At 54.1% G+C, this 278,913-nt stretch overlaps 6 protein-coding genes and 3 long non-coding RNA genes across 23 annotated transcripts in view; 4 read left to right on the top strand and 5 right to left on the bottom strand.

The window, feature by feature from the left end:
* Positions 1-31,398, bottom strand: part of Eml1 (EMAP like 1) — a 146,428-nt gene extending 115,030 nt beyond the window's left edge. For 2 of the 3 annotated variants that reach the window (XM_087195563.1, XM_087195567.1), the window contains exon 1: positions 31,226-31,398. In XM_087195563.1, the coding sequence (XP_087051689.1) occupies positions 31,226-31,253 (28 nt within the window). In that variant the 5' untranslated portion in view covers positions 31,254-31,398. The remainder of the gene's footprint in view (positions 1-31,225) is intronic. The other variant, XM_087195566.1, reaches the window with a different exon arrangement.
* A 128-nt stretch (positions 31,399-31,526) lies between these two features.
* LOC147822831 (uncharacterized) lies at positions 31,527-45,708 on the top strand. Its single transcript, XR_015445152.1, has 2 exons — positions 31,527-32,803; positions 42,020-45,708. It is a non-coding gene; the product is annotated as an uncharacterized LOC147822831 (long non-coding RNA).
* Positions 36,781-61,763, bottom strand: Cyp46a1 (cytochrome P450 family 46 subfamily A member 1). The gene is made up of 15 exons (XM_004836974.4): positions 61,530-61,763; positions 55,868-55,948; positions 55,342-55,423; positions 49,356-49,429; positions 48,934-49,020; positions 44,774-44,912; positions 44,303-44,413; positions 43,411-43,561; positions 43,009-43,071; positions 42,317-42,389; positions 40,324-40,408; positions 39,949-40,059; positions 37,953-38,041; positions 37,546-37,612; positions 36,781-37,445 (listed from the first exon to the last, which is right to left on the bottom strand). The coding sequence occupies exons 1-15, from the start codon at positions 61,646-61,648 to the stop codon at positions 37,275-37,277; spliced, it is 1,503 nt and encodes a 500-aa protein (XP_004837031.1). The 5' UTR covers positions 61,649-61,763; the 3' UTR covers positions 36,781-37,274.
* Positions 61,764-63,453: 1,690 nt separating this feature from the next.
* Hhipl1 (HHIP like 1) lies at positions 63,454-83,670 on the bottom strand. 2 transcript variants are annotated; one of them, XM_087195568.1, is made up of 9 exons: positions 83,416-83,670; positions 79,716-80,362; positions 77,584-77,727; positions 75,530-75,858; positions 75,132-75,258; positions 73,819-73,964; positions 71,452-71,533; positions 68,959-69,041; positions 63,454-66,487 (listed from the first exon to the last, which is right to left on the bottom strand). In XM_087195568.1, exons 1-9 carry the CDS (start codon positions 83,668-83,670, stop codon positions 65,907-65,909), a joined length of 2,394 nt encoding a protein of 797 aa, XP_087051694.1. In that variant the 3' UTR covers positions 63,454-65,906. The 2 variants fall into 2 exon arrangements, with proteins under 2 accessions (XP_087051694.1, XP_087051695.1); XM_087195569.1 differs by lacking the exons at positions 63,454-66,487; positions 68,959-69,041 and adding an exon at positions 69,048-71,102.
* An 18,419-nt stretch (positions 83,671-102,089) lies between these two features.
* On the bottom strand, positions 102,090-104,997 carry LOC101709203 (uncharacterized). The gene is made up of 2 exons (XR_001182378.3): positions 104,841-104,997; positions 102,090-103,326 (listed from the first exon to the last, which is right to left on the bottom strand). It is a non-coding gene; the product is annotated as an uncharacterized LOC101709203 (long non-coding RNA).
* Positions 104,998-105,174: 177 nt separating this feature from the next.
* Ccdc85c (coiled-coil domain containing 85C) lies at positions 105,175-160,798 on the top strand. 4 transcript variants are annotated; one of them, XM_021244453.2, is made up of 7 exons: positions 105,181-106,110; positions 148,314-148,387; positions 152,695-152,733; positions 154,093-154,194; positions 156,800-156,892; positions 157,487-157,585; positions 158,279-160,798. In XM_021244453.2, exons 1-7 carry the CDS (start codon positions 105,339-105,341, stop codon positions 158,366-158,368), a joined length of 1,269 nt encoding a protein of 422 aa, XP_021100112.1. In that variant the 5' UTR covers positions 105,181-105,338; the 3' UTR covers positions 158,369-160,798. The 4 variants fall into 4 exon arrangements, with proteins under 4 accessions (XP_021100120.1, XP_021100126.1, XP_021100112.1 ...); XM_021244461.2 differs by lacking the exon at positions 156,800-156,892 and having other exon boundaries at positions 105,175-106,110; XM_004836975.3 differs by lacking the exon at positions 152,695-152,733 and having other exon boundaries at positions 105,182-106,110.
* Positions 106,117-108,010, top strand: LOC101709423 (uncharacterized). Of its 2 annotated transcripts, none has more exons than XR_015445149.1 (3): positions 106,117-106,909; positions 107,569-107,651; positions 107,961-108,010. It is a non-coding gene; the product is annotated as an uncharacterized LOC101709423 (long non-coding RNA). The 2 variants fall into 2 exon arrangements; XR_015445150.1 differs by having other exon boundaries at positions 107,967-107,985.
* Positions 160,799-161,192: 394 nt separating the features above from the next.
* On the bottom strand, positions 161,193-187,091 carry Ccnk (cyclin K). Of its 2 annotated transcripts, none has more exons than XM_087195558.1 (11): positions 186,952-187,091; positions 177,704-177,952; positions 177,176-177,257; positions 175,385-175,516; positions 170,545-170,650; positions 170,015-170,072; positions 169,078-169,247; positions 168,478-168,755; positions 167,681-167,714; positions 164,901-164,972; positions 161,193-162,526 (listed from the first exon to the last, which is right to left on the bottom strand). In XM_087195558.1, the coding sequence occupies exons 2-11, from the start codon at positions 177,898-177,900 to the stop codon at positions 161,907-161,909; spliced, it is 1,749 nt and encodes a 582-aa protein (XP_087051684.1). In that variant the 5' UTR covers positions 177,901-177,952; positions 186,952-187,091; the 3' UTR covers positions 161,193-161,906. The 2 variants fall into 2 exon arrangements, with proteins under 2 accessions (XP_087051684.1, XP_087051685.1); XM_087195559.1 differs by having other exon boundaries at positions 186,775-186,959.
* Setd3 (SET domain containing 3, actin N3(tau)-histidine methyltransferase) lies at positions 187,087-263,011 on the top strand. Of its 7 annotated transcripts, none has more exons than XM_021244485.2 (13): positions 187,087-187,279; positions 200,878-200,972; positions 202,582-202,674; positions 204,895-205,043; positions 206,855-206,927; positions 207,211-207,467; positions 248,418-248,476; positions 249,206-249,320; positions 255,667-255,741; positions 256,773-256,939; positions 257,702-257,787; positions 260,756-260,916; positions 261,713-263,011. In XM_021244485.2, exons 2-13 carry the CDS (start codon positions 200,885-200,887, stop codon positions 262,154-262,156), a joined length of 1,767 nt encoding a protein of 588 aa, XP_021100144.1. In that variant the 5' UTR covers positions 187,087-187,279; positions 200,878-200,884; the 3' UTR covers positions 262,157-263,011. The 7 variants fall into 7 exon arrangements, with proteins under 7 accessions (XP_021100144.1, XP_004837035.1, XP_021100140.1 ...); XM_004836978.3 differs by having other exon boundaries at positions 200,878-200,987; XM_021244481.2 differs by lacking the exon at positions 187,087-187,279 and adding an exon at positions 187,596-187,729.
* Positions 263,012-278,913: the final 15,902 nt, after the last annotated feature.

Raw genomic sequence — 278,913 nt, 5'->3', positions numbered from 1 at the left:
GAGCTGCACCTCAACCGTTTTTATTTGGAAACAGGGTCTTATTAAGTTGCCCCAGCTGGCCTTGAACCTCCAATCCTCCTGCCTCAGCCTCTTGAGTAGCTGGGATTATAGGCATGTGCTACCATGCCCAGCCACATCGGCACATTTAAATTGAATTTGTCGGTTCATTCATTCATTTAACCATCAGACACTTGCAGTGCTGCTTCTGAGGTTGGCTGCTGCACCAGGTGAAGATGAAATCTCCATTCCGGCCCTGAAGGACCTCTGCTTTGAAGAAGAAAAACTTTGGAGGTAATAATAATAATAATTTAGGGCCAGAGATTTAGCTCAGTGGTTCCACTGCCTGCCTCAAAAGCGCAAGGTCCTGAGTTTAATCCCTGGTACCAAAAAAGAAATAAAAATTTAAAAAATAATAATAATTTATCTGTCTTTTTGTGCAGGAGCTGGGTTTCCAAAGAAATCTAAATTGTGTTTATAAATCAGTTGAAGTCTTAAGGCCATATGTGGCTAAAGCTCACAATTTAAAGTGTTCCTGAGATTAATCTTCCAGGAGGAAAAAAAAGAAAAAAGGATTCCTGCCCTTGATTCCATGTGTAAACTCCTAACTTCATCTACTGAGCACCCTGCTGAGATGTGGATGTGGGACAGGAAAGGTAGCCTGGGAACGGATTCACGGGCAACATATCACTGGGTGAGAAGAGGGGAATCCACTTATGAGCGTATTACCAGTGGCAGGAAGCGACCTGCACTGGACGCCACCCTAAGTCACATTACCATGCGCACTCTTCATGATGCCATTTGTGATTAAAGACTAGTGATGGTATGTGTACCAATTCCACATAAGAAATGTAATCATTATGTACTTGCAAATATGTACTAATAAAAATAAAAATTATAAAAAAGATCTATGCCTCATAAACACGATAGCAAAATGTTCAGCTATGCATCACTGGGGTTCTGCACTAACTAATTTCACAGGGTTTTGTTTTGTTTTTTAACTTTGCCTCCATTCATTAGAGAATTGCTTCCTTTCAGCTTGCTCTGTAAGGGCAGAGACTGAACAAAGGCCACTCCTCCACAGTCTACGGTCCCTCGGCTGCCCCAGGAGGGTTGGTGCCTGGACCCCTGACAGTAACAGAACTTGCCTAGGGTGGCACAGTATCCTCACACAATCTGTGCCCATCTCCATGCATACTTTTGGGGGGGCCGGCAGCTGAGGGTAGAACCCAACACCTCCTGCATGCTAGGCAAGTGCTCCCCCACTTTTTATTAGTGCACGTTTGAAGCATCTAATGCCTGCACCCTGAGGCACTGCCATGTGTGGCAACTTCATTCTCTTTAATTCCCTTCCCCTCCCCATCCCTCTCCCTCCTGGGTCCCCTTCCTATTTGCAAAAGGTCCATCTCCTGGTTTCCCATTGTCTATCTTTTATTTTGCTCTTTCTCTATACTTTGGGTTTCTCATATAACAGAAACCATGCAACATTTAAGCTCACATCATGCCCCCAGCCCTACACTGTAAATTACCTTTAATCATTTCTTTAGATAATATCTTTAGATAATAACAAAATATGCAAATGCTATGTAAATGGCTGTTACTGTGTATTGCTTGGAGAATTATGACAAGAAAAAGATCTGAGCATGTTCAGTACAGACGCAATTTTTTTCAAACACTTTCAATCCGCTTTCGGTTGAATCTATGGAGGCAGATCCTGCCGACACAATGGTCACCTAATATATAAATAGCCACATTACCTGCTAAGATTTTATTTTTGCTTGTGGGACATTTTATTGGATCGTTTTTACAGCAACAGGGAAATAGTCTCAAAAGATAGCCATAGTTTAGAAAAACCATCTGTTTCAGTGGGAAGAATATAAACAAAAACCGTATCTTGAAAATGTGCTGTGAAAATGCGCTTTCTCCCAAATGTGACTCTTTGAGCCTTAACCATTTGCACTCTCCTAACGCCCTGGATGGATCTCAGAAGTGTTCTATTCAAAGTCCTTGTCACCCGCCCGCCCGGGGCTGCCCTGCGGAGGAAAGAGAGAGGCTAACAAGCCCATGCCAGGCTGCCCTGCCAGGGCGCGGCCCTTATGGAGTCCTCAGCAGCGTCCTCCTAGGCGCCCCACTGCCGCAGGACGAAGTGGGGGCCAGGCCGAGCTGGTTGGCTTGGGACGATCACATCCTCCGGGCCTCAGCCGGAGCACCGGGGAAACAGGCCACTTGCCATTTTCTTGACCTGCCACCCTCCACCCCTCACGCCTGGACTTGCGCTGTCCCCTCCTGCTGCTCCCTGCTTTCCCAGGCACCGTATCTCCAGGCTCGTCTCAAATGTCATCCTACCCTCTGCCTCCTGTGAACCCCTCAGCCCCTAGGACCTGTCCGGGTATGTGAAGGTCCTCGTGACCTTGCCTGGGTCACTTGCTGGGCTCGGCACCTCTAAGAACAGAGCTTTGTGTCTATACACAATGGAGTACTACTCTGCCATAAAAAAGGATAACCTGAGTCATTTGTAGGAAAATGGAGGGGAAGGGGCTAAAAAAAGAATTGAGATATGTTCTATACATGTGCCAACTCCCCACAAGGAATGTAATCACTAGGTACTGCAAACATGTTCTAATAAAAATAAAAATTTTTAAAAAAAGAACAGAGACTGGACCATGCCCCGTTCAGGCTCTGGTCACTGCCAGGTCTTGGGACCCCTGCCTCGTGCCCACACTTCGGCCCAGCTTCGTGGCTGTGCCCCAGTGGACAGCAGAAGGAAAAGAGGAATGGGCTTCTTTTCTTCCTTTTCAGTATTTTTTTAAACCAGAAAAGCTCTTCCCCATCACTGGACTAGTTTCCATTTTCAGCTAATTAGTAAACTGCATTTTTGGCTCTTTAACTGGCTAGGTTAAATTTAGCTCATCTTTTGCCTGAAAGTCAAGCTGTCAGTGGGATTGGCAAGATTTGCAATTAAAATCTTAGCTTTATTTCTTATTCCAGAGGATGCTGCCAAGCCCTACCCCCACTCCTGCTGCTCCTCCTCCCTCAGCCTCTGCCCTACCTGGGGCTTCAGGGGGACACAGGGAGACAGTTGCTTCCTTCTGGGGCTGGGGACACCCACGCAGTGCCCTCACCAGCACACAGGGTACAAACCACCTGCAGCCATGCAGCCTTCCCAGTACCGGGCCCAGGGAAGTATTAAGAATAAGAGCCACCCTGCACAGCAAGAGAAACCACCAGCAGTGTGAAGAGACAACCCACAATGTGGGAAAAATTTTCGCCGGCTGTCCCTCAGACAAAGATCTTCTATCTAGAATCTATAAAGAACTTAAAAAAAAATCAGACCTCCCAAATTTAAAGACCCAATCCAAAGATGGGCATCTGAAATGAACAGACATTTCTCAGACAAAGAAGTAGAAACAGCAAATAAACACCTGAAAAAATGTTCAACATCACTGGTCATTCAAGAGATGTAAATGAAAACAATGCTGAGATTCCACTTCACTCCAGAAAGAATGGCTGCTATCATGAAATCAACCAGTAACAAATGCTGGCAGGGTTGTGGGGAAGGAGGAACCCTGCTCCACTGCTGGTGGGAGTGTAGACTGGTGCAACCACTGTGGAAATCAGTATGGAGATACCTCAAAAAGTAGGACTGGACGTCCCATTTGACCCCGATATTCCCCTGATGGGTATCTTCCCCAAAGAATTAAAAGAATCATACCACAGTGATATATGTGCACCGATGTTCATAGCAGCACAGTTTGTAATAGCTAAAACTTGGAAGCAGCCCAAATGCCCATCAACTGGAGACTGGATAAAGAAAATGTGGGTTTTTAATAATATGGAGTACTACTCAGCTATAAAAAAGAGAAATTAGAGACATTTATAGCTAAGTGGATGCACATTGAGGTGATACTCTTAAGTGAAATAAACAGGACACACATGTGTAAATACTGAATAGTTTCTCTAGCGTGAGAAACTGAAAGTGTAAATAAGGAGTAAAAGGTATAATAGATAATGTGAAATAGGAAGAAAAGGGGCAAAGGGGAAGGGGAAGTGGGAGGGGTAGGGGAAAGGACAGAAGGGAATGGGATTAATATGAGAAAATGGAAAAATGGAACCAAAGTCTTTGTAAATAGGGAGGGATGGAGGGGTTGATGGGAGGGCAGGGGAATAGGGGAAAAAATAGGAACCAAGATGGACTATGTAAAGGTGCAAATTTCCGATGATGAGTGTCATTATATTGTACACCTCAAATGTACCAATAAAATAAAATTTAAGAAAAAAGAATAAGAGCCCTCTGGTGGGCAGGGCTGCAGCGGGGTCCCAGGATGCACACAGTTAGCAGCTGTACTTGGGGAGATCTGGTGGACCCCAGAAGAGGCAGGAGCCGGGGTGTGGGAAAGAAGGGTGCACTTGGGGAGGGCGGTGGGGGGAGTGCAGGAGCTGTGCAGTGCACCTTCCTGCAGCCACCCCCCCACATCTCACCCAGGACTCTGAGCCCTGAGTTGGCTGGGAACTCTTACCCCCAGCCAGCCTCTTCCTGCATACCCCAAACCTGGCTCTGAGGTTCCCCAAGGTCCCAGACCTCAGCCCCCTCGGGCCATGCAGGGGGAGCAGCTGCAGAAAGGCGCTCGCTCACCTGGCTTTCCTGAGGCCAAAGAAAGGTGCCAAGCCAGGCCGTCCCGGTGCCCGTGCCAGCACCCAGCTCCCTCCTTAGGAAGGTTGGGCCTGTGCCCCACTTCTCTCCTGCCCATTAAGCAAGACGGGCTGGAGGTTTCCAAGAAGCGAGAAGGACATATCCATTTTGTGGGCTCTAGTGGGCTTCAGGTGCTGCGGGCCTGCTGGGGGAGCAGGGTTGGGGCTGAGAGGGGGATGCACCTGCCTCAGCCGTCCGGCCTCCTCTTCCCATGCCGCTCCTGCTCTCTGCTCTCTGCCACCGGATCCAGCGGGTGTGGCGATGGCAAGTGGAGCAATGGGCGCCTCCGGAGACAGCTGCAATTAGTGACCTGAGCTACTGAGCAGAGGGTTCTGGGAGCAGGGCCTGCGTCTTGGTGACCAGGTGGAATTTCCTTGGGGAATTACTTGGGAAAACCTGGAAAATGTTTTTCACTCAGCTTCATGGTCCTGGGCAATGCTCAGTCCCCTCTGGGCCGGACCCAAGTGGATTGTGGGGGTTTCCGGGGTCTTTTCAGTCCAGGTCACCCATGGCCCTGGCTAGATGGGAGGCTCCTAAACACTTGTCCATGGGATGGTGTGGAAAACAGGAATTTTTCATGAAAGGACTTTGCCTTGTGAGAGTACTCGTCTGGCACTGTGGACGAGAGAAATCGTCTTCCTTTATGAAGGGATGTCGTCATTAAACGTCTTTATTGGCCAAGTGCAGGCCTGAAATTGAAGTATCCTGGGAGGCTGAGGCAGGAGGATTGCAAGTTCTGGCCTAGCCTGGAGAGCTCAGTGTCTTGGGAAGATCCTGTCTCAGAAATAAAAATAATAAAAAAGAGCTGGAGACGTAGCTCAGTGTGAAGGCCTCGGGTTCAATAACCAAAAATAGCAAAATAAGAATTGGCAGCCATTTGTGGCTGCCCTGGGGGTCAGGGAAGTGTGAAAGTCTGTGAATCATTTTTCAGCTGAACTGAAGGACTTTGGGCTTTGGTCTCCATAGGCCCCAGAGGAGCGGGCGCGGCTGTGCCCCTATCTGTAGGGACAGCTTGTGACCACCTGTGCCCAGGCCGTCCAGAACGCAAAGCCTGCTGTGTCTTGCTGGCATTTTCTCCACTCAGCCAGCTCTTCAGGGAGGCACCTGCCCTTGTCTGGCAGGGGCAGAGCGCCACGGGTCCCTCTGTGACCCACTCACAGCCAGAAAATCACTTTGGCAGACAGTGGGACCAGCGTATCAGGAAATGAAATATTGTGGAATGGCACAGGGAATGCTGGTGTCTACTAGAGGGCGACAAGAAGTCGGGTAAGGACTGACTCACAAACCCTACACAAAGTAGCAGAAATAGCAGCCAGTGCCCCACGGAGAACCAGAGCAGGCAGGATTCGGAACAGTGCCAAACCTAGAGTAACAGGCCCATCTCTCATCCGTATAACTTTGCCCTGGGGGAGGCACGGGAAGCTAGAAAAAAGCAGGGTTGCTGAAGGTGTTGGGGAGGGGAGAGAGGGAGCTGGGGGAAGAACCCCAAATTCTGTGTGCAAACTCATCTCAATTCTCTGGCTGACCCCCCAAAGCAACCTGAACTGAGATCTGACCCCCACCACCCCATGTGTCAGAGTGCGAAGTCTGAGCCTAAGCCAGTAAAATCCAGGTGGAAACATGAATATCAATGCTCTTCAAAACAATATCACAAAACCCAGAGCATCCACAACAGAACATTCACAATGATCAGGATATAATCCAAATCTCTCTCTCTCTCTCTCTCTCTCTCTCTCTCTGTCAACACGTATCAACCCTATGATAACCCAGGTATTGGAATTCCTACACAAGAACTTTAAAGCAACAATTACAGTATTACAGTATAAAAATACTTCATAAGATAAAGAAACTATGATCTGATAAAAAAAGGGTCATCCAGCCAAGGAATATAAAACATAAAAATGAGCTGATTGTCAGCATTTCTCATAATGGCCCCAAAGCAGAAACAGTCTAAATGTCTATTACCCGATAAGTGGCCGTGGTACATCCCTACAGTGGAATATTACTCAGCCATGAAGAGAGTGAAGTACTGATAGAGGCTACAACAGGGGTGAGTGCTGAAAACATTGTGTTAAATAATAGAAAACAGGCACAAAAGATTGCATGGTTCCTTTTACAAGAAATGTTCAGAATGAGCAAATCTACAGAGGCGTAAAGCAGATTAGCAGTTGCCAGGGACTGGGGAGTCGTTGCTATGGGCTATGAAGTTCTTTGGGAGGTAATGAAAGGTTTCTGGACCTGTACAGTGAGGACGGTTGTGCAGCCCTATGAACACACTACAGACCACTATTTGTACAGTCACAGAGCCACAGGTGAAACAAAACCAAAAATCTAAAAATATCAGCAGAGAAACAGGGCATGAAAAGCACTGGAAGAAGTAAGAGCTCAAGCTTCCAATATCTGTAGGAAAACATAAATTATACTTTCAAGGAGCTCAGCAAAATCAGAATAGTATAAATATGAAGAAAATTGGGCTTTAGGTACATCCTAGTCTGATGAACACCACTGTCAAAACTAAATCCTGGAAGCAGATAGAAAAGATGGATTATATTCAGGGACACAGGAACTCCAGTGGCTTGTGTGGGGCAGAATTTCTTTTTAAAGGCTTGAGAGAAATGGTGCTGCCCACCTGGAATCCACACCCATGGTACCTGCAGTATGTAAGATGGTGGAAGTGCAGATAAGTAGACCTGCACAGTTGCAAATGTCCTACATGTTCTATGAAGCGATGCAACATTAGCTTGAAGTGGGCAGGGAAAAGTTAAGATGCATGTTACGAACCACTAATAACACTAATAACAGTAGTGCCAAGGGGTATAGCTAAAAACCCAATAGATATATTAAAATGGAATTCTAAAACTGTTCAAGTAATAGAGAAATGAAAAACAAAGGGGATTGTATTTGTCAACTTCCCATTACTGTAGCAACACACTAGAGATAAGCAAATTTAATAAATGGAAAGGTTTATTTTGGCTCACAGTTTCAGAGGTTTCAGTCCCTGGTAACTTGGCCCTGTTGCTTTAGTGGCATGGTGCATCATGGAAGGAGCACATGGCAAGGAGGGCTGTTCACTGTGGTGGCCAGGGTCCCAATACACCCTGCAAAGTCATACCCTCAGTGACCTAACTTCCTCCTTGTAGGTCCTTCCTCTTCAAGGTTCCCATGGTGACCAAGGCTTTGACAACACATGACTCTTTGGGAATACTTCTCTAAACCATAGCGAGGATGAACACAAAAATGAATAAGAAAATGGTAGAATTATATCCAATCAAGTTGATAATCACATTGAATGCTAATAGGCTAACTACTCCAATTAGAAAGCAGGGACTACCAGAATGGATAAGCCAGGAAGACCCAACTATGTGCTGTCTGTAAGAAACACATTTTAGGGCCAGGGATTTAGCTCAGTGATTCCTCCACCTGCCTTGCAAGCGCAAGGTCCCGAGTTCGATCCCCAGGACCAAAAAAACCCCCCACATTTTAAATATAAAGACACACATTGGCTAAAAGGAAATAGATAAATATAGTATAGAAATAATATAGTATAGAAATAATATATACTCAAGGTTGGAGTGGGTATATTAAAATTAAATAGGGTTTAAGAAAATGAGTGTCACTGAAGATAAAGAGAAATACTTCATAATGATTAAAGGGTCAATTCATCAGGAAGACATAACAATAATAAATATGTATGTGCCTAATAAGATAACCTCAAAATGCACAAAACAAAAATTGACAGTTTTGGTTTGTTTTGTTTTTATTTATTTATTTATTTATTTTTTTAAATTGACAGTTTTAAAAGGGAGCAATAGACAATTCCACACTCATGCTAGATTTTAACACCTATATCTCAGAAATTTATGGAATAGTTAAACAAAATCAGAAAAATAGAGGTCACAACATATATTGACTTAATTGATATTCATACATATGAGTATAAATGGCCTAAAACATATTTCTTACTATGGCTTGTGGCTTTGAAAGTTTGCAGACTACTCTGTTAGAGCAAACATTGAGGGCTGACTGCAAAACTCAACATCTAGTGGGTGAGATAGAAGCAGATCCTTTTGATATCAGTTGTATCTGCTATAAGGAAGAGTGGGAGGGGGAAGAAATCAATTTTTCTTGAGTTGCTACTAGGTGCAAGGCCTTGTGCTAGGTGTAGTACACGGTTAAATAATTCTTGCTAGTTGGCCAGGTGGTATTAATGTCCCCGTTTTACAGATGGAGAAAAGGAGACTCAGGGAGGTGAAGTTACTGGATGGTCCTATGGACTAATTGTGTCTTCCCAAAATTCGTCACTTCAAATCCCAGCTCCTAACATGATATGGCCTTTGGGAGGAGTGCTTTACATCTGGATGTCCCCTGAAAGCTCACGCAGTCATAGATGGGCCTTTTGGGGGGTGATTGGATCACATGCTCTGATTCATTCACTGAAGAGTGTGATACTGGAGGTGGAGCCTGGTTGGAAGAGGTGGCCTGGAAAGGTCTGTCTCCCTCTCTCTTTCCGTGACCTCTACTTCCTGCTTCCATGCCATGAGCTGTTTCTCCTCTGCGATGCCCTCTGCCATGCCACCCTGCCTTGGAGCCAGGTGACTATGGACTGAAACTTCTGCAAATTGTGAGCCAAAATCAATGAGTTGTGGGTGTTGGGGATTGTGTCTCAGTGATGAGAAAATAACTAAGATGGTATCCTTCCACCAAGATTCAAGACCTGTTCCCTCTCTCCCTCTCTCCCTCTCTCCCTCTCTCCCTCTCTCTCTCTCTCTCTCTCTCTCTCTCTCTCTCTCTCTCTCTCTCTCTGTCTCTCTCCTCCCCACTGTGTGAGGATAGAGCAAGCTGGCAAGCTGGCTGCTGCCAACCAGGAGGTCCCTCCCACAGCTTCTGATCTGCAGTTCCTTGATCTTGAACTTCCAGCCCATGAAACTTCAAGAAATAAAAGTTCTGTTGCTCCAGCCTCCAGCCTATGTTCTCTTTTATGGCATCCTCACAGATGAAGATGGCAAGGAAGCTCCACAACTGGAATTTAAGCATAGCTATGACTCCTAGAAAACCTCCACAGGATCAAGAGGATAATTCCTTTACCTTGGGGGAACCTGAGGGAGAAGGTACAACAAGGCTTAGAACTGAGTGGACAAGGACAGAGGAACAAAGGTAGAGGGGGGGAGAGTTTGGCGAAGTATGGGATGCCAGGTGCCAGCACTTGGAGGAGACTTAGGCACCCCTGGGAAAGGTGGCTGAGGGTGACAGGGGCCAGATTCTGGTTTCCATGCCCAGGCCAAGGGACAATGGCGGCAGGCAAGTTACAGAGGGAGGGCTCGGCTGTCGCTCCCCTCCCTCCCCGGCTGCTTCTCTTGGGACTGTGGCCTCAGAGGGATTGTCCTTATCCAGTCCCAGGTTAAGGCCCAGAGAAAGCCTGCATGGGGAGAGCAGGACCCCCACTGGACCATGCTGTGCTCTCCGGGGGCCCTCCCTCTGCCAGCTTCTTCCTGCCGACTCTGTCTCTCCCTCCAAGGTTTTCCAACTGCTGCACAGCCCTTCATCCGCCCACCCTAGCTTGTCACCACCCTGTCAGATGTCACTGTGCTGGCTCACAGGGCCCCAAGTGCTTCGTCTCTCTTTTGCTTTCCAAGGTTTCTGTGACTAAGGTGACTCTTACCCTCAATGCACCCCAATAGTTTGGGGGTGATTCGCCCTCCCCTGCCCTGCAAAATCCCACTGGAAAAGCAAAGGTGGCTCCCACATCGGGAGCTCAGCCCCTCCTCACATACTCTGCTCCCTGGGCCTGGCACACTGCACTTGGCAAGCGTTTGGATCCAGTTTTGAAATCAAGTTTTGTGCTCTTTTGTTTTTTTGAGATGAGGTCTCACTATGTAGCCAGGCTGGACTTGAACTCCTGGTGATCCTCCTGCCTCAGCCTCCCAAGATGCTTGGATTAAAGGTGTGTGCCACCATGGGGACTCAGCAAAGTGGAGGTTCAGGATAAATACAAACAGGTCATGGATGCGCGCGCGCACGTGTGTGTTTGTGTGTGTGTGTGTGTGTGTGTGTGTGTGTGTGAAGGAAGGGGTGGGGCAGGGTGGTCCTAGGGAAGCTCCTGCTCTGGCTGGAATAAGAGGTCTGCATTTGGGTTTTGTTTGGTATTTGTGGTTCTTTTATTTTGAAGGTTTTATGACTTGTGAATGTCTTGCATTTTCTCCAGAGAACCCTAATTCCCATTTTCCAGCCCATTTTCCAGAGAAGGATTGCTTAGCATCAATGCCAGGAAAGGGCCAGAACCTGTGGCCCCTCCCTGCCGAGGGCTCCCTCACCCGAAGCAAGCTCTGCTCAGAGAATCCCCACTCTCCTCTTTAAAATCCCAACTCGGAGTCCACTTTTGGTCTAGGACGAGATCTTGGTTTTGTGAAGTATGAAGTAAACCCCGGAGTTTCTCACCAGGCCCTCTCGCACGGTCACCATGGTGATGGGGAAATATTATGCAGGGCAGGAATCATGGGAATATGAATCAGACCAGCAGCCAGAGACCTGGGGAGGGCCAGGCCTCCCGGTGGACACACCACCCCCTCAGCCAGCTCCCCAGCATGAAGGATGGTGCTCTGCTCCCTGGAGGGCCCGCGCTGGCCCGCTGGCTCCTCGAGGATTTCTCCCTACCAGACCAGGCCAGCCCTGTACGAGCATGGCTGCTGCTTGGCAACCTGCAGTTGTGGAAATCTGCTGGCTTCATTAAATTTTAAACATTTTTCCTTGCCAAGTGAAACAAATTATTGATGTTGATTTGGGTGGACCTTTAATGTCCAGGAGAGTTGGAAAAGTAAAGCGCTGAAACACGGAGGAGCCCTTCCTCTGACATTAAATAATCCAGGAATGGAGTGGCCCGCTTGTGCTGTTGTTGGGGAACCCTTTGAAACTGTGAGCTGATTTAGGTGTGGTAAAATTACCAACTGAGCCTGGCCTGCCTGGTGGGGCCTAGTGGTGATCCCAGGACTTGGGAGGCCGAGGCAGGAGGGTTGCTGTGAGTCTGAGTTTGAGGGCAGCCTGACCCACACAGTGAAACCCTGCCTCGAAACAAAAACCCAACGGAGTTGTTAAAAAGAAATTAAGAACAGAATTACCATATGCTTCAACAATTCTACTTCTGGATGCATTCCCAAAGGAAATGAAAGCAAGGATTGAACGGAGATATGCACACCTCTGTCCACAGAAGGCCTGTTCACAGAATCCAAAAGCTGAAAGCAGCTCTAGTGTCCATCAGTGGATGAACTGATACATAAAAATCGTCCGAACAGCCAATGGGCTATCACCTAGCCTTGAAAAGGAAGAAAACTCCAACCCCTGCTACAACGTGAATGAACCCTAAGAACAGTATGCTGAGTGAAATAAGCCAGACGCTAGAGGACAAATGTGCCTCATTTACACGGCACATCTAGAGTAGTCAAGTTCTCAAAGCAAGCAGAATGGCGGTAACCTGGGCCTGGGGCCAGAGACACAAGACGCTGTTTCATGGGGGCAGAGTTCTCATTTGGGATGGGGGTGCTGGGTGCGGATTTTCTCAATGCCACTGAGCTACACTCTTGGAGACAGTTAAAAAAGTACATTTCGCTGTGTGCATCGGGCCACTTTAGAAGCACACTGACAGGGGCAGGCAGAGGTGTCCCCGCCCCCCCCCAGCTGCTCCCCAGTGCCCCTCCGGGGAGCCTGCCCTGCCCTTTCTGGCCCTCCGATGTTCACAGGCCCGGGTGCAGCAGACCTGGGCTGCAGGGACAGCGCGGGTCTGGACGCGCGTGAGGCCCAGAGGTCGGCACCTGTTGGGACCCGGATGGGCTGGGGCTTCGCGCAGCCCAGGCGACCCAGCTCCCGGTTCCTGTGCTCTGAGCTGTCCCATAGGCTGATTCTCTCCCAGCGAGCGGAGCCCAGCCAGAAGTGCTGGGAATCTGACCCCTCCTTCCCTCCTCATCCGCCCCCAGGGCTCTTAGCCAGCAGGTGACAGGTGCGCAGGATCCCCCTGTTGTCCCTTCTGCTCTGAGAGCCAGCCCATCACCCACTCAGGCTGAGGCCCTGGCAGGCCAAGGTATGTACATGGTAAATGCTCAAAATCCACTCTGGGAGGCTGAGGCAGGAGGATCACAAGTTCCACCCCAGCCTGGGCTACTTCACAATTTTGTGAGACCCTGTCTCAAAATAAAAAATAAAGGAGAAACTGGGTAGGTCACCAGCTGCGGCGTCCAAGCGCGTCTTGAGCGTCTGCGGCTATTCCCGAAACCTCGCGGCCTGTTTGCCCCCTGCCCGCGCCTGCGCCTGCGCTGTGAAGTCTTCCTGTGGCGCAGTCCACTCCCTCCCTGGTCAGCGCTCGCCCCCTGCTGCTGCTCCAGCGGCAGCCCTGGTGCGAGTCCTCATCCAAGCCCGCGTGGGCCTCTGTGTCCACAGTAAGGCTGTGCCCGAGGGCGGGCTGCTCCCGTGCAGGGCGGCAGCTGGGGGACAGGACCTTTGCCGCCGTCCGGGCTGTCCTTATGGATTAAGGGGTGTTTGTTCCCAAGAGAAGGGCGCTGTGAAAAGAGCAAGCCCGGTGTGCAATGGCGCACGCCTGTAACCCCGGCGCTCTGGGAGGCTGAGGCAGGAGGATGGAGAGATCAAGCCCAGTCTGGGCAATTTAACAACTTAGTGAGAGCCTGTTTCAAAACTAAAAAATAAAACGGGCCTGGGGATGCAGCTCAGTGTGAAGGCTGTGGGTTTCAGCCCCAGTACCAGGGGGAAAAGGCCTGAACAATCCTCACCTTTCTGACTTAATGTCTGGGTCCCTCTCTCTCTCGCTCGCTCTCTCAGGCACACACACTCCTGCACAAGCCGGCACCAGGCCCTCCAGAAACGCGTGCTCTGGTCCTTATGCCCACGCCTTGCCCTGCCTGCCCTCTCCGGATTACTGCATGCCTGGCTCTGCGGGCGCGGCCACACCTCAGGACAACAGCTGCAGGTCCAGCTGGCTCTCTTGCCGCCTGCAAGCTCTCTTGGTGAGAACAAACACGTCGCCACCGTGGGGTGGCTACGTGACGAGGGGGAGGCCATCGCTGTCCTGCAGTAGGGATTCCACCGAGGATGGAATCTGTTTTTTCGAGGAGCCTCCATCCTGACTTCCACAGGTAAAGAAGGATGAACTTGAGTCATCTGTAGGGAAACGGATGCACTTCGAGACCGTAATGTTGAGTGAAGTAATCAGACACACAAGCTTATGTATCGCGTGATTTCTCTTATGTGAGAAGCCCGAAGTATAAACAAAGAGCAAAGTAAAAGATAGACAATGGGAAGCAGGGAGATGGATCTTTCTCAAAGGGGAAGGGGATCAAGATCTGGAGGGAGGGAGAGGTAGGGAGGAAAGACGGACACAGAAAGAAGTGAGATGGGTGTGCGGAGCAACTGTCCGGGAGGATGGACTCGTGATGCACTGCGCACACGGACTAACAAAAACAAAAATCAAGAGAAGGACTAAACCAGCGGAAGATGGATAGTCGCTTCCTTTACACAGTAACCTCTAGTGTCCTGTGGAGAGAGGCTGATGTGGAGAAGGTTCGGAGAGGCCTGCCTGTCTCACGGTGGCTTTGTGTGCCCCTGGGGGTATCGAGGAAGATGATGTCGCACCCATGGCCTGGGTGGATTCATTCCTGCGTGCAGGGCCCATGGCCGCTGTCGTTTTCTTTCTTCCCGTTGGCCGGCTCTCCTCAGAGGTTTTGTTTCCGCGACACATTTAGAAATTTGGTTTTTCCCAAATGGAATGGTTTCTGCCTAACCCTCCCCATGCTCCGGGAGAGTCCAGCGTCGCCGTGAGGGGGCTTCCTTGGGCCCTCCTGAGGTGGGGACGGACGGCAAAGGCTCAGCTGGCCCCAGGGACAGGGCTGAGACAGTGGCTGAGCCCGGGCAGACATGGTTCAAACCCAGTTTGGCCACCTCTGGGCTCCAGCCGGGACTGGAGACAGATGCTGGATTTCTCCTCAGGCTGCTGGGAGGGTGAAGGGACAGGAGGTGCCCAAGTGCCCTAAGCATATGGCTCTGGGTGGTCACAAAGGTGCTGACAGTCACCGAAGAAGTGAGAGTCCCTGGCCCAGGACTGAGGACGTAGGGTGAAGAAAGCCAGGGCAAGGGGGCAGGAGGAGGGACCCCTACCCTCAAGCACAGGGTGCCCTCTGCCCAGCCCTCGGCTCACAGCCAGGCTCTGGCGGGACCCCCTGCATGCAGACACCTGCCTCAAGGGAACACTGAGCCCCTTCCTGCTGGATTCTGCTAGAACCTGGGTTCCACCCTGTGCTTGACAGGGGCCACTTCCACCGCCAGTGCAGGGAGCATGTAAATCGCACCAACCACAGAAGGAACCGCAGAAGGCTTTGGACATCGAAGGCCTGGAGCGAGGATGGGCTGTTGCCTAACCCAGCAGCGGCTGGTTCTGACTGGAGGGTCCCCCAGACCCACCAAGCATTGCCATCAGTGAAGCCACAGCCAAGGAAACACCAGAGTCCAGACTTTGCCAGAGCCGGGGCTGCGGCCCCTGGCTCATTGTGACAGGAGGGAGGGTGGATTCCAGCAGCACAAGAAATCCTTTTGAGCAGCCTTCTGTCGCCTTGGGCTGAAAATCCGCTCAGCTCTCCTCGGCCCCTCTCTGGGAAGGCTCAGTATGGAATGCATAATTTATGGGCACCTCCTATGCATATTCATGAGCTCATTGCCTTCCAAGGCCAGCCGGCCGTCTGTGAAAAATCCCCACATAATGAATCATTACATGAGGGTGTGACCCGGCTCCGGGCAGCCCAGTCCTCAGAATTACCACTGATCTCAAAAACCTGCTTTGGAGAAAACGCTCCCAACCATGCTTGCCTTTGCTCAAATTCGGGGAGACTCAATGAAGCTTCTCTGGTGGGGAAGCCCTGATCCCCCAGGCTGTACAAACAGGCTCATAGGCAGCATTTCAGGGGAAACTGAGGCAGATCTCCTTGTGAGTGCTGGGATTACAAGTATGAGGCATCTATCCAAAAATGTCTTTCTTTTTTTTCAGACAAGTTCTGTGTCACCCAGGTTGCCCAGGAGCTCTTGATCCTCCTGCCTCAGCCTCCAGAGTGCAGGGATTACGAGCATGCACCACTGCACCCTGCTGTGTGGGACTTCACAACAAGCTCCCAGTGGCCTCTGATAACATCGCCTCAGGAGCCAAGAGCCCCTCTGGTGAGGCTCTTTGGCAAGAGACTCTGGTGTCTGTGTCACTTCACCCTGGCTGAGATCAAGATTTAAAGAGCGAATTTGTCTTTCTTGGTGCCCAGGAAAGAGGGGCGCATCTCAGTCAGGGGAGCCTGGGCGCTGCCAAAGTACTGCTCACTACACACCCCAGCAGGATGGCGCTCGGCTGGGTGCTCATCACCACCCTTTCTGGAGAGAAAGAGCCGCCTGCACACCTCACTTTGTCTGGGAGAGCCGAGTCTCTGTGTGCCGCTCCACTCTGTCTGCGGCTCATTTGGGAGGTCAGGGGCCTTGGGAGCATTAAATAAAAGCCGGTTTATTTGGATCTGAGGTTGCAGGGAGATTAAGGTTTTCCCAAACTAGTCACGACCCTACCAAAATGTTACTCATGAAGTCCGAGCCCCTGATTCATGGGGTACCCCTTCTGGCATGTCTGGCCGTAAGCAGCTCACATGACTCAACCTTGCTTTCGCTTATTAAAGGCCAACCAGCACTTTCCACTCCCAATAAAATGTCCTCTTTTTTTTTTGACAGGATCTCCCCATGTACCCCAGGCTGGCCTTGAACTCATGATGATCCTCCTGCCTCGGCCACCCTAGTGCTAGGATCACAGGAGTGTACCACTTGCTGCTTGTGAGCGTGTGTGAGCAAGTGTTCCGTGAGTGTGCATGTGAGAGTGTATTCGTGGCATCTGTGCTGTGCCACACATCGCTCCCTGAGGGCACCTGGGTGTGTGTGTGTGTGTGTGTGTGTGTGTGAGAGAGTGCGTGGGGGGGGCCGTGAAGAGTGCAGCCTGTGTCTGTGATGCGTGTGTACTTGAGTGTGCCCTGGAGGCCATGGGCCCACCGGAAAGAGAGAGAAACTGAACCCTTTGGCAAGTGTTAGAGAGTACCCGAGACCGCAGGGCTCAACGCTCAGGGCCAAGGGAACCTGCCTAGAGCCCCAAGACTGCACAGGCCTTGGGGCTCTGGAATATGTGTGCGTGTTCTTGTTGTTGATTGTTTTTGTACTATGGGGGGTTGAATCCAGGACCTCCACATTGAGCTACATTCCCTACTCTTTTGAAAGTTTTTTTTAACAGGACCCTATTAAATTGTCTCAGGCTCTCCGAGTGCTGGCATTAGGGGTGTGTGCCATTGTGCCTGGCTTTTTTTCAGACAGGTTCAGGCTATGTTGCCCAGGCTGGTTTCAAACTCTCAAACTCCTAGGCTGAAGAGGTCCTCCCACTGCAGCCTCTTGGGGGCCGAGTCTGAAGGTGTATGCCCCACATGGGCATAGCATGTGCCAATCCCCACCGCAGCTGGACAGTCACTGGGCAAAGGCTTTAGGCACTGAATGCTGAGGCCAATGAGGCAGGTGCTCTTTAAGGACCGGCCCAGAACTTCACGTAGCTCAAAGCCAACGGCTTGAGGCTCTCTTATCTGACTTCCCCAGGCTCCCGAAGGAACAAAGCCCATCAGAGACACAAAGCCGGTGATGAGCTGCTGACCGCAGGGATCACCAGCCAGAGGCCTCCCCGGGCGCCCGGCCAGGCAGTGACTCACACAGCCTCCTACGTCCCGAAGCAGCCAGGCGCAGGGCCACCCTGTAACTTCTCCATCAGTGTGGGCCACACTGCCAGACTCTCCAAGGCACAGTGGCAAGCGTGGCCAGCGCCCCCGTGCCCTCCGCAGGGCCCTCATTGCTGCACCCGCTCCTCGGCCCCAGGAGGCCTCGCCACCTCCAGCCTCTCCAGCTCCACCAGACCGTGCAGCTCCCCAGGGTCAGGCCAGGGTCCCCCGAGGAGCACTTTCTGTGCCGAGGGAGGGCTGTGGGTGTCAGACCTGGCCATTCACCAGCTCTCAGCCTCAGTTTCTTCGTTGGTTGTGAAACAGCTCTGTGTTGAGCCTGGCAGACCCAGGCAGCCAGATGAACAGCCGGTGGCCCACTCCGCCTGTGGGGACAGCACCAGTCAGCCACCATGTGGTGAGATCCGGGAGGGAGGGCCAGCCCAGGGCCCCACCGCCTGTCACGGCAGCTTGGGGACAGAGGCCTCTGGGTGGCCTGTGGGTGCTGGGCACTCTGCAGAGGACGGTAGGGGAGGATGTCTGGATGTGGAGTGTGACTCAGAGAGGCGAGGTGATGAGGACGCAGCAGGTGAGACCCGAGGTAAGCGCGGGCATTCACAGTGACACTGAAACAGGGTCACCAGGCGCCCTCCTGGCCCCAGGCTTGGGTAGGACTTGGACACCTGGGCTCCCACCTGGGCTGGGAGGCTATGAGTGCAGTGCCGCCTCTATTACTCACGCCTCCCCGTGGTGGACAGCAGGAACCTCCCAGAGGCCTGGCTCTGCCAGGAAAGATAAGGCACCAACACCTGCCTGTCCCCTGATCACCCCCACTTCCAGAAAGGCCTGATGTTCTGGCCAACGAGTAAGCGAGTGGGAAGCCGGCCTCCTCTGAGTGAAAGGAAGATGAACCATAGGTGGGTGGTGGCAGCTCAGGTTTACAGCCTGTCATCCTGGCCACTGTCCCTTTCTCCACAGGGAATCAGGCGCCTGCTGTCTCAGGGTCATGGGGGCTTGGCGGAGCCCCTCCCACAAGCTGGGCATCACAGGGTGCGTATTACCTGTCCCAAGTGACAGGCAGGGAAACTGAGGCTGGCACAGCCCACAGAGATGGCTGTGCCTGGGCTTGAGGCTCTGGTGGTCCTCGAAGCAGGGCCAGGAGGAGGGAGTGGGTGCTGCAGACTCTGCCCACCCAGGCCCTATCCAGCTCCCCCAGGGCTTTCCAGAAGTCAGCCGGAGGCCATGCAGCAAGGCCACCAAAGGTGGCCAGGGGTCGCCCCTCAGCCAGCGCCTCCCCTGTCCTCATCCTGCAGCCCAGGCCCATCTGGGAACCGAATCTAGGGCCCCCCAGGATGCCCAGGCCCCGGAGGACGCTGGGCCCCAAGTCACAGACACGGCGCCCTCTCCTTGCCCACAGGCTCTGCCACACCAGTGACCCCTCTCCAGGATTAGGGCAACGTCATAAGGAGCAGCTTAACCAGGGCACAAATCCACACCTCAGGCGTTGCACACAGGGCCAGACACAAGCAAGGCATGGGGAGATCTCGTCTCTTCCGCCCCCAGTGGGGGTGGCCTGGCGTTAGGACCTCCTTTCCATTTCACTGATCCAGAAATTGAGGCCTGAGAAGTGACAGGGTGTATGGGGGTGGGGCAGGGATGGAGGTGGAGCTAGGGGTCTCAGGCACACAGCAGAGCTGGGCTGCAAGGCTTTGTCACCTGCAGACTTACCCGCGGGCCTCAATGTCCAGGCTGTGAAATGGGAGCTGTTATGGTGCAGATCTAGTCGCTCCCCAAACCCTCCTGAGATCAGAGGTGGCCCTTTTGGGGAGTGCTCAATCCTGGGGCTCAGAACTGACTTCCGGTCATGGGGCGTGGCCTGGAAGGCTCCATCTCCCTTCCGGCTCCTCCCGCGCTCTGCTTCCGGTCCACCACATCCGGGCTGCCCTCTTTCCCATCCCTCTTTGGGCGTCCTGCCTTGGAGCAGCCGAGCAGGGGCTGAAATGTGTGCTGAGCTAACTCTCTCCTCCTTTAGGCTGTGGGTGTCACAGAGGCCGGGGGACTGCTGCGGGGCACTTAGGTGACTCCCACACAGGCCCTGCGGCAGGCGCCAGCCATCTTGTCCACCTCGGGGATGTGGGCGGGGCGCATGGAGTGACAAGAGCAAGGCACCTGCAGCGAAGGAGGGCTTTGCTGGGGACAAGCCGGGACCCTAGGGAGAGGGACAGCGGTGTGCATGCCCAGGGCCAGTCCGCCTCCACCGCACTCAGGCTCAGAGGGCAGGGGCTGGGCCGGAGGCGGGGCCTCAAGGTGGCTTATGCCAGGCGAGGCGTCCAGGTGGGACACCCATGGCGAGTTCTTCCTGCAGGGTTTCACAAGCTTAAGCGGCTGGCCCAGAGGCCCCTGGCTGGGTTGGAAATGTCCCTCGGTGAAACAGGTGGCGGAGGATGGTGGCCACCTCTCTGGGGACAGGGTGTCACCGCTCCCTGTCTCTGCAGCCCCATCCCCCAGCGTGCTACCTTCCCTGCTTCCTTCCGTGGTGGTCCTGGGGTCGGCCTCCAGCTACAAAGAGGGAAACTGAGGCTCAGGCAGGCATAGTCACAGCCCCCAAACGACTGGGCAGGGAGGTGAAGCCAGGGTTTCTCAAGTCTGGGGCCTTCTTTCTCACGGCACCTCCTGCTTTTCCACTCTCTGAGGTCTCTTCCGCGATCCACCCATTTCAGGTTTCTTCCCTTATCTGGGCTTCACTACTTTCAAAAATTGTTTTAATGTGTGGGAGGCTTTTTCTTTTCTTTTTTCTTTTTCTTTTTTTTTTCTTTTGTGTGTGGTACTAGGGTTGGAACCTAGAGCTTTCACCCAGAGCTACCTCCCAGCCCTTTTTTTATTTTTTAAATTTTGAGACAAGGTCTCACTAAGTTGCTGAATTGCACGGGGTGGGCTCAAACTTTCCATCCTCCTGCCTCAGCCTCCCAGAGTGCTGGGATAACAGGTGTGCGCCACTGTGCACGGCTGTGTGCGTATTTGTTAAAGGCACCAGCTGCTTCCCTCCCTGGAACTGGGCTGTCCTGCCCTCCCATGGACCCTGTTTTCTCAGGGCTGTAAATCACTTCCTCAAAGGCTGCCTGAAACCCAAGGGGAGACTGTGTCCCTGGTGACCTGGAGGTCACCAGCCATGGGAGCCCGGGCTGCAGAGGCCCCGAGGGCAGCTGGGTCCCCTCCTAGCCCCCAGGGCAGCAGCAACTCTGCCTCCGACACCTTGGGGCCTTGGCACTCCCTGACCGACCGGGAGGGGTTGCGGGCAGGGGCAGGAGGAAGGAAGCATCTCCAGTTGTTGCCCACAGAGAGCCGCGTTCGGGTGCACAGTTGTCCACAACTCTGTCTCTGCGGGGACTGGTTCCAGGAACCCCTGCACCCCAAGGACACCAAAATCTTGGCATGCTCTAGTTCCTCGTGCAAAATGGTGTGGCGTTTGTGTCATTCAACAAACACTGGCCAAGATCCTACTGTCCAGTGACAGATGGGGAACAGAGGAAGCCAGGCCCCTGGAAGTTTCGCTCCCCTTCCGCTCTTATCTTCCCCCCTGACTCAAGAAGCGCATGGTCCAGCCTTTTGGGGCCTGGTCTAACACAACCCACAGCAGCTGCCAACCCCAAACCTGAGTCCTCCAAGGGTGTGACTGCCTTTCCCAAGCCAGAGGCAGCTGGACACCGCGGCTCACAGGTTCCAGAATAGAAGTCGATTGCTCCCTCCGGGCGGCCGAATGAGCTCCAGGGAGGCACACTGTCCGTCATCTCCTGCGGGCTCAGGTGGCTGCTACACAATCGACCTGCTCAGCTGTGCCTTGGCTGGGTGCCACAGCTGTCCCTGATGCCACATTGCCTCCTGCTGCACAGCCAGGAGCCCCTAAGAACCTGCAGCTACCCTCGCTGGGTGTCCAGTAAGGGGCTGGGCCTGTCTCACAGAGGGCGAATGTCTGAGCATCACCGGGGCCATGTCCCTCTGCCAGGCCAGCCACAACCCCACAGGGCCCCAGAGCTGGGGAGAGAGCCCGGCAGGGCCAGTACCGGCACCTCGGAACCTCAGCATGCTGCTGTTGTGCCCATTCTGTGGAGGAGGAAACTGAGGCCTTGAAGTCACAGAGCCAGGGGCCAGTGAGACCAGAAGAGGGTAGCACGCCAGGCACTGGGGAGCTGCCCATCAAAGTCACAGCAAGTTGCCACCTCACACCCGCCAGGGTGGCCTGGGTCCAGCTATAGCCAGCATTGGGAGGAGCCAGAGGGTCCAGAGCTTATAGTCACTGCTGATGTCAGTGTCACACCCTGTGGCCACTGGGGACAACACCAGGGCAGGTCTTCTAAAGGTCTCTAATAAAGCCAGGCCAGGTGGCGCACACTTGTAATCGCTGCACTCTGGGAGGCTGAAGCAGGAGGATTGCAAGTTCAACCCCAGCCTGGGCAGTTTAGCAATTTAGCAACACCTCACCTGTCTCAGTCACTTTCTTGTCACTGGGACAAATGCCTGACGGCAGCCGTTTCACCAGGAGAGCTTTACTGTGGCTCACATTTCAGCCCGTGGTCAGCCAGCTCCCAAGAACAAGCGGCTTGGTGGAAGGGTCTGGCAGAGGACAGCTACTCCCAGCATGGCCACCAGGAAGCAGGGAAGCGGAATCCTTCCAGGCCACGCCCCCAAACAGACCCCGCCTCCTAGCAGCAAGGAGCTGCAGCTAGTTCCCCAATCCCAAGTCGTCTCCCACAGGTGCCACCCAGGACTGCATCAGGCCCCAGGAGAGGTAAGAGATAAACTGTGCACTGAGGACACAGATGTAAACCGTGACACTACCTCACAGGTTAAGAAAACGGGGGGCTGGGGTGCAGCTCCGTGCAAAGGCTCCGAGTTTATCCCCAGTGCCACAGGAAAAATCACTTTCCAAACAGAGCTGCCAGAGCTCTGCCCCAGCCATCTGACTTGTGCGGGGTAAACCCAGGAGAAAGGGAAACGTGCCTATGAGCAGGATCCACGGCAGCCTGGCTGTGACCCTGAGGACCCAGTGTCCCCCCGCTGACAGTGGGGTCTGTGGGAATGTGGGTGTCCATACCAGGCGATGAAGCACTGACACACAGCTAGATGGACACACTTGGAAATGTTCTCCTCAACGGGGGCTTGGTGCACACACCTGCAATCCCAGTCCCCTGGAGGCTGAAGCAGGAGAATCACCCAGAGTTGGAGGCCAGTCTGGGATTCATAGTGAAATCAAGGCCAGCCTGATGACATAGTGAGACCCTGTCTCAATCAATATATAAGTGAATAAATAAATTCTTAAAAGGAGAGAATCACATGCCATGTGAATTATATCTCAATGAAGTTGTGACCTAAATAATGAAAAGATGGAGCCAGGAGGGGAACCCATGACCCTTCCCGAGCACCTGCAGCTGAGCACATCCCTGTGTCCTCCCTTTGTGACCCGAACACAGCGCCCTGCTGCTCTGCGGCTGGAGCTGTTGAGGGCCAGCGATGCCATCCCCGGTTGGGTCCTCTTCTGTCCAGGGCTGAGGCCAGCCTGACAGACCCGAGGGCTGGGAGCCCTGGCTGCAGTCACAGCCCAGTCCCAGTGCAGCCCGGGGCTCTGACTTGGTGACGAGTGGGACTCAGGCACAGAAGGTCCCGTGGCCATTGCAGCCTGTGGCCCTGCTGGCCCTGCGTGCGGCCTGATTGTGGCTAAGTCGACCCCTCAGTGAGCTCACAGACGAACAGAAAAAGAAGAAAAATCGGGGGTGGCTTGGGGTTGGGGTTTGCCGTTGTCCTGGCTCAACCAAGTGTCAGATGAGCAAACAGGTATGGGTGTGTCCGGGCCTAGAGGCCGAGCCAGGTGGGGCCCTGCCCAGCAGGTGGCAGGAGTGGGTGGCTTGGCCAAGGCTGTGGTGAACCTCCCCTGCTGCGGGCAGGGCCAGGGGACCCCAGCTGGGCCTTTCAGGTCCTCTGCCCCTGGCTGGCTGCAGGGAAGGTGTGTTTGTCTGGGCTCACACGGAAATCCTGCCTCAGGCAGAGACTGTCACCGTGGTGATAGAGCTCCTCCCCCAGGCCCCCTGGCAGCCCCTGCCCTGCAAGGAGCTCCAGGGTGAACCCTCTGTGGGCGCATGCGTGCGTGCATGCATACGTGTGTGTGTGTGTGTGTGTGTGTGTGTGTGTGTGTGTGTGTCCCTGCTCCTGGGAACCGCCCTGCCCAGCGCTCCGCCCCCAGCACCCCCTCAGGAAGGAGCCTGAAAGAGAAGGCACCAGCTTGGAGCCAGCACACCTGTGCCTGGTTACTCGCTGTGTGGCCTTGGGCAAGCCTCTCAATTTCTCCGAACCTCGGTTTGCCCATCTGTGAAATGGAGCGATGATGTTTGCTCCCCAAGATTACAAATCCTGTGGAAGGAGCTGCCTGTGGAGGAGCGTAGGGAAGACAGCACCTACACCTACTAGCGCCTGCTCTAAGCTCTAGTCCTACACCATCAGCCCTAACCTACAGCACACGGACACTGGAGCCAGGTCCCACGGCGGGCACCTGCCTCAGAAGGCCCAGCTCCCGCATGCACACAAGCTCCGTCCACACCCAAGCCGCATGTCAGCCCAGGCATCACAGGGAGCCAGCAGGAAAGGTGTAGGCTGCCTCTGTGCTGGTGCCTGACATGTTTTTCCACCCGAAATGAATGGAGTGGGGTTGCTAGACAAGGTGTCTATAAAGTTGGTGGAGCGGCATCCAAACAGCCTGGCAAACTCTAGCTTTGAACAAGGTCTTATATCATTGAACAGAATAGCAAGGGCTGTGCATTGCCCTCCAATGGGTGGTGAATTTTTATTCAAATCCAGCTATCCCTCTACACTAATGGAAGTCAATTGTGTTGATGGCATCATTGAAACAGGGAAATAGTCTGTTTATACTAGAGGGACAAGAAACACTCTCCTCATAGATTTGTTTCCCAATATTTTTAGCCAAGGGCAATGGCATGTGACTGTAATCCCATCTACTCAGGGGGCTGAGGCAGGAGGGTCACAAGTTTAAGGCCAGTCCAGGCAATTTAGTGAGACCTTGTCTCAAAGTAAAATATGATTTTTTTTCTTTTTATACATAGGGCTGGGGATGTGGCTCAGTGGTAGAGTGCTTGTCTGGCATGTGTGAGCCCCGGGTTCTATCCCTACTACAGAAAAAGTTTACCAATATTTTCTTGGAACCATTTCCTTCTAAGCGCGTTGCCAAGTTTGGGGTCTGGGAAGCACACATATAGTTCGGCTCCATGGCCTGCCCATCCCAACTCCCTGTTTTGAGCCTTAACAAATTAAAAATAGGAGTTTTTGGCCATTAACAGCTAATGCTTTTCTTAGCAATGCTTTTCCTTATTGGTGTCAGGACTAAATATTTTTATTTATTTATTTCTGTGCTTTTTTACACTTTGCAGGGAGAGTTGAGACAGGGTCTCACTATGTAGTTCAGCCTGGCCTTGAACTCACTATGTAGCCCAGGCTGGCCTCGAATGCTTGGTGATCTTCCTGCCTCAGCCTCTCAAGTTCTGGATTATAGGTGTGCGCCACTATGTCCAGTGAAGACTCTTTTTCATAAGAGCTCTACACAGCAAAGGAAGCAGTCAACAGACCTGCTGTTGTGCAGGATGGGAGAAGATATTTACACACTACAGGCAGCCCTCTGTCCAAAGGCTGTGCATCTTTGGATCAAGCCAATCAAAGATGGAAAACATTTGACAACATGTGAGGTCGTTGCTGCCATGTGCTATGAGTCGGGCCTAGGGTAGTTTTCTCAGTTATTTTCCCCTACACAACACATTTGTAACAGCAATTTATATAGCATTTACATTGCACTGGGTATTTTGAATAAGCTGTATTAATTTAAAGTATGCAGGAGGACGGATGCAAAAACTTCACTGTTTTATTTACCTTTTGCATATGGGGGATTGAACCCAGGGCTTTCCTTCTGAGCTACATCCCCTGCCCCTCTCTTGTATTTTTTGAGATAAGATCTAAGTTACTGGGGCTGGGCTCAAACTTGCAATCCTCCTGCCTCAGCCTCCCCAAGTGCTGGGATAACAGGCACGCAGCACCACACTGGGTAAATACTGCACCATTTTATATGAGAGATTTGAGCGTTCTTGGATTCTGGTATCTCCAAGAGGTCCTGAAGTGGTCCTCTGAAGATGTCAAGGGGAGATTGCATGTTATGGAAAGCAAACAAATAATTCAATTTAAAATGAGCATGAGACTAAAACAGACATTTCTCAAAAGCAGATGTACACATGGCAACAGTACATGAACAAAATGCTCACCATCAGTAATCATCAGGAAAATACAAATGGAAACCACAGAGAGACACCAATTCACACCTGCTAGAAAGGACACGGTTACAGAGACAAAAGGTAACCAGTGGCAGGACAAGGAGAAAGAGGAGCCTTGCGCATGGCTGGGTGGGATGTAAATCAGCTCCGCCATCTGGAAACCAGGATGGAGGTGTCTCAGCAAACCAAACACAGAGCCAGCAAGCTCCAGGGCGGGTATTCACCCAAGCCAGTGAGATCTGGGTCTACTTCAGCCCTGTCACCCCAAACCACGAAATCCACCTCAGCATCCATCAAGAGATGACGAGTGGGTGTTTTTGTGTCTTTAAGTGCAAATTTGAGTCTGTGGGAGAGAAAGACAGTTTGGAAACCTTGTCCCCTGCTTTGTGATTTGCATGTTGGAAATCACAGGCGTGTGTTTAAGGTGTTTGCTGACCACGGCTCACACAGCATGTGCTGAAGGTTTTCTCTTTATGAGAAGCCTAAAATAGAAATAATTTATAGAGCGAAATAAAAGGGAGATGATAGGAAACAGGAAGGTAGACTTTGTGGGCATGGGATGGGGGTCTGGGGAAGGAGGAGGGCAGCAGGAAGGGAAATAAAAAAGACTCAGATGCGACAGTATCTGTACTGATTTCTCAAGGTGAACTCAGTTGCTATGTCCCACACATAGACCAATAAAAATAAGTGGATTTAAAAAAAAATAAGCTGATTACTTCCCTAAAAAGGGCAACTGGGAGGGCCAGGGATTTAGCTCAGTGGTGCTGCCGCCTGCCTCCCAAGTGCAAGGTCCTGAGTTGGATCCCTGGTACCAAAAAAAAAGGACAACTGGGAAGGAAATGACCCCTTCCCCCTGGACGGCCACACCCCCACACCTGTAACTGCAGCCTTCAGACCCCTGCTCACTGAGGACTCCACGGGGTCCACGGAAGCACCCCACGGAGCCACTCTGGAAATGGGCTTTGACCGGGCGGGCCCTCCTTGCCTTGGGCCCCGGAGATTTGTTTATTCCAGTGCCTCCCAGGCCCCATCTGACTCGGAGTCCAGCCCGAGCAACAAAGAGGCCATTTGATGAATGCAAACATTTGAAATAACAAATGCAGAGTGAGAGATTGTGATGTTTGACCGGGATGTTCACCTGCTTCTGCAACCAGCGTCTGGCTTTTATTTCAACAGTGCCAAGAAGAATACCAGGTAAGCGGCCACAAATAAACCCTATCTCATTTGCTGTCTCAAGAATCCTCGATTTGAATTGACAGAAGCCACTAATTTACATTTCACAGCTGAATTCCTTTCTGTTTGTTTGTTTCAGATAGGGTCTCACTGTGTAGTTCAGGCTGGCCTTAAATTTGCAGGGATCCCCTTGCCTCAGCCTCCTAAGTGCTGAGATGACGGCTCCCACCACCATGCCCAGCTATCCTAGTCGAGTCCCTGATACCAGAGCTTCTAACCTGTATTTCTTGCATCCACATAAAGGCTCCTGAGGATGGGACAGAGCCTGGAGCTGGCCCTGGCCAGGAGGACACACCGTGAGCTTCCTGGAGGCCAGGTGCCTCTACCAGCGCAGGGCCCAGCAGGTGCGGGAACCTGGCACGGAAATCTGGCCTGGTGCGCAGCCCAAGCTGCACACCGGCGGGCGAAGTGAGCCATGCCGCATCCCACAGCTGCCCTCTGGGGGGCCAGATTCAGCCCCCGCCCTCCACCTGGGTCACAGCCGCCAGCCATCCGCAGTGAAGAGGAGCAGTTCCTGCCTGAGACCCAGCTGCCCTCAGCCCTGCGCGCCGAAGCTCACACGGGATTAAAAGGCTTCACCTCCTGAGCTACCCGTGGTGCCCCTCGGTGGTGCCGCGGCCCCGCTTCACCCTTACACAGAGGCCTGCGGCTCCAGGCCTGTGTCCAGGCGGGGCGTCCCCACAAGGGCTCTTACAGGCCAACCTGGCCCACCCGCAGACGCCGCAAGACGAGCATTTGGCCTCTGGGTCCTCCTTAGAGGATGTGGCCTCAGGTCTCCGCCTCCCGGGCCCTCGATGCCCCCACACCCAGCAGCTGCCGGGTCTCTGCGTTGCCCTTGTCCCTGTCCCCTTCTCCTTAGGACCATCTCACCAGTCTTCGCTGAGCTCTTGGCCTCCAGATTCTCTCTGTAGTCCCTCTACCCACAGCACTGAAGCAAAGTCACCTCCCTAGCTCCAGAGCCTTCGATGGCTCCCTGTTGCCCAAGGGAGGAAGGCTGAACACAGTTACCCGTCTAGAAAGGCGGGAATCACACAGCCCTTGTGCACAGGAGGGGAGCAGAGGAGAGGCTGTGGCCCAGGGGCCTCTTGAGGGAGCTCTCCGAGAGCAGGGCCTCCAGAGATGCTCCCTGGCCAGAGGACACGGTGGTCAGCCGGTGAGTTCAAAGAACAAAGCCCAGGTCTCTGCTGCCTCAGCCTCGGGGACAGTGACATCACCTAGAACCTGCTCTCACTGAGGCTGAGAGCCCGGGAGAGAGCTGGGGGGGTGGGGACATGGGAGGCGGGGGCTTGGGGCAAGAAGCTGGGGGCACCAGGTGAGCCATGGGGTGGCCCCAGCCCCCAGGCCCATCATGAGCCCAGCAGAGGTTCCCGAACAGCCAAGTGCATGAGGCCTTTTGGGGACCCCAGCCCCCCACCCCATGAATCCAGGCAGGGGGTCACAGGGAAGAGAAATGCACCCAGCTTGGGGTCCACCGTCACCATGCCCACCACGGCAGGGCCAGCATCCCACTGGGAAGGCCCAGAGAGGGTAAGTAACTTGCCCAAGGCCACAGAGCAGGGCCGGAGACCAGGGATTTGAACTCCGGGCTTGGATCATTTCTCTGGGAACAGCAGCTGGGAATCATGCAGTTGTTCTGCTGGGCTGGAAAGTTTCCCAGCCACCAGGGCAGCTGATCCCCCACAGAGCCTGGAATCTCTTCCTGCCAGGAGGGGAGAGGGAACCCCACAAGGTCAGAGGCAGGAAGGGGCCGGAGCAGCCCCAGGATGTGCAGAGCCAGCCCTTCCGGGGCTCCTGTACTCCAGGGAGGTGCCAGGACTCACCCACCCTGTCACACACCAGCAAGGAAAACAGGCAGCTCCCTACTTGTTGTTGTGGTTGTTTGGTTTTTTGAGACAAGGTCTCACTGTGTAGCCCAGGCTGACCTTGAACTTGCAGTGATCCTCCCGACTCAGCCTCCCAGGTACTGGGATGACAGGCGTGTGCCACCATGCCTGACTCAAGGGAAGCTCCCTGTTTTACAGATGAGGAAACTGAGGCAGGGTCAGGTGACATGATGCATTGTAGGCTCTCCCCAAACCTAAGAGCCAGCACAAGGCATGGGGTGCCGGCACTATGAAGGACATGCTCTGAACTGGCCGGGACTCCTGCTATAAATATGGTGCTGACTCGGGTAACCTTAGCTGCCCGCTGCTGCCCAGGCCCAAGCCCAGGGCCTTGCATCCCCAAGCCTGCGCCTCCCACCGCTCTCCTGCTCTTCAGACTCTTCCAACACCATGTTCTTCCAACAGGCTCCAAGGGCTTGCAGGCTGAGCGGAGAGCACTCTCTCTGGAGGGGAAGGGGCACTGCTGCGGACGGATCCTCCATGGCACCTGCCTGCCCCTTGGTCCAGGGAGCTCCCCAGCCGAGGGGCCAACCTGGGCCCTGTGCAGACAGAGCACGGGACCTCATGCCAGTCTCTGTTCCACCATTTAGCAGCTGGGTGACTCTGGGCAAGCTGTGATTAGCATGCACGGTTCTCTCCAGGGCATAAAAGTCTGTCCACTGTGTCCACCACAAAGTCCAGCATGGTGGTGCACACCTGTATTCCCTCCTCTCCTTCTCTGGGTGGTACACAGGGTCTCACTAGGTACCCCAGGGTAACCTTGAACTCTCTGGGATCCTTGGCCTCAGCCTCCCGAGTGCTGGGATTATAGGTGTGCACCACCACGCCCCTTATTGCCACTTCAGGATCTGATGTCTGCTGTTAACCCCACTCAACAGATGAGAAAGTTGAGACAACGCCCTTGAGTAAGCTGCCCAAGGTTACAGGGTGGCGAACAGGCAGTTGAGAACGTTTCCACGAGGGACACAGCCCCAAACAGGAAACCTATGTCACAGCAGCCTGCCAGGGGGCGGGATCTCAGAGATGCCCAGATGTCTGGCCACGCACTCCCCGGACCCCTTCTTCCACCAGAGCCTCCCGCTCAGTGGCGTCCTCCTCTGCCAGCGTGCTCTGCTTCCTGCGGCCTGGGCTCCGTGTGGAGCTGCCCGAGCCCTGACCTGGCCAGGAAGGACAGAGCCGGTAGGAACCAAACACTGCCTCCCTGCCGAAGGCCCCTCCCTGCTGGGTGGGATGGGGAGGGCAGGCCGCAGCCTCCTCCTTCTGCGTCTCAGCTGTACACCAGCGCGCTCAGCGCCGGCCATCGCCGGGCTAATATTGTCCTGGCCTTCCTGAAATACTCCCGGGCGGCTTTACATGCCCTAAAGCAGGGCCGCGTCCCGGGGCAGGGAGAGAGCTATTCCGGGTCGGCGTCAGGTGTGGGGCTCTGCTCCCGCCCAGCAATGCCTGGCGCCCGGGGAGACGGCCAGGCCAGGCTGCTTGTTCGGGTGCCCCCTCCTCCGCTGACACGCACACACACACGTGAGCACCCAGGCCAACTGCCGGTGCCCATAGCACCCCCAGCAGCTCCCAGGAGTGCCCATGACACACCAGACATGGCAGCCACGCCGCCCGCAGCACACGGCGCACTGGGCACCGTCCTCACTCTCCACTCCCACCTCGGGACTTGGAGGCTCAGAGACGCAAGCCACTTGCCCAAGGTCACCCAGCCTGGAAGTGAAAGAACTGGCGTTGGACCTGGGTGGCCTAGCTCCAGGGTCCCCGACGTCACCCCAGGATGGGACTGTCCCCAGAGCCCCGCCGCAGCTGGCTCAGGGACATCACCTTGGAAGGGGCCAGCAGCCAGTGCCCACCGCACCTCGTGCCAAGAGTGGCCAGGGGCACGTGCACAGGCCACAGAGTCTGGCCACCTCGCCAATCGAGGTCCCTGGCCATTTCCAGCCCGGAGGATTTGGGGGCCCGTGCCAGGGACCAGACCTCAGATCCATAGGGACCCCAGGGACGCTCCTCAGATAAATGTTCACAGCACCCATTTGCATGGGTGCCGGGGCCCGGGCGCCTGAGCCCACCCTGGGGTTCAGCCCATCCAGGTCCCTGTGCCCTGTGGGTCTCCTGGCCCCACCCGGAAGCAGGCAGGGCTTCCTGTTGCAGCCTCTGGGAAGGGGTGCGGCTGAACTTGGCTTTAAAAGTCAGGCTCCCCTGGCTTGGCCTGGCGTCGGGCTGGCAGGAAGAGGGTCCAGCTGCACAGCTGTCTGCAGCCTGTGGAGCCCTGGTGCCCTCCGAGACTGGCGGCCTTGGCTCTGCAACAGGAGCCGAGGTGGTAAATATAGCACTGCCACTCACCGGCGGAGGGGCCCTCGCCGTCCGACATGGTGCGGGCAATGGGCAGCTGCTGGCCCCCAGCCTGCAGGGACTCTTGAGACCTTGGTGGCTGTCACCCACCCTGCGGGGCTCAGGCTCCTCCGTGTCCAGCCCCGAGGCAGCAGCCCACCTCAGCCAGCCTGGCCACCCCCAGTGGGGCTGGGCAGATAAGAGCAGCTCCCGGCCAGCAGCCCAGGTGATTGGTGGATAATCTGGGACTGCCCTCCCTGCCCGGGCCTCACCGAGGCGGCTCGGAATGTCACCTGAGAAGCCACTGCACCCCTGGGTGCTTGGTCCCTGGGGGGCCCAGAGAGCTGCTCCCCAAGACTGCCCCAGCCCTGAGCCCGGGAAACGTCTGGGCCCTGGGGAGGAGACAAGGAGGTGACACCACGCGGAGTGCCACCTCTCACTGCTCTGATCACGGGCTCATGGGGTCTGCGTCACCTTGGGCAAAGTGACTGGCCAAGGAGCCGGCCCCACGGGTGTGGCGGGGACCTGTCTCCAAGGCCACAGGAAGGCCGACCCTGCCTAGGATTTTTGGTGATGGGCTGGGGCACCTTTGGGGGCACTTAGGTGTGGGGGGCTGGGATGACCTGGGACCTGCAGGGAGCCAGAGACTTTGTGCCTGGCACTAGGGCTGCTGGGAACACTGGCTAAGAGGACCCACCCTGCAAGCACCCAGCGTGCACTTGCTTCAGGCCAGGCCCCAGCCCAGCCTTACTCCAGGGCCCCAGGAGGGTCCAAGCCCCAAGATGCCTCCCACCCCAGTGCTGAGGTCTGCCTAGGGCTGCGGCAGAGAGCTTACTTCTTGTAAGGTGGCTTCAAGCCGGGGGAGAGAAGCAGCTTCTGAGGAGCTCTCAGAGAAATCAGAGGGCTTCCCGGAGGAGCTGGGGTCTGAGTGACCTTGTTAAAGGGCAAGCAAGTTCCTCAGGGGAAGAGGGCTCCGGGGAGAGGGAGCAGAGGGTAAGAGGTGGCAGGTCCCCAAGTGCTTGTGGAGGGAGGCATTCAGGGCTGGGGAGGTCGGGGAGGCTTCCTGGAGGAGGGACCAGAGCCTCGGAAGAGTGAGGGGTGGGCATCCTGGCTACCAACTCTGTGTCCTTGCCTGGTCCTTGCCTGTCCACGTCTTGGTTGGCTCATGCTGTAGTGACAGGTACTGAGCTCACCATCACAAAGTGTACACAAGCTGGCGGAGCCTTTGGTTGGGGATACAGATGGAATTCAATGGCTTTGGGGTCGTTTCCCTGGGACTTGCCTGCGTGCATCCTGGGAGCCCCTTTGGTCCAGGGCAAACCAGGACAGTTGGTCATCCTGCGTCCCTCCAAACCAAGGTTTTTATTTTAATTGAAAAAAGAAAAAGCCAAGCCAAGCCAAGCCAGAGCAGTTTTGCGGCTGTGTCCAGAGCTCTTGGCCCCACCTCTGCTCCTGTAAACCCCTCCCTGCTTCCTCCTCACTCCCAGAACCACATAGAGACCGCGCCTGGGGTAACAAGACGGCCTCTAAGAGAGAAGCCAGCTGCCTCCAGCGCCCCGACCTGCCCAGTGGGAGGAGCCCTCCTGAAAGGTGGGAGGAGCCTCATCTATAAGGTGGGAGGAGTCTGTGAGGGGGAGGTCAGGACCGCCTTTGACGGAGCAGTGAGGCAGATCTCAGCCGCGCCTCTCCCCTGGGGGTGGGACCAGGACAGAGCCGCTGCTCTCCCTTGGTGCAGGAGGGAGGAGATTGGCGTGGGCTAGGGTCGGACACCTCCCAGGCCTGGCCTTGCTCAGTGTGGCTGTGGACGCTGTGGTCCCCTGGGCATTTTCCACATCTGGGGAGCGTTCGTGAGCACCTGCTGGGTCCTAACCCAGAGTTCCTGTCCCGGGCCGAACTGTCTCTGGCGCCAACCTGGGCAGAGCCTGTGACCCCGTCTTGGCTCGGTCTCCTGTGGTCCTGCTTGGGCTCCCTGGAGGGGCTGCTTCAACAGGGAGCCGGCGTGGAACAGAGCAGCCACGGGTCACAGGCCATTCCAGTCCCCCCTGGGGGCAGTGACAGATGACCCCAGTGTGGGCTGCGGGCGGGACTGTAGGCACCTCACCTTGCTGCTGCCTGGAGGTGCAGGAGCAGAGCAGGAAGGAGCTAGCGATGGGGGGCCTGGGACAGAGGCTGCCTGCACCAGCGCTCCTGGGTGACGGGGACCAGCCCAGCCCAGCCTAGCTTCGGTCTCTCCTTAAGAATGGGCCGTGACAAAGTCCACACCAGGGCCCAGAGCCATGTGGGCGTGCCACGTCCCACCCTGCAGCATCTGTCCGCCCAGTGTTCCCTCAAGGGGCCGGCCAGTGCTGGCTTCTCCTTCCTGTCCTTGGCCCCAAGGGCTTCCTGTTGTCCTTATTGTGGGAACATGTGACAGGAAAGGCAGCTCCACTCCCTGCTCCTGAGTTCTTGGCAGAGGGAATGGGCTCACGGCGTGTGTGTGTGTGTGTGTGTGTGTGTGTGTGCAGGGCACAGGTGTGAGAGCTTGCTCACAGGTGCTCGGCAGTGGATACCTGTGGGGGTGTGAATGCAAGAACATGTGTGTGACAGCATGTGATGTATGCTCCTGGCTGAGCATGTGCGTGTGATATGTAGGAGCTGCACACAAGTGTGTGTGTGTGTGTGCGCACGTGCAATGTGTACACACGTGTGTGGCCCTGGCTGCCACCAGCTGCCCCTGAAGCTCTGACTGTTCATGTGCTGCCAGCCCCAGGCTTGCAGGTGTCTGATGCCAACTTCCACAAGAACTGGGTGGGCACGACAGCCTGGCACGGCTCCCCTGGCCTGATGAGGGGACTCGGATCAGGAGGGATGGGCAGGGCCCAGGGAGGACCCCTGGGGGTGGTGAGGAGCAGGGAAGAGCTGGGCCCCCGGGCTGGTGAGATCACTGGGCTGGAAGCAGAGATCGGGCAGGCAGGGGTTGGGGCTCCTGAGGGTCGGGTGATGGGAAGGGCACCCAGGTGGGTGGGGACGGGAGGAAGCCCCGTCTGGCTGTCTCCTGCCCAGGCACCCAGAGCCTCCTCCCCGGGGGCCCCTCAGCAGAGGCGGGGCCTCATCTCCCATAGTGGCCATGGCTTGAAGGACAGTGGGTGCCACACTGGATGGCACAGCAGCCTCGGGTGCGTGGCCTTGGGCAGCTCATGACCCCAGCTGGCGTGGGGTGTGGGGGCCCCATGCTCCTCAACAGGCCCTGGCCCTCAGCAGCGCACACCAGGCCTCCTACCACCCGGGGTATGCAGCGGGCTCGGATCTCACCCTGTCACCCAGAGCCTTCGGGGACACAGACAGCCAACAGTGGCTCAGACATATGGAGAAACATACATGACACACACACGGGGTTCACACGAAGGCCCACACATACAACTCATATATGCAGGCTCTTACACAATGCACACAGAGAAACACAGGCTCACACACATGATTCACATACATGACACATACGGTTCACATACACACGCACACTCCCCTGCATGGCCCTGGGGCCGACCTCCCCCACCCAGCACCCCTGGCTCAGCCCAGACTCCCCAACTGACCCCACTTGGGTGGCCTTGGGCAGCACCCACCCTGCCTGTCCCCAGGCTCCCAGCCAGCAAAGAAGCCTGGGCGGCCAGGCCAGCTGCTTGGGGGACCCTGGGGGCTCAGTGGGTGGGTCTTGGGTTCCTGGAGATGGGAGCCATCGTCCTGAGGGAAGGGGCAGGAGTGGGGAGCTGGTGGGGAGCCCCCTCTGCCCTGGCCCTGGATGGGACAGGACCTTCCCGGGGGGCCTTGTACAGGGGCCCCAAGCTCCAGGGCAGCTGACCCTGGGCTGCCACCAGCGGGAGGCCACTCAGCAGACAAACCAGGTCCCTCCCCACCAGGTGTCTCCCCTCGGAGCCCTTGTCCTGGTCCCAGCCCCCACTGTTAGAGTAGGGATTGAGGGGTGGCCACAACTGCTGTCATCCCCTCTGCCCCACCCCGCCTCCCCAGCCAGAAGCAGCAGGGGATCTGGGCCTTGCCCGCCTGCTCAGCACTGCCCTGGAACCTCCCAGCCACCTGAAGGGTGCTGCTTGCCTCCTGCCAGCCCTCCAGGCCAGGCCAGAGCTGGACACGCAGCACCTGCAGGGCTGGGGACTCTTCTGGACCCCATCCTGCAGGAGCCCTGCCTCTGAGCTCCCTCAGCAGCCAGAATCCTCAGGCCACTCCCACTGGGGGCCCGCTGGCCTTCAGCAAGGGCTTGGGAGGGAGCAGCAGATGGGGCTGTAGGAAGTCTGGGCCAGCATGAAGGGCTCTGTGTCCTCATAGGGCCAGGGCCCAGCCCAGACTCCCAGCAGAGCCTTCCTTGGTCAGCAGCTAACGGCTATGGCTCGGCGGTGGCCTTTGCCACATGCTGGCTGGTGAAGTCCAGGAGGGCCACAGTCTCAGCCCCTGCTCCCAGAGCACAGGCCGGGGATCCCAGGCAGCACCCACACAGGGCTACGCTAGGGGGCTTCCGGCCTATGGCCAGGTGTGCAGTGAGGAACCTGCTCGCCCAGGCCACTGCCGCACGGAAGGAGGAGGGAGGCCCGCGCCCCGTCTGTGAAATGGGGCCGGCGCGGCACGTCACGCTCGGCGTTGCGCACTGCATCCCCGAGGCAGCCCGGGCCCGGCTTGGGCTCGCGACCTGCCCCGGCCTCGCCTGCAGGAGGCTGGCGGGGTCCCCCGGGTCGGGCCTGAGGACTCAGAGGCCCGCGAGGTGCAGAAGGCCTCACCCCGCTCTGCCTGCTGCTCCTCGGAGGACGCGAGCGCTGCTCCCGGGCGCCCCCTTGCGGCTTCTTGGGGAACTGCAGGCCTCGACTCCAGAAGAGCTCGCCCTGGCTTTCAGGGAGCAAGCAGTAAAGACGCTAAAGACGGTGGCCAGGCCTGGGCAGGAGGTCTAGGGCATGGGCCGGGGATGAGGGCTGCTGAAGTTCAAAGAAGGGTTGTAGAGGGAGAGAGGCGATTTCCAGCGATTTCCAGCAGGGCAGGTGGGCGGCCATGGGGGCCAGGGCAGGGTGAGAAGACAGCGCAGGTGCTGGAATCCGGGCCTGCTGTTCTCAGGGTGGGCAGGGCTCCGGGTGGGCAGAGGACGGTGGACACCGTGGACAGCTGGCGGGGCCCAGGGCTCAAGCATGGCGCTGAGGATCCTGAAGGCGGGGTGAAGGCAGTTGATCTCTGCGCCGCAAGGTGCGAGGCTAAGGACGCGCCCTGAGGAAGGGGCTGCCTGGGGGTTGCCGCCCCCCGGGCTCAGGCAGGGCAGGAAGGGTCGGTTTCCTCCACCCCTGCCCCTCCGGAGGGTTTCAGTCTCCCGGCTGGGGCGGCCCGATCCCCCCTCTGCCCGGTCAGGAGGTGCCAGGGGGTGGGTATGTGTGCCCGCTCCACCAGGACGCTCCAGGGAGGCCCCGAGCCTCCACACCAAGCTCGCAGAGCCTTGGGGCCGTCCTGGTAGCCTGGGACATACTCTGCCACGGTGGTGCCGTCTCGCTAACAGCTGCGCAGACAGAGGCGAGAGCACCGGGCTGGTGGCCTTTCGTTCATGCAGTCAACACACGTTTATTGGGCGTCGACTCTGTGCCAGGCCCCTGCAGCTGAGGGGTCGGAGGCGAAGCACACTCGGACCCTGCCCTCGGGGCGTGGGTCACGACGGTGGATACTCACGGTACAGTGCGGTCAGTGTGGTGTTAGAGGTAGCACAGGGGACACAAGGGAAGGACCCCGGCCCGGGTGGGCGACAGGGAGGGCTTCCTGGGGAACGGGGCACTTGGAGAGGCTGCAGGGTGTGGGCAAGAATTAGGGCGTCTGAGTGAGCGGCTGGTGCAGAGCTGGGGGAGCGGGGAGCCCTCGGTGGCAGTGGAATCAGAGGACCGCCAGGGAGGCCTCGCAGCCACAGGCGACAGGGGCACCGAGGGCGTGAAGCAGGCAGTCGTGGCGGCACAGGGCTGGCGGGAGCCAGGGCAGAGGGGCCAGGGAGGGGACAGGGCGCGGGCGGCCAGGGCAGCGGAGGTCGGCGTGGACGGCGCGGTGGGAGGAGTCAGCAGGGCGGCGGTGGGGGTGCGGGCTGCCAGCCCCGGGGCCGCAGGGTGCACAGCACGGGGTCCAGTGGCTTGAGAGTGGCCTGCTCCTGCAGCCCGTAGCGCTGCCCGGGCACCAGGCGGAACTCCAGCCTCTGCAGCAGCTTGGCCATGACCACCTTCACCTCCATCTGCAGGCCGAGGGCGGGAAGGGGAGCGGCGTGGGGCAGGGAGAGTCCTGCCCGCCTCCCACCTCACCCCCGCACGGCCCAGCCCGGCCCACACCCCTACCTGAGCAAACTGCTGCCCGATGCAGGAGCGGTGGCCCAGGGAGAAGGGGAAGTAGGTGAACCGAGGCCTGGGGGAGAGAGCAGGGTGGGGTTGGTGCAAGGGATGCAGCAGTGACGCGGCCTCCCCTTGCTGATGCCCGCTGTGAGCCGGGCACAGAAGCACCCGGAGCCAGCGCTGCGGAGCCCCGGGCCTGCCCTCCCATCCCCCCACGGTACACACCAGGAGGCAGGAACTGGGCTCAGAGGGGCAAAGCCTCTGCCCAAGGCCATTCGTCGGTCACATTCGGTTTGGGATCTGAACGCAGGCCGGGAGCATGGCAGCTGTGCCGCTGGCCGGGTCACCCAGCCTCTTCGAGCTGTGGCCGTGGTGACTGTCCTGCCACCTGGGGCAGCTTGGGAGGGACTTACTTGGGTGCTCCAGGGCCAAAGCGGTCGGGGTTGAAAGTCAGCGGGTCCTCAAAGTAGGTGTCCATGCGCCCCATGACATAGGTGCTGAACTGCTGGGCAAAGGAGCTAGGGTCCCAGGCTCTGGGGGGCTGTGTCCCTGGAGCCTCCCAACCCACTAGTGCATGACTTGGAGAGCAGCAGCCCCCACCCTCCGACCCCCAGGTAGGCAGCTGTGGCTGCCCACTGTCCCCCACAGCCAGCTGTGTGTGCTACACCACCCCACACCTGGCACAGCCCTCTGAGGAGCTACCATTGTGCAGATGATGAAACTGAGGCTCAGCAAACGGCTTGGTGGCTTGCTGGAAGCCACCCAGCAAGCTGTGGTCAAAATGAGGTCTGGGGTTTCTACACTGTTGATGGGAGTTGAAACTGGTACAGACGCTATGGTGACCAGTGTGGAGGATCCTCAAAATTCCACTCGACTCAGCTATTCTCAGAGTTAAAGACATCATATCACAGTGATCCACGCACACCAACATTTACAGCAGCAGAACTCATAATAGCTAAGTCTTGGAAGCAGCGCATGTGTCCATCAGCAGATGAACGGACAAAGAAAATGTGGTATTTATACACAACGGAGTACTACTCTGCCATAAGGAAGGACAGACTGGTGTAATTGTAGGAATGGATGCACCTGGAGACATAATGCTACGTGACAATACTTGGATGTGTGCTAGGGAGGCTGAGTGGAGCCAGGGATGGGGTGCGGGGGTGGGGGGCTGCTCACCCCGGGTCAAAACAAAAACAGGTACTGCCATGTGGCCGCTGCATCCCACCAAATTCACATGCTGAAGGTCTAACTTCAGAATGGAGCTGCCTTTGGTGAAGGGTCTTTAAAGAGGCGATGCAGTGAAAGTGAAGTCCGTGGCCCTAGTCAGTGTCACTATGACCTTAAAATAGCAAGATGCAGATGCCCAGGACCAAGTGAAGATGGGAACAGGGCACATGAGAGCCAGGGGAGAGGCCTTGGGGGAAACCAGCCCTGTCCACGCCTTGACCTTGACCTTTCTGTGGTGGAGGCCCCCACTCTGTGGCACTTGGCAAACCCACACGATCCCTGCTTCACAACCACACACAAAGTCGGCTCTGCTGGGTAAGAGCTTAGCTTTCTAAAGAAAAATGGAAAATTCCTAGAGGGCAATGAAAGTAAATATCCTGAGCTCAGGATGGGGAAGGAGTTCTTAGAGAGGACAAAACGAGAAAGCTAACCAAGAAAAGAGGGTAAGAACCTCAGATTGTCAAAAATGCATGAATGGGTCGGGGATTTAGCTCAGTGGTTCTGTTGCCTGCCTCGCAAGCGAAATTTCCAGACTTTGATCCCCAGTACCAAAAAAAAAATTGCATGAATGAAGACAAGCCACAAATCTTGGGAAACACTTCCAACACAGAAAACAGACAGGATCTCTACATGAGTGTGTTGGTTTTTTAAAGCCAAACAACTGAAAAGGGAAAACCAAGCCAGCATCTCACAGAAGAGGAAAAAGCAGGCAGGGATGGTCTACCTCACCAGGGACCAGAAAGTGCAACCCAAGACCACTGCAAAGTGCTTGTGGATGTGTGTTTGGTTGGCAAAGAGTTAGACACCAGGCCGTCAAGAGTGGTGAAGGGAAGAGCAGGTGTCTTCCGAGCCACTAGGGCCGTCCGAGCTGACACGGCCACTTGGGAAAATGATTTGGGACAAGCTTGTAACTCCAAGGCCCAGTGCCCCACATCTGCCTCTCTCTCCTGCGTGGGTGCCCCAGAGACACGTGGACAGGAACGCCCAGAGCTGCGGGGTGCTGGGGACCCCTCCCAGGCCTGCGGCCAGGACTGCACCAGTCAAGGCAGGATCAGACGAGAGAGCACAGGGCGGCAGGAGAGCCTGGAGCAGCAATGTCACAGACCCCGGGCCTCCATGGAGTCCCTGACCGGCCACCCCAGTGGGAGTAACAGGCCGCCCACCCGGAGCCCCACGCACCAAGAGGGGGGTGTTGCCGGGCACTCTGACCCCATCGATCAGGGTCTCCTCTTCCAGCAGGCGGAAGGTGCCCCAGGCTGGGGGGTACAGCCTCAGCGACTCCTTGAGGACCTGTAGGTGCCATGGGGAGATGGCAAGTCACAAGTCCCCCGGGACGTGCCCCACACCCCATCCCAGGACTGGGTCCCCAGCAGGAGCCTTCGCCACCTCCTCCTGGGACAGACGGAGGAACTGAGGCCCAGAGGAGAAAGGAGTTGAGTGGGGACAAGAAGCCAGGGCTCCTCCGTCACAGACAGGAGACTGGGGCAAGTGGGGAGGCGGCATTCTGATGACAAATTGCCCGCATCCGCCCAGAAGCTTCTCCTGCGCCCACACCTGAGACAGGTACTGCAGTCTGCCCAGGTCCTCGTAGTCCAGGTGCCTCTTAGAACCAATGACCTCATCCACCTCAGCCTGCAGCCTGTCAGATGAGACACGGTGAGGGCCATTGCCAGAGACCTCTGCCCACTGCAAGTCCTGCCAACCCCGCCGCGTCTGGGGCAAAAGCAAGAAGCAGGTCCCTCGGAGACCTCAGAGCACCCCGCTTTGGCATCAGCTGTAGGAGATGACTCGCCCATGCCAGAGGTGCCATCCTGGCCTGGGTGACAGTGGTCAATGGCTAGGGACAGCGGTGAAGCAGCCCAGGGAAGCTGGCTGGGCTAGGTTTGGAATGGGATGGACTGGAGGGCTGGTGGGTCCCCCAGTGGCAGGATGCGTGCCTAGCCTGACATGGGGGCCTGATCCTCACTAACACCGAGAGAGGGAGGCGGGGAGGGAGGGAGAGAGAGGAATTGGATACTTCCCACCCGTGAGGACTGCTATGGGCAAGAAAAAAAGTAAAGAAAAAATATCAAGTGTTGCTGAGGATACAGAGAAACTAGAGCCCTGGTGCACGGTTGTGGGCATGTAAAACAGTGCAGCTGCTGTGGAAACACCAGCCATTCCTCAGAAAACCGAACAAGGGTTTCCACGCAGCCCAGCAGTTCCCCCCAGTGTCCACCCTAAAGAACTGAAGGCAGCAGCTCTGGGAGCTAACAGAGCATCCCTACTCGCAGCATCCACCACCCGTGGACTGCTGGGTGGGGAACCCCGATGTGTCCATCCACACCACGGTATGGGATCCGCTTGTGAAGGAAGGGGGTTCTCACGCCTGCTGCCACACAGGTGAAATAAGCCAGTCACAAAAAGGACAACGCTGCCCAGAGCCATTATAGAGGGGCCAAGAGTGGACAGACGCCCAGGTCAAGGGTGCTGGGGCTGGGACTGGAAGTAAGGAGTTGTGGAGGTTCAGAGCTCCAAGTTGGAAAGATGAGCATGCTCTGGAGGCGGTGCCAATGTCTCAACAGCATGCGTGAGCTTCCTGCCACTGAATGCACGCTTACAAATGGTCAAAGCACTGAATTGTAGCTGGGTGTGGTGGTGCATGCCTGTGATCCCAGCACTCCTGGAGGCTGAGGCAGGAGGATCACAAGTTTGAGCCCAGCCTGGGAAACTCAGTGTCTCAAAATTGAAAAACAATTTAGAAAGGGTTGGGGAGGTAGTGCCGTGTGCAGGCCCTGCATTCCATCTGCAGCACTTCAAGAGAAGAAAAAGGGTGAATTTTACATTATATATTTTTTACCACAAGTAAAACACACAGAGGACTGGGGAAGAGGGGACAATACCAGGGGACAGGGCTGTGATGAACTTCGTGAAGGACTGGGCAGACCTGGGGCTGCGGGACACAAACTCCACCTGTGGTAGCCCGTGACTCCGGTGGCTGGGCGCCGTGGGTGAGTTTGCTATTGTTATCATTTTAACTTTTATGATTTTTCACAATTTTTTTTGTAGTGCTGTGTGTGCTAGGCAGTTCCTATGCCACAGAGCTACAGCCAGTCAGCCAATTTTTTATATAAATGTGTGTGACTATTAAATACATATTTTAAACCAAATACATATTTTAAACTTTCTGTATGTTCACAGATAATGTTTCATTCTGCCTTTTGATGCTGAAGATGACTAACACTTTTTTATTTGTTTTGTTCTTTCAAAGAGGATTTGCTATGTCGTCCAGGCTGGCCTTGAACTCTGGATCCTCCTGCCTCAGCCTCCTGAGAGCTGGGATTACAAGTTTGCACCACCACACTTGGTGACGACTGACACTTGAACCCCAGGCCTTCATCCTCCCAGTGTGCCCATCGCAGGGGGCCTTTGTGCTTGGTTGGGGAAACGGCAGGTGCAAAGGCCCCGGGTGCTGGCAAGCAGAGGTTTTGCCATGAAAGAAGTGCCATGGCCTTGGGAATGAGACATCAGAAAAGCCCCTCTGCCAACCCCCAGGGCGGCGCCGTACCTCGCCACGATCTCTGGCTGGCGGCACAGCTCCATCACCGTGAAGGCCAAGTGGTTGGCAGAAGTCTCGTGACCTGGGGGCAGAGGGGGCAGCGGCTGCTTCACGCATCCTGGGCTGCTGGTCAGCTGGCCTCGGAGGCCGAGGGCAGACAGGGGACAGCACCAGCGAGAGGGGCAGCGCTGGCTCAGAGGCTGGCAGTCCGGGCCGAGCTGACAGTCAGCGCCCAGGCTCTGCAGGGCTGGGGCTACAGCTGAGCACCACCTGTGCCACCAAGACCCGCAGAGCCACCTGGGGACGTGGGCAGAGGCGGCTCGGGCACTCGGCCACTTTCCCCGGGGCGGATGCCTCTGGAAACCACCCGGGCTCCCTGCAGGCGGGCGTGGAGGCTGAGGGGCAGTTTCCTAGGTGACCGGGACACTCAGAGCCACTGAGTGAGCAAATGTGCCTCGTGGCCCAGTGCCTCTTTGTGCCGATCTGATGAAGGCCCCACGGCTTCATGCGGGGCAGGACCGGACGCCAGCTCGGCCCAGCCTGGACACAGCCACGGGACTGCAGAGAGGGGTCCCCGCCCTCGCCCAGCCCCAGCAGAGCTCTCAGGCACCCCACTGCCTCTCAGTCTGGGCTCGGGTGATGCAAGGCGCCCGCGGTTTCCCAAAAGGTCTGAGCCCTGGGCCGTCTGGGAAGCTACACACCGGCAATGAAGAAGGTGACAAAGTTGTCCAGCAGGACCTCGTCGTCCCGGGCCCCCTCTTCAGCTGAAAGACAAAGAGACCTTCAGTGCCCGCCCCAGGGTCCTGGCTCCCCTTCCCCACGCTCATGAAAGAGCCAGCTGTCAGCTGGACTGCGGGGAACGCCTGTCATTCCAGCACTCTGGGAGGCTGAGGCAGGAGGACTGCAAGTTCCAGCCCTGCCTGGGCAACTTAGCGACTTTGCCAGACCCTGTCTCAAAATGAAAACTAAAAAAAGGTGCTGCGAGGTAGCTCGGCGTGAAGGCCCCGGGTCCAACCCCAGTACAAGAGAGAGAGGGGAGGAAGGGAAAGGGCAGAAGTGAGCCACCCGTCTAGAAGCCGGACATTGTAGGCCGGGCCGCGCACCTTTGAGGAGCTGCGTGAGCACGTCCACGGGGACGCTGTCGCCCCGCTGCAGGGCCTCTCGGCGCCGCTGGACCCAGTCCTTGCCCACCTGGCGCAGGAGGCGGATGCTCTCGCGGATCTCCCGCAGCTGCTTCCTCCAGCCCGGCAGGAACTGGAAGAGCCGAGGCTCAGGGGCGCGGACCGGACCGCACCCGCCTGCCCGCGCGCCCCACCCCAGGACGGACATCCGCAGCGCGGCCGGCCGGGGGCCCAGGAAAGTGAGGGAAGTCTAGAAAAGACGAAGCGTCGGGGACGGCGTCCGGACCGGAAGGAGGCCTTGGGGAGCCCTGGGACGTGACAAGGAGGCCCGCAGGGTGGAGACAGTTAGGACGGCACCACAAAAGAGGAAATCATGCCCAAGGGAAGAGAAGTGGAATCAGCGGCTGAAAAGATGGGGTGGCATTGGGGGCTGCAAGCTCAGAAAGTGAAGTCCCAAGGCACAAGAGGGGAACCTGGAGGTCAACTCGGGAATCACCTTTCCCCTGTCTTCCTTCTTCATGTCTGGAATAAGGAAGTGATAGCTGGAGCTACAGCAGTCATCTTATGACAATGAGGTGATGGCTGAGGACAGGGGAACACAAAGACAGAAGGATTCGGGAATATCTGATGTGGGGGAGCCACCGCAGCCACCCTAGATTGCCTGCTTCGGGGATCATTTAATGTGAGAGAGAGATTAACTCCTAACTTACAGTTCACCACTTTGACTTTGTGCCTGTGCTTTAGGCAATGCCCACAAATCCTGGTACCAGATATTAACACCCATTCTGAGAAAACGACTGCAGGATGTGCCTCAGCGAACACAGGCAGCACAGCTACGGAGGCTGGTCCTGGGGAGCAGGTGGTGGGGTGGTACCTTCGCAAGAGTGTTGCGGGACGCACTGATGCCCTCCAGCATCACTTTCACCGCCTGCGACAGAGGCTTCTGGGCACCCAGCAGCATGCTGGTCTCCATCCCGAAGGCTGCCTGGGGGTGAGAGGAGGGTGTGTCATACCTAGGGGTGGGAGGACAGCAGAGCCAGGCAGAGCTGGGACTCAGGCCTGGGCCACACAATGCCTGTGCACAGTGCACCGCTCCTTATGGGAGCACAGCCCAGGCCAGGCCCCGAATCTCTGGGTGTTGGTGTCTAGAGAATCAGCAGCTGCCCCAGACTCACGCTAAGTTGCTTTGAATATCCAAGGAAGCAAAACATGGAGAATATGGGGAGCACAGTGAAGGGGCAGCTGGTACACAGAGCAGCAGGAGGCAGGGGAGGCGAGCAAGGGGAGGAAGAGGGGAGAGAGAGGACCCCGCCCCACGTGCCCCTCCGGGAAACTGGCCCATCACCTTGGCCAGGATGTCAATGGTGGCGCAGGTCAGCATGTCCTGCATGGACACCGGGGTCTGCCCATCTGCCTTGGCCTCCAGGATCTCCACCAGCTGCCCGGCCTTCTCGTTGAATGTTTCCATCAAGCTGACCAGGGAGCTGGGGAGACAGCACAGGCATCAGCGGCCACCAGGACCGGCCCTGCTCTGAGCGCGCCCTGTGCCCTGCCTTTCTGCAGAGCCAGCGGGGCCTCCTCGCCTCTCTGACCTCTGCTCCAGGTGCAGATGGTAGCCTGGGGCCTCACCATTCCCTCCCCTTCTGATGGACACTGCCCCTTTGCCTTGTCTTGGTGGTTTTGTAGGTCCTCTGTCTGCCAGTGTAGACCCCACTCTGACAACGGGGCACAGCAGACTAAGACTCAGGGCCTCTTGGAGTCCACGATGCGGCTACTTTCACCCCCTCATCCTTGCTCACATCCCGCCCTTGCCTGCCCTGCCCCAGGCCACCATCTGCAGCCTTTCTCCTCATTTCACTTCTGTCCTTGGCCAATCACAGTGCCAAGCATAGATGGAGATGAGCTCAGAGCAGCTCAGAGCTCCTGGCCCACAGCACTCCCTGCCCTGGGACAGCTTGTTTCCTAGGCATACATGTCAGAAAGACATATGGAAGGATGCACTCCAGACTCACAAAAATAGTAGACCTGAGGGAGTGGAAGGGAACAGACTGTACTTTGTACACTATGTACTTCTGAGTCTTTATTAGAAGAAACTGCTGTTTTGTCACTAAAAGCATTTTTTATATTAACCTGAGTAAAAGGTACATGATTATTCTTTGTCCTGTTCCTTTTTTTTTTTTCTGGTACCAGGGGTCGAACTCAGGACCTTATGTTTTTGAGGCAGGCACTGTGCCACTGCACTAAAACCCCAGCCTCCCTCATCCTACTCTTTTTTTTCCCTCATCCTATTCTTCATCTTTTTTTGGGGGGGGGTGGTACCAGGGATTGAACTCGGGTCCTTCTGCTTGCAAGGCAGGTGGTGGAACCACTGAGCTCAATCCCTCACTCCTCCTATTCTTAATCTTGAAATTTAACAGGAAATTTGAAGTTATTTTCAAATGCAAAGTTAAAACCACTAAAAAGGACTGAGGGTATACAGTACTTGCCTGGCAAGCGTGAGGCCCTGGGATTGATCCATAGTAACACACACACATACACACATTCACACACTCACTACTGAAAAGATAAAATGAGAGAAGAGAAATAAAGGGACTAAGTTTTTACAGAGGCTGAGTAATGCTTTCATAGATACAGACATCTTTCAAAGCCTCTTTCATATACCTTGGGCGTTTATAATAAAATAGTCATCTCTATAATGATACTTATTGTAAATTTAGAAAATAAAAATGTTGGGGCCAGGGATGAAGCTCAGTTGTGCTATGCCTGCCTGCCAAGCCCAAGGTCCTGAGTTCAATTCCCAGTACTGAAAAAAATTAATTAATTAATTAAAATAAAATGACAATGTTGACAGGGAGACCTGGTCTCAAAAAAAACCCCAATAAAAAATGAAATTAAATTTAAAAATCTGTAAATGTTAGCTGGGTGTGTTGGCACACATCAGTAATCCCATCTCTGTGAGAGGCTGAGGCAGGAGGATCACAAGTTCAAAACATTCTGGGGCTGGGACTTAGCACAGTGGCACCGTGCCTGTCTTGCAAGCACAAAGTCTTGAGTTCGATCCCCGGTAGTGGAAAAAAAAAAAGCAGTCTGGGCAATGCAGCAACTTAGTGAGACACTGTCTCAAAATTTAAAAAAAAACATTTAAAAATGGCTGGGGATGGAGCCAGTTCCACAAAACAAAACACACGGGACAGGCTGCGGGTGTCTGTGGCGGGACCACATGGCCACTGCTTAGCGGAGCCTTCATCCTCTGATGACCTGGAGGGGCCCTGAGCTTGGCTGCCTTAGTAATCGTGGCTGTCAGCACAAGCGTCTCAGAAGGAGAATGTGTTCAACAGAGGCCTCTCCTCCCGTCTGTGCCTTCTCACTTCTGGGGACTTCCCAGCAGGGGGACAGCCCATCCCTGGACTCAGGCACGGATCTGCCCAGTCTCCCAGCATTCCGGGGGGGGACAGGAACCAGGGACAGGGACCCCTGCCTTCGAGACCTGTGGCCTCTCGGGGGAGGCGCTAGGATTGGCAGGAAGATGGAGTCCCCAGAGAAGCACATGGAGGCCACAGGAATGGCAGGAAGGAGAGCAGCGATGTCAGGAAGAGCACAGCCCTCCACAGAGGCGCGGGCAAGGAGACTGTGCCAAGGGCAGACGGGTGAGGGGAGCCGCCGAAGGCTTCTGGCAGGGGTGGCATGGCCTGCGTTCTAGCAAGATCTCTCTTGGGCAGGAGAAGGAGGCACGGGAGGAGGGAGGCAGCAAGGAGCTGTGGACGTCCAGGACAGGGCACGCTGGCAGCGGGAGGCCTGCAGGTTGTACCCGCGCAGTTACGGCGGCTCCAGCAGGGCCAATGGACAGCACACACTACTGTGCAACCCCATGGACACGCACAGCCTGACCCACGTCAGCACAGACCAGAGGGCAGTCTACAAAGCTGGCCAGCTGTCTGCAGGAGCATTCAGGGAGAGGCCAAGAAAAGACTGAGAGCCGGGCATGGTGGTGCACACCTGTAACTCCAGCACTCGGGAGGCTGAGGCAGGAGGATCACTGTGAGTTCCAGGCCCATCTGGCCTACATAGGAGACCACGTCTCAAAAAGCCAAACAAACAAAAAGACAAAAGAAAAGACTGAGAACTGCCCTAGAAGGAGGAGGCTAAAAAGACAATGCAGTGTAACCTGTGCCCCTGAGCTCAACCTTGGACAAGGAAAAGTAAGTATTTTGGCACAATTGACAAAATTTAAAAGCGGATTAGGTGACAATTTTAGATTGATTTTTTTCCTCATTTTGATAATGGAACTGTAATTATGTAGTAGTGCCCTTAGGAAATGTATAGGAAGTATTTAATAGTTGAGAGTACAGTGTCTCTAACTTATTCTCAAATAGTTTTATACATACACTATATAAAATTATATAAATATATATATACAAATCAGAGACAAAGGAGAGAGGTATTTATATATACCCATAAAGAATAAACTATAAAGCAATAATTATTTTAACAGTAAACCATAAGTGAAATCTAAAAAAAAGATATACAGAAATTGCTTATACTCATATGGCAAATTTTCTATAAATTTGAAATTTTATTGAAGTAAAGGATGATCTTCCTCAAAATATTAAATAGAGTTACCATGTTACACAGGTATGTAGCCAAAAGAAATGAAAACACGTCTACAAAAAAAACTCATGTAGAAATGTTTACATCAGCCTTATTTACAATAGCCAAAAAGTTGAAACAACCCCAATGATCATTAACTGAAGAATAAAAAAAATGATGTGTGGTATCCATACAATGGAATATTATTCAGCAATCAAAAGGAACGAAATACTGATTTTGATGGGCTATGAAAGGAATGAGCCATGGAAATATTATTCTAAGTTAAAGAAGCCTGACCCTAAGGACCATGGATTGCATGATTGCATTTGTAGGAAATGTCTAGAATACGAACACTCAGAGACAGAAAGTAAATTCATGGCTGTCAGGGGATGGGACACTGGGGAGTGGCTAGTTTTGGGGTGATGAAAATGTCCTAAAATATTGGGACGGTGGCTTCCCAAGTTCACAGGTAGACTAGAAGCCATTGGATTGTACATTTCAAATGAGTGAATTATTTGGAATGTGAATTATATTGCAATAAAAGAGACTGATACTGGGACTGGGGGCACATGCCCATAACCCCGGCAGTCCAAGAGGCTGAGGCAGGAGGATCACAAGTTCCAGCCCAGTTTGGACAAGCTTAGACACGTAGCAAGCCCCGCTTCAAATTTAAAAATTTAAAAAGGGCTGGGAATGTAGCTCAGTGCGTGCAGTTCTCAGCGAGCAGGGAGCCCCCACCTCTGGCCAGCGTGGTCATTCACCCGCGACTCCCAGGGGCACAGGGGCTGCCTGTCTCGCTCCCTTCTGACCACTGATGCCCTCTGCCCCGTGTCCATCCCGCCGAGCGAGGTCCCCTTGGGTCCCCTGAGTCCCCACGCTGCAGCCAAGCCGCCCCAGCCGGGTCTCCACCCCGCTCACCTCCGGCTGAAAGCCGGGTCCATGACTTTCCGCTGCTTGTGCCACCGTTCGTAGTCGCATTCGGACACCAAGCCCTGGCCAAACAGCCTGCGGGAGACAGAGAGGTCATGAGAGACAGGAGGTAGGGAACTGGGGTCCCCGTGGGGGTGACAGGCCCTGCCATGGGGAGTGTCACATTAGGGCGGTGGCACCACCATAAAAACAGACGTACACAGCCCTGAACCACCGTGGGCTGCCCTGCAGGCGTGTGCAGCTTCAGGGTCCATTAACAGCAGCTAAGTGAGAGGTAGGGTGGTCTGTGCCCCAAACTCAGCAGCCCCACTCCGCTGCCCCCCAGGGGCGGGAGCAGGAGAGCGCTGAGGTCAACAGCAGGGTCACCCCGCAAGGTCGCCCGTCCCATGCTGCCCCCTCCCAGGCCTCACCTCTCCCCGAACACGGTCTGGAGGGCACGGTACATCTTGGAGTCCTTGTTGTACTTGGTTGACATCAGGAACTTCTGGACATCCCCAAAAGACAACATGAGCTCAGGGGCCCACGAGAGTCCGCGCAGGACACCCGCAAAAGGCGCCTCGGAGCTGCTGCACCCGGGCCTGAAGGCGACACATGTTGGGGGGGCGGGGGCAGGAGGCCGGAGTTCAAGCCGGGCCTCCCTTCGGGGATGAGGAAAAGGGGCCCGGACCCAGATGATTTGCTGATGGCTCCACAGCTCCAGGGCTGTTGGGACACAGGAGAGACCCACGTGGGCCCCGCGTTCTGAGTCCCGGAAGCTGCAGAGGTCAACAGAGACTTCAGGAATCGGCTCCCCTGCGCCCCACTTGCTAACTGTGCTCCCTGGTGAGTCAGGCTCCTCCCCACCCTTCGAGGTCCTTGTCTGACCAGCGGGGACAAGGAGAGTGTCGGCCTGCCCGGCTGTGGTGACGGTTGAATTCGTTCTTCCTGAAGAGCCTGGCACACAGCAGGTGCTCAGTAAATGCCACGTGCATGGCGCCTTGCATGAGCTCATGCAGTACCCAGGCGACCCTGACACACGCGGGCTATCCTTATGCATGCAGGAAAAAGATTTTGACTGGTCCCAAGCTGGTCACACTTGTGAGGACACAGGATTCTGATGGGGAAGGGGAGGAGCCTGTGGTGCAGGCCGAGGGACACTGGGGCCCGTGGGATGCTGCACTTGGTCCTGGGACCCCGGGAGGCAGTCAGAGGACTCCTCTGCCACAAGCCAGGGCTGCCTGCTTCGGTGAGTTTCGCTCCTGGTGTCTGACATTGGCTTTTCAGCCGACTTTGCATCACTAGCGCCATCTGAGCTGTCCCCAGACACTGTCATTTGCAAGCCAGTCCCACCAGGAGCAAGGCCACAGCAGCCAGAGGCCACCTCCAGCTCCCAAGCCATCTGAGCCCTATGCAGCCTGTCCTAACTGAATGAAAGAGCAGTGTCCCCGGGGCCTGCCATCCTGGGGCTGGGATGCTGTGGAGCTTTGGGATGAAGGACACACTGGGGACCAGCAGCTCTTGCCCCCTCTCTGGTCACCCACACTGACGCCTCTCTTCCACCCACCCACAGGGCCGTCCTGGCCAAGGACTTCCCCCCTGCCATCCACAGCCGGAAAATGGGGCAAGACACCATTTTTGGACAAGCAGTGGAGAACTGTGAACCAAAAGGAGGAGAAATTTTTTAAAAAGGCACAGAGTGTGACCAAGGTTAGCCCAGTTTTCCACCTAGAGGCAATTCCAGGACAGGGTCTCGCACAGAGAGACCCAGATACAGCCCAGCGGCATGGCTAGTTGAACACAGAGATTGGAGCTCAGGCCGGCGAGGGAGGCTGGGGCTGTGCGGAGAAAAGGGGTTCCTGCAGCAGGGGCTGAGTGCTCATCGGTGCACACCTTGGGGTGGCACCATCGGCAGAGCAAGAGGACTTTGAGGGAGAGGAAAATTACTGGGCAACTACAGGCTGAACACTTCTCACATCACACTAGGCCAAGACCTGCTCACATTCCCACGGGGCAGAGGACACAGTCTTCAGGTACAAAGCCCCCGGCAGAGGCCCCTGCAGGCCACTCCTTAGTGGGGACAAACTAGCGCTGCAATAAAGTCTCCTCTAGACCCACCCGGGAAGAGTCTGGGAGCAAACGTGGGAAGGGTCACACTGCTCTGCTGGCCACTTCACCACTCTTAAGATGAAGGCCAAAGCTCTTTAAAGGAATACAACAAAACAATTTATTTTTAACTTTTGAGATGGGGTCCTCACTACATTGCCCAGGCTGGCCTTGAACTCCTGGGCTCAACTGACCTCCCACCCTGCCCTCCCGAGTAGCTGGGACCATAGATGCTCAATACCACACCCAGCCCTTAAAGCAATTTAATGTCCAATAGTGTAAACTTTCCAATGCCCAGTATCCAACAACAAGAACAAAATCACTAGCTGGGCTAAAATGGAAAATCTGACTTATAATTAGGCTTAGAAATAATAAATATGATAGACTTGGAGTACAAATTTTCATATACCTGCTACAAATGTTATAAATGTGTTCAAGGAACCCACATACCTAAGAAGTTCCAAGACTCACAAATAAAATTAACAGAAAGAGAAGCACCCTGAGGCAGAGCATAATTCAACTGCTGAAACCAGTGATAAAGAGGAAATCATAAGAGTGGAGAGAAATGGAACAGTATAATGTTGTTGTTTGAAGGTAGATTAAAGATGATATTATAGACCATAGGACAAAGGGAGTGGAATGGAGGGAGGGGGAGAGAGAGGCAGAGACAGAGACAGCGAAATGGGAGCTAATAAGCCAGCAGGAGGGAGGTAAAACAGAAGGCTAAACAATACTTAATCCAAAAGACAGTAAGAAGCCAGCAGTGGTGGCACAGGCCTCTAATCCCATGACTCTAGCAGGCTGAGGCAAGAGGGTGGCAAGTTCAAGTCCTACCTGGGCTACTTAGCAACTTAGTGAGATCCTGCAACAAATTGCAAAAATGAGCTGGGGATGTAGCTCAATGGGAAGGCCCTAGGTTCAATGCCCAGCGAGTGAAGAAGGAGGAGGAGGAGAGGAAGAAGAAGGGAGAGGGGGAGAGAGAAGGGGAAGAGAAAGAGAGGGAGAGAGAAGAAAGGAGAACAAGAAACAAATAACAGATAGGACATGGTACAGTTAAGTCCCCAACTTATGAATGAGTTCCATTCTGGGAGAACTCTAAGTAGTGACTCTTATATAGTACACCTGTGAAAGTTCACAACTCAAATATTCATAAGTCAAGGACTCACTGTAGATTTAGACCCACCTGTAAAATAACCACATTAAATGTAAATGACTGCCTAAGCAGAGACTGAAAGGCAGAGACTCTCAGACTGCTTAAAACAGCAAGACCCAACTATATGCTATCTATAAGAAACCTACCTTAAATATAAAAACACAGGAAGGCTAGAAGTAAAATGATAAAGCTGGGGTGGCTGTATTAAAGGAGAGAAAATGTACTTTGGGGCAAAGAATGTCACAAAAAATGAAGAGGGACGTTCCTGAGGACAAAAGTGTGGATTAGTCACAGAGACCCAGCAATCCCAAGTGAAAGAGACCCTAACAACAGAACTCCAAACTACAGGACATATACAATAGACAGAAGCCAAAGTAGGAACAGACAGACCCATGACTTTGGTTGTAGAGGCCAGCACTGCACACCTAGTAATTGCTAGAATAAGTAGAAAAAAATTAGTAAGGATTTAGAGATTTGAATAACATTACTGATCAAAGTGACCTAACCAACAAATTCTCTAAAATTATAGTTATAGTTAAGGGTTTATGAACATCAAAATGGGCCATTCCCTCTACCATAAAGCTTCAATTAATTTAAAAGGATTAGAGTCATGATAAGTATTTTCTTTGATTTAAATTTGAAATCAGAATTAAATTTGAAACAGAATTAAATTTGAAATCAATAACAAAGATCTCTAGGCTATTTAATCATATTTAGAAATTGAAAAACATTTATCTAGGGCCTGGGATTTAGCTCAGTGGTTTTGCCACCTGCTGCGCAAGCGCAAGGACCTGAGTTCGATCCCCGGTACCAAAAAAAAAAAAAAAATAGCACAAGAACAAATTAAACCCAAAGTAAACAGAGGAAGAAATTATAAAAGGCAGGAATAAAGTATAAAAGAGGCAAACAATGGACAAAACGAATAAAACCAAAAGCTCAATCTTGAAAAAAATGAATAAAAACATATAAACAACTCACTAGAGTGACTAAGAAATAAAAGACTTTGGGTGTAGTCGAGTATAACTGCAATCTCAGCTATTGAAGAGACTGAGGCAGGAAGGATGAGGCCAGCCTGGGTGAATTACTGAGACTGTGTCTCAAAATAAAATAAAATAAGGGTTGGTACGTAGCTCAGTGGTAGAGCAGACGCTTAGCATGCTCAAGATCCTGGCTTTAATCCCTAGCAAAGAAAGAAAGAGAAAGAGAGAGGGGGAGGGAGGAGGGAGAGAGGGAGGGAAGAAAGGAAGGAAGGAAGGAAGGAAGGAAGGAAGGAAGGAAATAACTGTTCTCAGAAATGGACAAGAGAACATCACTACAGATCCTATAGACATTAAAGAGATAAGTAAATATTGGGCTGTGGATTTAGCTCAGTGGTGCCACACCTGTCTGTAAAGCACAGGTCCTGAGTTCAATTCCCAGTACCAGAAAAAAACAAATTGAAGGTGTAACTTAAAAAATAAACAGAACTTCTCTCAAAGAAAAGTTCAGGCCCACATGGCCTCCCTGGTGAATTCTATCAAAAATTAAAGAAAGAAAGAACACTATTCCTACACAAATTCTTTTTTTTTTTTTTTTGGTACCGGGGATCGAACTCGGGACCTTGTGTACTTGAGAGTCAGGTGCCGGAACCACTGAGCTAAATCCCCGGCCACCTACACAAATTCTTACAGAAAGCAGAAGAAGAAGCCACATGTCCCAACCTATCTTATGAGGTCCAAATTAACCCAATACCAAAACCTGACAAAGGGGCTGGGGGTGGCTCAGTGGTAGAGTGGCTTAGTCTGTGCAAGGCCCTGGGTTCTAACCCTACCACCCTCCAAAATTATAATGCTGGGTGTAGTGGCACACACCTGTAATCCCAGCACTTGGGAGGCTGAGGCAGGAAGATTGCCGTGAGTTCAAGGCCAGCCTGGGCTACATGGTGAGACCCTACCTCAAAAAACAAAACAAAAATAACTATAATAACACCTGACAAGGCATCGCAAGGAAAAAAATAAAGGACACAAACCCTTACCAAACTATCAGCCAAGTGAATCCAGCAGTATATAGAAAGGTGACAGTAAGCGTTCAGAAGAGCAAGTTTGGTTTAACACTGGACTATCAGCGTGACCCACCACATTAATACGTATCTCTAGCTCCCTTTCTCATTAAGCGTCATGAGAGTCTTTGAGCGTGTGCTCTGGTAGCATGCTTCAAAGCTCGGTGTCTGTGAAATTGAACTTTCCTAAAGAATGATTCGTGACATTGTGTTGGTGACACACAAGCTGTTTGGGCTCTGTCCTGAGGTGCACCCGGCGTTGCACTCTGGGGCATGGGATGAAGTTGTCTTCTCCCCTCTTGGTGTTGCCAGCACGCCACCCCCGCTGTGGCAGTGACGGCTCCAGGGCTCCCATACACCACTGGGCTTCCATCCTCAGAGCCCCTATAAGAGGGCCTCCTGCCCTCTCACAGGTGAGGAAGCTGAGGCCCAGCAGGATGGCATGACTCATCCAGCCACACAGCCAGTCGGTGACAGAGTCTGGACTGGAGCTGGCTTCTGCCCACCCCAGAGCGGATGGGAGGCGCCCCTCCTGGGGACCCAGGCGGCACACCTTCTGGATCAACGCCCCCTGCCTCGGCTTCCTCATCCCTGAATGGGGACTAACAAGGGCCCCCATGCTTCCAAAGGTTAGTTAACAGTAGTGGAGCTCTTAGCAAAGTACACGCTTGTAGTGAGCACTGTTTAAGCATCTTAAGGGACTTTGTGCCAGGCGTGGTGGCGCACGCCTATTAGCCCAGCACTCAGGAGGCTGAGGCAGGAGGATCAGCAAGGCCAGCCTGGGCTACACAATGGGACTCTGCCTCCAAAAAGAGATACTTTGTGTAATAAACACCCCTGTATTTAATTCTCAGAACCGGAAGAGCCATTCCGTCTCACAGATGGTGGGGCTCAGCCCAAGGCAGGTAAAATAACTAAATGCATGTGAGCAGTGGGCTGCCCAAGCAGGGACAGCAAAGTTCCACCCCACTCCCCACATCAAATGCCCCTGCTGGGAGGAGAGAAAGATGGTGCCCCCTTCTGCACCCCTGGGAGATGGGCCCGATGTGCCTGGCTCTGGAACACTCCTCACAGTCCCGGGAACCAAAGGAGGGGCCTCAAGTGGAAACCGCGAGGCTCCTACCTTGACAGACTCCGGGCTCGTGACGATGACGGAGGTTTTGTGGAAGACATTGACGCGCACCACAGGCCCGTACTTCTTAGCCCTGGAAACCGAGGTTGATGGGAAGGGTGTCAGTGATGGAGAGCAGCACCTGTCAGCCCGGCCGAAGGAGGACCCGGGCAACGAGAGGACCAAGCTCTGAGCCACACCCTCCCCAGCCTCTGATCGCCCCGAGTATCCTGGGATTGAAACAATATCAGTCCTTGGAAGTGTGTTGAAAAGTGTAAACTGCCACCCTAAACTACAACTTCAATTTAGGGACCCCCTTTGCCCAGTTTACAGACTGGGAAACTGAGGCTCAGAGAGCTTCCGACAGCTGCTCTGGGGTCCCTTGGTTGGTGAGTCAGGTCGTGGCTTCCGCCCGCCCCTTCTGCCTCTCCACTCTGGGCAGGGACCAGGCTGGGGTGTGACACACAGGCTGGGTGCTGGATTGGGTGGGTGAGCTCCGTGGGCCCAGGGAGGGGACAAGTGACAAGGTGGAACCTACCACTCCAAAAACACATCCTGGAGCACTCGGCCACAGGCCTCATCCTTCTTCCAAAAGTAGGGGAGGTGTCCTAGAAGGAAACTGGAAGAAACAGCAAACCTGAGGCTCCCGGCAGCCACCAGGTGAGCACCCTGCCCCACAGGGCCACACTGGCCGGGTCACAGACAGGACTGCAGCACAGGGGCTAGAGGCACTGGCCTGGGGTCACTGGGCGGCAATGCAGATCGCATGCAGGACCCAGGTCTGCCTGGCACCACAGCCTCCTGGGAGAGGAGACACCGTCCCCCGTCCCTGGGACCGGAGGTCTGAGTGGCCACAGGAAACACCAGTGATGTCGTGTAGAACCCCCTGAGCTCCGTGGCACAGGTCATGACCCGGATTTGGGCTGGAGCAGCTGCAGAGGTGCTATCGTCAGCCCCAACTGCTGCCAATGCTGCCTCACCAGGGGACAGCTTTGTCAGCAGGTGTGATCGCCAGGCTCTCAGCAGGCCCCTGGGGGGCACCCTGAAGCACCTTCCAAGGTGCCCGTGACTTCCTGTCTCCTCTAGGGTGTTATTCCAACCGTGCTCAGCACAGCATCCTGAATGCTGACAACGAAACTGCAGTGGGAGCTTTCTGGGTCACAGCAATCAGATTCTCCCGGGGAGAGGTGGGGAGTGAAAAAGTAAGCAAGCAAATAAATACAATGCCAGAGAGAAAAACAAACAGAGTGCTGGCAGAAGTGCAGGGACAGTCATTTGGTACACAGGGGACATCCCTCAAAGAAAGCAACCTATGAGCCGAGACTTGTCGGCAGGGTGGGCTCTGGGGGAGGAGCACTGCAGGCTATGGGAACAGCACATGCAAAAGCCCTAAGGTAGCCTGTGCTCAGACAGTGAGCAGGCCCCGTGTGGGTACCAAGGCTGGGTGCAGGATCATGGAGGGCACTGGGGGCTGCTGTCCAGACTTCTGCTTTGACTTCTGGGAGGTGGGCATTGCCGAAGGGTTTTGAGCACAGCAGGAAGGGATGTGCTGCTGGCTTGGGCAAGGGGCACAGAGGTGTCAAGGACAACTGTGGGGCTTGGGCCCTGGCGGCCATGCACTGCAATCACAAGGACCCAAGAGGAGCTGGTTGGGCAGAGGACGCCGCTGTGTCCAGCTGTGCAGTTCTGCCAGGCTCTGGCTCTGCCCAAAGGGGACACAGGCCGGAAGTTCCAGAAGCAGCCGGCACCCACGGCCCAGCTCCCTCGCCTGTGCTGGGGAAGCTCTGTGCATGTGCTCTACGCTGGCCCCCAAGGCTGCCAGGACAACCATGCCTCGGTTTCCCCAAAGGTAACTTCCTCTTCTGGCTTTCTTACTTTCTTTGTCCACCCATTCCCACCCTCGTGCACCCCTAAACTTCTTACACCTCATTTCTTTCTCAGGATTGACTTTGAGAGGAAGAGCCAGGCACAAGCAGATGAAACCAGGCACTGGAGTTTGGACCCGGTGGGTCTGCAGATGCCATGCAGCAACAGGAAGTCAGGGTGTAGGGGAAGTGAGCTTTGAGTCCTCTGCAGACAGGTGGCCTTGGTAATGCGGTGGAGGGCGAGGCCACAGGGATGGGGAGACAGACCAGCACAGGCAGAAAAGGACAGGTCAGGCAGCCAAGGAGCAGGCCTGCAGGGGCTGCTGGAGAAGGAAGCCAGGCGGAAGCAAGACCCAGACTCAGCTCTGCCAGCCGAGAGATGAAGGTGAGGCCAGAAGTTGGGTTTGGCCACGTGGAGGTCACTGGGGACCTGCAGTGGAGCAGGCTCAATGGAGAGGCAGGAGTCGACCTGGAGGGGAGTGGGTTCAAGAGAGAGTGGAGAAGGGGCCGGGGATGTAGCTCAGTGGTTCTGGTGCCTGCCTCGCAAGCGCAAGGACCCGAGTTTGATCCCCGGTACCAAAAAAAAAAAAAGAGAGAGAGAGAGGGGACAAGAGGACTGGAGGCCCAGGGACAGGGGCTGCGGGGGCTGCCGGAGGGCAAGAAGGGGGGAGAAGGCCCAAGAGACAGGAAAGGAACCCCTGCAGCGTTCTATAAAAATGGGAGAGATGCAGAAAAGAAGGTGGATTGAGGGCACACGTGGGGCTGGGGAAGACGGGCAGGCAAGGTCGCCAAGGCCCCAGCACCTTCCTGCAAGAGCAGCAGAAGGCAGTGTGGCACAGCGTGGTGGGGGAGCTCTCCCCGGGCGCTCCCTCGCTCAGGGAAGGAGGAGGCAAGGATAAAAACTGAGCAGGTGATGGACAGGAGAGGAGGGCACGGAAGAGAAGGCGGGAAGACATGACGAGCCCTGGCCATCATGCTCAGAATTAGCTGGCACACACAGTGTCGGTCCCCACAGCTACGCATCTGAGTGAGGCTGGACCTGGCTCCTCCCCTAGGCCTGGCTGACCCCAAAGCCTCCACCCTGACTGCTGGGGTCCACGGCCACCTGGGAAGGAGGATGAAGGCCACTGCCAGGAAGCAGGGGACAGGGGTGGGGTCGGATGGGATGGGGGCCTCCACTGCCAGGCAAGAAAGGGAACTAAGAACCATTCCTTCCGGTTCCTGCAGGGGGCTCTAGTGAGAAGATGGGGGTGCTAGAAATAAGCAGGTAAGGCTGGGTGGAACTTGTAGCTCAGCACTGGGCACAGACAGAGCCCACTTGTTAGGTCTGGGAAACAGACTGGACATGGCAGGGAGGACAGTCCAGGGAGGGAGGGCAGAGCAGAGATTTGGCCTGCCTGGCACTCCAGCACACTCCTCTTCCCTAATGCTGCGCTGGGCCAGCCTGGAACCCAGAGTGTCCTACGGGAAGAGAAAGTCTTGGGCAGTGACCACAGCAGAAGGCACCTGGAGGGTCCACTGCAAGGCCACCCAGCGGGAGAAGGCGCCTGCACAATGGCTGAAGCCTGGGCCACCCATTAGCAGTAAGAATAAGGGTGAGGGCTACACTGCACAGGCCAGGGACTGGATCCCCCAGCCAACAGAGCCTGCAGTGTCCCCACCCAGGGCTGGAACCAGCCTGGTCCTTGCTGAGAGGCCCCATCCTGGGCAACCTGGCGAGTTGGAGAGGGAGGAGGACCAGCACTGTCCAGGAGTCAAAGGCAAAAAAATTATTCCAAGATGAACAAAAACGAGGAGAGCTATTTCCTAGTCAAGCTAACCCCCAGTGCACGGACCAGGACAGCAGAGACTGCTGAGGAATTTCAGAGCGGTGTCAGAGAAACGAAGACACAAGGAGGGTTTATGTGAGGCACAAATGTGGGGTCTCGGGCAGCAGGAGGTTTTAATAAGAACAGAGGGAAGGGACACTCAAGGAGGGGGTCCTGGAGGAGGCCTCCTGCAGAACACAGAGGCTGAAACACCAAGGGACAAACACCACAGGGACTCAATACTCAGCTCTCTTGTCAGCCTCAGGGTTGCTAATCATGGTTTGAACATCCAAGCTGTTAATGCCAAAGCAGCCGCTTTGTGCTAGAAGAGGTTCCAGCACTTTCCTTTGGTTCGGCTTGATATTTGACCACCAACCAAGTTTTAATCCAAAGTCTTTTTACATATTCATTGCTCAGTCCACCTCCCTAGAATACAGAGCCCAACTGTGATTATAATCAGCCTCCTCCCACTCCTCCACCCACTCCCACAAACCAGGAGGTCACAGGCAGACTCTGTGGAATAGAAATGGGGAGATTTCAGCTATGGGAAGGGAAATACGGACACACACTACTGCACGGACAAGCCCTGAAGGTATTATGCTAAGTGAAAGGAGCCAGACACAAATGGCTAGATAAGGTGTGATTCCATTTCTACAAGATGTCCAGAGGACAGGAGGCAGGCCCAGTGATGGGACGGGGATGAGTTCTCAAGCTCTGGGGTGTGGGATGAGCAGAGGTGGCCAGTGGGTCTGAGTTTCCTCTTAGAATGATGGAAACCTTCTGGAATTTGCAGTCATGGTTGTATAACTTAGTGACTCTACAAAAACCCATGGAATTGGACACGTTAAAAGGTAAATTTTCCAGAATGCAAGTTATACTTCAACTTTTTAGAAAAGATGTAGGGAGGGCTGGGGACTAAGCTCAGTGGTTCTGGTGCCTGCCAAGCAAGCACCAAGTCCCGAGTTTGAGCCCTGGTACCAAAAAAAAGAACAACAGAAAAGATGTAGGGAAAGGGGATTGATGTGGTTTCTGTCTTTTTCAGACACAGACCTGACTGAATCTCCAATCCTGGAAGCAACTGGGTTTATGAGTAGGCCAAGGAAGGATGAGACTCATAAGAAAAGCACTGAAACCAGGGAGGGTGAGCATGTCCCTGGTGGAGCCCCTGGGAAATTTCCACCATGCAGCCCCAAGTCAGGGTGCTTTGGATGTCTGCTTTGGGTGCATGGCCCTGTCGCTGCAGTGCTAGAGGTCAAGGATACAGCACTGGACGAGACAGACACAGGGCCCATGGGAGAGACAGACACTTAACAAAAGGTTGCACAAATAATTACCCAATTACCATCATGCCGTGAAGGAAAACTAACTCGCTGACTTAGAGGCTTATACAACTAATATAATGTATCCAGGGCCCGAGCAGGGGGACTGGAAGGGCCACCTAGGCACAGAGCCAAGCAGGGTTTCTAAGCAAGGTACAAGGAGTCCTGGGCTGACCCCAAGGCGGGCGAGGTCCCAGGGAGAACTGTTGCCTTCCAGAGCACTCCCCATGGGATCATCATTGACCCCCCAACAGAAATCCCAGCATCTAATGTCAGCACATCTGGCTTGGGCTGGAAATGGACACCTTCCAGAATGTTCATGACTGAGGTTTTACAAAGCGTGTCTAACACATCATTTATTCACTCGTTCAACAGATATTTATTGAGTAGCTGCAACATGCCAGGCGCTGGGGGTACATGAGCCAATGACACAGTGTCCCTGCCCTCCGGGGCTCACATTCTAAAGCAGAGGACACAGTCCACAGGTGGGCAGAGGGTGACTTCAGGGTGACTGCCCCAGAGAAGCATGGGGCTGGGAGGCTGGGGAAGCCCTTTGAACGTGAGCAGAGGATGAAGCCTCCATTCCTGGGGTTGAGAAAGGCTGCCCAGGGGTGGAGGGGCAGAGGAAGGAGGGGGATCCTACAGGTCCACCTGGGCCCTGAGACTCAGCAGGGGCCTTGCTGGCCCTGCCGTGGACTTAATTTGGAACTGGGTTTCCCAGCTCCAAAGTGACAGGAAGCCCTCGCTCGGGGACCCGGAGGCCACATCTACTCTAAGCCGGAAGGGGCTCTGGATGGGGGCCAAACACGGACTAGGAGTACTGAGGCGACACATGGGACATCCCGGGACAGACACGCGACAGACCCACGGGAATGTGACGCAGCAATGCGCGCTGTACTCTGACAGGCTGGTCCTGTCCGCGTCCCGAAGTTAAGAACACCCGCGCCGAGTCAGGTTGACCCGGGTAGGAATCCGGGCTCCCCGACCGCGTGACCTTGGCCGGCGACTCCGCTCCGCGCCTCAGTCTCCCGGTCTGAACGATGGGGTGACAATCGCGCCTACCTGACAGGCTGTCGCTGTCGTCGCGGCTGCGGGGCCCAGCCCGGCAGCTGCGGCCGGCGGCGGTGAGTAATCGCTGCTAAGAATAATGAGCGCCCCCGCCCGGCCCGGCCCGGCGCCCCGCCGGCCCCCGCCCCGCCCCCGCTCACCTGGGCCGCGGCGGCCCGGGGATGTGCTCGTAGCGGCTGCGAGCGCGGTGCACGAAGGTGCAGCAGAGGCCGAAGGCGAGCAGGACGGCGCTGCCGAGCAGCAGCAGCCCGGGGCTCATGGCTCCGGGCCGGGCCAGGCCGGGGGCAGCGCCGGGAGCCGAGGGGGCGGGAGGCCGCGAGCCGACTCCGCTGTCAGCGCCGAGCGCCGCCTGGGCCCCAGGCCCCGCGCAGCCCAGCACCGCCCCCGCCCGCTCGGCTCCGCCCCCGCCAGCTCGACCCCTCCCCGGCCGCGCGGTCCCCGCCAACCACGTGTCCGCCTCCCGCTCCTGCGCTAAGGACCCGGCCCCACTCAGCCCCGCCCCTGCCAAGCTCCGCCCTACCCTCCATCTGGACCCCGCCCGGATAGAGTGGTTTCCGCCAATCACAACTTGGCTTCTGGCCCAGGCCCCGCCCCCGCCCGCCTCTCTCTGGCTCAGGCTCCGCCCCCACACCAACGCCCAGAACGCGTTGTCCCTGGCAACCCTGAGTCCCCGTCCCATGCTGCGGGGCGGCACACCGAGTCCTGCCTGCTGGCTCCGCCCCTTTGGCGCCTCTAAACAACGGCGAATCCCCGCGCGCGGTCCTAGGCTCCTTCCTTTCACACAGCCCGGCCCTCAGATTCCAGGTTACGCCCGCTTTCCCAGGTCTCTCCCAGGAGCCCTGGATCCTCCACAGCGGGGACCGAGGCGCCTCCTCCGCCAGCTGGTCTGCGCCGCTCCGAGGGGCCCACGCGCGGGTGACGAGAACCCCGCCGCACACGGGGGCCTGAGCTCGAGGACGAAAGCGCGCTCTGGCCGCCGGAGCCCCCCGACCGGGGCAGCCCAGGCCCGAGGTGTGGACCCGGGTCCGGCGCAGCTGAGGCTGGAGGGGTAAAGCCTAGGCAGCGAGGGCCGCCCCCAGGGAAGCGACGAGGGTGCCCCGAAACAGCCAGGCTTCTCTCCGGGTTGCAACCTGCGTCTCCCCCCGGGTGACGGAGAGGCCAACTCGGGACTTGGGCTTCCCGACTCCTGTCCCCAGGGAGGCACCGGAGGGACAGCGGCGGACCCCGCCGGGCAGGTCCTGCAGCCGGGCGTCCGTCTCCGCGAGGGCACCTGGACCCCGGGACGCCGGCTCGCCACAGCGCCCCCGTGTGGCGCGAGAGGCAGCCGCAGGCGCGCCCTGAGAAGGCTGGCGAGGTCACAGGGTCCTGGGGCTTGGGGCGATTCAGACGGAGGGTGAGGCTACCAGGAGGAAAGCACAGATCTTGCGTGATCTCAGGTGAGGTGAGGTGATCGGCTAGACAGGAGTGACGCGACCGCGGCTAGTACTCAGTTAATCCGTGGGTACTGTGTGGAGCCCCCTTTGCGCGGCTTTGTCTCCTGGGCCCTTGGGGGCAGGACCAGGTCCTGAACAGCTCTGGGGCCCGCGGGATGCGACCACGGAGCAGCATCCTGTCCAGCAAGGGCTTAGGAGAGGGGTGAGCATTAACATTCACGGGCGCACCAAGCGTGACCACGGCTCACCCCAACACTTCTGTCCAGAGCGGCCTGTCCCCGCCCGGGCGAGTCCCCAGTGCCACATCCATTCTGTCCTAGAGCCCTCCCACTTGATGCTCCCAGTGAGCTGTGCTCAATGGGGGGGGGGGGGGCAGGCTGCACTGCGAGGCCCCGGCCCTGGCTGAGGGCCCACTTCCTGGGCCGACAGCACCCAGCCGCCAGCAGAGGGCGCTCCCCGGAGGCACGGTGCCCATCCCTGGCAAGGTGTCTAAGGCCATCCCACACGGTAGCCACTGACCACATGCGGCCAGTGAGCACTTGAAAAGCGGCTAGCCTAAATCAAGATGTCGTCTCTGCATAAAATACCACATTTCATAAATTTAATACCTAGAAAAGTTTAAAAAACCCACTGATTTTTAAATATTAACATTTTAATATGTTGGGATGAATAAAATACATTGTTAAAACCACTTTCACTACTGGGAACATTTTCATTGCTCAAGTGGCTAACGTTATGCTCCTACTGGACAACACTGGTATGCACAGCAACTCCAGAGGCCAGCAGCATCCGCAGCAAGGGTCAGGAGGCCAGTCACTGGGGACCCGGCAGGGTGGTGGGGGAGCCCAGTGGAGGAGGAGGACCAGGAACTTCGGGAGGGATCTCCGTTACTCACCCACCCGGGGCTGGCAGCAGGGACAGTGGTGTTGGGATGCCGTGTGGGCCCTGTCTGGGTGACAGGGCTCACTGCATGCAGTCAGTGCCCTCGAAAAGCTGGTTCTCCACACGGCATGCCCGTCCCCTGTCTTGCACAGTTGGCAGCTGCCATTGTGGATGCCACCAGCCTGGTGCTGTGCTTTCTGTCCAGGAAGCAGCTGGACCTGCTGAGCATTTCTGCAGCACTTTGTCATTCCACTGAAACCTGGGCCCCAGCCTCTGGGACCCTCCCACCAGGCCTCCCAGCTGCACATCTCTAAGCACTGGGCCCTGCTTCTGGCTATCGGGCTGCCAGGGACAGGGACTTTCCACTTGAGGAGAGGGTGACCCAGCCGGTGCCAGGCTGAGGCCCGCAGGCTGGATCCCCACAGCAGTGGCCCCAAGACCTGCAGCTGAGCTGTCACACTGTGGGGACCCCACCCAGCTGTGGACTGGGGGCAAACTGGAGACCAGGAGGGAGGGAGGAGAGGCCTGGACTGCAAGGGTGGGGCTCGGCTCTCCCCAAGCCTGTGTCCCTATCTGCATACCCACAGGCTCACCCTAGGGGCCTGGAACTCAGTACCAGGAACAGCAGCTGTGGCTCCGGAGTGGACTGCCCCATGCAAATACCGTCTGTGTGACATCTGGCTTGTGACCCTCTCTGGGCCTCTGTTTCCACATTCATAGGATGGAGGAGGGTGCGAAGGGGCGGGTGACTCTGTCCTCACCTTCCTGAGGTGTCTGGCCCCAGCCAGGCCCCTGAGACCTGAAAGGCAGAGTCTGGAAATAGGGGGAAAGCTGGGCATGGCGGTGCTCGCCTGTAATCCCAGCACTCAGGAGGCTGAGGCAGGAGGCTCACAATGAGTTTGAGGAGGGCAGAAGAGGCCCACGGGGTCACCATCAGCTTTCTCAGGCAGGTAGGTAGCCACACTGGGCAGGCCGGGCTGGTAGCCATGCCTCCCCGAGGGCGTAGCAATGCATGGGTTAGTGCTAAGCACCACCAGGGCAGATGCTCAGGCTTGGCCTCTCCCCTCCTTGGCTGGGTCTTTAACAGCATCCCAGTCCATACTCAGTGGCAGTGCTAATGCTGACCTCCACACGAAGCCAAGGGGACAGATGAGGCGCAAGGGCTAGGTCCCCCAGCCGGATGATCACAGAGGTGGGAAGAGCCAGGAGGGTGAGCAGAGTCCCCGGTCAAATGCATAGGGCCCCAGAAATGGAGAAGGGAGGAGGTAGGAGCATTGGCAGTGAACAAAAGTGGCTGTTCATGGGAGGCTTGACCCTGCCCCAGCCTGCAGGCCCCTGGCTGATGTCACCAACTCGGAAAAGGGCTTTGTCACTCAGCCTCAATAGGCCTGCCCCAGGCTCCCCACCCACGGCCAGCTCCAGCCAGAGCTCCGTGCAGGCAGGGCCCCTTCCCAGAGGCAACCTGGCACCACCTGTGACACACTTCTCCATTCACCCACCCTGGCCTGGCCTGGCCTAGGCCGAGGACCTCATGAGCAGATCAGAGCTGCAGGCCCGGCCCTTCTTCCTGCCCCTCACCTCAGGCCCAGAGAAGGGACGGAGGGATCAGCAGGCACCACACTTGGCACAGTCCTGGCAATGGTGTCGTAGTCTCACCGGCCCCGAGCCTGCTGGCCCCTGGTGGGGCTGGAGGAACCGGACGCTCCCTGGGGATGAGGTGGGGGGTGGGGTGGGAGGCCCTGATCCACGGTGTGGCGAGGCTGGTGGAAGCTCTGCTGGGCGGGGAAGGGGCTGTGTTCCAGGGCTGCAGGCAGCCGGCATCCACCCCAGGGCCCTCATAGGCTCAGCATGACATCGAGGTCCTGGAGACGTCAGCCCGACCCTCTCGTGGGCAGTCACAGCCACAGGGCCTGCTCTGCTCCCCGGGGCGCTGTCCTCGGGGTTCTGCGCCAGGCTGCGCTCCTACCGCTTCCGGAAAGCTAGAGGTAAAAGAGGCCCCTCTGCCCAACACAGGGCTGGCCCGAGCTCTGGAGAAGGCGCATGGGGATTGGCATCCAGGACGAGGGGACGGCGCATGGGCGCGCGGGACAGCTGCAGGAGGCGCCTCTGGGTCACGCCCGCGCCCGCCGCCACCAGCCAGCGCACTGCCGGCGCACGGGGCAGAAGGGTGCAGCGGGGCGACCCTGCCTCACGGCGCTCTGCCTAGGAGTCTGGGTCCTGGTGGCTGCACACGACGCCTGCGTCCTCCTCGTGCCCGCAGTTGTGCGTGCCCACGCCCGCGTGCGTGCACTGCAGCAGCGTGGGCTCGGGGCCGGCACAGCGGACGTCGTCCAGCAGGATGGGCATCGAGCGGCCCTCGCCGAACTCAGCGCGCTTGGCCGCACGCACGGCTTGGGCAAAGCCCAGCTGGCGACACACGACGGTGGCGGCCTTGCTGTCCCAGGCGTCGTCGCACACAGTGCCCCAGCGCCCGCCCGCGAACACCTCCACGCGGCCGCGGCCCGGACTCAGCCCTGCGGGGCGCACCAGGCGCACCGCGCCGTCCGAGAGCGCCGGGCCCGCCGTGCCCGTGCCCGTGCCCGTGCCCGTGCCCGGCCGTCCCCGCCGCCGGCCGCTGCCCCTCCGGCCTCCCGGCCGCCGGGTGGGCCGGGGCGGCCTCCGGGTGGGCCTGGCCGGTCGCGCCGTGGGCACCGGTGCAGGGGCCGTGGGGCGGCTGCGGCGGGGCGCCTTGCTGGGCTCGCGCGCTGTGGGCCGCGGGGTGCTCTCTGGGGTCCAGATGAACTCTGCAGAGGAAGAGCTCGCGGTCAGAGGGACCCTGGCTGCCCCACCGGCTCATCTGCCCACCCCTGCGGCCCCGGGAAAGACGTCCTCCATCTGCCCCCACTCGGACCCTGAACACAAGGGGCCTCTCAGAGCAGCATGGGGCCTTCTCTGGTCAATCCAGACCCATGGGGTGCCCACCTGGAGCTGGGTGCCAGGCACTTCTTCAGTTATTCAGCAAACAGTCCTGGCAGCTACTGGGATGCTGGATCACCCCAACCCCTAACCCTGGCTCCTGGGGTCCCCAGGCTGTGGGGGAGACAGCCAAGGGTCCTCTATTCACTCTGGCTTGCGGAGTGAGAGGCCACAGTGGGCATGAACTAAGGCTCCGAGGTGGTCCTGGCCAGCAGGTGGGCAGCACTCGGGACAGGGTGGCTGAGGCGCTGGCCCTGACACCTGTCACAGTGGGCAGGCGGATGGCTGCCCTCAGGCACTGGTCAGAGCTGATGGGAGACAGGGCAGGGCACCCTGTGTGTCCCCCAACACAGGCCCTGGCCACAGCAGGTGCCGGTGGGCTGAGCCCTGTGATTCCCCTGTGCCCGCAGGCCATGGGGACACTTCCGGCCCACGTCACACCCAGAGACAGACCTCTGTGCATGAGGCCATGTGTTCTGTCCAGCCCCACAAATGCAGGTGCTGTGCCAGGCCCTGGGCACTGCCCTTTGTGATGGTTGCAGAGGAGGGCTAACCCCCGGGCTGGTCACTTCCCAAGGGGGCATCCTGGGGCCTTCTGAGTCCCCAGCCCACTCCACCAGTCTCACTTTGAAAACCCCTGGCATGGGCCTGAGAAATGACTCTCAGAACACGGCCCAGTGCAGGGCCGGGTGCCATCACAGTGCCACGGGCAGGGTGCCCCCAACCCACACGAGGGCCTTGCCTGTCCCCCTGCAGATCCTGCTGCTCCTCTACCTGCACTCCCTCCCGCCCCGCCCCAGCCCCCACCCTGTCCCACGGCCCCCGTTCCTTTTCTCTCTGGGCTCCAGGAGCCCCACCACCACCCTGGCTGGGTCCCCACATGGGCTGGAACATTAAACCACTTCTCGGACCAGGACGAGGCTGCTCTGACTTCTCCCTGTGGGCAGCCTCCAGCATAGAGTGGGTGACAAACACAAGTGCCAGACACTGCTGAATGAGTGAATGGAGAACCTGCCAAGCCCCAGAGAACTGCAGCCAGAAGTGCTCTCTGAAATGCCTCGCTCCCCTCTCCCGCTGCCCTGTCTGGCTTCCCTTCCTCAGGCCTGGGGCAGGAGCTGGGCCCTTCTGCCCAGGTGCCCCCCATGGTGACCTGCGGGCACACTTGGCCTGTGAAAATAGTTCGTGAGGCCCACACAGTAATTAAAATTGTAAACTAGTTGTCAATATTTTCAAGCTGGAAGATTCTATGTCACAACCTGAGAAGGCAAGGACTATAGCCATCTTGCAAAGTCGTGTCCCCACTGTGTGCAAAGCATGTGGCCATGGTGACAGGAGGTGACAGATGTGGTGATGGGTGGGTGGATGGTGGGTGAGTGGATGAATGGGTGGATGGGCAGGTGGGTGGGTGGGTTGGTGGATGGATGGATGGAAGGTTGGATGGGTGGGTGGATAGATAGGGGGTGGATGAGTAGATGGGTGGATGGGTGGATGAGGGGTGGATGATTGGATGGGTAAGTTGGTGGATGGAAGGGAGGGTGGGTGATGGATGCATGGTGCTATGGTTTAGATCTAGAATGTTCCCCAGAAGTCTCATGTATTCCGAAGTGCAGCTTTTGGAAGGTGATTAGATCATGGCACGCTATACTCCTCAGTGGATTCATCCACTGATGAGTTCATAGCTAAATGTGCTGTTGGGGTCAGGGTCTGGTGGGGTTGGGTGTGTCACTTGGGGTGTGCCTTCAAGCTCTGACTGCAAATGGGGTGAGCTGCTTTCCTCCACCCTCCCCTTCCACCATGATCTCTCTATCTTGAAGCCAGCCAACCATGGACTGAACCCTCTGAACCATGAGCCAAATTAAGCCACTCCTCTTTTAAACTGTGGGTGTTGGGTACTTTGTCCCAGAAACAGGAATGCTAATACACAGGGACAGACGGGTGGGTGGAGGGACTTACTGGCCCCGCCCCAGTGAGTTCAGTCTCCCTTGCTCAACACAGACATCCTCTCTGTCTCTCCCAAGAACTCTGAGTGCTCCTTTCCCAGCCTGGCTTTTCCTCCCCTTGCTGTGCCCTGCTGGAGGGCAGCAGCCTCTGGCAGCACTGCCCACAGCCTAGGACCTGGTTTGAGTCATGACCAGTCTAACTCACATTAGATGTACTTCCATCCCCCTTAACTGTCAACTGTGTGGCGGGTATGGTTCTGGCCCAGGGGCCAAGGAAGGGCCCAGGCCTGGCTGGAGGAGGAACAGGGGGCAGCTGCAGAGCCACCTGCCCCACAATGAACCCCTCAATGGGCACTTACTTTCTTTGGGCACAAAGGGGATGAGGCGGCTCCTCACTTTCACCTGGGAAGGCTGAATCTGACACTTGCCAGGTGGCGCCCGTCTGCCAATGAATGATACGTAAGAGGTTGTCAGTCAGTCTATGTCCCCATGACACCCGCCCTCCCCCTACAGCAGGTCAGGGAGGGAAGGGCCGGGAGGCATGGATCAGAAGGAGAGTAATAAGTGGCCCTGTGGGATCCCTGCCCCTGTGTGCCCACAGGACCCTAAGACAGAGCCCAGCTGCAGGACACCGGGTCCCACACCAGCCCTGGTGCCCGCCCAGCCTCTGCTGGTCGGGAGCCACAGCCCCTGGCTCCTAGGCACTTCTGACTCAGCCACTCCCAGAGCCCTAGGGATTCCTGCCCCTGTCCTTGCCCTCCAGGCCCTGGCTCTGAGGAGGCCTCGCTCTTCCTGGGTCTCCGTGATGGCTGGGCCCGGCAGAAGCTGGGAAAGGGGAAAGCTGGCAAGAGCATAAAGCGGGTGGCCAGGAACCCCAGGCCAGGGCAGGGCTGGGGGCTGGGGCTGGAGGGAACTGCCAGAGAAAAGATGTAAGGAGGCTGGCAGGGTGTGAACTGGCCTCCTTCAACTTCCTTTGGGGGCCCAAGGAAGGAACGGGATTCCATTTTAATTAGTTTTTGGCTGTTGATCTGTGGCTCTTTGAATGGGGCCGACCTGTTCCCAGATTGGCCCACATGGGCCCGCACTGCAATAAGACCGCATCAGCTCAGGGTGGGGAGCAGCCACATGACTCACAGTGGCCTCCAGACGGGAGGAACACGGGCTTTTTTCCCAAAGCCAAAGAAACCCAACTAGGCACACTAGACTCGGAGCTGGAGGAATGGCCCCAAGCCTAGAACTGGGCAAGAGAACCTCCAAGTCTCCCCAGGGCCCTCTCTCTCCAGGGGATAATGAGCTAAGGGAGAGGGTGTCACAGAAACCAGCCAACTACTAGATGACGCATCTGCGGCAACATCTGGCCAGGATCAGGCACTACATATATGTGCTATTTCCTTAGAGAAGCATGCTTTGGAAAAGAAAAAATGGAAATAACCTCAAATTCCAAGGAATGGCTAAGGCAATTATGGCTCAGTGACTCAGCAGAAAGTGGCCAGGCTTTCAACATCGTCCTTTTGAGGGCGATGCTGTGACATGGAAAAGTTTATGCAAAGCAGGGAGGGAAAAGGAGACCGCAAAGTCTGCGTGTGGTCAAGCGGCGGGACATAGGGCCTGGCGCTGCAGGGAGAGGCGACGGACTTCAGAGAGACAAGGGGGAGGATGGAGGAGAGGTGCTCAGGTTTTTCTGGATAAACAATTAGGTCACTGTTTAATCTATGTGTACTTTTCACAACTTTAAAAAACACCACTCTGTAAACAAGGAAAATGTGAGACACTGTGGCAGAGAGAGGACAGAGGGAGCTGAGGAGACACGAGGACTAAATGTAATGTGGGACCCTGGATGGGATCCTGGAATAAAGAGGACAGCAGGAAACAACCAGAATGATACTTTAAAGACTGAAGGGCTGCTGGATGTGGTGGTGCACGTCTGTAACTGCAGCACTTGGGAGGCTGAGGCAGGAGGATTGCCAACAGTTTGAGGCCAGCCTGGGCTACACAGTGAGTTCAAGGCCAACCTGAACACATAGGGAGACCCTGTCTTAAAACAACAACAACAACAACAACAAACACCAAAGGGTTTAGATGAGAGTAATGTGCCCATTTTGTTCACTAATTGTGGCAAATGATAATGTAAGGTATTAATGGCAGAAGACTCTGGGTGTGGGGTGTGAGGGAGCCTTCTGCGTTTGCAAACTTATCTGTGTATCTAAAACTATTGCAAACTTTAAAAAAATGCTTTTTCAAGAGGACTGGGTGTTCCAGGGCTTTTCAGCACCTAGTGTGTCTCCGCATTTAGGGTGGCTGGATGGAGTGCATTCTCCCAGCTCTGCCAAATGTGAGCGAGGCTTGGAGGGCAGCCGCGGGCTGTGATGCCAGCCGCCGGTACCTACCTCCTATTCCAGCCCTGGAATGACTTTATATCTTTGTGCCCATTTCTGCCCCGGTACAACAAGTGACTGAGAATCAGTGAGCTCTGCCAGAAGCAGCCCAGGCCGAGGCCTTGTACCTGGGAGGGAAGCCATGGAGACGAGAGCCGACAGATGGGCACCGAGAGGGCGGGCGGGGGGGGCCCAGGCAGCCGCACTGGGCTCTAGCTGGCAGCCCCAAGGGACATGCAGATCAGGGGCTGTGGGATGCTTCTGGAGGGCCAGCCAGGGGCTGGGGTGCAGGGGATGGGGCACCCCAGGAAATGGGGAAGACGGGCATGCCAGTCAGAGGCCAGGAGCGGGCAGGCCAGGTCTCATCTGAGCCCGTCACGCTATCCTCTGCCCAGAGCTACACCCAACTGAGGCAGGTGGACCCCATGCTGGGTCCCAGAGCTGCCCCATCCATGGCCAGCTGTGGCAGGGCCTCACCTGGACGGGTCAATCACTTTGTAGACAACACCGTAGGCCGCTGTGGCACTTGGCACGCCCGTGGACATGAAGTACAGCTCCCCTTCGAGGTGGACAGGGCGACGGTGAGAAGGCTGCGACACGCAGGCGCAGGTCAGGCCGCCCCCGCACCGCCTCCCCAGCTCAGACTGACCCAGCCTCAGCATGCCACAACCGCCCTATGTCCGGCCCCCAACCTGGAAACTGAGGCTCCATCCCGGCCCACTCACCCAGGCTCCATACCTCTCCTCCCTGGTGGCCGCTGCCCACCCTGCTTCCTGCCCAGGTGGCCTGCCCAGCACCCCATGCGTCCCGGCAGGAATGGGGCCATGGTTCCCCGCTGGCTGTTGGAGCCTCGGGCTCCTGTCTTTAAAATGGGCATTGCCTCTGAGGCCGACTATAGAGAGTGATGCTCAGGCAGTGCCAGTGCTCGGTCAGTGCCAGTGCTCAGTCAGTACTAGTGATTATTGTTGTTATTATTGTGATTACCCAGGGCCTGGCCCTACCAAGTCTCCAGGCCAGGCATCTCCACTGACCAGCAGGGAGCTCCCAGGCAGGGGCAGAAAGCGCTGCCCTCTACTTGCCCTGGGGCACTTCCAGCAGCTCAATGATGGCCCCATGGGGAGCCTTTTCCTCCACCTCCCAGGGCGGTCCTCTCCCTGTCTCTGCTCTTCCTGTCTCATCCTACCCTCAACCCCTACTGCCACGGGTACGCAAGCCCAGCAAACAGGCTCCAGTGCGCCCACTTTACAGATGGGAAAGCCTCTGCTGGAACTAAGCAGTCTGCTGCCCCACACCGACACTGGACACAGAGAGGAGCCCAGTGTGATGGTTCCGCCACATGAAACCTCCGTCCTCATAGGAGGACAGCAGAGAGGGTCCCGGGTCGGGGGCTGTGGGGGTCCCCCAAAGAGCTGTTGAGATGACTCAGGCAGGCACTGAGGACAGCATGGCCCTGGGGACGTTGCAGTCAGGAAGGGCTGCACGGGGTGGGGTCTGAGAAGTGGGGGAGAGGCAACCCCAGGAATTCTGCAAAGGGAAGACCCGAGGAGTCCCCCAAGCAGCAGCACTGGCCCCGCCGGGAGGTGGAGGAGGACACAGGGCCTCTGGTGCTATGGGACCTGCAGCCGAGGGGACCCCAGCAAAGTGTCCCTGCTGGATAGTCCACAGGGGCACCCACAGCTTTGCTGGGCACCTCTGGGCCCCGCTCCCCTCTCCAGCTGCTTTCTGGGTACAGCCTCACTTACACTCCACACGCTGCTCCTTCAGCCCCAGTGCCCTTCTCCATCATCTTCCTCCGGGCTCTGAGCAGTGCCCGCCCTCATCACCAGGTGTGACAGACTGGGTCCAACCAGGCCAACCCCAGGGCTCCTCCAGTCCTGACCTGCTGAGAGCCAGGCCCCAGCACCTGGGCAAGTGTAGGGCCGACCCTGCAGTGTGGACTGGCCCCAAGGACCTTGTTTTGCAGTTTTCCAACCAGAGAGGCAGAAGCTGGAGCCGGGAGCTAGGGCCTGGCCTGCCTCAGACTCTGGAACGCACGAGGACCTTCAGAGGCCCAGCGCCATCTCTGGGGGGCAGCTCACAGGCACCGCCACCTGGGTTTCCATCACCCCATGACCCTCAGAGGACTGAGGTCCAGCCCTCAGGGACTGCATCTTCCTTCTAGGCCTGCATCTGGGGAGGGAAGCAGGGTCCCGGCTTCTGAAACACGTTCTGGCCCTGCTGGCCAACAGAAAGGGCTGTCGCGGGCCCAGGGGTCTCAGGGAGCAGTGGACACAGGATTCTGGCAGGGGGAGAGCAGCGTCGGCTCAACAAAGCCTTCCCAGACTCACCCTGGGGGCTGTAGGCACTGGACCCTGTCAGGGATACCCCTCCAAAGGCCCCGGTGGGTGTCACCTAGAAACCCTGACAAGCATCCAGCAGGGGCCTCTGGGGGCCCTGGCCTTTTGTTGGGGAACAATCCTGGGCCAAGCACAAAGGCAGAGGCTGGTGTGGGACCCTCTCCCCTCGCCCCCACCCTGCTCCTGCATTGAAAGCACAAGTGCCTGAATGTGGGGCTCACCCACGAGCAAACAGGCTGCATCCCCCATTCTGAAGTGACACAGCAGCTTCGCTGAATGGCCCAGGTACATTTAGCATCACTAACCTGTTGCCCCGAAGCGACCCTGCCTAGAAGAGGAGCCCCAACTCCCATCTTCCAGATGCAGAAGTGGCAGCCCCGAGGGCAATGCACGGGTCCCTTCCTGGTGCAGGGTCACTGTGGGCTCAGCACCCAGCCAGGACCCTCCGGCAGTGGGGGAGCCAGGCCCCCGCCCAGGCAACCGGAATGGGGGTCCCAAAAGTGCTCACCGGCCTCGTCCTCCGCGAAGGAGATGATGTGTGGGTAGTAGTTGTTGATGAGGCCCGGGAAGGCACAGGTCTGCCCTCGGCCCATGCAGACCTCAGTGTACCGCCACTGGCCCGTCCCCGGCTTCTCTCGGAGGGACATGAGGCGCCTACAAGGGAAGAGGAGAACGGTCATGCCTAGCCTCCATCTGTCCATCCATCCACTCAGCTACAAGTCCAGGACCACCCCTGTCCAGTAATGGTGAGGGGCTCAGGACGGCGACAGCCGAGCGCTAAGCCCCCAGCAATGGAGCGCCGGCCTCCACATCAGAGCCTGTGCGTATGGCAGCAGGAGCCTGGCTGCCCTGGGCCCCTCCCTCCTCTGCCTTCAGGCCCTCCGGGAGGCCCTCCCAGGCCTCTGCACCTGCCAGCTCCCACACTCAGGCCACACCATCCATGACACGGACTCAAGGTGCCCTTCACCTCGGCTGCCCCGGCCCTGGCTCAACCCTGGCCCGACCCAGCAGAGGGGCCTAGGAAATGTGGGGGAAATCGGTTGGACTTCTGCAGTCAGGTGACTTTGGCACTCCTGGGGAAGGAGGACTGGAGTAAAAACAGAGGCTTTACTGGACCCATGTCACAGACGGGAAAGCCAAGGCCCAAGGAAAGGCATCCCGAAGAGCTGGGAGAGACACCTGATCCAGGGGCCTAAGCTTTCCTGGGCCTTGGTTTTCTGGGGGGACAACAAGGTGGTCATGGGGCTCCATATGCACCACTGAGGATGTAGCCCGAGCCCAGTAGGCTCGGCAGGTCCACTGTCCTCCCCACCCCTGTCCCCTGAAACCTCCCGGGGGTGCGACTCACCCTCCCACATGCCTGGCCCTGCCCCCAGCAACAGTCAGGCCTGGACAGCAGCTGCTCGTCCAGCAGGGGGACCTCGGACTGGCAGTTGCCCTCGCTGGCCTCTGTTTCCCAACTTCCAAGGGACCGTCCAAGGTCCCTGTGCTGCTGGCTGGGTGGGGTGGGCAGTGACAGGGCACCCTGGGTGCAGAGGAAACTGCCCAAGGTCCGGCCTTGCGCATCAGAAAGGGGCTCAGGGTGGAGGGAGGCTGGCAGTCCTTAAAGTCACAGGTGCTGCCGCAGGGCCCACCACCTGGAGCCGGAGGACGGGGCGCGGCTCGGGTTAGGGCTTCCTTGGTCCATGCCTGGGGACTGGGTCAGAGCGGTGTGCATCTGTGTACACACACACACACACGCACGCGCACGCACACACACACACACACACGCACGCACGCACGCACTACTTCACCAGCGGCCCGGTGGCCAGGGCAACTTACCCGCTCATGAAGTCCCCGAAAATGTAGAGGCCGTTCAGGTTGGGGTTCTCGCAGCCCCGGTACACATAGCCTCCCGTGACCGACTTGCCCAGTTTGTGCGGGTAGGCGAAGATGGGCAGCACGTCGTCTGCGGGGTGGGAGAGACACAGGGGTGTGAGGGGGCGGCCCTGCCCCAAAGCCCGGTGGGCGGCCAGGGAGGCGTCAGCGAGCGAGAGCGCAGGCGCCGGAGAAGGGGCTCGCGGTGTCGGTGCCCAGCAGGGTGAGTGGCGGGACGAGGAGGAAGCCCAGCCAGCAGCCGGAACTGTCCCTGGGCGCCGGGGGGCCCGGGTGGGGACGGGAGGTGGCCGAGGGGCTCCCGGGGGTCGGGATGGGGTCGCGCAGCTGGGGGTGGACGTCACCGAGGGACGCGTTGGCGCACAGCTGGCGGTCGTAGCACTCGAAGCCCTCGCGCGCGCGCCAGCCGTAGTTGCGGCCGCGCTGCACCAGGTCCACCTCCTCGAACTTGTTCTGGCCCACGTCGCCGCAGAAGAGGCGCCCGCGGCCCGCGCCCGTCGCCGGGTCTCCGCGGTCGAAGGAGCAGCGCCACATGTTGCGAACGCCCAGGGCCCAGACCTCGGGCCGCGCGCCGGGGTCGCCCACGAACGGGTTGTCGGGCGGCACGCGGTAGGGCGGGCCCCGCGCCGGGCGCTCCACGTCGATGCGCAGCACCTTGCCCAGCAGCGCCGACCTGCGGGCGGGCGGGAGCACCTCACAGACCCCGCCAGCAAAGGTCAGAGAGCTTCCTGCTAGCACACAGGACGGCTGGGCTCCAGAACCCCAATCCCACCCCGCACAGTACTGGGGTTGAACCCAGGGCCTCTACACTGACTTATCTCCCCAAGCCCCTTTCCCATTTATTATTATTTTATTTATTCATGTGGTTTTTTGAGACGGGGTTTCGCCCTTGTAATTCAGGCCAGCCTCGAGCTCATGGCAGTCTTCCTGCTTCAGCCTCCCAAATGCTGAGATGACAGGCGTGCAGCACCATGCCTGGCTCTCACTTTGTATTTGGGGGCACAGGGTCTAACTAAGTTGCCGGGCCGGGCTAACCCCAGGCCCTTTGCCACGGCACTCTGTGGAAACTCGGTGTCCTGCATTATGCCGTTAGAGGGTCCCACTCAGGCCGCCTGCCCCATACAAGCTGTGGGTGCAGACTCCCCCAGGAACCACACCGCTACGGCTCTCTTCCAGGCCCGGTCAGAGGTTGGCACACACTAGGTGGGCGTGCAGTGCCAATGAAGGGGTGCTTTGGCATCAAAGCCAACTGCAGCAGACAGAGTACCCACGAGAGAGCCGGGAGGGGACAGAGAAGGGGGCGGTACTATCTCCATGGGGTTCAGGGTTCGATGGTCACATGACAAGAGTGACAGCCAGGAAGGCTCCGCCATGGGCTTGAAGTCGGGATGGTGGGGAACTGGCCCTGGGGTCTGAGGCAGCCACATAGGGCTGGCGGATGCCCCTGCAGGGCCCAGGGTGACAGCTGACACAACCCTGCACACGTCATTCTCACAGGGCACGAGCAGCTGCGTGTCCGCTAGTCACTAGACACTTCACTCTCTCGTGGTGACAAAACGCTCCTCCCACCCAGAGACGCCTGGTGGCTCCTCTCCTACTGCTGGCTCTGTCACCCCAAGCCACACTGCTCAACCTGGGCTCTGGGATGCACGTGGGCCAGAACTCCCAGCATGGCAGCAAAGTCATCCTTTAACTTCCCTCCAATTATCCACAAATCCCTAATTTCTATTTTCTCAGCTTCATCTCCAAACACATTGCAAACACAAGAGCACTGGGAGGCTTCGCACGCTGCCCCACAGGCGGGTGCGAGTCACAGCCTGGTGACTGTCATCAGCCTTGCCCTGGCTATTTTTACTTTCGGGTCTGAGGGAAGTTGTGTCATTTCGGCTGCAGGGATGGAAGGGACTGGCTAGAAACTCCTTGTTTACATTCACAGGACTTCATATGTGCACGTGAGTGTGCATGTGAGTGCCATGTGTGTGGACTGCACACGTGTGCATGTATGTGCAGGTGGGTGTGCATGCATGTGCACACACATAAGGAGTATTCTAAGGGCAAGCCGCTTGATCAAGCCAGGCTGAGGCAGAAGCTGCCCTCCCCATCCAGGTCTCCGGGGGTCCCTGGTGCAGAGCCCCACGGGGTCTGAGGGCCTCCCCTGGCTTCCCCAGGTTCCCCTCGGAGTTGGGCTGGCCTTAGAGGAAGCCCCACCTCCCCAGCGGCAACCACAGCCCTTCCCTCCTCACTCTGCAGCCCGGGGGAGGTTCTCAGCCCCCTCTGGCCCATGGCACCGAGTGACCCACCCAGGTGCCCGGCTTGGCTGAGGAAGAACCCACCGCAACCCAAAGGCCTGAGAAGCCAGGAGCGTCAGCCCACAAAACCCGGCAAGCAAAGCACCTACTTGTTCTGAGCATTTCCGAACTTTCCGAAGGGGTCTCCAGCCATCCCGCCATCCCCCGTGAAAATGTAGAGGTATCCATCATCCCCAAAGAGCAGCTGGCCCCCGTTGTGGTTGGAGGCTGGCTCTTCGATCTCCAAGACGATCCTGAAGGAAGACAGGCCCAGGACACACTCACATTCAGCCTTCTGCAAGATCACAGCAAAAACCTCCGCTCTCTCTTTCTTTCTCTCTCTCTCTCTCTCTCTCTCTCTCTCTCTCTCTCTCTCTCTCTGATGTCATTTCACAATGGAAAAGGGCCTCCACACCCTTGGCAATGCATGCTTTTCACGAGGACCTGGGAAGTAGGCTGGGCAGGGATCAGTCACCCCATGGTGTCCAGGGGGACCTGGAGGCTCAGAGAGGTCAAGTGACGTCCTCAAAGTCACACAGCCCTGAGGTAGCCGAGCTGGGACCAAACTCAAGTCTTCTAGTTCTGGTCTAGCATTTTCTCCCTTATTCTGCTGTTCTCCTGTAACTATGTGAAATTGTCAACCTGCTTGATGGCACACTCAGGCTCCAGGCTCACAGCTTCCCGCACACAGCAAGATAGGCCGAGCACATTCTAACAAGCCCTCGCTGGTCAGCTACGGGGACTTCAAGGACGGGGCCCTCGTGGTGTCAGTGGCCCTTGGCTCCGTACTCCCCTCAGGAACATCTCAGCCACCCTGCAGGAAACCCTAGGGCCGCGGCCAGCTGGCTTCCGGTTGGCACGGCTGGTGGAAGAAGGCCGAGGAGGGAGAGGCCGTGGTGCCCTGGCCAGGGCGGACGCGGGTTTCCACCAGTGTCCTGGGCCCTGAGGCAGACTCAGCTGTCCCAGGGGTGGGCACTTCAGTGCTGCCCCAGCCCTCTCCCCAGTCGGCTGGCCAATCCCTCACTACCACAGATCAAAAAAACCCCCATGCAAAAGGTCAAGTCCCTTGAGCCAGGCTCTGGGTTAGATTATGTGGCGCCCCTACAGGACCCTTGCTGAACTCCACTTTGAAATGCTTTGCGCTCCAATTTCAATCTTTATCAGGACTCCGTGGTTTTCAAGTCACTGTTGATACATCCATTCTGCCCCTCCATCTTCCCTCTGTCACGTCCATGTGATAAATGGTTCCTCGTGGAGAAATGGCTGTACAGACTCATTGAAGGTCAAGAGAATTATGCTTTCTCTTTTTTCTTGGGCTCCTAGGAAGCTCAGAGTCAAAATTAATGCTGTATGACAAGATACATGTTAGCTCTCAAAGCTAGCATATTTGTTTCTTCTTCCTTTTTATATATTCAAGGTCAACATTGTACAGTTTTATCAAATACACAAGGTGCTGTTGTTTTCCTACTTGCTCTCAGGCACAGTTCCGACCTCCCCCACGCCGACTGTTTATGGGGGGGGCAGCTCCTGTAAACTACATTTCCCATGCTCCTTTGCTAGCGGAACTTTTGGGGCCATGGGCAGCACTGGCAGGAGCCTGGTTGGGAGGGCGACTCTCCCCATATCTATGCAGGCAGCATCTTGGCCACTGGCTGCACCTCCTCCTGGCTCCTGTGCCCACCCCCAGCCCAGCATGGCTCCAGCTTCTCCCGGGCCCCAGCTCGGTTCCAGAGCCCCTCGTTGTCTCTGACCGTCCTGCAGCTTCCTCTCCCTCCTCCCACCTGGTCCCTTGCGTCCCTCGGGAGCCTCGGTAATTCGGGCCCAGTTGCAGACTTGTTCTGCTGGACTCTGAGACTGGGTTTATTTTCCCACAGGACCCAGAGCGACACGAAGGCTCCTAGGGCCGGGGCAGGGCCCTCCGTTTGGGAACAGCTGGGGCACAAATACTCCAGCAGGGCAAGAGCAGAAGGCCTGGGGCGGAGGAGCAGCCGTGGGGCAGGGACGCGCTGTGGCGTGGATGACTCTGGGGACAGCAGGGTTCGGGCTCCGATATCCTGGCCTCGAGGCCCAACCGGTCGCTTCCCTCCCCGAGCCTCTACTGCCCGTCTACACCGGGAGCGCGCATGCTGACCTCCCGGGTTTCATGAGCGCCAAATGCAAGGCCGCGTCCGGACAGCCCGGGCTCCGGGAGCCCCACGGACGCGCGTGGGCCCTGACCCAACCCGCCCCGCGGCCCCGGCACCTCTCAGAACTGTGGTCCACGCTGTTCTCGTCGTCCTCGGACACCCGGAACTCGCTGATGCGGATCCACTCGCGGAGCCCGGTGCCCACGGAGTAGTAGACGTAGACCCTGCGCGTGTGGCGGAAGCGCGGGTGGAAGGCCAGACCCAGGAAGCCGCGCTCGTCGCCCTCCCACGGCGAGGTGAGCACGGCGCGGCTGATGTTCAGGAAGGGCCTCTGCAGGCGCGCGCGGCCCGGCAGGTAGACCCACACCAGCCCCAGCTGCTCCGCCACGAAGAGGCGGTGCGTGCCGTCGCGCGCGTGCACCATGGCCACGGGGTTGCGCAGCCCGTGGGCCACCTCCTCCAGGCACAGCTGCAGGCAGCCCCGCGCGTCGGCCACCACGCGGCCCAGCTTGGCGTTGAGGCGGGCGTCGACCAGCAGGCGCGGGAAGCAGTAGTCCGCGTCCTCCAGCGACAGGCGGCGGCAGAACTCGGCGCGGTCGCCCTCCAGCGCGCGCAGCTCCGGGTCCGGCGACAGGTGGCGCAGGAGGCCGCGGCACGTGCGCCACAGGTCGGCGCAGTAGTCCTCGCACAAGCCGGGCAGCGAGCGCAGCGGCGTGGACGGGTCCTCGGCGTCGTAGAGGTGGGCGGCGTAGGGCGAGCACTCCTGCGGGACGGCACGTGCGTGGAGACGCGACCAGCTGGCTGGCCTCGGCAGTCGGTCCCCGGGCTCCCTGCAGTGCCCAGGTGTAGACCAGGGCACCACCGATTGCCAGGATCGGTCACAAGTTCGGCAGCCTCCTTTGGTTTTGCACACCCCCTCCCCTTATTATTTTCCTCCGAGACTGGGGATCGAACCCAGGGCTTCACACTGAGCTACATCTCCCAGCCCTTTTTTATTTTTTAATTTGAGACAATCTCTTGCTAAATCACTAAGTTGCCCAGGGTAGGCTTAGACTTGGGATTCTCCTGCCTCAGGCTGCCAGAGTGCTGGGATTGTAAGTGTATGCCTGCACACCCAGCTCGTCTCCTTACTCTTAACTCCTTGCCTTAATTCTTCCGTTTGAACTAATAACCTATGGGGGTAGTGGCACACACTTGTAATCCCACCACTGGGGAGGCTGAGGCAGGAGTCTCAAGTTCAAGCCCAGGCTGGGCAAATCAACAAGACCCCATCTCAAAACGTTAAAAAGTTTCAAAAGGGGGTTGGGGGGTGTAGCTCGATCCAGAGGCCCTGGGTTCAACCCCTAGTTTAATTTTTTTAAAGTTTAACCTGACCTGACATTAAAATAAGTGAGTTTGTTGCTAGTTTATGGCCGGCTTTCCTCAGAACCTGCATTCTGGGAGGGCAGGGTGTATTTTCTGCCTTGTTCACGGTCTGTCGGAGCCCAGCTGAATGCCCCGTCCACAGTAGGCCCACAGGGAATAGGAACAGCTCACCAGCCAGCCCTGTTCACCCTGGTTCACTGGCAACAAAGGCTCCTGTTTCTATTATTCACCCAACATTCACCAGATTTCCTCAAAGGGGAGAGAGCTACTGGTGAGGAAACTGAGGCTCGAGCCCCAGCCCCACCCCGGTGGTATTTGGCACCTCGATCAGGCTGTAACATATCAAGGAGCCTCTTGTCTGGATACAAGTTCTTGCTAAGTTGCCCAGGTTGGCCTGGAACTCGGGATCTCCCTGCCTCAGCTTCCCAAGTAGCTGGGATCCCAAGTATTACTGCCACGCTCTGCTTGGAGAAGTCCCGAGTCAGCCCTCAGGAGAGTACCACTCTCTCCAGCTCCTGGAGCACCAGCGTCCCCACGCCTCCCTGCTCCCTCAGGTCCATCTGCCCCCTTCCCTTGGGACCACAGGCTCAGCCCTCCCAGCCGAGCTCTGTCCAGCTGCCACTGCGGCGTGCCCTGCTGTGTCACACCTGAGCCTCGAGTTTGCTGTTCCCTTCACACTATGGCCTTCCCTGCACTGCTTCCTGGCAGACAGAATTCTTCTTATCCTTAAATTGTAAGGATGAAAAAATAAGAGCACCAGGCGGGCGTGGCAGAGGAGCACACCTGTCACCTGTCACCTGGGAGGCTGAGGTGGGAGGATTGCAAAGTTAAGCCCAGCCCGGGCAACTGAGTGACTTAGTAAGACCCTGTCTCAGAATAAAAAATAAAAAAGGGCTGGGGGTGTAGCTCAGTGCAGAGGTCCTGGGTTCAATCCCCAGGTCTGAAAGGAGGAGGAGGAGAATGAGGAGAAACACTGTGCCCTCCTGCCCAGCGCCTCCCTGGGTGGGCGCCACCTTCCCGGAAGTGGAAATGGGAGTCGGTGAATCCAGACCCGAGCTCGGCTGCCAGAGCACTGTGCTCCTGCCAGTGCTGGCCACCAGGACCCATTGGGGAAACCGTACCCCGCCTCGGCTGGGCCCTCCAAGTCCACTCCAGACATGAGGTCACCCTGGAGCCGCCGAGACTGGAGGTGCTCAGGGACACCCCACCACCAGCTGCCCGAGGCTGGGCTGTCCTGGGAAGGTACCCAAGGAAACAGGAGTCTTCTGCCAGCAGACCACAGCCAGACTGACTCCCTTCCTCCTCCTCCTCGACTGGCCTGCCTCATCCTCCCTGTTGGGCTGGCACATAGTAAGTGCTCAATAAATAAATTGTGTGCTGGTTATGCAGGACCTGCTCCGTGACCTGGGGTGGGAGGACCAAAGCCCCTGGTTCCAAGGAGCCCTGGGGATGGGAGGAAGCCAGATGCTTGGCTGGCTGGGGGTCTCTCAGAGTCCACCAAGGAGGAGCAGCCCACCCTTGGGCGCATCCTGGAAGTTGCCTGCGCCCCCCCCCCCATCCTCCCAGCACCTTTTGTTTAGGTTTGGTTTGGTCCTTTTCTGAGGCAGCGTCTGAGGTGATCCTCCTGACTCAGCCTCCTGAGAGCTGGGATTACAGGTGTGTGCCACCATGCCTTTCCCTGTTTTACAGATAGCGTGACTGGAGCAGCAGTGACTGTCCCAGGGTCCCCAGCCAGGAGGTAGCAGACCAGGATGGAACCGGACTTCTCCCTGAAGCCAGCCCTTCGCCTCTTGCCTGCCCCCTGCTGGCCTGCTGGGATGTGCAGCCCTGGGCCCCGCCCGTGTGCGCGCTCCCGGGGCACTGGGCCTCGGACCGCAGAGGTGGGAGGAAAGGGAAGCGCTCGGCACAGTCCCGCCACCCTCCGAGGCAGCGGTTCCGGAGGGCCCGTTACTCGGGCAGCCTGAGCGCCTGGGCCAAGAAGGCGGGAGGGGCAGGGAACACGGCCGGATGGAAGTCTGAGGGTCGTGCCTAGCACGGGGCTCTCAGATCCCTCCACGGGGTGGGGGCGCCTGAGGGAGAAGTGTGTCCTCACGTATCCCCCAACCACTCCCAGAGCCTTGACCTCTCGCCTACTCTGCAGGAGGCTGAGGCAGGATGGTCGCGGCCTTTCTGAGCAGCACAGGCCCACGGGGCAAACCTCTTCCCATCCATTCCTGTCCAGGGGTCCCGGGGCGGGAGCGCCTGCAGTCCCTGCAAGAGTGACAGCCCCATCTGTGTGACCCTCGTGCTCCAGGAGGGGAAACTGAGGCCGGGAGAAGGGCCAAGTCAGGAAGCTAAAGGGTGACCGAGCCCAGCCCGGCCGAGTGCCCGGCGTCCCCGCCGCCCGCGGGGACCTCGCCCTGCGTTCCGAGCCCGGGCGCCCCGGGCCCCCACCCGGCCGATCGGCCTCACCTGGCACAGCAGGTCCAGCGCGTAGCCGGCGCACGCGGCCCACAGTGCGGCGTCCACGCGGGCCGACAGGGCCCCGAAGCGCCGCTCCAGCGCCGCGTCCCGCTCGGGCGTGCAGCAGCCGAAGGCCGAGTACTGCGCGCAGAAGGGCAGCGGGCCCGGCGGCCGGAAGGGAGGCCTGAAGTCCAGGCACTGCGGGTGCGCCGCGGCCAGCAGCGCGCGCAGGGCCAGCAGCGCCCCGGCCCGCCGCCCCGCCATCCCGGCCGCGGCCCCTCCAGGTCCCGCCTCCCACTCCCCCGGCGAAGGGGCGGGCTCCGCCGGCCTCCGATGGGGACCAGGGCGCCGCCCCCGCGCCGTGTGTGGCTCAGACCGCCTGGGCCCTGGGCCTTGTCCAGCGTGATCCCAGCCGCCACCTGAGGAGCTAAGAGGCGCTGTGAGGGGCACCCCCCAGACATGGATTGACGATTGATTGACTGACTGACTTTTTTATTAATTGATTTTGAGACAGTGTCTCACTGTGCAGCCCAGGCTGGCCTCAAACTCAAGGCAGTCCTCCTGCCTCAGCCTCCCAGAAAGCTGGGATCACAGGGGTGTGCCTCCACGCCCGGCTCAGGGACAGACTGCAGGCATGTCGCCTCCCAGCTCCTCAGGCCCGCGTCACCAGCATCCAGCACAGCAGTGAGCGCCACAGCCACACACGTGGCAGGACCCTCTCCCTGGGGTCCTGAGGGACCTTGGACAAGAAGGGCCAAGGACAAGGACACTAGGAAAGGTCCCAGGCAGGAGGGATGCAGATGCCAGCACAATCGGGTGGCAGACTTGAAAAGGTTCACGCGCAAGGGCTCTGCTGGGAAGAACTGATCGTGTGCAGGAACAGATGGGTACCATGAGCAGAGAGAGAGAGAAGACTAAGAAAGGAACATTAGAGGAGGCAGGCACGGTGGCACACACCTGCAGTCCTGGAACTCTGGGAGGCTGAGGCAGGAGGATCACAAGTTCAAACTGACCTGAGAAGCTCAGTGACTTCGAGAGACCTTGTGTCAAAGTAAAAGGTAAGAAGGGCCGGGGATGTAGCTCAGTGGTTCTGGCGCCTGCCTCGAAGGTGCAAGGTCCTGAGTTCGATCCCCGGTACCAAAAATAAACAAATAAATAAATAAAAGGTAAGAAAGGGGCTGGGATGTAGGGCAGCGTGAAGGCCCCGGGCTGGATCCCTAGTACTACAAAAAAGAAAAAAAAGGGCTCAAAGTAGAGCACTTGCCAAGCATACACAAAGCCTTGGGTTCTACCCCCAGCACTGTGAAAAGGAAAAGAAAAAAAAAAATCGAAAGGTGTAGCAGAAGTCAAAAAGCATTGTAACCAAACAAAAATAGCTTTGATAAGCTCCTGAGGAATCTCTCCCCTGGTTTTTTGTTGTTGTTGTTTTGTTTTGTTTTGTTTGTTTCTTGAGACAGGGTCTCACTGTAGTTCAGGCCAGTCTTGAACTCACTATGTAGCCCAGGCTAGCCCTGAACTTACAGGGATCCTCCTGCCTCAGCCTTCCGAGCACTAGGATTACAAGTGTGCACCACCACACCCGGCTTGACCGCTGTTGGGAAAAAAATGAATGAGCCTGAAGACATGGCATAGGTGCTTTCCAAACTGATTCACGCGAGGAAAAGGGTTAACAAGCAAGAGAACAGCCAAGAACTGTGGGGCAGTTTTGAAAGGTTTTAATATACAAAGTTGGAAAACCGGAAAGAGAAAAGGCTGAGTTGTGGAGGGGAAAATCTGCAGTGAAGACACCCAAGCGTCTCCATGGCTGATGACAGACACTGGACAACAGATCCAGGCATATGAAAAAGCAGAAAGCTGGGTAAATAAGCAAGGAATCTACACGTAGGAAAATCGTATTCAAACTGCAGAAATCCAAAAAACAAGGAGAAATTTTGAAAGAAATTTCTATCTAAATAAAATGTGACTATTGCCTTAAAAAAAAAGAAAGACAGAAATCTTGAAAGAAACCAAAGAGGACGGGCTGGGGATTTAGCTCAGTGGTTTCATCGCCTGTTGAGCAAGTGCAAGGACCCGAGTTCAAAAAAAGAAAAAAAGAAACCAAAGAGGAAATGCAAACCTCTCACCGGAAACCATGGAGCAAGCACGGAGCGGGCGGAAGATGGAAGCAAAGAAGGAAACTCCCCACCCGGGAATCTGCTGGCCAAAATCATCCTGGAGTAAAAAGAACGTGGAGGCTTTCCCAGAAAAACTAAAGCTGAAGGAACGCATCCCCAGTGGGTAGGTCAGCCTCACAAAAGTGTTGAAACAAGTTCTTCAAGCCAGGCACAGTGGCACACGCCTGTAATCTTAGCTACTCAGGAGGCTGAGGCAGGAGGATCACAAGCCAGAGGACCACCTGGGCAACTTAGAAGCTGTCTCAAAATTAAAAAAGGCTGGGAAGTAGCTCAGTGGTAGAGCGCTTGCCTAATTTGCCTAAGGCCTTGGGACTGACCTCCAGCACTGCACAGAAATTAAAGAGTCAAAAGAGATAAAAGGATTGGAAGAAGTTCCAGTGATTCCCCAAGTTATCTATTCCAGTGTTTCAAAACTATTTTAATATATATGCTAATTTGTTTCATTATACTACAATTTTCTCTTAGTTCATTGAAAAGAAAGTTTTTGTGCTATTATCTGTTTCTTTCTAAGAGTCTTCTTTGTCTAAGGGCTCAGACTCTGAGTAACATTGTGGCCATTCTTTCAAGATTGTGGCACACAGTGCATTAACAACTGTTATTCTCTAATTATTTTATGAAATTTTGGTTTTTTCACGGAAATAAGAAGAATGCTTTTTAATATTTTCTTTATTAACCTCTACTTATATTACACTAAAATTTTTTTTTAAATGGCTGAGACTGACATTAGAGAAATGCAAATTAAAACCACACTAAGGGGCTAGGGATTTAGCTCAGTGGTACCACACCTGCCCCGCAAGCACAAGGTCCTGAGTTCGATCCCCGATACCAAAAAAACACCCACACTGAGATTCCATCTCACTCCAGAAAGAACAGCCATCATCAAGAAATCAAATAATAACAAATGCTGGCGAGGCTGTAAGGAAAAGGACCCTACTATGCTTGCTGGTGAGAGCCCAGGACTATGGAGATCAGTGTGGAGGTTTCTCCAAAAGAAAAAAAAACACAAAAATTCCATTTCACTCAGTTGTTCCCCATCTAGATATCTTCCAGAAAGAGTTAAAGATAGCATATTACAGTGATATAGACACATGCATGTTTACCCAGCACAATTCGTAATAGCTAAGTCTTGGAAGCAGCCTGTATGTCCATCAACAGATGAATGGATAAAGAAAATGTGGTATTTACACACAATGGAGTACTACTCTGCCATAAAGAAGGACAGACTTGAGTCACTTTAGGAAAATGGATGCACCTTGAAGCCATGATGTTAAGTGAAATAAATCAGACACAAGTTTAAATGTCGCATGGTTTCTCTTATATGAGAAACCCAAAGTATAAAGAAAAGGCAAGATAAAAGATAACAGGAAGTAGGGAGATCTTTCTCAAAGAGAGAGAGGGGCTCAAGAGATGGAGGGAGGAGGGAGGGGAGGGAAAGGGATGAAGAAAGGAGCTAAGATATGTTATGGACACGGGCCAGCTCCAAAGATCCAAACATTACGTACTGCAAACATGGACTAGGAAAAATAAATCATGAGCCGGCCATGGTGGCTCACAGCACTTGGGAGGCTGAGGCAGGAGGATGGCCATGAATTCGAGGCCAACTTGGGCTACATAGTGAGTTCAAGGCCACCCTGAACTACATGGCGAGACCCTGTTCCAAACAAACAAACAAATACACAAATAAATAAAGAAGGGCTGTGGATGTAGCTCAGCACTCTCCCTGGGCCAATCCCCAGCCCTGGAGAAAAAGATTCTTCAAGCAGATCAAGGACAAGGCTCCAGGGGTCACAGCTACTGGTCCATCTGTCATGTGGGCTGCATAGAGTTGGCCAGGTCCAGGAGCCCAGGCCCCATGAGCAGCAGAGCCAGCAGACCCCTTCATCTGCCAGCCCGGCTGGATGGGGACCAGGAGCCACTCCTCCAACATGTCTGCGAATGACACAGGGTCAGGCTCTCCCAGAAGAGGGGGCGGCCCACTCTGCTCTCCTTTCATCCCTGCTGTGCCTCCTGGGGCTGCTCCCAGCCTGGCAGGAGAGTGCTGGGGAGAGAGATGGAGGTAACTCAGCCTCCTGGCAGCCAGACCTGTTGCTGTGTGCTCACATGGAGCCCCTCAAGGGCCTGGGGCCAGCAGGGGCCTCAGCTGGAGCCCAAGAGCTTTGGTGCACATTTCACACCTAAGGAAAATGACCCAGGACCGAGGGAGGCACAACACTGCTTCCCGTCGCCAATGGCAACGCTTACCACTGTGCTGCAGATCCGGAAATCCTTTCTGAAGCACAGCAGACCTCAGGCCATGGTGTGAGGTGATAGGGTTAGTACTTAAGAGCTCTGGGGATGAGTTGGGTTCAGTGGCACACGGCTGTGATCCCAGCACTCAGGAGGCTGAGGCAGGAGGATTGCTGTCAGTTTGAGGCCAGCCTGGGTTACAGAGTGAGGCCCTGGTTCAAGGTAAAATAAAAATAAGAGGCTGGGGTGGGGGATGTTGCTCAGCAGTAGAGTGCTGGCCTAGCAGATGCAAGTTCCTGGGTTCCATCCCCAGAATTGTGGGGGCGGGGACAGCCCTTGCAAAGAGGGGCAGGCAGCAGGATGTGCTCAGAAAGGAACAGAGCTGGCTGTCTCCAGAGAGCAGCCCAGACCTCCCAAAGACCCACCTGCTGGTGCCTGTGGTCTCTTTTTATTTTATTTATTTATTTATTTATTTATTTATTTATTGGTACCAGGGGTTGAACTCGGGTCCTTGCGTTTGCGAGGCGGGCGGGTGGTGAAACCACTGAGCTAAATCCCCGGCCCTGTGGTCTCTTTTTAAAGCACCTATTTAAAATTTGTGTTTTTTTATTTATTTCTACCTTCTGGGCTTGAGGGTCCCGAAGCCCACACCTGGCTCAGCCCTGGGCCTCCCCACCCACCGTGCAGGCTCCGGATGTGCAGCCTGGTGTTTTACAATCACGGGTACTTGGTGGTTACCTTGGAGGGCCTGCCAGGCATCACAGACCCCTTGGTGTCCCCAGGCTGCTTCCGGGACAGCAGAGGCGGGGGTGGCGCCCACCCCGGGCCCCCTCCAGACTGCGACCCTAAGGGCTGCACCCTGAGGGGCTCTTCCAGTGGCCAAGACCCCCAGCCTGGACACAGGAAGCCTCAGAGGAGCTGGGGGAGCAGCTGGAGCGACCCCACCATCCCCCGCTGTTGGGCTCCCACCCCTTCTGTGTCCCCCGCCCCTGAGAAGCTCCTCAGTCCTTTATGCAAATCCCCACTTGCCAGGCGTGGTGGCCCACACCTGTAACCCAGCACTCGGGTCACTGGGTTCGAGGCCAGCCTGGGCCACACGATGAGTTCAAGGCCAGGCTGAACTTCTAGACCCTGTCTCCAAAATCAAAACAAATAAAGTAAATCCACATCCATAGTATTCCCGTTCCATTTCTTGCTTCTTTCGCAGAACAGTGAGTGTTAGGCAGCGCAGGGGCATGGGACAGTCCCCTTGCTGTCCCACCAGTGTAGAACAATGTCCTGCTCACTGCTCCCGGAGTCAGGAGGGGGCAGCCTGGCTCAGTGGCCCAGCAACTTCTCTGGCCACCAGGGGGCGTCGTGGTGTCGCCTGTTCTTCCTCTGCCCTCACAACTGCCCCAAGGTGACCAGGACAACAGGGAGGCCAGGACTCAGGCTCATAAAAGCACTGCTGGGCTTGTATCTCCAGACCCTGCCACCCTCTGCCCGGGCAGGATCTCCTGGGGCTCCGTGCAGTGTTAGGGGGACTGCTGCTGAGCAAGCTCTCAAAATAAAATTGAAAGCCAGGCATGATGGTGCACACCTGTAATCCCAGCACTCTGGGAGGCTGAGGCAGGAGGACTGCAAGTTTGAGCCCAGCACAGGGAACTTAACAACTTATCAAAATCTTGTCTCAAAAAAGATTTATATAAAAAGGGCTGGGGAGGCAGCTTAGCGCGTGCAAAGGCCCAGGTTCAATCCCTAGCGTGGGGAGGGGGAATCTTTTTGTCTGTCTTTTCCTCTCAGAGAAGAAAGAAGGAAGAGACTGACCCCTGCACAGGCACAGCCCACCCCCTGGCCCACCCGTGTGCACCTGGAGGCCTGGGCAACCTTCCCCACAGGACCCAGGCAGAGCCCCCTTTGGGCCTCAGTTCCTCCCTAGTGTGATCCCTGGTGACCCCACCATCTCCTCCTGTCTGTCCTCCTCTCAGGCCCCAAATCCCCGACTGCAGGCATCCTGTCTCCCCGCAGCAGTCCTGAACCCACCCACACCTGTTTCCAGGAGCCTCGCGGCCCGCCACCCCTGCTGGGCACCCCTGGCACCCTGCTTCTTGGCCTGTGCCCTCTCCCCTGCTCTCTGGTCAGCTCCAGTGCTGCCCCGTGCAGTGCCCTCTCCAGCTCCTGCTGACTTCAGTGACCCCTCCTGCCTCTTGCAGTCCCCCAGCTTCCGGGGTGGCCCTGCACTGCCCGTGTTCCCCTGTGGCCCTCGGAAATGATGCCCAGTTCTGTCTCTTCAGCTCAGAGGAGGTCTGGGACCTCTCCTCTTTCACCCCTGATATGCTGGTGCCTGGCATGGGAGCTGGCACCACCACATGGCTTGGAGATGGGTGCTGAATGCAGGCACATGAGCACCATCCATTTATCAGGTCTTCTACCAGATGCCCGTGGGCCCTTCCTCCCTTCAGCCTTGTGATACCGTGTTAAACCCACACTCAGCCCAGAGTCACGGCTGCTGTGAGCCTTGTTTTACACCTAGGGGAGGGAGGGAGAGGGGTGAAGTAGCAGGCTCCCCAATTCCCAACTGTAGTGAAGGGTGGAGCCAAGATTGGAAGCTACCTGACCTGCATCCCATGCCCTCTCTGACTCCATCTCACTGTGTCTGAGTGACTGGATGGATGGATGGATGGATAAATAGACAAATAGATGGATGCATGTATGGGCAGATGAATGGATGGATGGGCAGATGGATGGATAAGTAGATGGACAGATGAATGGACCAATGGGTGCATGTGTGGGCAGGTGGATGGGGGAGTGAATGGCTGGCTGGCTGGCTGGGTGGGTGGGTGGGTGGGTGGGTGCATGGATGAATGGGTGAATGGGTGGATAGGTAGATGGTGGAGAGGTGGATGGGCCAGGGGGTGGATGTGTGGACAGACACGTGGATGGCATCCCAAGTGCGATCTCTAACTCTGGCCTCTGAAAGACAGCCCTAGTGCCCAGGGGAGCACTAACTCCATGCCCTGCAAGGTCCCCGGTCCTATCCCTATCCTGACCCATTCAGTGTTGGATCCCTGTCTCCCTTGCAGGCCCAGTATCCTCCCAGAGGCAGCCCTGGGCCAGGCTCTGCAGGGTGACCATGATGCCGAGAGGGGAGAGAGTGGATTCAGGGAGCCAGGAGAGGGAGAGCATCCACAGAGCTGGGTCACAGACCGAGGGCTCCCACCCCGTCCTAGGGCCCCGCTGGCAGGACAGACCGGAGAGAGACAGAGCTGGGCTCTTACAGAGATGGGGAAGCCAGAACCCGTCTGGTAGAGTCTGCTGTGGCCTCTCGGCCCCGGGAACCTCAAACACACAACCCTGCACCCCACAGCCAAGTTGTGGCTTTGCCAGCCCTAGGCAGGTGTTGCCAGGGCCTCAGGCTGCCCAGATGTTTAACACCAAGGGCAAAATCAGTCTGTGGTCATTGGTTAACAAGTGGGGATTCTCCTCTGGCTTCAGGAAGGAGGCCGCCTTCGTCTGTCCCCACCTATGGTGATGACACAGACAAAGGTTCAGCTCACTGAGTCCTCACTGACTTTGGTTTTGCACTCTGCAGGCAAGGTCCGCAAGTGACAGGGAGACCCCTCGCCCAGGTCACACGACAGTGGGTGGAAGCCCCCACCCAGGGCCTGTATTATTCCACCTTCTTTCTTTTTACAGCCTGGAGTCTCAGCCCCATGGAGCAGTAAGCTGTATCCCCAGCTGCATTCTATTCTGTCTTGGGACAGGGTCTCCCTAAATGTCCCAGGCTGGCCTCAAACTGGCAATCCTCCTGCCTCAGCTTCCAGAGTAGCTGGGATTACAGGTGTGCACCACCACGACTGGCTGTGTCTGCTCTCTTCACCAGCAAGTGTGCTGCCTCTGGGAGCAGGGTGGCGGCCTGCATGGGGGTGTGGGGGCTGCCCAAGCCCAGGGCCTGGTGGGGAGGTGCTAGGCCCAGCCTGGTGTCTTCAGTGTGCAGCTGGGGACTGGAGCTGCCTACTTCTGGGCACTGGCCGGCCCCACCCCACTGATGAGCCAGCCTGGATATAATTATCATTTCCTTCTCCTGGGTGCCCAACTGTGAGGACAGTGGTCGTGTGTCTGTCTCTAGCCATCCAGTGAGACTCAGGCTGATGCCTCACTGTCCCCACACCTCAATTTCCTCTCTGGGAAGTGGGATGAGCTGCAGCCCTGCAGCGCCTGCCTGGCGTCCCCGGGAACCTGCATTCACAGCTCCTGGGGCTCTGCCCCCTGCCGATCACTGGCATACAAGTGACGACATGCAGACGTGGCAGGGGCTGGCAGATGCCACCATCCCTGGGAGCAAACCCAGCTCACAGACCAGCTGCCGTCTCCCTCAGATCCGGGTGGGGGGAACAAGGGAAGTAGAGAAGGATGAGGGGCATCCCGGGCAGGGGGGGACCTGGGATTAAACAATCCCCAATAAATAACCTAACGACGTGTTCTGTGCAGGCAGCAGCTCCCCGCGATGCACGTAATCATTATGTCCTCCAAACACCGGCTCATAAAATACATGAATAAATAATAACCTGACGAGCCATTCCATGGTCAAGGACTATGCAAATCTGAAACTAATAGAAGGGAAGAAACGATAAGATCACAGAGGAAACGAGTGAAATCTAGACTAAAAAAAAATTACAAGGGATTGAGGGGATGGTAGTGCACACCTGTGATCCCAGCACTCGGGAGGCTGAGGCAGGAGGATCACTGTGAGTTCGAGGCCAGCCTGGGCTACACAGAAAGACCTTGTCTCAAAATAGTGAAAAAAAAAATTACAAGAGATCAAAAATCAAAGAGTGGTTTCCCTGCAAGGATGGGAAGGAAATCCAAGGATGGGAGAGATGGAAGGGAAGGGGAAGTAAAGGACGAGGATGTGCTACGTGTATGTGCCAATTCCCCCACAATGCGTGTATTTACCCTGTATTGCAAAAATGTGCTAATAAAATTGAGAAAAAATGAATATCAGACTCAGGCTTTCCTGAGGCCTGGCCAGGTGCCCAAGACAGTCTCCCCCACCCGTGCCCCAGGGCTAGGGATGAGGAGGCCGGGGGCTCCTCGACATCCGTCTAGCTGCGCCTCGGCCGGGGCAGATGCCCTCGAGCCCAGCTCCCAGGCCTGGCCTTGTGCATCCGCCGTGTGGAGGGGAGAGAGGCAGGTGTCTGGGTATAGCCAGGGTGCAGTCCGCGGAGTCCTGAGCCTGCCTCTGCCCCACTTAGCGGCCCCCTCTCCCGAGTGCTTGCCAGACTGCCTGGGGATTCAGAGACCACATGCCCGGCACACAGAGGTCCTCAGGTAGAGCAGGTTTCGTCTTCCTTCCCCCAGGAGTGGAGCAGTATGATCGCTTTTCCAGACAAAGCATTTACATCTTCGCAGAGGGCCTTGTCTCCAGCAGGACGGGGGTGCCGGGGCTCCAGGGTGCATGGGGGGCGGCAGGGACCGGCTGGCTGTGTGACAGGACCAGGGGCTGCACCCTGGGAGGCTCCCCGGCTGTTTCTCTCCTGGCCTCCCCTCCTCGCCTGCCTACCCTCACCCACTTCCCCAAACCAAGAAAATTCCCCCGGGCTGAGCTCACTCAGCAGCTCATGCTGAAGGGCGAAGGTTTCCCTGGACACGCCTCGCCTCAGAGTCCACCTGGCAGGGCCAGAGGTGCTCGAAGAAGCAAAGGACACACTGCTCCGCGGCTTCCTGATGCCCTGTTAAATCACACACACCATTAAAATGACAAAAGGCAGTGCTGGCAGGCCCAGGGGCGCGCGGCACACGCGGGCTCTGCCCTGTGGATGCCCTGGCCCTGCCATGTTTGTTCCTGCACTTTGCTGTCTCCTTGGCTCCAGGAAGACCATGAACTGGAGGACAAGGACCAAGATTCTCTAAGTGGCTAAGTTCGCATCAGGCTTCTGAATCTTCTGCTGGGTCTATCTGTGCACGTCCATGTAAAAGCCAGTTTTGTTTGTTTGTTTGTTTGTTGAAGTTTTTTTCTTTTTTGAGACAGGATCTTGCTATGTACCTCAGGCTGGCCTCAAACTTGGAGAAATCCTCCTGCTTCAGCCTTCCAGGCCCTGGAATTACAGGTCAGCACCACCACGCCTGGCATCTTACTGTGCTCTAACAGAGTCCGAGAGTACCCTGCTCTTTAGCATCACCCATGCAGCACACACGTGACTACCACCCTTTCATGGGGCAGCCACGATCCTCATCTTACAAACAAGGAAACTGAGGCCCAGAGAGGCACAAACACTTGCCCAAGCCTGGCTGCTTCCGGTCCGGGTCTTTCAACAGCACAGCACTGCCTCTGCAGGTGCCCTGCTTGGCCCAGGATGGGGTCAGGGTGCGTGCACCTCGGCCAGAGGACAGAGAGGTGACAGACAGTCATCCTCGGGGCAACAGCTCCTTAGGTTGTGCTGTGGGCAACAAGGTGCAGGTGGGAGAGAGCAGAAACAGTGCCTCGAAGCCTTGAAGCCAGGCGAGGGTCTCTAAGGGCAGCCCATGGGCCTTGGCCTTCACTCTGCTCATTTTGGAAGTCGTCAGATGTACCCCGGCCCATGCCCTGCCTTTCCAGGCAGTGCGGCCAGCAGGGCAGGGCTGGGAGGAACACAGCGGGACTGAGCTGGGACAGCAGGAATAACCTGCACCTGGTGGCTCGGCAGGTGGCTGGGGCTTTTCCCTCCCAAACTGTTTTTCAAACAGGACTCTGGAGACTGAGATGGAGCCACCCGTGTCCCGGGCCTGGCACCAAACAGATGTCCCTGATCGCAGGGTGTCAAGGACAAGAGAGTCCTCGGAGGAGGCAGCAGTGTCCCTGGTGGGAGGCTGAGGCAGAAGCCTCCCAAGTTCAAGCTTAGCCTGGGCAACGTAGAGACTTATCAAGACTCTGTCTCAAAATAAAAAGGACAAGCAAAGGGCTAGCAATGCAGCTCAGGGTGAAGGCGCTGGGTTCCACACACAAAAAGAAAACCAGAAATTGGCAGGGTGGGCTTGGGAGGCAAGGCGCGGCTTACAGCAGGCACTTCCTGAATAGTGACAATCATGAAAGAGCCAGCAGGCTTCAGACCTCAGGCAAGCCGCTGTGCCCCCACGTCTCAGCTTCCCAGCTGCAAATGGGCCTCACGCAGAGCAGGGCACACTGGTTAAGCGGTGTTGGAAGGGACACAGAAGACCCCTTGCTGTCAGCCGGCTCAGATCCCTCTACCTGGTGAGACGGTTGTGCCATCTTCACTTGTTCCCCTCCAGGGATGGGGAGCTCACTATCTGGAGCCTGGCCTTGCCTCTGGAGATTCCACTGTGTCGTGCAGGGATGCCGGCTGGGCCCGGCTCAGAGGGACCCACTGGACCCAACAGGCTGACTCCACAGGCCAGTCCCCCCTGCTGTTCAGTGGGAGGGTGCTCAGAAGGGGACAGTCACAGCGCTGCATGGATGGGCATGGCCCACGGCCAGGCCCAGCCCTGTCCTGCAGCAGGGGGAGCCCCAGGCCAGGGATGCGAGGGCTGAGGCTTCCTGTTATCTCCACAGAGAAGAACCCAGCACTGTTGGCTGAGCACCCCAGGTGACCCCACGGTGGCACTGAGTCACGGGGGCCCTCACTGTGCTGACCACAGGGACAGCGTGTGTGAGCCAGTCATCGGCTCTACAGGAAGTGCCCGGTCGGTAACCTTCCGCCGGAAGTGCCAGGCAGGACTTGCAGGCCACCCTGGAGGGTGAAGGTGAAGAGAAGGGCCAGGCCTCAGCCCAAGTCACTGTGAGGAGCGTGGCCCTGCACCAGGGCAAGTCCCTCCCGGACTGCTGGTCATCGCCCAGCCCTGGAACTGACTCCCGCAGTCAGGACCACGCTGGTTAAGGTCAGGGAGTCCTGGCTGTTGTCCTGTGACAGCCGATCTTATGCGCCTCAGCCTGGCCCTCACCACCACCTGCTGCCCACCCAGGTCTCCGTGGTGACGTCTGCAGAATGGGCCTAGCGGCACGGCCGGTGCCCAGGGTGCTGGGAAGGATGGCGGCATCACAGCCTCGCTGCCTACACAGCCGCGCCGCACAGCCTGCTTTGAGGACACCAGACGGGATGTCCAGAGGAGCCCTGTGAAGGCACACAGTGATCTTTGGGGGGGGGGTCTCACTGTGTAGTCCTACCGTGAACTCCCTACCCAGCCCAGGCTGGCCTTGAACTTGAGATCCTCCTGCCTCAGCCTCCTGAATGCCGGGATTCCAGGCGTGTGCCCCCAGAACTGGCTCTAGCACGATGTTTCTGTCTTCTCTGCTGGGTCTGGCTCTGTGCCCGGCTCCGGGAGGGGAGGAGTGAGGCTCTGAGAGCAGCCACCCTGAGCGCAGGTGTGAGAGCCCCTCAGGCCCCTGGCCACCCAGGTTCCCGAGGGGTCTGTCCCTCCCTGTGCCCATGCTGATTGGGGTACCAGCACCTGAAGGGAGCAGCTGAGCTGAATTTGACACTCTTCCGGGAGAAGGGAGGCCAGTGAGGTCAGAGGGGACATGCAGCTGGGTGGCAGCCGGGCCTCCCCTACCTTCATGGCACAGTGCACCCCAAATACACACCTGAGTCACCCCCCAGCTTCTGCAGGTGAAACAGGCAAATTCCTGCTGAGAGGATGGGAACAGGAAATGAACTGTATAATGACCTGGGAAATGACCTGTGGGCATCTCCCCCACCCCGCCTGGGGCCGGGCTGCCCTCGGGGTCAGGGTTGGGGGCTTCCACAGGGAATTGGGACATCATCGCTGGTGCTTGTTTCATAGTCCTTGGCCCAGAGCTAGGTCTTATTATTATTGAAATAAATATTTTTATGGTTAACAAAATAATGCATGCATTTGAGGGGGTTTGTTTTGTTTTGTTTTGGGTACCGGGGATCGAATTTGGGTCCTTGCACTTGTGCAGCAGGCGGTGAAACCACTGAGCTAGATCCCTGGCCCTTTGCATTTGAGTTTTTAAAAAGGAGCCAAGAAGAGCAGAATGTCTCCAAGGAAAGTAAATAGCTCCCTTCCCACCACCCAGGGCCACCGGCATCCACAGGCAGCTGTCCTCTCTGGTTTTGGCTTCCATGTGTCTGAGTAAGATATTTCCAGGGCTATGATTTTGCTTTTTTTCCCTTTGGGTGGTAGGGTCAAAACCTCTGCCCTGAGCTCCATCCCCAGCCCATTTTAAAACATTTTTAAATTTTGAGATAGGGTCTCGCTAAGTGGCCCAGGCTGAGCTGGAACTTGTTCTCCTCTTGCCTCGGCCTCATGAGTGCTGGGATTACAGACCTGGGCCACCAGGCTGGCTAAGGTATTCAGGTGACTCTTACCTTTTCCCCTGGCAGACGCTAACCCCAGAGGGTATTTTCAATTGCTCTGGCACTGTGAACCGGATCCAGTCCCCCTTCTGGGCTGGCTCTCGACTCCTCGGAGAAGGTGTGCTCCAAAAGTTCGTGGGATGCTGGGTGTGGTGGTGCACGCCTGTAATCCCAGCACTCTGGGGGACTGAGGCAGGAGATCAAAAGTTCCAGTTGAATCTGGGCAACTTAGTGAGACCCTGCCTCAAAATAAAAAATAAAAAGGGCTGGTGGGGTTGCAGCTCAGGGCAAAGACCTGTAGTGAATCCCCAGTACTACAAAAACAGACAGGCAGACACTTCCTAGAAGGAGTTAACATGGTTGTTTGTTTATTTAGAGATCTTGCATTCTGAAGATGTTCACATCCCATCCACACTCAGCTGATCCTCTCCAAGGACCAGAGCCCAGGCAGGAAATCCTTTCACTCACATGTGTAAGGCTGCCGTTTGCCCCGTGGTCTCTTAGCTTCCAGTGTCAATGGCCAGAAGTCTGATGCCAGCCCTTTTTTTTTTTTTTTTAAATTTAAAAACATAGCTGTGAGCAGTGGCGCACGTCTGCAGTCCCAGTACTCGGGAGGCTGAGGCAGGAGGATCGCCATAAGTTTGAGGCCAGCCTGGACTGTACAGTAAGTTCAAGGCCAGCCCGAACTATACAGCGAGAGCCTGCCTCAAAAATAAATAAGTAAATGCAGAGTTTCAGAAACAAAATTATTATGACTTATTTAGAAAACGAACAAGCCTGATCTCCCTCCAGCCTTGCACCCTGCTTCTGGGAGACAATCTTCAGTCCCCCTGGTCTCCACGCTCGAGAACACCATCCTCACACCAGCCTCCATCACCTTCCAGCTGCAGACACCTCTGCCCTCCACGTGTGACAGAGGGCTCAGTTCCCTTCCATCCCCTCCACGCCCCCACCCTCCAGTGGGGCTGGACCGTGTGTTTGGCTAAACCCACGTCATCTACATGATGAGACAAGGTTTCACTACAAGACAAGGCTGGGCTTGGCAATCCTCCTGCCTCAGCCTCCTGGCTGCTGGGATCCTGGGTGAACGCCATCACATCTGGCCACCCTCCCCATTTCTGGCCTCCCTCTTTCCTTCTCTCAATATTTTTAGGATCTCCCCACCCTGGTGCGTTTCTATGTTACAACTGTGAGGGTCTAGATCTAAAATTCTCACCTGTGGGAATGTGGCTGGATAATGCCCGTGGATGGACTCACAGGTGAACTTGCTGCCAGGTGGGGCTGGCTGGATGGGGCTCCTGGACTCCGGCCCTCTCTCCTTGCTGCCTGCCTTGGGTTGCGCACCTGTCCCTCCACCAGGCTCCTCTGCCGTCCTGTTTCTGTCTCAAAGTTGGCGACCAACAGGCTGAAACTGAAAGCCAAAATAAACCTCTCTCTCCTCCCTTAAATGGTAAATGTCGGTTATTCCAGGGACGGAAAGTGACAAAGTCGACAACCATGTGCCTACTGTGGCCTTTGGCTGAGAGGCTCTTTCCATGGGGACCCTTGTGGCCGTAGCCTCAGCGAGCCTCTGGTGTTGTACCTTTGCTTTGTTTGTGGTGCTGGGGATGAAAGCCAGGTCCTCGCACACGATAGGCAAGCTCTTCACTGCTAAGCTACATCCTCAGCTCTCTTGGTTTTTATTTTATTTTTATTTTCTTAATTTTTAAATTTTTTTTGTTTTTGGTACCGGGGATTGAACTCGGGTCCTTGTGCTGGCGCAGCAGGCAGCAGAAACCGCTGAGCTAAATCCCTGGCCCTATTTTATTTTTATTTTGAGACAAGTTTTTGCTATATTGCCCAAGCTGGCCTTGAACTTGTGATACCCCTGCCTCAGCCTCCAGAGTAGCTGGAATGACAAGGGTGCGGCTGTACCCAATCTGCAGGACTTTCCTCACCTTCATTTTACCTCATTAGATACAGGGCAAGAAACAGGAGCCTTAAGTGAATGCAGGGTATCCCAGGACGAGCACAGGGCCAGTGGTGACCCCTCCCTCGCACCGCAGGCAGCGCATTTGGGGGCTATCTGGGAGGGGGGCCCCTGAGAAGTGGGGGTGTCTCCTTCTAGCTTGGCCTGATGGGAGTGGACACGAGCTCCAGCTGACCAGAGCCCTGGCTGCTGTTGTCCCCACCCAAAACGTTCCTGGGGTCCTCCTGGCCCAGCACCTGGGTCACAAGGCTGGGAGGGCTGTCAGTCCACCTTGCTTGAGGGCCTGGCCGCTGCCTCCTGATTTGCTTGCAGAGGTGCTGGGCCTTCCGGAGGCCAGGACAGAACTGTCCTTGCAGCCTTGGTGCTGGGCGGAGCTGGCGTGAGTGTGGCAGAGGGTGGGTGACAGGGACACTGCTCAGTGCAGGCTCAGGGACATCCTGCTCCCCAGGAGGGTGCCATCCTTGCTTTGATGCATGGCTGAGAGTGAGCCCGTCTTTCCTGGAGTGAGGATGAGGTGGGTACATTCTCAGGTGTGGCTCTAGAGTCGCCGGGGAGAGGGGCAACCTCGACAGCTGAGGGCCACCAGCTGGTAAGCATCAGGACAGAGGCACCAATTCCACGTGCAGGGCTTTTCTTCTTTTCGTTTTTATTTATTTTTCGAGGCAAGGTCTCCCTTTGTAGTTCAGGCTGGCCTCAAACTCTTGGAGATCCTCCTGCCTCAGCCTCCCCAGTGCTGGGATCACAGGTGTGCACCACCACGCCTGGCTCTCTACTCTTTTTTTTTTTTTGGTACCGGGGATCGAACTCCGGTCCTTGTGCACGCACAGCAGGCAGGGAAACCACTGAGCTAAATCCCTGGCCTCCTACTCTTCTTTTTTGAGATGGGGTCTCACTGTGTAGTTCAGGTTGGCCTTGAGCTCACTGTGTAGCCCAGGCTGGCCTCAGACTCATGGCAATTCTTCTGCCCCAGCTTCCGAGTACTGGGATTGCAGGTGCCGGCCTCCACACCCAGTTTAGGGCTTTTCTATTTAACCCTGCCTCCTCCTCCATCATTCATTCATTCATTCAACATGCCCAGACTCCACACCAAGTGGACACTGCGTCAGCACTGGGCAAACAATGAACCTAATGGCCTGGCTGTGACCTTTGCTTACATCCCACTTCCCTCCGCCAGCTGGGGTCAGGGGACACCTCTGTCCCCTCCAGCACAGGTCACAGTGAAGCCCAGGGTCTTCGAGAATTACTGTGACTGCTGTTCTTCGGGCAGGAGGGCCCAGAGGGTTGGGGCAGCAGCCAGCAGAACCCACATTAACAATTAAGTTCCTACCACTCCGTTGCAGCCTCACTGCATGAAATATTCAGGAGCAGGGGGAGCCTGGTTTCGGATCTCCGATGGGGGTAGGTGGGGCCGGCAGGCGCTCTGCTGGGCGTAGACCTTGGGCTAGGATGGCACCCAAGGCCTGGTCCAGAGACATCTGACGAGGAAGGTTAGCTGCAGACAGGGCTCAGGACTGTGTGTGTCTGGGGCCAGGATTTATCAGCTAAGCTTCCCTTTAACAATCTTGTAAGCAGCACAAATCACGCTACATTGTATCTGTCCACTGGTGAAAGCAGCAGTTTGATAAATACAAACATTGCAACTGAGGAACCTACCTGTTCTCCTTCTCTGTCCCCCAATATAGTAGGTCCCTCCAGTATGCCACTGGTCCCGAGGTTCTCTCTTTTTTGAGACAGGTTTTCACTATGTAGTTCAGGTTGGGCTTGAACTTACTATGTAGCTACAGCTGGCCTCAAACTTGAGGTGATCCTCCTGCCTCAGCCTCCCAAGTGCTGGGATTACAGGCATGCAGCACCACATGGAGCTTATTTTTTAGTGTTTGAAACTGAAGAGAAGGGTGCTGCTTCCACACAAGGTAGAGGCCAGGGATGCTGGCAAACATCTTACACTGCATAGGACAGCCCCTCACCCTGAAAGACTGATTAGGTCCAAAATGTCCCATGCTGAGGCTGAGAAACTTGTGTACAGCTGTGGAGAGGACAAATCGCAGCTCCATGCGCTGACACATGGAGCAAAGCATGCTGCAAACCAACACGCCAAGCACGATACTATTTCAATACACTTTAAAAGTACACAAAATCCAACACTGTACCAAGTAAGGGGGAGACACGGGAGCAAGCAACACAGATCCTGGAGATTCTGGTGTCCATGGGCTCCGGGAGGGCTGGAGCAGGAGCCAGGATGGGTGGAGAGGGCCCCCAAAGCTGAGGCAGATTCCTCCAGCTGGGATGGGCTCCCTACTACCTGCTTTATTGCTGATCTTTGTAACACAAATTCCTGCATCATATGAATAATGGTTTTAAAGGCATCAAGGAGACAGCTTGTGCTGCAGAACTCCCATGACTCAGTTTCCCTGGCGTGTTGAGCCTCCCACCCTGGACGACTCTGGGATAACGGCTGTGTGATGGGTGCAGAGGCTGTGCCCGCTTGGTGCTGGCTTCCGGGCCTGACACTGCCATTCTCAGCTCTACATCTGGCCAGGTCTCTCCTCGGCACTCAGCCCTGCCCTGGCTCGCTGTGGCCTGGTTAAACTTGAGGAGTTAGGACAGCTGGGGAGAGGTCCTGTGGGCTTCAGCTTCACCACCACTTGCAGAAAAGCAGAGGCTGTAGGCTCGCCCTGTGAATCGCTGGTTCACAGGGTGCACAAACGAGAACACCCCCCAGGACCTGGGCCACCGCCCGAGCACTCCGCTGGTCCCAGCTTCAACACAGCATCCCCACCTGCAAATGCAGGAGCGAGGACATCTGATTACTGAACTCTGCCCTAGGGATTCCACAGACCCTCAAAGGAAGGGCCAGCCCAGTCTGCCAGTCCCCGGGTTTTCTGGGTGGCCCTTGTCTCGCTGGGCCTCTGTGTCGGCCTCTGGGAAGTGGGTGCAAACACCCTACTGTCCTGGTGCAGAGGATGGGGACGCTTTGGGAGAGGAGGCGTACCGAGACCAACTAATCAAGTCCCAGGAAGCGAGCAGTCGACACGGTGCTTTATTTATTTTTTCACAAAACTCTCCTCCGGCCAAACCAGAGTCCTTGGGCATCCACAAGTACCTGTACCCACACTTATTGATTTGGGCTTTGTGGAGACCAATAGGAACCCATGTCCGATCCAGAAGGGCGGGTGGCCCCTCCTCGTGGGGTTGCTACGGCACTGCAGTGAGGGCTGCTTTAGAATCCAGGTGCAGAGTGGGACGGGGTTGGTCATCATTGTGGTTGCTGTGGTTACCTCTCAGACTCCTACGGAAGGGACCATGCTACCAAAGTCAGGAAGCATCCTCCACCCAGCCCCACAGCCTGGCCCCTTCCTGACTCTTCAAGCCCAAGCACCTACCTGTGCTTCTCATGAATTCACCATTGCTCAGCCCTGGCCTTCCTCGTGCTGTCTCCTCCTCCGCCATCTGCCCAACAACCGCTCAGCCTTCAGGATGTGTGTCCCTCAGGCCACCACCCTCGGAGCCCCACAAGTTCCCACCATGATGAGTCCTGTGTGTGCGTGCTGTGGTACCCGCTGCCCGCCATGTGTTACATGTTACCCTGTCACGCTCTCTGTTTGGTAGAGCGATAAAGGAAAGTGACCATGGGCAAGCATTTGTTTCTGGGCCTCAGTTTCCTCAACTTGGAAGTGAGGGACTCAGACTTGGTCATGCATTGCATGGAGGGGCCAAACATTCCCTGGGTAAATACCAACTGGAGCCGAGTCAGGGGTCTGAGCTCAGGGCGAGGCCAGAGAGGATGAGAGAGGCCCGTCCCCCGCTGTGGCAGGGCCATCTGCCTGCTCAGTGGGGTTGTGAGGCTGCCTCCCTGGTGCGATCCCACACTGCGGCGCATTCCAGCTGCTGTGGATTGCGTACTGGTTCTTAGCCCCAGCTACCTCTCTAAACAGACCCACACATCCCAGGAGATTTGGGGTGGTTAAGACCCACAGACACTTTCCTGGGCATCTTGAGAATCACTGTGTTGGTGCTCCATCATTTGGTTTTACCATTTCCATGCCAGAGTACAGCTCCTCATGACCAAGGGGTTGAAAAAGCAGTGCCACCTGACATCCGAGATCTAGGTTGTGCCTGACCACGAGTGTCCTGGGGATCGAAGTACCTCTGGTGGGACCTGAGGTCCGGGCACCCTCAGGGAGGACCCCATCTGGGATGTCCCTCTTGCTTCAGGATCCAGGTCAGCGCTGGGCCTCTCGTCTGCACATCTGTCCAGCTGGGGGGAGCAGGATCCTCCTTCAGCCCCTGGTAACCCCAGCACTAATATCTCATCTTGGCAGTACCAGGGGATATTAGCAAGCCCGGGGGGTCTCTTGGTCTGCAGTCTGTAGATGGGGTGAACAGACCTTGTCTGGAGGAGCCTTCATCCGGAGGACAGAGATGCAGGCCACAGGCATCACCTGGGGCTGTGGCTGAGGGGAGAGGGGCTCCCTGGGCAGCCTCCGTGTGCCTCCAAGGAGCGACTCCTATTTGCATCCACCACCCTCTCCCGAGTGCCCTCCAGGAGCAGGGCATGAGACACTGAATCAGGACCTCTTCGTGGGCCCCCAGCCTTAATCCACATTTGGGTGAAAGGGGAGCCAGGTCATGCTGCTTCCCTGCTAACCCAGCATCTGACTCGCGCAGGCGGCTGGCCTTCCTCCCAGTGGCCAAGCTAGGGCCTCTAGCTGCTCCTCTACAGGAATGCCCTTCCCCCTTACCTTTGTACTCGGGGCTCACATCTAAGGTCCCTGCTCCGAGTCCCACCCTAACCAGAGACTCAAGGCAGCTGACCATCACTTTCTGTGACAGCGGCCTGTCTCAATTCCCTGCACAGCACTTAGGCCGGTCTCAAGATTGTCTAGTTTGTTTATTTATCTCCTCCCCTCCTCCTTCCAGAACGCTAAGTACCCCCCAGAGGCCAGTGGCCTCTTGCCGGGTCGTGTCCGCTTCGGCCCCAGGCTGGAGCAGGCGCCAGGCACGCCGTTGTTCGAAGAAGGGTCGAGCAATTGCCAGCGGGGGATATCAGCGGCCGCGCGGGCGCGGGCTCGGGCGCGCGCTTCGGGCCGTGGGCAGCTCGCAGTCGCGCGCGCGGGTTTTCCTTGGCTTGCGCTCCTCGGCCAGCTCGCGGCACACGCGCGAATGCGCTTTGGGGACGCCAGGCTAACGACACTTACTGGCCGTGGGGGGGACCCGGTGCCCACCACGGCTGCCAGTGTGTGTGGGGAGCTCGGGCGCCCGGGACCTAGGGGTTTGCGCCCCGCGGATCTGATTCTCCTCCGATCCCGGGGATGTGGCGGTGCAGCGGAGCTCTGTGCCCGCGCCGGGCAAGGGGCAGGTCCCCAGCGCCCGCGCCCCATCGAGCTCGCTCCAGCCCGGCTCGCCAGGCCGGGCTCCCGGCGCGGGAGCCGGATGTGCAGTCCCGGACCAGGAGGGGAAGCGCAGCGTGGCCGCGCCCGGGCGGGGACTCCGGTGGAGAGGGGCGGAGGGGTCTGGCGGCGGGGAGAGGGACAAAGAGCGCCCAGCCCGACCCCGCGTCCGAGCCCTATTGTTCGTCGCGTCTCTGACTGCGCCGAACTCTGGTGTCCCCAGAAGGGAGCCGGAGCCGTCGCGCAGACCTGGGGCGTTTGTTTATTAGCAGCGAAAAGAGGGGGGAGGGAGACAGGGTCGGGAGGGGCTCCTACCCAGGCCCACGTCGCCTTTAAGGAGAGCCCAGCCCTACCTTGCCACCCCCGCCCCCCACAGCCCTACCTGCATTTTAAACGCGCCCTGGAGCCCTGGGATTGGCCGAGGCCGCGTCCTTCGGGCTCAGAAACTCGAACCGCCGCGAGGGGGTTGGGGCCTGGCCCGCAGACAGAACCATCGCGCTGCGCCCCCGCTCTACCCCGCCCCTTCCGCACACCCCCCAGAGCCGCCCAATAGCACGCGTGGGGGGGCGGGACCGCGGCTGGAGCGCACCAGTGGTCGGGCCCCGGCGGGCGGGCGGGCGCACCGCGCGGGGGAGCCCCGGTGCCTCCGCCTCCGCCTCCGCGCGCCCTCCCGCCGGGGGCGGGGCCGGCCGCGCTCCCCGCCCCTCTCCGCCCGGGGTGGGCGGGGCGGCCGGGGCTCCGGGAGCGGGGCCGGGGGCGGCCTGCGCCTGCCTCGCCCGATCGCGGAGGGAGCCCCGGGTGCACGGCGGCCGCGCTCACCGGCCCAGCCGCGGAGCCCCGGAGGGGAGCGCGAGGGCGATGCCGCGGTGACGGCCGCGCCATGGCGAAGCCCCCGGCCACGGCGGCGGCGGCGGAGGAGCTGAGCCAGGTGCCGGACGAGGAGCTGCTGCGCTGGAGCAAGGAGGAGCTGGCGCGGCGGCTGCGGCGCGCTGAGGGCGAGAAGGTGGGCCTCATGCTGGAGCACGGCGGCCTGATGCGCGACGTGAACCGGCGACTGCAGCAGCACCTCCTGGAGATCCGCGGCCTCAAGGACGTGAACCAGCGGCTGCAGGACGACAACCAGGAGCTGCGCGAGCTCTGCTGCTTCCTCGACGACGACCGGCAGAAGGGGCGCAAGCTGGCGCGCGAGTGGCAGCGCTTTGGGCGCCACGCGGCCGGCGCCGTGTGGCACGAGGTGGCCCGCTCGCAGCAGAAGCTGCGGGAGCTTGAGGCGCGCCAGGAGGCCCTGCTGCGCGAGAACCTGGAGCTGAAGGAGCTGGTGCTGCTGCTGGACGAGGAGCGCGCGGCGCTGGCGGCGACGGGGGGTGCGGGCGGCGGCGGCGCGGGCTCCCGAAGCTCCATCGACAGCCAGGCCAGTTTGAGCGGGCCGCTGGCGGCGGCCGGGGGCTCCGGGGCCCGCGACGTGGGCGACGGCAGCAGCACCTCGAGCGCGGGCAGCGGCGGCAGCCCCGACCACCACCACCACGTGCCCCCCGCGCTGCTGCCCCCCGGGCCGCACAAGGCCCCGGACGGCAAGGCGGGAGCCACCCACCGGTCCCTGGACGACCTGTCGGCGCCGCCGCACCACCGCAGCATCCCCAACGGCCTGCACGGTAAGGACCCCCTTGCCCCACCGGGGTCCACGCGGGGCCTGGGGGTGGTGGGAGGCGCCAGCCCTCATCTTCAGGGGGATCCTGCGCGCCGGGCAGGAGGATCCCGTGTCCAGCCGCCTGGGCATTGGGTCCTGTCTCGGGGTGGCGCGTGTCCCTGTCCAGCTGAGAACCCGCAGCCGGGCGCAGTTCCAGAAAAGTTTGTCGCGGCGGAGTTGCCGGTGTTGGCGGCTGGCCCTGTTGGGCTGGTCGGGGGCGCCTCAGCCCAGCGGGAATACTCGCCCCGCAGCGGGAAGTTCTTACGGGGCGAGGGAAAAAACCCTTGGGAGCAACTGAATGTCCCTTCCTTGGAGCAACAGGCGCCCGCCCCTCCAGCCCAAGTGGTGTCCACGTGTGTGCTGTGAGTGGAATTCCCTCTCTGCTTCCTCCTCCTTGTCACGGTGGGCAGGAGCAGAGAGCCGGCCTCCTGGTTCTGCACTTCAGATCGGGGACATTTTTCAACCGAGGGTGTCAGATTTTCCCCAAGGGATAATGTGGTTGGAATGGATTCAAGGCTTTTCTCCTCTGTGTGCCTCAGTTTCTTTATTTATGCATTGGAACCGATGATCCCCAGATCATGGGTATGATGTGGAGATAACACCTGTGTAAGGGTTTGTTAATTGCTGGTGGCAGAACAGGAAGCGGTCGTCTGCCCAGCGTGTGAGCGGGAGAACTTTTGGCTTCAGGAAGGCTCAGCATTGTCTTCCACGCCCACCTGAGTGTCTGTTGGCATTTGTGCAAGGAGAGGATGACACCAGATGAGGTCTGTGGGAGCCCGGCAGCCTATCCCCGATCTCCGATCTCCTGCCCTCTGACCAGTGGCTCCACTTCGTGCTTTCTTCCTCTCTACCTGTTGGAGGCTTGGTTCCCAGTGCTGGTTGCTACCTCCCCGACTCCCTGCCTCACCTTTCTGGTTCTGCTTAGAACAACTTCCGATTCAGAGACAATGTATCTAGGTCTTAAATGACTGCTCTTCCCCCAGTGACAGCCCCAGCCCTGGAGAGCTACCTTCTCTTTGGCTTGGTGGCAAGGGGCCTCTGTGGGCATACTGGGGGGGGGGGGCGGCGGCAGTGCTTCAGTTTGTCCCTTATTTATCCTCCCCCGGCTGTGTGAGTTCAGGGCGGGACTAGGTTTGGAGGGATATTTTGTTACTGATTAGCAATCTATGGCTACAACTCAGGTTTCTTTCTGCAACTCTGCCTGCACCCTGTCTCCCACCACAGACACCTTTTGGCAGGCCCCGGGAGCTCAAAGCCAGGTGGCTTAGTTTGTTGGAGGTGTACCCTGGCTGTCTATGACACCCCACCTTCCTGGGGGCTTTGGAAGGGTCCATTTTCTGGGCCTCAGTTTCCCCAAGTACAATGCAGAGGAGGGGATTGCTGCAGTCCTGTGGCTGGGAAATGAAATGTTTCTGGTTTTCAGCTGCGTCATCAACGATACTTGGCGAGAGTGATTCTCTGCAGGACACAGGGAGTGCCGAGTGTCCGGGCCTGTTTGCAGGGAAGGTCTGTCTTGGGTTGTGCAAGGCTGAAGGGCTGGGGCTGGCTCTGAGTTTCAGTTGTAGCAGTGAATAATGCAGGAGGAGACTGGGCAAGGCCTGGGCTTTTCCACCCATGGGGCGGTGGGTAGGATGGAGGTATTGGGTTTTCTGCAGAACCCTGCAAGTCCCAAGTCCACTTGGACTGTTGGAAATTTTGTAGCAGCGAAGCTCTTTCTTTGGGGGGAGGGTGTGAAAAGCCTGTGGGGGGGGTTGTTATTTTTACACATTGCAGTTACTGGTAGGACCGTTATTGTTTTGTTTTGTCTCTTCCAAGTCACAGGTGGCCTTGAGACGTTCTCCCACCAACATCAGCAGAATGCCTGAACACAAAGCAAGGCCCTTCTCTTAGAAACCAGGCTTTTCAATACTGGGTCCTGGGGCTTTAAGCTGGCCCGGAGTGGCTGATGCCTCAGTATGCTCTCAGTTTGTCCTCATGGGAACTCTGGGGAGGTGGTGTTATGCCCATTTTACAGACAGGAAAGTAGAGGCTCAGAGGGGCTCCAGGCCTTGCCTGGGAAGGCAGCCAAGGTGGGACATGCGTATCCTGGGAGGGGATACACCAGTCCATCTGCACTCCGGCCACGACCTTGCATCCCCGGCCTGTTAGAATTCCACCTTCACTGTTAATTGGCAGACAGTGATGACTCCCTCTTCTGGATTCCTGACTCCGGTTGCCCTCCCCTCCTGGCTGCGAAGTGTCAATTCCTTAGCACACAGATGGTTGATAACCCCAGAGTCAGGCTGCCCTGAGTTTGAATCTTGGCACCTTCGAGGGTCTTGGCAAGTGCATTAGCTTTGCGGAGCCTCTCTCTGCCCCTCTTCTGTACGGTGGGGCGGAACTCGGAGCCCCCTGCTCACACAGAGTCGCTGAGCTGCACTTGCCCACACCTCCTGGGCTTGCCAGACCCACTTCTGCTGCTCTGCAGAACCCTGGTTGCTGCTGGACAGCTTGCCTGAGTGTGCATCTGAGAGCTCCGCGTGTGTGCAGCCGCACCTGCTGCTGAGCGGGCACGGTGGCCCTGCTGCTCTCTCCTGGACTCTACCTTCGAGCGGCCGCGGTTGGAGGCGGCCATCTGTATTCCAGGCGGTCCTCTGGAGGTCAGGCCTGGCGCGCCTGTGAATGCCTATGCAAATCGGGTCTCCTGGGCTCTTGGGCCGGAGGTCTGGCCCGGGTGCTCATTGCTGCAATCCAGTGCTGCACACTGAGACAGCTCAGACGTTGCAAATTCAGGTTTCCCCCCGGAACTGACGTGATTTTCAAACAAAAGAACTTTCAGCGCCTTCTCTGCCCGCCCCTCCCCCACCACACCCCCCTGGTCCCTGGGTGTGTCCCCCTCCTCCGCTCCCCTGTGGCTCACGCAGAGAAACAAGCGTCTCCCTGCAAGCCTGTGAATAGTCACCATTTACTTTTTAAAGTTTGGAGTAAAAATTTGTGCTTCTCAAAATAGGCCTCGTTTGTTCTCCCTGGGAGTTTTTTGTTGGTTTAAAAGGGAGGGTGGAGCAGGGTGGGGGTGGTAGGGGTGGTGGTCTGGGCCTTTAAAAAAAAAGACAGAGCGCAGGCCCTTGAATAGGTCTTTTCTGTGCGGCTTCCCGCTCAGCCAGTGAGGTGGCCGCCTTTCCTAAGCCCTGCAGGCCAGAGCAAAGGTCGGAGGAGATAATGGGACAGGTTACGTAAGCTTCCCCCTCTTCCTCCACCAGACCTGGGAACCGTCGGTGGCCTTGGAGCTCCGGTCCCTGGGGTGGCACTGAGGAGTTCCCCAGGGCGGCCCGCCCAGCACTCACCTTCGCTGCTAGAAAGACCTTCCCAGTGGTTCAGAGCATCCAACCCGTCCCAGCAGGGAGACCTCCAGAGTGGGGAAACTGAGGCTTGGGACGGTGCAGCATCTTGCTTTGGGGACCTGGGTTGAGTCTGGAGTCCCCTGTGTCAGCAGTCGGAGCCAGATGCCCTGTGCCTCCAAGGTGTGGCTTCTCTCCCCGGAAAGCAGACCCGGCACTGTTCCCACTCTGCCACCCCTCACCTGCAGCCACCTTCTGTGCAAGAATTGTTCCCACTCCTTGGTCTGGGCCCTTGGCCATGCCGGCCTCTGACCTCCTGTGACACAGACTTGAAATATTGTCCCTAGACCAGCTCCATGCACAAGGAAATCAGATACTGCCCAGAATCTGTTTTCCACCTGTGTGGTTTGTGCATCTTGCTTGTCAGGGAACTGAAAGCCTTAGGCAAATTCCCAAACCTCTGGTGTGGGGCTGGAGGCTCTGTTTTCTCATCCGCGGAGTGGGAGAATGGCACCTTTGGGCGGGGGCCGAGGGAGTATTTATCCCGTGTTCCCAGGCACCAGTCCACCCATCCTGGCTGGAACACAGCGCTGGGCCAGTACAGAGCTGTGCAGGCCACTGGCTGGGGCTCTGGCTCTGGGGTCGGAGAGCCCTGGGTGGATCTTGGCCTTGCTACTGCTCTGTGACCTTGACAGCTTGCTGAACATCTAAGCTCACTTGCTCATCTGTATTCTATGAATCACAGCTGCTCCCAGAACTGAGCCTTCAGGAATGGGGGCCTGGACTTGCCATTGTTTCCTGGATTCCCACTGATTTGCCTCTGTGGGTGCAGATGGGGAACTTCCAACACAGGCTTGTTAGCGGGGCCTTTGAGTCCAGCGGAGCCAAGGCATCCTTGTCTAGTTGAACGGAAGGAAGATGGCATTTCCGGCAGGAATGAGCAGAATGGCAAGGCCTCGATGTGAGTCTGGACCATGGTGCCAAACACCTAGGGCCTACAAGTTGCGCTCAGGAGCTCGGCATAGAGTACAAGACCGTCCTGGGCTACAGAGTGAGACCCTGTAGCAGCAGCAGCAGCAAAACAAAACACCCAAAAAGATGCACTCAGGATGGGTGTGGAGAAATAACCCTTGGTGGGGTTGGTGCTGTGTGCAGCCCTCAGGATGGATGGAGCCTGAAGTTCCAGTGATTCAAACTTCCTCACCCACACAGGAGCATGGCCCAGGTAGACCATGCGGCCTCTGGAGCCAGGGCTCCCTCCATTAGGGGAGGTGTGCAGGTACCTGCTTGGAGCCTTTGTCTGCTGTGGGTGGGCAGTGGCCCCCAGGCAGCTCTGGGAGGCTTTGGCTGTGCTGGTGGAGGTGAAGGGCAGGGCTGGGTGCTCAGGGCAGCTGGGATTCTATCTCAGGTGGGGAGAGGACTCGTCCTGCAGGCAGGAAGGGAAACGTTAAGTTCTGAGAGCCTCCCGATTGGCGACTCCTGTCCCTGGCTTGGGGAGCAGCAGCCAGGGAGCATCTGTCTGGTGACCGTCATGGTGAAGGCTGGGCTGGGCATCGGGGAGGGAGCTCGGGGCCTCCAAGGGTGGCTGTGGGTGTGACGGTGACCACAGAAATGAAGCTTCTCTGAAGGTTCTCAAACCTGGTGGATTTGCCCCCAAGGCCTGTCCTCAGCCTGTCCACTTCCTTGGGCCTCTGACCTCGGGGGCCAGGCTGTCCCCGCTACTGAGGGGATGCAGGGGAAGCTGGCTGTCCCGCCATCTGCATCCCCAGCTCCAGCTTGGTCCCATGCAGCTGTCCAATCAGTGCAGGGACCAGCGGGGCTTTCAGACCAGGAGGTGGCTAAGCCCTGCCACTCTGGTGCATGAAGGCAAGCAGGCCCCAGTGGCTTCCCTGAAGGCTTGGAACTTGGACAAAGGAACTGGCTGCTGTCACAGTTTCCTGCTGCTGTCCCTAGGGCTCTGGGCAGGGCTGCAGCAGGGTCACCCACAGATAGATGCTGTCCTAAGGAGTCACTGCCATGCTTCCCCGGGAGCTGGGCAGAAAGCTCAGGGTTCTGTTGCTTCACCTGGAGGTGTCTGGGACCCGCCCCTGGGTGCTGTTTAAACAAGCGTGATGTGTGTGGCCCATGAGCATCCTGTCAGCCTTGGCCTCGGGAGGCGCTGGGGTCTTCTTCCTCACGCTCTTTCCCCATTCCCACCGCTGGGCTCTCTGCTCTTTGCTCACTTCGAAGGTGAGGCATGGGGGGTTTCCTTTTCCTTGGCACTGTGATTACCCTGAGTGTTTGCCTTGGGTCCCCTCCCTCCCTCCTTCCGGAAATGCTCTCTAGAGTGGACACAACTTCCAGGACTGATGGTATCTTGGATGGAGGAAATGCCAGCCCTGGGAGAGCCGGAAACCCCGAATCCTTGGGCACCAAGAACCCCGGCAGGGGAGGCGACCGGCCCTAGAGTTGGCCAAAGAGTGCAGAAGCCGTCCCTGTCCCACCTGGCCTGTGGCCCTCTGTCCCTCATTCCTTTTTTTTTTTTGGTACCGGCGATTGAACTTGGGACCTTGCGCTTGCGAGGCGGGCGGTGGAACCACTGAGCTAAATCCCCGGCCCTGTCCCTAATTCTTGAGGCTCTGGTTCTTTCCATTTCCAGCCTTGAGGCACTGAGGGGCAAGTTCCAAAAATCTCTCTCTTTTTGGCTTTTTTTTTTTTTCTCGCTGCCGGGGATCAAACTCAGGACCTTGCACTTGCCAGGCAGGTGTCGGCACCACTGAGCTAAATCCCCAGCTCTCTTTTTGGCTTTTGAAACAGGGTCTTGGTGTATAACCCAGCCTGGCCTCAAACTCATGTTAATTCTCCTGCCTCAGCCTCTGCAGGGCTGGGATTACAGGTGTGCACCATGATGCCAGGCCCACATGTGTCCTTTGGGTGGAAGCAAATGTGTGCTGCTGTCTTATCCCACTCACCTGAACAGCAGTGGGCCCCAGGGCCTCCCGTGTCTGTGGAGAATCAGGCCCGGAGCAGTGAGGAGTGCGCGCCTGTCGCTCGAGGCAGGGATGGCGTGACAACGCTCCTGTCTTCCGACCTGCAGCGTGTGCTGCCTGGCTGCTCCGCCTCCTGGTGTGCTTCTCCGCCGGGCCCTTCCCCTCTCGGAAGTGCCCTGGGTGGCTTTCAGGCTCAGGTGTGCTGGGAGGCAGAGAGGGGTGGCAGAAATTGGGGTGTTGAATGGGGGCAGGTGAAAGCAAGGCCAGCTGTGGCCGCGATGACACCCACCGTCGAGGCACATGGGGTTCACCTGGCGCCTCCAGCTTGGAGGGGTCACAGGGTCCTGCCGAGAATCACAGCCTTTCCACAGTCTGACCTCTGTCCCCGTGGACCGCCGCTGTGGCTGAGAATGACTGGGAGTGCAGGCCTCTCCCATCTGGAGGCCTGGGGCACAGAGCTGGTTGTGCAGACCCCCCTCGCCCTGCGCCCTTTGCCTCCCTCTGTGAGGAAGGAGGCTGTGCCGGCTGTGCTGGGCCCCTGACTCGACCTCCTGTGAAGACCAAGCCGAAGGTCAGGGCCACCGCCCTGCCGTCCCGTGGTCAATTTGTGGTCCTAGAGCCAGCTGTTGATATTCCTGGGAATCCTCTCTGTTCCCCTAAGCCTGAGCTTTGTCTCTTTCCTGGCACTTGGTCCTCAGGAGTGACCACTGGGGTGCAGGGGCTTGTGGCTGCCTGTGGCCGCATGGGTGCTGTTCTTGAGACGGTGACCTGTCCCGATGCTGGCCAAGGCCGAGGCCCCGGCCAGGCCAGCCTCTCCTGCTGAGCCAGGCTGATGGAATCACCTGCCTCGCCTATCGGATTGCCCTGTTCAGAGGACTGGGCGCCCGGTCTGGCTCTAGGATGCTGGGCTCCGATTGCTGAGGCAGGGTTACTGGGGACAGGGCTGTCTGCACCCCGCCTTGTGCAGTCATGCTGCACACGGGAGGTGACAGTCAGTGTGGGGACCAGGCTGAGAGCCCCGAGGCATGGACAAGGTGACGAGGTGTCCCTGCCCTGTGTTTTGAACCCGGTAGTGGTCACGCCTCTTTGGTCCCCTCCTTTTCATTTTTCACTTGCTGTTCTTGGCACCAGCGACCTTTAGCTGTTTCCACAAAAGCTGACCCCCTGTCCCCGTTGTGCTTATTGAAAACACCTTTGGTCAGCACTTGCTCGCCGAGCCTGTACCCTGGCCTGGCCCCCAAGGGGGGATCCTGCGGCTGCTGGGGTCCTGCCGGGCAGCCAGGACTGGAGCCCTCCTGGGAAGGTCTGGGGGAAGCACTGCAGCCTCGAGGGCCACTGTGCTGGAGACAAGCCACAGTGGACACGCTACAGGGGCAGAGGCCACGTCGGCTCACATCAGCAGTGAGGGAGAAACATGCGTGCTGCCCCCTTGCTGACCTGTGGTGCGTGGGCACTGGGGAGGTGGCCCTGGTGAGCTCCGCTGGGGGCTTCCAGGCCTTGCACAGGACACAGCCTGGCTGGCATCCCCGCCTCCCTGCCCCAAGTCCCTAATTGACTGCCAGGCAACGCCTCTGAGACACCCCTATTGCTAGGTACTGGATACTATGCCTGGGATGGCTTTTTACGCTGTGTTCAAGGGGACAGATGCAAGCAGGGTCAGTGGCACTGAGATGACAGCTATAGGGAAGAGTCGACCCATTTCCAAAAATAGACCAGCCGCTGTCAGGGATGCATCTCTTTGTCTCCCCAGACCTGCCTCTGCACTGGCTCCAGGTTGTAAGGCAAGAAGGAGGCCTGCTCTTGTTCAGGAATCCGAGGCTCCCCTGCCCACCACAAGGGCCCGATTGTGTGCAGCTCTGAGTGCGCCCGCCTGTCACTGCGCAGGGCACCGGCTCGCCTCCCTAATGAGCCCGCTCTGGGAGTGGCCCTTTGTGGCAGGTTCCGGCCACACTGCCCGATCCAAGGCTCCATTTCCCAGCTGCCTGGCTGCTTGGCATCTTCCGGTAGCCAGTGGGACAACGGGAAGCTCCCCACCCCTGCCCCTTCTCCTTTTCCTGTGTTTCCCATGTTTCCCGGGTTATGCAGGTACTACTTTTATGCTGGGACAGCACATTAACAAGTGAGTTTCTCCCTCTTTTGGCCCCTTCTGCCCTGGCTGGCAGAGGAGAGGCGGGCTCCCCTCCCTCCCGTAGGCTGGGCCCCACCCCACCCCTCGCCTCTGCCAGCCCTCCTGTGGGACCTTCTCTCGCCATTGTCCTTTCTCTTGTTCCTGTTGGGTCTCTCCCTGGCCCCTTCCCTGCAAACAGGCTCTCATTTCCTGGTCCAAAGCAATAAAACAAAACCCCCTCCCTCTCCCTTCCTGCCCTGGAAGGGAATTTCTGTGGTCCTTGCCCAGACAGCCCCAGACCCTGGGAAAGAAAGGTGACTCTTCTTGTGCAGTCATGTCCCCTGCTGGCCTGTCCTCTGGATGATGTGCTGCTCTCCTCCGCCCCATGTGATAGCAACTTGCACCCCCCTCTCCGGTCCTGCCTGGCAGGAACCCCGGGTCTCCATTCCCTGGGTCCTGGTCAGGAGGCTGAGGTTTCCAGTTGTTTCTGGTCACCACCCTGTGCCTCTGCACCTGCTGCGTACCCTGTGGCCACCCCATCACAGTCTCCTGGCTCTGGCCCCAGGCTGCCCACTGGGCCTGTGTGGCTGCTACAGTTCTGTTTAGTTACGGTTAAGGGACATGAACCGTTTCAGCCTGTCAGTTGCATGGGCTTGGGGCTCTGCTGGCCGTGAGGCAGAAGACCCCTGCCTTTGCAGTTCTGGCCTACCTGCTTCTTCCGTGAGCCCTGCAGCCCCCACTTGCCCTCCGTGGAGTGCAGGTCAGCGCGGGAGGTGGACAGCCCTGGCGTGTGTGACGGGTAGCCTTTGCCCCTCAGTGTCTTGGAGCTTTGCATCCCCGAGCTGGGCTCTTGGCAGATGCCCTGCAGTGGTGGGTGCCAGGCGGCCCATGTGCGAGCCCTGGGCTGTGTGGGTGGGCATCCGTCCTCACAGGAACCAAGTGCAGAGAGGCCACACAGCTCCAGGGGTCTCCTGGCCAAGTCCAGCCAACTGCTTCCCAGCTGCCAGCTCCCTGTTCTCAGAATAAGGCCAAGAAGGCTGTAGGGTCAGAAAACAAAGAGAGTGGCCTTTCAGCTGGTGGGGTAGAGCATAGTGGCGGGAGAGTGGACCCAAGCCCTCGGCCTCCCCCTGCCCTCCCTCCCTCCCTCCGGGATAAACCCTGGTCACTCCTTCCCCCAGCTTGAGTGGTTTGAGCGTGCCCCCGCCCTGGCTCAGTGCCATTTGCTTCCCCATGGGAGCTGTGGCTGTGACTGGCATTCGGGCAGGCACCCTGGGGTTAAATGAGCCGCCCAGGTCCAGCTGCGGGCCACCTCGGCAGCCGTCTCCGGTGATGAGGCCATTACAGCCCACACCTGGGGCTCTGGCCCTGCGCCTGGCCTCTCCCACCAGCCTCATGGTGTCCTCGCTGCCCAGCCTCCTGGGGTGAATGTGGCATTGGGCAGTCAGGGTGACGTCGGCGTGGTCCTAGCAGCACAGCTCAGAGAGAGACTGGACCAGGGGTCTCACGGACTCAGGATGCCTCCATGCCCAGCTCCACCACTGTCCCCCACACGGTGGCCGGGATCCCAGCTTCACCTATGAAAGGAGCGCGTGGTTTAGGGTCCCTTGGGCTTGTGGGTTGGGAAGGTCACAAGAAAGCCCCTCTGAACAGCTGGGGCAGGGTGGGCACCCAGTGCCACTCGCTCCTGCAGTGCCTCCCTTGGGTGAGGCATCACTGCGCCCAGCTGGGCCCCTCTGCCGGGCTTCCTGCTGGCCTGTGATGTCCGTCACGGGCAGTCTTTGCCTGGTGGAGTTCCTCCTGCTTGTGGGGTTGGTGGAGCGCCCCTGGAGCACTGTCAGGGTCCCTGTCGCTGGTGTCCCCACACTGGAGCGTGGCCCCTGAGCTTGAGGCGCCTCTTTGATCTGCAGAGCCCCTAATCCCTCCTGCTGAGTTGAGAGCTGGTCCGGGCTCTGGCTCTGGCCTGCTTGGCTGCCGGTTGGTGGTGGGCAATTCGATCCAGTCTGAACTGTGTGGGGCCGAATGCTTCAGGGCCCTGGAGGCAAAGACCCCCTTTTTCCCCCCTCAGCCCAAACTCTGTGGCCAGAGGGAGGTGGGGAGTGGCCGCCCCACTGTGTCTGCCCTCCTGCCTGTCCCAGTCCCTGCACACTGGGGGCGTCAGAACCTCTTGGCCTACTGCTTGATTCGGGGGACTGGGCCAGGAGGGATACGCCCAGAGCAGACCAGGGCTTTCTGTCCTCTGCAGATTAAATGGTTGGTGGGGACCTGCAGCCCCTGAAGTGACTGTGTACTTCGGGTTTGTCCCTGGGACAGGACCCCTCCTCTGGGGGGATGAATTTGAAGGCCCTGTGGATGCCTGGAGCTGCAGCTCGTGCTGAGCCCTGTGGATGCTTCACTGATGACTGAGGTAGCCCCCGGATGACTGACGGGTGGGTGGTGCATACACGGTGGACATGCTGGACAGAGGGGTGACTCACATCCTAGGGGAAACAATGGGAGGGCACGAGATTGAATCACGCTACTTAGAAGGGCGTACGATGTAAAGCTCAGGAGCCATCTCTGGAATTTCCCATTTATTAGCCATTCTGGTGGGCTCTGGCAGGCTGTGGGTAACTGAGATGGAGGAAAATGAGACCACAGGTATGAGGGTGACGGTGCTCACAGGCCGCCTGCTGCTCCTGACATCCTAAATGAAATGGGCAGGGCCGCCCTGCTGGTGCGCCATTTATCCCACATGCCCCCTGCCCAGCTTCACCCCACCAGCCCCTCAGGCAGCGGCTGACTGGCAGCTGAGGATTGCAGATGAGGGAGGCTCTGGCGCCTTGGGGCAGGGCTGGCAGGCACCAGAGGCTGAGGTTTACTGGGCGCTAGGCTGGGACCCGCTGAGCGTGGAGGCCCCAGGAGGGTGATGGGGCTGTGCTCATATAGCAGAGGTTGCTGAGACCCACTGTGGTGCGGAACTCCAGGCTGGCACGGCTTTGGCGTCCCACCTCTGTGCCTGGTGTGAGCCCCCAGGAGAGGCAGAGTCAGGGGAAATCAGAGCCAGTGTGGAGGACACCTGTGATCTTGTCCCAAGATGTGTGACCACCTGTAGGTGCCCATCTAGGCCTGTGGGCTCCAGGGTGCTGGGCCTTTCCCAGCTGGAAACTTGGTTCCTGTGCTCAAGGAGCCCATGAATGGCAGCCTGACCGTGCTGGGGAGCTGGAAGGGGACAGGAGCAGCCGGGAGCCCTGGAGAAATCGCAGCCTTTTCCCTGGCTGAGTTTTGTCACCTGCGATGTGGCACTTAGCTTAGAGATCTCCAGGGGCCATCCCCTGGAGATGCATGCTGTTTCTTGATTTTTTTTTTTTCCTCTTGAAAAGATAAACTAACAGCCAGGTGTGGTTGCATACACCTGTGATCCCAGCACCTAAGAGGCTGAGGCAGGAAGATTGCTATGAGTTGAGGCCAGCCTGGGTTACATGGTGAGACTCTGTCTCAAAAAAACTGAAACAAAAAAAGAGGACGAACACCAGACACTGAAACTATTGCTTTGTCACTAGGCTCAGGGCTCCAGCAGGCTGTTAGCTAATCGCCTTGCAGAGGATGAGGGGGATGGGACTTCGGAGCCCTGACCAGAGTGGCCAGGCCAGCCTGGTGTCACCGAGGGAGCCCTGCACAGAACCCCCGGGCTGCCCCAAAGCAGGGGCTGCAGGGCAGTGTGGCTCAGTGCTCTTAATGCTGGCGGGGGGGGCGGGTGGTGGTGGTGGTGGTGGTGGTGGTGGTGGAGGCGGCTCCACTTTGTGAGGGAGGGGATCCTAGCAGCAACCCCCGGGGTACGTGGCCTCCCTCTGGTGGGGGCGGTGGGAGGGGCGAGGGGCGGAGTCCTACTCCCCATGCCCCACAGCACAGGCAGGGACGCCAGGGTGGGAGACGCCTTCTTTCTGAATGTGCAGCCTCCACCATGGAAGGGCTCATGGAAGAGGACGGGGCTGCCTGGCCTGTGGGGTGTGAACGAGGAACAGAGCCCCTGGTCCATGCATGGGGTTTCCCCTCGGTACCATGGAGGGGCCTGGGGTCACATGGGGTCATCGTTACTGCAGGGTTGGGGAATCCGGGGTGTCTGTCACTCGAGGTGGGGAGGGTGACCCGGGCAGTGTTCTGTCCAGAGAGGGACAGTGGCTGGGGGTGGGGGGCGGCGGAAGGGGGCTGCCATCCAGGGCCGGGCTCTGTGACCCCACTTGAGGCTGTGTTGGCAGGAGCGCTGGGGCGGCCTTGTCCCACTGCCTTGCTGGGCCTCTGGGAGGGGGCTGTTGGCTGAACCACCCAGGGGTCCCAGACAAGTCACATAGACCCTGGGGCCTACCTCTCCGCCTCTGCTGAGGGTGCCTTGTTGGTTCCAGAGTCCAGGCTCTGGGGTCATCCTGGGCATGAGCGCATGACCCCGAATCTGCTGTAGGCCAGTGACAGCTAAAGTCACTTGGTGCTTTCCACACTTGCTCATATTAAACCCTCAGGGAGAGGAGGTGCTCCTTCTGCTTGTACCATTTGAACAAAGGGGGAAACTGAGGCACGGAGAAGTTAAGTAGCTTGCCCAGGGTCCCAGTGTGGAAAGGGGCAGAGCTGAGATTTGACTCAGTGCCCTGGCTCTGGGGTCCCTGACCTAACCAACTGCCCATTCTGCCCTTCTGTGCTGCTTATGTGTAGAAGCCACTTTCCCCACCTAGGACCTTTTCTTATTCCAAAGCTACATCTTGTTTATAGTTTATTTTTGTTTTTGAGGCAGGGTCCTACTATGTAGCCCAGGCTGGCCTCAAACTTGTGGTGACCCTCCTGGCTCAGCCTCCTAGGTGCTGGGATCACAGGCCTATGCCACCAGAGTTAGCTGTTTCCCATTTATTGTAAAAAATTTTTAAAAAAGGTGCCTTTGACCCTGACATCCAGCCTCTGTGTGTCACAGTGATGTGTGGCCACAGTGGCACTGTCACTGTGAATAGGGATGGTCCTCGCTGTCCACCTTTGTCCGGGCTCTGCAAGGGAGCATTTGCAGGGACAGAGTGGTGCAGACACCCACGTCCTCTGTGTGTCAGGCTGGATGTGCATCCTGTCTGGGTCAGGGTGGAGGACTCTACGGACTGCATCACACCTGATCCCATCACCCCTGTCCCTGGCACACCCTGGAAATGCAACATCACCTGCCCCGCCATGATCCATGCATTGCTCACTGTGAGAAAGCTTGCAAAAACTGCTAAATTCATAATCGAAATTTAAAAATCACATGCAAGGGCTCCCGTATGGCCCCTTCACCGCAGGTTCTCCCGTGGCGACATTGGACATAAGCAATGTGCGTGATCAAAGCCAGCACGCAGACAGTGGTTGGACTGCAGACCCAGCTCCATCTCCCAAAGGTCTGTTACGTGCAGACAAATTTATTGATGGTACTGGGAATTGAACTCAGGGCCTTTGTACTGAGCCACATCTGTAGCCATTTTAAAGACTTGTTTTTTTTGTTTTGTTTTGTTTTTGGTACCGGGGAACAAACTCGGGTTTAAAAGACTTGTTTATTTTGAGACAGGGTCTCACTATGTTGCCCAAGCTGGGCTTGAACTTGTGATCCTCTCCTGCCTCAGCCTCTCAGAGTGCTGGGATTGCAGGCGTGCACCACCACACCTCGATATTTTGTGCACTTTTAAAGATGACTGATTTCTGGAACTTGGGTGTGTAGTAGTTGCCTAGCATGTACAACACCCTAGGTTCAATCACCGGTATCGCAGAGGACAAAAGAGACAAACAAAATCCCCCACAGACACCTATTTCTTACAGCAACTATTAGATTTTGAGAAAAATTGAAAGGACAGTACCAAGGGTCCCCCATCAGTGCTGTACCCGGTTTCTGGTTATAGCTTCTTACACTGTATTGTGCCTCTGCTACCCCAAATGAGCCAATATCGACACATTAGTATCAACCAGAGTCCAGAACTTCATTCACGTTTCATTTCCTTAATTTTTACCTAATGTCCCTTTTCTGTTGGATCTTATCCAAGACACACTTTTTAAAACCCAATTTCTCCACATGGTATTGCCGCAGTTTCACGGGAGCATGTTGAAGATGTCTTGCTCTGTCACGACTGTTCTTTGCATGCCATTGGAAGTGGCCGTTTACCTGTGGACAGATGTCCCCTCCCCCGGGCCTCGGGGCTGGCCAAAGAGATGCAGCAGTGGGCAGCCTCTGGCTGGGTTGTGGGGCCTCTGGTCACGGCTGTCCCCTCCTGGCAGTGTGCGGGGGCAGGACTGCACTCTCCCTTTCTAGGAAGGGGACCGCTTTGGAGGCCCAGGCCTCTCCAGTGCGCCCTCACTGTCACAGGACATGCTCACCGTGGCTGTGATCCTGAGGGCTGTGTCTCAACAGCTGGACAAGGCCACAAGGGGGAGAGAGCGTGGCCTCAGTGCGGGGAGAGGCCAGTTCCACCACCTCCACAAGCCTCAGTTTCCCTCTGGAGACTCGAGCACACTCAGATGCCCTTCAAGGGCTTGCTGGGAGAAGCAGTCAAGGTTCCACAGTGCAGTGACCAGGAAGATCACAGATTTCAGTCTTTAGGGATGGAACAGCCCGTTCTGAGGGTTGGGGCTGGGTCCCCCGACCTCGTGCGTGCCTAGCACACTCCCTCGGAGCCACCCTTCTACGCCCGAGCAGCCTTCCCTGCCCACCTGGACCATGGAGCCCAAAGACAGCTCTGTGTCACACAGCTGCTCTCAGCTGGGCTCTTTCCAAAGGGTCGCTGGCCCCTCTGTGGCCTCTCTCGGAAGACTGCGAGCAGCAGGCCCCGCACACAGGATGTCTCTCCACAAGCCCATTGAGAAATCCCCCTGGAAATCCTCCTTTGGCCCTGGTGCAGGCAGGCGAGAGAATCAAAGACAATGGGGAGCCGGGTTACCAAGGGCGCCTTTGTCCGGGCCGCCTGGGCTGGGGTCAGCGGATGGTGGCCGGGGCGGGCAGGCCATGTGCAGGCCATGGACTGCTGGCTGGGAGGGGTGGGTGTGAGCGCCTGGTCTCTGCTGCTCCAGCCGCGTGGTTCTCAGCGACCTGTGCGGGTCTGATCGAGGCTCCATACCTTGTGTCTGGGAGGCACCTCGGGTCCTTCTGCAGCGAGGCTGTGGGCCTTGCACCCGCGCCAGACCCACCCCGGGACCCACCTGCAGCCACACTTGCCCTTCCAGAAACAGCCTCACCTCGCCCCAGGTACCTCAGCCTGAGCCGCAAGGTGGGGTCCCCTGGGGTGCTCTGCCGTTGCCCCCAACGCCTTTTCCCACCTCTGCGAGGTCTCCTGACTCCAGGCTGGCAGTCCCCAGTTCCATCCAGCGTCCCCCGCGCCCGCCTGGACTATGGCTGCTGCTCCTCCCCTCCGTCTGCTCCCTCACTTGAGAATCCCTCACTCTTTTCTAGCTGTGGCCTCTTCTTGGCACTTTTCCATCCACCAGTTTTCACAAAGTCCTTCTTGCCCTCTCCCTCCATGCTGGGCATGGAGTTTAGCTGAGTATGACTTATAATTCTAGCTACTCAGGAGGCTGAAGCAGGAGGATCCTCAAATTCAAGCTCAACCTGGACAACTTAGTGACTTAGCAAAACTCTGTCTCAAAATAAAAAATGAAAAGGCCTGAGGATGTAGGCGAGTGTTAGATCCATGCTGATGACCAGGTCGGGCCCTGCTTTGTACTCTGAGGGTGGCATTGCATCCTGTCATTTGTCTGCCACGTGCTGCCCATCTCGGGTGTGTCCTGGCAGTGGCCAGTGGGTGCTGGGCCTGACCTTGCTGAGCTTTGGTGCCATGCCGGGCAGTCCGGCTGTCCTTCCTCAGAGCCCTGGGGCAGGCCTGCCGCTCGCTTCCTGCCGTCGAGTGTGGAGTTCCTGGAAGGTGCCTGCTTCCCAGCAGCCCCTGCAGGAATTCGAGGCTGAGACCAAGGGGCAGCCCCGCCCAAGTGACTCACTCGGTGGGGCCCAAGGCTGCCTTACTACCCCTCCCCCAGCTGAGGGGCAAAGCCAGATGGGCAGTGGGTAGGAGCAGGCCAGGAGGCCCAGCTCCAGACCAGCCCTGGGTCAGCTGCCTAACCACCCGGTGTGACTCAGTTTCCTCATGGGGAAGAGGGTCCGGAAGTGAGGCAGGCTGTGTGTGTGGGGACCTCCCCTTCAGCCGTGCTGGACTCATAGCCCCTGAAGTCCCCACCACCCCCACAGGCAGGACAGCTGGCCACGTTGTCCCCTCCCCTGGCAGACTGTGGCCCTGGCTGGCCGCAGCCATCTGTGCATCCGCTTCTTTCTCCTGGGTCTGACCTGGACCGTTGGGGCTGGGCTTGGGGAAGGTGCGGGGACAGGGGCATGGGCTGAAGTGGGGGCAGGACGCCCTGAAGCTGGGCAGTGTCTGGGTCCCCCAGGAGAGTGGGCAGGGGCAGGGTGGGGGTACCTGCCTGCCCGGAGCCCCTGTTCTGACTGGATTTAGGCAGCTTCTCTGCTGCAGACACAGGGGATCGAGCAAGGGGAGCTGTGGCCTCCCTAGCCCTGTCCCTGTCACCAGCACCCAGAGCAGAGCAGGGTCCCGGTCAAGGGGCAGGGGCAAGAGCGAGGAGCAGGGCCCTTGATTCTTAGGGGGCTGGGAAGCCTGCAAGGGGGACGCAGGGCAGGTGGGCGTGTGTTCGCACACCACGCAGCACCCCTGTGGTCACCGTGTGAGTGGGCCCAAGTCCCTGTCCGCCCTGGTCGCTGCGTGTGCACATGGGCCGTGTCCTGCAGTCAAGAGCATCCTTCCCTCCCATCCACTCCTATTTTTGCTTTTGACCTTACAATGAATGCTCAGGACTGCTGGGCTGTTGGCGAAGCTTTCAGCCTATTGCTTCTAATTGGGAGAAGGGACAACTTCATTTCCTTTCCTCCAAACACCTGTCCCTGGTCTCCCCCCATGAGTGGCACCTACTTCTTTAAGCCCTTCCCAGGGTGAGCGCCGAGGTGTCCCAGCAGCTGTGGCCCTGCCAGTGGGAGACCCCAGGTGACAGGTGGCAGCCGTGTGACCCTTCTATGTGCACACTCCCCAGCCTCCGACCGTCCACACCCTGCTGGTGCTTGGGACACCTGCTGCCCCCACGGTGCGCCCTGAGGGGACCTGCCCCGAACTCAAAGCCCCTCTCTGTGGCTTTTCCATGGTGCCAAGCCAGATGGCAGCCAGTGTCCTCTGCGTCTCATCCGTCCAGGTGGTGTCCTGTGTCCCACACCCTGTGGAACCTGCTCAGCCTGCTGGAGGAGGAAAAGCAGCCCCGAGGACAACCCGTGAGAGTCATGTGACTCGCCACTGGGATTGGGCTCCTGCGACCGGTGTCCCCGCCCTAAGCCTCGGTCTCCTCAGCTGTGACGAGGGCTCAGACCCTTGCACAGTGCCGGGTGGGTGAGGGACAGGCAGCAGCATTACCAGATCTTTGGGGAACAGAGATGCCGTTGTGTGTTTAGTGTGCCCATGGAGCTCCTTGAGAGGGGGCTGCGTGTGTGAGAGGGGAGGCTGATTAGGGAGGAGACAGCCCAGGGCCCCTGGTCCTGGCATTCATTGGTTTCCACTGTGTGCCCAGGCAGTTAGAGGGAGAGGGAGAGGGAGAGGCTGTCGTGGGTTTGGGGAAGGGCTATGGCGAAGGAAGGTGCCCAGGGCGGGGTGATCTAGGAGGATTTCTTGCTTACTGTGTTACCTGGGTCACCGTGCTCACCGTCTCTGAGCCCCAGTTTCCTGTAGATCAAGGTGACTGAGAGTCCTCCCGCCCCCTCCACCTCCCCAGGGTGTTGTAAGAAGATTCAAAACCAAAAGGGGGCCGGGCAGAGTGGGGCTGGGCAGGAAGGGACAAGGGGTACACTTGAGACTTGGGGAGCAGTGGGGGCCGAGGCTCCCTCGCATTGCACCCCAGGCCCCATGTGCAGTGCTTCCTAGTTCCCTGTGTGGCCTCTGGAGGCTTCAGGAGCAGAGCGGCAGGGTTGCAGGTGTGGCTCCCGGAAGTGGCCGGATGACCCTGACAGTCCTGGTGTGACTACAGACAGGGCAGCGCGTCGTTGCCGGGGCTGTCTAGGGCTCCCAGTGCACGGCAAAGGTGGATAGGACCTGTGCGTACCTGGGACATGCCCAGCGCCCTTTGTGGGACTGATGTCACCTCCGGGGACAGGGTGGGGGGCTGTGGTCTCAGCGAGAGCCATCCCTGCTGGGGGCACGTCTGGGCTCTGGTGGCCGCGGCTGGTCCCCGCAGGTCCCCTGTTGGCGCTTGATCCCTGGACTGGAGGGATCACCTCTTCCCCGGTACCTGATTCAGCGTCCTGATGTACCCCTGCCCCAGCCAGGGACCGTGAAACACAAACCGTCTGTGGGGGTTCATCTTCTGGGGCAGCCCGTGCCTGGAAGCGGCTCCCATTTCATTTGTCTCCTTTGATCTCTGGCCTCTGTGCTTGCGGCCAGGACACGGGGCAGGGCGGGAGCTGGTGAGGGTGACCTCATGGCCCGAGTGCAGTGCACAGAGCAGGCTTGGGAGAGGCAGCGGGAGGGTGGGTGTGTGCTGGTAGTGGCCTGGGGTCCCGTATGGGAGGACAGTGTGCTGTTGCCATCCCTGTAAACCACTTCCTGTGGTGCTGGCTGCGCACGTTTTGTACTGCGTTGAGCTCGTGGAACAACTCTCACTCACCCTTTCTCCCTGGGTCCTTGTGTCACCCCTGGAGGTGAGTTACCTGCAGGCGGGGCCGAGGCTCACTGGGCAATTTCGGGGTGCTGGGCCAGCCAAGCCCTGGACGTCATGCAGGAGGCGGTGGTGTGGCCTTTTGTTTGTGGAGAGCGTGCGCTACAGGGTCCTGCTGCTCGAGGGGACCGGGCTCCCCCAGGTCTCTGCCACTCCCTGACACAGTCCCAGCCCTGCAGTGCCCGCCGGGCACCCTACTCCCTGTGCTGGCTGAGGCTGGAAGCCCCGGCCCACAGAAGGCTGCTGAGCCAGGCAGCTGGGCAGGACAGGCGGGATCCTGGGTGGTGCCAGTTACACCGAAAGGAGGGCACTGGCCACCTGGCCGCAGTCCCCACCCTCCAGGAGGCCCTGCTCCCAGGGAAGCCTCTGCTCTGTGACCTGCCGGGCCACTCGCTTCTCCGGGTCTTGGTGTGAAAATGGGGGTGACCACGAATGGCTGCATCCCACTCAGCGCCTTCCAGGGCCATTCCTGGTGAAGATCTGGCCCGGGGTGTCCTTTACCTCCTACAGCTGCCTGTGCAGGCCCTCGGCGGGTCCCATAGCAGAGGCGAACTTTCCCAGGTCACAGAGCCCAGCGGCCAGGGCTGCATGAGCTACGGCCACAGGGGACCGTGCATGCACAAGTGCGATGGCTGAACGGGTGCCCCCCTGTCTTCCCTCCACCTTATCTCCCGCATTCCCTGCATTCCTGGGCCTCTTCCTGAACCCCACCTCCCTCTGTCCGGCCTCCTCCTCATCCCTCCCTGGGCAAGGCCCTGTGACATTGTGCAGCTTCCCCAGCCTGGGGTGGGTGGGCCCGGGGCCGGGGTCAGCTCTGGTGGGGGAGCCGGGCTTCGGCTGCCAGATGTAGCACAGCCTGCTGCTCCTTGTCCCCCCGATCCTGGAGAGATTGGCCTGAGATTGGATCTCCCTGCTCCTGGCATGGGACCTGTGAAGAAATCTCCAGAGCAACTTCTCGTCTTGATTGGGCTTCCCCCGGGGGCCAGGCTTGCCTGTGCTGCCGGGCTGGGTGGCCAGTCAGAGCCAGCTGGGCCACTTCCAGGTGAATCCCAGGCGAGGGGGTACCTGGGACCGGCAGGGACCAGGAGGGTGCAGGTGCCATGTCTCTGAAGTTCCGTTCCTGCCTGGAGCTGGCAGCAAGCCGTGCCTTCTGTCGGTGAGGATATCCAGTTGAGATCAGGGGTTCCAAATGGCAGCTCCTCAATGCAGTCATCCCCGTCTGTCCTTCCTGTCCCAGGAAGCTCAGAGCAGCCCCAGCTGCCCTTCACCTGAGCTTCAGCCTGGAGAGAGACCACGGTGGTGCTGCAGGTGCTCACGGTCCAGAAATCCAGGGCACCTGTGAGGGTGCCCTGCAGTGCAGGGGCCACCAAAGCCCTCCAGGGTGGACAGCAGCTGCAGGGCTTGTGTGGTGTGTGAACTGGGGTCTCCCTACTCCGAGTGCCCCCGACAGGCTGGCGCATCCCTTGTCCCTTCTCGTTTCGGGCACCAGTCTGTGTCCTGACCTGGGCCTTTGCTCATGGTGTCTCTGGTCACCTCTGTGCTCCTGCAGCCCAGGTCCTGGGCTCTGGTGCTGTGTCCCCTGTGGAGGATGGGCGGGGTGGGGCTGGGTGCTCGATTCCAGGCTGAGACACAGTCAGGAGCCCTACAGTGCCCCAGGACCAGGGCCATTTGCTACAGCCCCCCATGTCTGTGGGGAGAGTTGAGGGGAGGGGATAGAGCGATGGCATGAGCAACCCTGGAATCTCATAGTAGGACCCGTGTGTTATTTCTTGGAAAACAAAACAAAGCATTTTTGAGGGCGGCTTGGCCGTCCCCTGGGAATGGAGGAGGGATTCTCAGACACTGCTAGGGCCCCTGCTGTGCTGGTGTGGCCTTGCCAGGCCTTGAAAGGGTCTTTGGGGAATCTGACCCTGGCCTCTGACTTCTAGACTTCCGGGATGGGGCTAGGGTGGGGTGAGGGTCCATGTTCTGGGACCCAGTCGAGGAGCTGTTGGGCCCCATGCCCTGGAGACAAGGAGTGGACATCTGCATGCCCGAAATCCTCCTGTTGCCAGCCCCAGAGAGGCCAGATATTACCCTATGTATGTGAGATTCAACTTCCCATCCATCCTTTTCTCCAAGGAGTTCCTGACATCATAAATCTTCCAGCAAACAATGAGGAAGACAAGAATCCAAGATGCTACAAAGATTTGTTATCGTGGGACCATGTTTGGTCTTCTCATGGCTGAGCCTCCCACCCAGGACCCTGTCCCACTGCCTTGGCCCGCAGTGACAGTCTCTCTGCTGCTTCTCATCTTTCCACGACACAGCTCTGTTGTGCAAGGTTGTCACACACACACAGCTCACACTTGGCCATCACAGCAGTGAGGCCCGGTGTTCCCTAGAAAGCGGTAGCTTTTATTGTCATAGTGTGACCGCTGGAGAGGCTGGGTTGGGGTTGGGGTTGGAGCGTAGGTGTGAGTGCGTGGCTGAGAAGATCAGCATCTAGATGAGGTGACCCTTGTCCCCGGAGGGGCCCTCACTCAGGGCTGCAGTTCCCCTCCCGGCCCCTGGGATATGTTTGCCTGTCTATCTGGCATGGAGGATGGTGGTCCTCAGCAGCTGACCCAACCCCTGCTGGCTGTCACCACCTGCGAAGCCTCAGCCTGCTGTCACAGTGCCCCTTACCTGCCCCCAAAAAGAGCCCAGCAGCCTGGCCAACTGCTCCCTGCTGCCCCGGGCTCCGCCTCGGGTCTGCTCCTGGCTTCTGCTGGGATCCCTGGTTTGTAGAGCGGGCTGACAAGGTACCGGCATGGCAGTGCACTGGTCCATGGGGTCCCCCCAGTCTGAGCCCCCCAAGTCGGTGGCAGAAGCATCACCCAGGGCCTCACTGCTGGGGTCCCAAGCCCAGCACTGGCCACTGGGTGGCCTTGGACCTGGTCTGCCACCCTCAGCGACCAGGTGGGCAAACACTGGAACCCTCCTCATGGCAGGGTGTGGCAAGGGTGGGCGGGAGGAGGCGCGGAGGCGCTCAGGGGACCATAGTCTGCGTGTGGATTTCACTGCCCGGCGGGGGAGGTGGGGCCTCAGGAAGGCCTGTTTCAGGTCCCCTTGGAGAAGCTCCTCTCTGGGTCCTGGCGCGGTCCACATGCTGTCCTCCTGCCCACCTCTGCTGCGGACCACAATCATAATCGCTGATGGCCACATCTCCGAGCCTGTCCCTTGTTGGGCGGAGGTGCTCCTGAGACGAGGGGTGCAGTGTGAGGAGCCGGGAGCAGAGGTGCGAGAGCTGACTTGGGCCCATGCTCCGGCAGGGCCACCTGGTGCTGTGTGGTTCCTATTTGAGGCTGGAGTAGCCTGGGACAGCTCTTGCTCTGTGGCCTGGGGCATTGATTTTTCGTGGTTGTGGGTTTTTGTCCCCATACCAGGGACCTGGCCATTGTCCTGTAGATCCTGGCAGTGGTAAGGGGACTGCTGGGGGCCAGGGTTGTCCTTACAGTGCCTAGGAGTTGGGCACAGGTGTCCCGGGAAACCAGTCGGAGGTTGGAATACCGTCTGGTGCTGCACAGCCAACCCGCTGGCCCAGCAGCCTGTTAGTTTTGGGGACAGAAGTGCTTCCAAAACCTGAGCCCTGTGACACTTGGTTCCGTTTCCTGGTTCCTGGTTTCAGCCTGCTTACTACTAGGAAAGGAGAACTGGGTCTTTCCTGACGAATGAGGATGATGCATCCCAGTGCTTCTTATTCCTTTATTACTGGTGAAGGAAGGAGGTTGCTGGGCTTGGAGGCACATGACTTAGGCCCAGCTACTTGGAGGCAGAGGTTGGAGGGTTGCTGGGACTTGGGAGTGTGTGGCAAGACACCCATCTTAGTAAAATGAAGCGGTTTCCAGGGCTTGGCAGGGGCAGAGAGTTGAGACACAGTCAGGCCAAAGTTGGGATCTTTGGATCTGACCCCCAAATTCTGGCAGCCTCTCTCTGTAGCAGACTCATCCAGGATCCCCAGGCCCTTGGTCAGGCTGCCGGTGTACCTGGGCTGCCTCCCCAGGGAGAGGGAGAAGGAGGCCCTGCCTCCCTTGGGATCCACCCCCAGGTGAGGCGCAGGCCCGGCCCCACCGCCATGTCCCACTCCTGTCTGCAGCTGTGCTCTAGCCTTGTCGCCAGCCCGGGTGACACCTGACCAAAGTCACGTTTTATCTGACCTCTTCTCAGTCTGTCTCTGGCTCCTGGCCAAACCGCTAATAACAACGCAACAGTAATCCTCATGTTTGTGGCTGTGAGGCCTAGTTGGCCCTGCCCCTGCGCCCAGAGGAACCCCAGCTTCCTGCTCCCCAGGGGAGCCCTCTTGGCCTCCGCCAGCTCCTTTGCACCCCCTTCCCCTGAGCAGAGTCCCCAAGTCCTGCCAGCCATGGGGGGAGGTCCCCGGAGGAGCCCTGGGAGTGGTGCCCCCGCAGCTGCCCTGAGATGCATCAGGGAGAGGAGGGCAGAGGAGGGGAGAGCAGCTAGGAGGGACCAGGGACCCCAGGCTTTGCCGCCCCAGCCCACCTGGGCTAGCACCTGCCACTTGGGGCTGGGGACCACATCCACAGGCTGCCCAGCCCAGCCAAGGTGCAGGGGGCTGTCTGTGGAGCCTGCTGGCCCCGCCGCCCAGCGGAAATGGGTTAGCACTGGGCTGGGCCCTGGTCACACCGTGGCGGCCACTGGAGGGACTGAGGTGGGTGCAGTTTCCCCAATTTGCATGGACCTGGTCCAGGTCGGGAAGGGCCAGGTTTGGGGAAGGGGAAGCCCTGGGGAGGTCACAGACACTGTGCTGGAGCCATTCGCCCCCATCCTAAAGTGAGTTTGTGTCCCCTGCATCTGTCCTGTTGCTGCCAGGGCCCTGTCCAGTAAGAACTCGATTCTTAGCCCTTGTGAGCTCCAGGTGCTCCTCCCTGTTGTGCACCTGAAAAACCTGTCTGGGCCAGGGATTTACCTCAGTGGTTCTGCTACCTGCCTTGCAAGCGCAAGGATCCGAGTTCGATCCCCAGTACCAAAGAAAAAAACCAAACAAAAACCTGTCTGTCTGATTCTTGGGTGAACTGAAGCCCCCTGCCGTGTCCCTGTGACTCTCAGAAGTGACCATGCCAGCTTGTCACTGTGTGCAGCTACCCAGTGCTGGCCCAGAGTGACCAGGAGGTGACCTGTGGGTGTAGGGAGTGAGCCTGCTTTCCTGAGTGCCTGCTCTCATCCCTCTGCCCCTGCAGGTCCGGATGGGGCTGCTGCCTGTTCCATAGCTGGAAGCCAGCGTGACTGCAAGAGGGCAGAGGGACTTGGGGTCTCCTGGGCCCAAGCAGTGCCCTGGGCATCTTGGTGCACCCACTGAGGCAGCACTGCTGTAGGTGATGGAGGTAATTATACCACTAGTCAGGCCCTTGGTTTTCCCGTCTGTAAAATGGGCCATGACAGCATTTGCCATGCAGGTCTGAGGTGATCCAGGTGACCTACCTCTGCCTGGCACAGTGCCTGGCTCCTGGCAAACCCAAGTGGGTCCCGGCAGTGATGGTGACCGTCAGGAGTGAGCCTTCTACAGAGCTGGCACTCCGAAAAGACTGGTTTCCTTTATCAGGCAGCACCCAGTATGGCCGGGGAGCTCTTGGCTGAGTCCTTTCTGGCTGCTGTGAGCACTGGGCAGGTGCCCGTTTGTTGTCAGCCTCGCGTCCGTGAGTTGGTGGCCATCGGCACCCAGGACGCCTGGGGTGGGTTCCGACAGCTCGTCGGGTCTCTGGGCTCGGGGATGGAGCAGCTTGTCTGGCAGCCACATGGCGACAGCTGCCTGTTCTTGCCCTGGGCCGGGCGCCACCAGCCCGTGCTCGTTGTCTTGATGCCCCTCATCAGCGTCCTCATGCCCGGCCTGCCAACCTGATGCCTGTCTGTGGGGCTTGTGGCTGTCCCCGTCTTGGCTGCTTGGTCTGGGTGTCCGGCAGGGGCTCCTCAGACAGTGGCACTGAGTGGCAGCCCGACGAGGGGGCTCTGGTGTTGGCTGGTCCCTCTGGGCTCCGTGTCCACCGCCCCGGTCGTTCCAGAACTCACCCTTGTCCTTGCCGGTTGGGCTTACAGAGGCTGCCGCGCCTCTGGCTTTTTGGGGCCATTGGAGCCCCTTCTGTATGTCCTCTCTGCACAGTGCCGGGCATGGCACCCAGCACTGGTCCTCAAGGCCAAGCCCCGCGGTTGTGGTGGAGGAGGGGACCCCTCAGCCGGCCTTGAGGGGCCTGTGGCAGGATGGACGGGGAGACGAGAGACTGGAAGTTTGTGCGGGGCCTGGGGACTAGGGACCCCGAGAACAGGGCGGGAGCCATTGTCCCCAGGTGTCTGTGCTGCTGTTTCAGCTGTTGTTGGCAAAGGTGAGTTTGGTGGCCCCAGACTAAGTCCCGAGTGCAGCCGCTTGGCTGCGTGATCCGAGGCCCACGGCTGCCGGGAGGGCCTGTCTCCTCGTCCCCTTTGGAGGTGGCTGGTAGCCCTTGGTGGCAGCTGCCCCCGTGCAGATTCCCAAATGTCCTGAGATTCAGTGGACAAGCGGCTGGTGCTCGCCCTTTCCTCCTGCGTCTGCCCCCGGCGCCTTCCCACCCTGTCCAGTGTCCCTCTAAGCTGAATTCATTCTCCCCAGAGGTCTCAGACGAGCCAGATTCCAGTCTTTCTGTGAAGAAAATTTAAATTGGATGCCTGCTGAGCAGACTTAAAAGGCTACACTTTGCAGTACTCTGGAAGGCTGAGGCAGGAGGATCTGAAGTTCAAGTCCCGCTTAGGCAACTGTCTAAAAGTAAAAAAAAAAACAATTTTTTCCCCCTGTTTTTAAAGGCTGGGATATAGTGCAGTGCAAAGGCCCTGCCTGGGTTCAGCCTCCAGTACTGGAGGGAAAAAGGCCAGACTTTGTTCTGGTATTGTGACATGGACCTGAGCAGCTGGGCCTCTGCTTCCTGCTGCCCTAAGCAGATGCTCCCTCGCCACCACCAGTGCCAGGCCACGTGGGTGCTGCCCTCAGGGGGCTCCGTCGGAAGGCTGATGTGGGGACACTTGCAAGATGGGAGTGCTGGGGATTTAGCTCAGTGGTGCTGGCGCCTGCCTCGAAAGCACAAGGTCCTGAATTCAATCCCTGGTACCACAAAACAAAAAGAATGCAAGATGGGAGTCCAAAGAGCTGGGGGTGCAGGTGTAGGGGCCAGATTGCCAGCCCGGCCATGCGGCTCTCGGGGCCATCCAAAGGGCTATCGGAAAGGGTGATTCCTTCCTGCGGGGCCCCTCCCGGCCTGTGCGTGGGCCCAGGGACCTGGGCTGTGTCCGGGCTCAGTGGGTCCTGCTGCTGCAGCTTTTCCAACCCCTTCTGAGCAGTGGCCAGCTGGGAGGGTGCAGGCCTCCCTGGGAGAGGACTGCAGGCAGGCAGCTGGGCGCTAAGACGGTCTCCTAGGTGGCTGATGGGAGCGCAGTCTGGTGACCTCTAGGCATTGGCCTTCAGCCGGCTGTCCTGCCGCCGGGACTCTGTCCTGCCGGTGTGAACTGACACACTTGCCAGTGGCCTGCGCAGGCAAATAGGGCCTGAAGTGGCCAAGCGTGGCAATGGCCCCAGGGCCCACAGCAGAGGACCTGAGCCCACCCCTACCTGGGCCCAGGATGGGCTCAGCCCACCCACTCCTGAGAGTGCTGCTCTACAGGGCTCCCTGTCTGCGGGAAAGCGCTAGGCACAGCCCGAGGCGGCGGGGGTGATTATGTCTGTCGGCTGGCGACTCCGAGCTGCTGTCTGCTGCCAGCATCATGGGAAGCGTGGTGCCTGGCGTCTTCCTGCCGTGCCGCCCTCCCCGCTTCCTCCTGGAGTCTCACGAGGCAGCCTCACCCAGTGACTGCCTGCCCGGGGGGATGTCCCTGCCCCAGGCCCTCTAGCCGTGCTGGGTGTTGCCTGTGCCCTGAGCTTGGGAGCAGGAGGCCACGGGGCAGAGGCAGGGCAGGGGGCGCGTGGCTTGGGCTGGTTCCCGGCCCTCTGCCCAAATCTCTGCAGGGGCTGACAGCATGAGCGATTGGCTTGCAGGGGCCGCAGGCCACACTGTGCCATCTGGCAGGGCTATTGTCGGCCACATAAAGGATGGAGTGTGGTGGGGCAGGGCCCGGGCCAAGGAGTGGGAAGCTGGGGAAGGGTGCTGGGCCGCCCGACGCACACCTTGCCGCATTTGAAGCTTTTGGTCTGTTTTATTGCTTCTTGGGCTGGGGTTGGGGGACGCTGAGGGGTGGCTCTCCATGCCCTGGGATCCTCAGCTGGAACACTTGACTTGAAACCACTCCTGGTTCCGAGCTGATTTATGGCTCTGCTAAGATGCAAAGGCAGTTTTATGGACTAGGTAATTAAGTGGCATTATGGACGGCTGGAGAGGAAGTGGCTGCTGTTTTAATAATTGAAATAAATGACCCCTTGATGGTTCCCGGCTCGATACTGCTTTCCCTCAGTGTCAAGACCCTAGGGAGACAGAATGAGTGTCAGAGTTTGTGCATCCCTCTGGTGCACACTTGTGCATGTGTGTGAGTGTGTATATCTGAGTGTGCACAGGTATGTGTGTACATGTGCAATGCATGAGCGTGCACATGTGGGCACACGTGTGTGTGTACAACACACCTGTGTGTGCATGCCTGTGTGCACATAAGGGCAGCAGGGGGAGCAATCTCTTGTTTCCATCAGAACGCTCAGGGCTCGGCCACCAGTCAGGGCCTGGATGTGCTTTCCTTGTACCCTCGGCCTTGGTCGTGATGAACAGAGGGTCCCAGGCGGTGTCTCACCTTTGCAGCCACTGCTGTGGCATGCCCTGTGGAGGGTGGCAGAGGGAGTCCCAGAGACAGGGCCATGACCTGCCCAGCAGAGGCGTGTCCTGCCCATGGGCATGGCAGGCACCGCCACCATCATGGGCCCGGGGTGCCATCCTCCAGCTGGGGAGCAGTCCCTGGCTGCTCCCCTGCTATGGTGAGCTCTGGGCCAGAACCCGGGGCCCGGCACAGTAGCCCCTGAGCAGTGAGGGTGCTAAGTTGGCCCACAGGGTCACAGTGGTGTTTCTCCAGGCTCTGGGGTTCAAATGGCCCTGGGGAACCCAGGGCCCAGCACAGCCCAGGCAAGCGCTCCACCACTGAGCTGTACCCCACCTCAAGTGTCTTTTTAAGCGGCCTAAATGGAGTCTTGCCAGAGTTGTTTGGTTGCCGGGGTAACTCTCAGAAGCTGGCCAGGTCCCAGCGCTCAGACGCAGCCCTGTGGCCTGGGAAGGTTGCCCTGGGGAGATCTTGCTTTCTGAACAACCCAGGTTTGCCCAGGTGGTCACTGGATGGGCTGATCAGTCTGGTGTCCCCTGCTGTGTCCTCTGAGAAGGGCCCTGGAGAAGGGGCTGCTGGTGCAGAGCTCTCCTGGCAGGGGAGGGGGGCCTCAGGCTCAGGGTTAGGGGTGAGCTGACTGGGGCTCGGACTTGGGGAGCAGACGGGTGTGATGGGTTGGGGCCTCCAGCCTGTAGGTAGGATCCTGGGGTGAGGGAGCTGGGACAGGCGAGGGTGGAGACAGGAGAATCTCACTCACTCAGGCTCCAGCTCTGTGAGCCTCCTCAGCCCCAAGTGTGGGGCTGCCCCGCACCAAACAGGGAGTCCCTGGAAACCACAGGCATTGCTCATGCTGCCCACCCGCTTCCCCGTGTAAAGTGAAGTGGGCCGAGCTTAAAGTGACCAATTGGGAAAGACATAATGGGGTCATATCATGGGGGGCCTCCAGAGCAAGGACAGGGAGCCCCAGGGGGCCTGGAGCTGAGGAGGTGGGGCCTGGTGCTGGGGTTCCTCATGCTCGGTGACTAGGAGTGACCCAAGGAGCTGCTTCTGGGTGCTGTGGCTGGCTTCTGCACCTGGGGTGGGGGGGCTTTTGTCATCCTCGAACTTGGGAACTTGGGGAAGAGTGCATTGGGGTAATGTCCCAGCGGGGGTGGCTTTGTGCTGCCCCAGTGCCAGCTCTCGGCTGTGCCATGGGACTCACCAATGGCCTGGTTTCCAGTGAGAAGGGAGGGAATGCCCCATGAGTATCCCCTGAGGGGGAACCAGGTGTGGACCCAGCTGCCACGTTGCATGGCCGGCCGGTGCCTGAGCTCTGACTCCAGCCACCCAGGGGCTGCCTGCTTGGTGACAGGTGACAGGTTTTACAGGGGTGGGCATCCTGGTGCTTGGAGGGAACAGGTTCTGGCTGGTCTCGTGGCCTGGGCGTCCTGAGGCTGGGTCTCCCGGCCCGATTTGGGGTCTTTCCACCTCTCCCTGTCGGAGGAGGATCGGGGCCTTGTGGCCTGTGGGGGCCAGAGGTGAGTGTCAGCGGGCTCTCAGGTGACCACACTGGAGGTCGGGCCGCTTCGGTGTTGCTGGGCGGAAGCTCCGCAGGTGAGAGTGGCCCTTGGCCGAAGCTGGGCTGTGTGGAGGGCTCTGGGCCGTGGTGCCTGCAGGACGGGGCCCTGCCCACCTCTGTCCCTGTGTAGAAGGCATCATTCTCTGCTAGGAAAGAGGATCACTGTGATTTCGTGGCCAACCTGGCTTATATAGTGAGTTCAAGGCCAGCCTGAACTACAGAGGGAAACCCTATCTCAAAAATGACCCCCAAAAGTCTCATGTCTGGAGGTGTGGCCTGGTTGGAAGGGCCAGGTCCCTGGGTTGGAAGAGTGTATTTTTGTCCCCAGCTCCTTCCTGGCCTCCATAGTACGGCAGGTTTCCTCCCTGAGGCCCTTCAACCATGCCGTGTCTGCCTTGGAGTCGGCCAACCATAGGCCGAACCCACTGAAACTCTGAGCCTAAATAAACCTCTCCTTCAGGTGGCAGTGGCAGGTATTTTGTCTGGCAATGGGAAGGTGACTAACACAGGAGCACAGGACAGAGGGCTCTGTTTGCCTTGACCTAGAGCCACCAGCTGACCTTGCCCCTTGGCCTCATCATTTGCTGTCTCCCTGGACTTTTTTCTTTTCTTCCCTGAGCCAATGGACAGAAGTTGGCCTGAGCACACCCCTTCCATCCCCAGTGTTGGGGTGTGCTTCTGAGGAATAAGGACTTCCGGTACACGGCAGTGTGACCATCTTCGGGGAATTTGACATTGACAGGCACTTCGGCCACCTAGGGTGTTCTCGACTGATTGTCTCTGAACCCAGGACCACAGGTGGAAGCTGCTGTCTTCACCTCCACGTTCAGAACCCTGCCCTTTTCTGTTGCTGTTTCAGGGACAGTTTTGGACAGCACAGACTGGCGCTGTGGTAGAAGATCCATTCTGCCTGTTGTCTCCTCGCCGTGAGGGCCAGCTGTGTGTTCGGGGTGGGCACAGCCCAGAAGGGGAGCAGTCACGTGGGGCCGCCTGAGCGGTGCCAATCTTGGTGAGCAACGTGGGGTACTTGTTAGGCAGCGCCCCACGGAGAGCTTGCTGCAGATGTCTGTAAATAATGACGTACTTGTGGGAGGCACTTGGGGACGGTGCGGGTCTCTGTATTTTTATTTTTTTGCGGTGCTGAGGTTGGAGCCCAGGTCTGGGGCCTGCTGGACACAGGTGGAGCCACCTGCCAGCCCTGCACAGCCACCTTGCTCTCGTCAGAGGCTGCTGAGCAGTCTGATGGTGGGGACGGACCCCTAACTCCACCCTCCCTCCCGCATGTACTGGCGGGCATCCGTGTGCCGAGCTGTGGAAGGGTGCTTAAAAAATCGCTGTGGGCTTATAAGGTAGGGATTTTATTTTGTCCAGCAGGGTTGGCATCCCTGGCTTCCATTATCGGGATCATTGTAACCTGGCCGGGACCAACAGCTGCTATGTGCCGGGAGGAGGAGGGGGCGATGGCCCAGGTTCCGTCCTCCTGCTGTTTCTCGGGGTCGGGGCCCTGCTGAGTCCCGTGACCTTGGCAAGTTGGTGGGAGAGCTGGGGACAGGCGAGTTTTCGGGCCCATCTGTTTGTCCTCCCGGCTTCTGAGCGTCGCTGTGGAGGCAGGACTCGCCGCTCCCTGTCACCTGTGGTGTGACGCCACACCCTGCCCTGCCTGCCTCATCCTGCAGGGTGTTCCCGCAAGACCCAGGCCTGTTTGCTCTCACTGGAAACCAAACACTGACCTCACCCTGGCACTGCTCTCCTCTGACCTTCGGGTCGGTTCTGCTTCGTATCTTTCTTAAAGCAACACAGCCCGTGGCAGGTCCTGGGCTTGCTGCCTCCATGAGCCATGCCCACTTGCCCACCCACGAGTGCCCCCCATGCTGAAGGATCCTCAGAGCTGCACGACTGCCTTGAGATCAGAGAGGGGAGGGAACTTGGTCAGGTCACACGGCGAGGAGGTGGCCAGCAGCACTTGAGCCCAGAGCCTCACACACACTCCACTCTGTACGCCTTGTCTTGGGGGCCTCTGCACCTCCGGGACAGGAGCTTGACCCTGGGGACCGTGTCAGACCCGGTGGATGAGTGGGTGTGGGGGCCTCCTGTTGACGGGGTCCTCACTGGACAGCTCGGCTCTGTCTGTCCCTGAGCTTGCGGCTGCAGGAGAATGTGGGTGGCCACATTCTCAGTACCCTGCCATCTGCACCGCGTTTGCAGCCCGCAGGAGCTCGAGGAGTGCTTGCCGAGGCCGCCCTTGTCAGAACCCTTCTGGGGTGCAGGGCCGCGCTGCAGGGCTGCGCGGGGCTGGGCAGGGTGGCCTGTGGCAGGCCCGCCCCAGTCTCTCCTTGCCCAGGGCCCAGGGCCGCAAGAGGACAGCGCCCCGCCCCTCTGCTCCTGTGTCTGCCGCGCCCCAGGAGCGGAGGGCAGAGGCGCAGTTCCCGGCACAGCCTGGGCAGCGGCTCCGAGGGTGGACCCACCCAATCTGGGGCCATGCCCTGACTCCAACACAGCTGCCTAGCCAGCCTGGGCCTTCCCTCGTGCCCACTCAGTGGCCTGTGGCAGTTGTGAGGCCACCTTTCTTTTTCTTTTCTTATTAAACCCAGGGCCTTTGCACTGAGATACATCCCCAGACTTTTTTTTGAGACTGAGTCTCACTAAGTTGCCCAGGCTGGGCTCAAACATGGGATCCTCCTGCCTCAGCCTCTCAGAGTGCTGGGCCCACAGGCAAAGGTTCCCCTTCTGACACGTCAGGTTCAGACTTCCTGTTGCCTCTGAAGAGTGGCCCTGAGAAGGAGGACGCCCCTGACAGAGGAGGCCCAGGCCCAGGGGAAGTTGTCTAGGTGTCACTCGGGGAATGAGCAACCCGTGGGATACGAACCCAGAGCTTGTGCTGGTGGAGGCTTGGGAGGGAGCTTGGAGATTGTAAGCCCCTCCCCTTCTCCTGGCCCAGTGGTTTCAGAATTGTCCCGCGTCTCCCAGCAGCACAGTGAAGGGCATCGTCCCTCCCAGGTGAGGACGTTGACAGGTGCAGAGATCTCAGTCACAGGCACAAGGCCACACAGCGGTGAAGCAGGGTGAGCTTCCCGTGACCTTCCTTGGCCTTCTGCTCTCCCTGCAGGGACCCGGGTCCCTCTCCCACTGAGGGTCACCCCCGCCCAGGCCCGGTGGCCCGTGGTGAAGAAGCCGCTGGCCAGCAGGACCCCACTTTGTCACCCACAGGTGGCACAGTGCCATGAGCCCTGCCCGAGGCCAGCAGTGACCTTGGTCTCACTGTGGGGAGAACTGGCCCGACCCAAAAGGCAGCCATTCCAGCTGTGTTTCTGGGGGGTGCTTCGGGCTGCCAGTCACTGGCCGAGGGGGATGCAGGACGGGCTGGGACAGGAGGAGGCTGGGCCGCTGCACCCCGGGGCCCGGCCCTGGGAGCTGTGCAGTACGCACCCTTCCCCTGGGGAGGTCGGGAGCCCAGTGTGTCTCACTGTACCTGGGACACCAGGCCAGACCTGCAGCTGGCTTTGTGTCCAGTGCTGTGCCCTCCCCCAGGGACCTGGCTCTGGCTCCGGCTCCATCCTGGGGCCTCAGAAGGCCTGCATGGTGACCCCCACCACAGCCCAGGAGAGGCAGGGTTTCAGGGTCTGGCGCCAGGACCCGGCAGTGTGGGCCGGGGGTGGGTTGGCATCATCCCTAGGGTCTGTCTCTGTGCCTCTGGCCCTTGTCAGGTGGGAGACCATCGGACGTGCCTGGCTTTGTCCCTGAATCACCACCCGTGACCGTTGTAGTGGCCCCAGGACTCGTTGCTGTGTAAAAGCCTCAGCATTAAAATAGAGAAGAGGACGTTGGCTTCGGAATACCACATGTGCCTCTGGTAGCCCCAGGGTGACGTTGCTGTAGCGGGTTCATGTCCCCTGTGAGGTGGGCAGTGACGTCAGCCTGTGCCAGGCCTGACCGGAAGGCAGTGCAGGGGGTGAGGGGCAGCAGGAGTGGCCTGGCGGCCAAGCTTGCAGGTGAGTGCGCCCATAGGTGGCCTCGTGGGGACCCTGGGGTGCTGGCAGCTCCCCTGGAGGTGCTGGAGGACTGTGGTCCCCGTGGGGCAGGTCCCCAGGTCTCAGGGCTCTGGGCCAGGGCACGAAGACCTGGCTCCTCTCCGTCCTCACAGCCGCCTCCCTGCCAAAGCCGGGCTGTTTCCTTTTAAATGACACCTAAAGTCACACAGCCGTGACTCTGCTCCTGTGTTCCTTTCAAAGGCTGCTGTCACAGATGACCACAGCCTTGGTGCTCCACACAACGTAGATTTCTTATCTTTCAGTCCGGGAATCACAAGCGTGGAAAGACTTCAGCAGGCTGCGTGCCCTTCGGGAACTAGGTCCTTTCCGTGTGTTCCCTCCTCGTCCAGCTTCTGGAGCCACTGTCGGCGGGGCGGTGCTGCGCTTTGTCACCCCGCCATCCTCCGTGGTCATGGCACACTCCGACCTCAGCCAGGCAAAGCTCCCGGCTTTAGCGGCTCCCCAGGCAGGGCGGGGCCCATCTGGGTAGTCCAGGCTGATCTGCCCATTTTGTGTCCACGCCCCTAATCTCCTTGGCAAAGTCCCCTTCGTCCTGGGAGGTGACACTCAACCGGCTGAGGGATTGGGCTGTGCCTCTTGGGGGGTGATATGATCCCCCACTGAGGACTTTATCCAGAACAAGCCCCTCGTGCTGTCGTGGAGGGAAACTGAGGCCTGAGCTTGCATGGAAGGTGCTGGCAGACTGCAGTACTTGAGCGGGTTTCTCCCCCGATGCCATGCTGCCCGTTCTTCGGGAACCCGCCAGCCCTCCAGGGTCACGGCCTCTCCCCTTGCGATGTGCCGGGGACAGGAGGGCTTGGCCTTTGCCGTTGCTGGAGGATGTGCCCTGCCAGGAGCTGGCTGAGGATGGCTCTTCAGGCAGGCTTGGCTGCGGCCTTTTGGGCCAGCACAGCCTGCTTTGTTTTCACGAGAGTGAGGAGCCCGCTGTCCCATGTGGCTTCCCACCAGGCACCCAGCCTAATTGCGGGGACAGACGCTGCCCTCAAGTCCTGTGACCTCTGCATATCGGAGCCTCTGCTCCTCCGTGCTCTGGGGCTCCTTTCTCTCACCAATGTCACAGAGCAGCCGGGACAGAGAGGGGACCCGCTGCCGTCTGTGTCTGCTGCTGGTGGCCTCCTACTGCTGGAAGGAGCCCTCTCCCGGGGCTCTCCACCTGCTGCTGTTTGGGGTCACCTAGCTGCTCCCTCAGGGGCGGGGTGGCCCCAGACGAGGCCATTGCTGGGGACATCTGTGAGTGTTTTCATAAGCACCCAGGGAATCGGGCCCTGGGGAGGGCCCCAAGGCACCAGGAGTCCTGGGAGGTCTTGGGCTGCCCACGCTCTCCTCTTTAACTTTTTTTTTTTTTTAATAAATATGCAAAAAGTGGCCAGCTTGGGGAATAATGAGAAAACTGTGTACTCCACAGCCCCTCACCAGACTGTCAAGGATGAAGCACTTCAGCCTTGGCTCCTTTCCTTCTAAGGCCAGGCTTGGCTGGTGGGAGGGGAATGCTGTGTGTCATCTCCCGACCTGCGTCCCTTTCTGAGAGCCCTGAATTTGGTGACGCTCATGGTCCTGCACATCCGGGCAGGTGTCCGTCACGGTGCTCGAGGATGTGGTGCGGGTTCGCACCTCCTGTTAACGGCATCCCGTATCCTTGGGGACTTGCTCCCCACCCCCACCTGTTTCCCAGATGCGTCCCTGTGCATCCCGGTCACCCTGGCTCATCACCTTAAATGTCAGCGTAGCGTGTCATTGTCTAGTTTCCCGGAGAGGATGTCCAGATGTGTCCAGGCCTTATGGCTATGCCCAGGGCTGGACGCTCCCAGCCCTGTCTCCTTGCGCAGCTGGGCCACGGGTCCCAGAACTGTGAGCCACTCGGCTGCAGGATCCCGCTGGCCGCTCTGCTGTCTCTCAGCTGCCCTGCAGCTCCCAGGCCCTTCTGCCTCCCGGGGCTGCCCTGGGATCTCCTCTCTCATTGAAGTCGTGTCCTCCATTGCGGATGTGGTTGGCGTCATGTTGCTTTCACAGTGGCTGCGTGGTTCCTCTTTGGTGACTCACCTCTTTCTGTGGCCTTTGCGCGCCTGTGTTTCCTGGTGGACATGCAGGGAATCTGTGTGTCCCATCTCCTGGGTCCCTTCTGGGACAGGCCTGGCACACGGCTTCTCCCAGATGGTCACTTGTCTTCTAACTGCCCATGTATCTGTTGTCAGGCAGGGTTGGGTTTTTTTGTTTTGCTTTATTTTTCAGGCAGATTCTTAATATTCCTGTATTTGGATTGGACAGTCCCTTTATGTTTTTTTTCTTGATTAAAAAAATCCTTTTCTACCTGAAAGTTCAAATTTAAAAAGAAACCACCCTGAAAAACAATAGCTTTATTGAGATACAATTCACATGCTACTGCGGATGAGTAGGGGTGTGTGTGTGAGTATATATATATGGGCATGTATGTCTACATGTGCACACATACATGAGCGTGTGCAATTCGGGTGGTTTTTAGCCTCCTTACTGAGCTGTGAAGCTATCGCTGCCTCTTCACTCCGTGTCATTGTCATCGCCTCTGAAAGAAGCCCATGCCCCTGCAGTGGGCAGTCTCTGTCCCCACCCCTTCCCCGCCCTGGGAAGCCACGGATCTGTCTGCCTCCTGCCTGTGTGCTGTGGACACCTGGATTTCCTCCTCTGGCCTGCAGTTAGCAAGGGTGGTTCACCATGCTGTGCCTATCACAGAAGCCCGCTATGTTCTTTTTTTGCTGGTACCGGGGGTCAAACCCACAGGTGCTCTGCCACAGAGCCACATCCTCAGCCCCTTCATTTTTCATTTGGAGACAAGGTCTCCCTAAGTTGCTCAGGCAACTTAAGTGGAACTTGCAGCCATCCTCCTACCTCCTGCCTTCTAAAGCGTGGGATTCCAGGCCCGTGCCGCCACACCCGTGTTGTTAAAGTGGTCTTTTTGCACAGAACTCTTACCTTCCTGGAACTGCTTTCTGGTGGTTGTGAGGTTGGGGTGCAGTTCTACTCTCTTCTGCGTGGACCCCCCTTGCTGCACTGCCTTGAGGAAACACTGGGTCCTTTCCCTGCAGGCACCGCGTGCCACTGGGCCCTGCAGGTGCGCTCTTGCTGCCCCCCACGCGGCTCTGCTGTCTCACCTGGAACCCCGCTCAGCACCCACTCTGGTGAGCTCTTGCTCCCCAGGATCCTACTGTCAGGCTCAGAGGAATTGCTTCTCTTTTCCAAGTGCCAGAAGTACTGTCCAGATGTTTCACATGCCAGGAGGGGCTGCCCAACCCCTCTGTCCTGTTCTGCCCTGGGCCTCCGATCCCCACCCCTGGCCCAGGGTGCACCTTTTGACCTCACCTCAATTGTCCTCCACCACCTGTCACCCCTCCACCTGTGACACAGCCATGCTGTCCCCTGACGTCCCGCCCCTCTCCTGGACCCTGGGCCCTGGGAGGCAGGACCGTGGGGTTGTTCACACCATGCCTGGCCCACGGTAGGGACTTGGCTGCTGTCTGGCAGTGGCAGCTGTCCTCTGATCTCCCCTTATGTTGTGAAGGGATGTCCCTCCCTCCAGGCTTCGGGCCTCGTGATTGGCCTCATCATTATGCTGTGGCTTCGGCTGCGTCCACTATGGGGCTCAGCTCCTCTGAACGGTCGGCCGGGAGGCTGAGCTGGGAGAAGGAGGCTGAGAGGGGATGAGCTGACAGTGTCCACCCAGCAGGGACAGAGGCTCCCAACCCAGGGTGCCTTAGACTCACCCACAGAGCCTTCACAATGTCCCCAGGCCTGCCCCTCTCTAGAGAGCCCAGTGCGGTTGGTGTCAGGAAGAAATCAGGTTTTGAAAGCTCCCCGGAGAGCCCGGGAACCCCGTGCAGGTAGTGTGGAGAGCAGAGTGGGACGTGGCCTCGTGTGGGCAGGTGTCCCTGCGGGCGTGGCCAGCTCCCTTGGGCACGTGGTCTCTCTCAATCCTCATGAATGAAGTGAGACAGTGTGTGCACCAGGCACGCTGTCACCTGCCTGGTCGCCCACAGGCACGGGTTCATTTTCAGACACAGACAGTCAAGGCAGGGAAGGGATTCTTTCCTCCCATGTCCCCTGGCTAGTGGCAGTCACTTGGTTTTCTCATGGCTCTTCGGGCTTCCTGAGTGGTCCCAAACGAGAGATAGGCAGGCTGGTGTGTCGGAGTCCACAGCCTGAAGCAGAGTGGTGCTCGGCACAGACTCATCAGGAAGGGCTGCGCGGCTGCTGCAAGGCCTCACTGATGCCCACGCAGGTCTTTTTCCCAGATCCTTTCCCTCCTCCGCAGCCTGAATGGATCACCAGTGGGGCCATTCGATGGAGAGGCCGGGCCCGGCAGGGTGGTCCTCTCTCAGCGTGTGACGTGGCAGGGGGCCTGCAGTTTCACGACCCGCATCTCTGGGCAGGGGTGGATGGCAGAGGGGCTGGGGCCAGCCTGGAGGCGGCTTTAATGAGACCCTTCCACCCCAGGGCGCTGCCCAGGGCCACAGCCGACCCCTGTTAGTGACGCACACAACACGCAAGGGGAGGGGTTTTAATCAGCCCGAGAGTTCCCTGGAAATGTCGTCCTCTCCTAGAGTCCCACACCTTGCAGAAAGTGACAAGGGCAGGACAACCAAGTCGCAGGAGGGTCAGAAGGGAGGCAGGTGTGGCAGGGACCCGGAGCGGGCAGCAGCTGGAGAAGCAGCCCGGGGTCCCTGTTTGTCACTGCGGTCCTAGCCTCGGGTTCCCCTACAGTGGAGGGTAAGTCACGCTCTCCCCAAGGTCAGTGCCACCAAGCCCTACCTGGGAGCCCTTCCTCTGCCCTTTCCAGGGGGCCATGCCCAGGCACCTGCCACCCACAGGGAACCCTGAGCAGGGGGGCTCTCCAGGGCTCTGATGCTCCTGTTCCTGCTTCTTTTTTTTTTGGTACCAGGGATCGAACTTGGGTCCTTGCAGTTGCACAATAGTTGGAGAAACCACTGAGCTAAATCCCCGGCCCTGTTCCTGCTTCTTCCTTCCCTGTCTCACTGCCCTGCTTCCTGCCTGGCCTTGGGCTCCCTGGGGCCACCTCCAAGGCCCTCTGGACCCCCCATTCCTGTCTCAGGAATGGCACCCAGGCCAAGAGGGCCAGATAGGAGCAGGTACAGAGGAGTGTGCCTGACCCCTAATTCCTATGTCAACACTGGAGAGGAAGCTGGGTGACATCAACTTGTCAGGCAAGAAACCGGGACAGGAAGGGTGATGTGACCCAGCCCCATCTCACCCTGAGCAGGCAGCATGGCCTGGTGGTCACTAGCAGGACCTGGTTCAGGGATGCGTGGGTGGGGCTGGGACAGTGCCCATGGGGAGGGACTTGGCAGACCTGCAAGTCCATGGGGAGCAGGGACCCCGAGGTGTGGTGAAGCGTGGCTGATGGCCTCCCGCAAGTGAGATGCCCAGAAGCTGGGTGGGGCGCCTCCCAGAATTGTCCTGATGGACCCCAGGACCAGGAGGGGTGTGTCTGAGGGACCCTTGGCCAGCTCAGCCAGAGTCCCTCCTGCGGTCACCTCCCACAAGCTGCTGAGCCGGGTGATGAGGTTTCCCTCCCTCATGGCTCCAGCCCTCATTACTGCAGCCCTGGGATTAATTTAATTACATGCTCTTCGCCAGGCAGCGGGGAGCCGCCTGGTGAGGTCACAGGTTTCGAGGCCGCTGGGAAGGGTGGTCCTCAGGGAGCCAGGCACTTTGGGGGTCCACTGCCCCCCGGGAGGGTCCCCTCACTGACGGTATTCCTCGCTGCTCCTGACTGAGGGGGACAATGTGTCTGGCCACCTGGTTTCTGCTTGTGAAGAGCTGGGTTTGGGGAGCTAGACAGGGACAGGGTCGGATGTGAAGGCTGCAGAGCTTTAGTGGCCACCATGCAGGAGGCAGGAAAGGGGCAGGCACTGTAGTTTAATCCATTGTCACAGTTTATAGAAGAAAGAAAGAGGTTACTTGGGAAGGACAAAAAATGACGGGAATAAATGCAAAAGTCACTTCTTCCCTCATCTGAGCAGTAGTATTTCCATGTACATTCTTCCTAAATTTATTTCACTGCGTGGATATTTTTAAATGTAGCAGCCGCTTTGCATGTCATTTTGTGTCCAGTCCTTCCCGCTGGCATTTTGAGTGTTCCTCTGTATTGTTTAGGACAGAAACGCTTTCTAAATGTCATTTTAATGATGACAGGGTGGAACTCGCAGCGATTGTGGGACAAATTATTATTTCCAGTTTTGGCCTTTGTGACTCTGCCTGCAGTCTGCAGAATCAGAATCAGCTTTTGGGGGTGTAGATTGCTCTGGGATTACTGCATGGATGGAAATATGTGTAAGACTGTTATTTATTTATTTATTTATTTTGCAATAAAAACCCTAGTGGCCTGATGTATATCTTGTTCCCTGCAGCGGTGGGAGGAGGTCAGGGTGACCCCGAGCAGATGGTTTAGGGGAGGCAGTGCCCTGGTCTGGCCGCAGCCCCCTCTGGTCTGTGCTCACGTGGGCCTGGAGGTGGGGATGGCTATAGGTCACATCTCTGGCCCTGAGGCCTGGTGCTGGCCGTGGGTGCCGGGTGCTGGGTGACTTGCGGATAGCCCATCTGTCCCTTTTCTTGGGGTGTATGTGTCACACGGGGCAGCAGGACCCGACCCCCCACCCCCTGTCCTGAGGGAGATCCCCTGTGGTCAGGTAGATGCTGGGGGTCTTTGGAGTGTGCCTGGTCCGCTGCTGCCCGGGGAGCCTTTGTGGACAGGATGTAGGATATGAAGCTCTGGGGTTCCCAGGCTGCACCCCGTTTCCCTCCCGAGGTTGGAGGGGCCCAGTGCACCCTGACCACTCAGGCCCCGCCAGGCCTGTGTGGGGTGAATATGGCAGCCTTGTTAGCACTGACGGACTGGGAGTAAACTGGGGCTGTTTACAGCTGTGGCCACAGGGTGATCCAGGGTCCCACTGGACAGGCCACAGGTCACCTCATCTCCCCACTTCCCGAAAATCAGCCAGGGTCACGTTACCTCACCTCCAGGGACCCTGCTTCCTTAGCTCTGTGGAGCTGGGTGTGGGGCATGGTGACACTGGAGCCCCTGCAAGGCCCCCGCCCGAGCTGCCGGGTGCCAGGTGCAGTTGTCATCCGAGTGGAGTGGGTCGGGCCTTGCCCCTGAGCTGCTCTCCTCTCCCCTCAGAGCCTCTACATTCCTGAGAGGTGACTGGGAAGGGAGGAGGAGGGAGAGTGGCTTGCAGCTCCTGGGTGAGGAGTGGCTGGGCTGGGCCGCACACCCTGCTTCCTGCCAGGGCTGGATGGATTTCCCACTGGGGCCTGTGGACTGGGCTGAGTGGTGGAGACTCCTGAGGGTCCCCCATGTGTGCTTGGGGGAGAGGTGACCCACAGCAGCAGGCCAAGGGTGCAGGAAATGGGCAGCCAGGTGGACAGGGACCTCTGAGGTCCCGTCCAGACCCCAGCATGGGAAAGTGCCCAGACTTTTGCAGTGACTTGTCTCGCTGACCTCCACATCTGCCCCAGGTTGAAGCCTGAGGCTGGGAGAGGTGGGCAGGGTGTCCATGTTTCACCTCGAGGACATCCAGGGGCAGGGCTCATCTGGGGTCATGCTGGCTCCTGCTTCTTGCTTTCTACAGTTGGCACGGTGATCCTGGCTTACTCCCAGTAGCACCCAAGCCTCCTGCCCACCCAGGAATGGTAGAAGCCCAAGAAGTCTGTTCCCCAGCCCCCAGTGCCCTGAGGTGACAGTTGGCTCTCAGAGGCGCTGATGTCTGAGGCCGGGGTGGTGGTGACATGAACCCAGGAAGACCCCGCTTCCTGTTGAGGCTGCATATGGCAGGCCGAGGTGAGCAGCAGTGAGGTAGATGGGGTCCCAACTGGCACCTGGGCCTTGTGACTCCTGGCAAGAGGTGCAGTAGTTCATCCTCAGGTGACTGCGTGCCACCCAATGAGGTGCCCATGCCACCTGGCTCCCGGGGTGCTTGGGACAGGGCCCCTAACTGCCCTGCCCTGCCCCACTTGTCCCTTCCCTGCCTGAGTTCTGTCCCTCATCCCCTCAGCAGGCTCTCTGCGCACTGCCTGGGCTGGAGGTCATTGCTCTGTCCTGGGGGGAGCAGGGCTGTGGGGTGGGCTAGTGTGGGGACGGGCGGGGGGCAGGTTTCACCTGCTCTTCTGATATAACCAGAAGTAGGGTCTGTGGTGTGCACCTCCACCTTCCGAGGTATCTGTCCGGCCTCCCTGCCCTCGATCAGAAGCAGGTGATTTGCTGGGGCGTGGTCCCTGCACCTGGCTCCTGGCTGCTCTCAGCCCCAGCCCTGGAGTTGTTGGTGAGGAGGTTCATGGGGTGTGATCAGCTCACCTGAGAACAGGGCAGGTGGAAGTGAGAACCCCAGCCAGGTGCTGCTTTGGCAGCTTGGGCCTCACTTTCCCCACTGAATAGCAGAGTGGCTCGGGGGCTCTGGGCCTGGGGTGGGCTGCCCCTGGCTGTGGGTGTCTATCAGACTCTTCAGCCTGCAGCACTGCAAGTGGGAGGAGTCACCCCAGGACAGGTGGATGAAGGGTCCCCCAGGCAGCTTCCTGCAGCTTGGAGGCCCCAGCACGGGTGGGTTCTGCCTGGGGACAAGTCTGCTGGTGGCTAATGTGTCCCCTGCTTCCTCTGTCCTTACAGATCCCTCGTGCACCTACACCAGGCAGCTGGAGACCAAGGTGAAGCTGCTGGAGGGTGACAAGCTCCTCCCACAGGTAGGGGGCCTGCAGGGGGCACCACACTGAAGTGCCCGTCCATCCCCACCCTTCCCAAGGGTCCCTTTGCCTTGTGCCTGTGGCCTCCGCCCTGCCCCCACTGCTGCTTGAGCGCCTCCTGGGAGCAGGGTCACGGCCTGATCCTTGCTGTAATCCAGGCTCCCCCAGCGGCCTGCAGGTCTGTGGAGCTGGCCCTGGGCCCAGGTGGAGCAGGGACAGAACTGGGGAAGAGCTGGGTGGGCAAACTGAGGCAGGAGTGGCAGGCAGACTCATCAGAACCTCCTCCCCTGCCGTGCCAGACTGGCTGGCCAATTCCTCTCTGGGGTGGGGTCTGCCTCCCACCTGGGCCTGGCCCCGCACCCCAGACAGCTGAACCATGGGGTTTGGGGCTCACTCAAGGGGCAGAGCAGGGTGTCTGGTTGAGGGCACTGGGCCTTCTGCAGAGTGTGGCTGAACTTGGTGGGGACAAGGAGCCTTCCCTGGTGCAGGTGGGGACAGGTGAGGGGCTGTGCTCAGCCCCATTTGGGGTATCTGGGGCCAGCTGGCTTGGCTGATCCCTCCAACCTCTGTCCCCCTGTCCCCACCCCTGGCTTAATCTCAGCCTCCCCTCCCTTGCTGGGCCCTAAGTGGCTGCTCCGGATGCCCAAAGCGTTTCTCTGGGAACCAGCCCCAGGGATAGCTCAGATGCCTGGCCCTGTTGCTGGGTGACCAGCTGGGCTTGGTGCCCGCTGCCTGCCTCAGGAAGCCGGCAGCACCCTCTGGCTGCCGGTGGCTGCAGCGAGGCCCATGGCCTTGAGCAAGGAGCCCTGCCCCGCCCCCTCACCCCCATGAGCACCCCAAGTGCGCAAGGACAGAGCAGGCCCTGAGTCCCTGGGGTTCTAGTTCAGTGTGGGTTGAAGGTGCTGGAAGGTGGGTGGGCCTTGCCTGCAGTATGCCGACTCCCAGGGCTGGGCCTCACCTGCTGTGAGTGGGCTCCCGACCCACACCCTGTGCAGCTTGATCTGGATGTGGTCGCTGGGGGGGTGGTACAGGGGTGCAGGCAAAAGCACAACCAGGAGTACTGGGGGACAGAGGGGCAGCATCCAGACTTGGGAACCTCTGCTGAGGAGCAGGATTCTGTCTGGGGAGTTGGGCCCCTGGTCTGGAGGGAAGGGGACCATGTCCTGGGGCCTGCACATCTGCCCAAGTCCGGCCCTTGCCTGTTCCTGAGCCCACGTTCGGGATGCTCTTTGTACATGACAAGTAGCACCATGGCCCCGTCAGGGACCCCCTGGAGGCCCTGTTTCCACAGGGATGGGAGTGTCCTTTGGCCTCTTTGTCATTGCCCTCCCGGCCCCTCTGAGAACCTACACCCCAGCTCCAAGCGTTAGGGTTAACGTGGGTGCTCAGGTCTTCCTGTGCCAAGACGGGAGGTGCCAGACGGAAGCAGAAGTTGGCATGTGTGTGTCTGTGGGCCGTGGGAAGGGTACCCAGGTGCTTCCGTTTCTTCCTTGGCGTGGACTCTGCCCAGGGCGGCTTCTTGGCCAGCATCTGCCACCAAGCCAATGTCTGGGCCACTCCCAGCGTCCTGAGACGGAGCAGCCTGTGGTGCTGGGCCTCAGCCTGGCAAGCCTTCCTGCTCTGTCCAGGGAGCTGTGGCATCCACAGGGCGGGTGAGCGTGCAGGGTCACAGCTGAGGCTCCAAGAGGGCAGCGTCCAGGGCCCATGGGAGCTGCTGCTTGGAGGAGAAAGATGAGAGCAGACCAGGAGGGTCCAAGCAGTGCCTCCCTCGCCCGGCTTTGGATTCGTGGGTGGCTCCTGCAGCATCAGCTTTATGAGGACCCCATAGCCATTTCTCTAGGCCTCTGTTTCCTGACCTGTAAAATGGGCACTCAGTTACATTGCACACGACATTTCCTGTGTTCAAGGGCCTGGGGATGCTGGGGTGTCCAGGAGGGCCTGCCTTCGGGGACTCGAAGCCCTGCCTTACCCTAGGGACTCCAGAGAGACCCATGTGGCCACTCTCTAAGGGGCACCAGGAAGGTGGGGCCTCAGCCCCTGGCAGTGTTCCCGACCCTCATTCTTGCTCAGAATGAGCTTCGTCGGGTATCGAGGGCGCTGTCTCCCGAGGTATCCTTGCATGGGTAGATGACCATGTTTGGGAATCTTGTAGAAAGAACTGTGGCCACAGAGGGATGCTGTCCTCAGCCTCTTGGCATGTAAGATTTTATCATTCTGGCAAATTTCATCAGTGAAATCAAATTGTGCAGAAAGCCCCAGCTCCATACAGAGCAGGGAACCCAGCCGTAGTGCAAAGCAGGACCCAGGAGCAGCTCTGTGCAACATCCTAAGGGGCTTCAGCCTTGGCCTTGGGCTGGGAGGCCAGCGAGCCTGGCCCCCATGGCCTCTCTTTAACCCTAGAGTAGCTGTGATTAAAAATGTGCCAGAGTGTTCACAGGCTAAATGACTATGGCAGTTCCTATATTCTTTCTCAAGTTGGCTTTAAAATTTCACCAACACAGCTGCTTCCTTCTCGATGATTCATCTGAAAGCTCCTCACACGTTATTATTTTTCCTGCGGATTCTCCGCGCCCAGCCACCCGGGGTGGGGGTGGCTGTCCCTGACGCTAGGGGCCGGGGTGGACCCTGCTGGGCTGATCGGCTCCACAGAAAAGGGGCCCTTGTGCAGGCTGGTAACTGGGAGGACCCAGCTCCCTCCTCCTCTGTGCTCCTGCGCCATCCTCTCTCCTGTCCTGCAGGTACCGTGGGGCCAGTGGAAGTGGCCTGGTATTTATACCAGGCGCAGGTGGGGAAACCGAGTCACAGGCAGGTGGGCTTCCCAGCACACATGGCCCATTGGTATGCCCTGGCTGCTGTAACTGGGTTCCCCAACGACAGGCTCTGATGACCACAGCCTCCTGTCCCGTGGGTGGGAAGCTGAAGCGCAAGGGCAAGCTGCAGCCTGTTGGTTTCCCCTGCGGCCTCTCTCCCTGACCCCTCCGTGTGTCCTTACGTCCTCTTCTTCCTTCTAGTTTCTCTTTTTCCCAAGGACACAGTCCCAGTCACAGATGGCCCAGCCTAACCACCTCACCTTGCCTTGTCACCTCTTTAAAGACCCCCGTCTCCCTCCAAACATGTCACCTGCTGGGGTCCCAGGGCTTGGGACTTCAGGGTATAGATTTGGGGGTACAGCTGAGGCTCCAGCGGGGCGGCGTGGGCCTGATGGTGAGGGGAAGTGGGTCTGGACACCCGACGACTCCGGTCCAAACAAGCCAAATGCTCCTGGGTAGCACCGCCTGCCCCCCCACCCTCACCGGGTCCCAGGGACCGCAGGGGCTGGCAACTGTGCTCTGGGCCTATCCTGCCCCTGGGCCACTGCACTGAGTCCCTGGGCAGAGGACTGGGGACTGCTGAGCCCTCGCACGGTCCCCAAGGAGGGTGGGCCGTGGTTCCTCCTGAGGTGCTGGCCTCACGGGACTTTTATGGCTGTGTCGTCTGCCTCTTCACCAGCGAGGGCGCCTGTTCCGCCTGTGGCGTCTGGGCTTGGCTGCCCTGCCCACCTCGTCTTCCTGGGCAGCATGGTCTGCGGGCTCGGCGGGGCTCAAGTGTTTTCTTCACAGGAGCCCTAGAGTCTGTTTCGCCCTGCCGAGAATCTCCTCTTCCCAGCCTCCGAGCAGATGGGCTCTCCAGCTCGTGGGCAGGATGATCGACTGGCAGCGCCACCCTGTGCCCTAGCACTGGAGGCTCAAGGGACCTCTACGGGGAGGCAGGTGCTGGACAGGACTGGCTCGTGCCGCCTGCCAGCTGGGTGGCTTTGGGCAACTGGCTGAACCTCTCTGGGGCTCCATTCTTCCATCTGTAAAGCAGGGCTGACGATGGCCCTGCCGGGTTTGCCATTCAGAGGGTTCCAGGGGATTGGGAAAGCCCTGGGACCTGGGGCCCACTGGCTGTGAGGCCTGCAGTCAGCTGTTGTGGTCTCACCTGTGTGTGAGCCGTCCTCAGGCTCCTTTCTGACTCCATCCACATGCAGGCTCTGCTGGGTCCGGCTCCTGGGGCTCTGCGTTTTGCACTTCTGCGCCCTGCCCTCAGGAGGACTGCTTTTCCCTGGAGGCATGCTGGAGCCCTTGAGCTTTGGGGTGGGCAGAGAGGGGTGGGCACCCCAGGGACCTGGTGGTAGAGGGCACTCGGCTTGTCCTTGTTGAATCTGGGTTTTTAAAGACACAGAGCTGCCACTCGTGGTCTTGGAGACCCCCTGTCCTGGCCCTCCGGCCCCCATGGGTTGTAGGTGTCCTGGTGCTGCTGGGTGACGCTGTTCTCTCTCCTTCCAGCTGCCCTGCGCCTATGGCCGCCCGAGAAGCTGGCTGCAGGTAGAGCTATGGTGGGAGGGGCCTGGTGCATCCCAGTCCCCAGAGCCCCTGGGGCCACAGGTCCTCACCTTAGATGCTCTAGGGACCAGGCCCCTCTGGGCAGAGCTGGCATTAAGTCCTGCAGGGACTGCCAGGCACCTGGCCTCCCGAGGGACACCCCAGCCTGGGCAGTCAGCCGGGCTGGTGGAAATGCACGCTCTGCTGCAGGAAATGCAGTACGGGGTAGGCGGCCAGAGGTCCTGGGCCAGGGTCTCCAGGGCTGTGGAGCAGGCTGGGCACAGGGCAGGGCTTCTGCTCAGGCTGCAGCCCTGAGGGCCTGCCCTGCTGCCTGAGCCCAGGAAGGCAGGGCCAGCTCACCCAGCTCTGAGATCCAGTGAGACACGGCACGGCCCCTTTGGGACGCTCCTTCAGCCATCAGGATGCTCCTCCAGTGGCGTTTTCTTTGTCCCCTTCTCCCAGTCCTGAGGTTGCCCATCCCAGGGTACCGGCCTTTGCTGCACCCTCCTGGGGGTTTCCACCAGCCCAGGCTGGGGCCAGGTGGGGATGTGGCCACGGTGCTGGCCCTGCCTGAGGTTCTGGACCCAGCTGCCCCGGCCTCTGTACGCACTGAGCCTTGCTGCGCTGAGTGCTCACTCGGTGCCCTGGAGGCTACCCAGGTAGGAGGGGCCCCACGCCTCACAGGAAGTCCCGGCCACTGCACACCACTGTGGCCTTGTGCCACCTCAGCCTCCCCAGCGGCTGGCACCACAGGCGCATGCCGCTGTGCTCGGCTCTGTTCCCTGGCCTTCGATGCCTCTACTGACCCAGGAAGAACCCCGGTCCAGGGCACGGCAGTCCCGCTTGATGGCCTGGCCCCTGGGGAGACACCCACACGAGGTCCTCCCTGAGGTCCCGGCGGCCACAGCTCTCTCTCAGTCCCTTCGAAGTAGGAAAGAGTGGCCCAGAAGTGGCTCCAGGTCGCCCACCGAGGACTCCTTTGGCCTCGCCTCCAGCTCGGCTTCTCGGGGTTTGCTCTGCCCTTTGGGGACCCACCTAAGGCCCAGCACACCCACACGGCCGTCTACCCGCCTTGTGCTGTTTCTTCAGGCTCTAGGGGCAACCCCAGGACCTGCTGGGGGTCCTAAAGGCTGGGGGTCGGCAGCCCCAGGCCCCGGGAAGGGCACCCGCCTGCACAGGACCTTGGCACAGGATCCAGTTGCAGAGGGACGTGGGCCCCTCGTGTCCTTCACACAGCTCGTGTGGCTCTTGAGTGGGGAGCCAGGTGCAGGGGCCCCTCTCGGTGAGGAGCAGTTGGGCCCCAGGGTCCCCAAGTGGAGCCACCCAGCCCCTCGTCTGACTTCCTCCCTGCTCACCCTGCAGGCGGGCTCTGGAGAATTCCGGACACTGCGGAAGGGCTTCTCGCCCTACCACTCGGAGTCCCAGCTCTCGTCGCTGCTGCCCTACCCGGACTCCCTGCAGAACGTAAGTGTGCGCCTGACACGGACACAGTCCGGGGACCTGTCCAGGGCCCACAGCTCTTGCCTTCAGTCCCTGCTGGGTCCAGGTCTCCAGGGCAGGGTGAGGGGCTGGGCTCAGGGCCACCGGACCTCGTCCCGTCCCCACCCTGCTGCCCACCTGTGGGGCCACAGGCAAAGCCTTGCATGGGACAACAGTGGGGTGTGCAGGGCCGTGTCTGGGAACATCTGGCCATCCTCAGCCCTGGCCTGTGTCTCCTCTGGCTGGCCCTGGAGGCGGGGCTGGGCTTCATAACCGAGGGGCGCAGGAGCTCACGGCCAGGGCTCTGTCCTGGGATGGTCACCGAGACCTCGGTCCCCACCCCTGGAGAGAGGTGGCCCACTGGAGCCAGTGCCCTGGGAAGTGGCCACCCAGCTGGGGTTGCCGCCCAGGGGATGAAGTGGGTGTCCTTGGTGCCAGCAGGGCCCCGGTGCCCTGTACCTCATTTGCCTCTGCAGAGTGGCTCGTGCCATGCTTCTCCAGGAGCAAGCTGTTGACGCTGTGCAGGCAGCCGAGGCCACTGACGACACATAATCCAAATATTTACCCAGGAGCCTGCAGCCAAGCTGGCCTCTAATTGCCTGGTGTTGATGGGCCCTGGGAGCCGGTGATACCGCCCAGGCCCGCTCCTTGGTCCCCTTCTGTCTGCTCTTGGAGGGGAATGGGGAAGCCGGCAGTCCTCGGACACTGTCACCAAAGCCTCAGCCACTCGAACCTCAAAGTTTGGGGGCTCCTGTGGGAGCTGGTGGCGGTGGGCTGGTCCTTGGGGCGGGGTCCTACGAAAGGCCAGCCATGTGGGTCCACCTTGGGTGCAGGGACTGCCTGGAATGCCGACCCCAGCACGGGAGAGGTCTCCTTTTAAGCCACTGTGGTGTGGGGCGCAGCGGGTCTGACCGGGCGACTCTGGGGATGGGTACACCCCTTCCCTGCTCCTGGCTGTCTTCGGGAACCTGGGGTGGAGGTGACTTTTGTCAGCTGCCCTACAGGAGCGAAGCTGGTTCCACTTGACTTTATGTTTGAGCATATAATTAAATGGTTTTTAGTAAATCCAGAGTGGTACGATCATCACAAATAGTATGTTTTAATCTCTCCCCAAAAGAAAGTCTACACCCCTGCAGTCATTCCCAGTCCCCTGCCTCCCAGGGGTGCTTTCTGTCTGATTTTGCCCATTCTGACTTTTTTTTTTTGAGACAGGGGCTTGCTGTGTAGTTCAGGCTGGCCTCAAATGTGTGGCACTCCTCCTGCCGCAGCCTCCTGAGTGCTGGCATTACAGGTGTGCACCACTACACCTGGCCCCATTCTGGACCTTTTATACAGAGGGGATTGGATGGCCTGTGGCCTCTCATGTCTGGTTCCCAGGCCAGCCTGTATCAGCCCTCTTTAGGGCTGTATCCGGTCCCACTGTGTGAGCAGACCTGCCGTGTTGTCCGCTCTGCTGCTCTGGGGTGTTTGCATTCCGGGCTGTCATGAGGAGACTGTGGGGAACCCAGGATACGGATCTCCAGGACCTGTTTTCACTTCTTAGTGTGCACTGCTTCCCCCATGTCTGGCACCAGCTCTGGTGTCCTGCAGACCCAGCCCCTTGCTTACCAGCTGCTCGGCCTTGGCCAGCCACTCAGCGCTGCTCTATTGTGCTGAGTGCAGAGCCTACTGGGTTCCTCCAGTGTGGCCGACCCGAAGGCAGGAGCCTGACACTGACCCTGGCACACCCATCACGCCTGGTGCATCTCATGTGCAGTGGCTGGTGTCACTTGCAGGAAGTCAGGCTGAGCCCTCGCTGGCCCCAGGGCCATGGGCCAGGCAAGGCCAGACTACATAGCCTCCAGCGTCCTCCTGCCATTGCTCGAGCAAGCTCGGGGGTTGATGTGGAGTGCCGGGCCAGCGGGCACTGGGTCTTCCCCTAGGACAGGCTGGCAGTGCCCACAGGGCAAGGCGGGGTCTTGAGGCCAAGGTACCAGTTCAGTCGCGGGGCCTCTGTTTGTGTGCGCGTGTCTGGCACCCCCTGCTGGCCAATGGAGGGAGTGCGGCCTGGCCTGCGGCAGCCTAGGGGCAGATGCCTGCCCCCTGCCCATCCTTGTTCCATTTTCGAGCACAGCAGGCCTGGCCTGGGTACTGGAGATCGCTGGTCTGGGCTGGCACTGGGAGGCACCCCTGGGCCCGTCTTGAGGGCTCTTTGTGCCGCATGGACCACGGGGCCCTGTCTGGTATCCGGTGAGGGTGGGCGGGGCCACAGGAAACCGCCAACCTGGACCTTGAGGCTGAGCCCCAGGGGTGCCTGTGCTCCACGTCCCCTCAGCTGTGTGGGAGACCAGGGAGCGCTCCCGGCCGCCAGGCCTGCAGGAGGCTCCAGGTCCCACCCAGCAGTGTGGAAAGGCCTGGGCCGGCAGGATGCAGGGTGACAGCCCTGGTTCCCTGCTCACCGCCTGCTGAATCCCTGAGGGAGTCTCAGGATGTCTGGTGCTGAGGAGGACATTGAGCTGGTTTCCAGGCCGGCCAGTGGTGGCCCAGTCAGGGTGGCCTCTGAGTGGCCTAGACATGGCCAGGCAGAGGTAAGACGTGATTCCCTGCATAGGGCCCGGCCTGCCCCATCCCTGAGCTGCCCTCGCCACCCTCCAGCTACAGCTCAGCAGGACAGAAGCCTGAGGCGGTGGTGCACGCCATGAAGGTACATCCTGCCCCAGCCCCCTCTCTGCGCCGTCTCTGGGTGGCGGCATCTGCGAGCCCAGTGGGATTTCGTCTCTCTTGGTGCGCTCAGAATCGTGCCCCTCATCTGTCCTCCTGAGCCCCCACGGCTGGGGAAACTGAGGCCCAGGGTGGGTGAAGTCAGCTGCGCCCCTGAGGTTGGAGATTTGGGGCAGGTGTGGGCCTGGACCCGAGGCCCAGGTCTCTCGAGCCAGCTTCAGCCCCAGGGTGCAGGGCCAGGTCCAGTGGGCCCTGCCTGTCCCCTGTGGACTGGCAGTGACTGCCGGGTACCATGTGGATTATGTGGCTATCCTCAGAGCCCGGTGCCACTCATGGAGGGGGTCCAGCAGCTCCACCCAGCCTCTCTGCCTTTGTCCCTGTGACCCCTTTGTCCCTGGGAGCTGAGGTGCTGCTTCCTGTGTGCCTGCAGGGAGAGGAGACAACCCGTACTCCATACCCTGCTCCCCAGGGGCAGTGGGTGGCTCCGGGACCTGGCTCCGCTGTGCAGCAGGGAGACTGAGCCAGGAGTCGATGACTTGCTGGCCGGGGCCCTCACCCTGGGACTTGTTCCCCTCAGGTCCTGGAGGTGCATGAGAACCTGGACCGGCAGCTCCAGGACAGCTGTGAAGAGGACCTGAGTGAGAAGGAGAAGGCCATCGTCCGAGAGATGTGCAACGTGAGCTCGGGTGCCAGGCCTGGCGCGCTGTGCTGGGGGCTGCCAGTGTGTCACTGCCTTCCCCGGGTGGGACTCAGCCGGTGACTACACGGCTGGGGAGCTATTGGAGGCTCCGGGGCCCTGGCCTGTTGTCACCCGCTGTCTGCCCCTTGCCCCCAGGGGACCTCAAGCTCACCAGCTGCGCCTTCCTGGGGGTGCCACACCTGGGGCTCTGGGCAGAGGCCGGGCTCCCCACTCCGGCTCTGGCTGTGTCCTCCTGGGGTCTGGTCCTTCCACCTTGGTCCCTGGGTGCCCCCTGGTGGCTGCTGGCGTACATGGAGCTGGAGGCTCGGGCTGGCTCCTTTCTTGCTTCTGGGAGCTGTGCAGGCCCTGCGTCTGCCCAGCAGATCCTCATCTTTGATCCCTGATTGCCACTCGCAGGAGCCAGCAAGGAGGGGGGTTCCCAGGGGTGGAATCTGGGGCTCTTATGGGGTGCTGCCTCCTGGGCAGTGACCTGCTCCAGACCCGGCATGACCTCCAGTGGGCAAAGCACAGTCTGCATCTCCAGGCCTCCCACGGCCTGTTTTTCCCCCAGGCCTCCCGCGGCCTCAGTTTCCCCTCCTGGCCAGTGGCTCTGAGGACACGGGCGATTTTGCAGAGCACGGTGGCAGGGGGCTGGGGTGAGCCTCCCCACTCACATCCTGTCCCCCACAGGTGGTCTGGAGGAAGCTGGGGGACGCGGCCAGCTCCAAGCCCTCCATCCGGCAGCACCTGTCCGGGAACCAGTTCAAGGGGCCTTTGTAGGCTGCAGCTGCACACCCGGGACCGGCCCTGCCTGGCCCCTGCGTGCCGCCGTCTCTCCGCCGTGAACTGTACATAGGACCCGGCCTGCCCCGGCTGCGGTGGTGACACCATGGCCACCTCCCGCCTTACACACCAGCAAACTGGGAGGACGAGAAGCCACTGCTTGCTCCCCGCAGCCCAGTGGCCTGGATGGGCTCGTTCCCTCTGCCCCAGCCCCCCGAGCATAGGGACGCCAGGCCAGGTCTGCCCGATGTCTGTGCAGTGGAGGCACCTTGTCCCACCTCTCTCCCCTGGACGTCCCCGAGTGGACTGTGCCCACCAGCACCTAAATCGGACCCAGGCGGCACCGCTTCTGGCCCCTGCTGTGGCCCGGGCCCTGTGTCGTGGACACAGAGTCGCTGTGTCATGCTGGCTGGACCTCGAGTCCTGGGGGCTCAGGGTCCCCTGCCAGCTGGCGGTCAGTGCCAGCCTCCCTGAGGCCGGCTGCTGCATGTCTGCAGTGTGCACCCGACATCCCCAACACACTGCACCCTCTCCCTGTGCTGGTCGGGGAGCGATGGGCCAGGGCTGGGCCCGTGGTCAGCTGTGGCCTCCCCAGGGCCAGCTGCACCCTGGGCCACAGGACAGAGCTGCAGGGCCCCCCATGGTGAGTTCTGTTTTCTGGGGAAGGAGCCTGAGCTGGTCCTGGTGTTGGTTTGCTGTATGACCTTCAGCATGTCACTCAGCCTCTCTGGTTACTGGTGGGTAAGTGGGGTCCCCGAGGTTCCTTTTGGCCCTGCTCATGGTTTGAAGCCACTCAGCTGTAGCTGGCCTCTGTCCTCTGTCCCAGCTCACAAGCCCCTTGGGTGGAGCTGCTGGAGAGGCCCGGGCTCGACGCGGTGAAGTGGGCAGTGTCAGGCCCTCCCTGCAGGGCCCTGGGCCCAGGCACGCCCCTCAGTGTCCCATCACTGAGGCTGTAAACCCGAGGGTGACAGGAAAATGCCCATGGGGGTAGGGAGAGCTGTGGCACATTGCAGTGAGAACCCCAGCCCTGGGGGACGCAGGCCAAGTGCACACCGCCCTGGCAGCCCCTGGCACCCACTCACCCCTGTGCAGGCCCCACACCATCACTGCCCTCCTCTCTCGACGGTACTCAGAGGCAGTCTTCGTGCCAGGCCCAGGCCCAGGCCCAGACAGGGACCGAGGGCGCGCAGACGGCTTCCCTGCTCCTCTCCCTGGCCGAGCTCTCGAGTGTCTGGCTGGCCTGCATCTTGTCCTTGGGTCTGGCACTCTCAGGGGAAAGGCTCTCGGCCTGGGGCCATTGGGGAGCTGCTGTCAGTCAGGTGTGAGCTCCCCGTCCGCCGCCCATGGTACTGGGCTGGCCACGCTGACAGCCCTTGGGGGCGGGAGTCCAGCCCTGGGAGCCCATGGGAGTCAGGTTTGGATCAGAATGGCTTGGCCACCACTGAAATAAGCAATAAATAAGGCTCCTGGGGACCTGCAGCCAGCTGGAAGACAGCCCGGAGGGACGTGGCCATCCTGAGGGGTCTGTGAGCTTTCCTGAGACCCCTCCCGCCTGCCAGAGGTGGCACCTGCTGTGTCCGAGCCAGCACAGCCTGGGGATGGCTGTCAGGATACCATGTCTGACAGTCCAGTCACAGCCACTGAGCCTGGGGCAGCTGGCAGGCGCCCAGCCACAGCCGGACCCGTGGGCCGCCTACTATGGGGATCCCAGGGCCTGCAACTCAGGGTGACACCTGGTGACCCCTTTTTTCTAGGAAAGCCCCTGGCAGGGCCAGGGTGGGAGTGGCTTTTCCCAGTGCGGACACTCAATTCCAGTCCATCCGAATGGACGGAGCCCCCTGACACTGGCTGCAGGTCCTCCTGTGATGGAAGGCGCCATGAAGCCCCAGCCCGGTGGCCTTGCCTGTCCTGGAGTCAGAATCTGCTGAGCACGTATCTTTAGGGTGGCACATTTTTATCCAAAAGTTATTAGCTACACACCAGTGTTTAAAGAGAAAAGTGACCTTTTTTTTTTCTTGAAACTTGACAGCAAACAAAATACATACTACTGATTTTTTTTAAGAAACAAACTAAAATGCATGACTGCAGAATGGTAGAGGTGTATATTTTTCATACTGTGGAGGGAAAGTATTCGTGCTGCTTTTTGGAAACGGACTGGAACGTCTGGTTCCTGTCCCGGCTGGCAGCGACGCGCTCATCTGCAGGCCGTGCAGTGAGACCTGCAGCGCCCGCCCGTCCCGCAGAGCCGGAGCCTGAGGACTCCCGCCCGTTCCCACCCTGTTGAACCACTTTGATCTGTGGAAAGTGAAATAGACTTTTTGATAGTGTGGTTAAAACACTGATTTGAACTATTTTAGTAAAGGAGTAACAGATAAGACTGTGAGCGTGTATACTTTGCTCTAGATAAATAAAGGCCTCCTGGCTGGTGCTCTGCGCTGATCTCTGGAGGGACCAGGGGTGGCAGTAGACAGGACCTGATGGTGTCGTGTCCCCGTCCCCCCCCCCCCCCCCCCCCCCCCCCCCCGCCTTTGAAGCCTCCCAGGCCTGGGGCTGTAAGGTTCCACAGCCCCAGGCAGGGCGGCCGGGTTTCCCACAGGGCATCCCGCACTCCCAGCCTACGGCATCCAGGGGACTCACTGCCCTGCAGTCCCCATGCAGTCAGCTGCCCTCCGCAAGCCCCAAAGAGCCCAGAGGCAGACTTTGTGTGGGGCCCAGGCGATGGTGGGCCCATGAGGGTGAGCAGACAGCTCCCTCCCACCTGGGACCCTCCACCACTGTCTCCGGTCTGGAGTCCCAGCGTTCACCCCAAATGACAAGGGGGCGGTGTCAGAACTGATTTTATTTGGATAAAGGACTGAGGAGTCTCATTGGTAACCAAGATGGAATTCACAGTATGCTGTTGCATTCACACTTAGAAAATGTATCTCTATGTACAGAATTTGCAAATAGATGGAAACACACATTACTTTCCAAGTACATGTCTCTCCTCTCTGGGAGAAAAAAAAAAGGCCATCCAACAAAGCAACCCTTCAAAATAATTTTAATACAAAGGATGCAAATATCTGCAGATGAAAATGGTTCATCTGACCCACTGGGAGTCATGGGACATCACTGAATGGGGACAACGAAGACGACAACAGCTGGACTTCAGATGGAACTGGACTATTTAAAATTGAGTTTTCAGGAAAAATAGGCACTGATTTCTAAAAGGAAATTCACTCCTTACTGAAGCTATTTATTGAGCCAATATGGCTGGTTAACATTTCACTAGCGTAAAGTAACCCAGTGCAGGACTCGGGCGGTGTGAGCCGTGAGCTGAAACCGTGTAAAGAGACTGGGAGGCGAGGAGAGGCCACGCTGAAGCCAGCTGTCCCGGCCTCCAGGCGTGAGGACCAACCCCATTTGGGCCAGGGGTCCAGTCCCTTCTTTCCATACTGCGACTGTCTAGCATTATATAAGGTACCCTGCTGCTTACCCACTTAACTAAAGGTGACTAGAAAAACTTGTTCAAAAACAAGGGGACGGAAGGCTCCTGTTACCTCATCCAGGCGGCCCGGCCCAGCCCCCCGACGGGAGGCATGCCGGGTGGAGGGATGGGGGGGGGCACGGGTGGCTGGCCCCCGGGGGGGACAGCGGGCGGAGGGTAGCTGGCTGGTGGGAGGCCCAATCCTGGAGGGGGGTGTGGAGGGACTGCGTGGGTGGGGGGCAGGCGCGGGGGCGGGAAGTTGGGGTTGTAGGTGGGTGGGGGGGGTGGATAGCCGGGCGTGGGGGGCGGGATGGTGGGCGGGGGGAAGGAGGCCGGGGGCGGGGGCACAGGGGGCGGAGGGGGGTTGGGGGGGTAGACGTGAGGGTGGTAGGGGAGGTGCGTGGGCGGGCCGTAGGCAGGGGGCAGGGCGCCATAGGAGGGGCCCTCGGCCTTCATCATGGACTGCAGGCTCTGGTAGCCCTCTCCGGACATGTAGGAGCCGGTGGTGGACATCCCCGTCATGTAGCTGGAGGGGGGTGGGGGCGGCGGCCGGTGCGGCAGGGGTGGTGGCTGGTGCACAGGGGCCGGGTGGGTCGGAGGGGGGATCTGCACTTTGGGGAGGTCGCTGGCATCCACGGGGCCAGGTGGCTCGGCCTCGCCCAAGGCGGCAGCGAGGGGAGGCTTCCGGTCTGCAGGAGAGAGACGGGTTAGCTTGAGCCTGGGACCTGATGACTAGAGCAGGGAGGCCCCAGACCAGGAGCTGCCCAGCCGGTCTCAGGGTCACCCTGGGGCATCCTGGTCCCTGTCATTGGCACTGGCAGCCATCTGTTTGGAGGAGCAGGGTGTGGCTGGCACTTGTGGCCTGGCTCGCAGGGCAGCACCCTAAGGCCCCAAGCCCTCAGGTTCCTGCTCCCGACCATCCACCAGTCTCCCCTCTGCCCCAAGCCCGGCACAGCAGTCACAGGCCACCCCAGCCCAGTTCCTCTCCTAGCTCCAACTGCTCAGTTGTGGGCTCGTCTCTCTGGCTGTCTCTGCCCCTAGACTCTACAGCGGGGGCCTGGCCACTTCCCAGCACGGTCAGCAGCACTGGCCTTTAGTGATCCAATGAATAAGGCAGCATTTCAAAGGCCACTGCAAGTCTCTGACATTCCCAATGCATTCATCAGAGCCGGAACCAGTGCACTTCCCCAAGGATGGGCGTGGGCATGGCGTGCAGTGGCAGCACCTGTGTCCCCGTGCCTCTGACCAGGCCACGGGCCCTTCCACAGTGCTTCACAGCCTGTGCCCCTCCACCCCGAAAACGAGTCAGGTGCTCCTGCATGGTTGCACAGCACTCAGGGTGTGGGTCCTTTTCCAGGCCGGCTCAGGGGTGCATATCCTAGGAGCAGAACTGCTGGGTCCAAAGAGCATGAAGCAGCTGAGGTGTAGGGCACGCAAGGGACCTCACACCTGCCAGCTCCCTGCAGGAGCCGGCTACGCTCTGGGCTGGGAAAGTGTGTGCGGTGGCCTGAGCACAGCCACCGCTGTGCGTTGAGACGCTCGGTGTGCGCACCAGGAGCTGCCCTTCCCTCATTGCACCTGCTAAGGTGCCTGGGAACAGGCAGTCCACAAGATCTGCCCCGGCTGCTGGGAAGGGCCACACGCCCTTTGGTTCTAAAAGCTGAAGAGATGAATGAACACACCTGCAGACCCTTGCTGGGCATGGGTCCTATCTACTTGGAAGGCTGAGGCAGGAGGATTACAAGTTCAAGACCAGCCAGAGCAATTTAACAAGACCCTTTCTCCAAACAAAAAGATAAAAGGGCTGGGGATACAGCTCAGCACTCTTTGGATTCAATCCCCAGTACCACCAAAAGAAACAAGTGCTGACCCCTTTTAATTCCTCCCCAGTCACTCATGCCCACACAGCTCCACAAACATGCTCTTCCACCCGTGAGAAGCCAACTCCTTCCACACTCAGCTCTGCAACCCTCCCATCCTGAGTGCCCACCCTGCCATCTGGACTGTGCTGGAACATGAGATCTCCAGCACCACGCACAGCCCTAGCCTGCCCGGCCTCATTGAGCTGGACTGCAGGGAAGCCTGGGCCCCACACCTGTCCCCCTGCCCCCGCACCAGGCCCCTGCATCAGGGGGCTATGCACTATTCCTGAGGACCCTGCTCAGGAGGGCCCAGCCCACGACCCCCAGACCTGCTCTCTGTCCACCCTGGGCTCGCCCACAGCCTGGCTGGCTCCCAGCTCCCCCTGTAGTTGGCCCCAGTGGGAGTTTGCTGAGCTTTGCATTGTTCCCCCAGGGCTGGGGACAGGCCTGTGAGACCCTCACAGAGAGGCTCCCGGGCCTGACGGGGACCAGCCCCTGCTGACTGCCACGCTCCCAAGAGTGCACAGGAGCTGGGGGCCCATCCTTGTGAGGTCACAAGGTCTCACTGAGCAGCTTCAGCATCTCTACAGCAAGGTCACCTTTGCCCCCCACAGGGGCCACGTGCACACCGCAGACCTGCGGGAGCTCAGGAGTCCCCAGAACAGCTCCCAGCCTGCAGGGCCCGCCGCCCCTCCTGCCTGCACTGCCTGCCAAGGCTCCAGCTCTGCTCCGAGACGGGGCACAGGAAGAGAAAGCTGTGTTCTTGAGGCCTTTCTCTTCCTGTTTCCACTACTGTCTGAAGCTGCTCGGCTCAGTGAACACCCGCTGAGAGCTTTGCCCCTTAATTTATTCTCCACGTGGCTCTGAACAACTGCTTACTCTTCAAAATGCCCTAGAAGGCACCCTACCAACAGGATACAAGTGTGAGAGACTCGGGACTCTTGACATCTGCAGCAATCCTGCCTGGCTCTGGAAAAATGTTCATCCACAGGCAGAGTTTCATGTCTCTAAAATTCATTTACCCTGTGCTGCTCAGTATTTCTGGATGTGAGAGGTCAGAGAATATTTGGATATATGTAAGGCTGCACCTACGAAATACCTGGTTTGGGGAACAAACAATCTTTGGACGCTCCCTGTCTTTGCAGCCTGGCCTGGCCCCGGCAGCCGAGAGGCTGCAGCCCCCCGGCCTCAGCACGCTTACCTGGAGGTGGGTGGGCCGGAGGCAACGGTGGGTGACTGGTCTCAATTTTGGGGATTTTAGGTGGCGGTGGTTCTGAAAGAAAAGGTGGGTAAAAAAACCACTCATACCTCTCCATGTACATAAAATATGTCATAAAGAAAAAACAGCAAGAAAAATGTACTGTCAGAGATTTCTTTGGAAGAAAAAGAACAGATATGACCAAAGCTTTCAGGAGTTCGATGAGTGCTTCAGCTAAACTAGGAACTACCCCTTTCCCCCAAAACACAAAGCCTGCTAACCTCTCCAGTCAGCCCGTCCTCCACACCTGCCTAGGCTTCCTCGGTGACCCCTTAGGACAAGTCCTTCACCTCACCAACAAGGCCACCCACCATGTCTCAGAGAACTCAGCGAGAGGCCCGGAGCAGCAGCGCCATGTCACCTAGCCCCCTGGGTTTTACACAGCATTCTTCCCCACTGAATTCTTTTTTCTGGGGGGGTGGGGGTTGAGGCAGGGTCTCCCTTTGTAGCCCAGGCTGGCCTCGAACTCTCAGCGATCCTCCTGCCTCAGCCTCCCGAGTGCTGGGATTACAGGCATGTGCCACCACGCTCGGCACCCCTCAGAATTTTTACTCAGACATATCCAAAGCTTATTTCCTGCTTTCCACACTGATTTCCAGGGGCAGCATGCAAGAAGCAGCACATTAACTGGTGACAGGAGCAGGGAAGGAGAGGTAGGCCTGGGGGGGGATGGCCGGTGCATAGCACACTGCTGGCCAGTACCGAACAGGACAGAGGAAACTGCCCGCCCTTTGCGGTCTGGTGCTGTCACCAGCCTCCACAGTGACAATGCCAGGTGGCCAGGACAGGGTATAGGAGTCCAAATTCTTCCATCTAAGAAGACAGAGAGTGAGCCACACAATCGGCAAAGACCCCTCTTCCTGCTCACCCGGTGCAGCACTGACCATGTCTCCTGGTGTCACCAGCCGCTTCCCTTACTGCCTGCCTCCATCACAGGCCAGATTCCAGGCATGGGACCCTGCGTGCTGGCCTTCACTTGGGGGAGGACAAGTCCCTCCCCACAGCAAACGCACATTCTAGCGTCTCCGAAGACACCACAGCCCTGACCCCCACACTCTGCATCTAGACTCCTTAGCTAGCCTCACACGAGACCTTTTCCCAACTAACCGATGTCACTCTCCAGCGACAGCTATGATGAGAGACGTAGACACACAAAGAATTTTAACTTTCTAGCAGCCATGTGAAAAGCTTAGAATTGAAACTAGTTTGACTTAACCAGATCAAAAATGTTATTTCAACAAATAACTAATGAGAAACTGCTCATGAGATTTTCTGTGGTCTCTCTGCTTATGAGCCCTTGGAAATCTGGCATGTACTCTGCCGATGCGCCCAGCGCCAGTACACCAGTGCATCACACCGGGGACGCCCACCGACACTGTCCTGGTCCTCGCCTTCTGTGGCCACCCCTGCCTGGCCTGTGAGGGCCTCCGCCCACCTACGTGCTTCCGCCTCTCATAGAACTGCACTTCAGCGCATGTCGACAGCACACGCGGCATGGCACAGATCGCAGCCACCCCAGGGCCTTACACTTAACGCCCGTTGATCTGGAGCTAAAAAATTCACCTGTACTGAACTTGTCACTCTCCTCAAGACGCTGAGAAAAACAGAGCTTTATCGTAACTCGAAGCTCTCACAATTGTTTTATGAATAATTCAATGCAACCAACAGCTAAGCAACAAAGAAACAGAAGAGAATAAATATGGGCCATGCCTTCAAAGTGTTCAGTGGGACAGGTCGGACGGACAGACACATATTCTAAGTTTGTTACCTTTCAGATTTTTACTCACCCTAGCTCCAACACGAAGCAAAGTAAGCAACTCTGTGCTCTGGGACGTGAGAAAAGCAGTGTTCAAGGGGGGCTGGCTCACCAGAGCAGTGGCACTAGGGCATGCAGTGGCTTTCTGGGGCCACGCAGCCCAGCACCCGCTTCCTTTCTGGCCTGCACTGCTGCCGCCAAGTTGGGCCTGTACAGGCACTCCTGCGCCCTTTACTTTTGTCAATGGTGACAAGTGCAACTCCTCCCTCAAAATAAACACTGCTACCCAGCACCCTACATTCAGGACCGTAGGTTTGTTCTGTTTAGTTTAGTGCTGGGGATTGAACCCAGAACACCTGCACACTGAGCTTTTTTCATTTTGTATTTTTAGACAGAGCCACACTAAGTTGCCCAGGTTGCCCTGATCTCATGATCCTCCTGCCTCAGCCTCCAGAGTAGCTGGGACAACAGGCCAGTATGCCCTGCTGGAACTGTATCTTCTTAAGTGTTACCAAGTACATTTTTATTGGCAATGTTTCTTTTTTTTTTTGTACCGGGGATCGAACTTGGGTCCTTGTGCTTACAAGGCAGGTGGCGGAACCACTGAGCTAAATCCCTGGCCCATGCCTATTTTTTTTAAATTCTTTTTTATTTTTCTTTGGTACCCGGGATCGAACTCAGGTCCTTCCGCTCGCGAGGCAGGCGGTCGAACCACTGAGCTAAATCCCCAGCCCCCTAATGTTTCTTGAACTGGTACTTTTGGTCAACAATCTATAAAATTATACAAGCTGAGGATGAGCAGAGAAGAAAAGGATACGCTTTTTCTGGTAGACAGGGAAAGTTTTTGATGGGCTCTAAGTTAAATTTTAAGGCTAATTTACATCTGAAAGGAAACAATGCTAAGAATTTGAACGTAAAGTTTTGCACAGAAGCACGAAATAGGTAAAACATAAGAATAGGGCATTACCTGCTGCTTTGTTCTCTTCTTTGGGAGAAACCACCTGTTAAAAAGAAAATACACAGCTATTAACTGAGATCCTGGTTTTGTTTTTGTTTTTTGGTACTGGGGATCAAATTCAGGTCCTTGCGCTTGCACAGCAGACGGCAAAACCACTGAGCTAAATCCCCGGCAAGATCCTGGTTTTGGAGAGGATAAAGATCCCGGGCACTAGCAGAACCCCAGTGAGAGAACTTGGCACAGAGTGGATTTCTGCTGACCCAGACCCCAAGGCAGACACGGTACCTCCCGATCATTTCTGCCCCTCCTCCCTGGCCAGAGGAGAGTTCTCGGCAGCAGCAGCAGGTTCAGGCCCTTGCTGCACTGATCTCTGGGTTTGCGGGTGCACATTTATCCCACCTGCTTTCCTCTGGGGACTCTGACCACCCCGATGGCTCCTCCAGGGCCTGGGCTGCTCCCGTGGGGAACACAGACTTGTGCCCATGACCAGAAACTTTTACAAATACCCTGTGTGTCACTTAAAGAGCTGAACAGCAAGGAAGAGTGAGGGAGAGGTAACTGCTCCAGCAGCTGGGGACATGGGGGAGGACAGTCCTTTTTGGGGTCGGCAGCTGCGAGCCACCAACAACCCCAAGAGGAGCTACTGCAGGGAGGATGCACCGACAGGGAGCCACCTGAGCAGTGGGCAATGCAGGAGACCACTAGTCTGGGGTCCCAGCAACACGCCACGCCGTGAGCTTGGGCAGATCCCCGCTTCTGGGTCTCAGTGCAATTCTACGGCAGGGCTGCGGCCGGGGCCCACTCACCACGGCGCGCTTGGCCTGGCGGGGAGGGCTGGGCTGTGGAGACGGCTTCTTGGACTGCTGTGCTTGCGGTGGCGGTGGCGGTGGCTGCTGGGCCGGCTGCTGCGAGTCCTTCTGCTGGGGCTGGGCTGGCTCGGAGCCTTGGGGCGGCTGCGATGGCTGTACTTGGGGCACTTGTGGTGCAGGCTGGAGAGACGGGGGCTGCTGCAGCTGATGGGGGGTGTGGTGAGGCATCTGCTGTTTTCCTTGTGAGTAGAGATCTAGGATCTGGTGGCAGATGTCTAAACGACAGCCAACAATTACACTTACCACAAACTGACACTTCAATCAGATTTTACCTAGAAAACCCAGCTGAGACCCCTGCACGGACCAGGAAGCAGGAATCACACTGGCAACCGGCCTGTCTCTGCTGTGTGTGACAGCGGGCCACCTTTCTAGCTTGCTAGAACTATTTACTTGGCCACAGTGAAAGTCACAGCAGAGAATCTGAAAATTCACCTGCTGACCTCCATTTGGGAAAATCCATCCTCAGGACCCGGGTTGCCAGGGAAGAATCATGGAAAGACGGAACACGCTCACAAGAAAGCTCATAAGTCCAGTTACCTTCCAAAACGTCAACGGGGACATCCTGAACGAACTGCTCCCACCATCTCCTATACATGGGTTTGGAGGTCCATTCTTGTATTTCAAACTTGCATAGACGTCCTGCGAGATACATGACGGCCACCGCTATGATCTCCGGTTCCCACTGCAGTGACAAGGTGGTGCAGAGACTGGGCTCATCAAGGAGAGAACAACACAACATTGATGATTAAACTCGTGCATGGAGATCTGATGCTGTACTTACCTACGTGTCCATTGGCTTAGTCATCTAAATGACTAATGTACTATAAATAAAAAAGCAAGTTTTCAGGTACCAATACTAATTTGTTCTTTAAAGAATCTTAAGAATTTGAACACATTAAAAAATTCTTGCGGGCCGGGGATTTAGCTCAGTGGTGCCGCTGCCTGCCTCACAAGCACAAGGACCCGAGTTTGATCCCCGGTACCAAAAAAAAAAAAAAAATTCTTGTATTATGAAATACATATGAAAAAGTTCATGTTCTTTCACTGCTGAAACCCTAGCCACTGAGCTGCTTCTTCCAATCAGTTTTTATGGGGAGGTCAAACACTCTGCAAGACAAATGTGAGGGAAGCCTCTCTGCCTTCAGCATTCCCATGAATGCTATGGCTCTAGAATCCTTCCAAGAAACCAAATGGGCTCTAAGGATTCAGTTGTCAAAATTCTTCGGTGTACTTCTCTGGACTTAAGGTTTCAAACTGGTGCTAAGGTTACAAATTCTCATACTGCCGTGCCACGGCTGGGTAGAAAACCCCTCTGCTGGGAGCGATGACTCGGACTTCAGCCCCAGCTGTGCCACTGCCTGTTTATCTGGGGCAAGTTAGTTTCTTCAACCACAAAGTGAGGGCCTTGTATTAAATGACCCATAACATCTCTGATTACAATATGACAAATACATCAACATTTGAACACATATACCTGTCATTTACAAAGGTCCACGCCATTTGAACCAACTTTTGAATTTTGTTTTTATCACCTAGAAATGAAGAAAAAAGGCAAAAATGAATAGGAATGGGGGAACAAGAATTTATTTAAAACCTACTATGTGTCAGCACAGGCAAAAGCTTCCGCCCAGGAAAGGACAGATGAGCAATGGAGGCCTCCACCCTCATGCTCCTCCTTTTCCTCTCACTTGCTCTTTCACGTGACCTACCCCGAAACGCCACCTATGGGAAAACTGGCTGCAAGGCTAATTTTATTAGTCTATTTAAAAATTCTGACTCATTTTCCTGCTTCATATCACTTGGCAACTGGATGACAAAACCTATTTATGCACGAAGGAAGCAGCACTAACGGCTGCAGCTCTGCGCTGCCTGAGCAAACCACGCTGGGGGACTTCATACACTGACTGTGCCTTCCTCTTTGAGAAGCATACATTTGAGCATCATCAAATTTAAAAGGCTTGATTTCAGAATAAAAAAGGTCTTTTAGAAACTTTTCTCCCTTACCTTTGAGTTGTTTTGCATATTTGAGTAGGAACTGGTATGGATGTTCTACCTGTAAATCAAACTTTATGGTCTGTAGTAAGATTCTCTCCAGAACCATTACTTCTTCCTAAAAAAAAAGCATTGGGATGGAAATTATAATCCTAAGTCTCAAAAACATTAAAAAAGTGAATTTTTCTGTCTACTTTCTCTTCTTTGTTCATTTTCTCCTCTCTCCATTCAGGCTCAGAGACAGTGATAAATTCTGAAAAGAACTCACAACAGGAAGAAAAACCAATCAAAGGGTTAACTCAAGGAAAACGCCAACAAAATGAAGACCCTTAGAAATAGTAATACTTTCAAATACACACACATCTCCCTTAACAAAACTGAGTGGTTTCTTCCAAGAGTCCCCTGCAGAACACAGTTCCTCAAGAAACTTAAGGGAGAGGCTGTGATGCCAGCTTCACAGACGACAAGACAGGGTGGTGCACCTGCATGCAGGCTGTACATGTGCGTGTGTGCGCATGCGCATGCACACGTGTATACACACACACACGTACAGTGCGCATGCGTGGAAGGGGCAGCACTTTTGTCTTCCAATCCTTCGTTTACATAAAACAAGCATTCCCAACATTATTTATTAAAAACACAAAGGTATCATCTTTCCTTTATTGGAAATGCTAGCTAAACCCTATCTTATGTTGCCTATGCATCCATAGACCATATTTCTGGGCACTGACCTGTCTGTCTACTTCTGCACCACAAACCAGACTGGGAACGGTTGGTTTCATTATTGCTCCTCTTTTTAAAAATAGTTGCTTGTTTTTGCACATTCCTAACCAATCATGGTTCTAAACCAAATTTTAGTTTCATTTTACTTAGTATCATCCCAAAATGAATAAATAAAATAAAATTTAAAAAATGTCACTGATGTTTTGATTGGGAACTCACTGAATTTATAGAATGAACAAGGAAAGCAAGAGATTTTAACCCTAACAAATCATCCTATAAACATTTTATAGAATCTTTTCAGTTCTTTAGTAGTTTTGAAGGGCGTTGTAGAGGATGGGAAAAAAAATCTCATCACTAATCGTCCCACATATGTTTTTGGGAACTTTGGGAAGAGGAGACCTGCAGTGAATGACTTTCACTCTGAACCGCATCACTGCTTCAAGAACACAGAGATGATTTGTAATAATTTATTGTTTTAAATGGCACGGCAAGACCAAAGATTTTCTCTCTCAGTGTCCCAAGCATTTCGCCTTTCACACAGTATGTACATAAAAAAATCTTTTTTTTTGCCTGTTGTTGTCAATACCTGTTTCCCAGAAGTTTCAACATTCCTCTAAATTTAGAAACAAACTTAGCAAGTGTGCCAACAGTTTGTGGCAGTGGCCCACTTAGTATCAGGAGGTAGCCCACGGCCTGCCCTCTCTGTGCTTCCGGTGTTTGATTAACGGGGTAACTGCTTACCACCTGTACACCCATCCTCCGGGAAGCTTTCCGGCGTTCTCTGCTTGCCCGGGGCCCTGGGTAGAATGCTCTCACAGTACCTTTACAGGATCTTTTTTGTTGTTGTTGTTGTTGTTTTTTTGGTACCGGGGATCGAACTCGGGTCCTTGCGCTTGCGCAGCAGGCGGTGAAACCACTGAGCTAAATCTCCGGCCCTATAGGATCTTTTATAACCTTCACGAACTCTCAAGAGGAGGTGCAGGATCATCTTATTAAAATCTATCCTGCCAGTTAACTGTAAAATCCATGACAGCAAAGAATATAGCTGTTTTGCCAAGTTTTGTCTAGTGCTTAACATAGTGACTAAATTTAATATTTGTTGAGTACATGAGAAATTAACATTACTAGGGAAGACTAACCAGTTAAAGCAAAGCTAAATGATGACAAAAAAAACTCCACGCAACTCAACTGTCTTTCCTAAATACGGACCCCCCCCCACCAGATAGCGCCCCTCCTTCATTGCCTTCCCGCTCCCGGATCGATCCTGTCTGGGAGATGCACACGAGGGGAAGGGGCAGAGCTCGCTGGCCCACAGGTCTACCTGGATGATACAGCGGTAAAGATAAAGTAAAGGAGATTCTCCTGAGAACCCTAGGACAGCGTGTCCTCACTCGCAGGGGTCCTGCACGTGAGTGGTCAGCCTTAACCCCAGCTCCTAAGCCACAAGGGTCATCGCCCATGGCAAAGACTTGGCTGAGGCACAACATCCCTGCTGCTGGATGCCGCCTATGATGGACTCACCAAGTGTGAAAATCGCCACGGGCGTAGAAAACATCCTCTGATGGTTACAGTGTTTTACAGAAATGGACTTTTGATTGTTGTTAATCTGAGTTTCTAATAAGCTCACATTTTATAAATAGGTTAAGGGATGTCTATCTAATTAAGTTCAAGGGACAGAATTACCCCACACTGACAATGCTTATAAAGCCTTAGTACTAATCACAACCACAGTATGTACAGAAGCATCCCAGTTCACTCCAGGAGAGACTGAAGGAAGAGACCACACATTCTGTTCCACATGAAAGTGCTTCATGGCAGGAAAGAAAGACCATGGACAGTACCAGCCTCACCACCTGAGCCTGTCTCAACTGTGACTGAGAGCCTGGGACTTTCCTCCGTCACGCCAGTCACTTCTTTAACAGGACTCTGTTGATGCCTGTGCAGGCACTGCACCAGGAACCAGGCAGACAGACACAGCCTTCGCTCCTTGTGAGTCTCAGGGTTGAGGAGGGCAGAGAGTTATCTGTGTGGCTTCTTCTACTGGGTCACAGTGGCAAAGATGTGGCAGTGACACTGAGACAGAGGCCTGTCCTGAGGCTGCACCACAGGTGCCTGGCAAAGAGCACTTTGAAGAAACATCTCCACTTGTTGGTGGGTTCTGGGTAACTCCTGACTGTGCCTTAAATCCAAGGCCAAACTGACAGCAAAATAAAGAAGCTTCTTGATCAAGAACCAAGAAGTCGCACACCCAGGTTTAAAGAAGAGAACACTGTGAAAAAGTACGCCTCCGAGTGTGCTGTAACAGTTGAGCATCACAGTGAAAGCAGCTTTTAGTCAGCACTAAGGAGCAGTCCTGCCGCTCCTACAGGGAGACTCGGGCCGCAGAGGCCAGAGAGGCCCCAAGTTCTACAAACCGAAATCATGGTGTGTCTGGTCCAAAACCGAGAGCTTATTGCTGATTTTCAGAACACCTGCATCTGGCCAATCAACACCATCTGCTCCTCAAAGAATGCAGTCAAAAGAAACACTTTTCTGGGCCAGGGATTTAGCTCAGTGGTTCTGCCACTTGCCTTGCAAACACAAGGACCAGAGTTTGATCTGGTACCAAAAAAAAAAGAAAAGAAACACTTTTCTCAACAAAAAATACTGCTTAGAATGAATCCCAAAGAACAGAAAAGTGGACTTCAGAAATTTATCTTTGCTCCGAAGGTTCAGCTTTGAAAACAAAAAATGTCTAAGGCAATTTCTGAAACTAGCAAAGTAACTTAAAAAAAAAAATTGTATTTATTCTACAGATATATGAAAACCTGGTCCAAGTGCAAACTTTGTTTGGCATATTTCAGTGTTTATGGGGAAAATATCTACTGGAATAGGAGCCGAACCCCCACAGAGTGCTTGGGAGCAGCAGAAATACACAGAAGGTTCTTCTAAATATGTATGTGGATACAGGAAAAACACTGACTGAGTATTCTGTGGGATCATTTGACACAGATCGATCTAATGGAAACTTAAATGCATAATGCTAAGTCGAAGAACCCAATCCAAAAAGGCTTCCTACTGTATGTTTCTAACTCTACGACAGTCTGGAAAAGGCAAAACTACGGAGACAGTGAGATCAATGATCGTTGGTGGTTAAGTGGGAAGAAAGGATGAACAGGCAGAGAGCACTGCCGTCTTCTAGGACCCTGAAAATATACCATACTATACTACGCCAGTGGGTATATATTATCCATTTGTCCAAATTCATAGACTGTGCAGAACCAAGAACGAACCTTAACACCTGTAACAATGACATGCGAAGGTGGGTCCATCAGCCATAACATATGTACCACTCTGGGAGGCTGTGTGTTGTGGGGTGAGGGGCATGCAGAACGCTCTCAATTCTGCTGTGAACCTAGAAGTGCTCTAAAGAAAGCTACGTAACTACGAGGTGTGCTAGATGTTATAAAGAACAATTAACAAGTGTTACAGGAGGGGGAACTTGATGAGAATACAGGTGGAAGACTACCTTTGGTGCCTGGAATGGTATTTCCAGAACACAGTAAAACCCTGTATAATTATTTTAATCCCACTGACGGACAGGGGCAGAGGTTGTGGGAAGGGGCAGGATGGAGACCATGACTAGTACCAATGTCTGGGTGTCTGAAAATGCTGCAAATACCACCGACTTGCACATTGTTTTTTTTGGTACTGGGGATTGAACTTGGGACTTTACGCTTGCGAGGCAGGCACTGGAACCACTGCGCTAAATCCCCAGCCCTTGCACATTCTTGAGAAGCAAAAGACAGAATAGCATCTGTCTTTCTGCCTGGGTCAGGAGCCAGGTGGAAACATGAGCCTGCCTGAACCTGAGAAGGTGCATGCTAACAGCAAGGAGAGGATTTCTGCTCACACCTGTTTCATGCACTGTCACTGTCCAAGTGCTCAGGACCCTGCTGGGGAAACGCAGGGAAGCACCACGCAAGTGAGGCTACACACTCCTCCTTCCCATCCTACAACGCAAGAAGGACCTTCTACATAAGCCCTTAGGAACTCAAGGGTCTGGCAGAATCAGTGCCACAGCCCCCACCTGTATCCTGATGCTATCACAAGGAATCAACACTTGAAGGCAGAAAGTTATGGTTCTTACCTTTGGGTCTTCTCCAAACTGGCTAAATTGTACATCATTTAATAAACTACGAGCTGTTTTGATGATATCTTTACATTTTTTTGGAGTTTCTTCTACTTTCCCAGCCAAAAAGAGACAACAAGCTCCTGTCACCTAAAAGAGAGACAAAAGCTCTTATGTTTGTTAGCAAAGATTTTTAACCTTTGCAATAAACCAGACCCTCATTCTTCTACCTTCCTACTCATTTACAAATATTCTGATACTCTAAAAGCTTGAAGGCAATTTTACAATCCTGAAAAATATCTGGCTTTGTAAACCTTTTAAAATTTAATTTTCGTAGGGCGGGGGGTATAGCTCAGTGGTAGAGTGCTTGCCTAGCATTCATGAGGCCTTGGATTTGATGCCCGATTCTGGAAAAAAAACCCCACAAATAAATAAAATTTATTTCATAAAAGAAAATTGTCATATGTCAAAGAGAAAGTCACAGAACTGAATTTCCTTTTTATATTGTAGTTTGCAAGGTTTCAACTCTTTGTACAGTAAGCTTTGCTATGAAAACAGAAAAAGCACAACTATATGCATGTCCTGTGGAACACATTTCTGTGCCACTGTCCACACCTCCTCAGAACGCATGCGTCCCCCGGAGTTCATGTGTTGGAAATAGCCTCTAATGTAGCAGAATTCAGAGGTGGGGCACAGGGCACATGACCCCGCATGACCAGGATGGCCAACCTCATAAAAAGTCTCTGGAGAGCAAGCACCTGCTCCTCCCTCCCACCATGTGAGAACACAGCAAGAAGATGTCCTCGTCAGGTACTGAAGCCCCAGCATGTTGACCTTGAACTTCCCAGCCTTCACAATTGTGAGGACTAAGGTTCTGTTATTTGTAAGTTACCTAGCCTGAGGCTATTTTGTTACAGAAGCCCGTAGAACGGACTAAGACACCATCTCTCCAGTTACCTCAGTCCTACTGCAGCCCTTGTATCACTGAGGTCTCAATTCTGTCCGCAGCTTCTCCCGATGCACTCCTAACCTTCACACAATCCTGACTACACTGGATGCCACTCTGCCAGAGATAATGCTAATTCTGAAAGTTTCCTTTAAGAACTTTATAAACTAGTGAGGAAGAGAAGCACATAAATCTAATAAAATTTCGGCAAAAAAAAAGAAAGAAAAAGAAAAGAACTCCAACAAAATGACCTTCCTCTTGGGTCTACTTCTGTCTGCCTACTGAAGTCAAATGTCCCTGTCTAGCCTTCAAGGATTACCATGCTCTGGCTTGGGCTACTCTCACACCCAGGGTCTCCTATTTTCTTCCCTCCATGCAGAGCTCCCAGCTGGGCTATGAAGACGCTTGCACGCCTCCCCTTGCATCCGTTCAAGGCAGTTCCTGGCAGACCACTACCCTTGCCCATCTCTGCACATTTATGCCCTCTGTATATTCAAGGCTTAGCTTACGACTGGCACCTCCTCCCTTGCACATTCCCAGATCCCTGCAAGATGTGATTAATCTCCCTGCTGAATGCCACAGCCTTCTGTCTGCACCTCTCCTATGGTCCAAAGTTATACTAGGAAAGGTAACGGAAGCAAACTTCCATACAGAGCACAATTCAATGATGGCCCTAATTATGGTAAAGATTTCAACATAGTTAATTGGAAAAGAATAATTCAAACTTGATTTTCTTTATATATAGCATGTACCACATAAAAATAAACACTTTATAAAAAATATGATAAAAGAATGTAATGTGTCCACCACAGTGGATGGAAATAATAACGTGATAGAGATTACAGTAACATTCAAACACTTACATATCTTGGGAATTGCTTGAAGGAATGAAACATGTAGAAGCGATGAAAATAAATTATTCCAGTTGCCAGGGTGTCATAGTGTCTGTTTTTCAGGTTAAGGACTTTAGCAATAACTTCTATAGGTTATACTCTTAGTTAAATGCAGGAAAACAATAAAGACAACAAGAAAATCAGTGATGAACAATATACAATGACAAAGCAGAGTGGGTATCTCAGGGTGTCAGAATTTTGGTTTAAGAAGGGAGACTCTGAAATGCTATGCTTTTAACAAGCCTTAAGAAACACTTCAGCTGTGATCTTAATGGACGCTGGTTTCCCTCCTCGGTGGCCACTTGCTCAGTGGCTGAGTCTACACATTTAATGGTAAACCAGAAACAGAAAAGCCCCAGAGAGCCATGGATTCAGAGCAATATCTAAACAACAAAGATATATATGAACTGTCCCAACACAGAGAAATGACTGTATATTTTGTCTACAGTACCTAATTCTTGGTGGAAGTGGGAGAGATTTGGAAGAGGAGCAGGATACAGTCCCAAACGTGTGCCTACATCAAAGATGAACCGAGCCCCCTCTCGGCGGTACCGGGCCTCTGTGGCTGGGTCAAGTCCTTCGAGCTGTGAGGGTGTATGAGCCAAGTCTTTCTTATCCCAGTACCAACATGGTTTTGTGTGGTCCAGGTTTGCTGACGTTACTGAAGGGCTTGAATTTTCTTTATTCTCCTTCATTTATTGAAGTAGATTTGTTCTTTCCAAATAGTTCTCTGAAAATCTTAGACTCCTAAGAGAAAAAGACACAAAGTTGGAAAGGGATGCCACACCATAAGTCATCCTAATCAGCATAAGCAGTCGATAGCCACAGAATGTACCTGATGTGGAATCAAAATTCCCCACAGAAACTATGCAACTGTTCACCAAGGAGAAGCCCAGGCGAACCTCCAAAGCCAATCCAGCACAGACACTAAGCAACTCAAGCAGTAACAGCTCCTGGACTTCCTGGTAGTTGATAAGAAGAGCTTTTCCTTCCCTCCTTGAGGCTAAAGGCTTAAACTCGGACACCATTTTGGGAGAAAGCAAGTATATCTTACTTCCTTTCTGGTCTTATTCACTGGACATACTTCTCTCATGCTGGTCTAGATACTATTCTTCAGTGATACTGGACCTTTGTTAATCCCCTACAAAGATTTATGCTTCAAAACGATCCTCTCTTCCATCTATCACAGTCAAATTTTCCTTCTTTTAGTTCACCTGATTTCACTTAGGCACTTTACCTATAAAAGCCACAGGACTGGGTTAGTTCACATGTGCACAGGTCACTGAACTGAGCCATGCAAACCAGGCACGTGGGTGTAGCGGCCTTTGAGTGTCCTGCTTTGGGTGAGTGGGTGGAGGAGGTGGTCTATGAGGAAGGTAATCTTTTAAGTTGTTCTTGCTTTCTCATCTTCTTGACTTTCTTTCATTCAGAATAGACTTTCTAAAAGCCCCATGCTTCCAAGAGAAAATGAACACAAGGAGCTCATTTAGAGGTTACTGAAACGTGGAAGTCCCTTGTAAAATGGTTCAGGGAACAAAAGATATTTTTAAACAGGTCAGCAGAAGGGTTCCAAGAGAGGTGGCTGGAGCCAGCTGAATCTGGTGAGCAAGAAAACAGAAGTTCTGTGGCCAGGATCTGAGCCAGAGCCCTGCCAGTTCATCTGGAAGCTGACCTTTCTCTGTGAACCTGCCTCATTTCTGTTCAGCAAGGTGACATAGCAGGGCTGAGTATTCTCTTCCTCTTTGTACCTGGTGCCTCCAGAGAGAACATGCTCTTTCGTTCAACAGGAAGAATTAAATAAATGGAAAAGGTAATTTGCATGAGTTTAAATTTATACTTTTGTATGTGATTTATTAAACTGGGCAATGTTGGGGGGCTGTGAACTATCACAGTGGGAGACCATTTCTCACCTACTGAATTGGCAAAAATCCTAAAGCTGACAATTTATTGTTGGCAAGGCCAGGGAGAAGTGGGCATTCTCATATATTGCTGGTAGGAGTACAAAATGGCACAACTGTCACACGGGGAAGCTGGAAGTATCCTAACAAATGACACACACATTTGCTCTGTGACCTAGCAATCCTGCTGCTAGGAACCTTCTCTGGAAACACTGCTGCAAGTATGAAACAGCATATGTACAAGATTATTCACTGCAGTCGTGTTTATAATAGCAGGTCTGCAAACAGCCCAAGTGTCCAGCAACAGGGGATTGGTGAAGGACATTATAGCACATGAACACAACAGCACACCATGTGGCTAAAGGACAGAGAGATTTCCAGGATCAGCAAAGGGTAGGACAGCACACATAGTATGCTAATATCTAGGTAAGAGAGGAGAGGAAAGAACTATTTTCTTGCTCCCAATTTTTTTTCAAACAAAATAAAATTATCACTAGGGAATGGGGAAGAACAGAATGGAAGGTCAAAGCTAGGAATAGGACTTCACTGATCTATCATCTTTATATAGCTTTGACTTTTTAGGAAACCCTTTTATTTAAAAATAATTGTAGATTTATAGAAGTTATAAACAGCACAGAGAATTTTTGTCTATGCTCTTCACCTAGCTTCCCAAGCTAATATCTTACATAGATACAGTACTAAAAATTAACTTGTACAATACACTGCAGCTTTTACGTGGATTTTGAGTTCTTCCAAATCCTTTTTTCTGCTCAAAGACCCAATCCAGGGTACTATATTATGTTTAAGCGTCATTTCCTACTTAGTCCTGTCTCTTCTAATGTGCGTTTTTCAGTTTTCCTGTAATGTTCCCAGTATGTGAACGCTACACAGGTATTCTGCAAACTGGCTGCAGATTTAGGTCTGCTACTCCCCACAAGTGGAGTGCTAAGGAGGAATGCCACAGAGGCCAAGTCCCTCTCCTCATGTCCTGCTGTCCTGTTGGCGCGGGTGGTGTCAACAACTTTTTACACCCAATGTTACTCACGACCTCTAGATTAGAGGAGGGTCTGCCAGCTTCTCACTGCTCATTACTATTTTGCCCTTTTCATTTTCTGTTCTTTAGAAGCCAGTCACCAGCTTCAGCCCAAGGTCCTTACTTGAGGATATGGAGATTAAACTCTGCCTTCTGCAGGAAGAAGAACTTGTGGACATGTTAAAACTACCACAGTAATTAGTAAATACTTTTTGAAAAATACTGCAGTGCAAAATACTGTGCAGCTTCCTGTTGTTTCTTAAAGTCTTATCCTTGAATTTTAGCATTCATCTGAGGATCTTGATCAACAATTATTACTGAGGTTTTTCTTTTGCCTTGAGATGGGACCTCTCTATGCTGTCCAGGCTGCCACTGAACTCCTGAGCTCAAGCGATCCTTCTTCCTCAGCCTTCTGGGACTATGGCTGCTACTGTGGTGTTCCTAATGACAACTTTCCATTTCCTCCAACATTTATTGTTCAGAATTCTTTTATAAGAAACATTTGCTCCTGTCTCATTTATTAGAGTTTGACTTTTGAATCATGCAAATATTTAATATATTGATAAATATAACTAAAAATAAAAAAGCAAATCCTAAACTCAGAATAAACCCTTTGCATACTAAACGCACAACAAAACCACACAAAAAATTATTTCAAGTAATTTGGGATCCCAATAACATTCTTAGTGAGATAGACTCTAAGGACAAAAAGAACTGGAAAGAAATCTTAAACTTCATTATACTGTTAAGAGTAATTTCGATACATACTTTTCAATCAAATTATAGTACAGTGCAGGATAAAACAAATATGTAAGTTTTAACATTAGGAACCAAGATTTTCAGTGTAAAGGAAATAAGCTTACACGTGCACAAATTAAATAAAAAATTTGTTAAATTTTAATTGAAATAATTACAAATAAATTTATATCTCTCAACTCTGTTCTAGTAACTAAAAACAATGACATTCCTATAACAGGCCACAATTTAGCACCCAAATTTTAGTGTTTTCAACACTGTTACCCTCTAAAACGAAGCAGGCTTCCTTCCAGTCTGGGGTAGGGACCTGCCTGGGATGCTGTCTAACTGAAGCTTATCAAAAGACACAGGACCAAAAAAAACACAAACCACACTGGACAGCTGACAGAGGTGGCACATGCCTACAATCTCAGCTGCTCTTGGGGCTGAGGCAGGAGGATTTTAAGTTTGAGGCCAGCCCCAAACTTATTAAGAATTTGCCTCAACATATAAAAATGGAATTACTGTGAATTTTCTCAAGGGAAATGGTATTGTGATCACACAGTAGAATGACTATTGTTAGGAGATGCAGACTGAAGTATTTCTATTGAAGTGTCTTGATGCTCTAACTTCCTTTCAAATAGTTTGTCTAAAACACAATCACACAGTGAGTATGGCAAAACATTAACATATGTCCAGTTTAGACCACAGGTAAAAACAAGGAGTTACTGTACTAAACTTTCATGTAATAATAAATTAGGGGAAAAAAATCAGATGAGACTGCTTAGGGGACCAGCAGAACTCCTTTTATTCTTATCTGTATTAGACTGGACTCCCTCACAAGCTAGGGAATATCTGCTTATGTAAAGGTGGTAGTTTTATAAATTAAGCCTTTGCAATTCAATGATAGCATACAAAAGAAAAGTACATCAATTATAAGCACACGGTTGATTAATTTCCACAAAGTAAAAATGTCTCTTTAACACCACTCAGTAGAAAATCAGAATGATGCCAACGTTCCAGAGACTTTCACTCTTCTCCTGATCACTGCTCCCTCAATGATAACCTCTATCTTGCCTGTTTTTTTGTTTTTTCCTGTACTGGGGAATCAAACTCAGGACCTTCGGCTTGTAAGGCAGGCGTGGTGCCACTGAGCTAAATCCCTGGCCCCTATCTTGTCTGTTTTTGAAGGACTGTCCAATAGTACAGCACATGCCAACAGTGCTGAAGTTGACCAAGAGCTGTATGACATTTTATTCTATAGAAGTAGTGCAGTATATTCATTTTACTGTGATAAACATTTGAAATGTTTCTGGGTTTTTATATTAATCAACATTCATGTACTTTCTCATAGAACAGACGGCACTTGGCCAGGGAATCAGTATCTTAGCACATTTGTAATTTAAGTACGGTATACTAGTTGGCAACCACTACTTTAAAATATGTTAACCTAACAGCTCTCTACACACACTCATCCAAGTACTCATTGGGCATTTACTATGAGCCAGGCCTCACTGCACAGCAGGGACAGCACAGGCAAGTCCCCCCCACCTCCCACACTGGCTCACATTCTAGGGAGAGAAGAAGAGAACAAAACAGGGAAGACAAGAAGACAGTTGGTGTTGACAGAAGAATCTGGCTCTATAAACACCAGGTTTGAAGAACTTGAAAGACCTGGAAATATCTACCAGACAAGCAGGCCTGCTGAAATCTGTAAAGAGCTTGGGATGTACAGATGTACCGATTGTTAAGTCACGGTGTGGGGCAGAGGGATGAGAGTGAAAAGGAAAGGGTCTGGGGACAGAGCTCTGATGAGCTTGTAGGGAGACCCACAAAGGTGAGCAAGAGAAGGAGTGGTGGTCAAGGAGGTAGGGAAGTTTGTGTCCTTGTTTGCATGAGAACCCACTGGGTATTGGGCCTTAAACCAGAGGTGGAAGTCAGCAATGACAAATAAGGAACGGCTACCCCACTCAGTGATGAATTGTTTAAGGACACTAACAACTGATTGTGGTGATGGTCACATAACTTTGAATATATAATAAAAACTACTGCTTTGCTGACTTTAAGTGTGTGTTTTTGTATGCGACATAACTTATATCTCAATGAGGTGGCTGTACACATAAATAAAAGCAATTTTTAGAAATGGAGTGGGGCAGAAAGCAATCTTCTGAGGTGTCTACTGCTCAAAAAGAGACAGTGAAAAAGCAGGGGACAGGCGGTTACATTTCCTGAGGGATATAAAACTGACCAAGGGATAATAAAAAGCACAGAAAGTGGGAGAAAGGAAGCTCTTTCTCTGAGAAACAGAGTTGGAGGAAGATGTAATAAGACAAGTTTTAAGAGGGAGGAAGTAACTCCTAAAAAAGGGTCCATTAAGGGGCCGGGGATTTGCCGGGGATTTAACTCAGTGGTTCTGCTGCCTGCCTTGCAAGCGGAAGGACCCGAGTTCGATCCCCGGTACCAAAAAAGGGTCATTAGAGCACAAGACATATGCTGAAAAGAAAGGGATACAGTGGAAAAGGGTTAGGAATAAGCCAGTTGCAAAGAAACCGGGATGGAAAGAACCTCAGTTCACAAGTGGACAAATTATAAATATATTCAAGTCTGTTTTACCTTGTGGTCACTGGCCAAACTCCATGCTAATAATCTAATGCTCTGGTACCAAATTCCATATTAATAATCTTTAGACTCTGGGGCAGAATGAACAAAACATGAAACACAATGAAAATAAATGTGTATGAACAGAAGAGCAACAGTCCTATTTAAATCATCCTTTTCCTGAAAAAGTGCTTGCCTCAGTTCTATAACCCTGTTTCCTATTACTCTTCAATTACCTTTTCACAAGACCCTAAAGCTATACATTTTCTCTTTAGCAGTTCATGATTACTATAAAAATGACCGAGAGATTTATGAGCTCCACAAAAATGAAAATCTCTCCATAAACAAGGAGTATGACAAGGCATTTTAGCAATACCTTTCAAGTATGTGCTTTAGCTATATTACATGATGAAAAATGAAATGTATTTTTAACATTTAGAATTATGGAAATGATAGTAAAGGTTACTACACAATTCTTTTGTCCAAGTCAGAAGTTTCCTCTTAATACTAAGCTGGGTATAGCGATGCATGCCTATAATCCCAACAGTCTGGGAGGCTGTGACAGGAGGATTCGAAGTCTGGGCTAAGCCTTAGTGAGACCCATTCTCAAAATAAAAGATAAAAAAAGAGCTGGGAATTTAGGTTGGCAAGAAGGCGCTCACACATACATACACACAGATGCTCACACAAAACCAAAACAAAATGATAATATGAACTGGTTTCTCACTAATCTTCAGCCACTTTCGATAACGGGATCTTAGTGTAGAAAGCAGCCCATGGCACTCCTATCAGTAGTAGGTGTTCAATAATTCTTGCATTTTTCTTATAATGATTTTTATCTGTTTGTTCATTCTCCAGATGGTAAAAGGCACAAAACGATACCTTTTAACAACTCTCTGTAACTACCATCTAAACTTTGAAAATACATTTATCTACAGATTCTTTCAAGTATTTGAAGACAACTACTTTTTTTTTTCTTTTTTTCTTCTGAGGCAAGATCTCACTGTAGTTCAGGCTGGCCTTGACTCACAGTGATCCTCTTGCCACAGCCTCCCTAGTGCTGGGATCACAGGCGTGCCGCCACCATGCCTGGCTTGTGAAGACCATTTTTACATTTCCTTCTCTAGGGTAAACAAACCCAACCATTTTTTAAAACATGGTTTTTAGAGTTTTAAAGGGCCCCTAAATATTAACAACCAAATAGAAAAAATACTCTTTATATGATCTGCCTAGCACATGGGGAGGAAGTACCATATCCACCCTTCTTCCTCTGCTGAGTAAGGTACACTCCTCCCTCTCTCCATCCTCCCACCCCCACCCAGGGTCTTGCTGTGTAGCCTGGTTACCATCAGGCTCACGATTCTATTGGTTCAGCCTCCCAGTGCTGGAATTTAGACATGTGCCACCATACCTGGCTAAGTTATGTCTTTTTTCTTTGCAATTCATCACCAAGAAAATGGAGCCAAAGAGATATGAAGTAACCTGCCACAGTTAGAAAGTGACACAGCCACAATTTGTTTTACTTTAGACAAAAATATTACCCTTCCTGAGTCTAGACACTTTCTGTCTATAAATGGAACATTTTCGTCAAGACAGATCTTCCTCATCTTAAACATGTAACTGAGTCTCTGTAAACTTACTCCTAATTTAGAGTCAGTGTGGAGCTATTATTTCACCCCATTCCCTTTTTTCTTTTGGTATTGGGAATTGAACCTAGGAAGCTACATCATTTAAAAAGATTTTACAATCTTTTTTTTTTTTCAGACAGGGTCTCGCTATGTAATTAGGGTGGCTTTGAAATCACTATGTAGCCCAGGCTGGCCTTGAACTCACTGCAATCCTCCTGCCTCAGCCTCCAGAGTCCTGGGATTACAGGTGAGCGCCACCATGCCTAGCAGATTTTACAATCTTACATGCAATTGCTCTGGTATATAATTTATATGACCGTGAAAATATAAAATGAATTTAATCCAATTATTTTTATCTTGAATTTAATTCTTGATTTTGTTATTATCCAATTTTTGAGAAAACATCCCAAAGACATTTTCCTTTTTATACATTCAAATGAATTCACTGCTTTCAAAATAAACTTCCAAGGGATTTAGCTCAGTGGCAAAGAGCCTGCTTCAAAAGGGCAAGATCCTGAGTTTGATCCCTGGTACACACACACAAAAAAATCTCCTGACATTAACCTGTTCATTTTACAGCCAAAACTATGATCAATTTTTTTTTTACATTCAATTTTAGAAATAGCATTTAAATTGAAGAACTTCAAAAACAATTATGTTTATTGCTTGTTGGTGCAAACTACAATTCCAAAAAAAGAACAATGTAAAACTTGATTTGTATGGGAATCAACTAGTATGCTTAAATAATACACCACAATATAATCAAAGTGAGACAAAAGGGGGAAATCTCTAAAATTAAACATTACTGGTATTCATTGCAAAAAAAGTTCTGGCCAACTATTACATTTACAGTCCAGATTATTTAACAAGTAAGCACCTTAGGAACACTAACAACTTCAGTCAATATGTCTGTCAATACTACTGACGCTATCATTCATCCCTTCTCTCGTTTGGCAATTCAGAGTTCACTAAACGTTAGCGTTCTAGGCGCGGAGGACTGAACGCTCCGCGCTTTCATTTTTAGCAGCATCATTCAAATAGAAACCGTAATGAGCATCTGCAAGTGTAAAACACCGTCAGGAATCTGTATAAAGCTACATCTACCGGGATATACAGACACTATCAAGTTTGCCTTAAAAACATAAAAGCAACTGCTTTCAGAAGTCGATCCTAACACCAAATCACTTAGCCAAAGCTCCATTTAATTGGGAGCGTTACTGAAGCTACGTTGTGCAGACAATAGCTTACGAGTTTTTAGATAACCTGTTACGGCTCAACTCTCTGAAGAACAATTCCTGTAATAAACCAAACTAAATACCCAGGAGAGGATAGGTAAGGAAGTCTGGGCCAGAATGAGTCTCATCGCGGAAGTGCCCGCTGCTCTTTCCTGGTATTACCCTTGTTACAGGGTTCTCTGTTTTCAAAGCCCACGTACCACAGATACGAGCAGTTCCCAAACTCTCAGGCTTCAAAAAACAGTGGGACCGACACCCCAAGCAATGAATGAGATGGGGGAGGTCTGCGGCCGTGCGTGTGCCGAGACCCCTGCCCCCTGTCGCTTCTCATTAGAAAGTTCCCCAAACCGGAGCCGCCCCCACCGCAGGGCCGTCACCAGTTCCGGGGTCCGCTGGGCCCCCTGCCTCGCCTCTGCGCCGCAGATCCTCTCCTGAAGCCCACCTCACAGCCCCGCGTCGCCCGCTAACTTCAACGTGCACCGGCGACGGGCTAGGGGAGCGGGGCGGAACCCAGGACGCGAGATTCCGCCAAAGGATGGCGGCAGTCAGCCATGGCTTACTCCGACCTCCAGGAACACGGAAGATGGGCGGCACCGCCCCCGGTCCGTCGGCCACTCACCCCGCTCCTAGGCAAGCCCCTTAGCGACGTCTCTCCTTGCTGACCGCGGCCATCTTGGATGTGGAATGTCGGGGCATATGTCATCACGCTGCGTCTCGCGACGAAAAACTAGAGGCCGAAGCGGCGGTTAGCGTCGGGCGCCTATCAACCAATCAGAAGAAAGTAGAGCTCTCAAAAGAGGAACTAGCCGCCTGTCTCCTCCCCGCCCGTCGGGCGGGTCAGGGGCTGAGCGTGAGTGGGAGGGTCCAGCTAAGGGTCCAGCCCATCGGTTCCGCCACTCGCGGCGAAAGGGAATTCGTGACCAACCGAACCTGCTAACGGAACTTAGGTACGGAGGCGGAGCCTTGGGCGCCTGTGGCCCTATCAGAGTTCGGGCGTGGGCGAAGCCCAGCCAATTCCAGCCACAGGGCTGGGGGCCGAGACACCGCTCTCTCCCCCGGGAGCCGCCCACCCAATGGTGGCGCAGGACCCGGAACGGAACGGCGGCTGGGCGGTGGGGCGGGGCCGCGTGCAGGCGTGCGAGGCTCGGGCCAATGAGCGGTGGCGGCGGGCCCGGGGGCGGGTCCGGGGGCGGGCGGAGCCGGGTTGGGCCGCGCGGCGGGGCCGTCTCAGGCCGCCGTCCCGCCCCTGCCGCCCCGCCCCTCCCGTCCGGCCGCCGCCGCCGCCGCCGCCGCCGCCGCCGCCGCCGCCGCCGCCACCACCTGGGGATTGGTTGAGGCGGACGGTGGGGTCCGGACCGGAGTGTGGCGCTGCCGCTGCGCGACGAGGAAGCGGGCAGGTGAGTGGCGGCTGCAGCCTCCTGCGGGCACCGTCAGTCGGGGTTCCCGGGCCCCGCGAGGCCGCCCCGCCCCCGGCCGGCCGTTCGGGTTCGGGCTCGGCTCGGGCTCGGGCTCGGCCGCGGCGGGCGGTGCTCGGGGTCGGGTCGGAGGCCCCGCTCGGCCTGCAGGCTCGCGGCTCGGGGGCGCTCGCTCGCGGCCCGGCGCAGGTGCAGCGAGCGGCCCGGCCCGGCGGCGCGGTGCGGCCCGGAGCCCTTGGGCTCCGCGTGCGGCCGGGCGCGCTCGCTTCCTTCCTCCCTCCCGGCGCCCGCTGCCCGGGAAGCTGTGTCTTTCTGTTCCGCTCTGCCCCGACTCCGGGCCCGCCGAGCGCCCGAGGACGAGTCTGCCGCTCTCCCTCCACTGCCCAGCTGTCGGGACGGTCGGCGAAAATAGGTCATCTTTCTTCCCACGCGCCCCTGGCCGTGGTCCACACGCGCAGTGCCCTACTAGGGAGAAGAATCCAGCGCTTTCGAGTTTGCCATTTCGGCTTTCAAACTCCTCCTCCTCGTGGCTCCAGGCCGGCGAGGCAACTCTGCGGTCCTCGGTCCTCGCGTTTTACTGGGTCGATTAGCATCGTGCGCCACTTGCTGCGGGGGGCCTCCTGGCAGGAGGCCGCTGGAGTGCTTCTGGAGCACTCACAGGCACTCCGAGCGTGTTATTTTGTTTTTCTGTCTGAAAGAGGCAGTGTTTCAGAAGCAGAAATACTTCCAGCAGAGTAATTTTGCTTTTCCGAACCTGCCATGAATTCACCATTTAGTGATCGCTCTGTTCATAGCTGAGTCAGGGTGGTGGTTGGCAAAACTCATAGAGCTGAACACTGAGAAGTGGAAATTTTGTCTTACTTAACAGACAGCTCTTCCTCTCCCATTATCTTCTCAGAAACTACCCGAATAGTATTTCAAACTGAACTAAACAGTAGTCTAAACAGGTGTTTCAGCTTTCCTCTCTACCACTGAAATCTGCCAAGAGTTATTGAACACAGTACAGTGAGTGTAGGGCTACCATGCAGGGAATTACCACTTCCGTTTCAGGGGTGATTGGTATTTTGGTTCAATTCTAACAATTTACCAATGAGTTTTTCTCTGGCTTAATAAAGTTTGTAAAGCCAAGTTCTCAAACAGCTACAGAACAACCTTTTACTGGGCCCCCAAACGGCTTTTGGCCTCTGCTTCCCCTTTCTGTTTGCTCCCCTTTCCCTCTGTGTGTTTAAGACTGTGAGCTCCTATCTGAAACTGAGCCCTGTCCCAATGGAGCGAAATGCTTGCTGCCTCTGGTCCCTAACCTCTCAGGGTCCCTTTTTCCTGGAACGGGAACGATGTTGGACTGGGAGGGTTTACCTGCATGTGGTGTAGAACCAGAGTTTCTGTTCATTTTCTGTCCCATAAGAGCACATTGAGTTTGTCACTAAGAAAGGAATGCTATTGAGCTCCTCTTCCATGTCATGGTCAGTTAGGCCACATTTTAATGATGATAAGCCTTTGCTTTAGAAACCACTGGATACTGAGAAAAACGTGAAGGTTATTGTTAAATGTTTTTCTGTTCTAAAGATCACCACTGGAAGTGTTTTCCTTTAAAGCGCTCTGATGGTTTACAATAGTATCCTAAAAACTCGATGCTGTTGTACCTAGAAGAGTGTGACAGAGATGACAGCGCTGGGGACAGTATCAACACCAGTACATCAGAGCCTTGCTTGTGGTAAAGCTTTGGTAGGTAATCCTGGAATCACTGACATGCAGGGACATTCCTGATGTCTCTGCAGATGCTAAAACCTGCATATGCTCATCCCTTCTATAAAATGGTGTAGTTTCATATAATCTATGCACATCCTTCCGTAACTTTAGTCATCAATTGATTACTTACAATATCTAATACATTGTCCGTACCTGCCATTTACTGCATCTTTTTAGAGAACAGTAATTAAAAACAAAAACAAAACAAAAATTACATGTTCAGTACAGGTGAGATTTCCAAACATTTCGATCCACCCTTTGCACCTGGAACCCAAAGGTAAAGGTTGTGGGAGGGAGGAGGCCTACTGCATGTAGTTTGTGCCATGTGGAATTTTAGTAGAAATACGAATAAGAACACTACCTCCAAGTCAGCGTTCCTCTAGATGCTTTTTGGCTAGATGTCAAGTCAGTGCGAGGCTTTGCAATCTCTTAATGTTTGAATTACATAGTCTCCTTTCACTGAATGAAGTAGCCTTAGCAGTGTGAGTAGTAACACTGTATCATTTTGGTGTTTGGTCCATGAACTGTATCATTACTGTATGTGGTTCCCCAATGTCTTCCCCTGGAGGTTCTTTATCTTTACACGCTGGTCACCCGCTCCCAGCTACTGTGCACCCTGCTTCTGTGGGGGGGGGGGGGAGGAAGTGTCCAGTGAGTGAGCTTCCTCCCACTGGGCCAGAGTCCTGGGAATAGAGCCAGGTTGTGTTGCCCCAGAGAGGACTAAGGCATTTATTACTGTGGCGTGAAATATTTTTAACCCAAGAGTGAAATACCTTTATTTTAATGTTACTTTGGGAGTTGCTTGTGGCCAGTTACTTGCTTTCTCAGTTAGTTTAAAATTTTCACCACTATTTGGACTCATTTTTCTGTTAGTGAAGAGCATTTTCTCTTGCAGTCACAGAAGTGTTTATCTTGGATGTCAGTTCATTCTGATTATGAGCAGTAGAGTGAGGACTCCTTTTAAAGTTTTCTGTGGCTTTCATTTTTACACCTATAGTTATACCTTACTTTGCAAAATGGATTTCTTTTTATCACTTCATTTATCTACTGATAAAATTGAAAATGTTAATTATTTTGGTATGAAGATACTAATTTTATAGTGTTTACTGTGAAGGTAAAAATACTGTAAATTTGTAACAAAGTATTAACTCACATATTTTCCTATTGCTTGGTTTTGTTTTTCTTCTTCTCTAAATAGCCTTGTGAGGAAAAAATTAATTAGAAAAGCTACAGTGCTGAAAGCCTGCTTTTTGTTCTTGAATTTGCCCCGTAACTCCAGCCAGAGATTAGATGTGTTGGAGACTCCCTTTCCATTTGGGGGTCTCTGCCAGGTTTTAGAAGTATGTCAGAAGACAAGAGGTACAAACATAAGTATTGATAATTTTTCAACTGAAATAAATTTGAGGGAAGTAAATGATTCCAAATTATTATGAATAAAATTCAAATACCAATGTTAAGACTTAGTATTTTTTTTTTCTTAAGCACTTTCGAAGAGGTAAACTCTCAGTCAAGGTAAATCCATGCCCTCCTAGCTGACAGTGAAAGATAAAGTGCACCCTGAGGTTAAGATTTTGAAAAGGAGTGATGCTGATTACCATGCCAGAGTGACATTTTAACCTTTTCCAAGCCCCCTCTCAGTAATGGGCTGGGCAGGGAGAGGGAGCAGAGGGATACACCCAGGAGTGAAAATTGTCCAGAGAGTACAATCAGATGTCTATAAGAACTTGTTAAGGTTTTTGGCAAATTATATATACACAGAACCCAATAAATATGCACTGTTTTAGGTGTATTACTGTCTATGATCTTGAGCTTCACTTTCCTTTTTTTTTTTTGTACCAGGGATTGAACTCGGGTCCTTGTGCTTGTGTAGTAGGTGGTGAAACCACTGAGCTAAATCCCCGGCTCACTTTCCATTTTTAAAAAAATACATTAACACATAAAAGATCTAAAAAGTTCCTACCACTTGAGTGATTTTAAAAGTCTCAATCTCAGAAAGTAGGCATGACTTTTTTTTTTGGTACCTGGGATCGAACTCGGGTCCTTGCGCTTGTGCAGCAGGCGATGAAACCACTGAGCTAAATCCCTGGCCCAGTAGGTATGACTCTTAAATACCAGTAGTTTTCTAGTAAGTGCAATTAAGGGAAGGGAAGGATTCATGTTAAAAAAAAAAAATACTCATTAAGTTGGTTTTCCCATAAAGTAGCTTAACAGAGTTTTTCGGGCCAGGGATTTAGCTCAGTGGTTTCACTGCCTGCTGCTCAAGCGCAAGGACCCGAGTTTGATCCCCGGTACCAAAAAAACACAAAGTTTTTCATTTGTCGGTTATAATAATTTAGCATTGTCATCGTCACCTAACTGCTTCTGCAGTTCTTTGCTCCTTACAAGAGGGTAGCCTTGAGACATCAGTGTGTGATGTGCCTGCTTGGACAGAAGCTTCTTAGGAAGTTTTGCTCAGGCTTCCAATTTAACTGTGGACAGCAAAATAGCTCTATCCTTTAATAGACCGAAGAGAGAAAACCATTGTATCTATAGTATATGTTTTACTGCTGCAACACAATGTTAGAGATAGTTTTTGTAGTCTTTATAATAACCATGGCTGGTTTTGAGCTGAATCTTTGACCAACTATTGAATATCTGTAAAATTTTTTATCGACTGAATCTATCCTCATGTATACATTGAGCATCAGTTTTCTCATCTGTAAGGGTGGCCTCATGATACTATCTGTCGTATAAACTGCTCTCCTTGGTTCCTGATACATCGTAGATGCCCACATGATGCAATTATGATGAGGACCATTGTGTTGGGGAACTGCCTAGTACATGGCACGGATGGTGCACTTTAGGCATCCTGTGATCCTGAAGCAAATGTGACATTGATCGTGAATAACTGCCTTAAAAGCCTAGTTGTTTAGTATGGCATGTCTTTTTTTGCTAAAGATCACTTTATGTGACAGCTTTAGTTGCTTATCATCTTGTTAAGACCCGCTCATCTTTGCATTTCAGCTTAGGTATGCAAGAACTGTGCCTGGAACACATGAACGAATAAGTAAGATCTTGAGTTCCAGGAAGGCAAGAGTCCCCGGAATAGTATCCCTCTCAGAGCACGTCTTTAGGGTCTTGTTGACTCTCTAAGAACTGTCCATTTGAAGTGAAGTGCAGTGTTCCATTAGTGGTTTTCTTCACTTGTGAGATGTTCGTAAGGAGCCCATAACCCTGGAGTAAAGAAGACTTTGGGGAGGACATGAAAGCTCTCTTCAGTGAGTTTGGAGACGTCAGAGAGGACGGTGCACTTTCAAAAGGTGGCTCACAGAGTAAGGGTGCCTTGGAGGTCACCCAGCAGAGTTGCTCACAGCTGAGAGTTGGAAGCTTCAGGTCTGGTCCTTAGCTCCATCTTGGCACATGCATTTGTCAGTCAGAGATAACCCTGAGAAGGCAGGACAGAGTGTTTTTAGACTTGAAAAGGCAATGGATAACAAACCATAGCTGCGACATAACATCGGATGCTATTATCGAAACATGGGCAGGCTCATGGTTAAAGTAGAGGACTCCAAAGGCCTCTTCGATCCTCATGCTGCTCACTGCTAGAATCTAGACTCCCTATGATAGGAGTGTGAGTGGTTTTAAGGTAATTTAGCAGATTACAACTATTCTTTCACACTTAACTCTGTCTTTATTTTAGAAAGGTAAAATAGGATTTTTCATGATACCAAATGAGTCATTGCTTTACAGCAGTTTTTTTCTTCTTTTTGGGGGGGAAGGGAGGGGCAGTTTCCTTTAGGAGCCTCAGTTTTGGACAGTACCATGATTATTTTATTTTTTTTCTGGTACCAGGGATTGAACTCAGGACCTTGCACTTCGAGGGAGGCACGGTGCCAGTGAGCTAAATCCCCGGCTCTACCATTATTTCTTTATTTGGAGGAATGGTGCAAATTGAAGAACATAAATGGATGTTTTGGTGCAATTTATAGAAAAGATATAGATAACCCCAATATGCATATGCTGCTTTGGGGAAGTCACTTGGGTTTATGGGATGTTAGCCTGCGACTTAAAAGCATGTTTCGTACTGCGACACAGAGACTGGGCAGGGTCTTCCTGGGAGCCAGAGGGAGGAGGAAGCGTGTGACTGTTTACCTCCTTCAGTCAGTACAGCTGTGAAGTTGGGTCACTGCAAGCTACATTGAAAAGCAGATGCTGTGCCTGAGCTAGGGTTTCCTGGGCAAATTGCTTTAAAAAATACAATCAAAAATGATTATTTAAGCTGTGTTTAGTTGAAAGCAGCATTTTCAGGAAAAGCTGAATACGTATATATATGTATATATGTATGTCCTAGCAAAATACAAATGTGTATCCTTTCCATTTAGAATTTTTTTGGGGAAAAAAAAACAACCCTGCAACTGAATAGCATTATGTGTTCAGTACGAGTGAACTCTACTTTGTAAAATGTGATACATCTCTGTCAGCCCCCTTCTTCCCCATGAACTGTGGTCTTCAAATGTGCTTTATTTTACTTCTCCGAGTGTAAATAGTCCACTGTACAGATTCTATGGAGAGGAATCACATTATTGGTCAAAGGTGGTGGCTGAGCACAGATGTCCCGTGTGTATCAGTTAGTAGTTTAATAATTGAGTGTGCCTTGTATTTTGTCATCTGTTAGGTGAGGAGATTGTTGATGGACTTGATAAGTTTATAGTGCTTTAAAGGGCCAGAATTTGACAATCTTGTAGATTTTTTTTTTTTTGGTACCAGGGATCAAACTCGGAACTTTGCACTTGCGAGGCAGGAGGCGAAACCACTGAGCTAAATCCCCGGCCTGATCTTGTAGATTTTTAAAGATTTAAAAATATTTTGATGGTGAAGAAGTGGAGCTGTGTGAAACTGTTAGCTGGCTGCTCTTTTGTTTTTTTGGTACTGGGGATCAAACTCAGGACTTTGTGCTTGCGAGGCGTGGCTGCTCCTTTTATAGGTGTCCTTTCCTGTGAGTGGCTCTGAAATTGTTCAGTCCATTTATCTATCAGTCCTGTATGCTTTTCTTCATGTTTCCTTTTAAGTATTATTTAAATGCTTCCCCCTCCCATGCTTCTGTTTTCTCCAATTCATTAAGTATTTGTAAATTTTAATTTCATTCTAAACACTTAGCGTCATACCTTCTAGCTAACATTTGTAATACAATGAGAGAGGGAAGAGGGGGATACATGTAGTTTAGGATATATTTACATTTTCCTAATTTAAATATTTAAAATAAATATTGGCTATAAATATTCAATCTTTGTAGGAACTTGATGAATGCTTAATAGATGGGCTTTTTTTAAAAAAAAAAACTGGGAGCATTAAGGCTGTTTATGATATCTGTATTTATTTGACTGTTTGATTTGTTGAAACCTGGAATCTGGCCCCCAATTCAGCCGAAATCACAATGAAAATTATTCATTGCATGTAAGAAATTTTTGGTCATAAATGAAAAGAGTAGGTAATTTCAAGTCTATAAGGTTGGGGAAATGGCACAGTGTACACCTTTTTATTTTTAGCTGAAAATGGCAGAAGGGGATTGTATTTAGCAAACCACCCATACTGGGTATTAACACCTTACCAAACTGACTTCTTAAGCTGTACTTTATTCCTTGCCCTTCTATGTTTAGTTACTTATGGATTTTAGGAATTGTCTATGCTGCTTTAGTTTGGATGGTACTCTTGGTTTCCCAGCCTTGTCTGTGAGGCCCGCAGTCCTGGCTTTCCCTAACTTTGGCATTGTCTGCAGCAGCTGGCATTGTCCTGGGTACGGAGACATTGGAGTGCTTGTTTCTAGGCGTGTGCCCATGTCGGGAGCTAATGCCGGTCTCACGTTTGGAGCTGTGGGTCTCCTGCTTGGTGGCTCTGGGGTCCCGGCCAAGCCATCGCCCTCTCAGCCTGCTGACACCTGTACCATTGCTGCAGGCCCAGGGGCCTGGGTGGGCACCCAGGGCAGAGTGGGCAGATGCAGGAAGCCCTGGCCCCAGTGCTCTCTGACTTCAGGTTGTGCTTGGGCTGTAGCTCCTCCTGTGCCATCAGAGGTGGGCTCAGTCCTGCTTTGCTCCTTGTTGAGAGAATCACTATGACATTTTGAGTGTGTTTTTCAGAGTTTTTGTTATTACATTTAATATCCAAAACCTCTTCCATGTTGTAAAATGGATTTCTAAGAGAAACTCCTTTTTAAGTGTGATATGCATAAGGTTAACCCTGACCCTAATCCATGATGTTCATAGTACGGCAAACCTACCTTTGGATGCATTTGTATTTTTACTTTTAAGAATTGTCCTAGTTCTTTAATAGAGCTAGTTACATATTAAATCAGTCTTTCATTTTTCTGCTAGTCAGAGGAATCTCAAAACTAGTAATGCTAATATAGCCAAACTTGATATCCAAAGTTTCTTCACTCAGCAAATATTTGACCACCTGCCATGACCACGCTAGACTCTGAAGGTAATGTAGAGATGCAGGCTTTGGTTTCTTTCTGCCACAAGACAGTGAGCCACATCAGCACACAGACAGTCTAGCCCTGTGTGGGTGAGCTCGCAGAGCTCGGGGCTGGGCTGTGGAATGTGGGGAGGAGACCTGGTGAGCCTGAGGACTCCTGAAACTCGCCAAAGAGTGAGAGTGACAGGGGCCCGGGGCTGAGTGAGGACAGGCTGAGTGTGGGAGTTGGCCACTGTGGTAGAAAGCCCCATGCTTTCTGGGTGGAAAGAAGCAAATGTCAGGCCTTGTCTTTCAAGGTGCTTTGAGTTAGGGATGGCCCACAACTACCAGAATGGGTGCCAAATCATACCGAATTCAGAGCCACATGAATTTTACAGATGTTCACACTCCAAGTTCAGAGGCGCGTCCACTGGGTGATGAGATGATGCAGAGACATTCCTGTCCTCCAGAGGCAAAATTCTTCGTTTTCTCATTTGTGGAGCAGGATCTCACTATGTAGTCCATGCTGGGCTTGAACTCACTTTGTAGCCCAGGCTGGCCTGGACCTTGCAGTGATCCTCCTGCCTCAAGAGTGCTGGGATTATAGGGATGCGCTAGCGTATCCGGCTCTGAGGCTAAATTTCAAAGTAAGCATGAAGGCCAAGCCGTGTGCCCCTGGCTGCATGGATTCAGTGCAGGGAGCTGCAACCTCAGGGAGCTCCTGGTACCGAGGACGAGGACAGGGAACCCTCTCTCCCCACCGAAGACAGAGAATCTTCCTGCCCAAACCAGGGCCAGCCGCTTTCTCTCCCTTAGAGCCTGTATTCCTTCCTGTGACTTCCAGAAGATTGGATCCCGAAGCAAGCCACTTGCCTTTGGCATCTGTTAATGACCCTGAATTTGACCCTTTCCTGGGCTGACTTTCATGGTCCTGAGGACTACAAATAGGAAGAGCCTAGAATTTACCCGAGGCCATGGAGGAACCTTTTGGCAGGGTCTCAAAGTATGTGAACAATTTTGCTAGCAGAAGATAGGGGCTTAGATAGGGGGAAGCTTCATTCCAGAAACAAGGAGGAGCGGGAACAAATCCTTGGAGCTATGTTTGTGCAGGGGATGGGTAAAATAAAGCTGAGTAGGTAAAAGGGGGCAAGGCCTTGCTAGAGAGATCAGGTTTATCCTGTGAGCTTCGGAAAGACAGGACATGGGTGGAAGAAGCCTGCCTGTAGTATAATTCCATTTGGGTGAAGTTCAAGAAAAGGAAAACTGATCAGTGACAATAGAGGTCAAAGTAATGGTTACTTGGGGGGGTGGATCTGTCCTGGGACAGACTTGAGGCAGGGTGGTGGCCTTGTGGGCCTACAGATAAGCCCAGGCTGCTGTGTCCTGTGCTGTTTTGTGGAGACAGTGTGGCCTGCCAACTAGGAGATTGGCGACTAGGAGATTGGCGGCCGAGGCGGGAAGGGTTGAGGGCACTGAGAGGGGTGTGTCCAGGAGTGGCTTGAGGGACAGAGCATAGCCGGCAGGATTTCTGAAGATGACATCCCAGGGTGTCTCTCCCAGGACTGACTTACTGATGTGTTTTGAAGTTTCCCCTCTGCTGTATTTCTACACTTATTACTATGTGTAGAAGCCAGCAGTTTTCTTACTGAATAAAAAAGAAACCTTGAGAGCAATTTGAATTGTAAGTATTCGACTGTAGGAGAATAACTGCCGAAGGAATCTTACTGTGCTTTCAAATCATCATGACCATATACTTAACAGTGTCTCACTTGGACTGGAATGATGTTTTCTGTATGTTCCAAGGGTGTAGAGACTCGAGTAGAAGCTTTAGAAATGCAGATTTTTTCTTTTTCCCTATGAGGGATTGAACTCAGGACTTGGCAGGTGCGGTGCCACTGAGCTAAATCCCCAGCCCTACAAATGTAGATTTTGACCCAGCCTAAGAACTGCCCAGATGTTTTCCCTGGGAGCTCTGAATAGTGCCCTCCCTGAGCACTGTGTGCTGAGTTCCGGACTAGAGGTAGGGGCTAGGAATATAAATAAGACAAAGGGTGCCCTAAAGGAGCCTTTTGTTGGGCGACCTGGTGTGGGAGCTGGTTTTTCGGTACAGTGGGGTCCAGCAGTAACTGAAGGATGCACAGGGACTCACAGGGGCGCACATGAGAGGAGACTGACTGGGAAGCCCAGGAGTCTTTAAGGGTGTCTAAACAGGGTTTCTAGAGGAGAACCAAGTTGTGAACATTTGACTAAAGGGGTGGTGAGAGAGATGGAGGGATGGATGTGCAGGGCACGCGCTGGAGCCATGACAAGGGGCTGGAAGCCGCTGGTGTTGCTGGAGCATGGTGCTGAGGTGGGGTGGCAGAGCGAGGGTAGAGCTAAGCAGCAGGGAGGGAGACACACAAGAGATTCAAGTCAGGGTCTAAGCAGGGGGTGAATTCAGGAGGTGTGGGAGGAGATGGGTGGAGACGTGGTGTGCTCAGCATCACGCGGTGCCAGTGTGGGAGCCATTTAGCCCTCTGAACCCTGTAACGCTGCTTGCTTTCTATCTGTAAAGAGGCAGTGTGGTTTGGTGCTGAGCTCCGATCTAGCTCTCTTACATGGTGATGCATGACCTTGGGTCAAGAGAAAGGACTTAACCTTCCTGCAAATGTCATCCTAGAGATGAGAATAATGTGGATTGCTCCGAGTGTCCAGGAAGATCATGGGATGGGTTGTATCTCACATGCTGCCTGGCAGAGGGCAGGCACCAAATGTAGGACAGCTGCCGCCGCCGCTGCCTTTACAAGCCACTGGATTTGGGTGGACGACAGGGAAGACCAGGGAGGTGAGGGCCCGGCCTAGCCAGGAAAGCCTGTTTTGTAGCCCTGGGTGGACAGGCCGGGGCAGAGCAGCATGTCTCCAGGCCCTGCAGGGCCTTCTTGTTGGAGAAGGGTGAGGGCTTCAGAGTTCCTCATCCAGAGTGCCCATCTTGAGTGATCTTGAGTCGTGGGAGCCTCGCAGGACAGAAGGTTGTGCCAGCAGGGCTGGAGGGAGAGGCCTGGTGAGCTGTCGCCGACAATGCACTCTGCCTTTCTTCCTGCCAGGCCAGCAGATCTGCTATATTTGGAAATGATCAAGCTCCTTACACCAGGCCCCTTGGGGCCTTTGGCTGTTTTCAGACTGAGTTCTGTGTCCTCCACAGAGATGCCCCACAGACCCAGGAAGGCTAAGGGTAGGGGGGGTGGGGGGACTCTGTGCTCCCTGTGCCATCCCTGGCCTCACATGAGGAACATGGGGAGGAAGGTTTTTTCCCTTTAAGAAGATGACCCTTCACTGTAGGCAGAGCTGCTTAAACTGCCCCCACCCCAAATTCTCTGTTTTTGGCCACAAAACTGCTAATTCCTTTTAATTCTCCAATAGTTTTAAGTATCTTAACTGGTACCCTTTTACTCCAAGATGATTGATACTGTGTACTTCACACTCTTAGAAGACTTATTAGACAGCAAAAGTTCCACATTAACCCTTTAGAGATTAGACGCACAAGAGAAGGTACGCATTTTAATAAGGAGAGCCCTTCTCCATTATTTTAGCACCTGGCCTGGTGCATTGATTCAGTCACAGTGGAATCAGTGATCTTCTACAGGGTCAGAGAATACTCATTCTAAACTCCTGTCGCATGCTTCCCCACTGTAATAGTTACTTCTTTTTTGGTGCTGGGGCTTGAACTCGGGGTCTTGTGGAGGCTAAGCACGTACTCTACCACTGGGCTACACCACACACTGCCCGTCAGCTGTTTCTTTTAGTAACAAACAAATGGGGCACTGTATGCTTTTTGGTTCTGCCCTGAGGTCACGTGTAGCTCTTTGGCCAGGAGCTCCAGAGCAGATGTCCCTGGGGTGGCTTGCTCTTTACTGCTCCACTAGCTCTTGGCTGGACTCTGTCTGTCTAGCTGGGCTGCCCTGCTAATGCACTGCTGTCCAGAGGGTCCCTGCCCTCTCAGCTTCTGCAGAGGCACCTCCTCACTGCGGCTTCCTTGTGCTTCTCTCAGTTCTGCCCTCCACTTACACTGCTCAGCCCTTTCTGTATACATCCGAGCTCCTTCCTTTGAGACTTACTGTTATGAAACATTTCCAGACAGATGTCACTGTGTAGAGGCCTTTACCCAGCATGCCGCAGGTTTGTCCTGTGTTGCACTGTCTCATTTGCCTGTAGATGTGGTCATTTCTCATCGTCCAGTGATAACAAGACTCACAGGTGGCTGTAATGCCAGGCTACAAGGTAATGTGTGCCATGGCCTTCTGGTAAAACCCTGGACAAGACACTTGGGATTTTCCATGGGACAAAACGTAGGAATTAGACATCTCTCTTGAGTTTCACGGAGCTCTAGAATGTCTTCAGCTTTCCCCATTATATTAGCACTTGACCTTGTGCATTGATTTAATTACAGTGGAATCAGTGGTCTTCTTGGAATGAGAGAATATGCATTCTAAACCTTTTGTCCAGAAAGTCTGATCTGCTTAGGATGCAGTTCCTGCTGGTGGGAAAAGATTCTTTTAAAGGAAAGTAGGCAGAGGGCATCTATTCTCTGTGCCCTTGTGATCCCATGTGTGTCTCGCACGTACATCATGGCTATGCCTTAGTGTTGTAGAATAAACAATTAGCATGGACAATAAAATCTATGTGGTTAAAACATTCTAGTGTAAAATTTGCTTGTTCTTTAGTATTTGTAAATTTTAAAAATGAACTTTTCTTCTAGAGACTGCCATGCAGATTTTTTTTTTTTTTTTTAATGTTTCCCATTTGAGAGCCTTCAAATACTAGTAATACACATTTCTTTTTCTGGAAGGAACCTTCAGGACATGGCCAGGTAAGATCTTAGTATCTCATGATGAGAACGCCTCCATGCCACATTTTATTATTTGTTTTTGTCCCTTGGTGATGTAATTTCTTTATCTTTTCTCTCTTCTTTGTAGTCGGAAAATGGGTAAGAAGAGTCGAGTAAAAACGCAGAAATCGGGCACTGGGGCTGCAGCCAGCGTGTCTCCGAAGGAAATGTTGAACCTGACCGGTGAGCTGTTGCATAGTAAGTGCCGCGTGCTGTCCCCGCTGCACCTGCCCTGCCCTGCCGGTATCAGGCTTCCCTGGACGTGGACACATCAGACAAGCTGTGTCACGCTCCTGGCGATGAGCCATGTGACCCCCTCGGTAAAGATGGGGTGCTGCTGCCTGTTTGGATGTGTGACTCTCGGACGCAGGGCTTCTGTGGCTCACAGCGGAACGGGGTCCTCTAGCAGGGCTGGGGCAAGAACAAGCCCACACTTGGCAGCATGGGCTCAGATTCCTCTGAAGCTCTGTGTTCTTGCCGGTGAACACAGGTAACTGGCTCTAGGGGTGTGGTAGGAGCATGCAAGGGAGCGCATGAGCTCTGCACATGAAGATGCAGCCCTCTGAGGGCCCCGGCAAGCCTAGCTTGCCTGTCAGGGAGCAGCTGCACAGTGGCTCACCTCATTCCCAGTGATTACGTAATAGCAATCCGATTTCACAGCTGACGTCCCAGAGCTCTTGCTTGAAGGAAATGAAGTATCTTAAGTGCCTAACCTTGCTTTAGTAAGTTAGCGTAATTTGGTAACTTTTTAAAATTATGAATTTAAATTGGCGCTGTTTAGCTGTGATCACTCCATTAACCTTTGCCCCTGTGTTTAGCTTATGTGACAGCTACACCTCCAATAAAAGTTCAGCTTTTTCGCACTGGCAGAAAGCAGGCAGCATCCAAGTCAGGGTCAGTTCTGCCTGTGACCCCAGGCCCCTGCAGCTCGGCTGTCCTACACCCTTCATCTGCCCTCAAGCCCAGCCAGAGCCGGAAGCAGCTTTCCAGCAGGGCCACAGTCAGGGCCTGTGGACGAAGAATGAAGTCAGACTAGTTAACCTGAAAGTTAGGGGTCAGCATATAACCAGCACGTGTTAATTATTTGCCACATCTTCTCTTTCCTCAGAGGGCAGAGGGAGGCCAGAGGTTGGGCAGGAGCATGGGAAGGGGTGCCTCCCTCTTTAATCTGGTGTGACGTTTAGGAAGGAAGGAGCTTCGTGTAAGCAGGGGCTGGGGCCACACTCCAGAGCAACCTGCCCTGTCTGGGGTGCTGGTCTTTTGGCTATGCTCCTGCAGTGCGGTCTTAGCTTCTTTTTTAGCAGCATCCATGCCATCTCTTTTGGCACTCCCCCAGAGTGCTTAATATAGTTCCGGACATGTGCAACATTTATTGGCTAATTGTCCTTATGTCCAATTTAACTGGTCTCCTTAGGGAGCCATCGTTAGGGCGCCTACATAAAAAGATGACTTCTTTTTACCACCTAGAAGAATTCTGGGGAAGTACTTCACTTTAGCTCAGCTTTTTAGATTTTACCTGTTTACAAGTATGTTATGAGGAAAAGTAGCAGGAATGGGTGGGATAGGAGCTAGGCACTCACATGGAAGGAGGGACTGGGTCACAGTTTAATGAGGGTTTATGTGCTTTGAAAAATACATGTACCTTATACTTGAACATTGCATGTTTACTGTCTATGGCAGGGTATCTCTGTCCTTTATAAACACAAGCCAACAAAATCCAAACCCTCTTCCTTGTGCAGACTGGTGGGTTAAGATGGAGAGGAGTGTTTCACACCATGGCTCTGTGTTACAGAATGCAGCAGTCCTGCACCCAGCCCAGGAAAAGAATGGGAAGAGTATGTGCAGATCCGGTCCCTGGTTGAGAAAATACGGAAAAAGCAAAAAGGTAAAATTGCTAGAATAATCAAACTGTACCAGTGTCAGGTGGAAGCTTGGCATGGGTCAGGGTTTTGAGAGTAGGGGGTCTCATCTGATTGGTGCCTGTCTATAGAAAGGCTCCTGGACCAGAAGAGAGAGGCTCCTGAGGGGCTGTTGGGGCCATGCCCATTTCTGAGTCCAGAGGGTGGAAATGTTGAGCTTTAGGGGAAAGTGTTTGCATGGTGGGGGGGGGGGAACGACACTAAACTTTATGTGTATTTTATGAAGTATTTATGTAAATCTTGTTTTATACTGTGTTTCTTTAGCGTTTCAAGACAGTGCATAACACTGTCTGTGGCTGACAAACAAATAGATGCTACTTGGCTCTGCCTTAGCGTTTATCTGTGATCAGCACCAACTCATCTTAATTAGCTGAGAGATGGAGTTGTGTTTCTTCAGCCAGGCTAGCAGCAGGGCTAAGTGTCAGTTTGAAAAGGCTCATTCAGTATGCCCATTGTTTTTGTTCTCTGAAGTGTAAAAAGTGAGGATTGGTGTGTAGAGCCACACGGAAGGGAGCAGGAGAGAACACAGTCAAGAGCACGGATTGGAAAGGATGAGAAAACGCTTCTCAACTCGCTTTCCTACTGTCCTGGGAGGGAGTCCGAAGAGGGCTGTTTGTGTCCTCACTTAGAGGTCTGTTGCTGTGTGTGCACATCTGTACCTCGAAGTCCTCAGCCTGGACACTCTCAGACTCCAAGGTGGTGGACAGGGTCCTTTGTAATGTGCTCACTTCCACTAGAATCAGCCATAGCCAGCCTTTTCGCTTGCCTAGGCCCCACTAGGAGAGGTAGAATCATTGCAGGTCACGTACAAAAGATGCAGTATGGTTAACTTATATAAGTAAGATTTTAATTGTTTTTGTTATAACTTTTTTTTTTAAAGGGCAAGCAGCCTGTGGGCCACAGGTTGGACATGCCTGTACTAGATTGTAGACAGATACCAGATAGGCAGCCAAAAAATGTTTGTCTGTCCCAAGTTTCTCCTCTGAGCAGGTTATATTTTCTAAGGCTGACACCAAAGTTAGAGCATTCATTAATGTCCCTGAGGTAGAAGCAAATTCTAACTTAGCATAAGCCCACCTCAAGTCCTCTGTCTTCTTCAGCAGTATCTCTGCACGCCTGGTATGGCACAGCACTGTGCTGGGCACTTTTTTCATTTTCATGAAGTGCCTGTCCCTCCCCTTTTAATCATCAGAACATAGTGGGTTTTCTTGTGCATGACTGTTGAACTTTTTGAATACTTCAAACAGGCTGAAAAGTCTAGAAGATAATGTGATACATACCTGGGAATCTATTACCCAGATTGAACACATGCCAAAGTTGTGTTGGTGCAGGTTTTTCTTCCTTCTTTCCTGCCTAATTATCTCCTTTTCTTCCCCTCCTCCAGTTCTTTGTTTGGTTTTAATGTTCGTTTCTAAGAAATGACAAAGCACGGATCTGGCTGTAGCCCACGGTTCCATGTCTTTGCATCTCCCCTCCTCAGGGAGTGTTCATTTTTACTGTGAATGCTTTTCTCCTCCATGCATAATCTCATAAAACTACAAAGACAGATGCAGCCATGTAAGCTTGTTTAAAAAATTCACATAGTGTGATACTTACTTGATTTTTTTAAAAAGCACAGTTTCTGTTTCATGTTTTACTTACACTGATAACTGTAGCTCTGACTTGTTTAAACTGTCCTACGTGTCCTGTCTTAGAGCTCTGTAGTTTTTTGCTCTCTGCACCAGGGCTGTGGCGCTTTCTCATCCTTTCCCAGGTCTGCAGTGCATATGTGTGAGCGATGGCTTTTTGTTCCAGTGGGAATTTGGCAAGGCCACTGTGAAATCAGGCACGGGGTGTTAGACTTTGAAGGGGAAAGCTGCTCTGTGAGGGAGCAGTGGCAGTAACAGAGGCTTTTCTCTCCTTGCCGTCATATTACGGAATGGTACTCATGTTCAGTAGATCACCTAGTAAGCACCAACATGTACGTCTCTGTAATGACCAGGAGTTTAGGGCCTTCCTACCCCTGTCCTGGAGTTTGTGGAGGTATGTACTGTGACTGTCTCGTGATTAAATTTGCTTATTTCGAGACTGGAGTGCTAAGACTAGTCCCACCCAGTGTGCATGTGCTCTGCTTTTATTTTCTGAGAGCTCTGTAAATGACATGTGTCCTAAAAGTAGCTCTTGTTTTCCAAACATGGATAATACAGGTCTGTCTGTTACTTTTGATGGAAAAAGAGAAGATTACTTTCCTGATCTAATGAAATGGGCCTCTGAAAATGGGGCGTCTGTCGAGGGTTTTGAAATGTTTAACTTCAAAGAAGAGGGCTTTGGTTTGAGAGCAACAAGAGACATCAAGGTGAGTTTATAAATGGGTGGTCTGAGGGTCTGAGTGTGCTTGTAATATGTGTGGTGTCGAAGGCTACATGCAGGCAGATGGCTGGGCCCAGTGTTGAGCCTTGCGGGCTCACGGGCAGGGTGCCCCCATCCCTCATGGCCAACAGCCCTGCCAGCTCTTCCTCCGGGGAGCTGCGTGTTAACCAGGTCTCGGACAAGCTGGCTCACCGGGCCCAGCTCTGTGGGAGGCCACGGAACAGCCGCAGCAGCGGGTCGGGAAAGCAAATGTGCTCTCGTGGGAGGGGTTGGCCATGTTGGGGGCGCTCCCAGGGTGCTGGGACCGAGTGCCACTACCCAGCTGAGCAGGCCTCTGCTGAGAGGTGTGTCCGCCCCGCCCCGAGGCCTTCCTTCCAGGGAGGGCGGGAGTTGGGAGAAGGCAGTGGGCGGGGCGTCTTCCGGTGGGAGCTGGTTGCTGGTTGCTCTACGGCCTCCAACCCGCAGCGCCCCCAGGAACCAGTGCCGAAGCCATCGCCAAGCCAGGTGGAGGAAGTCTCTGTGTGGTCTAGGGTGCAGTTGGTGACTCGTTCTCCTCTCCCCTCGGTTGGTTCACAACTAGGGTAGAGGGAGTGGGTGTTGCTTGGGCCCCCTCACCTCCAGCAGCATTTTTGGTGAAGGTGCAGTTAGCCTTTTGTTGATACACTGCTAAGCCCTGCGCCGCTTGTTAAGTAGCTACTGTGTTAATGGTGCTCCATTTGTTACTGTACCCCATTTCCAGAAAGCCCAAGGTTTCTTCATTTACTGTGCTTATAATCTCTAGTAAGTGACAAGACACAAAAATGATTGAAATGGTAGACTGTGGGAAAGGCAAGACGTCCCGTCTTCCTACCTCTTGTCAGGCCAGAGCCTCATTAGTGTGGTTGCTGCCTGGGACACCTTAGCCGTGGTCTGTCTCACCTAAGTGCTTTCCACGGGGGATGCAGGGGGGTGGGGGTGGGGGGCGTGAAACTACATTTATTTCTCACCGTTCTGGAGACTGGGAAGTGTAAGACTGAGGTGCCGGCTGGGCTGGTTCCCTTGAAGACCTTGGTTTGCAGACAGCAGTCCCCATGCTACGTCCCCACATGGCTGGGAGCTGTGTGCGTAAAACAGAGCAGCTAGATAGACAGTGTATCAAAAGAAGCGTCCCGGGGCCGGGGATTTAGCTCAGTGGTTCCGTTGCCTGCTAAGCAAGCGCGAAGACCCAAGTTCAAACCCCGGTACCGAAAAAACAAAACAAAACAGAAGCTTCCCATATTGCCAGAAAAACAAGGTGAAACTTCAGAGAAAGATTAGGAAGCAGGCTTCTCCCTCTGAAACAGGTAGGTAGAGGAGGGACAGTCTCTCTGGCTCCAGAATCTCAGCAGTGGGAGCAGTTGACATTGACAGGCGGGGGTTTTGTTGGGCGTAGGAATTGTTTTGCTTCGTTTTTAGGACTTAAGATATAAATATAACAAAGAGGAGAATGAACAGTCTTTGCGCTGTACTCCAGATGTTATTAAATTTGCTTCTAATTAAAGTGGAAAGTCCTCTTTTTGTTATTTACCTTCTTGGTGTAGTTAACCAGTAAATATAATTTCAAGTTTTCTACTGCAAAATAGAATTTTAAGGTACAGTTCTGCTAATATATTGTTAATATAAATGCTTACATTTTAAAATATATCTGATATTTATAAAATATTTGCTGATAATGGAACCTTGCATTGTATTTCATCTGTAATGGAATTTTTGATTATAGCATAGGATTGAAAATTGTAATATGTTTTGATGATTCTGCTGTTTTTCTTTTTCCTCTAGGCAGAAGAATTATTTTTATGGGTTCCACGAAAATTGCTAATGACTGTTGAATCTGCTAAAAATTCAGTATTGGGTGAGAATAATTTCTGACTGTTTAAGGCAAAGTATAAATGATAGAAATACCTAAAATTCCATTTTTGGTACTAAGTACTGTATTTAGGTTGTTTCTTAACTGGTGAAGTAGTCCCTCAAATACACGTTAAATTTTTTCCGTTTTGTGTCTAAATAAAGATGCAAATAACTTTAACTGTTAACGGACCTTTTAGTTTTTTCCTACAGTTTTAATATATATTTTGAGTGATTGCTTTTTAAAGAAGTCTGTGGAACTTACACTGCTAAATTCTGGGTTAATTCAGGCCCCTTATATTCTCAAGACCGAATTCTTCAAGCCATGGGAAATATCGCACTGGCCTTCCATCTGCTGTGTGAGCGAGCCAGCCCCAGCTCTTTCTGGCTGCCCTACATTCAGACCCTCCCCAGTGAGTACGACACTCCTCTCTACTTTGAAGAAGAGGAAGTTCGGTGTATTCAGTCAACACAAGCCATCCACGATGTCTTCAGCCAGTATAAAAACACAGCTCGACAGTATGCCTATTTCTATAAAGTTATCCAGGTGAGGAGGGTAGGGAGCGAGGGGGGATAGATTGCATGCATGCTCCATTTGACACCTTGTGAGGGATTCTTGAACATTTTGCTTTTTAAATTAAAAGATATTCAAGTACATGCCACTGTTCCCATTTTTACAGACATCACTGCAGTATAGTTTTGAATATAGCTGGCTTCATCAGCGTCCAGTGTTAAGACAAACACATGTTCCTGAGCTACTAAAGTCGCTAAGCTTCTTGAACACAAAAGATTATAATGAATCTTTTAAAGGTGTAAAGTATATCTAATGCAGAAAAGTGCTGTGCATGTAAAGTTTCTAAGAAAATGAAAATCCATTTTTGGGTTTCTCCTATCTGTTAGTAAAATATTGATAATTTAGTAAATTGTAAACATTTGTTTTTCAGAGCATACTATATTTTTAAATGAATTCTAAGTAAACTTGTCATAGGAAATCTCCAGAAGGTTGTGACCATTTGAATTACACATGGTGACGCCTGCCTGTATTTTGGTGCTTCTGGGCACCCTTATCTTGATTTCTAGCTGCACAGCAGTTAGAAGGTTCAGGGCCAGTGCTGACCACCTGCAGAGCTGGGGTGGCTGTATTTCCACCTTCTGGTGCTGCTCCTCAGTGCTCGGGAGTCAGCCCCTGGGCTGCTGTGCCTGGTCCACACTGAGGGGATGGGCACTGCTTGCTCCTTTTGCTTTTCTTGGGCAACTTGACAGCTTGAACCAGGCTGATTTGGTTATCACTTAAACGATCTGTGGCTACGGTGTTTTATTGCAAGAAGAGCAATCTCATTTCATTGCTCTAGTGGTACTGTTTTCCATTCATTATTTTAACTTTGCAGCATGCTTACTGCACACGAATACTATGCTCAGTTACGCTCAGAATATTACACTCCTAACCAAGTGCTTCAAATATGTCAAAACTAATGACTCTTGTTCTCCAGAAGAAGTCACTTTGCTTTTCTAGACCTCCAACATTAGGAAGTCATTAAGAATGATCAGAGAGTGTGTATATAGTTCGTGGTTTAGGTTTGCTTAATGCAAAAGCTGTTAATAGAGCCAGGTCAAAACTGCGTTGTGTAGTGAGCACTGCAGTCCCGTAGTCTTGAGGTCTTGTGTACCGCTTAGTGACCTGAAAGGGTTATGCTTCATCTTAGTTCTCAGTTGTGTATCTTAAATGACTGAAAGTAAAGCTGATGTAGCAGGTCTACATTTTTCATTTCCTGTTGTTGGACAACAGGCTGCAAGTTAGCTCTTCTCACTAATGTGTTTCCCAAACCTGGGCTTTGGTTAGTTGGTAATTGCTGGGAGCCTTCCCTGAGAGGAGTTGGTTCTGTGGTCAGGCTAGGAGTTCTCAGTGGCACCGTGCCTACCTTGCAAGCACACGGTCCTGAGTTCAATCCCTGGTACCAAAAAAAAAAAGTGATCTCTGGATGGTTCATTGCAGTCCCTGGTTTATTTTTTATTTCAGTGTTAACCAGGTAGTGCAGCTTTGCCTCAAAATTTGATGAGATTTTACATAGCTGTAGTATGGTCACTAAAATATTCTCTTCATAAAGGTGGAATAGGTTTTTGTCATTCTGTTTAAGAGCTAGGTCTCTTAATTCTCTGAAACAAACCTGTCCTTAGCTGATGCTCCGTGACTGAGTTATTCCACATTCTGTGTGGTTAGTGGTACCATTGCGAGTATCTCAGGCCTTAGGGAATTTTCCAAGTAATAGCATTTTCACATGACTCATAATTTATATAACTTAAGCCTTATATCTTTAAAAAATGAATAACATTCTTTTTAATGTATATTTTTTAGTGCATATTAGTTTTACAGAATATCAAATTTCATTCTGGTATTTTCATACATGCGTATAACATATTTTGATCATAGCCATGCCCCCATTTCCCTTCCTTATATCCTCTGCCCAAATCTCCCTCATTCTCTTTTTCTTGTCTAATAGTCTCCCTTTTTTGAGTAGCCCACTTTCTTTTTTTTTTTTTTTTGGTACTGGGGATCGAATTCGGGTCCTTGCGCTTGCGCAGCAGGCGGCGAAACCACTGAGCTAAATCCCTGGCCCAAGTAGCCCACATTCTTAAAGCTGAGGTGGATCCATCTTTTTAAAGCAGTTAATCCTCTTTATAGAAAAATTGAAAAATTTAATCAGTCAATGTGGAATAAGGTATGTACAAATGCAAAATTACCAGGTAATGAGATGTTGGCTTTTTTGTACAGTTAAGCTAATCTGAGGATTTGAAAACGTTGTGACTTAGAAATCAGACTGGATATTTTTCTGTCAGGAATACCAAACTGAGGAGAGAGTTGGGCCTGTGATCACGTGAGAAACCCCTCGTGTGGCTCTTGGTCAGGGAGTTTAGAGGGCTGTGGCGGTGTTTGGAGGCGTTTTGATTGTTAAGCGGGGCTAGGGACGTTACTGCCCTCTGGTCTAGGAACACTGCTCAGCTCCCTGTGCCGTGCGAGAAAGCCCCCAGCAAAGACTTCCAGTGTGTTTATGTACAGACCAGAGCGCCCCAAGTACCTACATGATTTCGGAAGTCACCATCTCTTCTCAGATTGGAACCCAAGCCCCAAGACACTGCTTGTGAGTTACTTTTCCTGTTCCATGAGAGAGTCTTGCAGTCCCCTCCCTGGCTCTGACTGCATGTGTGACTAAGAGAATGTAGTTTAGAGGACTTTTTTGCCTACTTTTTTTTTTTTCACTTTGTAACATTAATTTTTGAAAATTAAGACAGATATTTTATAGTACTTTTTTTTTTTGTAAAAATGGTATACCTGAACCAATACAAAATGCGAATGGGAACATATGGATATGGAGTTTCTTACAATGTAAGCTTACTATCTTAAAGACCTACAATTATAAGACTGGTTTCAGAGATGTTTGACTTAGTAAGGACATAAACACTAATAAAGTGTAAGCCCAGGACGCAAGTTTCTCTTGTGTCTCTTTGGAGCCCTGTGGGCGGGGAGTGAGCAGTCCCTGAGCCCCTGGCCCTAGATGGGAAGTGAAGAGTCTGTGGTAGGTGTGGTCGCTTCTTGGGCAGCTGGAGCTCCTCCCTGGCTCGGTCCTTGCTCCTGCACCATGCAGTCCGGTCTGAGTGTGGTGTGGGAAGAGTGGCAGCCAGTGGCAGATGGTCTGTCTCGGGCAGAGGCCGGGTGGCCAGGTGCAAAGGGCTTTACAATAAGATAAGCTGGGGCTGAAATCCTGACCCATGGCTCATGCGGGAATTAATTGCTTCACTTCTCTGAGTTTATTTCCTAATCTGTAAGATAAAAATTTTTAGTGTATGTAAAAGGTGCTGTAAGCCCAAGTTGGATTGTTTAGCAGTGTGCCTGGCACAGAGCCAGGCTCTGGTGCCTGCAGCTGCAGGACTTGTTTCCTCTGGGAAGCGCTGAGGACACAGTGGCGCAGTGTGGTAGCAGTGGTTCAAGACTTGCTGTGTGGCTTAGCACTGCTGTGTTGGGCTGGGTGCTGGGCCTCCTCCCCTCGCCAGACGGTGGGGTGAGGCAGCATGGCCTGCAGGGTTGCAGAGCAGACCACATGGCAAGTCTGTGAGAAGTGTCCGCGCCATGCCATGCGCACAGGCCTCATCACAGCCATGCTCTGTGGATGTGTAGTTTGTGTTCGGTTGTTTTGTTCCTGTTTTGAATGTCCCCTCCCTGTACCCCAGTACTTTACGTCAGTGTCCCATAACCTTTCCTGGAAAGCTCCCAGTGCCAGGACAGTGAAGTGCCCTCGTACAGGTCCAGGAACTGCGCCCCGGCGATGTTGCAAAGCTCAGGATCGCTTCCAAGTCTCATGTTGTGTGGTTGGGTTTGGGTCTTGTGTTTTTAAAGTTTGAAAATCCATACGAGTATTAAGGTTTGCTGTGGTTTAAAATCCTCTTGAACAACCTGCCACCCCGTGGGATTGCTGTTGGTGCTAACCCTCAGGGACGCTCTTGGGCCGGGGAGGGCACGGCGTTGACTTTCTGTGCTGCTTTTTCAGAAGCAAATGGGACTCTCACACCTGCAAAAACACGAACAGGAGGGGTCGTTCGAGCTGAGAGCCCATGTGAGGAGCTGTGGCAGAAGGCGTCCTAGGAGGGCTCCGACTGAGTGCTAGGGGCCGCAGGAGCTCCAGGTGGCCTAGGCTGAGGATCCTGCCTGCTGGCCTGCATGGAGCCCATGATGAGGGTTCATGACAGAGAGAAACAAGTTGTCTTTTCAAAAATCACCGAGCCTGGTTGTTTTTCTAGTTTTGGAATGCTCTCATCACTTTTGAAAGCTTTCAACAGTAAATCAGAGTGATGCCGATGTTAACACTGTTCTGCTGGTACCTCTTGGGTCTTATTTTCCTTCAGTCTCGAAGCGAAATCCTCCCTGTGCTTTTCCAGAATCCGGTGCTGGGCTTCTGCTTCCTCTTAGGCGCCACTTCCTCAGTGTCTCTACTCGGAGGGAGAACATTATGGCATCAGCTCATGTTCACATCTGTCCCCGGTCATTTTGGAGGGAGGCATTGTGGGTCTTAACCTTTTCCAAGGCTGTGAAGACACTGTCCCCACAGAAATACATGTGTGCTATTTGCCAAACAGTTACAGATTGGGGGGGGGAGCAAGTTCCAGAACCCCATTTGCCATTTTTAGTTATTACTTTCTCTTGAGAATCGTTTTCCTGGCATCTGCACCAAGCTCCTCATCGGAACCAAAACCTGTTCTCCCTCCTCTCGTCTGACTGCTGCATGATGTCCTCCACCATGGCTCCGAGTTCTTGGCTTCTGGTGCTACCAGGCTGACCTTGTGTGCCCATGGTAGTATCAGCCTTTAGGTGGCTCTTTACAAGAGTAGTCCATTCAGCCTCACAGCATGCTTCAGACTTTAGGATTTTTATTCTAAAAGCACTATCACTAGCTTCTCTAGTAATTACAGATTCCTTTAGGTAGATTTCTCTGTATTGTTCTGTATTTCTCTTTCTGTTTGTTGTCTGAAAACTTGAAGAATTCCCAGTGTTCTTCGGAGCATATCTATTGGTTGAGGACCTTAGAGGGTGGGCTCTTGTGTCAGTTCAGGTTACCTTCTGTTTTCAGTTCGCTTAAAACGTCTTTCGGGGCCTCTGCTCAGCCTAACCTGATCTAGTAGCCCCTGGGCTGTGTGGTTCTCAGGTCCTTCCAGGTTTCCGGGTGTGCTCTTCTTGAGCCACTCAGCACACACTCTCACTAAAGCCTCAGCACAGCCTCCCACTGGAATTCTGAGCGCTACCTGGTGCTAACGTGCAGCACCTGCTGGCGGAAAGCTGTATTGCAGCCTGGTGGGTGAGGAGCATTGACACGCTGAGAGAAGGATTTAGAAATCGTGGCTAATCCAAATGCTGCAAAGGACTTGTATGGATTGAGGACCCTACAGAGAGCTAGAATTTCTTGTGAAACAGGAGCCAGGGAAGGAGAGGTCTAATGGAGGAAAGCAGAACCCTCCCATTTAAAACATGCGAAGCCCTAAGCCCCTGAGGATGTCCTAATAGATAGGACCACAGCCAGGGTCAGCTGCAGGCTAGGACTTCTGCATGACAGAGAGGACCAATTTTGTGGTGAAAATCAGTGGAAAAGTAGGATCTGGCTTGAGCCCAACTTTGAAATAGTATAACTGTGTGAAACTGAAGCAAATCCTATCAGATTTGCATTGGCTTAAGACAATGGAATGCTAGTCTGAGTTTTTTCACCCTGGCTATGGTTTATATCTAGCCATCCCTGAAAAGCCACTCACACTCAATGGGTGGGGGTTTGGGGAGGTGATTGGATCATGGGGGCAAGATACTCAGCAATGGATTAGACCACTGATGTGTTTCCCGCCATATGTGATTTGGGGTGGTGATGCCTGATTGGAGGAGGTGGGTCACTGGGGGTTGGTCTGGAAGGGTCTGTCTCCTTCCCTTCTCTCTTGTCTCTCTTCTTCCTGCCACCAAGCCGTGAGCTGCTTCTCTCCTATCAGGCCCCTCTGCCATGTCATCCTGCCTTAGAGCCACCTGGCTGGGCTGAAATCTCTACAGACTCTGAGCCAAAATAAACCTTTCCTCCTTACAGTTGTGTCATTAGTGTCAGGTACTGTGTCTCAGTGATTAGCTAAGACAGCCCCTATCAATGAAAAAGAAATGAATAGATCCTAAGAAGAAACTGTTCACTTAATTGATACCCAGGCCCATCTGACAGGCCAGAAGCTGTAACACAGGGTGCCTGCTTGTTCTGAGATTCAGGATTATCTTAGGGACATGCACATTTTTTTCTTTGTTGTGGAAATGGAATATGATGCTTTTTAAAGTAAATGCAAGCATCCAACATTTAACAGAAGAGAGTCGTATCGATAAAAGTAATTACTAGTATTTTAATTCGCATATTGGTTTGTCACACTTTGCTTGGGTTTCCTCTTTTGCACTGATTGTCCATTTGAGGTGCAGGGGAAAGTACATAGAGGACAGGCTCCTTTGTGCATTAACTGCTGTGAATTTCACCTCACAGCAAGCATCTACTTATAAGCTTCTACTTTTCCTGCCTTGTGCTTCGGGTGGGGTGTGGTGATCTTGGATTGGCTTCCTTGGACAGGGCAGTTTCTCCTCCCCAGCAGGGCGGCAGTGGCAGAAGAGATGAACAGCAATGTTCACAACCTCTGTTGCTGCCACCACAGCCTTCATTTGAAAATGGAGCCTGCCTGCCAAGAGGTGAGAGAGAGGTGTCACCTTTGGTTCTTGGCGTCCTGTGGCAATTGTGACTAAAAGCCAACGGTTACGTCTCCCATTTTCCACCGCTGTACTTGTAACGACAGCCACACAAGAATAGCGCAGGATGTGAATTTCCAGAGATGTATTTAGCCTGTGTTTTCATAAAGCTCTCAGCTCTATATAGAAATCCAGTAACACATAGACCTTCAGGATCGTGCACCAAATTAGATTAAAAACTTCTAGGCACCAGTTTACAGTAATTCCCCCTCATCCTTGGAGGATGCTTTCCAAAACCAGATGCCTGCAGCTGCCCTCTTTATACTGTGTGTGTCCCAATCATACACACCCGTGATAAAGCTTACTTTATAAATTAGGCACAATAAGAGATTGATGATAAAATAGAACAGTTCTAAAATTGCCAGCATCACTGCCCTTTGCTTTGGAGTGATTATTAAGTAGAAATGCAGGTTGCTTGAACACAAGGGCGGAAGTACTGTGACAGTTGGTCTGGTAGCCGGGACACCTAAGTTACCGAGGTGGGCAGCCTATACAGCATGGGTGCATCGAGTCATGGAGTGATTCATACCCCTGCCAGGGTGAGCAGGATGGCATGAGATTTCATCACACTACTCGGAACAGCATGTAGTTTTAAAACTTAACAATTATGTCTGGAACTTTCCGTGCAATATTTTTGAACTATAATTGACCGCAGATAATTGAAACAGTAAAAAACAAAACCTCAGATAAGGGTGGCTACTGTACTGTAAAGATTGCAATGCCCTGAAACTCATGGGAAAGTATACCTGCTGTCTGAAGCTGTGCACAGACACGCGTATGGATGGATAGGTGTCCTGCATCAAGTGCTGAGAGGGAAAATACTCGCGTGCCTTTCTGTGGCGTTGTCTCCTGATGGCACTGGACTGGAGCCCCCACTTTGTGTGCAGGTTGTATTGCAGACTGTCCCTCCAAGTCAGCGCCCAGCCTTTCTTACTCAGTTTCTCCTGCTCTGGTGGTTCCTTCCCCTCTACGTGGAGACCTGGGAGAGTCTTTCACCCTAAACAAACCAGCCAGCTCTTTCTGACCTTGACTCTTGTGTAGTCCCCAATCCGCCATTCCGCTTCTTAACCCAAGAGCAGTGACAGTGGACATCTTTGTCTATTTCCTGATTTCCCTGAGGGAAAGCATTCAGTTTTTCCCCATTTAATAGGATGTTGGTCATAAATGGCTTTTATCATATTGAGATAAGGCCCTTCTATAACTATTTTCTTCAGAGTTTTTTTTAAATCATGAATGGATGTTGGATTTATTTTTTCCTTTTTTTGGTACTGGGGATCAAATTCAGGACCTTATGCTTGCCAGGCAAGTGCAGCATCACTGAGCTACATCCTAGGCCCGATACTGGATTTTGTCAAAGGCTTTTTCTGCATCTACTGAGATGATCGTGTGGTTTTTGTCCTTGCTTCTGTTTATGTGATGAATTACATTTATTGATTTGTGTGTGTTGAACCATCCCTAAATCCCTGGGATGATAGAATGATACTTTGAGACCATGCGTATATCCTGTTTCTCATCATACTTTTACCCACTAATTTTTGCATCCATCATGATTCTTGTCCACTATAGATATTACTGTGCAAGTAGTAAGTATTCTGTTTTTCTTTCCACATGTAATAATTGGAATTTTACTTTAAGGAAGTGCTGTCCCTACTTCTGCCTTTATTTAGCTATTCGTATCAACATGGACCCATGGATATTAATTTTATTTGGTGGGTTGTTTAATATACTACTCTTATTTGAAACAAAAATTGTTTAAGTGGCTCTTTATATGAAGATGTGGTTTTCTCCTCAGTTATAACCATTTCCAGAGTACGCATCTTTTCCAGTACTTACCAAGATGCATGGAGGCATACTAAATAAAAATCTGTTGAAATTAATCAAGTGCCAGCACAATGGATCCCTCACAAAGTTCACCTCACCCCAGAGTGGGAAGTGGCTGTGGAAATGTTCCTTGGTGTTGTTCTGGTGGCCTCCTTCCCATGTAAGTGTTTCCTGGGAGGGGAAGGTGTTTCCATGTAACACTGTGCTCTTGGCCCGCCACAGTGCTGCCACAGGCGCTGACTGAGGGCCCGGAGGTGCGGAAGTGAAGGTGAGGGGGAGAGGCCTGTGCAGGGCTGGTGGTGCTGAGAGGAGACAGCAGCTGGCAGGTCTGGTGGGGCCTTTGGTTCTGTGTAGAGCCTGTTACAGGGCGCGAATGATGTGAGTGGGTTCTGTCTCCAGCACGAGGCCGGGGCCATCCAGGGAAGCAGTGTTCGTGGCAGTGTCCCTGGGACTGGCCCGAGGAGCAAAGGCAGGGCTGCCGGTCGGTTGGAACAGCTCCTGTGTACATCAGAGGGCACCTGTGGCTGTAAACAGAAGACACTGCAGGGACAGAGCCCCAGCCCATGTGTGTGCGCACCTCCACAGCCCTGTGATGGGGACGACGGAGCCAGTGGGAGACCCTTCCTGTGCCCAGGCCAGGGAGGGCGGAGGCCCTGTTGTGCCGATGAGGAGCATCGGAGCTATGGAGCAGCTCTCCCTGTGCTCCGCGCCTGCGTCCTGCAGTGGGCCAAAGGGCTTCCCTGAGCTGCAGTCTGGGTCTTTGTTTCTGGACTTGACTTTGGGACAAAGAAGGACTCGTCCTGAGCAGTCTCGTTCAAAATACCCTCTCCTGCTGGGTGTGGTGGTGCACACCTGCACCGCAGTGCTCTGGGAGGCTGAGGCAGGAGGATTGCTAGTTTGAGCCCAGTGTAGCCCACTTGGCAATTTAGCCAGACCCTGTCTCCACGATAAACAAAAGGGCTAAGGATGTGGCTCAGTCTCAAGTACCAAGGAGAAGGAAAGAAAAGGAAAATCTCCTCTCTTGGGCCATTTTATCTACAGATAAAACGCTGGGCAGGCCCCACTGACCAGGAAGGCCTTTCTTTCAACTCCCTGAGGAAACGTCCAGCTCTGCAGCCTCACTCTGTGCGGGAGATGGAGCCACACGCACGCATAGAGGGTGTGGTTAGCCCTTTGCCTCTCCCAGGCCATGTGCGAGCTGGCAGGCTGCTACTCTTTCTTTTATGTTGTTGTCCTTACCGAGTCATCTTTAATGGTACAAAACCTGAACAAGCTAGAAGGCAGGGAGTGTGTGTAGGCTTGTGTGCTCCCCAGGGCATCCCCAGAGCCCTTGTCGTCTCGGTTGGAGCCCTGGCTGTTGTGTCCTGGTACTGACCCCAGTCGTTAATCTGTGTTAAATGAGAGAAGTGTCTTCCTTGTGCCCAGTGTTAAGATTTTCAGTTTAGTAAATTATTTATTCTAAACATGCATCTGATTTTTATCATTTGCCTAAGTAAAAGCTATAGATATGTCACTTAAAAATCTTAATTTGTAGGGCTGGGGATTTAGCTCAGTGGTTCCGCCACCTGCCTCGCAAGTGCGAGGTCCCGAGTTCGATCCCCGGTACCCCAAAAAACAGAAAAATCTTAATTTGTGTTTTAAACCATGCTCCTTGTTTCATATTGTTACAGCAATTCACGTAGGAGTCTCTGCCTTCTGGGAACTTGGGTTTCTTTGTTTTTGCTGTTTTCCAGCTTCCATGTCAGTGGCCTGGGGCCCTTGAGCGCAGCACTAATCTCTGTATTAGAGGTTCTGCCTGGGGAGAGCCGAGCCTGGTGTCCTGTTGGGGTGGCTGGGGGGTGCTGCTGCAGCTTACCCAGTGCCGCCTCCCTGTGAGGCAGGAGGCTGACAGCTTCTGAAGACCTTTCTGGGGTCTAGATTGCAGCATCCGCAGCCCGCCCCGTGACACTCCTGGCCTGCCCTGCTCTGCCCAGCCCTCATCCCCAGCTGTCGTGGCAGGCCACAGCCTTCTTCCCTTCCTCAGCCCCTGCCTGACCTGTGGTTCTTAGCTTCTGTAGAAAAACTTCCGACTTTGCTAACCAGCTTGGGACCAGATGCAGTACCCGTGTGGTGTACCCCATCTCCTCCCATGTGCGTTACGCAGGTGCTTGCCTGTTAGAAGCACCTACATGATGTGGCAAGTGGACTTCACAGGACAGACAGGCCCCAGCCCTGGTGGTAGGACTCCGGGCTGGCAGCCTATCCAAGGAGGAAGGAGAGGAAGGTTTATGGCAGTGTCTGCCATGTGCCAAGTGCTGTAAGGCCTTTCTTAGTTTTTCTTGTCATGGTGCGGAGAACTCAGATGCTTCTGCCTCCCTGGAAAAATCTGTGACAGAATTAACCAGTTAGATCAGAAGAAACCTCCAGTACCAGGCCTGGGCTGCTGGTAGTTTAATTTGTGTGCCAGAAGTTCGTGTGGAGATGAGAAAGACAGGGCCTCCTATGACGACTGCTGCCGAGCGCCTCGGGTGCCAGCGGTGGGCCGGGGGCCCGACAGATGCACTCTGAGCTCACAGTTGCCCATGGTGGATGTCATCCCACTTGCCCAGCAAGGAAGTGGCCGGGGAGAGAAAGGCTGGGGCCTGGATGCCCCCACGCAGGACACAGTTCTCCTCTGTTGCTGCCTCTCTGTCCACTCCAGGCCTCGTCCCACTTGCCCCTGCCCCTAGTGATCAGATCTGATCCCTGGAACTTTGGGAACCCCCAGAAATGTCAAACCAGAAGACTTCTCTAGAAACGGGTGTTTTGCTTTTTTAACCCTTGTTCCCAACCTAGCTTGGTATTTGTGAGTAAATTCCCCATCCTCTCAGACTGGGGTTTGTTTTTAATTAGTACGAGAAAAGAGGGGACCTTCTTACACTTGTGAGGAGACTGGAGGAGCCCTCATCAGGGCTGCCTGTAATCGCCCACCGTCATTGACGCTGTTGTCCCCACACTTTTTCTGCTCCCTGGGGTAACAAGAAATATTTGTATATCAGATTTGAACCCAGGACCTCACACTGAGCTGTGTTGCCAGTCCCCTCACCCCCTTTTTTGAGGCAGGTTTTCCTAAGTCACGAAGTTGCCCAAGGTGGGCTTGAACATTCGGGCCCCCTGCCTCACCTTCCCACAGTACTGGGATTTCAGGCATGGCCACTATGTCCAGCCCAAATACTCTGCCCTCCCTCTCTCTTCTGTACTCAGTTTGCCCTGGTGTTTCCCCAGGATCAGTGTCCTACCGAAGAAAGAGCTCGGGGTCCTGAGCTTGTCACCTGTGTGCTGTCCGGTCAGGGTCAGTAGGAGTCTGAGTTCCCTCGTCTGTGGGAAGGGGCTGTGCATGCTCCTGGGAAGGCTGTGGGAGATGGAAGGTGTCATCTCCGGCAGCCCAGCCAGAGCGCTGTGCTGAGGACCCTGCTGTGGCTCTTGACGGTGTCCGCCCTGCCTTCTTCCAGGACCTGAGCCTGGTCGGCTGACTCTGGGCCCTGCTCGAGGTCAGACTTTACAAGGCAGCCCTTTCCGAGAGAGGACAGTAGCTAGAAAGCCGTTCTGCACAGAGGCAATCTAGGCCTTCCAGTAACCTCCACCTGTCTCATGGCTTGTACAGCGAGAGAGTCGGTTTCGTCTGCTATGCTGGAGTCCCAGTCCCACCCAGCTGCACATGCTGGGATCCACCACTTACCAAAGTAATCAGAATACGTCCTGTCTTCAGAAGCTTGCATTCTGGGCTTGTATAGTTCAGAAAAGTGAGGAATTAGGGTAAGAAAAGAAAATTCAAAATCCAGAAAAGCCCGAGTTTAGAGAAGGAAGAGTGCTTCCACCTGAGAGCTTGGCGCTAGGGCTTGAGCCAGGGCCTCACTTGTACTAAGCAAGGACTTGCTCTGCCACTGATCTACACCCTGGCTCAGCTAAGAAATTTGAGGGCGATACTTTTGTCCTTGTTTTTGTGTAGGAGAAGTGGCATTTGGAGGGGACAGTGGTCATAATGCACACAGCACACAGTACATGCTTGTCTCGGGCCTTGTGATTATAAAGTGCATCTCATCCAGCCTCCCAGTGGCCCTGTCATGTGGGTTTACCACTCATCCCTGATAGGAGGTAAGATAATGAAGCTCAGCGGGTGGCTTGGTCACAGCAAGTGGAGTCTTGTGCGACGACCATCGGAGGCCCCGTCCCTGGCAAGACCTGTCACTGGGGCTGGTGGTGTGGCTCAGCGGCAGAGCACGTGCCTGGAGCCCTGTGTTCCATTCCTAGCACTGGGGTTCAGCATGTACATCACGAGCAGCTTTCCAATTCAGGTGGCTGTTCAGTCTCCTGGAGGCGTTTCCTGAGACTCGCATCCGCTTTCCTAGCTGCTTCTCCTGAAGCAGGTCAGTACCTGGAGCACATTCAGTTCCCTCGTTTGCCTGTCTCTCACCCTGAGTGTCTGCCCACTGAGGGCAGGGACTTTATTTCATTCTCACTTAGAACGTGCCTCACTGAGATGTGCGTCAGTCAGTAGCTGCAAACACGTAGCATTTAATAAAAGCCTGGGAGGACACTGTGCATGATTTCGGCTTTTTTTGCTTCCTGGTGACCCGAGGCCCTCCTCCACCAGATATCACAGCAGGAAGGAGCCAGGTGTGTCGAGGAGGGTCCGAGCTAGTGCTCTGGGCCAGCTGCTGTACCCCTGCTTCAGTCAGTCGAGGGCAGACTGATGTGTTCTGTGCTCCTCAGCTTAATCCTCTTCTTTTTATGAGGGGGTCCGCCTGTTTTGTGTTCAGTTTTCTACATTTCTTGGGGGTTTTTTGGTACCAGGGATCGAACTCAGGACCCTGCGCTTGTGAGGCAGGCGTCGGAACTACTGAGCTAAATCCCCAGCCCCAAGTTTTCTAAATTTCTGTGATTTATAGAAATCACCGGCAGTGATTCCATGAGATGTTGGACAAGTTCTTTTGATGTTTAATGACTTTTTTTTTTTTGAAAGATTTGGACTGTTTAAAATGCCTGGGGCTTTCTGTCATTTCTGTCAGTTTGGATTCCTTTTTCTTCTATCCATGGCTGTCACCCCATCCAGGCCACAGTCCTCTCTCTCCACTCTTGACCCCTCCAGTCTGACTGTAGGCACAGAGCTGAAGGATCTTTTTAGAACGTGAGTGACAAATTGTTTCATGCCACTGCCTCCCCCTTCCCCATAGGATAGACCCTAAAGGCAAGGCTGCCAGTCACGTCAGGTGCTGCCCCCACCCTGTCACAATATCTCCTCTTGGCCCTGGTCAGCTCCGGGGGCCTGCCACGCCTCCTCCGTCTCAGTTACCTTACTCCCTTTCTACTTGTGGCAGTTTTCTCCGTGAACATTGAGTCCTCCAGCTTCTAGTTTCCACTTAGCATCTCTTTCTGAGCACATCTTTTCCTGGCCCTGAATGCGGCCCCCACCCTCTGTGTTAGGGTGCTTATTTCTTTGACAGATGGAGTTTTGTCTTTGCTGCCTCTCTTCTCTGGCATGCAGCATCATGGGAAGGCCCTTCCCGTGTGGACATTGTGGCACCGGCCAGAGTGTATGATCACCCCTCTTGCATGCCGCTGTCCCTCACAGACACTCTCGTCCACACTGGGACAAAGGCTGAGTGTGTGGGGCCTCAGGAGCCACGTAGCCAAGGGCCATTAGGGCCCAACAGCGCACAGTCCCTCTGCGCACAGGCTTCGGCGCCCAGTGTGGGTGTTCTCTTCTCTGTCTTCCCAGAGACAGAACTCTCAGTGAGGGAAGAGTTGGTCAGACCCTCAGCTTTCAACAGTTGACTTTAGCAGGTCTCCTAGTGACTGACTAGGTTCTCTGGGGCTGTGGTGCTTTTCTCTTTATTAAAAAAATATATATACCTTCTCTATTCTCCACAAGATGGGGTGATGGGAAACGTGCTTCCCGGCACTGTCAGCCCCTGGTTTTCGTTTGTCCTCTCCCAGTGTTCCCCGTTAGGCCCTTGGCCTTGGGTTCGAGAGTTCTCTGCAGATGTGCGCTGTGCTCTTCTCTTTGCGTCTTGTCCAATCTCCTTGTGATAGATGCTCACACTCCATCACCACGTTCCCCCTCAACTTCTCTCCAGCCAGTGTCTTCTTGCCACGAGAGACTTGGATTTTCTCTCTGGGGCAGACTGGCCCTTCACTGTGTGCCGACCTGTAGACTTCCCAACCCTCTCCTTCAGTTCCTCCTGGACGGCACCGGGTGCCTCCCTCCTGCCGCTGTGGCTGAGAGCCCCGCAGTTATCAGCAGTTCAAACCTTTGGTGTGTGTGTGGGGGGGTGGGGGCTGGCTGTTGCTTTAGGCCCACCTGTGTTCTTTAACCCTTTTTGTTTTGTTTTGTTTTTTGGTACCGGGGATCGAACTCTGGACCTTGCGCTTGCCAGGTAGGTGGCGGAACCACTGAGCTGAATCCCCGGCCTATGTGTTCTTTAACCTTTGAGCTGGGTCACACATGATGATGTGGATGATTCTGTCGTTTCATCACATTCGCCTTATTCTCTTAGCTTAAAAGAAAAACTGACTTCTGAAAATTAGTCATGGAAAACATAGCTTGGATATTGTGTTTATTTTTATTTACATTCAGTCTCATCAGGAAAAAATAGTATTAATTTCTTATTCTTTTAAAAGAAGTCAAATAACTACATGTTTAAAATGTTTCCTGGTAATAGTGGACTTTCACTGACTGTCTCCCCCTGTTCAGCAGGGGGTGTCATAAGGGCCTCTGAGAGCTGTACAAGGACCTTGCCTTTTAGAAGCTCATCGTGGAAGGGAAGGATATGTGCAAGTGCTAAATGGTAAACTGAGGCAGTGACTCAGACACTGCCTGACCTCCATGAAGCTGGGGTACCTGGTAGTTCTGAGTGGGGCTAGAAAGGTGACTTTGTCTGGCTCTGGCAGACCGGTGAGGCAGGTGGCTGTTGAGGAGTGGGAGATGAACAGCCTGACCCTAGCAGCCACCCGGCTCAGGGAAGCCCCCTGTGCCCTCTCCAGGGAGATGGATTGGGGTTTGCTTTAGCAGTTCTGTTGATGGGGTGCCTGCTCAAGCCCCTCGTACCCTGAGCCTCAGGTCCCACATCTGCAGCCCACCCTGTCTCGCTCAGACTTGGAGACACAGTAGCAGAGTGGTGCTGACATGCTTTTGAAGTGCTAAGCACTTCGAAGTGGGTGTGGTCAGAGGGATGCTGAGGGAGAGCCTTCCACGGTGTGCGGATGTGAAAGGCAGGAGTTCGAGGGAGCTGAGGTGGTGATGAGCGAGGTGGGGTGCTCGGTCCTGCAGGGGACAGGGAGCCGTGGAGGCCCTGTGGCCACATGGGCAGGGGCTGCTTCCTGGCTTAAATCCTGGGCTGGGGGCCAGTAGGCCTGGTGGTCTGGTGCATCTGAGAGGTGTTTATGGCTCGAGGTGAGAGTCTCTGATGACAGGTGGGTGTAAGGACTTGAGAGATGATCAGAGAGGTTTTGCTTTGTTTTTGTGGTACTGGGTATTGAACCCAAGGCCTTCGCCCCGAGCCGCATCCATCCCCAGCCTGGAGGTTTCTGAATGGAACTGGTTTTGAGTTTTCTTTGTACTCATAAAATAACTTTGCTAACCTTTCTCTATGCCAAAGCTTTATGGTCTAGAAAAGAAATCTTTGGTACTAAATTCCAGCTTATTTTAACTTTTCTAAATCCAAGGGGCACCACAAGTAATCTACAGGGCTTTGCCTCTGAATTTCAGTCCAGACAGGCTCAGAACGCATCTTTTAAACAGAAACCTTTTGTACGCAGAAGTCAGGCCTGGAGCACATTTTCATTGTTAACTCCCGGAGCTTCTGAAAGTGAGGTTTTAATGGGAGTGCTCACCCAGCCTTCACCATGGCGACGCACGCAGGAGCCTGTCTGCCGGCAGAGCTGTCAGAGCGAGCAGATTTCAATTTCAATATGTCAGTGATTTCAAGCCCGACGCTAATGAGTTTCAAAATCTTTGTGTCAGTTTCATGTTTTTTCCTTAAATGCTATGAAGTCATTGAAAATTAATAAGCCAGTTGTTATTTGATAGTGTTTACATCAGAAATGCTGCCATCAGCTGTGGAGTCCTTGCCCTAGTGTGGTCTTTTCATTACAGTGAGGGAGAGGCTGGGGCTTTGGAACTTGAAGGCGACTACTTCCCAGGGAGGTCAAGTTGTCTGACCTGGGGACAGCATGGGGACACTTGACCTATCAAGTGTAGGCGACATGGTGATGAAGAAAGTATTTCAGCTAACATGGATATGAAACAGGTTTCCTGGTCTTGGACTAGGCTACAGTGAAGACTCAGTGTAATAGACTCAGTGTAATAGTGTTCCCGAAGTAATAGAGATCACTGGGGAGTCAATCACCTTACCTCTCTGTCTGTGTGTCACACACACACGCACCCACATCATACAGCTGTCCCACTGTGCCTCATGCCTTTCTCTTGTGACTGCTACCACCCAGCACCACTGTAAGCACCATGGTGGTGAGCAGTGTTGTTAGGTGCCGGGTTCTGCAGTGCTGCACTGTGCTCCTGATCTGCAGGAGCTTTCGGCTGGCAGAAAGCCAAGTTGAGGTAGCATAGGTTAGCAGAGGTGGGGAGCCAGCCCCAAGGTGAGGAGAACAGCAGGAGAGCAGGGCTTGGGGAAAGATGTCACAGAGGTGGGCCAATTGCTGAAGCCTGGGGCAAGTCGAGTCTTCCAGGTGGGACAAAGGACACGGCCCTCTGGTTGGAGCTTAATGTGCTGGGACTTGGAGGAGGAGGAGGAGAAGCTGAAGGACCTGGACGGGGAGAACGGCTCTCCGGCTGAGATCTGCGTGAGGCACAATTCCCCCGAGTCTCAGACAGACAGGTCTGTGACATCTGGTTACTTCTCTTCCCACTGGACAGGCCAGGCACTTGAGGCCGATTTCCTGTTCAGGACTTAAGCTTTCTAGTTGGTTAAATGCATTTCCAAACCCAAACTACTTTTGCTGCCCAGCATATCCTGCTGGCTTCGTTTGGAACCCAGGGAGCCGGAAGTTGCTGCCCGGTGAGCCTGGTGTCTGTCTTAGCACAAGCTGTGGCGATGTGGAGGCAGAGGAGGGCTGTGCCCAGGGGTCTTGCTGGGATGGGAGTGCTGCCCGGCAGGGTTGGCCTGGACCATTCGGGGAATGGACCCATGCTGGCACGGAGGCAGGACTCAGTGGCCCTTGCTGAAGAAGTGAGGACAAGAGTGGGCAGTGACTGTGTTTGCAGAGTCAGTGCTTGTCGGTGCACTGCTAGACTTTGTGCCTGCCTCGTGGGCAGGTACGCTCCCGGAGAGGTCACCCACGGATGGGACAGTGGGCCACAGCAAGTCTACATGGAGAAAGTCAGTGCAAGCCACCCTCACTGCCTTTTTTCTTTCAGGTTTTGTTTTGTTTTGTTTTTTGCTACAGAGTCTCACCATGTAGTCCAGGCTGGCCTTGAACTCTTCTTGGCCATCCTCCTGCCTCAGCCTCCTGAGTGCTGGGATTACAGGCGTGCATCAACAAGCCTGGCTTTTCTTTCCGTTTTAAGGGGGTGTTTAATCTTGGTGAGACATAGACTGCCTGCTGTTTGACTGTGTTGAGAGAGCGTTAGTGGCTGGCTGGCAGCTGCAGTGAGGCCTCCAGTGGCCCGCCCACAAGCTCTGTCCCTGGACAGGTCCTGCCTGACCCTTCTGTTGGGAATGGTGATAGCGAGCTGGGAGGCGTTGCCGGTCACCTGGATGGTGGAAAACCGAGGAGCAGAGTCCAGCGGCAGACGAAGCCTGTCTGGTTCACACAGCTGCTTGGTGCTGGACACGTGAGCCCGACCAGCAACAGTGGTGGCAGTAGGTGTGGGAAGACAGGTCTCTACGTAAGCACCCTGCGGTCCTGTCTTTCTTTGTCAGCAATGGACATGGTCTCCCAGTATCAATTGCACACTTAAAAATGAGAAACCTGCCCTTCTCCCTACAGAGTATGAGGAGGGGTGAGAAATGGAAAGAAGTTTTTAAATATGAAACCTTTCACAAGAGCACCTTTTTTTGGTACCGGGGATCGAACTCAGGTCCTTGCGCTTGCGCAGCAGGTGGCAAAACCACTGAGCTAAATCCCTGGCCCACAAGAGCATCTTTTCAAAAGAAGCTACCTGCCACTGCCCTTCAGGGAACCCAGGAAGCGGCTCTGGGAGTGGGTGTGAAGTGCAGTGGACAGTTTATTGGCCAGCTTCCCTGTTGCTGAGACAAAATGCCCAACAGTCACAATTACCTGAGGAGAGGTTTACTTCGGCTCAGTTTTAGATGTTTCAGGCCATGGGTGCTGGCTCTGAGGCAGGAACACGACGGCGGCAGAAGGCATGGTGGAGCAAAGCGCTCCTAGCTTTGTGTGGCTGGGAAGCAGAGCACGAGGGAAGAGCACCAGCGAAAATGGGGGCAGAGAGCAAACATAGTTTGAGGTTGCGGCCCATGCCCCACCCACACCTGGCATGTGCTGATCTCCTAAGCCCACCAAGTTGGCCTCAGTGTTCACTGGCACAGACATGAGCTAGTGAATGGCTGCGACCTTCAGAGGGCTTGAGCATTCAGCTACTCCCACTGTACTCTCCCCTCAGTCTCTACCTCACAGCTAGGTAGGGAAATAAGATGAAGCTTAATGGCAGTAAAACATTGGAGTAGCAGCAGTCGGTGTAGGATTAATTACCAAGATTCTCGGCAAAAATTGCTAAGAGAACTTCAGAGGTAAGAAAAGATTCAGGAGACTTCAGAGTTTACCACATTAAAAACAAAAACAGAAACGGCTATGTTTTAAAGGGAGTAAAGATCAGCGATAGCAGCATCCAAACATTAAACAGTGCAAGTTATTGTAAGATTTATCTATCATCTCCCCAGATAACATGCATGGCAAGGAATAGAAAAAGTTAAAAAATATCTACTTATTCTGAGTGGTATATTAATAGTGAATAGGCTTTTGACAGCTTCATTGATTCTTTAAAATGGCCAATGTAATAGAAAAATACATAACTGAAAAAGAGACGGATTGCTGCCCCCGTGTTCCCCTCTAGTGAAGTAGCAAAGATGGGCAGAGTAGGGCAAGTTCCACGATTTCCTTGGACCTTTAGTTTGTTGTTTTGTTTTGACACCCCATGAAGTACATGTGTTTCAGTTGGTGTCATAGTGAAATAATGATGGTAGTGATTGGGTCGGGGGCCTTTCCAGCCCCCTGGGAGCTCCTCAGTGCCTTTCTCAGCCTGTGCCCACCCCGTTTTGAGCGGTGCCTGTGACTGGTTTCTGCCACAGCAGCTCAGCCTTGCCAGTCAGGCAGCTGCTCTGAGCTGGGTCTTCTAGACGGCACTTCTCATCTGTTCTCCTACTCCTCATGACACCTCAGCTCCCTCCACAGTGCTGGCTGGTATTTTCTTCTGCTGCATAGTATTCTATCATATGATACACTGCAATTTTCCATCCATTCTTCTGTGACAGTCATTTTGGTAGTTTCCAGTTTGGGGCTGTAAACAAAGCTGCTAAAAGAAGTCATGCGTATGTATTCTTTTTTTTTTTTTTTTGGTACCGGGATCAAACTCGGGTCTTTGCACTTGCGCAGCAGGCAGCAAAACCACTGAGCTAAATCCCTGGCCCCTGCGTATGTATTCTTGTGGACATGCACATTCATTTCTCCTGGGCATTCTCTTGGGAGGAGAATTACTAGGCGATTGGGCAGTCATTGCTTCAGTTTAGGTAGGCATTGGTAAACCGATTTCCAAAGTGGTTGCAGGAGTTTATACTCTTGACCGATGCATTCTAGCTGCTCAGTCTTAGGAGGAAGTTCTGGTGGTGTATAGTAGTATCTCATTGTTATTTTAATTTCCCTTCTTTGAAGACTAATGGTGTTGAGCATGTTTTTGTTTGCTTATTAGCTACTTGAATAAACCCCTTTGGAAGTGCCTATTCAAATCTTGTACTCATTAAAAAATTTTAAAGTGATTTACCTGAAATATCCTTTAAATAGGTATGCAATATAAATTCATTGGCATATTTTACATTATTTTTTATAATCCTTGAAATCTGGCGTGTATTTTGGGGGGAAATTCTATCACATTAGTACTTTTTAAATTATAGTGAAGTATATATAACAAGGAAATTCATCATTTTGATTACTTCCACAGTGTTGTGTAACCGTTGCCACTGTATAATTTCTAAGTGTTTTTGCTGTTCCCAAGGGAAGGCCTGTTTAAGCAGTAACTCCCTGGCCCCACCCCTCCCCTCCCAGTTTTGGTTTGGTGTTTTATGTGTGCTTTGTAGCACTTAGGTTTTGTGACTGTCTTCTCATCGTTTATGGCTTGCCTCGACACTTTTTGAATCTTTTTTTTTTTTTTTGGTATCTGAGATCGAACTCGGGACCTTATGTGCTTGCAAGGCAGGTGGCGGAACCATTGAGCTAAATCCCCAGCCCCAGTTTTTGAATCTTAAGTGATGAAGTGAAGTTCTTTAATGAAGTATAATTTATCAATTTTATTTTCTAAAGGTAGTGGTTTTTGTGTGTGTGTCCTTTTGAAGAACTCCATGTAGCTCAGTTTCTCAGCTGAACAGTTTGTCCCTTGGGGGACAGAGTGCTTTGGGGCCTCGCTGGGCCGGCTGGGGCCGGGCGCCGCACAGCGCACAGGACCCCTCACAGCAGAGAGAGAGCATCTGGCCTGCAGTGAGCCAGGCGATGGGGCCTGACCTCTGGGACATTTCCAGCTGCCAGATCAGGTGGGCATGGTGAGAAGAATTTGAGGGAAATCTTAGTCGTGGCACTTCTGTGCTCCTGGCCTTTTTCACAAAACAAAACTCAGTACATGCATTAGCAGGAGCTCCGTATGGGACCTGCTCACATACACAACTAAAGCTCCACTATTTGGTGGTTTAATAGCAGTATTTGAACGTGAATGGAAGTGGCCTGGCTTTTTGCCGGAGGTAGAGATTTTTCCTCCTTCCAGCTTGATCATTAAGAACTTCACTTAGATTTCTTGTTGGTTTTTAGCCTTCAGTTTACAACCATAATGCAAACTGAAATATTGATTTTTTTTTTTCTTTGTGAAAGATTAAATTCAGAAAACAAATTGCTCCAGAGTCTGCTGTTTTTATCACAATGGTTATCTGGTTTTTTGCACATAAGCATCATGATTAACTGGATGAGTGCCAGATAGAAGGGGGTTTGCCCTTTAGTTTTTATCATTGTAGTTCAGTTGCATTTCCACCTGTCAGGTTTGTTGTAACCAATCTGAGTGATTGGGTTGTGTTTCAGGACAGCTGGGAGGGGAGGGCTTTCCGGAGTGGTGTCCTTGAGCTGTGTGGGCACCTGCTCCTCAGAGCGGGCGGGGAGGGAGAAGTGGTGACCGGGTTAAGGGCGTGCCTGGTATTCTTGGGTTAAAATCTGCTGTGAAATCTGAATCCGAGGCTAGCAGTGGTCAGCGGGGAAGATGCTCTGATGCGGTGTGGCCGCAGGGCAGTCACATCTCTGCTCTGCAGCCGACTCTGGGTAGGGGCAGTGGGTCTAGGTTCACTCTGAGAAGGTTCCGTGTTGAGGGCCGGACACCAACATGCTGCTGTCTGGGCACTGCCGTCTCCCTATGCGCTGCTCCTCATCTGTGTGGATGGTACACCTCGAAGGAGTGTGAGATTTGGGCTCAGAACTCCCAGGTTTGTGTCACAGCACTGTCTCTAATCCTCTGAAGGGTGTATGTAGCCTCACTCCCCCACCTGTGATGGGGCTGCCAATAGCTGCCCTCCAGAAGTTCGCATCGGGAAGTTTAGATGAGAAGTTTGAGAGCACTTCCTGAAGTATAAACCTTCACAAAAAGGTAAGGGGCCCACCTTGTGGACTCGCCTTTTCTTCCCATTCAATTCCATAATGTGTTGTATAATGTGGTGTAGATCCGGCACTGTGGTGGTCAGGAAGTTTGGGATTGCCTCCACTGACTAGCAGGTGACCATGGGCAAGTTTTTTTCTGGGCCTCAATTTGTTTATCTGTGAAATGGGATGGTGGTGGCAGCTGTCTTCCATGGGGTTGGTTCCATGAGGGTGAAGTGTTCGTTGTGTATTAAGATGCTTAGCATGTTTATATGTCTGGCACCCAAAAAATGGGAGTGCCACCCTCATTGTTCCTGTCAGAGCTGCTTAGAGTAATAGTGGAGTCTAGCACCTGCCTGAGCCAGGCCCTCTCCTGCACAGTGACTGTCCTCCAAAGCCTTCTGGGAGTTTAGCTTTGGCCATGGGCACCATGGAGTGAAGCAGGCACCCTGGGGGGGGGTGCTGCAGTGGGAGGAGCCGATGCCCAGCCTTTCCAGCCTCATGCTTGCAGATGCAAGTGTAGCTGTTGGTGCTGACTTACCTTCTCATGCCCGTCCCTCTGCCAGGCCCGTTTTGGGCTCCTTGGGGCTGAGAACGAACCTTTTCCCGTCTCATATCCAGTTCCAAGCTAAGAGGTGGCACTGAATCCGCGTCAGCCAGCTGACTCCAGGCTCATCTTGTGCAGGTCAGGCCTCAGGTGCGTCAGGTCGCCCGAAGAGTGCGCAGCGGGTCTCTGGTATTGGTGTCAGGGACTGTTGTGGTTGATTTCCTTTTTTAATTTATTATTTATTTATTTATTTATTTATTTTTGGTACTGGGACTCAAACTGAGGTCCTTGTGCTTGTGAGGCAGGCAGCGGAACCACTGAGCTAAATCCCCAGCCCTGATTTCCTTTTTTTTTTTTCTTTCTTTTCCCATTAAGTTTATTGGTACATTTTAGGTATAAAATACAGTTACATTCATCATTGGGATCCTGTACCATTACATGAGTATCTTGGTTCTTATTTTTTCCCCTTCCCCTGCCCTCCCTTCCCTATTTGCAAAGACTTTGTTTCCATTTTATTTCTTTTCTCATATTTTTGCTTTTCCCCTCTTTCCTTTCCCCTGCCCCTCCCACTTCCCCTGCTCCTTTAGACCTTTTCTTCCTGTTACACAATATCAATTATACATTTTAAAAATTACAATATGAAGATCTAGGAGACATTACCACAGATCTTACAGAATTTGAAAGGATATAGAAAGCATATTACAGAAATCTTTTTTGAAATAAATTTGACAACTTCTAAGAAGTACCTTGGAAGACAAATTAATGAAACTAACTCTGGAGGAAATATAAAATTTGAATAGCACCTATTAAAGAAAGTATATTCCTAGCTTGAAAAACTACCTATATGACAACAGCAGGCTCATATACATTTTAACTGATAAATTATACCAAACAATTAAAGCAGAAAAAAGAAGGAACACTTCTCCCCTCATTTTAGGAACTGATTTCCATTTTTTAAAATGAAATATTTTTTCCAGTGCTCTGGATGGAACCCAGAGTCTCGCACACAAGGCAAACACTGTGCCACTGAGCTACACTTCCTACCCTAAGTGAAGCTTTTTAAAATTTATAAGTCATATGTATATACAGCCAAAAATATAAGAAAATACCAACTAGCAGGAGGAAGATTTATTCTGTCTGCCAGGTTGTCGGGTCCAGAGCCTCTGGGGGCAGATCTGGACAGGGACCCGGCGGGGCATCAGTGTGCCGTTCACCTCCCAGTGCAGGGCCAGCCGGGCGGCAGAGGTCCTCGCTATCGTCCTTGGTGGCAGCCAGCACTGACCCCGGCTCCTGCACCCAGCAGGTGTAGGCACAGCCACCTGGGAAAGGTGCTGCAGAGCTGTGTCCTGGGCTCGCACAGTGTTGACGGAGGACCAGCGAGCTGGGCTCCTGGCCCGGGCAGCCTGTGCTTGCTGTCGGAGCCACTCCAGGGCGTCTGCACCATTTCCTTTCTGCCTCACAGTTTTCATCTGCTTCAAAGGACAAAAACAGGTGTGCAGAATTGAAGAGACCAAAATAGACCCAAAAGCATATAAGGTGGGCCTTATGGAGGCCTTAAAATTGCCTGAGTTTCGTAAGTAATCCTGGAAGTGGGAGCGCTTCAGATGGGCGCCTGTGTTGGCTTTGGTTCTGTTTAAGTTGCCAGTGCAGAAGCATTGATTCGCCGCACTGAAACTGGCCAGAGGGCATCTCGCGTGTTTCAGAGAGCATGGTGTGGCCAAGAGCCCCCAGTGTGGAACAGAAGTAGAATGTTAGTTTTCAGGTGAGTGAGTGAAGGCAGAGTGTCCATGGGGACAGGAGGGGAGAAACCAGAAGTGCCGATAACACAGACTGGACCAGAGGCCCCTGCTCTTAAGAGGACGAGATGATTGTCTGTCCATCCCTAGCCGCCTCGGCGTCTGTCTTTCCCTTCCCTCCACGTAGCCTGACTCTCTTCATTTGACCTGTGCGCCTGGCAGGTGACACCCTGCCTTTTTCTGTCCCTTTCTCCTTTCCTTGCATCTTCTCCCTTTTTTTCCTTCTGCAAATGTGTTCAGCTCTTCTTTCTGAAAAGGCAGGGAAACGGTGACAGTTCCCAGGCCTCTGGGTGCTGGAGAGGAGTGTGGAGCAGTGGCTCGGGCAGCCCAGTGCAGATTCGGGAGGGAGACCCCCTGGCTGCTGCCGTCGGAGTCCTGCTTCCTGGCTCTGGCGAACCCTCGATGTCGGTGCTGATGAAGCGCAGTGTGCTCTTGTGGAGTTTTTGCAGTGTGTACCTAGCAGTTTGTGGGCTTTACAAATTTTGCGTTAGTGTCTTCAAACAACACACTTATTGCATGGTTTCTCTGGGCTCTGCTTCAGGCTTCCGTGACTGCAGTCCAAGTGTGATCTTATCAGAAGACTGAGGCAGGAATGTCTCCTCCCAGCATGGGAGGGTACGTGGGTGGACGCAGCTCCTCAGGCCTCATTTATCTCTGATGGGTGGCTGGGGGCTACCCCGTTCCTCCTCGCTCACTTTCACCACATTCCGAAGCCTTGCTGGGCCCTCTGAATTCACTCTCCTTATTTGACTCATCCTGTGGTGATTTCTTTCTCTGAAGAAGACCCTCCTCATCACTTGCGTTCACCAGTTGCATTAAGGCTGCTTTTCTGGGAGGACGTGAACTTAAGGCATCGTTCAACTGCCGGCACAAGCAGATCTAGTTACCGCCTTCCTTGTAAACGTGGAGAAACAGGGCAGACAGGCGGCAGCTGCCTGAGGCTCCACAGCTGGGCACGGCCCTGGTGCTGCTCCTGTGGGCACTGTGAACCCCTCTGTGGGACCTCCTGGCTTAGATCCGCCGCTCTGCACCCCTCGGCCCGAGCCCCCCTGCCAATCTCAGCTCCCCTGCTGCCCTGCACAGGCCTTCCTGCCACTGCTGTGCCTGGCGCCCTCTGCCTCCAGACAGAGCCTGTCCATCTCTAGAGACCCAACGGCCTGGCCAGCTACTCTGAGAGTCATCCCTGGACTCCCATGGGTGCTTTCTGGTGCTGTCGGAAGCCCCTCAGCTGTAGCACCAGCCCTGTGTGTGTGCTGGCCACGTGGCCCCCAGCTGGGTTGTCCCTGGGTGGGGAGCAGAGGGCGCCTGTGCTACTCATGCGTCCTGCGAAGCCTTGAGCAGGCCAGCAGGGGACCCTTCACCTGAGAGCTCTTTGCAGGGCCTGAGGTGCACAGAACCTGCAGAATCACACTTCAGCACTTTTAGGATCAAGTCATACCACTGCTGTTTTACCCCCTTTATTCTCTTCTGTGAAATAATAGTGACTTTCTTAATTTTTCTAAAATTGAGCAAAACTTTTTTGTGGCACTGGAGATTGAACCCAGGGCCTTGGCATTGAGCTACCATCCCCAGCACCCCTCTTTACTTTTAAAATTTTTTTACTTTGAGACAGCACATCTGGGCTTGAACTTGTGATTCTCCTGCCTCAGCTTCCCAGAATGCTGGGATTACAGGTGTGTGCCATGACCCTGGCTCATACCTTCCTTAAAAGCTTCATATGCCTGCCCCTTTTATGCTTATGTGCAGACACATTCAGCCTGCAGGCCCCATGCTCACCTGCTCACTGAGGGAGCGTCAGCGTGGCCTGCTTATTTGCAACAGACAGAGTTAAGCAGGTGGGAGGCTAAAAGACAGGGTTGTCCTTCTCACCAGTAAGTGCTTTGTTAACTAAAAGTCAGGGGAGCTTCTGAATCAAACGAAGCCATCCGTTCTGTAATCCGTGAGCGAGTTTTCCTTATCAGCATTGTGTGCATCCTTAAGCTGCTGAGAAGAGTTTGAAGTACTTAGCTTTACTTTTCAAACTAAAAGGTGAATTTGCAAAATGACCAGCAAGCCCCTTGGGGAAGTTAGCACAGATCTCAACAGGAGCCAACCAGAGACGCTTCGGCCGCCCACCCAGCTCCCTCAGAGGCCCTCGCCCCAGTCAGCGGTGTTCGCCGCTGCTCTGCCGCTGCGCCCCAGCTTCAGCACAGGTTGGGGCGCACCTCATATGGAGGGGAGGCAGAGCCCATGCACAGGAAGCCAGGGTAGACCTCACCCTGATCTGAGCCAGGGCTGATTTCTCTGCTGTGCTCCTGCTCTCATGGGGTTCCTGTAACTGTTTTCCTATCTGAGGGTGTTCCTTTTTTTTTAAACCAAAGATGAAGCCTTTAGAAAGAATTTCAGAAGGAATCTACGCATCACATCGGTTGCTCCCACTGCAATATGAACCATGCTTTCCTCGTCCTCCAGACTGTTTGTGCCTTTGGGGGACAGGAAGAAGTGCCAGTGGGGACCCAGGAGCTGTTTATCAGCACTTGTGAGTCCAGCAGGGGATCGTGGGCTCCCTCTGTGGGCCTTCTCCTCTTTCCTACCCTGAGGCCTCCTCTGCCTTCCCAAAGAGCCCACCTCTGCCCGCTCTGTGCTGTGCCCCTTTGTCACTCTGGTCTGGTTGTGATTTCCGGTCAGCTCTATTCCTGAGGGCAGAGACGAGATCATCTGTGCCTTTCATGCCTCTTTTGTTCTGAGTAGATGCTCCCGAAATTTATGTCTGCTGAATGAACAAATGGGAGTTCAGGCCGCAAGCAACTGGCCAGTGACTTACTGTGCTATAAAGTCAAAGGTGCGGTGATGTTTTGTGGACTGCATGTGTTAGGAATTCAGGGTCATCATAGGTCACGGAAGCTTAAAGGAGGAGGGATCTTAAACTTTGTCTTAGGATTTGGCCAAGTGAATCAGTGGCAGGAGGGGGGCAGTTATTCCAATCTGGAAAGTTGTGAAAATGGGGAGAAACTGTTTCCTATATAAAGTTTTTCAGGGATAAATAATTTAAAGATTACTTAACAGAATTTGTAAATTTGGTTTTTAGAAATTAAAAGGTGAATAAAAGAATAATGGTCATTTTGCCGAGCAGCAAGTCTTAATTGACAAAGCTAATGATCTAGAAAAACCTATGTTGGAAAATGTCACTTTATTATATGTGTCTGGAAGTGCAGATGGGAAAACAGATTTTTTTCTTTTTGCAGTAGATTCATTAAGTGTTTAGGAAGAGATTGTCGTCTGCACCATCTTCCACAGCCTGAGTAATTGAAGCTGAGTCTCAGCTCCACATTATGCCATGACCGGGGCCCATCTGTGACCCTGAGCACAGAACCTGCCCTGTGCGGTCTTCAGAGTTGGATGAGCCCTGTGCCACTGATGTGTCCCAAGCAAGCGTGGCTGGGACTGCAGAACTGTGATAGCTGATGCTTCCTGAGTACTTACATTTGCTAAGAGTATTCCACTGAGACAGCACAGAAGCCCTCGGCCCTCGCTCCAGGCCATCTGTGCCCGGAACTGCCACCTCCGTGTGCTGAGGGGTGGCTGGGCACTGGCAGGGCCCAGGCTTCACCCATGAGCCCTCCACAGACAGGCAGCAGGCCTGGCCTGTGTGCAGGCCTGCTTGTCCTTGCTTGCACCCAGCCCCTCCTGGCTCCTGCCTGAGAAGAGAAATGCCAAGGTGTGTGCGCTGCTTGCCGCTCTTTATCTCAGAAAAGCAGTCTGCTAACCTTTCCTTTTGTAGAGAGTAGGACTTGTTAGTTCCACAAACCTGGTGGAGTGTCACTGCATGTGGTAATGCAGCAATGAACAACCATCCACGTGGAAATTATTTCCAGTCCTGTTTCTTTGTCTGGTGCTTTTTAATTGAAGGAAGTAGAGAACCTTTCAAGTAGAAGTGGGCCTGTTTGATCAGTCCCACCCCTCACCCCCGGGCAGCCTGGCCCCTCCTGTCTCTGCTGGGCCTCTTCACGTTCTCCCAGAGGCCTTGCACTTGACTTTGCTGTGTGCGTGACCAACGACAACCCCATGTGACCCTCGCCGTCCCTTCCTCAGCCCCGCTCTGGGTCTCTGAGCTGGGAAGGGTCCAGGTGCCATGACCACTGGCCTGCTCGTGGGTCGCACTGTTGCTGCAGACAGGCATGCTTGTGTCCCCTGCCCTCTCTCATCTCCCTGGGCATTGTTTCAGGTCTTTTGTCTCAGCTGCCTCCCACTCCCTCATTCCTACTCTAGTGAGAAGGCAGAGACCTGGTGACAAGAACTTTAGATTCCTTCTCTGTGACCTCCTTTCCACCCTGTGAGGAGCAGCCCGGCTGGGAGCTCAGTCAGTCCCTGTGGACATTGCTCCCAGCACTGTCCCTTCTTTTCCCTGCATTTTTATGCTTTCCTTCTATCCTGGCTTTGTCCCCTTGGTGTACAGATTATCTCTGTGCCTTTGAGAGGTGATGTCCTGTCTCCTCTATCTTTAATCTTGCAGTGTATCTTCCCGCCCTGCAGCCTGGACCTCCTGCCCTGCCAGAGGTGTGTCACACAGTACTAGGGACAGCCGATTCACCATCCATTGTCCTCCCCCAGCCAAACGATCCTGCATCCCCTCCAAGCTCTTTATTCTTGCCACTGTGGCACTGCCACTTATGTCCCCCCGAATGGAAGTGTTCTCAGAGTTGCTGGGCTCTGGGTTGGCGCCAGCCAGCCGGCTCTCCAAAACCATTCAGAAACCCTTTCTCATCCATGACTATGGTCAAACATCTTCCATCAGAAGATAGCTGGAGTCAATATATTGGATTTCTGGCTTTCTGTTCCAAGTGAACAATTTAACAATTGTGTTTTCTAGCAGTGCTTAAAAGATATGCACTGATTAAAATATTCCTTCATGGAAAATTTGTTTCCAGAAATTGACCGCTCCAACAAAATGGTATTACTTTTAGAATGTTAGATAATATTTCCTCTGAAAAAACAAGAGTGAAATTCATTTCATAACTATTGATCTGTAAAACATTTAATTAAGAAGATACAAGATAAAGTATAATCTTTGTGGAAAAGGAAGTAGTCAGACTCACATTTTCCCACTTGCACTGCTTGTCTGGTCTCAGCTTGCCACGTAGGGTGGACCTGGGGGAAGGCTTGGTGCAGGCCTGCAGGGCTTGGCCTCCCTTCTTTTCCTGGATTTTATCCCTGTTCAGTTTAAAGGCAGAGTCTAACAATACTTTACAGAAGCCTTTCTTTATGGTTTTTTTCCCCTGAGAAATTTTAATGCTAACAGGAAAACAGCCAGCAACTTCCCAGGACATTTCAGAGCCTGCTCCTCCCCTCACTCCCGTTTTTGTAAAATAGTATTTGAGAGAGTTCTAGAGCCTGCTTTCGATTGTTAATTAGATGAAAGGGCGATTTTAAAAAAATGAGCTTATGTTAGTTTTCCATCACTACAGTGGAATAACTGAGACAGTTAACTTACAAAGAGAAGGGCTTGTTCTGGTGCACAGTTTAGGAGGTTCCGGTGGGAGCTCAGGGCCTGTGGCTGTGGGCGTCAGTGGGCGCCTGGTGAGCCGGTACACACAGTGGCCGGGTGTGGTAGAGCAAACTGTTTACCCTGACTGGAAGGCACAGAAGGGGGCCGTGCAGGCTTCCAGTGGCCCATGCTTCCTCCCATGGGGCCCCTCCTGCAGGCCCACAGCGCCCCCTAGCAGTGCCATGGCCTGTGGACCTTTGGGGGACGCCCATTCCCACTGCAGCATAACTGAAGGTGAAGTCAGATGATTTTGCTTAATCAAAACAAACCCTGTCGCTGCTCTGTCAAGTGGCACAGATGTTGTAAATTACATTTGGTTTTTCATTTGAGCATCCTGACTTATAACATTCTACTTGGACTCCATAAACTATAACCTGAAATTTAGTTTGGGTTTTTTTTTTTTTGGTACTGGGGATCGAACTCGGGTCCTTGCACTCGCGCAGCAGGCGGCGAAACCACTGAGCTAAATCCCCAGCCCCTGAAATTTAGTTTTTATGGGAGAATTTTACTCAAGATGTTAAAATTTTTTTTGTTATTTGGCAAATAGCAGAGTTCTGTGTTTGAAAGTTCCATTTTCAGAGGTTATTCAGGGTTTGCAGAGCCATGCCTCTTCCTCATAAGTGACTTAGTGCTGCAGAAGGAGGAGCTGCAGGACATCATGTGTAGAAGCCTACACACCTCCCTCTCTGGGTGAGACCTTTGTCACAGCTCCTCCTAGAATGACCCGGAGAAGGGGTGCTGAGGATTTGCTCTTGGACCTTGTAAACACTCTGTAGGCATGGGAATAGAAAAAGGGAGGGGATATGGAGGACCGGAAACTGCTTTCCTCACATCATTGAGCTTCCTGTGGTGGAGGAATGAGTGGGATGTGCATGACTCCAGGATGTCCACAGAGCTTGGGAGCCTGGGTACTAGGGCACCCCAGCACCAGCAGGCCCGCCAAGCCTGGCTGGCCGGCACCCGCGTGGCAGAGCAGGGCCCTCAGCCTGGCTGTGGTTATCTGTGTGGCTCCCCAAAGCCAGCTCAGGACGTGGGTGCCGAAGTAACCCTGATCCATGGGTTCATGCGGGCTTCTGAAAGCGGGCCGTCTCTGAGGCTCTCGGCTGAGACAGTCAGCTCACATCATGGGGATGCGCTTACCCACCCGAATATGTCCTGTCTTTCAGAACCAGAGCAGTCTGAGATCAGGGGTTCGTGCTTCCCTGCACCCCAGGGGTTCGCTTCTCACTAGCTACTCACAGACCTCTCTGACTTCTTTTAGGCGTGAAGGCCAAACATTTACAAGATCAAAGTTCATCTCCCTATCAGTATGACGGCCAGCGGAGTTGAAAGTAGCCAGTGAGCCAGTACCGGTGTAAGAGAAGGAGAGAGACCGGTTTAATGATTGATAGAACTGTGGGGTGTCTTTGAGGCAGCTGGGAGTTATCATGAAGCGGGTAGGAATTCCAGATAATGGGGCATTGGCAGTGGTTGGGTCACCAGTGTGCCATAATCTAGCGAAGAGAATATCACAGAGTGAATTCTGTACGTGTGTGACCTCTGGGTTTTAAAATGCAGTTTAGGGAAGGTGCGCGCGTGCACACGCACACACATGTACACACATGTACATGTATTTAGTGCACCTGTGTTTTTCAGAGCAGAGGTTTTTGTTTGGTGCTGGGGAAGGAACCCAGGGCCTGTTTGTGCTGAGCACACGCTGCACCACTAAACTGCAGGCCCCAGGACCAGAGTTCTTCAGACACACAGGGAAAGGAATTGGGGCAGGTGATCTCTACATTACCAGTGACCAAAGATAAAGACTTACAAATACACTTGCAATCCCTTCTGTTGGTCTGGGAAGTAATAAATTCACTCTTAGTCGTGTTATTACTGCCTGACACTAAACTTCATAATGCCTTTTATAATATTAGTATCATGGATTTTAGATGACAGCAACATTTACCAAGCATTTTCTACAGTTTCACCAAGTAAAAATGTATTTACCATGCCAGAACTTGTAAGAATTTATTTATAAGATTAGGACAACTAATTAGCCTTCGCCACAGAGTAAAATCTAGAAAAGTGCTATCTGGTTGTCCTTCTGGCCTCATCTGTTGACCAGTACTTGTGGGCACCGTGTAGCTCTGTCCTCCAGTCTCCTCATCAGCAGAATGAGGCCGACAGCAGTGTGTGTTTCAGAAGAGTGATGGTGACAACACTCTCCACACATGCAGCTCTCCAGAGCAGTGACTGCTGGCGTCCCTCCTCTCTCCTAGTCACAGAGCTCTCCACGCGAGCCGAGCGAGGTCAGGCCTTTCCCTGGCCAGGGTGAGTGTGCTGGTGTGATGTCAGCCGCCCAGTACAGGAAGTTGGTCACCATACTCTCCTTTTAGAAATAGCTGGTGACTCTGGTTACGCTGGCTTCACTGATGTAAGTAGAGTGCAAAAGATTTATCCTGAATCATTGAGGCCTAAAATAACTGAAATGAAAATAATGTAGTATGAAACTGAAGATAAGTAACTCTAGCCTGCTTTTTGATGCAGACGTGCTGTTACACAACATTGACTGCCTTACATCCTGTTTATTTCTAGTTTCTTTACTGGTAAGATTGAGGAGTTGCCAAGTATACAAATTTTCTGGTTTTCGCTGTGCTGAGGGTGGAAGCCAGGGCCTTGTGCTCTGCCCCGAACGTAGCCCCAGTCCTGTGTGCACTTCTGAGTGTGCTCGGAGGCCTTGGTGCAGTGGACTTTTTGCAGCCCCCAGAATGGAGCTTATGATGGCTTAGAGTCCTTTCGTCAGCCAGCAGATGGAGATGGTCGGGGCACCAGAGTGTCCAAGACAAAGAAATACAGGCCTTGAGGTCCTGGAAGAAGATAGAAAGAGCTTGTCTGAGTCCTTCTCGGATGAGGAAGCGGAGGCACAGGGCATTGGGTGGCTTGCTGAGGTGGCCAGCAGCTCCTGGGCCTTTTGTGTGCGTAGGGTGAACCCGAAGGTGGAAGGCGGCCGGGGAGATTGGTGACCATGTGGTGTGGGGACCTGGAGGGCTTGCTCTGTTTTGCTCTTTTCTGGACTTTTTTTTTTTTTTTTTCCAGTACCTGGGATGGAACTCATGACCTTTCACTTGCGAGGCGGGTGCGTTGCCACTGAGCTAAATCCCTGGCTGTCTTTTGTGAACTCTTAAAATAGAGTAGGGCTTTCTCTGATGTGTTCAAAGACAAATTTGAAGGCAAGCGATAAGGTTCCTGATCTCTGTTTAGGGTGGGACGTGGCCTGTCCACAGCCAGGGACCAGGACGGGAGAGCGGTCTCAGAGGCTCTGGGAGCTGCTCCCGCCGGGCTGAGGGGCTCCTCTCCTCATCCCCGGGTCATGCCATGTGGAGAAGTTCTGACCTGGCAGTCGGGCCTCCACATTGGTGGGCAGGAAGTGTCTCAAGTGCACCGGGTTGCAGGTGCCCACTGTCCCTGGGGACTTCTCTGGGTGAGGTGGGTGCACAGCACTGGGGACTCAGTGTGATTGGAGACACAGCCCTGTCTCACCGAAGGCGAAGTGTCCCAAGCACCCACAGTGCACAGCTTGCAGGGCTGCGGCCAGTGGGGCTGGAGGATGCTGGCCGAGCTGCACAATGCAAGGTTGAAGGCCCTGTGGGAAGGGTTGGAGCTCGCCTTGTGCCAGCTGCTTTCTGTTCTGTTCTGTATTCTGACTTCTGGACTGAGTGTTCATGATTTCCCCTCCTCTGCCGGTCAGAGGCAGTCAGTCAATAAAATATTTATTGAAAGCCAGCATGGTAGTGTGCGCTTGTAATCCCAGCTGGGAGGCTGAGGCTCGAGGATTGCAGGTTTGAGCCCAGCCTGGGCAACTTAGCAAGACCCTGTCTGAAAAAAGGGCTGAGGATGTAGCTCAGTGCAAAGCCCCTGAGTTCAATTCTAGGTATTGAAAAAGGAAAAAAATACATATATGTTGATGCATGAATTTCTTTCTTTCTTTTTTTTTTTTTTTTGGTACTGGGGATCGAACTGGGCTCCTTGCGCTTGCGAAGCAGGTGGCGGAACCACTGAGCTAAATCCCCGGCCCCTGATGCATGAATTTCTACTGTTACCATGTTTTTAGCTTTTTTCTTCTAAGTCAGTAAATATTTGTTGTGTGAATAAATGATTGACAGTCAAAAATGTTGATTGATGCCAAGCATGGTGGTGTACACCTGTAATCCCAGCACAGGGGAGGCTGAGGCAGGAGAATCATTTCAGGTTTGAGGCCAGCCTGGGCTGCACAGTTCAGTGTTAGCTTGGGCTACATAGCGAGACCCTGTTTCAACACCTCCCCCCAGACGTGATTATGACAGTTTGGTTCATAGTTGATCATCTTTCTTCAGGGTATACAAATGGTGACTAATACATACATTACAAAGACATTTTTTGCAGTGTTTCAGTAAGTTACAGTTGAATTAAACTGCATGTAGATTGTACTTTCAGTCATCTTAAAAGTAATTTTATGAATTTATTGAAGTTATTTCTCCACTAATCTCATTTTTTATTTAATTTTTATTAGCTAATACATATTTGTTACAGAAAATTATATGTAAGTGAAAAGTAGAAAGTCCTAATTAAATGTGTATTGATGTAGTTTAATTTTTATTTGATCATACTGAGTGAATTCAAAGAACTTTATGATGAAAAATTCCCCAAAGAGTTGGATGTAATCTGTGTTTAAAAATAAAAGCCTTAAGAATGGATTTTTTTTCCCTCAAGAGTGGAATATATGAACCATGCTCTGATTCTGATTTATGGTCATCAAAACTGAATTTAGATTCAATAGATATTTGAGTCTAAATTTGCCTTTGTGTTAAATTGTGCTATATCCACTTAGAAAATAAAATACAAGCAGGAGGGCCGGCTCCTCCCTCGGGGCCGTGGCCTGGCATAGTCCTGTGCGGGCCTTTGCCGCACACCGTCTGTCGCACGCAGCTTCCTCTGTTTCCCACTTCCCATGTCCCTTCCTTCCGCCTCCTCCTGGGCCGGTCCCCTTTCTTCTTCCCCTGGAGGAGGACATGGACAGTGTCCAGGCTGTGTGTGGCTTCTCTCCTCCTTCCTCATTTTGCAGGAACAGAACCTGTGCTGGGCCCGAGGAGGCCGCGTGGTGCCCACCATGCCCAGGACGCTCTTGGTGGCATAGAACCCGGAGAGCTCTTGGCCATGACTGTGGGCCACAGCCCTGAAATGTGTGTGACTGTGGCCACTCTAAAAGGCCGCTGTGAGGTGCCGTCTGGTTTCGTCTCTGTAGGAACATGTGAGATGGTTCAGTCTCAGGTTGGATGCATCTGTCCATGGCTAATTAACCCGACTGCCCCTTCCGTATACTGTATGCCAAGCAGTAAAACAAAATGCATTCAGGTGTATTTATTTTAGTTAGGATGATTTAAATGCATCTTATGGCCTTTTTATCAGAATAAGCTAGGTACAACATCTAAAATACATTTTATTATACTGTAGCCTTTGAACAGTCATTGAACTATCATGTATGTTTTGAAAATTAATAATTGATTATGCATTACAACAAGATATGAATACTTTTTTTTTTCTTTTTGGTACCGGGGATCAAACTCAGTACCTTGCACATGCAAGGCAGGCACTGGAACCACTGAGCTAAATTCCCGGCCCAAGATGTGAATTCTTTACAGAAGTTAGGGGTCATTTTTAGGAACTGAGCAGCATCCCTTGTAGTCTGTCTGAATGCCTCATCGAAGGTGACGGTTGAATGTATTCCACTCAGTTTCCTTACCGAATCAGCCTAGGTAGAGGAGAACGTCCTTGAGAGAAGGGAAGAGCCCGACTTTCAGAAGGGTTTGTGTCTTCAAGCCCTTTAACGTGTTCCAGTCCATTTTCCTCCCCAGAGCGTCTGAGTCTTTCTTTAGGTCAAATTCGTTTTCTTTGAGAATTGTTCAGGAAATACTTTCCATGTATTCATAGAGGTGCTTATCTTTATTGTTAAAGCGCTCATTGCTCAGTGTTAAAAACAAAAAACACCTCCAACTCCAGTGCATTTATTCCTGTGCAGAGCTGTTCATGTTCACTAGATAGATGTTGCTGAATTAGGGTTCTCATAATAACGAGCTCTGCTTAGTTGGTGTGTGAGCCTAAAACGGGACTGCCGGGGGTCCGTGTAGCACACATTAACTGTTTATTGAGGTTACGTGCTTGTCTGTATCTCTTGTCTCTGATCAACCTGAAAAATCTGCATGCTGCGCGGCAGCCATCTTCTTTTATACTTTATTAAATATCTGTCAATTATAAATATCAAGGTTTTACATTAATGTCAAGATAGTACATCAAAAATTCATGGAATATGTGACTTTTTCCAAGGGTATTTAATACTTAATGCATTTGTGTCATTTTTCTTTCCAGAGATATTGACAGGTTTTATTAAGTGTTTGTTAGGGAGATTTCATTTTTATCAAGGGACTATAAAGAGAAGCTGCATGCTAAATCAATTTTTTAAAGCCAGAATATCGTTCGTTTTTTCATCTTCAAACACTTATAATCTGTAGGTTTTATTTAAATTTCTTCTTGGTTTATTTTTCGTTTTATGTGAGTGATAGTTCAAGACAGAACTTTAATAAGGATCAAATACGCTGACTGTAGTGGTTTTTAATTTCCTTAACCATTGCTACCAGACCCATGCAATATGGTAAATTCTTCAAAATGTCATACTTACATATTTAGCAATATTGCTGCTTTTTATTGAAGCCAAACAAACAGTTTCAGATATTAATCTTTCCCAAACATAGTGATTATTTTGTACTAGGCACAATATTACTGTCTCACAAGGAGGGAACAGCAAGCGAGCTGTACTGGGTTGCCTGGCTTTGCATAAGGATTCCAGAACCCGCCTTCCAAAGTAAGCGCTTTGGTGCTTCAAGTCTGATTATGAGCTAGGACACTTGTTCATTTCCCCAAATTCGAATATTTATTATGCTCAGGAAGGTAGGAACATCAATCACTTAAAACTCTGAGGAGACCGCAGCCCATTTCTGAAGCTGTGTTCACAGGCCCTGGGGTAGGACAGCCCTCCTGCCTGTTGGGTCTTGTTGTCCAGGGAACTGGGTCACCCTCATCTTTGGGACAGTGGCAGAACTGTTGGGGACATCCTTCCCTATCCCATGTGCATCTATGTTTTGGGAACTGCAGTCAGAGCTAAACCCAGTTGGCCACAGAGTAGGTTTTCTGTTTTAATTCCGCATTTTTCTTTGACAGCATAGGTTAGGGACCCCCTGCACTGGAAAGGAGGCGAGGAACGAAGCCCAGTCAGGTTGGGGTCCGGGAGCACTCACTGCTCCTCTCTGAGAAATGGGAGCTTACATGCTTTGACCTGAGAACATTTGGGGAACTTGCATGAAACTTCAAATTAAGCTCCTTTTTGGAAGAGGTTTTTAAGCCTTGGAAATAGGGAAAGGGCTTGATTAAGCATTAAATGGAAATTGTTTGGAATAGACATTTGTCTTGCCCTGTTTTTCCAGAATAAGTGAAAATATTTTCAATATTAGATACTTTTCATAGACAAATCACTTTTGGTATTGGAATGTTTGAAGATGGTTATAAAATTATTATATAATAATTTTGTGAGATAGATTTTTTTAGAAACCAGGTTTTACCTAAGTGAAGGTGGAATCCTGGCTGTTTTAGGGAAGCTGGGGTGACAGTGCCTTGTGCAGAAGACCTGGACCTCAGCTCTGCACCCACAGCCCACTCTCCCATGAGGCCAGTAGGTGGCGCTGCTGCCACAGAGGCGCCTGCCCTGCAGAAATGGAAGTTCCTGCCTTCTCATGTGTCATATTTTGTTTCAGTGTAACTGTTAAGTGCAAGTGTCATGCAGAATAGCTTTTATACCAGAATTGTGCGCAGTAGGCACACCCTGGCTTTTCAAGAAGAGAAGAACAACTATTTCTAACAGACTGCAAATATTACATAACCATTATACAGCCAAAATAATCATCAAAATCAATCTGAAAAATGCATTTATACTTTTTTTTTCTTTTTTGTTTTGTTTTAATGACTTTAAGACCATGAGCATGGATTTATAGATTAGGTAAGAAATTGCTTATAGGGCCCGGGATGTAGCTCAGTGGTGCCACTGCCTGCCTCACAAGTGCAAAGGTCCTGAGTTCGATCCCTGGTACCAAAAAAAAAAATTGCTTATAAATAGCAAAAAGGGGACTCTTTGGAGAATTAATCTTTCATCCTATTGATTTTTTAAAATACATTTTGTTTTATTTTATCCCATTCCCCTCCTAGGTATTCTTTTGTTTTTGTTTTGTTTTTTGGTACTCAGGATCGAGCTCAGGACCTTGCACTTTCGAGGCAGACAGGCAATGCCACTGAGCTAAATCCCTGGCCCCTTCATCCTTTTGATTTGTGAGGTCACCTGTATTTGAGTAGTTTTGTGGGTTCCAAGGCTGTTTAAAAATATTCAGTATTGGAAGATTCTTCTTCAATTTTTTCGTGTTTGTTTGGTTTGAGAAGGGGCCTTGCTGAGTTGCCCAGGCTGGCCTTGAACTTCTGATCCTCCTGCCTCAGCCTCCCCAGTAGCAGGGATTACAGGTATGCACCACCATGTCTGCTTCCCCAAGTTAGTTGTTTTGAGATTCATTGTTCTGATTTTTGAAAATCGTCATCTTTTCTCCTATTTAGTAAGTCAAGCTTTGTGAGATAAGATGTAAAATTTTTAGTATATATGGCATTTAGCAATGAATTTTACCAACTTTGAAAATATCAGAGTAAATTCCATAGCTTGAGTAAATTAAAACATTTAAAAATAACAAAACAATAGCATTTCCCTCCCTCCTGGAGTTTGAAGGTTGGAACATGCAGAATTTCCAGTAGATCAGAGAATATGAAATTTCATTTTATTATAGAGGAAAAAAGTTTTAGCAAGAGAATCCCTTTTCTTTACAGTTGTAAAATTTTTCTATGGTGGCTCTTGTGATCTAGTTAGTTAGGGAGGAGGAACAGTTCTTACCTGCTGACTTGTACTTTTTCAAAACATTTTATTAGTATGTGTTTGTTTGTTTTGGTGCTGGGGATTGAACATGGGACCTTGCGCTTTCAAGGCAGGTGGCGGCACCACTGAGCTAAATCCCTGGCCCATTTTAGAATGTATTTCTGATACAAAACGAACATATTCATCATGGGGTACTGGTGTGTATACATAGTGAATCCTGATCCTTTTTACTCCCGTCCCCTCGCCTCTCTGGAAAATCCTGAACACGGCCATGTGAAGTTCAGCAGTTAAATGGAAGCCATGCTCAGGACTGTTAGAGCACAGCCTCGCCCTTTGCCGTGACAGAGAGGGCAGAACGTGTGGGGCCTGCGGCCTCTCAGTCCTCGCCGGAGCTGATGTGGCATCCATCCCCTCCCTGGAGACGTGATTTCCCCAGGATGCGCACCCTGCGCACTTCGCCATGGTGACGTCGAATGCGTCTCTGTGGCTGCACTTTGTCATCACAGCATGCCTCTCCTCTGCATGGACTCTCACATTTGGACTTCTTGCAGAGGGTTAAAACTGGGCTGGAACAGGGGAGACGTGGGCACCTGGGCACCAACACCCAACGGGCAGCCTTTTGTAATATATAATTTGCCTCAAATTGCGTACTGAACACCAGCCTTTGTTTTCTAATTGATTTACAGTTTGAGCCACTTTTACTTCATCCCCTACTGTCCTGTACATGGTGCCAGCGAGTACATTACAATGCGCCATGATAAATTGCAGTGCGCTCGTGATGCCAGCGTGTCAGGAGGAAGGGGAGCCGCGCGCGTGCAGACAGGCGGGGCTCCTGCGTGAACACCGTGCCGGCCCGCGCGGCCGGGCTGCATTCGTCGCTCAGAAATAACCATTTGTTCACTTGATCGCTTGCTGCAGTCTGTCTATCAGACTGTAATTGAAACTGGAGATTAAAATTATATTGTTACATCTTTTAATTTCTTAATTGAGACAAAGTTTTTAAATGCTTGAAAGGTCGGGGGGCGGCATTGTGAAGAGAGAACACAAAATGTATAAAATTTTCTCCTCAGTGTGAAGTTATGGATGATTTTACCAAATGTTCTTTTGTTCAGAAAAAAAGTAGTACAATTAAAAATACGTTTTAGCTTTACCTTGTTTGTAAAATTTCTTTAATCTCATAAAAGAACTTTTCTTGATTTTTGGTATGTGGTGCACATTTGTGGTGTCTATGATTCGTCTGCACCTACATTGATCCCATCAAAGGATTCAAGTTAGAAATGAGCAAACTTTCAGTTTACTAGCGCGCCTGGAACGAGTCCTCTCTCACAAGAGACCACACAGACTCCATGGTCTCAGGGGCCCGGAGGTGCCGGGCAGGCATCCCCCAAAGGCTGGGTCTGAGCACGGAGGAGCCACTCTCAGCGGTGTGCCTGCCTCCGTGAAGCCAGTCCGCCTTAGATGGTGCTCTCCACGGTGTGTGGGAGTTCCAGGATCAAAATATGAAGGAGCAGATTTATGGCGGCTGCTGGGCACAACAAACTAAGCTGACAGTGATGTATGAGAGCATAATAGCACGATGATCCCTCAGTAGCGCTGCTGGACGTCTCCTGCTTCATTTGGCTCTTGTTGGGATCTGTTAGGCAGCTAAATAATGAAATTCTGCCAACTGATTTCTGTTTTCCCTTTTCTCTTTTCACCTCTGCTTTCCAAAACTTCTCATTCCCAGACCCATCCTCATGCCAACAAACTGCCCTTGAAGGATTCTTTCACTTATGAGGACTACAGGTTGGTGTGAAGGCCGGGTGTGTCGGGGGGTGGTTTCCAAGGAAACGTGCGGTCCTGGGAGTGATGGGGACGCTTGAGGAAGTGACCTGCAGTGACCCTGTGAAGCATTGAAGCAGAGATGGTCTCTGAAGTTGCAGCGAACAGCTTGGACAACTGTGGCATTTTAATGGCCATCTAGGAATTGCCATTGGCCCTAGCGGCAGGAGATTGGTTGAGGTAGCGGAATGATGCTTGAGATTAACATTAGCATTGGCTGGTGCTAAAGGATTTTTCCCCCTTTAATTAGGGACTTAATAAACAGAAAGAGTTTAACGTACTGCACAATGTGATAAAAAATATTACCTTCCACATTTCATAGAATTCTTGGAAGGAGTTATATCATTTGCTTCTCACTGAGGCTTAGTGTAGGTGCAGAGTCAGCTTTGGGGCGAAAGACGGCGATGTAGGGTTTAGCAGTCCTGGAGACCCACTGAAAGGGCCTGGCCTCTGCTCACAGCCCCGCGGCTCTCACTTCCTAAATTGTCCCCCCTTCTCTCCTCCCCCCCCCCTCCTCCTGGATTGGGTTTTAAATGATAATGAAAAAGGTCAAGTATTGCCTTTGGTATTCAGGCAAAGGCTTTGAAACCCTGTGAGAGGTCAGATGACCCTACATTTCTGGTTGAATTACTTCTTACTGCAGTTGACTTTTAAATGTTGCAAACTTCACTTGATTTGCTCTGATTGTTACAGGTGGGCCGTCTCTTCTGTAATGACTCGACAAAACCAGATTCCCACGGAGGATGGTTCCCGGGTGACCCTGGCCCTGATTCCCCTGTGGGATATGTGTAACCACACCAACGGCCTGGTAATGATCTCCCCTGGGTTGCGTCCAGAAGCTCTGCCGAGCCCTTGCGTGGACTCCACTCCTGTGCTTTTGTCCCCTTGGCACCTCCCTCCAGAAGGGACACAGAGCCGCAGCATGTCCCCCTCCCGGGTTTTCCCTTCCACTCTGCTAACTTCACGCTGAAAACCAGAAGCTTGAATCTTACACCACAGCAGAAAGCCCAGCAAAGTGCGTTTATTTGCTAAGCCATAATTCAGCCTGCATATTCATTTTCTTATCTTGCTGTACCACAGACTAAGCCAGAGTTTCCTTATTCTTTTAAAAATGCTGATTTATTGAAGATCCTCCTTGTTTTCCTTTTCCATTCCTTTCCTTTTTCTCTGTATACTTGCTTCCAGGTGTGCTCTTCCCCCTGCTGCTTTCCTGGCCTCATCCCTTCCCCTGAGGTCCCAGGGACCCTGGCCAGGGCGGGTCACCTGCCTGGAGGAGGGTGGGCTGCAGAGTCTGGCTTCCCCGTTGCAGATCTACGAGGCGAGGCGAGGCGAGGCGAGGCGAGGCGCTGGGTGAGGAGAACAGGGCGACTCCTCACCGCTCTGCGGGTTTCAGCTGCAGTCCAGGTCTCAGCTTTCTCAGAGCTGACAGGGAGGGAGAAATCTGATGAATTCCAGGTCATTTCAGAATTCTAAACATTAGACTAGTCTACTGGTTTGGTTTTGTGTTCACGTCCTTTTCTTGTCGCCAGCTTTCGTTGTTATTAGCGGTGTTACGAGTGATTAAAGAAATGCAGTAAACGATTATTTCACATCTAACTCCACAGAATGGCCAGAACACGTGTACCATGTGCCAGGCCCTTAAGATAGAATATCCTCCTGCTGATTGGGGAAGGTCCAGCAGCAAGCACTCTCTGGAATCTTAAAGATATTTCAGTTGTAGCAAGAAAGAATACTGTAGCTCCATTTTTTATCATTCCATTTTCCCTTAATTTAGATATGCTTAATTTAATTAGCAGTACTAAGAAATAGCATGTTTTATATTTTCATTAATGAATATAATTTTACATTCTTCCTTCTTTTTTTTACCCCTTCAGAGATATTTTTAACTGATCCTAAGCTTGAAATTAAAAGATTTTCAAATAGCTCTGAAAATACCCAACTCTTGTATTTTTCTTTTCCTTTATTTTGGACTACTAGATCATTGGTTCCCAAACTTGATTGATCATTAGAGTTTATCTTTTACTTCTAAAATTGAAGAAGGAATGCTTTATTGTAAACAAACAGAATCAAGCGGCACAGAGGTCTGGAAACGTGAGAGGAGGTGGCCGCAGGGCACCTGGTTCATGCGGTGTGAGGCAGCCCTGGCAGCCGGCCCAACCTGGCCCTGCCTCACACTCAGACTCCAGCTTCCCGGTGCCTCTATATAAATGTGATACAGCTATTCTATTTTTTTATTTATCTTAAAATAAAAATAACAAACCGCTGACTACCCTCACCACATCTTCCTTAGTGCAATTTGTGCAGTTTGCAACCTGCCACATCCTGGCAGAGGCTGCCGCCCTGCGGAGGGTTCTGGGGTGCCTGTCAGACTGGGGGTTCCTTGCAGACGCAGCTCCAGGCCTTGTTGAACTGTTTCCCATTGTCATCATAAGACTATGGGAGAGTCCGTGGGGTCGGAGTTAAGAAGTCCTGTTTGAACAGTATGAGGTTGTATCCCATATACATTAATAGTTCATCTCTTTAAAAATAAGACTCTTGAAATCAAGGCTCGGCTTTTCGAGCGAGAGCTTCTCTCTGCTGTGTGCATCTGCGCTGCTGATCTCGTCAGCCACCCTGGCTCGCACCGAGGGAGTGGGTAGCATTGACCCCCACACCAAGCGTCCCAGCGCCTGGCTGGGGAGCAAGGCATCCAGCCTGTGGCAGTAATTCCAGAGCAGCAGCCGAAAGATGAGCAGGCAGAGGCGGTGGCCGCCCAGCCAGAGTCTGAGAGGCAGGCTTCAGACGGGTTGTGCTGCTGTGCTGCGAGAAGCCGAGGCGCTGTCCAGCATGGAGGACAGCAGCCCCTCGGATCGCTGATGGGAGAGGGTGGCAACAGGTGGTTCACAGGCCCCGTGTGAGCTCTGGTGTGTCAGGGACAAGTGCCTCACCAGCCAGGAAGAGGGCACTGCGGACACAGCAGAATCCAGCTGGTCTCTCCTCCAAGGTCTTCCTCCTGGATGTGAACTGAAACATCTGAAGTCATTCAGCTTCCCATCAAAGTAAAAGCCAGTGCCTTTATAGTAGCAGACAGGGACCCTTCGCCAGCTACCCCAGTACCCTGAGGCATGTGGGCGTGACCCCACTGTCGGGGCAGTCCCTGTGCTGCCCAGCACCCCTTCCCCAGGATCCCCAGGGAGGCAGCTCTGAGCACCCTTTGTAAGCCTGCCGTGCCGCCCATCCTGTAAGCCCTGCCTTTTTGGGTGCAGGGTTGAACTCAGGGCCTTCGCACTGAGCTGCATCCCAGCCCTTTTTATGTTTTTGTAGGTTGTTTTTTTTTTGGTACCAGGGATCGAAGTCGGGTCCTTGTGCTTGTGAGGCAGGCAGTGGGATCGCTGAGCTAAATCCCCAGCCCGCTTTTTATGTTTAATTTGGAGACAGGGTTTCGCTGAGGTGCTAAATTGCCCAGACTAGGATTGAATTTGCCATCCTCCTGCCTCAGCCTCCTACAGTGCTGGAATTACAGGTGTGTACCACTATGGAAGCCCCTCCTTCCTCTCCGATTGTATTTCCCACTACTTTGTTTATGTGTAGTTCTACTGTTTCCCTGTTGTCTGTATATTTCCGTCTAATATCTATCTTTATTGCATGTCGCGGCCCCCCCCCCGCCCCGCCCCCGGCAGAATGGAAGCTCGGTGAGGCAGGGTGACTTCCTTGTGTGTCTTACTCATATCCCAGGCCAGGGTGCATTCCAGTGCTGATATTTTTTGAATGAATTCATGTGTGGTGAATAGATGAACATAAGATATATACACTAATGCTTAGGAAAAAAGACCAGAAGGAAACCAAAGTGTTAATAAGATTGTGGTCTTTCCCTTCTTTCTGTTTTTCTCTTACATTTTCCAAATTTTATTTGATGAGCACGTATTACCTCACTTCTTCTCTGTTACGATAATGAAAGTAATACGATACTTACTTGGAGAAAATTCAGAGAGAAGAAGAAAGCCAATGTGTCCGCAGCCTGGCTGTTCTCGCGTCGGGGGCTGCGTCCGTGCTCTTCCGCCTGGGTCACCGCGCGTGCGCAGGTCAGGAGCTGTGGCCCGGCTCCTCCCGCAGCCGGTTGCAGCCGCCCTCTCGGGTGCTCTGGGGCCTCCTGCCTGCTCTGGGGCCTGCTTCCCGCTCTGCGCCTGCAGAATTGCCAGCAAACGCGGTCTGCCGCACCCCCTGCCCCTCTGGACTGTCCCAGTGGTGGGGACCGAGGCTCAGCGCAGGGCCTGGCACGGAATGGGTGCTGGGTGATGGGTATTTGTAGAGCAGAGTCGGCTGGGAGGGATGGGGTGACCGGGTGTGACAGCCTGGGCACGCGGGGTCGGCTCCCTGACCGGCACGTGGCTCGGGCTCTGGCCTTCGTGTCAGGGCACTTGCGGCTGCAGGTTCCCGTGGCGGCTGTAACTCCAGGCTCGGGCCGAGGCCTTTGCAGAGCAGCCCAGGTCTCCCAAAGTGGGTCGCGCCTGCGGGGAGCGCCCTGCCGTGCCTGCGCTGGCTGCCAGAGCGCTGGCCGGGGTCACCCTGCTTCCTCATTAGCACCTTAACCGTGCAGGGTAACGGGGGTCACCCCGATGCTTACACAAGTGCGCACAGCGTGCTGTGATCGGTTACAACCTGTCCATCCCCCTCATTCCCTGGTGGTCCCTCTTCTACGGTCAGCTCATTTTTTTTTGAGTTTCTGTGTGTGTTAGAAAGCACATGACACTTGTCTTTCTGTGTCTGGCATATTCCATTTAACTGGATATCTTCCACTCCATCCATTGTCCTGCGGGTGACATGATTTCATTCTTCATGTCCTAGTAATACTTCACAGTGTATGTGGGCACCCAGGTGGCTTCCCTGTCTCCACTGTCGTGAATAGTGCCACAGTCCCCATAGTGATGCAGGTGGCCTTGCCATGCTGACTTCCTCCCCTCCCTGTGGTGTATGCCAGGGAGTGCATTGGTGGGTCACGTGGTAGTAGTTCTACTTCAGATCTATTTTTGAGAAACCCCCACACTCTTCGATAGAGGCTGCACTAGTTCAGTTCTTGGCGCTAGTGCATGGGATTTCTTGAGGTGAGTTTTTGAGAGCCCCTAGAGGAAGTGTTTGGCAGTGTCACACAGAAATTCCACGCACAACCTGGGGACCCTGCGCCCTTGCTGAGAGATGCTGCAGAGGTGAGGGGCCTGGCGTGTGGGGGGGGGAGTTGCTGTGGCCCTGTGACCCGCGCCAGGCCGTGTGTGACCAAGGTCAGTGAGAAGGGGGCATCGGCAGAGCGCCCTGCAGCCTGCCCTCCTCATCACAGTGAGCCGCACTCCCTTGCTCTCCCCTTGTCCTACTGTCCCTGCTTCCCACTTCTGCCGCTGGCAGGTCCGGTGTCGCAGAGGGGAGTGTCTGCCTCTCCCTGTGGCAGCTCATTCTGCACTGTGTTACCAGGGTGATACTTTTGGGTCCAAAACAGCAGGAACTTCAAGGAGCTGACTTTAATCTGATGGGAGCACTGAACATGTTCTTGAGTGAAGCTGTTCTAGAATACTGGGCGTCCTCTGTCTCTCATTGCTCTCGTGTTTCTCATTGGTCTTTGCAGTTCAGAAGCATGAAGGGTGTCTAGATGTGGGCTTTATAAACCCCAGTTCTAGGCAGGTTGGCTTTAAAGATGAGCGTCTGTGGCCCTCCATCCTGTTGCTGCGCCGTGGGTCCAAGCCGATGCCTTTATTAGCAGGCAGCACTTGCAGCAGCTGGGGTCTTTGATGCTCCAGGAATGAGTAGGTCCAACAGGAATCAGTGAGGGTGTGCAGGGTCTAGCAGGTTGCAGGCTGCTTTGAAGAGGGGTTGCTGAAGAGCTTTTAATGTAAATTGGGGGCCTGCTCTTTCCCCTAGGGGTTGTGCCTCAAATAGATAGAGCGCCCGGTGTTGGGTGCTGTGTGCCAGGCCCCAGGGATGCTGGCGAGGGTGGCAGGTATTCAGACACAGGTGGAGGTGGGTAGAGGGGAGGGAGGCCAGCCTGGGAGGGCAGAGGAGGGGCTGTGAGGCCAGGCTTCCTGAACAGGCTAGGTCTGCATGGGAGGAGAAGGGAGCCCCAGGTCAGAGGACGGGGACGGCGGCCGGGCCTGGCAGGGCTCCTGGAACTGGTCTTGCTGAGGAACGTGGACTTGTTCTGGAGGCCGGGGGCCAACATGGGACAGCAGGACTAGATTCCGAGGCCAGTTGGAAGGGCTTTTGGAAATACTCAGCTAGGTGAAAAAGAATGAGGCCCAGGGACGATGAGAGAAGGACCCAGAAGAAATTTAGGAGATGAAATGCTGACCAGCAAGGTGCAGCCATTTCATTGTAACCTCGGTGCTCAGACTGAGGCATTACTGAAAGGGGACCCTAGGGGAGACACAGATGTCGGGAGTAGGTAGGGATGGTCTGTATGGTGATGGCCTAGGAGACACTCAGCAGAAAAAAGAGTAAAGAACAACTGTTCTTTGTTTGTTTTGTGGTGCTAAGGATGGAACCCAGGGCTTCACGCCTACTAAGCAAGTGTCTACCCCTGAGCCACACAGCTGTGGCTGAGTTATTTTACTTTGCTCTTCCTACTCAAAAGTTTTAAATTTTCTAATTACAGAGTAAAATATTTAATTCAGAAAGAGAGCTTTTCTTGCCCCCTGATTCTTTATCCAGTGGAAGACCCACTTCAGTTCCTTAATGGTCAAACATTAGATTAAGATACCTGACAGGGAAGAACACTTGTTAAATTTTCTAATAAATTTGTTTTTTACTAAAAAAATTAAAAAACATTAGATTAAGGTAATGCTTGCAAATGAATAAGAGTCCGCCAAAGACCCTGCTTCTCTCACGTCACCATGAATAGACATGGGGTTGGTGTAGGTGTCCTGGTGTCCCCGGGACGCCTTAGCTGTCGCCTGTGCGCACACTGCCGCGCAGGGTGGAGAGCAGTAGTGTAGTAATAAGAGAGCACGCTTGGGTGAGACCAGGAAGTGACTGCACCTGTGTGTCAGGTGTAACTTCGCAGACAGGCTCCAGTGGAAGTGGGACGAGCTCCGAGCCCAGCGTTAGAGGGAGGCCCCTGGGCGCCTTCATCCGCTCAGTGCCACAGTAAACCTGGGACCCGCATCATTGTCTCGTTCCTTTCCTGTGGCCAGATCACGACCGGCTACAACCTGGAGGACGACCGCTGCGAGTGTGTGGCCCTGCAGGACTTCCAGGCCGGGGAGCAGGTGGGTGTCACGGCGGCACACGGGATGGGGCTGGCCTCAGGCGCCACTGGTGTAAGGTCATTGGAAGAAGGTATTAAACTGAGGAGGAAAACTTGTCTTTAGGGTTGTTTGCTTTTTGAACACATCTTGAGACCTAAAGCTGTCGTAAATGTATTGTGCTTTGGGTCCACAAAGAAAAAAAGATTTAATGCAATTATTGCACAATTGACCTGGTATCTGTAACAGTGTCAACTGAAAATTAAGTTTATCTTATGACACTAAAACAAATTATTTCAGAATCTTCATTGTTTTCATTTTGTCATTTGTTGATTCTTTATGAAGAAGCAGTATTTAAGTGGCACAAATGTAAGGGAGTCCCTTTAATCTGTGTCTAAGAATTTGGGTGGGCACAAGAGTAAGCCATTGAGTAAGTTTGAAAATCCACATCTCTAAATCCCAGCATTTAGAATCAAGGCATTCCAGTGGAGCCAAAGTGAAAAAGTAGTCTAACCAAGTGTCATCTGCTCTCTCTTCTGAGAAGCTCGTGAACCGTGCAGAATTGCTGAGGACGTGGAAATGGATTTCTGATAGGTGTTGCTTAGAACTTCTGTTCCGGAAGGGACTCCTTGTGCTGAAAGGAGAGGCAGATAGGGGGCCTCCCAAGCCGGGCTCAGAGGAGCAGCCAGGCGGTCCCTGGGAACGAGAGGGCTGTAGGAAAGGCCTGGGGACCACCAAGGCCAGGATCCCTTGTTTACTAGCAAGGCCCTGGCTCAGTGCCCACCATGGCCTCCTCTGTCCGCTGGGGGTTTGAGAAGGTGGGAGGTGGTGTAGCTCACCGTGCTGTGCACGCTGTCCAGACACATGTGGGCTCCCTCGAGCTGCTGTCCCACTGGTGTACCGCAGCATCGCGTGGGTGCGAGCTAAACCTGGCTCTGCTCTGTGTCGGGTGCTCAGCGAGTCTGTGTTCTGAGTGGATGAGAGCTAACCCTCCTGTGTTAGGGTGCACGCTGAGTCTGTTTTATGCCCTATGTTTTCTCTTTGCTGCATCTCAGATTTACATTTTTTATGGCACTCGGTCAAATGCAGAGTTTGTGATCCACAGTGGTTTTTTCTTTGACAACAATTCACACGACAGAGTGAAAATAAAGCTTGGCGTGAGTAAAAGCGACCGGCTGTACGCGATGAAGGCGGAGGTCTTGGCTCGCGCTGGCATCCCAACGTACGTATGGTCAGCACTTCCCTGCACCTCTCGGCCTGCCCAGTTGCGTGGTGTTTAGTTGGCGGGCTCGTAAAACTTTCCACAGCAGTTGTCTCTACCTCTCTATCCCTGTAACACTGCAACTTTAGACCAGGGAGATGCATGGGGAGTTGCCAGAGTTTCCAGATGAGACCGTGGGGGGGGGGGGGTCCTCCTTAGGTTAAGTAAGCGCTTTGGTTTCGTTAATGTCTTTCACCTTGAAAAGGTTAATGACCTGGATCAATTTGTTTCATTTAATTATTTGCCTCCATTAGTTTCTGTAATGAAGTCATGATCCTCAATAATTTCAAGAATTTCTGGCTAAATTCTTGAAGATTTTCTTGCATCTGCGGAGTAAAATGATAAAGAAGACAAGAATTGTGATTTATTAGTCCTCCAGGGAACAGAGGAACCATTCTTAATGAAAATGGATTATCCAGGCCTTTTTTATTGAACTTGTCAATATTTGATTAATGATTGAAGTGTGAACTTATCATAAATTGTTATTGACATTTTTAAGAACTGTGGGCATGTTTGATTCCCGTACTGAGGATGCGCCCTGAGATGGAGGCCACCGGGTGGGGGTACCTGCGTGGGCGCCCGTTCAGAGCCAGGCTCCTTCCCACTCAGCTCTCTGCGACGGACGGCTGGATGAATGGATGGACAGACAGACTCCCATGTCCGAGACGTGCGGTTGCACTCTGAGTGCGGCAGGGCGCTGACCTCTCCCCTTGCTCTTTTCAGGTCCAGTGTTTTTGCACTGCATTTTACGGAGCCACCCATCTCTGCTCAGCTTCTGGCTTTTCTCCGAGTATTCTGCATGACTGAAGGTAAATCATTTCAGGAAGAAAAAAAAAGATGTTGGTTTTCTTTTTTAATTCATGAAAATATATAAAGCATAAAGGTTCAGATTAAAGATAAAATTCCTTGAAAACTAAAGCATCTTGGCCGGGGATTTAGCTCAGTAGAGCCGGGCTTGCCTTGTAAGCACGAGATCCTGAGTTTGATACTCAGTACCGGAAAAAAAACAAAACAAAACTAAAGCACCTTTGGGAAGAGGGGGGATGGCAATATTGAGGAAAAAATGGGTCTATTTTACCCTGGAAGTGTTGACTGCCAGGCATCCTATTGGAGTAAATAGCATTGCAAATAGAGTCCGTATGGAGCATGAAATATTCTCTGCTGTGACCTCTCAGCCCCAGAAAGAGTTAAACAGGCACACTGAGCGTCTCCTTTTCTGTTTGCTTGAGACCGGGTGTGTGGGGTTTCCTGTGGCCTGGTGAGGTCGTGTTTTGATTTTTCACCTAGAATGGACTTCTGGCCCTGTGGTTTCATTTCTAATTGTGTGCGCGCGTGTGTGTGTGTGTGTGTGTGTGTGTGTGTATGCGTATGCACATGCGTGCACGCTGTCCTTGTAAACAACCTTAAATCCTACATAGCACGTGTGGGTGGGAGCAGGGAAGGAAGGCGGGGATGGTGGTGACTGCACAGGCAGGGTGTCTCGGGCTCCTGCTCGGCTGTCCGTGGTGGTTGTGCCCTGCCGTCTGTGCCCTGGAATCGTGTTTGGGTTTGGAGAGGACTGTGCAAGTCCATAGCTTGACATCCGGCTGGAGGGAGAAGAAACTTAGTCCCACAACCCAGGAAGGCCGTTCAGACGCCTGGACAGGGCAGCAGAGTGAGACTGGGCGCTGTCCCGAGAGCCAGCGTGGTGCTGGTGTTCACCTGGGGCTTTTGGTCGTGCTTGGGTTGCAGCTCAGCATTTCAGTTCAGGGGACCATGGGTCACCTTTATGTGCGGGCTCTTCTTGCATCTGTAGAGGGATGCAGAATCAAATGTCACAGTTCATGTTCTCAAGGAATGTGTAATAAGAGAGACGATGGCAGTGATAATTCCTGTCATTGTGGGGCACTTGGTGCCGGCATGATGCTCAGTGTGGTGCCTTATGTCTGTCTTGCCAGCCTTGTGTTAGAGGTGTTCCTGTGTCGGTGAGGGAGAAACTCCGTACAGATGGGTCAGGGTGCTGGGCCAAGCCGCTCAGCTAGAACCCAGCCTGGATGCTTCAGGACCACACCTCAGACACCCCGGGCCCTGCTGCTCTGCAGGCAATGAAACCCTCAGTGCCCAGGCCTTGCGGAGGTGGCACTCGAGGTAGACTTGGTGCCCTGGTAGGGCACAGTGGAAGAGGAGGACGGGAGGCTGCGACGCTACTCCACACGGGCTCCGGCTGCTGACGTGGAGCTCGGGAGCCCCGAGGAGGGCCTGGTGTGAAGCTGCCTGCTGACCCACTTGTGAGCTGGCTGCCACACTGCTTCACTTCCTGGCTTGTAGGCTTCGTTTCTCTGAGGATGCAAGCGGGGTGGCCCAGTGTCACTGCTATGCAGTAGCAGAGAGAGACTCTGCCCAGGCCCTGCTTCCCTTCCTCTTCTTTACTCGGTACTGGAGATTGAGCCCAGCACCTTCACATTGAGCTCCATCCTCGGCCCTTTTTTTTCTTTTATTTTGAGACAGGGCCTCACTAAGTCTCTGAAGTTGTCTAGGATGGCTTTGGACTTGCAATCTTCCTGCCACAGCCTCTCAGCTGGTCTGCTTTCCCTTCCTGAAAAGAGGGAGGACAGTGGCTGAGGAAGGAGAAACAGAAGTGACTAGTATTTAGGGCTTCTGAAAAGACGTTTCTACCACCAAGGGAGCTGCCTTGTTTTGTTTTTTTGCTGCCTTTATTTTTAATCTTCATCACTTTATACAAAGAATATAAACTGAAGAATGAAAAATCAAAAAATCCTGAATTTTACCCTGCTCTTTTGCTAACAATTACAACTTAATCTTTTTTTGAACATTAGATAACATCCATTTTCTTTAAAAAAAAAAAAAATGCTTGCATCACTTTAGGTCTGCTGCTCCTCTGGTTTCACTACCTGCTGCGCAAGTGCAAGGACCAGAGTTTGATCCCCGGTACCGGAAAAAAAAAAAAAAGACTGTCAAGACAATTGATGTTTCTTTGAAGTACTCCACCTAATACTAACGAAAGTTTGGTTTGCTGGGGCAGCAGATCCCAATTTGAATTGTAAATAGCGCCAGCTGTAGGGCGTTTTGCTCTGAAAGCGGGAGTCTGGGTTGCTGGAGAGCCTGGGGTCCTTCTGAGGAGCCCTGCACGGGGCGGGGGGCCTTAGTGTTCTGACTGTGAGGTCTGGAGAGGAAATGCTCCGGCAGGCAGGACTGGAGCTGGGCCCTCTCCTATTTAAATCCCTGACAGGTGAGAGGCACAGGCCCATTTTTCCTTAACCAAGATTGTTCCGGTCCCTTTTCTTGTTTTGTTTGTTTTGTTTTTCCCTGTGGCTTTCTTGTTGTAAGGTGAGCTGAGAATGAGCAATGTGCTTTAAGCTACAAGGGGTCCTGGAAGTTGTGCCTCCAGCCTTTCCAGTGCCTGTACTGTTGTCTCTGGCCCAGTTGGTGGGCAGAGCCCTGGCTGGGCCAGCATGAGGTCCCTGCAGCCCAAGTGTGGCGTGCTTCGCCATGGGCTGTCTTCAAGACAGTGCCTGTGAGACAGTCCAGAGGCTCTCAGTGTCCTCGCAAACACAGAGACAAGTGGAAGGCCTCGCCAAGGCTGGATGGGACTCAGTTTCCTCGCGTGGAACTCACCCTTCACTGCCGTGGAGAGGCCAGAAATGGCCTGGTGACTGGTTGGGCCTTGTCAGCCCCAGGCCGTGACGGTGTTGGAAAGACATTTCCAGAGTGAGTTGCTGTGGAGGAGAAGCAGAGCTGCTCTTCTTACTAACAGGTTGCTGTTTGTATTTTTTGTAGAAGAGCTGAAAGAACATTTGCTAGGAGAGAATGCTATCGATAGGATCTTCACTCTGGGGAACTCTGAGTTTCCGGTCAGCTGGGAAAATGAGGTCAAACTTTGGTCGTTTCTCGAAGATCGAGCTTCTCTTCTTTTAAAAACATATAAAACAACAACTGAGGTAATTAGATTGATAAGTGGGGATTTGAACTTTCTCAGGTTTTAAAAAAAAAAATCCTTCCAGGACCAGGGATTTAGCTCAGTGGTTTCGCTGCCTGCTGCGCAAGTGCAAGGACCTGAGTTCGATCCCCGGCACCAAAAAAAAAAAAAATTCCTTCCTAAATGGAAATTCTTTTAGTTTTTTAGCAAAATAATTACATATTTGACATTTTCATTCGAAATTAGTATTTTTCTGTTTAATATGCCTATATTTACCCCCCAAAATCATATCGAGGCATTGCAGATTAGAAAGTAAAACTTTAAAATTGTCTAGTACTTTTGTATAATTTCTGATTCATACGATTCCACAGTTTTCATTTGTGCTGTCAGAGCTCACCACTGAGCCTCTAGCTCCAAAGACTCCTTTCTCCCTTCCTCACTTCTTCCTATCTTTCCTTCCTTACTTCCTCCCTCCCTCCTGCTCCTGCCTGCCACCCAGGTGCTATCTGGGGCCCCATCAAAGTTCTCCACAGGGTGACTTCTAAAGCTGTGAGATTCTTTGTCCTGTGCCACCAGATGGACCCAGGTCTTCCCTTTTTGTTTGACAATGGTTTTATTGAGGTATAACTTACCACAGACAAAACCCACAAGTCTGAAGTGCAGTTTTGGACACTGGAAGTGTCCGGTCAGCACCTGCAGTCACGTTCTAGAACCTTCGGTCCCCCCCCTTTCCCTCCTGCTCCTCAGCAGACCTGCTTTTCCCTGCAGCGTTGCTGGTGCAGGCTTCTTTTCACTGATGCCGCTCCTCTGTTCTCCAGGAGGACAAAGCCGTCCTGAAGAACCCTGACCTTCCTGCCCGCACGAAGATGGCCATCAAGCTGCGGCTGGGGGAGAAGGAGATTCTAGAGAAAGCCGTGCAGAGCGCGGCCACCAACCGGAAGTGCTTCCGCAAGCACATGGAGGAGCAGGCACCACTCCCCAAGTACGAGGAGAGTAACCTTGGGCTGCTGGAGGGCGGCGCGGGTGACTCGAGGCTGCCCCTGGTCCTGCGAAACCTAGAGGAGGAGGCCGGGGTGCAGGAGGCCCTGAGCCGTAAGGAGGCCGGCAGCACTGCTGGACATGGGCTCATCAACGGCGAAAACTCTATCCCCAACGGGACTGGGTCCGAAAATGAGAATTTAAGTCCCGGAGAAAGCAAAAGAGCGATTGGAGGCGCCAAAGAATCTTCAGACAGCACTGACAAAGCCAGAGAGCAGCTCTGAGCTGGAGGGGCCGTTGGAGCCCAGCTCAGCAGGCGCAGATGAACAGTCCATTTCCATGCTGTGTTCTTGTTAACATTTTTCTTTCCGCAGAGAGGAAAATATGTTTTTGCTGCTTTATATACAAATGATTTTTTAAGTTATTTTAAAGATCTAGCTTCCCTTTTTGATTAAGATTGCCATCTTGCTTCTAGGCAGAACACACGCACTAACAGCAACAGCAGAGGGAGGAGGGACCTTGGGGGGCTCCACAGACCCGGGGCTCCGCCTGTTCTTCCTTGCCCAGCCTGCTTTTGTGGGCCTGTCTCGCTGACGGGCGGAAGTAGAGCTCGAGCCACCTCCCGCAGCCGCAGTTGGTGGTGGGACTCGGTGTAGCAGGACAGTGGGGTGAGGTGAGGAATTGGCACCTAGTGTCCAGGCAGAATCTTTTGTTTTCCTTCTTAAAAAATAATCCCCTAGTACCGAAATAAAACATAAGGTGGCAACCTTATTTTTAATAGTTTTAAATGTTGATGATAATCCTAATTATATAAATATATATGCACATATGTATCTAGTGATTTCTAAAGATTTGTTTACTTTTTGTGTTTTGTTTCACTGTATTAAGAACGTGTCCTTCCTCCTTGAATCAAAGTAGGACGAGCATCCCCTCCTGGTTTCAGATGCTGGCTCTGATTTACAGTGGTGCATCTGGTGTGGTAACAAGCCAGCGCTCGCAAACCCACCACAGTCCAAAGCCTTCCCCGGTGGTATTCGGAATGAGGTGGCTCCCTGGCTTTTCTGGTTTTCACAGCAAGCTAGAGATTTTCCAATCTATCCTTTTGAGTAAAACCCTTATTAAAAGGAAAACATGAGTAATATTTTCGTCCGTCCCTTTCTTTGGAGTGGGACAGGCCTTTTGATGTAGGCCCTGAGCAGGTTTGAGCCTTGGCCTTGAGCTGTGGCCTGTGCTCGCCCGGGGAGCAGAGACCCACAGAGCCCTGGCCATGCCCTTCATCAGCCTGCCTGCCGGGTGCTCAGCGAGGCTGCAAGCAGCGGGACCTTGGGTCTCAGGGAGGTGGGGTTGGGTGGAGAGCGGCAGCTGTCCCCAGAAAGCCTCTGCTTTCCAGGCTGACTGACCATCACTGGTTTTCCTCAGCCACAAGTGTGCACGTCACCTCTGATGTCCTGAGTACTTAGTTTTTAAAGCCGAGTGAATTGCTTACTCCTTGGTGTAATAAATGCTGCTGCGGACAAGTGCCCTCTGGCTGCTTCTGTGGAAGATGAAGCTCCACGGCCAGATCCCGGCCCTCTGCTGACGGTGTAGACAGTGCCCGGAGATGTGGCCGTTTTCGGCCAGCAGGGCAGGTCTGCCTGCTGCACTGACTCAGGAGCAGGCTTCCTCTCCGGTGTGCACCCGCCACTTCCTGTCTGCTGTGTGCACGGTTGGACTCACTGGGAGAGGTGTGGCAGCCAGTGCCCCTGTGCTGGAGACGTCCCGCCAGAAACGTGAGGCTGCACACCCTCTGTGGTGAGCAGCAGGGGCCCAAGGAGTTTCCTAGCCTGGCACCATGTGAACCAGCATCATGAGGCCAGGTCATTTTTCAACTCTTTCCCAGAGAAGGCCTGAGGCGCGGAGGAAGCCCGGGCTCCAAGCCCCATCCTGATCCCACGCCTCACATGGAGGGGTGGTGTCTATTCTCAGGGCCTCAGCGTCCTCACTTCCTTGTAGGATAGAAGAATGGGCCTAGGTTATCAAACGGCCCTGCTTAAAAACTCAGAGACCATCTCAGTGGGATGGCACAGGCCTGTGATCCCAGCACTCTGGTAGGCTGAGGCAGGAGGATGGCAATTTCCAGCCCAGCCTGGGTAGCTTAGACCATCTCAAAAAAGGGGTGGGGTGTGCAGCTTGGGCTGAGTTCAATCCTCAGAGGAGGAGGAAGAGGAGAAAGAAGAAAAACAGCCTCAGAGATCGTTTATCCTCCATTAGCTAAGCCTATGTGCGTTAGGCTTCCAGTCGCTTTAGCATCTGGAAATTGAGGGGAAGTGGTTAAATTGGCATTGGTGAACCCACACTGCCGTGGGGGTGAAGACAGGCCCTTCTCCCAAATCATCTCCACCCATACTTCCTCCCTTCCGGTGAGAGGCTGCCAATGCGTCGTGGGGAAAGGAGCACCTCTGCCTGTCCCAGTAGACATGGTAGATTCTAGAAGAGCCACCTGGTCCTTCTCGGAAACTGTAGTTGATGGGTGGTTTTCCTCCCAGTGGTTTCTAGAATAGGCTTACTATAAGATATGTTTAATTTGTTTGTTGAGAGGTTGGGTAATACATTTAAAATATTCTCAGGTTCCCAGTATACAGGGCCATGCTAAATTAAACTGTCACTAGGAAATGAGAGAATCAATTTCCAGTAAATCATCAGTTATGTTTCTTTGATGGTTCATATGTACAAGGAAAGGAATAAGAAAGCCCACCCAGAGGAAACAGAAGGACCAGAAGGCAGTGTGCAGAGGATGACGGGTGTAGGTGGCTGCAGGAAGCCGGGGTGTCGAGGGGCTGAGGGCCGCAGCGTTCTGGTGAGAAGTGCTTCTGGAGGCACATTGCACTGTGTTCCTGCTATTATTGATCCGGCGAAGTGAGTGTGTTTAATAGAGTATAACTGATAACCTGACCCAAGAATTCAACTCACTTTTATTTAAATGTCAATTTGAGGTGGGCGTAGAGTAGAACCCAGTAACCTCATTAAGGGTCACCCTACTATTTTAATCAGCAGCACCTCGTATAATGTATTCCTAAAGTTCTGTGTGTAAATTGAATTTGAGTAACTTGAATTGTATTTAAATGCACCAGCAAATTTGTTATTTAAATGAATCTGCCCTGCTGGACCCCGGTGTGCTGGGCCTGGAGGAGGAAGCCTTAGTAGGGACGCAGTCTCCCTGTCATCTGCCTGTGGCGTGAAGGAGGGAACGGCCTCCTCCTCCTCTGCAGAGGCCAGCGGGGTGCAGGGCAGAGGCCAGTAGCAGGGGAGAGAGCCCCCTCCGGGACATGTGTGCTAGCTAACACTGGGAGCAAGAGGAGGACTGGGTGACTGTACATGAAGCTTCCATCCCAGTATCTTCCTCAGGTCAATGTCCTGAGGCCAAGCACTCCCAGGAGGCAGAACATGAGTGGGATGGGGTGGCAAAGACCCTTTCCTGCCCTCGGGAACAGGCACTATGCCAGCTGATTGTGCTTCTGGTGCAGTGCTGGATTTGTGGGTCACCTGGGGGCTCATGGGGCACTCTCCTGCCCTTGAGGTGCTGAGGCAGATATCTGCACAAACACCCACAATGCCCAGTGCGCAGCTTTGGGCTCCGTGGGGGAGGTGGCGTGGGCCTGGGCGTCGGGGGCCAGGTGGGCACAGCCTGGGTGCTGAGTGCAGGCTGCAGCTCACATGGACTTGTTCCTTCTCACACGGAACAGGCTCCTCGGCAGGAGGAACTCGGTGGTGGCCACCTGGGGGGCCCTTAGAGGCAAGGTAGAACCCACAGAAGCCAGTGACCCCACGTGTGCCCATGGAGTTGGGGACAGAGCAGTAGGCACTCATGGCAGCTCCTCTTTCGGGCCGCTGTTCTTGGAGTGCGTGTGTGTGTGTGTGTGTGTGTGTTTTGTATATATGAATACAAATATCTGTGTCCATACATACTCGTGTGTGTGTAAAACTCAAAATTCCTAGTCTTCTGCTTCCGGCACCAGAGAAATTCAGCATATGTAGGCCAAACGCGACAACAAAATGAGTGTGCAAATGCTTGTGCAGCCGTGTAAATCCTTGTGCAGCCTCACCTGGCTCCCATTGAGACCACAGGGCCCCGAGCAGCCCCAGGCACAGAGCAAGGGCTCCACGGGCCCCATGACTGACTGAAGCCCCTGCACTGGGTGGCCCGACGGCAGGACGGTAACGACACACTGCCGCCCCCGCAGAACATCCGATGGATGGCACAGCGTCCCGTCCCTTCCTCGTGTCCTTTCCCTTGTCTTCCTGTTTCTCCCTGTTGGGTCCCAACTCTTCACAAGCGCCCTAGTAGACAAAGTCAGCTTTTGGCCTGGACCTCAATCTTCCTCTTCCATCCTGACTTGTACAGTCCTGGAAGAGCCACCTTCAGGACCACACGTTCTGCCCAAAACCCCGGGAGCACCTGGAAGGCACCGGGATGGCCGTTTCCCAGCAGCCCCGCTGGCTCCCACCCTCACCCTCTCCTGTCACTCTGGCGGGACTCACCGCCAATGCCCGCTGCAGCGGAAGAGACTGCTGGGATGGCCAGAGCCGCAGTTTCCCTACCTGCAGAGTGGACTCGCCATCTGGGCAAGGTTCTGGGCGAGGAGCCGAGTGTTAGGCACAGAGGTGTCCTTGCAGGGTGCCGGCTGCTCAGCAGGTGCCCAGCAGCTGGCTCCCGTGGTGGCTGAATGCACAGTGGCCCTAGGCTGAAGAAACGAAGTAGTGGCACAACTAAACGTGTCAATTCCACCACTAGCTGCTACCCAGACCTGGCAGGTATCTCAAATGGGAAATATTTCATATATTTTACACAGATGTCTCTCAAATATTTCAGTATGAACAACCAACAGCCACCTCTGAAGTCATTGGCTGTAAGTTTTCAGGTAAATCTTACAGATGACTCAAAGCAAACCCTCCCCGAAGGTCGATAAAGCGACATGATGACACAGCAGGGGATAGCAGTTAGAACAGTGTGTACCTCCGGTGGCCTAATTTAGGAAATAATGCGCTAGCTGGCACCAGCGAATGTTGCCAGTGAATCCTCAAATGGATCTAGAGAAACACTTCTATCTCATACACAGACTGAAGGGGGAGGTTTATTTTGATCATTGGCAATTGTCAAAATCACTAGCTTCAGCTTATGTCATCTAATGATTTAGAGGCTGATGGTTCAGACTGTGGTATGATTTCCCTTAGGAAGTTCAGCCACGGGCCAGGGAGGCAGCTCAGCGGTAGAGCACTTGCCTGATATGCATGAGGCCCAGGGCTCCATCCCCTTTAACTGGGGGAAAACTCAGTCAAAACACGCCGTGGACTTTACGGGGCCAGAATGGATGCAGTTGGAAAGCTGTGAGAGGAAAGTGGGGTCTGACTGCCCACTCCGCCGTCCTGGGCTGGATCACCCTGGGTCGCGCTGCAGTCAAGGCTGGCTTCCGTCCCTTCTCACTTCTCTTCCTCGGAAGCTGGGGTAGAAGCCCCAGCACCTGTGGAACCTCACACTGAGCCTCTGTGGCCTTAGTTCTGCAGGCTGGAGCTCAGGTGGGTACGGTGTGGGGCACAGCCCAGTCCTGCACCTTCGCCACAGGTGACTCAAGGGCCACTGCGTTAACAGCTGCTGGCTCAGAACAGCTGTTTGAGGGAGGCTCCGGCCATTTTGCATGGCTTCACTGGGCTGAGCGCTTGAGTGCTGAAAGCCAAGTGACATTCTGCCTTCTGCAGTGACCAGAGGTTGGCTTCCCCTAGCATGCAAGGCCTGTAACTGGAAGTCGGTGGCAGGGGCATGGCTAACAAAGGGCGTCGTATGGAAACGTGCTTCCTGCCACAGGCTGGCCCCAGGTTGGGGTCCCAGAGCTGAAGGACCCATGCGGGCACACACGGGCCAGGGGCACCTGCCCACTCCCAGGCACCATCCCTGTGTCCTAAGGGTAGCTGGGGGCAGGGGGTAGGGAAACTCAGGTGTCCACACGGCCTCATCTGGAGTTCATCTTCCTTAATATGCTGGATTGCGGTGTGTGCTGATGTTGCTGCAGTATCCGGGGCTGAACCCAAGAGTGACATGGGGTGCTTGTAGCAAGGAGCTGATGGACAGGAACCCCACCCCACACCCGGAGACAGGAGACCTGGGGGAGCCACCACCCTCGACGGGAGTGAATTATGTCCCGTTTTTCTATTCTTAATGGAAAATAGGCTGGACAAGGCTTGTGTTCGCCACAATATTGTAGATTACCTATACATTCTCAGTCTAATTTTTACCTTTGCTCCCCAAAAAGGTTAACTTCTATTAGCAAACAACAGAGAACTTGTCTCCAATACATATTTTGTTCACAGCTGAAGTACTTTAACAGCATCCTTCAGGAAACTAGGCTCATCATCGTATTCTTAGACATCACATTTCCAGATTTCCTAACATCCTGGCACCTTCCAGATGGGGGGTGCTATTGCAGTGAGGGGATCTGGTCAGCACAGCTTGGAGGAAATGAGAAGATCCACGTGCAGGCATGCTTACATCTGAGCACAGGATCCTGTCTTCTCTTTCTACTTGTTCCCGTGACAAGTTTTGTTGTTTACTGCCGAGCTGCCTGGAGTCTGGGCATCCAGGAACATCGCGATGTCTAGCAATCCAGATGAACTAATGTACCTCCCTGAAACAAATATAAAATAATTCCCACAGGCATCAAATAATTCTCCAGGCTATCTCAAAGAAAGGCAGAATTTCCTGCAGCAATTAAATTGCATGATTGGGTACAGGAGAAATTTTATAATTGCTCACAGGTTGCAATTTATGAGGATAGCTGTTACTTATGACGTGTGTCAAAAAGGTCAAAGTTTATACTTCCTTGGACATTAAGCTCATCTTTGAAACTCTGAAAGTTACACTTTTTGGTCATTAATTTTTTTTTACAAGCAGAGATTTTGACAATTAACCCAGTTAATAAAGGTCAAATTTCAATTTTTTCCAATTTCTGGAGCATTTAACTTATTCCTTTTTGAAAATGGGATGATAGTGGATGATAAATAGTTATTAAATGAGTACAAGGATGTAGTTCTGCTGTCAGGGTGGTGATTATTAAACAGCTGGTCTTGGAAGAATAGAATTGCTGTGTATCTGATGGGAAGGAAAGTCGATTACAAGCCAAGGAAATAGAAAAATTAAGCCCAAATAATGTGTGCCGCGAGTAGGATAATTGTTAAATCACCTCAGGATTCTAGTCATTCAATTATGTGGACTTCAGGCTTCAACCCCCGAATCTGTACATTTTAAAATAAGGAACTAAAGAAGGAAATATAAGGAATTTCTGCAAATCATGCAACCAAGTACAACTGGAGGGAAGAACCGAAATGTCTCCGCCAGGCCGCACTCCTCAAGTGAACCCTCAGACAGACTCCCCCAGAGACAGACTCCCCCAGAGTGCTCCCGGGCCGGGGCCGGGCCGAGTCGTGACCAGAGACAGCGGCGCCCCCAGCGCTGTGTGGCTCTTCTTCCACAAGCCCACGACGATGCCCCAGGCTGCGCTGGCCAAGTGTGTGGCGAGGAGGGGGCTAAGAATCTGCCCAGGGCGTGGGAAACAGCAGAGCACGTCTACAGAGCCCTTTTGCGTCACCGGAACAAGCTAAAGATCCCGTCTCACCCCGGTCAAAACCAAACACCCACTGCCCAGTCCCTGCCCTTTTGCCCCAGGCTGCTCCCTCTTGCACGTCCCGTTTTCCTTGCTCATTTGCACCCCCTGGTGGCGGAGCCAGCTGGGACAAAAGCTCAGCCGGGATGCTGCCCGGGGAGGCCTAAGCGGGGGTCTTGCATCCCACCTTCAGGAGCAGGGCCCTTCCCAGACCCCTGGAACCTGAGACAGGAGGTGGCTTTGGTTTGCACTGGGCTCCCTCGGGGACTGCTGCGTTGGAGAAATAAGGGCTTCCTGGCATCCATACTGCTCCGTACTGCTGAACCGGCGCCTAGCAGACCCGCTTGTTAGAACAGGGCTGGAGAATACTTCACTCCCACCGACGCTAGCGTCACGCTCGTGGATCAGTGTGGACAGATACCCTGGCGGCGGAAGCAGGGGGATTACTTCGGAGAAGGAGAAATCGTTCTACCAAAGACCTATAGTCAGCAACCCACCCATGACTTGGTTTGCAGTGCTCCTGCCGGCAGCCAGGCCTGGGGAACTCGCGCCACCTGCGGAGCTGTTGCTCCCGGGCCTCTAGAGGTTTGGTGTTAAAACGCTCTGTCGCCCCCTAGGTAGGAGCCCTTGGAAACGGTGGCTTTGGCCTTGCACTTGCTCCCTTTTGGCCCGCGCCATTTTTCGGGCTGGCACTGCAGCAGCCCTCCGTCCCTCTCTGGTCTTGGGCCCCTGCTCCGGCGGGCCCTCCCCTCCCCTCCCCCTCCCCTCCCCCTCCCCCTCCCCTCCCCGCCTCTCAGGCCGCTCTTTCTCGCTCCTCTGCACTTCCGTGCGGGCACCAGAGGGGCGCCCGGAGGAGGAGGCCAGGGCACCCTGCAGACCTAGGTTTCCCATGGGTAGGAAGGTGGGCCAGGGCCAGGGGCCCACGCAGAGTCCCCGACGGCGGCGGGTTTCTAGAGATTTCTGGAACCTCCCTGCGCTCCGAAACAAAGTGGAGAAAGTGGTCACGTTGACCGCTGCGAGTACCCTGGGCTCTCTATTGAAAAAAGGCTCACAGACCGAAGGGCAAAGGACCAAAACTTGAAAGAGCAATGGGGAAAACAGGGGCAGATAATTCACACACAGAGGAGTCCTCAGATATAAGAAAAACTCCAAATTCACTCATCATTGAGAAATGCCATTTAAAGCGACACTGAGCTACCATCTTTCACCTACCAGATTAGCAAAACTTAAACTCTGGCCATGCACGGAGCTGGTGAGGCTCCAGCACTGCTGGCAGGGATACAGGTCCGTACAACCCTTTGGAAAGGATTTAGCCAATCCTAAGGTGAAAGACTCATGAAGCTCCCTTCCAATGCAGCATTTTCCCTTCCAGGAAATCTAAGCGGAAGATACATTGCAACAAAAATAGACACAGGCCATTCATCTCAACAGTGTTGGTGATTGTAAAGGACTGGAAACCACTCCACTCCAATGTGCACAAATAAGAGAGGGGTAGAAGAAACACACACAATGGAGTACTATGCAGCTGTACAAAAGGACAAGGAAGATTGTTATAAACGGAAATGGGGTGATTTCCAGGACACACTGCTAGTAAAAGAAGTAAAGCATCTCACAGTTTCTACAACAAGTTTGCTTCATGTAAGAAAAGAGAGATGAGAAAATACATATGTATCTGCTCATGCGTGCCAAAGAAAGGTAACACAGTCATGGAGGAGAAACAGAGTGAGTGGGACCGGTGGAGAGGGGCTGGGCCGGAACCAGGGGCAGGTTAGGGAGGGCAGTTGGGGATTGAGTGTATCTTTTGTGTGGCTCTGACTCGCTCAACCTCTACAGTGCCATTAGACCCTTCGCCTGTACCCCAAATGTGCACGACGCTGGGACACGGGGGACCCCACATGGGACAAACCCTCAGCAGTGAACCGAAGAGTAATGCAAATGAATCCCATGCCCACCCTGGAGCAGCTGCGAAGGAAAGAGATTAGAGACTCGGGAAGGAAAGGGCCAGCTCCCAGCCACATCCCACAGCTGCCTGGGAAGACCCGCCATGGGGGAGTGGACTGGAGGGGCTGGGACACCCTGAAACTGTCCTGCCTGCCCGGATCACACCAGTAGGTCATTCAGTTGGCGACGGCCCAAGCTTCCCACTGCCGGAGGGAAAGTCACAGATGAGGAATGGGAAAGCTAGAATTGTTACGGGGTTGGGGTCTTGTCCAGGTTTCTTGATGCCCTAAACAAAGAACTGAGCAGGATCGGTAGCAGCAGGACAACGACGCATTTGAAAGAGAAAAGACGTTTCCCTCCACAGAGGGAGAGCAGGCTAGGGAGGAGAGCTGGGGCCCAAGGGGCTCGGCGCTGAGTTTCGCACCCAGGGTTGGGGTGGGGCTGGGGGTTTGGTCGGAGGCTGACTCAGCCCCTCCACTGGGCAGTGGAACTTGTGCCCTTCTGTGGCCCTTAGAGGCAATATCATGGTGCCCAAAGCCCACAGGGGTCAGTGGCATGATAATTAGGGTCAAGTGTTTCATAAGACTGCAGGGCGCATCTCGGGGACTGTGTGTCAGCTAAGTCCTCTGGTCACCTTGTCCCGTCATGTTTAGACCGGGACATTCTGGACCCAGAATGTGTATCCAGTCCCAGAGACTGGGCTCTGAGGGGCCCTCCCTTCTTTCCCAGCCATTTCCTTGGTTACCTTAAGCCTCAGATCTAGCCCAGAAAGTGGGGTCTTAGCCATGCGGACCCTCGCTTCTTACTCCAGCCTTTTCCTTAGCTACTTCCTGGCTCAGAATGAAGTCAGTGGTGCTGGACTAGAAGCCCAAGGGTCAGGGCTGACACAGTTTTGCATCTGTGCCATAAACACACGGAATCACCTGTGTTTGCATGTAGCTCAGCCCAGCTGTCACCCTTGGGCTCCCCAGCTCTGTGCACTGAGTGGGCTGGGAAGCACAGGCACCCCAGGGACCCCGAACACCCAAGCACCCCCATCTTGGCTTCTACATACCACCCTCCAACACTGAAAGGCTCCTTGGAGAAACGGCGTCAGGACTGGGACAGGGATGCTCAAGATGAGCTGGGACATCTTGTGCTGCCAGACAATGAGGAAGCCTGGAAAATGATGGCGCTGGTCAGAAGGGCACAGGAATGGAAGGACACAGCTCCTTGCGCCAAATTGGAAAACTCTCACAGTGAAAGGAATAACAATCACATGAGTTCTTCCTTCCAGTAGAACTGCTATGGTTAATGTAAAAGAAAGAACAAAGTCTCAAAATCATGCCTGTGGAAATGATCACTCAGGGATAACTGCAGCAGACAAGGTCCGGGGGTAGGCATGCATATTCGTGGGTGTTAAGTGTGAGAAGAAACAGGATTTGCACGGTGTCAAGCACCTCGCCAGGAGATGTGCTAGTGTAAAGGAAGGATGGCTGGTTCATGGTGGAGAGGCTGGGCAGACATGGACACCTCACAAGAGCTCAGCATTGCCTCTGGCGGGTTTTGCCTGGGTGGATTAAGAACTGGCTGTGTCTGGGTGTGTCCAAGAGGCATGACCTTGGGTACTATATCTCAGCCCTGACCCCTTCCCCTCTGTCACTGTTCCACTGCTCTGATTCCCAGCCACCATGGACTAAGAAGCTTGGCTCCACCATGCCCTTCCGCCATCTTGTTCTTGCCTTGGAGCCAGCCAACCATGGACTGATCCCCCCAAACCAGGAGCTAATTAAACTTCTCTTCCTTTAAGTGGTGGGTGTTGCGTCTCAGCAACAGGAAAGCTGACTAATATACTCCCCAAGATGTACAACCTCAGTCCAGTCTCAACAGAACTCGGGTCACCCCAAACTGGGGACCTTGGACGGGATAACCGATGGGAACTCTTGCCATGTGTCCCCATCTGGAGGATAGAGACTGAGGCACTGTGACAGATTGGTGGGGACCAAGGAGATGTGACAAGTAAAGCAACATGGGATCCTGGATGGGATCCCGGAATGGAAGAAAGTGTTAGTGGAAAAAGGAGTGCAGTCGGAACAAGGTCTGTAGTGCAGCTCATGGTGTTGTCCGGCCTTCGCCTCACGGATGTGCCAATGCTCTAGGGTCAGGTAAGACATTAGTTAGTCTGAGGGGAAGTTGGTGAGAGAGAGGGATGCCATGCTATTTCTACAGCTCTGCTGTAAGTCTAAACTTAGCTCAGAATCAAATCTCAACAGCACCCTGCGTCCCCGCCAAACTGCCTGGGCTTGAATCTCTCCCCCGCTGGCCCCTGGTGCCTGGGGTCCCCTGCAACCCACTGGAAGGGGCGGGCTCCCGCCAGAGCTCTGAGGCTGGCACGGGGGTGGGGGCTGCAGTCTGGGCACAGGAAATCAGCTGCCAGGCTGCGCTGGAAGTTTTTAAATGTCTTTTTTAAAAGTACAGCAAGAACTGCCGACAAATCTGTGGCGGCACAGAAGGGCCCAGTGTTGCTTTTTTGTTTTTCGAGTGAAATCCCAAGAGACTGGTAGACCACACACAGGAGAGGGGACAGGGGCTTTTCAGGCAACTGGCAAGACTCAGCCAATAGCAACACAGGCTGGTGCTGCATCTCAGGGATGGGGAGAATCCCGCGTGCTGGCCAGAGCCCTGCCCTGGCTGAGCGGACACTGGCACTGTGGGCGGCGGGTGGGCGGGCGGCTCCAGCACCCACTCCTGCTGCCCCTGGCCTGGGAGGCCTGGGTGGCTCCTGCCCTGCTGTCTGGCCTCGTCTCTCTGACCCACTCCTTTCAGTGAGGCCCGGGCCCCTACGTTTCTGTCACCTCCCAGTAACAGCAGCGAATTAGGATCTTGCCAGTCCACTGGAGAAGTCCGAGCCGCGTGAGCCAGGTGCCTTCCCAAAGCCTCCGGGACAGAGCCTGCACCACGCCAGCCTTTGAGGACGTCCTAGATCCAAGCCACGTCCCCTGCAGCCCCACGGGCCCTGCCTGTGTAGGTGCTGGTTTGTAGGCTCCCTCCGAGGCCGCCCAGGGTGACAGGCTGAGAGCAGAGGAACAAAGGAGGGGACAGAATTTCCCGGCACTGCCCCATGGGTTGGGCATCTGATGACTGTTTCTATGTCTGCCGGCGCCACCGCGCTGTCCACCTCCAGCCCAGAGCCTGGCCAAAAGCAGTGTGAGAAGTTCACGTGTGTAAGCCCTGGGCCACACCTGTGCCCTGGCCGAGTGGTGCGTGGGTCTCTACCCAGGGAGGGGTGTAGACATCACTGGCCACCAGTGGACCCAAGGCGCTGTCCCGGGGCCGATAGGGTCTCGCCAGCTCTCCCCGGCAGATGCTTTGCATTTCTCTAGCAGAGGGCAGGGTCCCTCTGTCTCGGGCCCTCCAAACCCAGTGCTGGACTCCATGCTGGGAGGATGTGGATTTTACCACCCCATTTCCTGGAGGAGGGAAATCGAGGCTCATGGAGGTCACACTCTCATTGGTGCAGGCCCGTGTGGGATTCGAAAGGCTTTGTCACTCATCAGTGACATCAGTGCCTCCCAGGAGAGACCCAGGACGTGGATGGGGACTGAGGGTCAGCCCAGGTCAGGATGAATAAGTGAAGTGCAGTGGTGGCATCACCAGGTCCCTCCGCTGGGACAGACTGCACTGCACCGGAGCTGGCCTCGCGGCTCCGCACTCCCCCACACCCAGCAGCCTGCAGAGCTCCGCACTTGCAACTCTGCTGCACTGTGCACCTGTGAGTGTGTTGGAAATTCTGGGACAATTCGCAGACAAACCCCCTCCCTCCGCTCTCCCTTCCTTCCCTGACTTCAAAGCTCTGCTTCTCCACCACCTATTTGTCTTGAAGAAAAGAAGGGTGATTCTGCAGCGGAGAGGCCGGTGCTTACTAGTGTACAACCCTGTGGCTGAAATTCACAGCATGCATGGAGTTTCAGGACCAGGGCAGGCAGTGCAAACTAGAGGAATGAGTGGTCTGGAAAAATAAACAGGCCCAGCGAGCATGTTCAAATCTGACGGGCCTGGGGCGCTCTCAGCCTTCGAATACTCAGAGCCTTCAGCTTGGCCCATTTTGCAGATGAGAAAACTGGGCTGTGAGACCAAATGAGACTAGAATTCAGTGCTCCTGGCTCACTCTGTTTCCAGTTCTTGGGCCCACGCAGGCCCTGCCTCAGAGGGGGCTACAGCCCAGCCCACCTGGGGCTACCCCTCTACCCCAGGGAGAAGCCAGGCAGAGAATGCAAAGACCATTGCGGAGGGTTGGAAGTGTCCAGAAGAAAGGAAGAGAGCAGGGACTAATGAAAGGTTGGTGGGCACTGTCCTGCAGGTGGTTGGCCCGTGGTGAGGGGCAGTCGGGCCATTGGTGAGGGTTGAGCTGTGTGCGGTCAGTGCCCAGGTGGGACGCAGCTGGACTCGGGACAGGAAGGCCGCCTGACTGGAGCTGGGTGGATGGTAGTTGCGGCCCTGGATGAGTGGGCTTGGCTCAGCACCCCCTGCTGGGCGCTTCAAAGCTGGTGGCTGAGGGGGTGCAGGGAGGAAAGCGGCTAGTCACTAGGGGCCATTTCTGCTCAGGATGCCCAGGCGGAGAGCACCTGGTGGGGCGGGAGCTCCAGACCCCAGATGTGCAGGTGAGGGGAGGGTCCGGAGGTGAAGGTGAGCCCCAGGAGCTGGATGACCCTCTGAGGCCTGCAGACAGGGGAAAGGAGGGCCAGGGACACTGGTGGCCACTGCACCAGAGAGGAGGCCACCGAGCTGCCACCCAGGAGCTCCCTAGGAGGGTGGTGTGGGGGCGCCACCGGGAGGAGAGCCACAGCACCCACTGATGCCTCTAGTTTCTCTGTGACCTGTATGGCAGCCTCCTGCTTAGCAGCATGGGCACAAGCCCGACAGTCTGGAAGAAGAGGGAGACAAGAACGGCCGGCATGCCAGGGATGGGCACTAGCTGCTGGAGGGGAGGGTGCCAGGCTGCGCCATGGCCACAGACTCAAAGTGCCTAGCGTGCTGGCATGGTGACTGAAGTGGGGGTGGAGAAGAGGGGGCAAAGGTCCTGAGGAAGCTAGAGATATCCTGTTGGCTCGGGGCTCTCAGCTGGGGCAGAGCAGGTGCGGAGAGAGCCGGCAGAGAGGCAGGGTCTCCAGACTGGGGTCTCCGTATGCCCCAGTCCTCCTGAGCGGATGGTGTTAGGGATGCTGGTGGCCAAGGTAAGGCCGTGCCCAGAGATCAGGAGTGGGAGGACAGGGTCAGAAGAGGGAAGGACCCCTCTGGGTGAGAGCTAGTCTTGGGGTGGCTGCAGGGAGCCACCGAGTGGCAGGAGAATGGTGGCCCTTGCAGAGCTCTTTCAGAAAAGGGTCTTTGACAGGGCTGATGTTCACCAAGGCAAGGACAGCCTCCTGGGCTGGCAGTGCAGGGAAGAATGCTCTGCCCCTTCCCAGGAGGTAGAAAGCTGCAAACAGAGCTGGCAACTTCAGCTTTATTGAAAACACTCAGTAATTTCTGGTAATGACCAAGCAGATCTGCAGAACAAGCTCTCCTGAAAGGTCATTTATCTGAGAGAAGAAAATTATTCCTTTTCCTGGGGGCTGTCATCTTTTGCTTTAATTAATATCAAACGTGTACGCTCTTGGCAGTGGCTTCAAGTGTTTGAGTGGACTTCCCATGACATTTTTAATAAAAGAAATGTAAATCCTCCCAGGCTATCGTGGGGCTCTGGGTGCTCATCAGCACCTTCCCCGTTGCACAGGAGCCCTTGTGGCAGGCAGATACCAGCCTACCTCGTATCCCCCAAAGCCTCATCATTCATTCATTCACTGTCTGCGAAGGCAACATGGAAGAGCAGGCTGTCTGCATTTAAATCATGGCCGTCCAGGCAAGGATGCTTAGCTCTCTCCAACTGAACTTCTTCTAGGAGAAAATAGGGCAAGAATAGCACCAGCTTCACAAGATTGCTTTCTAAGTCACATCAAATACTTTTGGGGGCATTGAATCCACCAGCTTTCCGGTCACTTGGGCAAAATAGTGGATACACACGACTTGAGGAGAAGTTTATTTGCCTAATGGTTTCAGAGGGTTTAGTCCAAGGTTGTCTGGCCCCAGGCAAAAATGGCATGGTAGAAAGAAGAGCTTTGTGGAAGAGGAAAGCTGCTCAAGCCATGGCAGCCAGGAAGGAGAGAGAGTGAGTGACCAGGCTATGCCCCCAGTGACCCACCCCCTCCAACCAGGCCCACCTCGTAGCAGCACATTCAGCTATGAAATCATCTATGAAGAATCCACTGATGGGTACAGTGCCCCATGATCCAGTCACCTCCTGGAAGCCCCTCCTCTGAACACATGAGGCTTTTGAGGGAAGTGCATTTTAGACCTAAACCATAAGAGGGGGACTTATCACAGGTAAACTGGCTATGGCTGGAGTGATTTGGCACTATGCCCATCCCCGGTGCCCCCAGCACAGTGCCCAGGCACCAGGGCATGCAGCTGATCTAGACAGACTCAGGTTCTGTGCTTCAACCCCAGGACCCCAGGACTGTCTTCTCCTCTCTTGGGATGGCCTTGGCTTGGACCCCACTTTGCTGTGGCCGTTTATGTCTCTGAGTAACAGAAGCAGCAATGGGACCTGGAACTCTCAGAGCAGAGAGAGGGTGGCCCAGGGATCCGGGTGGGGCTCAAGATGCAGGGACAAGGACGGGGGCTTCTGCTGCTCTCCATGCAGCTGCTTTATGTTTATTTTGTTTCCAATGAGAGAGGCGAAGTGGAGGCTGGGGCAGGATTTCGCCCAAAATCACAGAGTGGATTCTTCCTCCAGGAATCCGGAGAAGCTCACATTCTCAGGAACGAGCCTGATAAGGGGTTGGCACTGTGATTCCCAAACCCTTGAAAGGCCCTCCGTGGGGTGCCAGCCCCTCGGTGCTGAGCACAGTGGCCTCACCCTTCTGGGCTGTGCTGCTTCCTTGCTGTTTCCAGAGGCCCAGCGAGAGCAGCACAGAGGACTTCGGCTTCCTAAGCCCCCATCTGCAGGTGTGACACAGTGCCCAGCACCCCCTGTCCCCCAAACAGTGGCGTGATCACTCCCTGCAGGCAGGGCACCCTCACCCCCAATCACAACGGGCCACCCAGTCCAGAAGTGACGCAGACACCCCAGCGATGTCTTCCACAGCAGAAAGGGCCAGGATCAGGCCTGGCTCCTGGCTGCTGGGCCTCCCGTTTCCCTGCACAGCAGTTCTGCAAAGTCCTTCATGGGGTGACCTTGACGCTTCCGGGGACGACGGGCTGTGACTCTGCGGAGTGCGTCTCCGGTGCCCTGACGCAGTCCACTTCCGCACGGAAGAGACGGAAGTCCCTCGTAGGGCGCAAGGCTCGGCCCCATCCAAGCTTTGGTCTGAATACGGCAGTGAAGAAGCCAGGCAGCCGCTCGCTAAATTCTAATAGCCATCGCCAACTCGGCCTCCAGAGCGCCACCCGCT

The sequence above is a fragment of the Heterocephalus glaber genome, unplaced genomic scaffold (assembly GCF_053883595.1).
Source record: "Heterocephalus glaber isolate CG9 unplaced genomic scaffold, H.glaber_assembly_v1.0 deba00001608, whole genome shotgun sequence".
Classification (NCBI taxonomy): Eukaryota; Metazoa; Chordata; class Mammalia; order Rodentia; family Bathyergidae; genus Heterocephalus; species Heterocephalus glaber.
The sequence above is the reverse complement of the archived record's forward strand: the minus strand, read 5'-3'. Positions and strand labels throughout refer to the sequence as shown.

What these genes read in the sequence shown, in the direction of transcription:
- Cyp46a1 (XM_004836974.4), bottom strand. Translation starts at nt 61,648, where the DNA reads ATGAGCCCCGGGCTGCTGCTGCTCGGCAGCGCCGTCCTGCTCGCCTTC. An exon ending in CCCGGGCCGCCGCGGCCCAG is followed by an intron (nt 55,949 to 61,529) that starts GTGAGCGGGGGC and finishes TGTTTCTTCCAG; the next exon opens with TTTCCTTCTAGGACACCTCC. An exon ending in CGAGCCCGGAGTCTGTCAAG is followed by an intron (nt 49,430 to 55,341) that starts GTAGGAGCCTCG and finishes GGGGATGTCCAG; the next exon opens with AAGTTCCTGATGTCAACCAA.
- Hhipl1 (XM_087195568.1), bottom strand. Translation starts at nt 83,670, where the DNA reads ATGGCGGGGCGGCGGGCCGGGGCGCTGCTGGCCCTGCGCGCGCTGCTG. An exon ending in CGCTGGACCTGCTGTGCCAG is followed by an intron (nt 80,363 to 83,415) that starts GTGAGGCCGATC and finishes GCCGTCCCGCAG; the next exon opens with GAGTGCTCGCCCTACGCCGC. An exon ending in TTCGGGGACTTCATGAGCGG is followed by an intron (nt 73,965 to 75,131) that starts GTAAGTTGCCCT and finishes CTTCCCTTGTAG; the next exon opens with GCGCCTCATGTCCCTCCGAG.
- Ccdc85c (XM_021244453.2), top strand. Translation starts at nt 105,339, where the DNA reads ATGGCGAAGCCCCCGGCCACGGCGGCGGCGGCGGAGGAGCTGAGCCAG. An exon ending in ACCCGGACTCCCTGCAGAAC is followed by an intron (nt 154,195 to 156,799) that starts GTAAGTGTGCGC and finishes TTCCCTGCATAG; the next exon opens with GGCCCGGCCTGCCCCATCCC. An exon ending in CGGTGGTGCACGCCATGAAG is followed by an intron (nt 156,893 to 157,486) that starts GTACATCCTGCC and finishes TGTTCCCCTCAG; the next exon opens with GTCCTGGAGGTGCATGAGAA.
- Ccnk (XM_087195558.1), bottom strand. Translation starts at nt 177,900, where the DNA reads ATGAAGGAGAATAAAGAAAATTCAAGCCCTTCAGTAACGTCAGCAAAC. An exon ending in ATATGCAAAACAACTCAAAG is followed by an intron (nt 170,073 to 170,544) that starts GTAAGGGAGAAA and finishes CTTCATTTCTAG; the next exon opens with GTGATAAAAACAAAATTCAA. An exon ending in TCCGGCCCACCCACCTCCAG is followed by an intron (nt 162,527 to 164,900) that starts GTAAGCGTGCTG and finishes TCTCTCCTGCAG; the next exon opens with ACCGGAAGCCTCCCCTCGCT.
- Setd3 (XM_004836977.4), top strand. An exon ending in GCTCGCGCTGGCATCCCAAC is followed by an intron (nt 256,940 to 257,701) that starts GTACGTATGGTC and finishes TGCTCTTTTCAG; the next exon opens with GTCCAGTGTTTTTGCACTGC. An exon ending in AGTATTCTGCATGACTGAAG is followed by an intron (nt 257,788 to 260,755) that starts GTAAATCATTTC and finishes TATTTTTTGTAG; the next exon opens with AAGAGCTGAAAGAACATTTG.